Source organism: Amblyomma maculatum, chromosome 3 (assembly GCF_055883805.1).
Source record: "Amblyomma maculatum isolate TAMU_Amacu chromosome 3, ASM5588380v1, whole genome shotgun sequence".
NCBI lineage: Eukaryota > Metazoa > Arthropoda > Arachnida > Ixodida > Ixodidae > Amblyomma > Amblyomma maculatum.
The window spans coordinates 216919294-217154293 of NC_139346.1; the positions used below are offsets into that span (position 1 = coordinate 216919294).

Below are 235000 nucleotides of genomic sequence, written 5' to 3' on the forward strand. Positions count from 1 at the left end.
TAATGATGACGTCGAGTGGCACATTGGCTGCGCTGAGGTGTAGGTACGGGGTAGAATATAGGATGCGGCTGGTAACGTGGGCCGGCGCGAGACGGAGCGCGCCACGTCCCCGAAACACGGCCGCGTCGGCTTGATACCCGCCGCAGCATGTGGCCCACTATGTCCCCAGTGCGTCTAAGTTTAGCGATTATAGTGTCTGCTGTGAGCCAACGGTGAATATTGTCACGTAGTGGTGGCAAGGCCCAAAAGAGGACACAGGCACCAAAAGAGGATACAGGCGGGATAGTGCTGACATTAACTCTTTATTGGGTTGACTTGAGCCCGCAAAGAAACTAAGCAACTCAGCGGAGGCGATATCAACAAACGTGCTCGTCGATCGTCGACTAAAAATGGTCGACGCACCCGTCAACGCTCAATTTAAAGGCTGCAAAGAAACATCGAGATAAATCCGCTAACGGTGACTATCACAACCTGGAACATTGCAGAAATACACGCGAGTGGTCGGAATCTTCGAGAAACATCTCGGCGCATCTTAAGGCGCCGAGATGGTAACCCGAGGAGGTAAGCACAAGCTGCTTCACGACGCGGCGAGCGGCTCGGAGCCGAGGTTCAGGGACCACCACGCGTGCACGTCTACTGGCCGTGAAGGCTGAGGAGTGACTGATGCGAGGGGAGAGATTCCGAAGTTGAGGCCGCGCGAGCGGCACACGACTGCTCAGTCCGGAATAACACGCTTGTAGAACATTGCCCGGTGAAGGCCGCGACGTCCGCAACTGTGACACTCCCCACTCTATCACTGGTTAGATCTGTGCGGCCGCTCCGCACCGGCACTGTTAGGTCACGTATTGAAGTTCCATTGAAGTTCACGGCGAGACGGGCAGAGAGAAAGAGAGAGAGCGGCTTCTGCTGCAGCTGCGCGGCCGCTCTGCCTCCTCAATGCCCAGCCGCGCGACGTGCGCGTCACCAATTTCTCCACTTCAAGTTCACAAAGAGAGAGATTGAGCGGTTTCGGACAGACATCGGCGAAATCCGTGATTGCTACGCACTAAAAATCGACGCGACCGCCTGAGTTCGCGCCGTACGAACAACTATGTACGCAGTGTCGCAATTCGATGGTGTCAACAGAAAAAATTCTCAGTTGTTCTCGGGAAAAGGCTTTGGCCAGATTGACTGAAGACTTCGACCACCTATGAGTTTGCGCTGCATGAACCACCCAACTCGGCGGCATGGTGCCGCGTGTCGATGAGCATCAGTAAGAGTGTCCCCATTTTCGTTTTCTCGGAATCGGCTTCGATGCTGCAGTCCGGCTACTGTGCCAGAGCACCCGGGTTCGATCCCGACCGCCAGCGGCTGGGCTTCGATGGAGGCGAAACGAAGATCATATCCGTGTACTGTGCGATGTCATCGTTGTTGTTGTTGTGGCGGCTGTAGGAAGAAGGAAAAGAAAATGCACGGGCCTGCTACCGGCTCTGTAGCTGAGCCACCTCCGCTACCTCGTGCGGACAGAAAATAGAGAGGAGAAAAAGAAGAAGGGGAGAGACGCGCGCCGGCAACAGCCGTCGTGCACCACCTAAGCGGTGACGGGTGCAATGACGGCCTACAACAGATAAAAATTCGGTGGCTGGCTAGCCCCAGCCGCAAGCGGCGTTGACCTACCGTCCCAGCCCCGTAGGGCCAAGAACAGCCACCCTTCACCACCTCATTCCGCTCGTCAGCGGACGTTAGCGGTTGCTGTGGCTGTAGGAAAAAGAAAATGAAAATGCACGGGCCTGCTACTGGCTCTGTAGCCGAGCCACCTCCGCTGCCTCGTGCGAAGAGAAAAAAGACAAGAAAGAAAAGAAGAGGGAGAGAAAGACGCTCGCCGCAACAACAGCCGTCGTCCACCGAAGCGGTGGCGGGTGCAATGACGGCCTACAACAGATAAAAATCAGTGGCTGGCTAGGCCCGGCCGGAAGCGGAGTTGACCTACCGTCGCAGCCCCGTAGGGCCAGGAACTGCCACCCTTCCCACCTCCTTCCTCGCCGACGCTAGCGGACGTTAAAGATCCCCAGGTGGTCAAATTACTCCGTAGCCCTCCACTGCAGGTTCTCTCCTTTCCACTTTCAATCCCACCTTCCTCCCTTTGCTGATGGCGCGGGTCAGGTGTCCACAGAATTAAACGTGGCAGATACAGCGCCTTTCCATTCTTGTGAATCAATTATTACATTTATATTATTATCGGCTACGCTAGCTGATTGACCGACAACTGGGCACAGCTGTGTCTCTCAAACTACACAAAACGGCGCCATCGTGTTCGCGCCTAGCTTTAAAAGGGAACCTTGTCTCCACTGCATTCCTGCGCAACGATTAAGTTGCGTGGGTGACGCGTTGTGAACTTGTGACCGACCTGAAAAAATAATTATATTTATTTACGAGCCCGTCACCACTATTCCCGGGCCGCGGTATTACAGAACTGCATTAAGTTGGCGTTCAGTTTCGGAACGCTCTGTGATTGGTTGGAAGCACTTCCGCTGAACTGAACGCTTTTACGTCACGTAGGTTCTGAGAGGCTTTGAGCGGAAGTGCTTCTAACCAATCACAGAGCGTTCCCAACTGAACGCGAACTGAACGCAGTTCTGTAATACCGCCCCCGGGCCGACATATTGCCGGAAGAGGGGAGAATGCGCCGAGGACGTCTGTGTTAATTAGTCGGAAAAGATGGCGCGTCTTTTGTTCTACGCTAAGTGTGCGCCAACCAGTAGCCAAAATTTGCCATATCGTTTGCGGTATGTGCACTCCCCTCCAACAGCACTACTTCTGCATGAACGGAAATCCATTAAAGAAGTCTCAGAAAAATTCTGCAGACTTCTGTCAGCGGGGTCAGGGCCTTCCGCTCACTCCACAGATGGTCTGTCAGGCATCCCCCAGGCGGCAGTGCCAGCGATGGACCTACCTTTCACTATTGAAGAGCTATCCACAGCTATCGCGGAATTAAACAGACGGATGTCTCCGGGTCATGATGAAGTTACCTATGACGCCATCGCAAAGGCTACCTCGCAATTCCCGTCTTCGACTCCTGGAATATAACAATTCTTCTTGGATGTCTGGTGAGGTCCCCAGGAAACGAAGTTCGAGAAAATTGTGAAACCCTCTAAACAGCCAACAAGTTACACATCCTTCCGACCAATCGCCTTGCGTAGGTAAGCTTATGTAACAAATGATCTGCAAACGCGTCACCTAGTTCCTCGAGAGACGAAATGAGTGTCCTCAAGAAATGAACGGGTTTCCTCGAGAGCCTGAAATGAACGGGTTTCCTCAAGTTCCTCGAGAGCCGAAATGAATGGGCCAAAATAGGCCTGCGACTGAAATGTCATCGCCCTTGTCTCATCACTTGAAGATTGCCTTCACGCTGGGTACATCCCGACAGCTGTTTTCCTTGGCATCAAGGCCGCTTTTGACTGTGTTTCATCATGCAATTCTCGCAGCCTTGGCCAACCTTGATCTTGGAGGAAAGCTTTACAACTGAATTGGACACTATCTACAAGAGCGGCAAAATTTTATGAGCACTCCAAATGGCCCAACACTTTTTCACGCAATATACCTCAGGGAGCTGTGCTCAGCCCTATCCTTTTCAATATTGCCTTTATACATATAACGAGAAACCTTTCGCGAGGAGTACGCATAACAATTTTTGCAGATATCTGCATCTAGAGTGCATCAAGTTCGTGTTATGTTACGCAGCAACGTATTCAGAGAAGGTTACTGCACATCTCAATGTACCTGGCTCATCAGAAAAAAGTGTCTCTATGACTTTCACAAGAAAAAGAATGAATCGATACCCGCTCCTTCTGGGTGGACGGCCACAGTAATCTATCTTGGGCACCTCAGATTAAAAAACTCCAGGATCACTGCAGCATCGCAGATTTTCAGATTCATGGCGGGACCACGATGGGACAGCAATTGCCGGTCGATGGTTCTGCTTGAAAACGTCTACGTTGAAGGAGCCTTACGCTACTATATATCTACCGGTGCTTCAAAGATTATCTCCAACAAGCAAGATTCTTGAAGCCACGCCGAACAACTGCTTGCGGATAAGCATTGGACTCCCAAAGCGATCCTCTGCATCAGAAACACTACAGAAGTAGGATGTCTTCCGCTAGATGTGATTGCCGCCCAAGAAACTATGCGTACCCATCTCCGACATGTCCTCCAAGGGAAGAAGCACTTTTTACACCGTGCCCACCTAACTCACTACAACTCTGGCTTTGATTAAGCTGTACAATTTCTTCCCCTCCCTACTATTACTCAGCCACGAAATCTACTACCTCTTAGCTTTCCTCCATGGACACTAACATATCTAAAGGTGAATACGTCTGTTCCTGGCGTGGATGCGAAGATCCGCATGCCAGAGGCAGCACTTCTGCAAGCCGCTCTCGCCTACTTAGCCAAGGAATATACGCAGTACACCCACATATTCACCGATGGTTCAACTAATCAAGATACGTCTTCTTGCGGCCATTATGTGCCCTCCACAAACCATCTCCTGTCTTACCGGCTGCAACGGAAGACATAATATACGACAGCTGAGCTCCATGGCATAAAAGAAGCTGTTTTTATATCTTGCGCCGAACCCAAGGACGATGCATTATCTTCACTGATTCCAGAGTATCTCTACAAATCTTGTATAACCTGCTGAATAAAACTAATCATCAGCCTGTTTCCCTTGACACCGGGTATCTACATCATTTGGCTATTGCCGCCGGCCACTTCATAACATTTCAATGAATACCAGCCCACTGTGGCATTAAAGCCAATGAAAAAGCAGATGAAGCGGCTTGTAAAACCCATCAAAATCAAAGATACATTCATACATTCTTCACAATATCTGATGCATCCCAACTGGCCAAAACATTTGCTTCCGAAACAAAGTATCGACTTTGGAGCTTGCCGACACTCACTACCAATTTCGTTACTCAGCTGACCCACATCTAAGATTAATACTCCCCCATACATTTCCTCGCCAACTAGAAACTCTTTACGACCGACACGCCTGAACTGTGCATATATAAAATGGCTTGCGATACCGTTTCGGTCAAATGAACAGTCCGCATCGTGACAACTGCAGCTCAATTGAAACTGTGGAACATATCCTGCTTGAGTGCCCTGCGTATGCTGACGAGCGTGTGTACTATGAACATAGCATGGAGAATCTCTCCCCCGTGCTTTTAACAATGGACATTGTTTTATGTCCCTTAGTCTACCCTATGCAACATATATTGGCAATGAACTTTTTATTTATGTATTTGAAAGAGATTGGACTTCTTGACAAACTCTAAATTGACCTTGAATGTTACCCTCGGGCATTTTTCACGCTGTGAACTATATAAGCACATTTGTCGGATTATGCATTTCATCGTTTCATTTTATACAATGACTCTACGATGCACCTTACAACACATTTAATGGCCGCATTTTATCTCACCTTTCATTTCTTTTATTTTCCTCGCCATTCTTTTTAAATCTTTTCAATAAGACCGCAGCGGTAACCGGTAATCGATGATAGAAGAAGCGGCGCTTCAAAGACACTGACAGACACAGAGTGGGCAGCACGTGTCTGTCCTTGCCTTTGGAGCACTGCATTTTTCGTTATGATCAACCAAGTCGCCCAAATGTCTAACCTGATCCTGAAAGTAACATGCTGGAAGGGACCCTGAACTGGCGTTGTGCGGCGGAACTGTTTTCTTTGTCTCTGAGGTTTTCCTTTCGTTTTCGGCATAATGAATTACTAAGATACCGCAACAACGAATGACTGACTGAGTGAGAGAGCGAGCGAGTGAGTGAGTGAGTGAGTGAGTGAGTGAGTGAGTGAGTGAGTGAGTGAGTGAGTGAGTGAGTGAGTGAGTGAGTGAGTGAGTGAGTGAGTGAGTGAGTGAGTGAGTGAGTGAGTGAGTGAGTGAGTGAGTGAGTGAGTGAGTGAGTGAGTGACCATGGGTAGCAAGGAATGAATTAATCAGTCGCCCATAGTGTACGCGTACTAAAAAGGTACGCGTACTAAAAAGAAAGAACACAGCAAAGAGAGCGGCACCACTGAAAGGAAAATGTCGCGACTTTAATGCGACATGGTGTCAAGAGGAGTCTGTGCTTTTTTTGCAGCTTGGCGAAAAGCTACAAAGAATTCCAGCCAGTAAAACGCACACACTCACTGGATCCTCAAATGGCTTCGAAAGAGCACCTTGTTTGTGCAATCTGCGTGTCCGACCATCTTAGCCTTGATCATCAACACGCCACTCCCATCGTTGCCATTCTGTATACACACTCGGAGAGATTCCGTTCGCCAACGCGGTCCGGGCACGCACCCGTTCCGTGGGAAGCGGCGGCCTCGAAACGTCGCCCACAGAAATGGTCGGGCGGCTTTCACGACTTCGCCACTCGGATGGTCCTGAACAGGGCGGACCTTATACAGGCTAATCAATGCATGCTGCGCCCAGGCTACACAACTGGATTAAATGCGGTGCCATGCTGTGGTGGCATGCATATACAGACCGCGATCATTGTCGGCAGCTATCACAATACGCATATGCGCCAGATCGAAGCACAGTTGTAGTATTATTAATTGAATGATATTTCGGTGTTAATCGGGCGGTGTTCCCATGCCCAGGATCCCGATGGTGAAGGCCGCTTGTCAGGCTTGGTGAATCAGCTGGCGCTGTATGTAGCTCCGAGTGAGCCAACTTTATATTCCACTGCTCGTAGCTAATTTCTGTGTTGCCATAGAACTCGAGTGCGCTGGACAGTTCCAGACCATGCGGAGAAGGGTGAACGTTTCTCCATAAGCTGGAAAGGAGGCGGCCCACCAGACATGTCGAGGTTACACTTTCCAAGCCTCGGCGCCGCACAACCCCGAACGCTGTACCATAAAAATTTATCGAGCTGGGAGAAAATTATAGGCTTGGAAGTTTCCAAATCTCGCGTGAGGCTGTTATTAGCTTCTGTCGGGAACCGAAGCTTGCTGTCCATCTTACTTAGACGGAAGCCTCTCGTGAATGGTGTGGAGAAGAAGGGGCAGAACACATAGCGGGGTTTCCCATCCAAATTGCGACGCAAACTTTCTTTGTGTATATAGCGTTCAAGGTGGTGTCAAACCATTTTTATTCCTATATAGCATCCATCTGATTGAAGGCTAGTTTCCGGTAGGGATTCGCGCCGACGACATATTGCAGAAAGGAGATAGCATATATATATATATATATATATATATATTATTTTTTTTTTTTTTTGCCGCGAACTGTTCAAATCTTTATTTGTTCTTGTTCGACAGCCGCTGGCATGCGGCCTTATCATTGTGATTCTGGCGCGCTTATCAATTCTTTATCCCGTGTTTCTTCATGCTCGTTGTCGCTATCATTTTCTTTGTCGCAAACGGTGCACCGAGATCTGTCTCGAAGATTCCGATCACTCGCGTATGTTTCTACAATGTTCCAGGTTGTGCTAGTAGCAGTTTGCGACGTTATCTGGATTGTTCTGAGCAGCCTTTAAATTGAGCATTGACGAGTGCGACGGGCATTCTTAGTTCGACGATCGACGAGCAGGTTTGTTACTATCGCCGCTGCCGAGTTGCTTAGTTCTTTTGCGGGTGCAAGTCAGCCCAATAAAGAGTTTCTTCCCTGCACTCCAAGACACTTCATTTGTGTCATCGACCTTGTCACCACCACGTTACTTTATATATATATATATATATATATATATATATATATATATATATATATAAACCAAACCAACTAGAGGTGTTTAACGATAGGCAAAACCGCGCCATGCCATGCCTATCAATGCTTTCGCACGTCTTAATCGGTTTCAGTGGGATTAAAGCCCGGCTAATTTATCACCTTTCTCTTCTTGCTTTTCTCCCAAGCTCTTACATAGATAAAATTGCTCTCCCGCCGAAACACTTTCATACTACCCTGTAAGCGTTTTTCATTTCAGCGAACTCATGCCGTAATTTTGTCTTTTGCCGCATCATTTCAAATTCACGTTACCTATTTACTTCTAAGGAAAAGTAACCTTTAATTTTCAAAAAAAGGTTTTGCAACGTTTGTTTATTATCTGACAAATAAAAGTTTAATTGATCTGCAGCGCCCCTGGATCTTAGTACAATAAGGAGATTACATCAACCACTAAAAAAATGGCGGGGTTTAACAAGCACTGTTTGGCATGGTTGGTCATTGTTTTGGTTTTGCAGTTTAGCTTTGAGAGGCAGGCACGGAGTTTGGCACCGTCCCTTTCCCAAGTGAAAACTGGTTGGTTTTAAGGAAAAAAAACTTATTTGTCTCACTTCTAGGTAGGCATCTCTTTTATAATTAACGGCATGCAATTGGAGGCACGAATGCCGTCGGTTGGAATCCTTAGCAGAAACTCGACTCCAACTTTACCACCACATAGATGCTAAATTGAAAGTGAAATTTATGACACCTCTCTGAACGCCGCGAAAAGAACGGTTACGTCACAGTTTGGTACGACATCACATTATAGTTTTGGTATCTGTTCGTTGCCACTTTCTGCGGACGCCACTCATGAGCCGAGTACAAGGATCTGACCTTAACAAACAGATGCGGAGCCTGCGCATGAATTATTCCTTCTGAAGTGTGTCTTCCTTCGAGGTCATATCAGACTTTTCGATTTAATCCTTAAAAAAAAAAAACTAAAAAAAAACGACACCCAGACGCCAAAGTTAGTTTTCAAAATTCGGTTTTAAACGAAAAAAAAAAAAAAAACTCAGCATTCTTGGTGTGCAAGGCATAGGTCGCAGGATGTTCAGCACAAGTTACATGCAGATGCCCCTGCTAAATGTAACCAAGGTGTTTCAAAAATCCCGACTGAACCGAGACTTTCTTAGAGTCGCGGGGCCTACCCTGCGGTATTTTTTCCCGTTCCCTGAACTAATTAACCAACTCAGGGTCAGGAACGAAAGGCCAATGCAGAAGTTGATCACCTTGAAAAGCAGCTGACTGAAATATATACTCCTACCAGTTATATACTCTAACCACAATAACCTATAATGTAACTTTTAGACGTCAGCAACCTATGTAGCAAATGTTACAAGTCGCTAGTTTTTATGTTTTGGTCACGTTTTATTTATTTTTGCACAGACTAAAGGTTACAACGGCCAATATTCAAGCTTTTCAAAGGTTACCGTCAAATTATGCCCAAGTAACCTTTGCACAGTAACCTACGAGGAGCATGGTAACTGATGTGCCGACAAGACGGAACATGTGCCCATAGAAACGCGCATGCGCACATGGCCGGCGCGTGACCTACGTTTTTGAAAAGCGGCGCATTTACCGAACGGTTGCCTCCCTTGCACGCGTTGGTCTGGACGGTGGGAAAGCCTGAACATTACAGTGCTGCGGCAGCTGCGCCGTTAGCTCAGTCTGAGGGATTCAAAGCTCTCATGAACCACGCCGTTTGCTGGTGGTGTTTCTTGTGTGCATTGTTTGGGGTGACATAGAAGTCTTTGGACCTGTGTACGTTATGGAAAATCACCAGTGCCGCTAAGCAGGAAGCGACTTGTAATGTGGTCATTGCGGCAGCTGCAACGAATCTTTGTGGCTGTCGGTGGAACGTCATTGCTCGTCGGACTGCTTCGCAGCTAGCACGATTAGTTTTTGAAAGCTGCAGCAATTGTTCAATCGTTCACGGCAGAATGATGGATTTGGGGGAATGGCTCGTTTTGCATCTAAAACAGTAACGACTGGTGTAGTCTTCGTTTATCCGTTACTTATCAAAACGTGTATTTTCTCTGCTCATTTGTAATGTCCGTTCTGTAACTATACCTCGAACCTAAACCAGGTTCAATAGCTTTCTACCAGTACATGACTGACTTATCACGTGAGAATCAGAGTTGGTGAGTCTAGTTATCTGTGATATTGGTTCGCGTCGGTGGCTCGGCTCGTTAGGTACAATCTATGAACAGTACAGATTGGAAATCCACCGCTAGTTTTGCCCGTTCGCATGCGTGTGGGCGCGTTAGTGACATGTGCGTTTTCGTGTACGTTGAGATGAGCACACTTGAAATTCGCGGCTGTACATGTGATCTCAATTAAAATTCAGCAACTTTGCACGTCTTTGCACTCCTTGTCGAATGTCGATTGACTTTTTCGCCGTAAGCGCACTCAGTTCTTGCCATGGGTCCACATTAGTGACATTGTCGGCATCCTCATCCACGCGATGGACAAGGAAGGCCTTACCGGTGTTCTCAATGGTGTCGCTCCCCACGTTGTGAACCTCAACCGCGCCGTAAGGGAAGGGAGGAAGGTGGGAGTGAAAGTGGAAAGAGAGAAAGAGCAGCCGTAGTGGAGGGCTTCGGAGTAATTTCGATATACTGCGCTACAGCCAGGCATGTGAAAAAAACAAATATTGAATGTGTGTCTGTACCGAACCATAGCCAGTGCATTATGCGACAGACAGCCTACGGATGCTTCAATGCAGTGCAGACGGCGTGAAAAAAAATTACCGCTTCTTGCGAATTGATTACTTCGTGCGTTTTACTTCGTGTTCTGCCCAGGGGGTTTACAGTGAATGAGCGGAATTTATAAAGTGCAACAGCATAGTTAAACAGCATGGTTGCTCGAATGGTTAAGTGGACTGAATACAAAAATGCCTAAAACAAAACGCAAAATAAGCCCTTGAAGACGCAGGGAATTGTTTCAGCGAGCACGATATTGTTTAAAGAAAACCATTAAAACTCTACTTGAGTGCTTAATACGAAATTTCATGTACAGTGTAACGCAACCAGGCGCGCGTATACCCAGTGGCAAGCATGGGCAGAGCCAAGTGGTATCAGTTATCACCGAGCGCACACGTACTGTTACTTGAGCCCAGATGGGATTTATTGATTTTTTTTTTCATGTCTACCCAAGTTAGTTTGCAGTTTAATTTCGCGTTATCGGCGGTTCCTGGGCATTTGAAGCCTCGTCGAGGCCCCTGGAGACGCACTTTTATTAATTTAACGCTGATTCGTTATATTTCTAAAGCAACCGTTCAGATACAGAAAAGCTAAAAGCAAAGCACAGAAACAATCATCACAGTACGTCGTCGTCTTTTCTGGCTGATGCACATGCGTATACGCGGTCGGAAGATTGGGCAGCATCATCAGCATAAAATATAATCGAGTACATTGTGCAGGTTCTCTATTGATTCGTGTAACCGGCCTCCACTGGAAATTTGAAGCCTCGTGAAAACCACAGAAGGTGTGGCTAGCATGTCATCGCTTCGGGACCGACCGTTTGTACATAATTTTTACCAGGTTCTCATTTTACATCGGAAGCTTCAGTTGCCCGAATTGCCTTATACACGAGCTCGGCGAGCTTCCTCAAGTTGTGCGACTATAGCTGCTGTCGGGCCTTTGCTTGCTGAACTGTTGCATTTTCGCTAGTTTTCAGGTTGGAATTAAACAAAAAAAAAAAAACGAAAGCTTAGGCCTCTGGAAATGCCCACCAGTCTGTAACAGAGTCGCGTCTACACTGTGGCAAGCTTGGGCCTAACCAAGTGGTATATCATTTATCAGCGAGCACACGCCGGCACTTACAGCGAAGCTGCTTCGCATCCTGGCTTTTCTGGTTGAAAAACTCATTTGAATATGATCAAACCCTCTCAAAAAATCTCGTGTTCTCTGTCTACCATGTTTCACTCTGATAAGATAATGAGCCATGCTTTAAGTATGATTGGTAGCCCGTTGGCTCTAATTTAACATTCCACAGATCCCACTGCCTGAAGAGTTGCAAGTAAGAGCCCCTCGTGTATATATCTGTGCTGAACACACGTTTATGCTGGAAGTAGCAAAGAAGTGATCTCGATCAGCAATGGCAACCTATAGATCGTGCCCTACTCTACTGTCTGGGGACATATTACCTAAAAAACCTCAACTATCCGCCGGAATTTTCCCCCGTAAGATTGCCTTGCCAGACACTGTAGTGCCACTTGGACTTCTGACGAACCGACTTGTCTGTTAATGCTCTTGAGAAAGAATTATTTGTTCTAATTTTCTGGAAAGAAATGTTTTCCATTGTTCACTTTCTAAATGCTGAAGTATATTTTCTACAGCTAAATTCAGCTAGATTTTTAACTACAGTACATAAGTTGATGTAGTACTTATGTGAGTGTTGTCAAGCTTATAGCAGTGTTAGTGTTACAAGTTATTATTCATGTCATTGAGTATCTTAGTTATTAAACAGAATGGCAAAGCGGGCGAGTTGGTGATACATGGTTTAAAAATAAAACAGCGCAAAACACACAGACGAATGAATAGAAACAGACACCACAAGCGCTTGTGATGTCTGTTTCTATTCTTTCGTCTGTGTGTTTTGCGCTGTTTTATTTTTAGTTATTAAAGTGACTGGATGAGTCATAATATTGCTGTACGTTATTTATAGTAAAGGGTTTTTGTTTACATAATTTATCAAGTTGTGCTGAATTTGCTGATGTTACGCATCTCTGAAAGCTCTTAGGTACATGTATGCCTATGTGCTGTTTAGCCAAGATGTTTAAATTGATTGATTGTTGTTTAGGTTTGTAAGTGGTCGCAAGTTTTAAAAGAACTCATGGGATCTGTACTGCTTGTACCCTGTTCCTGATCAGACTTAAGAGATTAAATTGACTAGAATGAGATTGTAGACATTTTAATCTCTCTTTATGAAGCATGATAATGTAGTACGTGATCCCAATATTGCCTTCTCTGATATTTTCACCACTTGTATTTTGTGTATGCTGTATCCCTCACACAATGTCAAGGTGACTTATCTATGGCTTGCATAATAAGGCTTTTATTTTCTTCATTTTGTACTACAATTACAATGCCTATTTTTTTATTTACATTGCAATAACAGTGATATGCTGTAGACAAGCTCTTTTCGAAGCGAGAACTCATCTGAGTTTCTTGCTTTATTGAGTTGCTTGGTGAACATAGTTCTGTTTGGCATGCCAACAGAAATACTGTTGTACTATTGTAATGTATGGATCCATATTTAAAAGTGTCTTGCATACCAATTTATTATGATATACATTTTTGCACAAAGTTTGCAAAAATGGTGACTTGAACGTATCTGCATCTGTTACATTCCTTAGCTTTTCTCTAATGTAGACAATACTTAAGACGTTTTGTTGTTTTGTGTTTCCTGTAGTCTTGAAGATGTTGGAGTCAATGAACAATTTGACCATCATACTGATGTTTGTCGCTTTTATCCTTTCTAAAACATTCTCTTGTATGGCTAATTTTCGTAACCATTCAAATCGAAATTCAGCAGAGAACTCTATTTCATCACCTTCAGCAAGTTGAAAGAATATTTTTGCCAGTTTTTAGGCCAGCCATTGTTACGTACGAAGGTTACACATATTTTGGACTATGTAGCCTATGCCTATCTCAAGTATGTATACCTTTGTAAAGGTTACATCGCCAAATAAGTTGTATCACATATGCAAAAAAGAAGTAACCGTTACTATTTGTAATTTTTACAAAGGTTAAAAGTGGAAAGGTTACATCGTGTAACCTTTAAATTGAAGGTGAACTTCAATCTGAAAATGTGCACCTTTGCAAAGGTTACCCAAAGGTTACCGTATTTAGAGTGTACAAGAGAGTTTTTAATGTGAAAGCATTTTTTTTCCTCATGCTAAATGTGACCAGAAAGCATGACCAGAGTGCGACCAAAAAACATCCGTCGTGTACCTGTCAATCACAAGATATCGATAATAATGAAATCAATCACCAATAAATAACCATAATAATTAATGTTAGATTAGTCATAGTTGTCCGTAGCCATGGTTAGAAATAGTAAGTCATGGTTGGTCATAATCATAATTAGTCTATGACTAGACTATGACGAACTATATTATAACTAACCGTGACTATGAGCATGGTTTGTCATACTATAGTTAGCCATGGTTAGTCATAGTTACACCGTCTGTCATCATAACAGCTTAATGTAGATGACACCACTGCATACCAAGAAATGTCTGAACACGCATGGCATTGCCATAGTAACAGCAGTGGTGCCACTGCATACACAGGAGAGAAATGCTTTCTCAATGCCGTGCGTGAGAAGGCTTAAGTTTTAAGTTTCTCTGGAATTTTTTACCGACCTTAGAAGACAACTCGCACAATAAGAAAAGCTCCTACACGACAACGATGCTGCTTCACTGTCCCGAGAAAAGCTATCCCCGGTTGGGCATTACGTGTATGCTAGGCAAGATGTTCCCAGGTAGCCGCGTGATAACTTTCTTTCAAGGCCTGTAAATAGGTTTGGTTTGTGGAGTTTAACGTCCTAAAGCGAGTCAGGCTATGAGAGACGCCGTAGTGGAGGACTGGAAATTTCGACCACCTGGGGTTCTTTAACGTGCACTGACATCGCACAGCACACGGGCGTCTTGTTTTTTGCCTCCATCGAAAAGCGGCCGCCGAGGCCGGGATTCGATCCCGCACCCTTGGGAACAGTAGTCGAGCGCCGTAACCACTGCGCCACCCGGGCGGGTGAAGGCCTGTAAATAGAAAGCTGCGTAATATTATACATTGATGCAAACACCACAGCTAGTTATTTTTTTAAACCGTCAATAACTTTTCAATCGGCACTTCGCTTGTTCAATAAACGAAAATGTTATTAATTAGTAAATGCTAATTAGTGAGCTAGGGAGCACGAAAAACCCTGCCCACTAGGTTATGCTGCTCTCAACAGCTCCCAGTAAGTTTGACTTGGCTATGACACGCCGCGCGTTTTAAATGTTTGAGAACATTTAGCTGGGCCCCTCTGATATAAGGAAGCCGTATGAAGGTGGTATTATAAGATAAACAGCGCAGTTATGCAACTTGGCGCTTGCTTACATACCTCTGCAAACCACGCGTTCTCGCCACCTAATAGCTAAGCACTGTTTCTTTACTCTATATTATCATCAGACTAGCGTATATAGTTAGTCGGTTAAGCACGCTTGATTAAAGCTTGCATGTCGGACTCTATACAAAACCGCGCATGCCAAAAAGCGTATACCATTCTGGCAGTGCGGCGATTTCACGGCAGTTCCATCACTGCCGTCCACACACAGATAACGTACAATAAGAACTGGTGGGCGAGTTGGTCTGACATATCTTGTGAAGCAGCGCAACGGCACAAGGCCAGAGGAAGAAAGGGACAAACACAGCGCATACCAGCGCTGTGTTTATCCCTTTCTTCCTCTGGCCTTGTGCCGTTGCGCTGCTTCACTAGATATGGCAGATAACGTGTACTAATTCGCCTTCTCGTTCTGTCCACTTTCACAAAACAACAATAACATGTCACTGCAGTTCTTATGGGTAATTATAAAATCCGCTTGCGGTTTCGTATGCCACCTACCTCATTTATTAGCGTTGATTTTGTAATGAAATTAACGATTCAATCCTTACACCAGCAGAGCTCCAGGTACTATCATTTGCACGGTGATTACTGGAAAATAAGTTACTCTTGCACAAAACACCAAGAAAAAACTATGAATGACTTTGGACCAGACAAGACTGTCGCAATAGATCACCTAAAGAAAAAAGTAATTCCTTCTTCGAAAATATTAGTCGCCGAAAAAAGACAACGAAACTTGTCTATGAAATAAACACAAAGGTGTACTCCAAGTGCTCAGAAATAAAAATCGTCAAGGCCTACAAGGCTGTAGCCGTCTCAAGCACAAATTTATCTGAAACACTTAGCCACATGCTACACTTGTTAATGAGGCGCGTCCTGCGAAGCTAGCTTTCCTGTCAGGCTCTTGCGCTTCTTGGAAGCATTGCCTCTGGTGTGAGTACGGAGCTCGACGGTGGTGGCTACCGAGAAAGTGAACAGCTACAGTTTTGCATTTTTTCAAACCCGAATGTGTCAGGAACGTGTGTATTAAAATTCTTTTAAAGGGCAGCTATACTTGGTTGCCTAGGAAGGGGGCGAAAAGGGACATTTTTGTAGTGCATTTCAGGGAATGCTTATCTGTATAAGAAAGAAAAGTTTTTTTTTATTTTATTTGTTCCCGAGGACTTAGTGAAGGGGGGGGGGGGGGGGGGAAGAGTGGCCGTTTACCTTCTTGAACATGTCCACCGCCGAATCAGCAGCAGGGCAACGAGTGCGTTTCGCTGGCCATCGGCGGGATGGGCATTGACTGTGGGTATATACCAGAAATCAACTGCCGGTTGGTGCTCGCAGTTTAAACGGATAAGGACGGGGCTGCAGCAATAGACTCCTCTCTCCTCTAGGACCGCGATGCAGATAACAAGTAAAAGCTGTATTGCGCTCCCTATCAGTCGGGAAAGGGTGGGAGTACGGCTGTCACGTTTTCCCAGACAACGCTTAGGCCTTTTTTATATGCGTCAGCTTTCAGGTGGTCAAAGCTCTCTCTGAAATGGCAACGCTACTAGTAGTCTAGCGCGACACTTTTGAGGTCCTGTGAAGAGCAGAAGGAGGCGTGAATTATAGAACCCGCGGAAAACGCTACATATACTCCCGGCAATTTGCTTGCCTCAGTGGGAACGCTAGCGTCGGCGGCAGGACACATTCATTTGCTCGTCCATAGCGCAGCTGCGAACGTCCAAGCGTCGCAGGCGAGCGGGACGCAGGCAGCAGCGGCGGTGGCGCCGTCTCTGTAGAGGGATAGCTGTGCTGGCTGAGCAGCCGCAAACCGGTTGCCCTCGCCGGCCGACCCACGCGCTCGCCACCTCCGCTGGCGTGCGTGTGCGCGACGCCTCCGCATGCAGTCGGCTGCGGAAGCCGAGCTGCTCGTGCAGTCCACAAGCGGCCCTCCGCGACGACGACGACGACCACGACGAAAGACTCCGGCGAAGGCAGCACCTGCCTCCGCCAACGAAGAGCGTTGGCTGCGGACTGTGGCCGAGAAGAGGAGGTAGAATCCGTTCGTAGCGCACCACAGCCGAGAGCGCCCAAGTTCCACACCTCTGCCCATCCTGGGAGCGCCTCCTTCAAAGCCAGGCCGTCGGATCAGCTGGCTTCGTTAACAGCTTCCGCTGATATACGCGGTCAGAATTGTGTGTGCGTGTGCTCTTGTTCGTTTTGTGAGTGAACCCCCCTCCGACAACGTCAGCTGTGGTGTAAAGTGACAGCGCATCGAGGCCTCGTTGGTTTTGGATTGACCACCTAAAGGGACCCGGAGAGCAGCAGGCGGACACCGCTGTAGACAGTCGAACGAAGGCGACGCGCATGAGGCCAGCTCCTCTCACGTAGACTGGTAGGTGAGAAGCCACGTCACTTTTAGCGCCGCAGTTGAGACTGGGGGGCACGCGCGGAGAAGCGAGATGTAACCATGATGAGCAAAAGCGGCGATAGCACTTATCTTCTGCTCAATATGCAAGATGGGAACGCAACTGTTTTTGCTGATGTATATCAGTATATATCTCGCCTACCAGGTCGGAGCCCCTCTGGTCACACTTGTCTTTTTTTTTTTTTTTTTTCGGGCACACGTGGGTTCTGTTTACGAATAATTTAGTCCATTTGACAGTCGAAAAAAAAAAAAGAGCGTAATCATGATTCTGCAAGATGCCCGACCCTTAAAAGAGCGTGTCTGTAGGCCAGTTTGGCGGGACATCGTAAAATTAAAAGCGCGGAAACGACAGGACGGAGGTCTGCTTGCCCCGTTTTTAATTTTACGATGCACGTTCTTGTTTAAATGTTCGTTCAAGTGGGCGCCGTGAGCCCAATTCAAACGCCTGTATCTTACAGTCGTATACCTCACTAATATGTACCAGTAGTTACTCTCCTAAAGACACAGGCCGCTGGTTCGATTATCATTAATAAGTAACTACGTTTAAGCAACGCAGCATGTTATACTATCCGAGTACGTGCTGGTTTAAAAGCTGCTGCAGCGACATCAACTATCCTCAAGCTTTGTTTTGCAAGTTGTACAGGTATTTTTCCGGTGTTATGATATAAGTGCTTTATTTCATCCAGATCCTATTTAACATAGATTATGTCAGCGTTTAGTAACCAGCGTTTTCATTCTATATTCGTGCCACAGCACGAATACTAAAGTTATATGCAAGGAATTTTTTTCGTGATGTTCCTTGAGTAGTGCAAGCGCCATATGTAAGCCGCTTGCATTCGTCATGAATCGATGACAGATGAACCAATTATGAAGAAAACAAGCAATCCGAGGCTGAGTGTAACGGAAGTGTACTTGGTCAGCTCAGTGCATACGCGGCGTGCCTCCACGATGTTTGCATCTCTTCTCTTTTACACCGATTTCCCATGAGACGTAAATGACACCTCTCGTAATTAGTTATCTAGCTACCGTGAATTAACATCCAGCATTCGTGTTGATTTACTGCATATTTCATAATTTGCTCCCAGCCTTAAACGGCGTTTTCATTTCTTCGCCACTGAGGCAGCGTTGATTGCGAGACGTTCCTCATTCGTTTTCGTGCTCTTTCTTTGCGAAACGTCCCTCTCCCTCGGCGTATTTACTGTTTAGGCGTAGCCGGTAGGTGTACTGTGGGCGTGAGCAGTTGTGTTGGCGTTGTTAAGATACAGTGTGCGTTTCTTTAAATGAGTCATCTCGCACCGCGTGCCCAAAGTAAGTCTTTCTTTATGAGCTTCCAATCACAAACGGCGCAGTGAAGTCGCAAAGAATAATGGCGCCACCGTGAATCACTCGTTCAATGCACCTTTCATATAGCAGTGTAACCTACAAGGGCCACTATCTCTGTGTTTCCTACGAAACCTTACTATATGTCCAGGATGATGTATGGAGGCACGAAGCGCTGTTTAATTCATGACGGCTCCGGCTGCCACACCGGCGCCATGGTTGTAGTTTAATTGATGTATCTAGAGAAATTAGAGTCAAAATGTATATATTTGCTAAAGCTCTCGCTTGCGTAATTTCATTTGGTGATCTGACCGGCACGTCTATCGCAGGCTCTGTTATAAGCCAGCGTTCATTCGTTAGCCGATTAGGCATAACCTATAGGCTAGTACCAGACAACGATTGCTTTCCTTCGATTATTTTTCTTTCGTAGCACCCTCGGCGACAGCCATGCATAGTCTCTTGAGTCATTCTCTAAGAGCAGAAATAATAAAAACTGATTCAAATGGCGTCGTGATGATGTTCACGACCTTGCCTCGAATAAACGAAAGGCGCCAAGGCCAGTGCGCGGTTATAAGGAGAGCGGTAGACTTATCAGGCGGGGATGAACTCAGCACGAATTTACAGTCCAGCTAGCATTCGGCATATGCGGTTGAACTTGTGAAATAGGGGTATAATTCGGTGGCCATGTCAGCCACCTGAACGTGCCGGCGAAAGGCGGAAATGCCCTTAGAAATCTTGACGTTCTGCGCGCAAACCTTTCATGATAGCCTCTAGACGCAGGTTTGACCCGTAACACTAGTTTAGTCTCTTTAGCACACTTTTTTGCCAGTCATAAACGCCCTACACGCTCTCAGGAACATATTTTGCGATGTGTTTTCAACCCATACTCATTACTTTCGGCTTTTCCTACACTTCAGCTCCGCCTTTCAGACCGGAGCTTGGGGATTGACATCGTTTTCTAGCTATAGCGACTCTGACGTTATAGTCTGTACCTACCAAAGATAGAGGGACGAATAAAAATAAATCTGGGCCTGAATTTTGGCAGAATGTGATTGCATATAAGAATTTCTGTGCAGCAGTTTCCATTTAGGCGTTCATGTCCGTCACAGAGCGTCAAGGTCGCGCGGCTATCAAGGTTGATCTCTCAGATGGCAATGTGCTTGTGCGCACAACCCCCGCCGCGAAGCCCGGACAAAGTGAAGGGGGAAATAACGGCGGAGATACGCGGATGGTCGTCCCACGCGCTCTCAAAAGCACCGCGTTGTCGCGTGGCGAGCTGCCTAGCCCGTTGCTGAACCAGCCGTTGAGTAAAGAAGGAAGGAAACGAAGACCGTATATCTCTACCAACCGGTTACTTTCTGAAGCCTGCCTAATACACGTGCGCAAGTGGTCAAGCCTCGCCGTCAGCTTCCGACAAGGACACGCTCTAGCGGAGTGCTTAACCAAACCAAGCGTTCTGCTGAAGGGTGAAACGTAGCTGCTTCGGTCCCAGACCGCCAAAATTGTTGACTAATTGATTTTTAGTTGTCACAGAAATAGCGCATGGGCTCTTCCTGGTGGACAATTTCGACCCCGTGGGATTCTTGAGAGCGTATCGAACTCTCGCTCTTCAATTTGTTCAATTTAGCTCTTTGGAGGGTGGCTTCTGAACCGAGATAGAACCCGCGACTTAAAGATTCTACCTACATGTCTCCCTATGAGGGCTAACGATACTGTGCACTACAGTCAATTATTAGTTTAAATGGCCGTATCCGTAATCAATATCATAGTGGTTGTGTTTTTCATTGATATTCCTAATTATGTCCAGATCATGGTGTTAGATGTTGAACATTAGAGGTTTTTAGTTTCAAGTCCTTGTCATTTTGAGGCTAAACGAACTAAAAACACGAAAACTTTTTTCCCCTCCGTTTCAAATATAAATTCAGTTAAAAACACGAGGAGTACACGTGTTCTGTGTCGTCGATCGACTGGGTATACCTACTGACCGGCTGAACCGGTAGCTGGTGGTTGTATGTGTTTTGAGGTGCGTCAGGACTTTGAAGGAATAGACACATCAACCGATTCGCTTTCGAACAGCAGCTCCAGCAAAGTCTCTGGAAGCTTACGTTGGGGAGGTTTGTATTGAAAAAAAAAACAGTAAAGTAAGATGGAGATATTAAATTATTTATATGCATAATTAATTACGTGAAAGGGAGTCAGTGACGAAACGAAGAGATGTCTAGCATACATACGTATGTATGTATGTATGTATGTATGTATGTATGTATGTATGTATGTATGTATGTATGTATGTATGTATGTATGTATGTATGTATGTATGTATGTATGTATGTATGTATGTATGTATGTATGTATGTATGTATGTATGTATGTATGTATGTATGTATGTATGTATGTATGTATGTATGTATGTATGTATGTATGTATGACTTTGTTAGGGAGCCGGCAAACGACGGGTTAAAGCGTCGTGACGCTGGCCAAGCGTCTACCCGGGGTTAAGCCCTACTCTGCACTACCTCATTTGCCCCGTTTGTGGTGGGTTGTGAGGCTAGTGCTTTTCGAGTGCACCCCGGGCCTGCTGGACGGCCCATAGTTGAATGTCCTTGTCTGTATTCTGCATAGCACTTTGAAGTTCCGGCGGCTATGTCCTGGATGCAGCATACAGATATACTCTTTAAAAGCCAAGCCAACATATGCATGTATAAGGATGGATACTTGCGCGAAAAAAACGCAGCTCGATCGAATATTATTCGTTTTATTTTCTTGTTTTCTTTCTTTTTTTTTTGTTTTTGAGTTCACTTATTCGCTCGGAGTGCTTAAATTGAGATGCTATGTCAAAACGAACGAATAATTTTCTCGAAAGGTAAGTGCGCAGATGCCTCGTTTCCCTCACAATGTCTTAACGGTGCAGCGCATCGGATATTTCAGTTACTCCGGAAATCACAATTCCGTGCTTGGTCTACCGTAAATTTACCCAAAGCATAATTCTTTACATATCCCTGATTGCAGAATTTTTGCGAGAAGAGAATATGGTCTATTTAGAAGTATTGCACATTATATAAATGGATGTTTCAGCAGAAATGTTGTACAGAAATCTGCCTGATGTCTAGTCAACGTGGCCAAGTCGAGGGACACTATTCAATGAACTGCACTTTCGTGGTTATATTAAAATCGAAAAAATATTTTTAAACCAGCTTAACATGTTTGTAACTTGTCATACATCGAGTGCCATGAGGAACAACGCGTAAAGCTTCGAATTGGCACAAAATTTAGTTCATGTAATGAAGATGACAATATTCACTTGATCGCTGAGAGAGAGAAAAAAAAAGAAAAAACCTGCATCATTGGAACAGTGTTTTTGTTGCGAAAGCAACACTACGCCAGCTGCTTCGCCTGTTCAGCGCGATCGCACCTCCATCGTGTCGCCGACTCCACCGATGACCTTGAGCCAGGAAGTAAAAGAAACCGCTGGTGATAATAACAACTCGGTAGTTGCCACCCCAGTGGAGACAAACGACAACAGCGAGTTGCCCGCACCGAAAGCTTTCGCTCCACATCCGGTTCAGCAGCGTTGAAACCCTCTAATTTTTTCTGTTGGTCATGATTAAGCCGAAAGCCTTTCTTGGTCCATGCGTGGCGCCCGCAGAAATTGCGACCAGGAAGCGTCTTTCGCACTGAAACTAAAAATCTGTCTTCTCCACCGGGAATTGAACCACTATCCCTTTGATCTTTAGCTGAGCGACTAGGCCACTCTAGGGCTTTTTTTTTTTTTCTTTATTGCATGAGAAAATTTTCGTAAAAAAAAATTAAAACTTGACTTACTCAAACTTGTTCAAACAATATCTCAAGTTACCGGGCTGCTTAATACGATCCCGCCATATCCCAACCCGACATTGCACCACCATCAAAACACCAAAATTCAGGGAGGCACACATGTGCGTATAGGTACGGCAGAGCACCAATTTGGAGGTTCTTCGCGTGCAGCATATGCACTTCTCACCAAAGTGCACTGCTCACGAAACACAGATTTTGGCGATCTTGGTGGCTCGGCATCCATCATACGGCTTTTGCAAAGACTGGATAGTCCCGTCAACACAAATAGATCATAAGGCACAACAGATTTTTCGTCAACAGGCAAAAATCTAGTAGCATATGGTGTAATTGCAATGTTTTTAAGAGTTCGTTGTAGTATCTCCCAATGGAACATAGCGTCCTGACAAAGAATAAAGCAATGATCAGTTTTCTCGGGCAGGCTACACAGACTGCAATTCACCGTCCAGGGCACAAACATCTTTCTATCATGAAGAAATGTATTGACAGGCAGTGTCGCAGCGTGTAGTTTGAAAACCCCAGATAAGGCTGACGATACAACGGTGTAGGGAACAAAGACTCAGTGAGAACATGGGTCATCTGCTTTCTCGAGAGGCTATACAGGTAATCTAAAGAGAAGCGCACAATGAGGAAATTGAAAGGTCAGCAACCTCCTTAAGGAATCCCCTAAAGGCCCCTCAGGAGCCTGCCGAGTCGATGCGAATAAGTGAGGTAAATGAGGACCGAGACATGAGCACAACTACAAGAAACGGGTGGTTTGCTATTTGAAAAATCGAAAAACGGGAAACAAGTTGACGCACGAACAGATGAACAAGGCCCATTCCGCCAGACTCTAAGGGAAGGAACAGAGAGAGAGAGAGCGACCGACCCTTTAATGAAAAACAGAGAATTTAGCCGACGTTTCGATTTCGCTGACATGCTGCTCTGTGTAGGAAGGGGAATTAGGGAGGGAAACATTAGCGGGAGAAATCCTGCTTCTGCAAGTGGTGTTTCTTATGCAGAGGATCTCTTTGGGAGTCCAAGGCTTATACGCAAGCAGTTGTTCCGCGTGGTTTCAGGAGTCTTCTTGCTGGTCGGAGAGAATCTTTGTAGCACCGGTAAATAGTAGCGTAACGCTCCTTCAACGTAGGCTTTTTCAAGCAGAACCATAGACCGGCAATTGCTGCCCCATCGTGTTCCCGCCATGAATCTGAAAACCTGCGATGCTGCAGTGATACTCTCTCGGCGTATTTTATACTGCCAATCATAACACCTAAGCATCGCTGTGATCGTACATACGATAGTGGCCGTCCACCCAGAAGGAGCGGGTATCGATTCATTCTTTTTCTTGTGAAGGTCATAGAGACACTTTTTTCTGATGAGCCAGGTACATTGAGATGTGCAGTAACCTTCTCTGAATACGTTGCTGCGTAACATAACACGAACTTGATGCACTCTAGATGCAGATATCATCTGCAAAAATTGTTATGCGTACTCCTCGCGGAAGGTTTCTTGTTATATGTAAAAGGCAAGATTGAACAGGAGAGGGCTGAGCACAGCTCACCAAGGTACGCCCCTCTTCACTGCATGAAAAAGTGTTGGACCATTTGGAGTGCTCATAAAAATTTGCCGCTCTTGTAAATAGTGTCCAATTCAGTTATAAAGCTTTCCTCCGAGGCCAAGGCTGGTCAAGGCTGCGAGAATTGCACGATAAAACGCAGAGTCAAGAGCGGACTTGATGTCAAGGAAAACGGCTGTCGGGATATACCCAGCGTGAAGCTGCTCTTCAAGTGATGAGACAAGGGCGATGACATTATCAGTCGCAGACCTATTTTGGCGAAACCCGTTCATTTCTTGAGGACACTCATTTCGGCTCTCGAGGAACTAGGTGACGCGTTTGCATATCATTCGCTCCATTAGTTTACATACGCAGCTCAATAGGGCGAAGGTCGGAAGGATGCGTAACTTGTTGTTTGTTTAGAAGTTTTGAAAACGGGCACAATTTTAGCCAGATTCCATTCCGTGGGGACCTCACCAGACATCCAGGAAGAATTGTAATATTCCAGTAGTCGAAGACGGGAATTGTCAGGTAGCTTTGCGATTGCGCCATAGGTCACTTCATGATGACCCGGAGACGTCCGTCTGTTTAATTCCGCGATAACTGTGGATAGCTCTTCAATTGTGAAAGGTAGGTCCATCGCTGCCACTGCCGCCTGGGGATTCCTGAAAGAACATCTGTGTAGTGTGCGGAAGGCCCTGACCCCGCTCACAGTAGTCTGCGGTATTATTTTGAAATTTCTTTAATGGATTTTCGTTCATGCAGACATAGTGCTGTGTAGGGGTGAAGATGTTTGAGGGCCGGACGCATACCGCGAACTAATCGCCATATTTTGGCTACTGGTTGGCGCACATTCAGCGCAGAACAAAAGTCACGCTATCTTTGCCGACTAAGCTTATTCAGGTAGCGTTGAATATTACGTTGTGCCCGTCGGCAAGCACGAAGGTCTTCAAGGTTTTTTGTGCGTAAAGCTTAAAGCTTTCCTTTAAGCGCTCCTGTGAATATAGTGCACATGCAGCCTTTGAAATGTCTCATCATTTGATGGTCAGTACTGTTCTGTCGTTCAGTCGTGTCCGACTCTTCGGGACCCTATGGACCATCTCACGCCACACTTTCCGGTCTCTCACTATCTTGCTAACATCACATAACTTCATCTGCAGCGCCTCGAGGATGCCATCTAACCATCGCGTTCGCTGCCTACCCTTTCTCCGGTAACCCTCAACCTTTCCCAACGTCAAATCTTTCTCCAGCGACTCCTCTCTTCTCATCAGATGACCAAAGTAGCTGAGCTTTAACTTTAGAATTTGACCCTCCAATGAGCAGTCAGGGTTTATGGTCGACAATATCGACTGATTTGATCTTCTGGCAGTCCAAGGAACTCTCAATAGTCTCCGCCAGCACCACAATTCAAACGCGTCAATTCTTCGGCGGTCAGCCTTCTTCACAGTCCAACTCTCGCATTCATACATCACAACTGGAAAGACCATAGCACGAGTTATACGGATCTTGGTTGGCAGACTAATGTGTCTGCTCTTTACTAGGTGGTCAAGGCTAGCCATGGCTCTCTTTCGCAGAAGCAAGCGTCTCCTAATTTCAAGGCTGCAGCCTCCTTTCGGGGTAATCTTGGAGCTCAAGAAGAGAAAATCTGTCACAGCTTCCACTTCTTGTCCCTTGGTGCTCCAGGACTTGATAGGGCAAGACGCCATGATCTTTGTCTTTTTAATGTTCAGTTTAAGCCCAAACTTCTCACTCTCTTCTTGTACGCGCATCAGAAGTCTCTTGAGTTCCACTTCACTTTCTGCCATTAAAGTGGTATCATCCGCATATCTAAGGTTGTTGATACGTTTTCCAGCAATCTTCACTCCAGCTGAAGACTCGTCCAGACCGGCCTTCCTCATGATGCACTCAGCATATTGGTTAAATGGGCAGGGCGACAGTATGCAGCTTTGTCTCACTCCTTTCTCAATCGGAAACCAATCAGTAAGACCATGCTCAGTTCTGACTGTGGCCTCTTGCCCTTCATACAGGTTCCTGAGGAGACAGATGAGGTGAATTGGAACTCCCGTCACTTGGAGAGCTTGCCACAATCTGCTGTCATATACGCATTCAAATGCTTTCACATAATCAATAAAGCAGAAGTAGATAAGTTTCTGGAACTCTCTCTCTCTTGCTTTTTTCATGATCCAGCAAAGGTTGACAATCTGGTCTCTAGTTCCTCTGCCCTTGCGAAACCCAGCTTGCTTGGGTAAGCTATCGGTTTTAGCTCTGATTCGTGTGCTTTCCCTCAGGCAATAAGCCATTGTCGATATTAGTTTCGCGTTGCGGCAGTAATTCCTCTGCTTGCAGCGTCTTTGCATGCATTCCAGTCTGTAGATTTTATAGGAAATTTATTTGCCGCCCTCTGCGGGTTGTCACGCCGCGTGTGCTCCCGTTGAGTGCGCCACACGGATGTTGCAAATATTCTGTGTGTTACTTGTGCCTTTGTCCTCGCACAATGCACGGCTTGAAGAACATACGCAAGCTTTGCAAACAAAAATATGTTACAGACCTGTGCCCGAGCAAACACTGAGAGTTCCCTACCAATCCAAGCCTGTGTTCGTAGGCGCATAGGTACAATTTGTGAATCCCAGTAGGCTGCACTGTTGCGAACTTGGTGCGGTGGAATCCCTAGGTACTGAAGAAAGCTACAGTCCCAGCATATGCCGCCAAACTGGCTTGGCCTAGTGCCCAAATGACCCAACCAAAAGTCCTTGGATTTATCTAATTGAAGAGCCGTGCCTGATACACCGCAGAACTGTCAAGTGTAAAGCCTCAAGTACACTCTTTTTCTCAGAACGAAAGAGGGCGACATCATCAGCGAAGGCTAAAATCTTAATTTCACATTTAGCCAGAGAGAAACCACGGATAGGTGCGCTGTTAATTATACTAAGACAGAGGGGTTTCAGATATAGGGCAAATAATGGAGTCAGCGGATATCCTTGACGAACAGATGATTCCACTGGTATCAGTTCTTTATGGCCTCTCTTTGACACAATGTTTCTCAAAAAGAAACCCCAAGTGTGTGTGTTTTTTTTTGTTATTACAGGGAGGTCTTCGCAGGTGTTAATTTCTTTCGGCACGTTTCTCTATAAATTATTTGTTTGATGTAAAGAGGATAAAGCTTTAGCGCAATCTGCGTGATGTTTTTTCAGAACCCTTGTAAAGGGCCTCATACAGTAGAGGCCCAGGCATCATCATCATCATCACCATCATCATCATCATCATCATCAGCCTGACTATACCGACTGCAGGGTGAAGGCCTCTCCCATATTTCTCCACTTAACCCGGTTCTGTGCTAGCTGCATCCACTTCACCCCTGCGAACTTCTTAATCTCATCCGCCCACCTAACTTTCTGCCGCCCCCTGCTACGCTTTCCTTCCCTTGGAATCAAGTTTGTTACCCTAAGCGACCATCGGTTATCCTCTCTTCGCACTACATGTCCTGCCCATGTCCATTTCTTCTTCTTAATTTCCACTAGAATGTCGGTAACTTCAGTTATTTCTCTGACCCACTCTGCACGCTTCCTATCTCTTAATGTTACCCCTACCATTTTTCGTTCCATAGCCCTCTGGGTTGTCCTCAAGTAGTAGGCGAATATATCTACTTAGGACAGATAGTAACCGCAGATCCGGACCATGAAAAGGAAATAACAAGAATAATAAGATTGGGATGGAGTGCATTTGACAAGCACTCGCAGATTATGACTAGCAGCTTACCGGTATCGCTCAAGAGGAAAGTATACAACAGTTGCATCTTACCTGTACTCACCTATGGGGCTGAAACGTGGAGGCTAACCAAGAGAGTTCTACTTAAGTTCAGGAGGCCCAGGCAGAGACGTCTTAAAGAGAGTTAAGAAAATGCAGGCGCCGCCACGAAGACCTCCTTTTTTTAAAGTTACATATCGGAACTTTATAAGTATAGAGAGGTTTATGGAGGGAAGAGATTCTTATTTACCTTGAGGACCGCATTGTCTAATCCGCGCATCATGAAGAGCACATAGTTATTTATGCACATGTATGGACATCATGATCAGCCAGGTTTAGCCCGGCTTCGTCAGATTAAAACTCCCGCAACGACAACAAAAGCTCTACTCTTGAAAGGCAGTCTGGAGTTTCTACAGCCGCTTTTTGCATGGCGATAAACCAAGGTATACTCTCTCGAAAATAAATCAGAGCAGGTCTTGCATCCCTGTCACAGCGGTAGCCTGCCATTCTGGAGCGCCATGTATATGTATAGTAAGTTTACATACTTGTTCGCCATCTGCCAAATTTTAGACCGCGACAACTGTCGGAGCTTTTTGTCTCCGCCGAATGAGTAGCGTGTGGGATTTTCGGTTATTACAGGGAGGTCGTCGCAGGTGTTAATTTATTTCGGCACGTTTCTCTATAAATTATTTGTTTGGTGTAAGAGGGATAAAGCTTTAGCGCAATCTGCTTGATGTTTTTTTTTTTTTTTTCAGAACCCTTGTAAAGGACCTCATAGGCCCAGGCAGAGACTTCTTAAAGAGAGTTAAAAAAATGCAGGTGCCGCCACGAAGACCTCTTTTTTTTTTAAGTTACATATCGGAACTTTCCTAGTGGAGAGGTTTATGGAGGGAAGAGATTCTTATTTACCTTGAGGACCGCATTGTCTAATCCGCACATCATGAAGAGCACATAGTTATGCACATGTATGGACATCATGATCAGCCAGGTTTAGCCCGGCTTCGTCAGATTAAAACTCCCGCAACGACAACAAAAGCTCTACTCTTGAAAGGCAGTCTGGAGTTTCTACAGCCGCTTTTTGCATGGCGATAAACCAAGGCATACTCTCTCGAAAATAAATCAGAGCAGGTCTTGCATCCCTGTCACAGTGGTAGCCTGCCATTCTGGAACGCCATGTATATGTATAGTAAGTTTACATACTTGTTCGCCATCTGCCAAATTTTAGACCGCGACAACTGTCGGAGCTTTTTGTCTCCGCCGAATGAGTAGCGTGTGGGATTTTCGGTTATTACAGGGAGGTCGTCGCAGGTGTTAATTTATTTCGGCACGTTTCTCTATAAATTATTTGTTTGGTGTAAGAGGGATAAAGCTTTAGCGCAATCTGCGTGATGTTTTTTTTTTTTTTTTTTTTTTTTTCAGAACCCTTGTAAAGGACCTCATAGGCCCAGGCAGAGACTTCTTAGAGAGAGTTAAGAAAATGCAGGTGCCGCCACGAAGACCTCTTTTTTTTAAGTTACATATCGGAACTTTCCTAGTGGAGAGGTTTATGGAGGGAAGAGATTCTTATTTACCTTGAGGACCGCATTGTCTAATCTGCAAGAAACGAGGGACAATAGACCATTTTTTTTACATTGTTGGAAGGGATTTATTTTTGAGATGTATTGCAACGGACCATAGAGAACGATTTTTCACTAGACTCACGAGGCATTCAATATTTATAATAATAGGTAATAAAAATGGGTTTCTATTTTATGTAATTATGCTTATAGGCCTCCATTCCGCGTCGGGTTTGTGAGAAACATCGTAATTCTCCTTGTCTAGCGTAAGGATTAAATTACTTTGAATTGGTTGTGAGGCTAGATGGCTTGTTTGTAATGGGTTGACAATAAAAGTCCTATTCAAGTCCTGACTCCGGCGGAGACTGTCCCGCCAGGGCATCGGTGCCACCAAAACCATCTATCTTGTTAGCCCTATCCGGTTCTCTAGGCGGCGGATGACAGTAACGATAATAATGATGGTAGCAGCGATGACAATGCAATGTAGCTCGTGACAATGATTATAATAGGGATGATAATGACGGGGCATTTAGTTTATGATCGTAGAGATGATGATAATTGTAGCGATGACAGTGACGATGCAGTTAATGATAATGATGATCGTAGTGATGACAATGACAATGCATTTATTTGATAATGATGATAGTGATGGTAGCGATAGTGATGATAATAGCAATGACAATGACAATAATGAAAACTGTCCTGTGAAGTGGATTTCGCAATTTCCGCTCTTAAGCAGACTTGGCAATCCTGTAATTTTTGATGGAAATCCAGGAGGGTCTCTCTCCCCCATGAATTACTAAGGCCCCTCCCCACACACACACACACACACACACACACACACACACACACACACACACACACACACACACACACACACACACACACACACACACACACACACACACACACACACACACACACACACACACACACACACACACACACACACACACACACACACACACACACACACACACACACACACACACACACACACACACACACACACACACACACACACACACACACACACACACACACACACACACACACACACACACGCACGCACGCACACGCGCACACGCGCACACACACGCACACTCACACGCACACTCACACGCGCACACACACGCGCGCGCACACACACACACACACACACACACACACACACACACACACACACACACACACACACACACACACACACACACACACGCACGCACGCACGCACATAAAATAGATGTGGAAGAACCGCGTTGTGCTCACGTACTAAACGTTCAGATTAATGGAAATAATGACGTGAACCACAACTTTATTGTGGAAATTAAAGGCAGTGGTAGGGAAGGTGGGCAGCACGTACCCCCGAGACCATGAAGATCCCGCGCGAGACAGGCCCATACCACGGCTCGGGATTGGATGTCCGTGTGGAGGGATCAGACATGAGTTCTCCGGTAGGTAGATGGGCCGAAGATCCCAAATGAACTGATTTAATGATTCTATTCCTCCGCAGAAGTGACAGGTTGAGCTAATCCCTGAATTAAGGAATTTTGAAACATTTTAGGAGAAAGGAAATGTTGAACAATTGTCTCGCTTTGCGTGTACACCTGAATCGCATGAAGACAGGGGTAGAAGCGAAGTAAAGCAGATAAAGAAGTGGAGGGGCAGACCACACAGCATAACATTTCTTTCTACTAATGGAAATAAAAATAAATGTTATGCTGTATGGTCTGCTCCTCCACTTCTTTATCTCTTTTACTTTGCTTGGATGGATGGATGGAATATAGGAGCGTCCCCTTTGAAATGGGGTGGTAGCAGTAGCTATCATGCTCATTTTTCTTCATATATCTTAATTATTGATTTAGAATGGTTAACTAAACCATCATTCTATTTATTAAATTGCTTCTCCCTGCCTTCATGCGATTCAGGTGTCCGCGCAAAGTGACAGTTACGCAAGATTTTCTTTCTTCGCAGCCTTATTTTCCTATAGGATAATTAAAGTTGAAATACGGTATTCTAATTTTTGTGCCGCAAGCACGGGTTTGCATACCGACAGACAGAGAGAGAAGAAAAAAAAAAGATAACCTATCCTGTTACATGCTTTCTATTCAATGGGCGCAGGACATGCATTGCCCATCAGTGCATGTATTACTGGGTATGCAAACTAACTTTTTATTGCGCGGAGAAAAAATGCTAACTTCTTTCATTTGTGAATGTCGCTACACCCGGCATACACCTATATTGATGCGCAAAGAAGAAAAATAAAGCTACCGAGAACCCATGTGACCGTTGCTAGATTTTTATTCAATGAGTGTCATGTACACGACGAGATGGAAGACTGAAATGTATTTACTGCGTCTCGTCTCGTTTAAATATTGGGGCGCGATTCTCCCTCTGGCGCTAACGCGCGTTGACAGATAGTCAGCGAGGCTGTCTATTGTCCGCCTCGCTCATCGGGATCGCGGGTCGAATTATGGATGTCGTGATCGCGTCGAAGGCGTCCATGATGCTCCCGTGATGACGTCCTCTTTGCGTCGGTCCGAGCAACCGGGCGCTAATGGAGACTCTCTTGGCTACCGCTCAAGTACGGGAGAGGGGTGAGCCGCCCTTGCGCAACTAAGTCGCTCCGTGGGCGTGTATGCCGCTCGTGTCCAGGAAGACGGGCTTGCTGGCCACCTGATGGAGGCTTTCGGAAGCCACAGAGCATTATTGCGTGCTGTAAATCACCCTCATAAATTTCATCGCGCAGAAAGCTAGACCTACACTTCCGGTGATGAGTATTTGCGTAGGAACAAGAATAACAAATAAGGGCAAAGAAACAACGATCATGCTATTTACGCAGTGCAGGCGGGCGCAGTTACACGGTGACAGTTGCGAAGTTTTCTTGCGTTCCCTTGTAACTTCTCCATTGTGCTGCAAATTGACCCGAAGCACAGGGAAAATATATCGTGCCCACTTCCGACTATTTCCTATAACCTCGCTTTGTTATTTTCCTTTCCTCAGCTTATTTACAGAAAAGCGCTCGTAATATCTGCAACCTGACAGTTCATGACGACGCACATGTAAGCTTACAACAAACCCCGTTGTGGGCACAGGGAGAAGAAAGGCAACGGGCAGAGTCCATTGCCAGCCAGGCCAACAGCAACTGACATGGCTGGCGTGAGCAACGTGCGTGTGCCTTCCATTCGTGGCCTGTTCGAAAGCCTTTCTCTCCATCCTCGCGAATAAGAAATCAAAATAGAGGTATAAAAATAGGCAGGCACATCGCCGAAAGGAAACGAGAAGCAATGAAAACCAAAAGCGGACCGAGCGACCTCACACCCGCCGTCCCCGCCCCCTCACCATCCGTCATATTATTTTTGTTCGCCGAGCGCTTTCCCCGGACAGTGTGTCTATCTGCTTTGAAAACGCAAGGACAGGTGTAAAAAGAGCGCGGCATATGCGCTCTTCGTGTTGCTGCTTTCACCGCTGAAGATGGCGGCCACCAAAGCACCGTTATATACGTCATGCGCCGTTTGACGCCGGAGTTTTGGCCCCGCGCTGTAGCTTTTGTCGTCTCACTGAGGGATCCCAACGGGACCGTAGTATGTGCCGCTCAGGGCGGAGATTTGTGCTTTTGTGGGCATGGCTTTTACGAAAGCGGATGTGCAGCGCAAATCATAACTGGACAGGCTATCTGCCATGGCGTTCTCTTCGACGAACATATATTTTATTTATGGCGCGCTCGGTTAAACACGGCCATTCCCTTTTCATAATAACTACGTGAACTTCCTTGCAGCAATTCCGGTTCTTGGAGTTAATTTGTAATTTTTTTTTTCTTTTGAACTTGAACATTATTTGTGAACATGTACTTTAGGTGTGTCATTAGGGTGCTATATATATATATATATATATATATATATATATATATATATATATATATATATATATATATATATATATATATATGGCGGTACCTCTTACTGTATTCTTTAATGTGCTGTTTAAATATTCTACACTCATTGCGTTCGTTCAAAGTGCACCTAAGTATAGGTAAAACGCATGTGGTTTCTGCAGAACGACCCCGTCAATACGCGGCTACTGTGGCAAGACGTCGAGCTCAGGCTTGGGTAAGGGTGGAGCAGAACGTGTCTCACCCACTCATGCACGGAAACGCGCAGGGGGAATGAAAGCAGGAAGGACGTCCATTTTATCAGTTATTTGTTTTCCTTCGTACAAGCATTGATTCGCACTCTGAGCCTTTGTTGTTGGGAAGCGTGCTTTTAATTCGGTTTTCCCGCAAAGCAGCCATGTTACGGAAGGCATGCATGCGTACAAGGACGGAGAAAATAGTTAAGGAAGGGTTAATGGCGCGCATAGGAGAATAAAATACACGCGATCATTAAAAGCCATCATGTCATGTTCGTTGCTAATAGCATCGGAATTCACGGTTATTGTCCGTCATGTCGAGTAGGCTGTACTCGCTTAAAGAAATGAGTGACCTGGGAAAAATTGGGAATGTGCTTTCCTGCCACAGCACTTGCAATCAGGATCAACATCATGTTTTATTGTGTGCAAATTGAACGGAGAAGGGACAGGGGGAAGCGGGGGGGGGGGGGGGGGGGCGGTAGCGGTTTATGTGGCCGTGATTGTAAAAGGTAGCGAAATGCGTGTACTTCTGACGAGAACAGAAAATATTTTGCCAATGGCGATGAGGGTACTGTGCAGGCGCAGTGACAGTGGGGCAATGTTTTGGCTATACTTTTCCCGCAAGTCTTCTGTGGTGCGCGCTTGTTAAATGTGCAGTCGTGACCTACATAAACGCGCGGCACTCACGCTCCATGCTCCGGAAACACAACACCTGACCCTACCACCAAAGCAGTTCATATCGCTCGAGGCCGCAATACTGCGCCAGCGTGGGCCGCCGTATCAATAAGCGTCGAGCAACCTCGCCGTGCGCGTTCGACATCACCACTCGTGCGCGATTAACATCACGCGACTGCGTCGTCGTCTTGAACAGTTCGCGGTCGAGAAGAGGTGGGCCTCGTGCGTCACGCGGCCCCTGCGCGTGGGAGTCCCAACAGCAGCCACCGTCGGCGACGATCACCTAAAAAGGAAGCGCGCCGCCTCGCTCCAGGAGACGAGAAACACCGCTGCCGATGCCAAATCACGGCTCTTTTACGGCGTCGACCGAGCAACGCGCGCGCAACCACGCATAGCTGAAGGGCCGTGTATGCGTGAGGTCAATGACGAGCTTTCTTTAATTATATCTCCTCTTAGCCCGTACGCTGCACAGCTAAGTATACGGCTCAAAGCAGACGTTCTGCAAGCTCCCAAGAAAATTAACTTTGTTCGCTGGAGCGCGCATCCTGGAACAGCGAGCATAATTATATGCGAGGTCCTATAAGGTTAGCTGGATGCGTGTTCATTACCTTCGTGCTGACGCTTACTTTAGTGTAGATAAGAGACGAGGTCATTGATATTGTGCGTTATGTGTATTTGTTTAATTGCATGCGTATGTACCACAGAGAACGAGGGTGAGACATGATGATGACGATGATGAAGGCGGTGGCATCACTGCTCAACGGCATGTGATCACAGTGGATTCTGGATGAGGCCTACAATCAAGAAAAAATCACTGTCGCGAATTTCAATGGCAGCTTAAAAGCGACAGTACACGGGGATTTCAGTCGCAATACAGGTTCCACATCTGAAATGAGGAAAGAAAAAACAGTGCGAAAAACCTCGCAGTGTGACGAAGAGAAACGTGGAACACTGCGAATGCCTGGCGACACTTGCGCATTAATATGGAAGCATTGCTTTAAGGCAGGATACATCCAAGGCAACGGTGCAGTACAATGGTACATCTTCTTCAACAGTTCATGTCACGTGGAAGAGGTGCTCTGAAATGCTACCTCGCCGGCGTCGTCGCATTATGTGCTCGTCCGAATACATCTCTAGGTGATTACTTGAGCGACGTGACCTTGACACGAGCTTTGAATCAGCCTTGTTTCTGCTTCACCGCTGAATGTATTAGCGCAAGCCGCGGTCACGCATACCTGTCGTGCACTGAGCGGAACCGCGCCTTCTTGAATGTGCGCGGTCTGGTATGGCTGTCTAATCCCAAAACCTGCAGGAGCAACGCGTCGTGATTATATATTCGTGCGCGTTTCCATACTTGTTGAACTGGTTTCAAAATAAGTTACCGTTTCACGGTTCGGCAACTGTCGACAGGTTTCAAGAGCGAAGAACAAAGCTTCGCTCACGGGGTGTACGGTGCACGCTCACGCACACACGCGCGAGTACTCTGTAAGGCCGTCTTGGCCTGGTGGGTTTTGGAACACCAGTGAAGCCGCATTCTGTCCTGGCGATAATTTCTGTCTCCGAGACCCAGGATGGCCAGCGGTGGGAACATGCTCATCTGTCGATTCTCACGCTTAGTCTCAGGTACTGACAGTTTTACGATGGTATATATCTTCTTTATATTGGCTCCTTGTGCGAACGACAGGAAGTGCAGGCCGGCAGAGTGCGTCTGCCTGATCTCTTCAAGGCAGAAGGCCCGCTGGATACAGGCGGAAAGATGAGGTCAGGAACTGCGCGCAGCGGTTACAGAACGTTGCGACTTGCCTGCATGCTTTCTTGCCTATTCTGATCAGTGCAATTCTCGAATTGCACTTCATACTAAATAAAGATATTCCAGTGCGGAGTGCATATAGTCGTCACGAATAATGAAAAGACGATAAAGTTTTGTTCGTATCCCTAAAGTGCACTGTGGTCTGTGAAAGAAACCGTACAATGCGCGACTATAAATCGACTGCACTGTTACATGAATTTTAAATGATCACCGCCAGGTAAAGTAAAATAAAATAAAAATAAAATAATTTATTGCCTATGTAGAAACAGGCGCCGAAACAAAGTATCGAAAGCAACATTTCGGGGCGTTCTTGTTGTTCTTGTTAAGAACTTTATTTTTCCACCGATGGATGTAGGAGGCCTCCTACTCTCCGCCTCCAGCACGCAGGCCTATATGGGACAGAGGTCGGGGCCTCCGCTACTAAAGACAGGCGAAGCGTTGTTTCTACAAGCAGATGGGTACAACGATACAACGGTAAAGAAGCTGAACGCGTACGCCACGCAAGTCACGGGTCTGTTCTGGAGAATCGCACTCAAGTGTAGGGGCCTTAAAGGGCCCCTGAAACGCCATTTAAGGCCGTATTTTGATGCTACATGTGTTTAGAGGTGGTCTTAGTGAGCATCGAGATCACATTCAAAAAGCTCTGCGTGTTAGCTGTAATTTACAAATAATTTTGGAAAATTGCCGCTCGCAGCCGATTTGGGCGACACACCACCGTGCGTTTTCAGCCGCCCAGCCCATGCGACGTCATTGGGGTTAGCGTTATCATTGGCCATGGCCATATGACGTCACGTGTAATTTTTGCAATTATAGATTTTAAAATTAGCACTATTCTTCCTGAAAGAAGTATTTTATTCGTTAGTTATTATTGTACATTAAAGAAAGGTAAGAATTCTGCGCGCATCTTGATAGAAGCGGAACACTTCCGGCCGAGAGAGATCCGTCTGCTCGCAAAAGCACGTGTTGCCCGGTTGTCAGTCTTGAAATCTCGCGATCTCAACTGCTGCTGCTTTTTTTCTGATCTGCAATGGACCACCATTGCTGTGTAGTTGGCTGTAAAGCCGAGGACAGGAAAGATGTTATAATGCGACATCGTGTCCCTACAAAGCAAGGTGTCACGCGGGAAAGCTGGCTCCAACGCGTCGGGCTGTCATCGTCGGACAAGCGCCAGGAGCTCAGAGTTTGTGGCCGCCACTTTTCCCGTGACGCATACCAGTATAATCCCAGTTTGGCGCAGCAAACTGGCCTCAACATGAGACGTCAACGCCTCAAGTCCGACGCTTTGCCGACGCAGTTTCTCCCTGGAATGGTAAGTTTTCTGGGTTGCGAGTTATTGTGGAAACACGCGTAGCATGGCTCGGAGTCTCGCGAAGTGCATGAAGCCTAGCGCAAGTTTTGCAGGCGCAGATTCCTTGCGCGCAAATCGCTCTTGCGAGAGGACCACTACAAGTTAAGGCGCTGAAAATGTATGAAAGGGAGCTCTCGCCCTGCGGCGCGCGGATAAGGGGAAAAAAAAGAAGATAAGGCGACCTGCGCACATGAATTAACATACACTAACGTGTACGCGATCACAACAATCGCAGTATAATTTGCCTGGGTGGTGCAGTGGGTTAGGGTGGTCGACTGCTGTGCCCAAGGCACAGCGGCCGCTTTTCGACGGAAGCGCAAGCAAGGTGCCCGCGTACCGGTGCGGACAAAAGTAAACGGAGCACGCTTTTTCTTCATTTTTCACTCGGTGCATATTTGAAACTGGTAGTCGTGGGATGCGTGGACCGGTAGTAGACGCAAGTGTCCTTTCACGGACAAATATTTCCTGATCTCCAGTGAGGAAGGCAATTTGACTGAAAAAGCCTAGCTGCTCGGTTTACTTACGTCCGCACCTGTACATGTGCTGTGCGATGTCACTCAGTGCTGTGCGGCGCCTCGTCTGAGTCGAATTTGGGGCGTTGAACCCCATAAACCAAGCCTGACTTGTAATAAAAAAATACCAGCACACTAATAATACAGATCAACTGCATCCCCCCCTCCCCCACCCCCCATCCACCTAAAGATATGCTTATTTTACAGTGCGTTTAGTCTGCTCTTGATCTTTGCCTTTTAACACCTGTATATGCATGTCTTTCTCATTCATGAAGCGGAAAATTGAAGGGGAAATTGGCTCGTTATGATACAATTAATGAAAGGAGCCAACAGTCGAGTCCAAGGTAAGTGTAGGTTTTTTTTAAATACTTTTGTGGTGATATTGATCAGAATTAGTCCTGTAACGATTTTAGGCAGAAAGATGATTAAATACCAAGTGGAAAGAAAAATAACATGTGGTATATAGATAAAAAAAAAAGAAGGTATCCCCTATGACCTTGCACTTGCAGACTTTTGTCTCCTTTCATTCTCATTCATGTGCAGAATAATAAAACTGCCATTAACACAATGTTGATTATGCACAAATTTCCTTTCTTTTCCTAGCATGGCAAACCATCATCGCCAGGAAGCCCGAAAGACCTCAGCACTACACAGGTTTCCTTTGGACAGGTTAGTACTGTTATCATGGTATTAATAACAATGTATATATGCTTTTATATTTATATTTATGAATATTTAGGCCACATATATAACTTTGGAATATGTTGCATGCATATATGATGGCTCTATTGCTAGAAGCTATATAAACTAGCACAACTGTTGCTATGTCATTATGCTTTCATGCAGTTACGTGTTCAACCATTGCTTCAGGCACCTACCGGAGGTGATCCAAATACCACAGCTCTTCCTGTAGAGGTGAGAATATTTTGGATAGTTCATTTTGTCCAGTGGATGACGCAAGTGTTTTGACATATGTACACACTTAATTTTCAACTGTACTGAACAGCTTTGTATTATATTGCATATGATGGCTCTATTGCCCGAGTAAGTAAGCTATGCAAATTAGTGCAAATGTTATGTCTGCTTCCATGCACAAGCTCGATCATCGCTTGAGGCACCTTCTGGAAGCAATTAAAATGTAGCTCTTCCTGTATAGATGAGATTATTTTGGAGTTCAAATAGTTAATTTTGTTTAGTGGATGATGCAAGGCTTTGGTGTGCACTGGCACACCATAAAAAGAAACTCGGAGCACATATATTAACTGGATTAACATGGGAGACCCGACGTTCAAAAATAATGAGCTGCTGGATTGGTTCATGGAACAGTGTATTAGTCGACTGTCCTGCACTGTGTCTTTTGTTTGTGCTGCTAACATGCCTCCAAATTTTTCAGGGCTCTTGAAACTCCACAAACTACAGCTTGTCTGTGCAAATTTTTTAGTCATATCAGTTCTCCACTTTCAGAATATTTGTGTATGTGTAGCAAGTTGACAATGTTTGCATTTTGTTACGGGCAGTTCTCTATACAGCACCTGAAAATGAAAGCATGAAAAATTTCAAATCTGCAACCATCATTATAATTATGAATATCTGTCTGCAGGAAGAATCACCAGCGGGGCCTTCAACTACTCGCACGCATACTGTGGCAACACAATGTGGGAGTGCCATCCTGTTGGTAAGTCATTATTGATAAAGATGTTGTAGTGTTGTGAAAATGTATTAAAGAGCTATATGATTGATTACATTAAACGTAGATGGGGTGCTTGCGAATAATTTTAAATATATGAAATTTTTCCAGGCACACAGGTGTCTATTGGATTTAAATCTCTAGTCAGCACCAAGGTTTAAACAGAGAAGCCTGCCACCAGAGAAGTCGGTGGCAGGCTGCTATCACTGGCCAGTTACTGCTATCACTGGCCGCTCGTTAGAACTTCTTTCATCCACTTTTGTGCATTTGCTGGCTATAGCAGGCAAGAAAATTTGTCATTTAAGCACTGTTCATTAGGCAAAAAAAAAAAAGAAAACTTGACGAAATATGTCACCTATGTGTCACATATTCACTCATTCAAACCTGCAAATATACCCTCCCTGTGACACAGTCCATTCGAATGACAGCGTTCATAACTCTCATGCATGGCTTGACATGATTAAGGATGTGGTAATACTCACAATGGGTCAACAAATATTGCCTTGATGAGTCTATAGAGACCATGCCTCATACATACCTTGCACACCACTAATCTCGGACGTGGTGTTAGGTTATTCACAGTTGCGTCAGGTAGCAAAAGGGCAATTTTTCCTTACATAATATGGTCATGCTGTGTCTGCCTAGTGTACATTAGTGCTGTCTTTAGAGCTACTACGGAGCCATCACATGCACTTTGAAGTTTAATTTTGCACAAATATTTGAACAAGTCACTAAGATGCACAAGGATATTTGATTCTGTTGTGAAAAAAATATAAGTTGCGTAGCCCTAAAGTGTACCTAATTTGCCATGGCATTTTTCTGTTCCCTGTTGATAGAATGAAAAAAAAAAAAATGCATACCGACAATAAACTTTGACAGCAGCTTTATTTAGCACATTTTACAGCCAAGACATTCCGAGATGAACATCCACGGCTGCTACGTATTAGTTCATAATATTAACAATCACACGGCACCAATCGCTGACATCACTGCACTTCTTTTTCAGCGACCATCAGGATGAAACGGCCCAGTCAGCGATTGAGGAACCCCTCTACAAAGAGCGAAAATTCCTTGTGTTCGAGGGTTGCCTGCGGCAGCTTCTTGAGACCTGAACAATGTGCGGGCAAACAAGAACCCTTTACTTTAGCATAGCGGGAAGCCTTGTGACTGTGAAGGGGACATGCTCACTGCAGCATTCTTTCCTCTGAAAAAGCCAACCACTGGTTGAAGGAAAAGCAGCAAGAAATGTCCTCCTGGCTGCAGGCATCTTGTTCTCTGGCTGCGGTATAGCTTCAGTTCTTCGGTTCCTGCAATCCATTGGGGTGCAAGGCATCACAGAGAGGACCTACTACAACTACCAACGGGCATACTTGCTACCTGCCAGAAATGAGGTTTGACAATAAGGATATCTCTCATACAACATTCAAGTCAAAGTATATGTCATTAACTCGATAACTAGATGTCGCATCCTTTCATGACAACAACTTGAAGCTACAATGCAACATATAAAACATATAAAATGCAGCATATATGCAACAGCGGAGGCATTGCAGTGCAATGCACCTGCTACTGCACATCTCTGTTGCCTTTGGCTACATGTTTAATAGACCAGCTGCATGCTCTAGCACTGAAGGCATAATTTTTGCAACATTTTTTTTTTAGTAAATGTGCTGTGAGAAAAGTGAAAAGCAATGCAGCATTTGAAACCTGCCCCCCTCATCCTAATATGCATGAAGGCAATCACATGACTGCAAGTTTGTAGACTCTAAATTGAACATCTCCTTCTTTGCAGCTTTTTCAGCAAAGGCAAGCAGAACTTGCTAGTGAGCTTGTAGGGACAACAACAGACCTGGCAGGGGATGGTCGCTGTGACTCGCCAGGCTACAGCGCAAAGTACATGACTTGCAGTGTACTAGCTGTGCAGAATGGAGCCTGTGCAAATGCGACTCATCCTTTCCGACAACTGAGGTTCCTCCTAACATCACATCCTATCTTACGGCATTTCAACCCTTCTGCTCCAACTTCAGTGCACACGGACGCAAGTGGCATAGGCCTCAGTGCTGTCCTCGTTTAGCGCTATGACGACTGTGAACATGTGATTGCTTACGCCAGTCGGACTCTAAGCAAGACTGAGCACAACTACACCATCACCGAGCAGAAATGTCTCGCGGTTGTTTTCACCGTGCAGCGGTTTTGCTGCTACCTGTACGGAGAGCCTTTCGTAGTAGTAACTGATCACCATTCCCTATGCTGGCTACTCAATCTCTGTGATCCGTCTAGTCGCCTAGCCCGCTGGGCACTTCGCTTGCAAGAATACGACTACAGCATTTCATACAAAAGTGGCCGACGGCACGCAGATGGAGACTGCCTCTCCTGGTTGCCACCTGCCACGACGGAATGCGACGCGGACAACTTTGATCCTTACGTCACTGCTTTATCTCAGAGATTTCCAAATACTTATACCTTTTGAACCGAGGAACACACCGATCAGCATCTGGAGTCGTTCTTAGCTGCTGCTCAAGACCCAACCTCGAACAGCCAGTTTTGCCTATGCCTATGTGATGGCCTGCTATACAAAAACGTTTACTCTCGTGGCTGCTTGCTCCAGGAAAGTGTCTTGTTTTTTTCACTCAGCCCACGACCAACTTGTCGTCCCCACTCCCCGTACGGCCGCCGCTACCGGCCAACTCTGCGATTACGATACTTCATTAGATAAGAAGGCTGTGAGAATCCGTTTTGCTACAGACTGTCGGTTAATTGAATATTCTTTTTGGCTTTGTTTAAACCTTGACCTGGCTTAGTATTTTACGCTGTGTTTTTGTGTAACTCTCGCCCTTACTTACTATCTCTGGAATACTTGCTTTGTTATTTTATAGTCTTCTTTATCGCAGCGTTTGTTCATTGTCGGTTTTTTTCTCTTGTCATTTATTGAGTCGTTTTTTATTACTATCATGTCCTGGTGTTTTATTAATTTTTTTATGCAGTGTAATTTGGACTACTACCTATATATGTTCCCACTGTGTGTTAAAAAGTGACGCATAAACTTATTCCTTGATCACACACCAACACACGCACTTCACTGGTTGACCGGCCTAACTTTTAACTGTGTTCTCAAACCTCATAGAGGGACGACGGGTAACCGTAAAGTGGACCCCGCACCTCTGTTAATCGTTAAGGCGGGGTCTGTGACAATATAAAACAGACCAAAACTGCAGGAAAGGTATTACATATGCTAAAAAATTACAAAAATTACAAATAGGTCAATGAGCTGCAATGATTCATGGGATTTGCCAACTTTGAGAAAAATTTGTGGCACAACCTGCATACTCTAGTGCAGTGAAAAGAACTGCTCCCCCCCCCCCACCCCTCCAAAAGAAATTGCACGAGTGCACTCAATTCTGCTTAGGTGCAGTAATGTGAAACCACTGCAAATTATGTCACACTGCTTAAATTGGTCCGACACTACGCTAGCAAACCTCGGCCGCACTCGTCCAGATGGCGTACGTGTATGCCATATTTACCCAGGTTAAATGAAGGAGTGGTGCAGATGGTACTTCATGAAGATCACAATGTTTGCCGCACAGCTGAACAGTATGTTGTAGTTTGAACTTGATGAAGAGAAGGATGCTTACTGCACAGCATGAGAATGTGTTGCAAAGTGCATTGCTCATACCGTAGACTGGGAAGCCTCAGCCCACATAACCAAAGTAGAAGCCAGTGGAGGCCGCTTGGAACCGTCAAAGCCGACAGCCCACCATCACACACCCACGTAACTGGTCGGAATGCTCTGCCCCAAGGCAGATGACCTCTTCCCCTTGGATAAGTGCTCCCTTCTTCTCTCCTTGCAAATTTCATTGTGGTCTTTTTCTGCAAAGCTGTAAATTCTTCAGTTCTGCTCCTTCTATCTGGTGCTCTGTTCTATACTGCCTTTCGTTTTCCTTTGACTATCCTGCACAGATGAATAAAATGTAAACACCAACACTGGAAAAAGCGACCATGAAAAGAAGCCACAGAAGAGGAGATATGCAGATAGAAAAGCGACAGTAAAAACTAGAAACATATTCACAGATCTCAAGGAAGCAAGATAACAAGCCAAGCTGTCAACAAAGTTCAGGCCCCAGAAATTGCAAGAGAACAAGTTAAAAACATCCTTATCAACAGTGCCAAATGAATGAATTATGAAAGAAGCTCCTCGCTCTATAAAATGCCAGAGGGATAAATATTAGAACAGGCAATGACAAGGTCTCCCAGCCCAACTAAGTGATTCCTGCGGTACAGGCTACAAAATGAGAAGCAGTGGCTACCTTAGCTGGCAGAATTTGTGTACATATATTCACTGTGAAAGGAGAGCGATGTAATGCACAGTTAGATACAGCTGATAATCAAGAAATAGGGAATTATGTCCAGGCATGACAGCTGGTGATAGCCGAGACAGCTAAAATAAGGCTTTTAGACCATTCGCTCTACTTCTCCTGTGCACAAACCTCAAAGTGAATGCAATGTTGACTTTGAACTCTCACGCTGTGCAGCAAACAATTTCATCTTTATAGCTTAGACATGAGAGCACTATGCTATTGCCACAACCTATCACATCTCGTAGTAAAACTACAACACACTCTCCTCTGTACAGTAAACATCGCCTCCATCAATTTCTAATTGCAAGACATTTTCGTGCGCTACAATGATCATCGTCTTAACGTTTCATCTACTCCTTCTCCTTCATGAAACTTACGGAAATACACCATGCACATACGCCACCTCACTATAGACGGAGGTTGCAACCGTGCCAGACAGCCTGCCGAGACCATTGAACAAAGAGAAGCCAGACTAGCCCATTGCCAAAAAGCTGAGCAAGAGTGCAAGCGAGCCAAGATCGAAGTGGCAGCAGCAGCTGTGACTGCGGCCAATGGCTAACGCTCATGAAATTTGGTTCAAGGACGGTTGAACCTGCACAACGTTTTGAAAATATGCAGTGCTGCCCCTACACTTTGGCAAACACACCTGAAAGGGACCAGCTATTACTGCAGCTTGGAGATAAGAAATGTAACACTCTGCAAGCGTATTAGACTGTAAATAAATTCAAATTAATAATTCAGATCAGCAAATGCAGGAACAAGAGTTGTGGTTTGATCTGTGCTTCACCTGTATTACTCCACTGCTGGAATGGATGTATTCTGCGATCTGTTGTCATGTATTCACGGCTAGGAGTATCAATAAACAAACCTTCAAGCACTCATTTCATTGTGTCAGTATTGAGCACTCACACACTCGGTATCATTCAAAACACAGAATGCTTGTGCTGCCTCAGCATAAGCATTCTGTGTTTCGATTTTAATTTCTTTTTTTCTATAAAATTCCATTCCAAATAAATGAATGTTTACGGTAGATGCTTAGAAGCATGTGCTCAAGCAGACTTGGCGATGCTCGGCATTGTCCTCCATTCTGGATTGTTTTTGGATGTGTATTTTTTTTTTACTAGGATTTGAATTTTCTTCCCAGGCTTTATTTTTCACTAACTAACAGTTCTACACCTTTCTTGCTTAGATATCTACAAGTTCTGGCACTTTAGAGGAACGAGATGTCTGTTCTTAAACAGTGCCACAAAACAGACACTTGACGCAGTGCATAACTTGGCGTTCATAAAATAGCATTCTCTATTTTTCCACCTTAAAAATAAACGCACTTCCATGCACCACTCGAAGCAGTGCGCCTGCACACGTGATAAAGTTTAGAATACAGCATGCAGTGAAGCGACAATCACCTGAGATTAAAGGGGAGGGTGCCTGAATCCCATGTAGCTCGCCGACGGAAATTCACGCCGAACCCGGCAAACGACGCAGGCTGGCAGGACCACCCTGTTGCCTTCGCCCAGCCTGCCCCAAATCCACTTGGTAAACAAGCGGTAGGCTATGAAGCGGTGCTGCCTGAAAATACCACGCTTTACAGTAAACGGATCATACACACACACAAAAAAAAAAAATAATGCGAATCTGTCACCTGACGCTTCCGCACTACCTACTTGTTTACATCTCCGTCTCCATCGATGTTCGCTCCCTCCTCCTCTCGTGCAATGTGCACAGCCCGAAGGACTTCGGGCGTTAGGCACACGCTTTGGAACGCTGGGTGGATCGTAATGCAGCCGCCGTCCTGCTGGCACACCACCAGCACCTCCGGCATGCTGCGGCAGCACACATCTTCTTCAGGTGTGGGCATGCTTTCGCAGCGGCCGCAGCGGCACCTGCGCATAAGTAAAATGTGAAAAGGCCGCGAAGCAAACACGAAATGGCATTTCGTGAAATAAGAAAGTTGTAATAACTTATGTGCAGTGGCGCGTGCGCCACGGAACGCACCATAGTAGGCCGTCGTCTCCGTTGCCAGCGGGTGGTTCAGAAGGGCCAGTCGATGGCGTGCTGCTGTCGTCGCTGTCTAGCGGATCACGAAACGGAGTATAATCATATGGATCAAAGTCCAGCTCGGCAGCGGCTTCACGCAGCCTCGCTTCGAGCTCGGGATCCATGCGATCCATGGCGACCGACACGCGAACCGCCGCTCCGCAAACACGAAGGGGAAAAAATCGGAGCACTACCGGAAGTAAACAAACCGAGAGTCGGTGGCGTCACTTCGTGACGCATTATGGGCGGGGCGTCGGCCCGGACATTTTCTTTTTTTTTTGGCCGGCGCATCGGCGTGTATGAGTTGAGGGCTACAGTGACGGGAGAGGAGGAGCGTCATTTTTAATATGGAATATCTGCGCTATTAAAGATGTTAGCCTAAAATTTTTTTGCGCTTTGCTGACTAGCGAAGGCACGCCGACCGCTCGTGCGCCTTTCTTAAGCACGGCTTCAAGCTTTTCATGGGCCCTTTAAGGAACGAAGCCTCCTGAACTTAATGCAGGCTTACATCGGGAGTTCAGCAGTTTGACGTCATAGCTGCCACGAGACACCGCATTAGGCTTCTCGAGGAATAAGTATAGGCTTTGCACGAGAGTAAATGATTATTCTTTACAGAAAGGCTATGCCCCGCTGCGGTGGTGCAGTGGTAAGACTCCCGACCACTATGCCGGAGTTTCGATCCCGACCGCCGGCGGCTGCGTTTCGATGGAGGCGAAATGAAGTGGCATCCGTATGTTGTGCAATGTCAGTGCACATTAAAGATCCCCAGGTGGTCGATATTACTCCACAGCCCCTCCTAGGGTACCCCTTTCTCTCTCTACGCTTCCACTCCTACCTTCCTACTTTCTCTTCCGGCGCGGTGGTAGTGGTGGTGGTGGTGGTGGTAAAACTTTAATCTCCGAAAGATACAGGATAGGCGTCAACCTATCCGCCTACACGACGGCCTAGAGCCCTTGGAGCCAGGCGGCGTGTTCGGCCAGTCGGGTTACACCTAAGCTGAGTCTCAGGGTGTGAGCTCAATAGTAGAGTCTCGCGAAATTCTTCCGTTTTTGTCTGTTCATTTATATATTTTTTTTATTTCTGGGCACGTCCATATCATATGTACCAGTTCCGCCTTATCCTGACATAGTTTGCATCTATCTGAGAATTGCTCCGTGTACCACTCACTTAGGGTAGCTGGGTTCGAAAAAATCCTGGTTTGTAAACGCCTCCAAATGCTTTTTTGGATCTTAGTTAGTGTCTTATCTGCCGGTGGGTATACTAACCTGTTTAGCCGATAGTGCTCTCTAATCTTTTTGTAGCTGACAAGCCAGTCCCTGCTAAGAGTGTGCTAAGGATCAGAGCCTACCCGGAAGGTGAGACAGCGGGCAAGCTTATGAGCTCCCTCATTTTCCTGAAGCTGGGAGTGGGCTGGTGCCCATATTAGCCGGATTATTCTGACATCCTGACAAGTTTTCAGTATCTTTTTTTCCTGTGGAGAGACCTTTCCCTTGAGAAAATTGCATATTGCTCTTTTCAAATCACTTATAATTGTTGTAGCCATTGTCCCCGCTATTGCAAGGGCAATCGCCACCTCCTCAGCCGCGTGAGCTCAACTCGTCCTAACCGAGCCGCTTATTCTTAGATTTTGTTCATCTGACACTACCGCAACCATAACATGCTTGTCCTCATCCTCGACAGCGTCGACATAGATTACGTCCTGTCTTCCTTGATATATCTTCTGCAGCGTTTTCACCCTTTTCTTCCTCATTTCCTGGGGATGCTCTGGATGCATATTTCGTGGCAGCGGGGGGATTTTTAGTCGCTTCCTGACTTCCATCGGGACATCCGTCTTCTGGTCCACTTGGCTTTCGTATCGAATGCCTAGTTTCAGCAATATACGCTTCTTCCCGTCCTGGTCTTTGACAGTCTTTCGTACTGGGAGATTTGGTTGGCCTCTATCACTTCGAGCGTATTGTGCACCCCCAGCTTCATTAGCCGCTTCGTAGACGTACTGATGGGGAGACCAAGGGCTGCTTTTATTCTCTTCCTGATGGTGGCTTCAAGGTGATGGTGGCTTCAATTACACCCCACAGGGGCAAAAGTATGCAACCTTGAAAATACCCCCCTTTCTCCTCCCCTCTCAAGAAAAAAAAAAAAAAACTAAGGCGAACTACCAATATTGTTTCAAAATTCTGCGTGACCGCAGAATCCTCACTGAACATTTGCTGCGATATCCAAATCTATATGCATGCGCTTTAAAGACACGCAGTCTCATGCTTTTAGGGGTGGACCTAAGATGAAAGCGGACAAGCACTTTATGCGTGTTGTTGGCATTAAAGGACGCGTAATACGGCAGCATGCCTAGTGACATATTTCTCGTCTAGCTTTACCGGACGAACTTCCGGTCACCGCGCGCACGATGCAAGATGCTCGAACGTGGAACGTTCTGAGCGTTGCGGAATGATTGCATTTGCGTGCGTTCCACTTGTCGCAGATTATACATGGACACTGGTATGTGCTCATGCAGGGCGAACTCATTACAGGGACCTCCTCCTCTTGCATAAGGGTGGCGCCGCACCTCCGTCAGAAAACAAACGAGGAAATCGCCCACCCCACTAAAGAATGAGCCACTACTTCTCCTGGCGCCGGCGGCCACAGCGGGTGTACACAGTGGCTCTCTCGCTCGCATCATCCCTTTAATGGGCGATGTTATCGGCGCAAAGGGTCCCTTTCTGCCGCCTGTCTGGGGCGCCTGCCAAGCGGAAGCGGAGTGTCTGCGCAGAAGCGCATGCCTTGATGCTGGCCCTGCATGTGCTGGCCCTTCAGACAAGACCGTGATTGCGTGCAAGGACCGAACACGCCGCGCGGGTCTATGCGTTTGTTAGCCCAACAGCAGTGACCGACAGTCCCAGCAGGCAGCGCGTCTGTTGGCCCGTTGATCTGTTTCAACTATATTGAGCCACCAGCCTGAGCAGGCAGTGCGCATTGCAGTAGGGATTAGAGAAGAGTCCGAAGTGATATGGGAAAAGTGCGCATCAAATGAAAAGCACTAATTTTGAAAGTCAGAATAAATAAATTACATCACTCAGCGATTCATTGAGACAAAAATAATAGATACATTGCTTATACTGTCCGGAGATATTACTTGACTAGGACATTTCTGGATGCAAGACAAGATGTAGGCCATCTATTATCCCTGACAGGGGAGGGGGATCAACAAATTTTGATCGATATAAGCCCTTATGAGTGCAGCAGAGTTGCATGCATTCTCTTTTGAGTTTTAAAATATCAATTTTTCCCCCCGACATGCTTGCCATTAGGCATAGTGAGAAAGGAAGGGGGATGTGAGAGAAAGAAGGAGCGTAGACTGGTCTCGGTTAAGAATTTGCTTTATCGGAAACTTTTAATTCGATATTGTCAGAAAGCGCAGCTTGTTTCGACTGATCCCGGGGCTTTTGTTGTTTTCGTCCAGCTGTGGGAGGGCGCAGCGTAAACAAAGCTGGTGAATTCGACGCAGAGGTGCGCTAATCCTCAAGCGCGTTAACACATGGCGAGTGCCGCTTCGTTTTCCTTCCTCCTCGTCTTGTGCGTGAGCTCTTGATCGCCGCCGAAGGACGCACGGCCGAAAGATGGCTCCATTTATTTACCGGGAAAAACAGCGTGCAAACAAGAAGAATTAAAAATCTTTGTGGTTCAGTTCAGTTCTGTTCAGTCGTTAAGTCGTGTCCGACTCTTCGTGACCCTATGGACCATATCACGCCACGCTTTCCGGTCTCTCACTATATTCCTAACATCACATAACTTCATCTGCAGTGCCTTGAGGATGCCATCTAACCATCGCGTTCGCTGCCTATCCTTTCTCCGGTGACCCTCAACCTTTCCCAACATCAAATCTTTCTCCAGCGACTCCTCTCTTCTCATCAGATGAGCAAAGTAGCTGATCTTTAACTTTAGAATTTGACCCTCCAATGAGCAGTCAGGGTTTATGGTCGACAATATCGACTCCGTATTATTTCGTCATTTTTCTGCGCCGCACCTCCTGTCCGATTGCCTTGTCTGAAGCGCGCGGCAGCTTCTCGCGCTTCGTCACAGAGTTGTTCGGACACTTATAGGCCCTAAAAAGAATAAGGCTTCATGCTGTATTTTCGTCTGAACAACACTGATCGGGATTTCTCGGGAGCCACAAAAATGATAGCAACAACGGCGGAAACTTTGAATTCAACTCGCTCGCTCGCCGTCACGAGTAAGTTCTTGTTGCGTTCTTTCCGCACGATTTTCACCACAGATGTACTCTTCGGTGTCTTAAAACAAGCGCAAAATTCTGTCTTAGTGTTGCATATGCTATTTGGAGCCAAAAAATAAATGCAGTATATTGTCCTGTTTGTCTCCTTTGCTGCCTGTCGTTTATCACCGCGACCGGAGGCAGGCAACGCTGCCACTTCACTCTCATCTTAATCACACGTTCTCTATTGTCGTGGCTGTATTCAGAAAGCTTAACGCACCTTTAGTCGAGTTATCGCCTCGAAAGACAAGCCGTAGACCGGCCGCGGTATTGTCGGCGCCGTCGTCTGCAGGTTCGTTTGTTATGCCATTTGAGAACTGTTTTTCATGCAGAGTGTTCTAAAACTGTCTAGTTTGAGCGACGAGCCATGTGTAGCACACGTCACCGTGTACGTTGGGCTTCGGGAAGAAACGCCAGCTGACAGAGCGCCTAATGGTAAAAAATGATACTCTCTAAACACGAATTACCCTATAAGGGAGTAAAAATGGATCGACATGCCTTCTAGCCCACTCCCTACGACAGCAGGGTATTCTTTTCAAGGCCTGGTGCAGATTTTCACCGCTGACCGTACAAAATGCCATACATGTACTTCATTTTCGTTTTCTTCTGTCCCTTATTATGAAAGCTAGGTATATGATCTCGGTGAAGGTGGTCTCTTTGTGACTAAATCGCGGCACGCTATCGATACAGGCCAACTTTGACTTGTCCTCTGCGTCCCTTTTGATAGTATAAACGGTAACCAAATTGAAGTAGCAGCTACTGAGACAAACGTTTTATTGCGAAAGCAATACTACTTTCACTTTCAAGCCTTCGCGGTGCGACGGCGGTGCACATGAAATGACCTTTCGCATTACCTCTGTGTGACGTCACGCCTCAAAGCTGGGCGACCAACTCGCGCCGTCCGTGAGAGACGGCGGTGCGCATGAACGGTGGCTTAACTCCCGCTCTCTCCGCCAGGAGCGCCACAGGTGTTGTGATGTTATACAGCTGTATGACAGTAGCATTGATAATGGCGGTGAATTTAGTTGATAATAATGATGAGAGCAAACGTAATGCACCGTATGCAGCACTAAAACTCCAGCTTTCGCATTTCTGCAGTGTAGATTCCACAGTGCTGTCAATTTTTTTCCATTTCATACAGGATGTGTCGATGGACCCACAGCTAGAACTTTATCGTCTATTCTACTCTACCAGAAAGTTGCTCTGCTTTGCCTAATTCTAGTTAGAGCAGAGAACGATATTAGGCTGCCCTTGCGGCCGATACCTTCAGTCATGTGAACTATTAAGCGTAAGGGGTGGCACATCCCGCCTTGCGACTCTTGCACAAACGACGCGTTAGCAGCGCTTCAACGGTAATGTGACGTCACAGCAGTGTCTAATATATGCAAGCGAAGCTCATGCCGTGGAGAGAAATGAAGGGGAGAGAGTGACCGATGGGGTTTCTTGTTTCCTCTAACGAAGGAAATGTTTTCTTCATCCACGCATGCAGCGTGACAGAGTCCTCCGTTCGTCCATGATCTCCCGTTTGCGCACTACGGCGCGCTTTGTATAACACGAATCAATTCGCTCTCCGCTGTTTGACGAAAGCTGCCGAACCATCGAACCTGCGCAGTTCAGGTATGAAGTTCGCCGCAGCTCCGCCGGGGACGCAGGTGGCTACGCAGAACGCCAACGAAGTCGGGCTCCTCGTACAACGCTTATGCACGAGGCATCATAGCGAAAGACCTTCACAGAAGGGGCTGTGCGCGGCCTCTGCGCTGCGACGGCCTTTCGTGTGTAAGCGCGCCAATATATTGGCAGCTGGAATAACGGAACGACTTTCGCTTGATCGCTCGACCTTTCGGCTCAAAGGGGGGGATTTTCTTCTTGCCACTCGGTGTTCGGTAGCTTACACGCTCCCATTTAACGTATACTTATATAAGCGCAACAAAGACGACACAACAGACAAGAAGAGCAAGACCGCAAGCGCCCCGTCCTGTCCTGTTGTGTGTGTGGGCGTGAGAAGTTGAACGAAAAGAAAGAGGAAAGAAAATCAGCCTGTGACTGTTTTGGCGCCTTTGTTGCGGTTATATAAGTACATGAACCAACTAGCCCCGCAACGCATATTACTGACTCCCCTTGAAATAGCTGTTGACGAGCATGCGAAAACCATGCAGAAAGCACGACGTCAGTTTAATAGACAAACTTCTGAACGTTCCTCTCTCTTTTAACCTTCTCCCCTTCAAAGAGGTGTTTGGTACCTGCTTCCTCTCCCCATGACCGAAGGCATATCGAACTCTAATCAGCAACAATAAGTGAACCTGCCAGCGAACCTTTCTGGATTGGTTTAGCCAGCGAGACTCCTATTATTCTATACATACTTTACTATATACTGTAACGTACGGTACGGTACGATCCTGTATGGTTCGGAACTCTACTGTACTGCGTCGTATACTGTGCTGTCCTGTATTACTGCAGTAGCCTTAGTCCGTAAAACCTCCTCTCTGCAGTACAGGTGCCACTCGATACAGTACAGAACAAAGCGCTGTACGTGTGACCAGCACCAGGTACAAATCCCCAGCGTTTTTCTGCTTATGTCCCGATTGATGCCGCTCGGATAACCAAAATTTCCGCTTTGAACTGAAGCATGGCGGATGTCGAAATCAAAGAACTGCAGACGATAAGTTTTTGTTCGGCCGTTTTCCTTTTCCAAACTATACGTCACACGTTAGAATGCAAGGATTACCTCATCATATGTGCCCACGACCGCTTCAAAATTCATGATCTACTTCCTTGATGCTGTTCCGGTTTAGTCAACCCAATTCAGTGGAGTGCGTAGACCACGCGAGGTATGAAAAAAAAAAAAAAAAGCTGCAGTATAATTTCTTAATCGCTTAAAGCTAGCCTGCTTCAACATTGGAATGCCTCGAATGACCAAAGCGTATCTTACATGTCACAGCCATTGTTTTTGATGGAACTGAAGCAGTAAGGGAACTTCAGTCGCAGGCGTGTGCCACCTATTTGTCCGTGCGATTGGAGATAATAAAACATGCAGTTAAAATCACGTGCCTGTAATCTTTAAATATTCAGCCTAGCGTGCGTATGATAGAGAACGTTAATTTCACGGCCCCTATAGGAGAGTTCACTGAGTCAGTTAACTCATTGTGAGAGCAATAGTTCTTTAGTGGCTCCAGCAGGAACAACGCGATCACGTTACACAGTTCAGAGAAATGTTCACTCCTTCCTCCCGTTTCATTGCAGGGAAAAGAAAAAGCAAACAAATAGGGAAACATAAGTTATCCATAAAATTTTTCTTTTTTCCGTTCACCTTCGTGTCATAAGGTGAAGTGTATTGTAATCCATTTTGGAAGCAGTAAGTTAACAAGATGCGCACTTAAACTGAAAAGATGGAAATAGACAGAAAGACGTTATTGCGAATTTGATAGGCGCAGAGTGATTCATATTGCCAGTGGAAAAGCACAAGCGAAATGAGAGAACAAATTTCGCCAAGCAAATTCTTGCAGCGGAACGTGACTGCAGCCGTTCTGAAGAGAAGCGTTGTGGCCAGGCTGCAGAACGAGACGTGCACTTCGTACGAGTAACTCTTGCGTGATGAATAACAGCTGCGCAAACATCGAGTGACCATTACGATCGCCATTTGCGCATTGACCGTGTAAACGTTTTCGCTTCGCTGAACGCAGTCGAAACGTACGTCTTCGGGTAACTGAGCCATCTCATGGGACCCGGACCAATCTTCGCACCTTTTTTTCATTAAGTTCGTGCGTACAGCACGACAAATCGCCACATGGCTGTAGTGAAGGGGGGAAGGGGGGGGAGGGGTCAAGCTCTTTACAAGCAATAGCGGCAGCTACAGCCAAATAAAGGTACTTTAAGTAGTGTATACGTTATATTACGAATTACCAGTAAAAGTAATTAAATTACAGTTATTTCATTTTTGTAATTCAATTATAGCCATTCCTGCTATTTAGTACGTTCGCCGTCTATGTTCCTATGTACTTGCCAGTGCCTATTCCCGCCGTATACACCAGTGCTGTCCCAGACCGTAATTACGCCGCGTATTCAATAACACAATGAGCAAAGCAGCGTACTAGTTAGCTTCCAAGTATGGCGGCCAACGTGTCATTCGCTATCATGCAGTTTGAAGGAGCCGGCCAGTACAGGAGCGCTCGCAGAGGGCTTCTTAGAGTGCATGTCCCATATTAAACGTCGCATGCTCAGTGGAGGTAAGCAAAATTGTGCATTTCCCACCAGGCGTTGGAACATGGCGGCATCCAGAGAGATCGGTTTTACCCTTTCGTACTGAGAAATTGCATAGTCCCCCTCCAGCAGAGGTGTTCGCTGCACGAGCAATATTGTTTCTTCTAGCGCTGCCCACCAGAAATGCAAATGTTCGCCCAGACTCGTCCGGTGGGAAAAGAACGCGCCGGCCTGCAAGTAATGAACACTGGAAGGAAAATCGAACAATAAGCAGCGCGGTAAGAATAAAGAAGGAGAGAGAGAGAGAGAGGCGTAGGGAGCCAGAACATGCAGAGAGCTCTCGCGCGCCCGATCGCATACGTGATATGCCTCGGACAGAATAGGCAGGGAGGTTCGCCGAAGGAAGTCGGGTATGTAGAAAAACTTACTTCACCCTCTCTCTCTCTCTCTCTCTCTCTCTCTCTCTCTCTCTCTCTCTCTCTCTCTCTCTCTCTCTCTCTCTCTCTCTCTCTCTCTCTCTCTCTCTCTCTCTCTCTATCTCTCTCTCTCTCTCTCTCTCTCTCTCTCTCCTGAAAGCCGTGGCGTTTGTGCGTTCGTGTACACGTCGAAAGGAATTATGATTAAAGCCCCTATGCCGTGGTGCCCCTTAAGAAAGCGGTGCGGAAAGAGGGGACTAGCAGCTGCCGTTTATCAGCTCGCCCAGCGTGGTGCGAGGACAAAGACAAATTGCGACGCTGCCTCTTCGCTTGCCTCGTTCCTTTATCGTCAAACGAAAAAGAAAGACTAAAACGGGGGGCCGTGACGTTGTTTCGGAGCTTAGAGGCGAGGTGCAGGCACGGTGCTGCACCCGCGCTTCGAGTGTGGCGGCGATGGATAAGCCGTTCGATGTGTTACAGGTTGTGCGGAAGATGGTACTATGTGGCTGGATGGGAGGGGACAGATTACCTGGTATAATCACGAGCACCAGCGCTTTCATTTTTTATCTCTCTCTGACAGCTCACTGATTAAGCAGTTAATAAGCAGTGATTAAGCAGTGATTAAGCAGAGGAGTCGCTGGAGAAAGATTTGATGTTGGGAAAGGTTGAGGGTCGCCGGAGAAGGGGTAGGCAGCGAACGCGATGGTTAGACGGCATCCTCGAGGCACTGCAGATGAAGTTATGTGATGTTAGGAAGATAGTGAGAGACCGGAAAGCGTGGCGTGACATGGTCCATAGGATCACGAAGAGTCGGACACGACTGAACGACTGAACTGAACTGAAAGTTGTAGCAAAGCGGACAGAACTGAGGTGGCATTCTGGTTTTTTGGAATATACAAGGAGAATCACGAAGCGCTAGTGGATGAAACGAAAAATAATTAAAGTCGAGCTTGCAAGTCTCGTGATTCTGTAATCCATGGCAGAAAGTGGACAAATAGATGGGATGTAGAACCCAAAGCAAAACGATCAATGGCACAAATGATACCTCAGTGTGCTATACCCAACGTGTCGACAGCGACCCTCTTGCCTAAACATTGCCTAGTGCACTGCGGCTTCCTCTCAACCCTTGTTCATTTTTTCTTATTTTGATCTTGTTGCCCTACAGTTTAGAATACTCTGTATTTTAGAATAAATTAATTCTCTACCCACTGAATATCTGTGAAAATTTCAAATTTCTGGCTCGAAAAGAAATTTCCGATGATACAACTGTAGTAATTGTAGTTGGATTGTGACAGTTCTTCAGTTACGAGCTGCGCTTATATTTTTCTTATATTCCCGGACAAATTGCCGCCTCGTCATCCTACCCAGCACTGCCATGAGCTGTCAGCAGGAATGCGAAGTGGGCTGTACGTCGAGGTCGGAGCAGTGCATTGCGATTCACTGACCGAGAATGACTCCTGTACGCAGATATAACAAAAAGCAACGAATGCGGTCGCGCCAATTCGGAAAGGTTAGGTGGCATTAAGCGCGCGACCTTCGTTCTGCATTCCGCTACCGTGGTCTGTCACGTGTTTGTTCCTCTATCTGACGTCGAACCATTAAAAAAAAAAGTTAGTGGTGGTTTAGCTCTGGTTAACCCTAGTTGAATTGCGAAAGCAATCTTTCCTTATAAGAGTAATGCATCAACTAACCCAGATAGTTTTACTTAACCAGCGTTTCGCTGAACGCATCAAAGTTCATCGCCGTTTTAGGTGGTGGTGGTAAAGGCGTTTATTGCGTCTAAATATGGGGGACACTTAGGCTCCGCCTTTAAGGGTATGACGCGATAGCGTAGGCTACCAGCCCACATATAAGGCCCCGCTTTAACCAAGCCGTGTGAACGTGACTTAGTGGCCTTTCACCCTACACAGATCGAGGAAGTTTTCAGCGTGCCCAAGAGCTAAGGAAACTGCTCTCCCATTATCTCGTTCCTTGTTCATGCATGTTTCATCACCGGCAAACGGCATTAAAATCATCCGCTGGAATATATCTATGCACCATGTATGGAATAAAAACAAAAAGACAAGTTGGTAACAGCGGGCTACGCCTGTATTTCACGCTAACTAATCACTACCGCAGATGAAAACCACTCTTTAATATATATATATATATATATATATATATATATATATATATATATATATATATATATATATATAAAGGAGCGAACAGTCTAGGAGTGCAAGGCAAACGTTGGGTTTTTTTCTTATGCTTATACTGTCGACGTTTACAGGAATTTGTGTTATGGTGATTACTGTAAATAACGTTCTTTATTCCAATAATGACCATAAGACAAATTCCTGTTAATGTCAACAGTATAAGCGTAAAAAAAAAAAAAAACAACGTTTGCCTTGCACTCCTAGACTGTTCGCTCCTTTAAATTCTTTAGTAACGAGCCCCTTATTTTCCTTATATATATATATATATATATATATATATATATATATATATATATATATATATATATATATATATATATATATATATATATATTGTGAGCCTTCCGTGGATGTTCTTTAATTTGTTCATTCCATGATCTTCCTCTTTCATTTGTGCATACCATCATCATCGTCCCGTGGCGCCGTCTCCGGCACACGCCTGGGTTTTTGTATATATATATATATATATATATATATATATATATATATATATATATATATATATATATATATATATATATTGTGAGCCTTCCGTGGATGTTCTTTAATTTGTTCATTCCATGATCTTCCTCTTTCATTTGTGCATACCATCATCATCGTCCCGTGGCGCCGTCTCCGGCACACGCCTGGGTTTTTGTCATCGGACTAAAACGCTAGACAAGGCATCTCTGGCCTTGCCGTCACGACCTTGCCGTCTCAACCTAGCCTTCTTTCACAATATATATATATATATATATATATATATATATATATATATATATATATATATATATATATATATATATATATATATATATATATATATATATATATGAAAAAAAAAAGAAAAAGGAAGAATATATCACTGATTACCAATGAAATTCATGCACCATGTAAGAGTGCTACTTTTCTGCAGCATATCACATGATTGATATCGCCTGTCAAGACCGAGACATTAAGGCCTGTTTCTGAATCATATATTGTACTGTGAAAAAATGCGTCTCCGACGTAACGGCTTCCGGCCTTGTCATTTGTCAGTTACTAGCCGCCAGAATAACGCTTCTTATTTTTCCAGGCTTGAAACGGTCGACGCTGATGCCGCCGGTCATTTTCTTTTTTTCGGCATTGGGGTACTAACCTCTCGTGTTAAAAACGTTTTGCCGGGCTTGTTGCTTGAGCATTCTGTATCGAACAGCAACAATGACACGTGGTAGCCTAACTAAAATACAGACGAGATAACGCTGTGTTTGTTAGTCTTTTCATATATATTGTGCGTGTCTGTGTGCGGGTCACTGCATTGTATCCAGTGGGCTTTATTTTTATAATTTCATTTGGTCCCCATCTATCGTCACTTATCGAACCAATGTGGCAGTGACGATTGTAGTCATACGACAAAATTCATTCATTCATTCATTCATTCATTCATTCATTCATTCATTCATTCATTCATTCATTCATTCATTCATTCATTCATTCATTAAATAGAAGGCCTTACTGTGACCCCATTAAAATGTAGGGACTTCATGAGGTGAAGTGATTCTTGTGGCCGCATAACGCATCTCCGAATCACTGTTCCTTTTGAACCTGGATGACTCATAGCCTCTAATATCGATTGAGAGGAGGATGGCGAGGGGAGAGTCATGAACTTCATTCCTTATCAGGCCGGAAATTCTTTGGATGGCCATGCGCGAATACCAACAAATAGAAGTCGCTGCTGGTTGCCGGATCGAAAACTGCACTGATGAGAGGATCTCTCGTCTGTCTCTTCTCCGCTGTGTTTGCGTTCCTCTCTCCCCAGCGCCTCTCCTTGTTACGCGTGTTTCTATTGTTAAGGGAACGCTGCGCTGCCATCCTTTTGTCTGTGGCCGGCAACCGGATACTCCGCGCGATCTTTCTTGTTGCGACTGCTTATTTCTCTTCTCTGAATTGGACTCAGGCCACGCGACTCGGGCCAAGGTGACCGCCTGCCACGGAAGAGCGCGCCACGCCGCTCGCTGATCTGTCTTTCCACCAACTCATCTGCGTCCGGGGAAGGAGGGGAGAGAGAACAGCGTACGCGATCTGTGCCCCTAGAACTAGTGCGGTTTTGCTATTTTCTTTTCTATCTGAAAGTTACGTGTGAGCGAAATCAATCAGTGGCTCGAAATCAGTGGCTTGAAACAAAATCCTACGCAGCGAGCAAAAACATTTTAGAAAGCTTCTAGACCGCAACTCTCAATTATGTGTAGCAAAACTGCCGATTGATGTATTTGTATCAGCGCTTTGTCGATGCCGGAGCATGGCAACCGCAACATGTTTTTCTTTTTGAGATCAAACTTCATCAATTCATATTGTAACACAGTGACAACGCCGGTATACAACAGAGAGTGGAAGTGAAATGAGCTTTCTTATTGACCTGATTAGCGCCAAGAAAGAAAAAAGAAAACTCAGCAGTAGCACCAACAAGCACGCTCGGCGATCGTCGTAGAAGAGAATCCTCGCATAATTTAATTAAAGCTGACAAAGAAAATTTAAGATGAAGCTCGAGAAACAACAACTGCCTCCAAGAACGTAGAAACAGACGTATGTGCCTGCGACTATTCCGAGATAAATCTGGTTGCATTTCGCTTTACAGAGTTATAAAGACGCGTCAATTAACGCATGCTCCCGGAAACAAATACTGAAAGTTTTGCGGCAACATTGTGGCTCAAGAAAAGAGGGAGATCATGCAGATTTTGATAACTACAGTCAAAATTCGATTTAACGAAATCCGATGCTACGGAAGTCCCGATTTAACGAAGATATCGTAATTGCCCCTCAGATACCCATAGGAGCCAATGCTTTGACTAACTCGAAATAACGGAATCAATTCCGTGATTTGTCCCGATTTAACGAACCTTTTTTCGAAAAATGAAGGTGGAAATGGGCTATTTTTGGTCTAGAAAGCACCCCCAAAATTTACTGATTGCGAGCCCGCGGTAACAGCGCGGGGCACCTTCGTACCGCATTTTTTTTTTTTTTTAACTACGCGGCGCAAAACAAGAGATGTAGTGTTCAGTTCAATTCACCAGGGGGTGACTGCGGTAAAAAAAAAAAAAAAAAAAAAAAAAAAAAGTCTCGTGTCGCATTCCAAGGGGCGCTGTTGCTGTTCGGTGCTTTTTTGTGGCGTGCTTCGTGTGGTTCCTTCGCCACTGTGCAACTGCGGATAATTCCCCGTGCCTTTGAGTGCATGCTTCTCTCAAGCTCAGCTTGTTAGGCCTACAGTGCCATTTCAGACCGACGAGAAATCGGTACGGTCATTGCTCACAAAGCGCACGCAGGCAAAGATCACCGACTTGTTTGCTGGAAAATAAATTTGTAGTCCTCTCGGCCTCTTCTTGATGAGTAACAATTTTTGTTTCTTGTGCGCTAGCGGCGCCGGTCATTTTTGGTGGCCGCATTTCATTCTGAGAGCATTGAGGCTTCGCAAGTATGATGCCGCGGTAGCTTTTTAGGTGCCGCCGCACCTTATAATCGAATGTACCAAATTATAGGACCGAGAAATGCCTCACTCGATTTAACGAAATTCCTGATTTAACGAAATAATTCACGGCTCTCCTCAACTTCAATTAATCGAGTTTCAACTGTAGTACTTTTTCGCCTGAGGTTTAAGCACAGCCCAATGGAAAATTACTAATAAAAATGTCGTGCAGCTGTCGGTACGAGGCTTGCGACGAAGTGTGCATCCATAATATATACTATTATAAGTGATCTCACAGATATTAGGACTTTTTTTTTTTACACATAAGTGACGCTACGGTGGAGCGATTGCCGGCAGTATAAGCAAGCTATGCTAATCCCACCTGAAACATACAACAACTCAATTCACCTCAACTCACCCAGAAAAGGCAAACAGCCGTTTGATATTTCCTTATTGCCTTCCTTGAGTATAACCGTCAGTGTATTGTTGCTGAAGTTGCAGCTAGCGAAAAAAAAAAAAAATCACGGCAAAACCTTCAAAATTAGGAATAGTTTGGACCTTAGCACAAGCGATGCAGCCCTGCGTAAAATGTAGCGAAGATGCCGGCTACGTTGGCACATTCCAGTTAGATGTAACACAAATAATTTGTAGAAAGTAACGAACGCAAAAGGTTCTCTTTTAATTAAGGGCATTACAGCCTTAACTTTCTTAGGTTTGACGACCTCACAGCATGCTCACAGCGTGACCCGGCCGCAAGTCCCATGGCCTCAGTCTTTTTATAAAAAGATTGCATTTTCGTCACAAGTGACGAAGTAAGTGGTCTAGCATGGAGTCATTGACGCGTACTCACGATATCAAAGAGAGGAAATACATCGATGTTATCGTTCTCGTAGTGTTAACGAAATCTGGGCGAGAACCGGCGGACTTGCTGGCAGGCTGTCCGGAGCCCCGTAGACACAAGCACGCCTTTAGCGGCGCATTTGTTTCTTACCGTGCACCTTCTTTGCATGTCAGACAAGCGGCTGACGAAGCGGCACGCTCAGGAATGAATCCCAACCTTCGCTTGGCGAATGCGCAGATCAGGCGCCCGAAACCGAAGCCTCAGGAAACAAGAAGTCAATGACGTTCCACGAACTTTCAGCAGAGACAAGGAGAAAGAAAAAAAGGCAGAGAGAAAGAAGAATAACAAAGAGGAGTACAAGGCCCCACGACGACGGTGGCGCTTGAGGCTCCGGCGGATGCAGCGGAGCGGCAAGGACCCGCAAACAGCCGCCGAACGCGCCGTCGCCCGTTGGTCGCCGTGACTCGTGAGCGACGGCTCGGAAAAAGAGGCTGTGCAGCATTTTCGTCCCGTGAGTGTGTGGTGAGAACAAACGGCATACCTTCTGTTTCTGGGTCGTCTCGATCAGCGTTAATGTATGGCGTGGTTTCACTTAACCACGCAGCTTTGTGGCCGGTGTAGTCGAATAGTGTTAAATCAAGCCATAGCGGTTTCTTGTTAATTCACGCGATGATGGTCTTACTGCGATGCGTCGGTTCCAGTGCACTGGTTGGATTTCTCATACCAGACTTCGTTGTTAGGCATCTGGAGACGACGAATTCGTCGTCCTTTCGCAAATGCTAGTGAGGCTTCATGATAACGGCCGTAACACGGGGGACGTGGATAGATCCGCAATTAACAACGCCCGAGTCACGTCCTCTTTTCGCGTTAAGAACTGTCTCCCTTCTATAGAGGACAGCATGACAACTCTCACTTGAAACTGCATCCTTTCAAAGTGACACGAGTACTTCAAATCACGGCAGAAGCACTTTTCTTTTTTTCTTTCTTTCTTTCTTTCTTTCTTTCTTTCTTTCTTTCTTTCTTTCTTTCTTTCTTTCTTTCTTTCTTTCTTTCTTTCTTTCTTTCTTTCTTTCTTTCTTTCTTTCTTTCTTTCTTTCTTTCTTTCTTTCTTTCTTTTCTATTCTTTTCGAGCTTGAGCGAGTGCTCCGCCATTTCTCAAAGTGGATTGCGGCAAACACAGTTCACGGTGTTTGGAAATCATAATGACAAAAGAAGAGAGGCAAAGCAGAACCGAGTGAAGGGAAGAAATGTTACCACCCCGGGAGTCCCCGGTGGCGACTTAGAGCACGCCGTTTCCACCGGAGAAAGAAAATGACGCAAGTACTTGGAAAAACGATATGCATTCCGTCTCCTTCCTTCATTGCCACCCGAGTAGGTCCGGGCAGCGGTGGCGCCTAGGCATGGAAAACAAAGGACTTCGGTTGCGGATATTGCGGAGAGGCAATTTTGAAAGAAAGAAGGCCTTGAAGGTCATCTATGTCTTCACTGATGGATTCGCATGGTATCGGGTTCGGTTGGACGCGGTGCAGGCGAAAGTGGGGAGGTGACAGGCTCTGTGTATAATCTACCGAGTTGGGTTCTACATGCGTCGAGGAACGCGTGGGCTGAATACGATGCCTTGTGTGTCGCCCAGGGGTTCTTGGCGCTGCGCCGCCGCTGTATACTGAACAGCGTATGCGCACCAAATCGTCCATTCTTGCACACCTTCAGCCTTTGTTTATTTTCTTCTCTCTGCAGTCTTGGCAGAGCTGACCAACAGCGACGGCAGGGACAAAAACGACAATTGAAAAAGGAAACGCGCCAGGTTCAGCTTCGAAATGGACCGAAGTCGACAAGACTGTGTTTATGCATACGCTTCGGTGCTCTCTCATGAACGGCGTGTCGGTTTTGCGGCTGGACTTCTCGGCGACCTCCCGATGTTTCGAGTTGGGTGCTGAAAATGGGTTAAGTACGCGAACACTACCGTGTAAAGAGCGCAATGAAGCGTTCGTTAATCCGCGTGCGGCGATCCCGTTCACCCATGCCGGCACTTGGAGCTTGTCAGTTGCTCACTCGAAACAGCGCGCGGGTTTAGTCACTCAGCCTGCGCCTTGCGGCACCTTCGCAAGCCGCCTCGGCCGTGAGATGCGACCTCGCCGCCTGGAGCCGGGCCGTGTTCTCTAAAGGTAGCTCCCAAGTTGAACAGGCTTCAAGGGAATACAAATGACCCTCGCAGGAGCTTGTAGAGTGGCGTTGTGCAGACTGTCCATCGTCTATAGAGCGCACTGATTGACAGCGCAAATGCAGGCACAGTGGGGCAGTTTTCAGATGTCGGCACGTAAGCTGCATATATCCGCGTCGCTAAATATCTCAGATGGGTTTAAAGATAAACAGTAGGGATGTGCGGGTGCTTGTGATTTTGGGCAAGAATATAACATTTCTCGCTATTTCGATCCTATCCGATTCGTTAATTTTATAATGGTCACCTTGAAATATTCGGCGCTAAATTGTGTACATCACAATATACTGTTTCGCCTTCTCTTGACCGAGCTCCCAATTTCATTGCAAGCCTATGGGACGCTGAGTAATAGGCTCATCTTAGGCCAGCATGGTTATCACATGGTATTCCGCTCATGCCCGTCTTAACGCCAGCCTGTGTCGTGGACGCAGCACACTTCGCTGTCCGTTTCACCGGATTAGGTGACGAGCAGCTTCCTTGGGCGTCGCCGCCGTACGCATTTCGGCCTCGTCCGATGGGGCACGAAGCGCCGACCTCCTAACGCAGGGGTCCCTCTCTGGTCGAAGGAGCATCCGCCAAACAGGATAACGAACTACCGCGCTCGGTTAAGGAGAACGCAGCTCTCGCCGCTGTGGCCTTGCCCATTGTTTTGGCTGCGCCGTACTCGTGACGAAGTTTTTCTCTTTGACTGCTGCGAACGGGTTTAGACGGCTTTCACGAAGGAGTCATCTCGAACAATGCACACTGCATGGAATGTGGGATGTATATCAAACGCCGGCGGTCACTTGCACCTGGCAAAACCGGTAACAACTCATTAAAGTTGCTTTATTGCTTAAAATTACTTTGATGCTTCCGTTTCCCCACAGCGACAGGGAGGACACTGTCTTACTGGAATACACACACGTAGAGTGCGGAAAAAAAAAAAAAAAGGTGCCTTTGCAATTTTACGAAACTAGCAGTCAAGGAAAAAGACACTTGTCGACACAGAAGGGTTTAAGGGCAGGTATAGAAGCGTGAGTTGGTTGAGGACATATCCAAATTTATTTATTTATTTATTTACTTATTGAAAATACGGTACAACGCTTGTGCTGCGGAGTACCGGATACAAATGTAAACTTCACGCAAACACCGTTATTCCCTTGGCTAGAGACGACATCAACATGAGCTGAATTCCACAAACGAGAGAAAAACGGGTTATTGGGGGAATTTAATTTGCGCATAATATAGAACGTCGTTATGTCCTACAATTTAGAAGCCTGACCCACGTTTTGGGTTCAAACCGCTAGCCAAGCGAAATACGGAGTTTGCACCTATCGCCGGATGACCCGATCTATATGCTCTTATTCAGAAACTCAGTGGCACCGCTTTTTCCTCTCGGTAATATTGAGAATTCCAGCTCTTCGGGAATTGGTACAAAGCGGAGATGCTCGCTTTTTTGCACTTTATGGGCACGTCACATCGAGAAGCACTGCAACTTTGCAACATCTAGGTGATGTTGCTAAGAGCCAGATATTTTCAAATAAACTTTGTCCTTTAAGTTTTTTCATGCCATATAATATCTCGCGTATTGCAAAAAAAAAAAATGCAGAAGAGAGAGCATTGGGCGCGAGCTCCACCACTGGAGCGGGCGGCACTGGTGCCGGAGAAAAGCGGATCACGTGACTCTGCGCTTATTGCTGCTGAAGCAGGCGCTGGATTGAATTTGTGTGTTTAGCGTCGCTGTTGCTTTAGTTTATTCAAGCTGTTGACGTGGTCCGTTACTGGTCTACTTGTCTGTATACGCGACGGAACCCGGCGCACGCTCCCAATTCTACCCGAAAAATTAGCTGAAGGAAGCTTGGTTAAACAAGTTGCCATTGTGTGTAGAAGTTAGTGGCCATTCTTGTGCTTGCAACATGCGTTTCATCGAGCAAGATTTCATCTATGTGGAGTTAGAGAGTTCCGTGAGGTGCAGCCGAAGGACTGACATTAATCATAGTTTATGCTTTTGCGCATCACTTGTGAAGCCAAAGAAGTTTGATTGCTGGCGGGATAGAAAATATGCTGGCTGCTTCGCCGAGGAGTACCTACAAAGAGCAAAGAATGTTCGTCTGAAAGTGGGGAGGCGTCAAATTTCATCTCAATAAAGGCATTGATGCACGAAACTAAACGTTTCTGCTGCCACGCGCAGCGGTAAGCGTTGTAACTCGCCTTAGACAACTTCAGTAGTAATTTCAAATGGTTCAGAAAAAAAAAAAAAAAAAAACATGCATACCATGATATAATCACGTAAGGGTAAAAAAAAAAATACACGGAATAACACCCTCCCACTCGAAGCTCGGAGTGGCAATGATCGCGGTCAGGGTGTATAGAAGGAACACACCTCTGCACTGCACAGTTGATTTAAAAGACTTCTTCGCGTCATTCTCACTGTAAAATTGAATATTCAAAGATCAGCCGAATAGCACCGCTTCCGCCGGTATCTGTCACCGCATGAGAGCTCCGTTCCTCTAACAAAGAAATTTGATTACCGAGGAAAGCAGCGATGTTGCGGCTCAGCGCGTAATTTTCTCAACTTATGATTATCATGATTTATCACCGCTTGTGTCTTACTGGATGTATCGCATGTTCACTTCATTTAATAACAGCGACAACGCTGCAGGTGTGCGGCGTCATAGTAGTATTTGAACTTGAAACTCGCCGAACTCGACAGCTTCGACAGCTCACGGACTCTGTGCAATGCCTTCTTGCCGTGTATTGTTGGCCTGATACGTCAGTCTTGAACTGGCCTAGACCGAAGTGTCTAGGCCAGTAAAGAAAAAAATACATTCAGCATTAACGTGCAACTAAACAGCCTAGGAAAGCATCACACAACAGCAGTCCAACGCGCGTTATCCCACTTTCTGCGTGATGCAGCGCTGTCAAGAGATGGCGCCACGGTATGTCCTCTCGCGCCCAATACACGATTGGGGGCAGCAAAGCTTGCGCTCTTGTCTTGAATGGCTGTTCGATGCTGAGACAATTGTTCTGATGATCAATTTGAAATAGCTTCTAAGGGAGCAACGGTAGTCTTTTAGAGGGCTAACTGTTTGGCAACGCAGTTACTCTTTAAGACCATTGTGCCGCTTTCCCTTCTTCGTGGCTTAAAGACTTGGCAGAGTTGTAGACAAACTATTTTCGCCAGGGGTAATGACAGGTGGCGGGACCTCGCCTGGCGAACTTGAAATGACGAGCATCGGCTGAATGAGCGTCACGCAAGAGCCCCCGTTCTTGAAAGAAAAGCTGCTCCTCAATGAGCGGCCTTGAACGTTTAAGCGCTGAGCAACGGTGGACGAAGCCGCTGGCGTTTTTCCTCGTCCGTGTTTAGGTTAACGCAATCCGACCAGACCGAGCTGTCCTGCCAGACAAAAACAACTAGGTGGTCGGTGACAAAAAAAAAAAAAAAAAATCTCTTGTTCTACGCAGAATTACGGCCTTTGTGCACGGTCGACCATTCCGCCAGCCGCAATATGCTGATTGCATTGATAACTATATATAGCGCTACGCGGTACCGTTGGCTTCGAGTGCGTGTCCGCCGTCAACGCCGGTGACTTGTGCAGAATCATTTATGTTTCTTTTTTTAAAAGAGGGGGGGGGGGGGGAGGGGTCTGGATGGAGATGGCACACACCCTTCGTGAATGCGTCCTGTCATTAGGGTGGCGTGTTAGATGCTCAAGCACCGGCCCAAGACAAAAGAGGTGTAGTACGGAACTAAAATTGAGCACTGAAAAGCTGTGAACTTATTGCGTGAGTGAATAAATATGGCAGTATAGATAAAAAGTGCATTTGAGAACGAGAAGAGTCGAAGAGGGTCTTCATGAAAAAGCTGTGTCATATAACTTCTCATTCGACTCCCAGTTGGTCGCATACTGTCAGTCCGCACGTCTATCCGTCCGCAAGCCGGAGATTTTCTTGAAAGATAACACTAATTATTATTATTAGTTTACAAATAAAAATCATATAAAAAGACGAACATGTTTCTAATTGCCACTAGCAGTGGTCATCCTTCCGAAACCAAAGAGAGCAGGAGGGTGGAGATGCTACGCAGAAAGACATTTCAGAATGAACTTCTACGTGACGGCGTCCGCAGTTCATAGGAATTCGAAGGTTCCTTTGAGATTTTTTTACGCAGCCACATTTGTTATACACGCTCGCATTTTTTGTGTATTTAGTTACGTTTTTACTATGCTCCCTTGGTTGATTGCCTCCAATGCGCGGCTCGGGTATCATTTGTTTGATGACAGTTATAAGTAAAGCGGACAGTTTTCTGTGCAACCAATTATTTTCTTAGTTTCTTTCAAGGCATTCCTGATGTTTGTTGTGAGCCATACACGACACCGCGTCCATGTTTTACGAGTCTCTTCCACGTTTACTTTCTGTTTTCAAGACATTATCGCTTTCTGTTGGTCCGGCGAATCGAATTATCATTCGTGTGTTACTCGGACCATGCTGGGTTGCTCGCGAAGAGCCGTTCTGCACACACCGTCACCAGCAGTCGTGTGGAAGCTCCAACCAAGTGCGATGCGGATGTTATGAAGGAAGTAAATGTGCATAAAATGTCTCTGATAGATCCTAAACTGTGCGAGACGGCTTGTGACAGATATAATTAAGTGCATTATTTGGATAGTTCTGAGACATATTTTAATAGAATGCGCCTCAAAGGCATGATCATCCTGATTCCAATGACTGCGCTGAACAGTGAGCTTGTTGCCACCACTGTGTTCAGTTATGAGGGAGTTAGCTCGTCCATTTAAGAACTGGACCTGGCTGTCTGCCTACCTTCTTGCCACCTTCATCACGTGGCAGCAAGTTCTACTGTGAAAGTCTCAGAACAAAGTATTAGCGCATTAGCCAACGGCTGCACAGAAAACTTTCCGAGTGTTCGTTGTTGAAGAAAAAAAAATTCTAGAGGGCACTTTGGACTACTTAGGTGCGATGAGGCGAAAGCCATTATAGCGCAGTGGATCGTAGTCCTCCCCTCCAGCACCTCTATCTTCTTCTCTTCTTTCACTCCCACCTTCCTCCCTTCTCTTACGGCGTGGTACGTGTGTCCGCGAAGAATTGTTACAGATACTGCGCCTTTTTTATCCTGTAAATCATTTTCAAACGCCGCTGATGCCTGCTGTACTAACGCCTCCTAGACATCTGGGTCTGCTTCCGTTTGCTGTGTGGTGCGGCGTTCAAGAAAGCGACAAATGAAAGGCGCCGCACGGACGCCTGAATCGGACGCCCGGCGGGGTCAGCTTCGTATATGCATAAAGCGTCTGGTGACGTTATGACCTGTCGTGATGGTGCATTGTGCGCCTGTTCCTGACCCTACGGGGCTGGGACAGGTAGGTCAGCGCCGCTTGCGGTGGGGGCTAGCCTGCCACTGAATTTTTATCTGTTGTAGGGGACCACGTCTATACTTTGACAGGCCCATGTGATGTGATATAGTGTGGGTTTTTCATCGCACCACGGACATCTGTCCGCGTATATGGTAGGGTGCATTTTGTTAGTATGTGTAGGTTTGGGTATGAACTCGTCTGTAATTGTCTCCAAATGACAGCTTCCTCTCTGTTGAGAGAACTGTGCGGTGGGGAATATCGCACTTCTGCCTCTATAGTTTTCTAGTATGGCCGAGTATGCCTTTTGGTGCTGGGAAAAGTTCCGCGGACTCGCCGGATGCTCGGAAAGTAGTGTATGCTCGAGCTATCCTGTCGGCCTCTTCGTTCTCTTGCCACCCCTATGTGTCCCGGTATCCCACATAAATTTGTGTCTGGTTTTGTTTTCTTCGTCGTTTTTAATTCTGTATCTCGCTTCGAGGAGTTAAACGGAGCGCGTGACGACCTATCCTACCATTCATGTAATTTCGACAGGCTGTTTGAGAGTCCGTGAGTATCGTTAGCGACCACCTGGTTCTATATCCCTCTGCCATCGCTAGAGCAACGGCTACTTCCTCGGCCTCTTCTACTGTGCAGTGTCGCATAGAGGCGCTGGTCACTTCGCATAGAGATGAATCGACCACCGTGGCACACTGCAATTTTGTTGTGTCCTCCCCTCGTGGACGCGTCTGCATACATGATCGTGCCTTGAGGAGCGTATGTTTTTTGAATGAATTCGGCCCTTCCTTCTCTTCTATCTTGGTGGAGGTTAGGGTCCATGTTTCTCGGGATTGGAGCTACCTTGAGGGACTTGCGAAGTTCGTCGAAGATCGTTTCCGTCCGCGCTATTTCTCGCTTCTGCTCGCGGTATCCGAGTCTCTGTAAGAGCGCTCTTCCAGCCGTTGTTTGCAGCAGCCTGGGTTTTTGCGACTCAAGCTGCGCCTCGCGTAGCTCTTCGAAGGTGTTTTGCAATCCAAGCGCCATGAGTTTTTCTGTAGACGTGTTGCGCGGTAGTCGGAGCGCTTTCTTATACGCTTTACGTAGCAGGCCATCCGCTTGTTGTATTTCGCTCTTGTTGAGGCACTGGTAGGGTAGGCTGTACATAATTCGGCTCATACCAGGTTTCTAACTAGTTTTACTGTCGGTCATCTTCGCGCATGCCATGCCGCCTGTTAGTGATGCGGGTGATCATGCGTGTCACTTGTAGCGTTGTTGCTTTGAGCATGGTAAAAGTGTGACTACTGCGTTGGCTGGATTGAAGCCACATACCCAATATTCTTATTGTCTTTTCCGGGATGGGCATTCCTTCCAGGTAGATGTTGAGTTTCAGGTCCTCACTGGTTGGGACGGTTCTGTTTTGTTTGCCTTTCCACACTTGAAGCAGTTCCGATTTCTCGGTCGATCATGCGAGTCCTCTTTCTCCGAGATATTTCTGTACACAGGAGGCCGCTTTCTGTAGCTTTTCTTCATTCTCCCCGAGGGAACCGGTGTTCGTTCAGACTGTTATGTTGTCTGCATACATGGCGTGCTTGATGCCTTCGATCTTCTCTAGTTTTCGTGCTAGACCTATCATAGCTATGTAGAAGAGGACAGGTGAGATTACTGATCCTTGGGGTCTTCCTTTGTTTGGCGCGTGAATTTTGGTCGATTGAAGGTCTCCCATGCCGATGGTGGCAGTTCTATCTGAAAGGAAGGCTTTGACATATCCGTGGATTCTGCGTCCGCAGTCCAGGTCATCTAGGCCTGTAAGGATCGATTCGCGACTGACTTTATCAAATGCTCCTTTGATGTCGAGGGCCATTATGACATTTTCACCCGTTCGGGGTGCGTTGCGGAACACAGCTTCTTGTATTTAGAGGAGAACGTCCTGCGTCGAGAGTTTTTCTCTGAAGCCGAACATGGTATGGGGTACACGGTCATTATCTTCCATGTAATTTTGCAGTCTGTGAATCACCACCCGCTCGTAAAGCTTGCCAAGGCACGACATGAGCGAGATGGGCCTGAGATTTTCAATTTGCAGCTTTTTGCCAGGTTTCGGAATCATAATTACTTCGGCGTGTTTCCAGTTTTCGGGAACAGTATCCGCCCCCCAGTGTTTGTTTAGAAAGGCTACGAGCTCTTGTATGAGGTCGTTACTCAGGTTGCGGATCAGGGCGTTGTCGATTCTGTCCGCACCTGCTGCCGTGTTTCTGGTCGTGTTCATTATGGACGCGTAAACCTCTTCCGCAGTCATTGGGTGGTCGAGTCTCTCGTTTTCGGCTCTGCGATAAGTTTCTTGGTATTGTTAGGGGTTCACCGAAACATTTTCCTCAAAAATTCGAAACCCGAGTGCGGAGCAATGGGAGACCCTGCTGTCCAGCGACCGCTGCGAAGACCAGCAAGGTCTGGTACAGCGAGCTCAACGGACGGCAGTAGCCAGCGGAGCCCTGGACTGTGGGCAACCGATCATTGTGTAGAAGTGGACGAGGTCGACGGAGAAGACTATTGTGGATGCAACAAGCAGACATCTTTGAAGACGTCCCAAAAACCGCCAAAATAACATAGGGCTAAATAAAGTATTTCCTTGCTTCCTTCCTATCTGTTGTAGGCTGCCATTGCACCCGCGACCGCTTAGGTGGTGGACGACAGCTGTTGCGGCGCGCGTCTTTCTCTCCCTCTCCTTTTTCTTTCTTCTCTGCTTTATCTTTCCTATCCGCACGAGGCAGCGGAGGTGGCTCAGCTACAGAGCCAGTAGCAGGCTCATGCATTTTCTTTTCCTTCTTCCTACCACCACCACAACAACAACAACAACGAAAACGACGACGACGATGACGACGACGACGACGACAACAACGACGACAACAACGACGACAACAACGACGACAACAACGACGACAACAACGACGACAACGACGACGACAACGACGACAACAACGACGACAACAACAACGACGACAACAACGACGACAACAACAACAACAACGACAACGACGACGACAACAACGACGACAACGACGACAACAACAACAACGACGACAACAACGACGACAAAAACAACGACAAAAACAACGACGACAACAACGACGACAACAACGACGACAACGACGACAACAACGACGACAACAACGACGACAACAACGACGACAACAACGACGACAACAACAACAACGACGACAAAAACGACGACAAAAACAACGACAAAAACAACGACAAAACGACATCAACAACATCGTGAGCGCCTTGTCGAACACACCAGCATTTCATTGAACGCATCAAAGGTCACCGGTGTTCTATAATTCGTTTACAGGAAAGAAAAAGCACAGTATCTGTCGCTCGCAGAATCCCGCTATCATCCTCACGGCAGGCAATTAAGGGGAATTATGAACAGCGTTTCACGATCCGGGTCATAGCGCAGTTGGTAAAGCGCTAGTCTGCAGGGATTCAAGGGATGGAGGTTCGATTCCCGGTGGAGGCAAGGTTTATTAATTTATTTTTAACTCTCGCTCTCGAAAGCGTGACACCTCTGCTTACTACCTTCTGTCGACAACGATGAGGCCTTTCGGCTTATTACTTTCCCTTGTCAGGGGCTCGGAACCGGAAGCACAGCCTGCCCTGGAGAGTCGTTGTACTTGGTAGCATCACGCTCCAACTTGAAGAAACCTCCGTTCAGTAATTGGAGGACGGCGCCAGGTGCTGCGAACAAACCGCACCCGGCGTAACAGGGCGACGGCCCGGGCATGCCAACGTCCGGCACTGGCTGCACGGGGGGCCTGCAGAGACCGCACAATCGCGGGGCGGCGGCCGCTTCATTACCGTGTCCTCGATTGGGGCCTCGCGCGCGCCCGAGCCGCGGCCACGCGATTGCGCCGCTCGGCCGCCGAAGCATCAGCGCTGCGGCGCAAGCGCGCACTGCTTGCTACCACTTGCGGCCGCGTCGTCGCCGTAGATCCAACTAATTGCGTGCAGCGCTGCAGATGCCTCGGCAGCCGGTCAGGGGTCACATACCGTGGGCCACATCATGCCGAGAAGGCGGCAAGCGTTTCAATGACAGTGCGTTTTCATTTCAAGGGCTCGGTACTGCGGACTGAGCCCTATAGCAACCGCGAGAGAAGGAACATAGCGGCCCAAGTGCAACAACATTCTTGGTCGTTGCAGACAGCTCCTCAATGATTCCCGCGTGTTCCTCTGTTCCTGAGGTGATCAGGCACACCCGATAACGATATACCGGTTGAGCGATCTACTTTGCGCGCTGTGAGACTTTATCGTAATTTCTAACGGCGGTCATAACAACAACAAAAGTTAGAAAAATGAACATGAGTTCCTCACGCCGCGCTTACTTCTTTGTGTCCTGCTTGCAAAGTAGAGAATTGTTTATTGTGGCGCCTCACCGTTCCTTTTGTTCTTCAAATTTCAGCGCCGTCTATGAGCGTCGCCTTAATTTCATCACGGTATTAGATCGGCGCCGTAATACGTAGTAACGAGAATCTGCTCGCCTGTTGCTCATGCACACTGTTGCTGGTACACGTGAGCCTAGAGAGACAACTGGGTCAATGAGTGGAAACCATTGTGATTGTGTCAGTAAGGGCCACCCGGGATTCCGATCCAAGTAGGCGCGGGGTCAGGTACGCTGATCGGAGCAGACAAGGGCACACGCTGCATCTGTCACTGTGACATTTTCTCTCCACGAGAGGGCCAAAGTATTTTTTCTTCGTCGGTTCTGCACTCTCCACAATGTCGCTGTAATATCATGTTCATCTAACTTTCTGACTAATGTAGCCGGGCAAACATCTTGTATTAAGATTAAATTCTGCATACTGTTCGCCATAGCAGCTGTAGTCCACTCCATACGTGGCACACCACGTGATATCTAAAGGTCGATAAAGGAATGCGTCGCGATCGCACGCTTTGAGTGCAGTGCCGCCACGACGAAGCGTTGTTCTAAGGAGAGAAGAAGGAAGCGGGCCAGCGCCCTGGCGTGCTGCACCTCTGATGTGGTGCACGTAACTGAGAGAAGGGCGGCTCGTGGACTAGACGGGGCCTTTCCCAACGCACACACAGCCAGCGATGCACCGCACGCGACGGCGTGGTGTTACGCAACGCCCTGGCCTCCTTTGTTGTCGAGGCGTCCGGGAGATGAGCCGCTGCTGCTGGCTACTCGCAGAAAAAGGAAGAGCGCGCAGTTCATTATTTCCTTTTAAATGAAGCGCCAAAAAAAGAACAGGAGAAGAATGTCTACGGAAGAATGACAAAACAAAATATATATATTGTCGTGACGCTGGGGCTACGTCGACCCGGCCTTCACTTGGTAGCGTGCAGAGACTCGGGGTTGAAGTAGGATTGAATCTTCGAAGTTGGTGAAATATGTACAAGCAGGTTTAATGGCACTTTGAGAAACTTATTTACAAGATTATTTACACGAAAAAGAAGGGTACATCAGCAAAATGGCAAGCGTTAAGAGTTCATAGCGAGAAGCGACTGGATGAGCCGTTTACCCAGGGCCCAGAGCGACATTTCGTGCTCTGCAGCGTCCTTAAAACCCCCCCATGTCCAGCCCCTCTCTGAAGATGCTGACCAACCAAATCCAGGGCACGCCCCTCAGGTATTGGCATCCAATCGAACACATCACTGCACTGATGGTCTGAAGCACTGACTGGTCCGGCATTCATTCGTTGGGCGTGATCACTTGTTGGCGGGAAAAGCTTGGGAACGGCGAGGAGAGGAGGTACATTTCTATTCTTCAGCAAAGAAACCACAGGCTGGTTCTGACAAGTGGGTTTACTTCTCAGAAACCCAAGTACACGTGCGCGCCGCATAGGGCTCCCAACATTGTCCCTTTTCGACAATTGCAAATCTTTCCTGCATTCCCGGGAAATCACTTAATGGCCGTATGAGTCATGCTCCTTTCTTGTCCTGCACGTCAGCGGACATGTCACTCTGTCGTCTCCTTTGCATAGGAGGCATTCATCACTGGAGGATAGCACTTCTCGACTGGAAGGGTGAACAAAAGAAAGAAAGCACTTCCTGCATTTCCCGCAGGGGGACGTTTCTTTGTGTCTTTCCAGACGTTCTCTTGACAGGGTCAATTTGGCATTTGCAGGCCTCCACAAAGCAAAACAGGCTTACAAAACAGGATTCCTGGAAACAGGCTCACTTAGAGCCATTGGACCATCACCACATATTCACAATACTTTTCCATGCCCACAGGCGAACAATAGAGCGCGCAAATGCGGATGCACGGTCGTAACAGCCTCCTCCCCCGCCAGAAGAGTCACGGAGGGCAGCAGTCGCCGCTGCTGCATGAAGAGACGACTTAATGGCCTGCACGTGAACGCTTGAAGCTCGCTGTTGCTTGTCGCGTTGTCTTGATTGTTGTAGGCCAAATTGCTCGAGCTGTCTGAAACTCAACCACATGTCGAAGCAAGCACTCGGCTCCCGTCTGAAGAGACCAGGTTAAAAGAAAACTGCCATTGTTGTTCGAGAAAAGCCCACTCTCAAGACGTTCAGGACCCACGTATTCCTAGAAAACCAAACGTGCTGCTTTACATAGCCACACATATACAAGCGCACGAAAAAAAAAAAAAACCTGATTATCAATTTGGATACATGGTGAGGAACATCTCGGACCGCTTAGAAAGAGCGGCTAAGCGCGTCCGCATTCCCATTTAACTTCCCCTTTTTGTATCTTATTTCAAAATTGTACTGCTGTAAAATCAAGCTCCACCTAAGAAGGCGACTGTTCTTCGATGTCGCAGTTTGCAGCCAAGCCAGGGGACAATGGTCCGTCTCTACGGTGAATTTGGCCCCTCCAAGATAGCACTGCAATTTTTGAATGGCCCATACAATGCAAGCGCATTCTTTCTCTGACGCGCAATAAGCCCTCTCTCTAGTACTCAGTTTTCTGCTCAAGTAGAGCACGGGGTGCTCATTACCGTCGTCATCTCTCTGGCAGAGAACAGCACCTAACCCTCGATCACTGGCATCACACTGGACCGTGAATTCTCGGCCATAGTCTGGAGCTCGCAATACCGGACGGCTAATCAGCACAGCCTTCAGGTTTACGAAGGAGGCTTCCTTTTGTTCGTCCCAGACTACATTTGTCGGTTCTGTCTTGCGGAGAGCGTCGGTCAGAGGGCTAGCCAAAGCTGAATAGTTAGGGATGTAGTGATTGTAGTACCCAGTCAGACCCAGGAATGCTCGAATTTCCGTCTTCGTGCTCGGCCGCGGGTAGTCTGCTACCGCAGAAATCTTAATCTCGCTGGGTTTCCTGAAACCTTGACCTACATTGTGACCCAAGTAGTCCACGGTCGCCCTTGCCAGGCCACATTTCTCGGCCTTTACGGTTAGTCCAGCTTGACGCAAAAGGCTCAGTACAGCTCTTAGATGTACCATATGGTCCGCCCATGAGTCGGAAAAAACCGCAATGTCGTCTAAATAAGGCACCGCGAATGTTTCACACCCCTTTAAAACCCTATCCATGAGTCGGGAAAAACAAAATGGAGCATTTTTGAGCCCGAAACTCATCATTGTTGGCTGGTAGCTGCCCGTCGGAGTGACGAAAGCCGCGTATCTGCTGGCGCGTTCAGTGAGCGGTACTTGCCAGTATCCTCGAGTAAGGTCCAGCGTAGTCACATATGCCGCTCTACTGACCTGTTCTACTCTCTCCTCAATATTCGGAATAGGATACACTTGATCCCTGGTGAGAGAATTTAGCTTTCGGTAGTCTACCACAGGCCTAGGGTCTTTACCTGGAGCTTCTACTAAGATCATAGGCGAAGCATAATCGCTTTCCGAGGGTTTTATTACTCCCAATTCCAGCATGCGAGTTACTTCCCTATCCAGAATTTCTCTTTGCCTTGGAGAAAATCGGTAGCACCTTGATCGCACTGGCACGTCTGAAGTCAGCTCAATATCGTGCTCAGTCAAATCAGTTCTGCCTGGCCTGTCCACGAAGCAGGCCTCAAACTCTGTTATTATCTCGCCCAGATCGGACAGCTGAGATCTCTTTAGTTCTCCTATCTGCTCCGTCCCTTTGAGAAGCTCCTGTATCTTATGATCATTGGCTTGCTCCATAGCTAAGTCCTCTCGAGTTCCACTTAAAAGTCTCGTGAGATTACTAGACACTGGCGGCAAGAGGTTACTCTCAAGAACGTCCTCATTCCGCGTCTCATCAAGCTCACTTTCCAGTTGACTTATCTGAGATGCCTCTCTCTCAAAGTTTTCTGACCCGCTATCTTTCGCATCGACCACTGTTTTAACTGCCGTTTCCTCCGCTGTGGATTCTTCTGGAATGAGCAGTGTAGCTAGTTCTCGCGCCTTTGAACGTGTTAAGGCTTGCACAACTCTGTCTCCGAAAAGGATGCCCCTCTTTCGCAGTAGCATGTCCGATTTGTTGGAGAACAAATACGGATAGCACTTAGGAAGCTTTCCTGAAACGGCAGCCTCGGTTTTTAATTCGCCGAAAGGGCCCTCGATGACCACGTTCGCGATCGGCAAGCACACACTCTGTTCCTCAACTACCTGTCGGATCCATGCACACTGTCCTGTATAGTCGGAAGGCGATACATACGCCGGATGGACAACATCCATCGTTGCGGCCGAATCGCGCAGTACCTTGCAAGGCTTCCCGTTGACTACTAGGTCATGCAGGTAGGGTTCTAAAAGCTGCATATTTTCATCGCAGTCCCTGACATACGAGAAAGCAAACTTTTCTTTCCGGCAGTTGACGGCAATGTGACCCTGCTCATTACACCTAAAGCATGTGAGCGGCTTCCTAGCCTCAAACTTATTCTTTGTGTTCTGCGCGTTGGTCACTTCCTCACTTTTCTCACTGCCGTCCTTTCTAGGGCGTTTGCCCGAAAAAGCCTTCCTTTCTTCGTTTGCAAATCTAGCAAAGTGCCTTTTCTGACGGTTATTCACACTCAACTTGGGCTTGCGGAGCCTATCTACTGCTGGGTTGCTGAATTGTCGGCGCGAAGCGTACTCCTCAATGAGTTCGGCAGCTTCAGTTGCCGACTTAATTTCGCCTCGGTCCTGTAACCAATTTCTTTCTTTTTCTGGGAGGCAGCTATAAAACTGCTCCAAAAGAATTCGCTCGACTACAGCGTCCCTATCACTGTAGGAATCAGTGCTCTTTAGCCACTCGCCCAAATTGACTCTTAAATTGTACAGGAATTCAGGGTAACTCTCGTCCCTGGTCTTACTAGCTTTCCGAAAACGTTGTCTGAACGCCTCGGCGCTAAGCCTATACTTTTTCAGAAGGCAAGCTTTGACCTTCTCGTAGTTGTCCGCGTCCTCCTTGCTTAGCCGCGCGACAACCTCCGCTGCCTCGCAGGGCAGAACCGTCAATAATCTCTGAGACCAAGTGTCTCGCTGGAAGGACAGTTTTTCGCAAGTTCGCTCAAAGTTAGCCAGATACAGACCGATATCCCCTGATATCACATATGGCTGCATGTACTTTGACATCTTGAAATCTGCCTCCTTGTTGAGACGAGGTACCGCTAGCTGGGGACAATCGCCCGACCTCTTGCTCAACTCTAGTTCTAATTTCCGGAGCTCAATTTCTAGCTTCTTTTCCTCTCTTTCCCGCTCTTTCTGCTGTCTGAGCTGTTCCTTTTTTTGCCCGATGAGGTTCCATGCTTCACTGAGCTCCTCATCATCGGTTCCCAGATCAGTGATTGCCTTTATAATCAAGGGTTTTCGTGCCAAACCACTTGTATCAATTCCCAATTCCTCACACAATAGCAACAGGTCCGGTTTCTGCAGCTTTTGTAGGTCCATGATCGCTCCGAGTGTCGGCTACTTCCAAAACAACAGTGCAAACTACCAAACCTAAAGGCGTTTCAACACTTTTTACCAGTTCTAAATTCTAACCCTGTTCTAGAACCTGGTCCACATCAGAAGAAAGCCAAGCACTCACCCACACATGCGATCGATGTTCCGAGCTGCTCTCTTGTTGGCCGATTGTTGCGCCTGCTTGTTGCTTGAGATGCCACCTCTGATCACAAGCTGTGGCTTGTAGATTCTGATCCACCTCGAATAACCAGATGTTGTAGCTTGTAGATCCAGATCCCACCTCCAGTCATCAGATGTTGTGGCTTGTAGATTCAGATCCCACCGCTGCCACCAGTTGTCGTGACGCTGGGGCTACGTCGACCCGGCCTTCACTTGGTAGCGTGCAGAGACTCGGGGTTGAAGTAGGATTGAATCTTCGAAGTTGGTGAAATATGTACAAGCAGGTTTAATGGCACTTTGAGAAACTTATTTACAAGATTATTTACACGAAAAAGAAGGGTACATCAGCAAAATGGCAAGCGTTAAGAGTTCATAGCGAGAAGCGACTGGATGAGCCGTTTACCCAGGGCCCAGAGCGACATTTCGTGCTCTGCAGCGTCCTTAAAACCCCCCCATGTCCAGCCCCTCTCTGAAGATGCTGACCAACCAAATCCAGGGCACGCCCCTCAGGTATTGGCATCCAATCGAACACATCACTGCACTGATGGTCTGAAGCACTGACTGGTCCGGCATTCATTCGTTGGGCGTGATCACTTGTTGGCGGGAAAAGCTTGGGAACGGCGAGGAGAGGAGGTACATTTCTATTCTTCAGCAAAGAAACCACAGGCTGGTTCTGACAAGTGGGTTTACTTCTCAGAAACCCAAGTACACGTGCGCGCCGCATAGGGCTCCCAACATTGTCCCTTTTCGACAATTGCAAATCTTTCCTGCATTCCCGGGAAATCACTTAATGGCCGTATGAGTCATGCTCCTTTCTTGTCCTGCACGTCAGCGGACATGTCACTCTGTCGTCTCCTTTGCATAGGAGGCATTCATCACTGGAGGATAGCACTTCTCGACTGGAAGGGTGAACAAAAGAAAGAAAGCACTTCCTGCATTTCCCGCAGGGGGACGTTTCTTTGTGTCTTTCCAGACGTTCTCTTGACAGGGTCAATTTGGCATTTGCAGGCCTCCACAAAGCAAAACAGGCTTACAAAACAGGATTCCTGGAAACAGGCTCACTTAGAGCCATTGGACCATCACCACATATTCACAATACTTTTCCATGCCCACAGGCGAACAATAGAGCGCGCAAATGCGGATGCACGGTCGTAACAATATATATATATATATATATATATATATATATATATATATATATATATATATATATATATATATATATACATATATATATAAAAGACTACCAGACTTCGTGCTTTCCTCCGAGGGTGAAGAAGAGAGGGCGATAGTTCAGCGTGCTCAGGCAAGCCCGCAACCTTTCGCCAGGAGAGTGCTGCTCATTGCACGCGCAACGAGAAGTTTTTTCCCTCGGAGATACGCAGATACTGCTGCGAAGCACTGACGTGCCACGTGGCGAATACCTAAAAGTCACCGGAATCTGCTGTTTCCAATGGCTGTGGACGCCGGTATATAACAGTAACAATGGTAATAGTATTAGCAGCAGCAGCAGCAGTAGTAGTAGTAGTAGTAGTAGTAGTTGTAGTAGTAGTAGTAGTAGTAGTAGTAGTAGTAGTAGCAGCAGCATATAATAAATAAATAAATAATAACTTTATTTACCATCAACGTTTGCGTGATGTTTACACATGTACGTCTTATCATAACCTATATATAAACACAATGGCGTCACGTTTCACGTGATCACTTTCCAACCCAGGAAGAACCGAGCATTGATTTTATCACTTGGCCATGGATAAAGACCACCCCTGGTTACGTGATCCAAGACTGTGTCCTGTATATCAGATATCTTTAGCAGGGTTCTAGTATGGGCGAGGAGGGGATATGGGAGGTGAGGACAGAGCTAATGTCGTCACCTCTTTCTTGGGGTGAATCAAGGGTAACCGAGGTTGGTGTGGTTTGGGGGTGACTGGCGAATGGTGCTCTTGGTGGGTGGGACCACACGACGCCGACATTTCCCCAAAATGCCACTGTTACTGTTGCCGTAGTAAAAACAGGACTATTATCGCCGAGTAAAGCGATATTAAGCCATAGACAACTGTTTGGCGTTGGTGAACGTGATATTTTTCGCTCATTACTATATCTGTCTTCTCAGATAGAATACACCTGACTGCCTGCATTTTCAACAGTGACGTCATTAACCGGTCTACGTTGTAGTGCCATACGTGACGTCATTGCATGTTGGATAATCAGCGTGGCGCTGTGCACCTGCCTCGTTTTCCCCATAGTTCTTCTATTCCCTTCTCGCACTCTTTCCTGCTACGTTGGCAACGTTGGCGTATAAAAGGGTGGCGCTTCTCGTCGGCCGCGCGAAGCGCATGGGTCTACGCACACGGCGACGCGTGTCGCGCGCCTGCTTCTCACGCTGTCGCGCGACCGACGGCGCGCGCAGTGTGAGCGATGGCGCGCGCCCGCGTCTGCCGCCGCTCGCGACGACCCGACGCCGGCCGCGTGCACTGGCGCACGGGCGGCTCGCCGAAAATTGCGGTCAAGGCCGAGCTGCGCGGCGTCGGAAATTGCGAGACAGAACAAAAGCACCCAAGTTCCGGCGAGAGTTAATTTTCTCTTCATTGTTCTTTTCAAGCCAACTACTGGCGCGCACTGAGTGGGTGGAGGGAGGCAGGGAGCACTGAGGTAAACGAGCCTGGAGTAGGCTATACCGGAGGGAGGGGAGTGAACTTTGCATATGTCGAAGCACTATGCACTTAGGTTTCCGAAAGAGGGCAAAAGGAAAATTACTTTTGGGGGATCCAAAACACGGTCTTCGTGTTTCAAGTGGGGCGATCTGAAAGAAATAAAGAAGTTTGCATAGCTCTAGAATCAAAACCGGCAAATAAAACCGCCATGCATATTAGACTGTATCCTAAAGTATGCTATCTCTCTTTTTTTTTTCGTAAATTACGATAAATTGAGGGCAGTATAGTTGGAAAAGTGGGCAGTGGCGGCGTTACACAAGTTTGTCTACCAAGAAATGGCAGGCGAGCTTTCATACACTCGATGATCCGGCTTCCACAACTGGCCAAGCCGGTAGATTCAAAGTACGGCAGCGGGGTCGTAATTCGCAGCCAAACCTGAAGTTAGTTGCTGCGTAAATTTAGACGTATACAGCTCCCATTTCCTTTATTTGCAAAAAAGAAAAAAAAAAAAACTCCTTTAGCTATCTGAGGAGCCTTGGCTTATAATCATTGTCTTTATGACTTGATCAAACGCTTTCTGTGTAATTCTATGCTGCACTAAAGTGGATGTGAAACTATGACTTATTCCTGTTCTTGTCCCAAACATCCGGTCTCGCAGCGTTTTCTTTCTTTCTTTCTTTCTTTCTTTCTTTCTTTCTTTCTTTCTTTCTTTCTCTCTTTCTTTCTTTCTTTCTTTCTTTCTTTCTTTCTTTCTCTCTTTCTTCTTTCTTTCTTTCTTTCAATCGGAGTCAATCCTAACTACTCCCCCAAAAAAGCCGACCACTTTAAAGTACTTGCCGGGTTTCATAAACCACACACACGCAAATTGCGGTTTGAGAAGCAAGCTTTCTGTGCGTTATCATTATCGACATAGCATCGCGATGCCGACAGTGTTGATCCAGCAGCGATCGCTTGCAGAGCTCAGTGCACATACACACCGATCGGAACTTCGCCACCTCCGCACGACGGCTGGCGAAGGACAAGCGGACAGGATTGTCTCGGCGCGCTCGAGATACGAGCGCCGATATAACGCACATGAGCGCAGCGCAGCGCCTTCAGGAACCCTCTCGCATACAAATCGCGCGGGCGAAAGATTGCAGGCGCGTATGCACGGTACAACGAAGGTTTGATCGGTATGCACCGCACGGTACTCGTGAGGTCCGAGAGGCAGTTTGCGCCCAATGCGGCGGACAGTATGACGTAAAACAAAAAGGGGGAAATGTTACGGCAAGTCGAGACTCATTTGCATCTTCGTTGCTCCGTTCTCTTCCCTCAATTCTCTTCCGTTTCCCGCGGAGGAATCGTTGGCGCGAGGTAGGCCTGGTCGAGCAAGAAACACTGTGCGGGTGCAAAGACACAGGCGAAATACACGTGGTTCTCACTCTCCGCGAGTGAAGTCAGTTTCGCAGTGGCTGGCATTCGAACGATACTCTTCTTATGTAGGTGCGAACTAGGTGGAGGCATTCCCGGACTGACCTCCCCACTCAAATGTGTATAGGCCTTGTGTTGCTCCAGTGACTAAAGTGTTCGGTAATTTTTATTCGGTACTAGATGTAGGTCGTCACGGCTTCTAACATTCGCTCGGTGACATGCCGAAAGTGGGTAAAAAACCTACTGTGGTAGAAAAATTCGTTCTTTTTTGTTATTATATATATATATATATATATATATATATATATATATATATATATATATATATATATATATATATATATATATATATATATAATAACTTTGAAAAGGGGCACAATAGTGGCTAGTAATGCGCTAGGAAATCTAATCTTGGAATGGTTGTGTTAAGGTACTGACTTGTCAAGAGCCGTATTGAAAATGTGAAATGCAGCTCTATGTGCTGGCTCATTATATACTGCCAGCAGTGCACTGATGCTATACCTATGTTTAACGCATCACTTCCTTGCTATATCAGTATTCGTCTTTGCTGCGTGAAACAAGACATGGGTAATGTAGCGGAGTGGCATCAGCAGGCATAAAGAAAACTGTGAAACAAATAAAAATACAGTATTGTTGAGGAAACGGGGCTTGACATAGTAAGCTGTGCCGAAAGAACGCCGGTCAAGCGCCCACGTAGGAATTCATCGCTGTGTGTACCCGGTTGGCGCAGAAAGGCGACCATAATATATCCTACATGCAAGAAAGTGGCGCCGGGGGAGATACCAGCTGCTCGCATGCCTCCACTCTCGGCTGCGAAGGAAGGAGGGGGGAAAGAGCCACACGACTGTTGCCACTGACCTCAATGCGTGGGCGTCCACGCGATTTTTGAGAGCGCCGGAGCAGCTTTTCGAGACGCGGCGGTGTGCTTTGCGCTCCATTGAACGTCTCTTGACGCTGGGGCTGTTGGCTCCGAATACATTACACCGTCAATGGATCCGGCCCACAAAGGCGAGCACTGCGGCACGCGCAGAGACATATAACGCAGTCGGTCGTTGGACTTTTCTTTCCGACCAGCGTTTGCTTCTTGGGTGTGTACACTTCTGCTGTTTTTGGCTTTGCTGTGTATTTTGCTCTCAGAATAATGCCTTAAGCGAGGCCAGCAGATGACTACAATATGACCATCTAAAAACTAAGGCATTCATCGTGCCGGTATGTGCCTCTTCTTGCATGTTTGTTCTGACAGAAAAAAAAAATATGAAAAAGTCATATTGACCTTTTTTTTTTTGTTTTGTTTTTCAACTCTAAAGTTTTAAAAAGTACATTTTGGAAAAGAGATCGCCACCCCTGCCCTTCTCAGATGCACCCAGCAAGAGTAGCTCGTCAGTCCGCTCCTGATCCAGCACCTAAATGCTCCTGCACACCATTTTCCGTCTCAAATATCCACAGCACTTTGCAGCCAAAGGAGAAAGCAAACGTTGCGAGCTCACAGCACCGGGTACGCTTTGTGGCACGCTCAACGAAGAAAGGTGAACAGTGCTGCGAATCCAGCTGAGAAAGGTGCCTCTTCTCTCCGGGATGACCCGGTGCTGACCCCTCTTCGCTGCGTAAAATACACAAGCACACCCGACGAGTCGTGACCGATATGCCACGGAACCGCCGCAGCTAACAGCGGCAGGAAGAGTGGGGCTTTCTTCGCGCGCGCGCGCGCTTGAACTCCCATCGTTTCGGGTCAGGCGAGGAGTCACGAATTCCCACGGGTCGATGGGGGTTCGTTGTATCCGCGACGACCTCACCCCTCCCCCGTCATTCTGACGGACGATGGGTGCAGGCGCTAATTTCGTTCGTGCGTATTTGAGTGTGCCTGGCATTTGTTCGCATTCGCCAAACGTGGAAGGATAGTGCGCAGACCCTATGCGAATCGAGCAAAACAACTTGACTATGGAAGTTAGAAAAAAAATATATATATATATATATATATATATATATATATATATATATATATATATATATATATATATATATATATATATATATATATATATATATATATATATATATATATATATATATAAATAGCGAAGATTATTAACACTTCATTTATTATTCGTCGACGTTTCGACCGGAAGTGTTAATGATCTTCGCTATTTACTTCTTCTGCAGCCAAGAACGTCTTTTTCGCAAGCACATATACATATATATATATATATATATATCCACATACGCTGAGGGACACTTAAGCTACTCCTTTAAGATATATCACGCAAAAAATATCATTGAATCTTGTTCGCGAATCTCCGCTCGCGTATATGATCATCGCCACTGTGGAATGAAGGGCACACACGCCCTATTATGACAGTCCCTCCTCTGTACCCCTGCCTAATCACGCTGATACCGCAATGGAGTTCTGTCCCCGTCTCAAATACATCTCCCGCACGGCGTGTGTTCAACCTTCGGGACATCTCGTAGTCGTGTCAGTCGGGCTCTTTCGGAGTCACATATTTCCATCTTCACCCATCATCTCCTGTCGAAGTACTACATCCACTGCCGTACAAAGTCTTCTCCCATATACCTCCAATTACCGTGTGCAACACTCATAGCACGGTCATTCTCACCATAAGTCAATTCCTCTATGCACATGCAGAACAGATCATAAGGTGATTCACATGTTTCCTGTACTTTTACAAAGAGCATGTCTTCACAACCAACGGGCATACAGAGTAGTCAGTCTGCGGAAAAAGAAATTTTCTTTCTTGCTTTTTCTTTTATATGTATTTATTTGGGTGCATGTGGATTGTGCAGAGACTGATGTCAGGAACGCGTTTTAAACTTTACAGCTTACTTTTTTAATAATGAGTGTTGCGTCGGTCTGTCGCTGTGAGCACTTTCATTCAGAGTACGTTTTTCTGAAATGCTTCATGGAGCGCTTGATTGGCAACCGAAGAACTTAGCTCTTGAGCTGAGAAATATGACCGAGCAATGGAAGAAAACTGCAGCATTGTGGTGCTGGGGAACGTTGTCATATGCAACAAAGCAAGGCTTGCGGAAAATTTTGGTAGAGAGGTGCTGCAAATGCCATTTATAAATACGCTAGAGCCTGCGGTATTAAATTTCAGCGACGCGAGGGGCAATACAGTTACGAAAGCAACCGGCTTCCCAGCGGGTGAATACCTTTCTTTGCAATGACGGTGCCACACAGAGGCAGTGCAATTACTGATCGTAAGGTCTTTGCTCTGACGCTTAGGCAACAAAAGGCAGTGCAAAGAACTGATCGCTCAGAGTATTTTACTGTTGCAGTTAGTAAACTTCATCGGGGGAAAAATAAAGGGAGCGATGACTGCTGTATCCCAGAACACTTCTCCCCTTGCCTCCACACGTCTATATTCGGATGCAACTCAAGCCTACATTGATCGCCACATATTATTCCTCCTTGACAGAAAGTAGTCCGTCGTTAACACTTTTCTGGTTATGCACTTAAAAGGCTAAAGGTCAGACCATATTATAAACTCAATAATTTCGATGCCTCTGGTTCGTTTTCCACAGTACAAAAAAAAAATGTTTCTGTTTATCGTTCAGCGCAGTAATACACATTTTGCGAAACGCAGCCAATCGCTAGCAACTGCTACACTCCAAGAATTAAGTTTATAAAGGAGCAAAACGGGAGTAGCTTGCCCTCCAGCCTACTCCCTATTAAAGTCAGGGCATGCTACCTAAACCCTGGGGCAGATTTCGATGTGCGAAGTTCTAGCAATTACTAATATTTTAAATGAACTTTTTTTGTCCTCTAATAATTAACATCAAGACTTTCGGTGCAGTGGTTAAAAGTCTCCTTTCATAGCTAATTACATCAACTAAATATTATCTAAGAAGAAATTATCCTCTGATCAGCAAAGTATAACATTCCACTATAATTACAGTTAGCGGTGAAAATCTACCCCAGGGCTTGGGGAAAATATCATATGCACTTACGTTACGAGGGAGTGCGCTAGAGGACCTGCCACCCTCTTTTTATTCCCTTACAGGCTGATTCATGTATCTTTAATGGTGCACCATAATATAATCGAAGGTATGCTACACCTGGCCTGCATGCAGTTCCACGGAACGGTATTCCGTGCGCTCAAGTGGCACATTATGACATACATTAATGGTAAAGAGATGAAATGTGGAGGTGGCGCCTTCGAGATGAGCCACTCCTATCGGTGTGAAAGTAAAAGCTAGGCGTCGTCGATCCAGAATGTGAGCAAGATGTCGGTGTGAATCTGGGAACTGCGTCGCGTGGCCCGCACAAGTGCAGGACCACAAGCCTTGGCGCTACGCCCCCGTTTCTCGCCCGCTGGCCGTTTTTGGGCCTCCGTAATGGGCGGCGCCGTGCGGCGTAGGCAGAGTCGCCTTCGTCGCAAGAATGTCGCAGCTTTCGCCACCGCAGAGGCAACGCATATGAAAGAGGGGGGTTCCTTCATATTCCTGCCCACATAGATGGGCGTGCCTCGCGAAGAGAGCGCGGGTCGCACAAGACCCCCTCCCTGCGTGAGCTGTTGCACACAACTCTGATTATTCCGGGCAATATAATATATGTATGAGAGAAGAGGGCGCACAAACGCGCTCAACCCTTTCTGTGCTTGCAAAAAAATATGATATTCTTTAATATATTCTGTGCGCACTTTAACGTTTTCTCAGCAGTGGCAAAGTTTCTTGTGAACGAAGGGCTGCTAATGTGAAGATATGGTCATTGTGGCACCCTGATGTGTTGTCTTGCCGGATTTGTTGAATTTTTCAAACACATAGCGACTGTGTCCAATCGTGCAAACCAAAAGTATGAGTACAGCTATCGCACGCAAATCCCTTTATTATGCATCGCATCTGTGCATTGTATTTCTGGACCGATTAGTTTTTACGACGCTTCGCTCACCCTCCAAAACATGTGCGGAACATTAGCAATATGTAGTCAAGGTATAAAAGCATCGCTCACCGAGTAATAACGGTTGGTTTGTTTGCGGGGTCCCAAAGCGACTCTGGCTATGAGAGACGCTGTAGTGGAGGACTGCGGAAATTTCAACCACCTGGAGTTCTTTGTTTGCCGTCTCTCCGCCTTGTTTGGAATGTCCGGGTGGGGCGCGCCTTTAGTTTCCGAGCAGTGCACGCATAAGTTGCCTGACAGCCGGAATTAAGTGCAGGCTGCCAGGGCTCGCCGCTGACATATCGCCACAGCTGTCACACTTGTGCCTATTATTTGTGGAGGGGGTAGCATGCGCTGCGAAAACGCCGTCCCCCTGCAACGGCCTGTATGGAATCCGCTCGGGTTGGTATATTCCGCAAACGGGGCAACCTTACCAAGCCAACCCGACATTCTTGCGTTGTTCTTCCCCCTTTTTTTTTTGTTTATTAGTTCAGGAGTTTGGTGTCCGATTTGGGCTCTTTCCGTCGACTGGACGCCTGCAGCTTTTGCTCATGAGTGACGAGCACGTACTGGTAAATATATCTGCCACGGCTTATATAGCCTAAAATGGACGCACTCCACCCCGAATACACCATAAGGTCTGAGAAAATCACTGAGCCGGTTTTTGTAAGAGGCCCATGCAGACAAGGTTGTCCGAGCCGACAATAACGGCATTTCAAAGGTCTAGACACAGGCGAGTCAAATGTCCCATGCAAATCCCCCACGTGCTCGCGTTGAACCCAATAATACTCTCCGGCACTCAGAAAACTATATTCGACTCAGGGCGAAGCATGGCGCGCTTTCATTATAAGTAAACAAACCAACAAACTACATGCCCTGCACCATTGCGATTCGCGCACAAAGCGCGCGAATTCATAGTGAATATGGCGCTTGCCAAATACTATATTCCACAGGCCGCCACCGTGCAATCGTGCCGGCTATCTGACGATAGTATACGTTCGTGCGGATAACGAAAAGAAAAACCGACAAAGAGAAGGTCGCTAAATATTCATCAGAGCTGCTTCTCACTTGCACACTGTGCTTGCGCTCGCCGAAGTATTACAACAGGGGACGGCGGCGGGACCCCCAAGGGTGCCAGGAAGGTACGTGGCGCCGAAGGGAAAGCGGCATAACGTACGGACGTGCCGGCGCGTGACGTGTGACAAGTAGACCGTGCAGAGACTCCCACCCGCTCCTTCTCGCACTCTCCCTCGTTCCCCAGCACCACACTCGGCATAACGCACCTGTGGTCGCCAGTGCCGCGATTTCGAGCACGAAGGCTCCTCTTTCCCCTCCTCACCCCTCCTCGATGCGCGCTCATCCGTCGATTTCCGGCGGATGCACTTCCGACACGAGCCCTCCTTTTTCACTCTTACGAAATTATCCGCATCGCAGAGCCGCGTGTACGATTCGATGCCAAATCGGTGTTCGCAGGACGGACTTTACTGTCTTAGAGAAGGGGCTCTTCCTCCGCCGCACGCTGTCGTTCACAACTACGAACTGTAGAGAATGCTATCCAGATGGGCCTGATCCATTTAGGAGTTTGGGTGGACGCTATCGTGTGTCTGTGCGCCGTGCTATCGAATAGCTTAAAGCAGTATGTAGACAGCATGCTTCTGCTTTTAAAAAAATGATGCGTTAGGCTTAGAGATCAGTGTAAACAGATCACCAAGTGGTGATCTGCTATGAACGCCTAGTAATTTATAACTGAATTTGTACAGTTTTGGCTCCTGTTTGAAGAAATGGACGATGTCTGTGATGTGAAAGGTGGATTTGGGTCTTTATGTCTCCGGAGGTTCGACAAAACTGCCACACAGTCGCTATGACCATCATCACCGCCTAAATATATAGCGTAACCTACGCCCACTGCAAGCCAAGGACCTCTATTACATAACTCATTAATTAACCCGATCCTTTGCTGGCTCCGATCATCTCATCCCTGCAAACGTCTTTATCTCATTCGCCTATCTGTCTTTATGCCACCCCCTAATTTACGCTTTGCCTCCTTTAGAATATACTAATACCGGTTTCCATTGGGCTAACAGGAGCACTTTTAGCTGCACTAAAAGTGCTCTCGTGAGTTTCGGCGCCTACCAGTGGTCGAACAGGAGCAGTAGCGTTGTGTTCTATTGGCAGAGGAGGCGTGCATTTGGGGTCCCGAGAGCAGCCGAGAGCAGTCCATCGCCAGCGGCGGAGTACAGGGAGAACGAAGGAAGTCACGTGACCTTTTTGACGTCGGGACGGGATACGGACATACGGGCAACGCGAGCGCGGAAAAAGTTTGACCACATGATGCCTGACGTCACGCGCTCTCCCTCGCTAGGTTGCTCTCCGAGCAGCGTGAATGTTCCGTTGGGGAGACGAGAACGCGCGTCCCCAGTGCTCTCGTGCGCTGCTCTGGCTGCTCGTTCCTCTTGCTCCTGTTCGCCCAATGGAAACCGGTATAAGTTACCTTTAAAGAGCGCCGGGTATCTTGTTTCGTGTTACATGCCCTGCCCATACCCATTCCCCTTGAGCCTCGCCGTGGTGGTGCAATGGTTAAGGCGCTTGACTGCTTTGCCCAAGGAAGTGGGATCGAATCCCGGCCGCAGCGACCGCTTTTCGATGGAGGCGAAAAACAAAGCGCCGTGTTCTATGCGATGTCAGCGCGCGTTAAAAAAAAAAAAAAGAAAAAAAAAACCTGCAGGTCAAAATTTTCGGAGCCCTCCACTACTGCGTCTCTCAGCCCGAGTAGCTTTGGGACGTTAAACCACATAAACCAAACCAAGCCATTTCTCTTTGATTTCGACCAGATTGCCATCAACACGAGTTTGTTCCCTGATCCAATCTGCATGCTTCTATACTTAACGTTACATCTGTCGTTTTCTTTTCTACAGCTCGCTGCGCTTTCTTCAATTTAAGTTCAAGTGTTTTTGTCCGCCCACACATTCCTGCGCCACTGATGGGAACCGATAGGATACAGCGTTCATATACTTCTATCTTGAGGGACATTGCAAAACAGTTGTTCACTTCGGAGTACCTGTCAAATACATTCCATCATTTTTTTATTCTCCTAAGTTATTTAACTCTCATAGTCTGGATCGATGGTAACTAAACATGTACACCTGCCCTAAGTAGATCTGTATTCCCTAAGAACTTTCAGTTATTCGCTGCCTAACCATGCCCAATGCTTTGTGTAAACGGCCGTTCGTTTCCGCCGCTGTTGAACATTATTTTGGATTTGTTGATAATATATTTTTAGATATACCGTTGGCCTCTCTACGTCGTCGAACGTACTCAGTTTTAACATTTTACATAAATTGATTGATTGATTGAATGTCCTTTATTGAATTGGAAGGCTCATGGCCATGGATGGGGATAAAGGGGAGTAGACAGAATCTTCATTGTTTAGGCCGTCACTCGAATCACATTGCTCTAACCAGGCCACTAAGCGAGCCATACTTGGCAAATATCATCTGTGTGTTTGCATCAGTTTCTAGAAGGGAACGGTAGTTCAGGCGGTAGGGTTCGATCTCGGGGCGTCCAGTAGAAAAAGCAGGGCATTCCCAAAGTAAATGAGATATGCCGCCGCAGGTTAGAGTCGTACAGTGGGGGCCCGTAATCATTTTCTCCTTATACTGACGCCAGCGGGCCATAATACGTGGCGTGTAAGCCGCATGGGCGATGAGCTTATTCAAAAAGACTTCTTGACTTCGGGTGAGGTGGGTTCTTCTCGTAAAAGGTGGGTCTGGTGTGGCCACCTGCATGCGATGCTGACTGAGGCTACGAAGACTGGTCCGAGTATAGTGCATAAGGGCAAGAGAAGGGGTGAGTTGCCCGCCCAAGGTCGAATAAGGATGAAGCAAGGGGGGTGGGGAAGTAAATGTGGACATCCCACCTGCCAAGGCAGCCGCGGCGTGTGCCGCCGCATTGCCCCCTGATTCGTCCGAGTGACCTGGGGTCCAGTGAATAGCGACAGTTCTGGTCGCGAGTTGGTGGCGTTTAAGGAGGCGCTGTATAGCCGTAGCTGTTGCATCTTGTGAACCCGGAGTAGCGATTTCCTTGTAAGCTTCAAAGGAATCAGTAAGAATACGTAGTGACCCAGTTCCGGTGCAAGGCACTCCTGACAAGGCTCCCCAAATCGCGAGGAGTTCAGCGTGAAGAGGGGTACCCTGAGGTAGATGGCAGGCATAAGCGCCTGAAAGGGAAGGGTTGTCATCGCATACCCAGGCCATAGATGCGAATTCGCTTGTAATGGATGCGTCGGTGTATATGTCAGTCGTATCGGGGATTCGCTCTTGTCGGTGATGGGCAGCTAGGAGCTCCCGGGGAATGACAAAATCGCGGTTTATAGGTCGGCGATGGACGCGTGTGACTACTGGCATCTCCCAAGGGGGAAGTGATGCATATAGGGCTGGTGTTTTGTCGTTACGCTGTTCATCCCAGGCCAGCAGGCGACGCCCCTGGACAGTGTTCTCTAGACGTATTCGATGACGCGTCTGTGACTCGGTAACGATGGTAGTGAGAGGTGGAAGAGCAGCCAAACGCTCAAGTTCGGCTATAGGAGTGTGCTTAGGTAGACCAGTAATAGTGCGTAGTGTTGCGCGATGAAGGCGTTCGACCTTAGCGAAGTCAGTCTTCGACAGTTGGATGACCGGTGTGCCATAGAGGATTTTTCCGACCGCCGCTGCTCTGGCCATCAAGCCAGCCTGCTTCAAAAGCCAGAATAATACCAACGAATTTGGGGTCACTTCAACTCCAGCTTTAAGGGTATGACTTGATAGTGTTAATGGCTCCCGTGTGCGGATCTTACAAGGGATCGTGCACACTGACAATTGTTTTCTCACCACTTTCCTAATTGGTGCCTTTGTTATCTCACACATATCGATTAACGTGCAGTCGTTGCCACGTTATGTGAGAGACCACCAGAGATAGATACAAAACCCGGCTTGAACAAAGCTGTACGCCTTGAGCGGTCTAGGGGTAGCGTGTCCGACGCGATATCCGAGGATACCGGAGGGCTCGCCTCTACTCGCCTCCAATTTCACCCTCTCATCTCAAGGAAGCCGTCGGAGTCGGGGGATCCTGACAACTCGGTCATGTTATGTGATATCGTGACGTCACACAACCCGCCCACCTATCAGTAGCCGGCTATGTCACCATGGCATGCTCGTGATTTTTAACGCGATAGCATTAAATGCCCCGTCCGCCGGCGTTGGCGTTGTGAGCGAAAAATCACGAGCACGACGCTGGCAGCTGGTATGGCCGAGCACTAACTGACATGACGTTTGTCAGGAACTCCTAATCACAAGGGATGGTGGTACCAAAATCAGCCTCCCAGGACTCTTGCATTAACGTTACGTAGACTAATAGCCTACTCTATCGTGTCGCACCCTTAAGGGCGGAGCTTAAATGTCCCCCCTAACTTTTTTCTTTTTTTTTTTTTTTATGGCAGGAATGCTGGACGGCTACAATTTCGCCTCGCGTCATTCGCAGATGTTTCAGCGTCCCTTTGTTCACACTTTGAGAAAATGACGTTTTCAGCTTATCAGCGCCCCTTGTCTGCGTTCCTTTACCTTCGAGCACGAGTTCATTGCATCCTTCGCTCTTGTCCGCGCTCGCATATGTGCTAACAGCGTTTCTCACTTCGAGTGCCTAATCGGTTGGTGCATAAAATGTGCCAGCGCTAACGTCCCCGGTTATTGCCATGCCGAGCTCACGTTTAGCACGATTCGTAAACAAGCGAAACTGGAAGCAATGTGTCGAGACGTCAATATAGGGCGGTAATTCTACAATATTACGTCACAGCTGAGGGCTTACAAATGACGTCCATTCTTGTTCTACCACTTGCGCACGCATGCTATTAAGTTATTGAACAGCACGCGTGCATTTCGGCAGTCGAGCAATAATAGGTCAGACCGCTAACTTTTTTCATGCCTCGTGTGACCTAAACCAGTTCGTTCTTTGAAATCGAAACGGCGTCAGAGACGGAAATAAAATCCTAAATTATTCGACGATCGTATATGTACACCGCGTGATGATTGATGTGTTCTAGTCTTATGTATGATAACAGAAAACAAAATATGCAACTAAATTAGGTGTCTATACACACACTTAATGCATCCTAGCGTTTATTACAGATCCTCTGACACGTACTGAGCGTAGTAATAGTACCCCACGGTGGGGGCGCGCCCTTGTTCTCTTTGGTAGCTGCACGTACTGAAAGGACGCAGACTGCAAGGTACAACTTGAGCTCGAGCCTTCAAGCACGGAAGACAGATATGGCGCGCACGACTCGGTGTTTTCCGTCCGAAACTAGAACGCAGGAAGTGAGTGTGACACTCGCCCCTCCGAAGCGCTCTGCGAGCGAGTACATCCGCTTGCACGGAAACGCGGTTGCATTGCTCAGCTTTTCTATCTGTCTCAAGGGTGCAAACTACCATGTAAGAAAAAAAAAGGAAGATAAATAACTGTTTATGGCTTCATGCTTGCTGAACCACATTAGGAAAAATCAGTTTGTTTTGGTTATGGGGTCGTCGTCCAAAAGCTACAAAGGCTGATGACAAGAAGTAGTGGGATCAATCAATCTGGCTTCAGGCAATTCATCGAGACTGGCAGAGCTATCGAAGATAGTCGTTAAGTGCAAAATGTCCCGACATAAGGAAGGATAATGTGGAGAAAATTGAGCATGCTCTAAAGAACGGCGGTAACCTAAAAATGGTCAAGAGGAAACTAGGCATAGGCACAAGTCAGAAGTATGCGCTAAGGTCTCGAAATAATTGAGACCCGAACATGGAAAAGAACAAACTAGTAAGAAATAAAGCCCATCAACGAATCAGCGGTAAGAGAGGAAGTGGAGAAATTCAGGATTTCGCTACGGAACAAATATTAAGTTTTATCTGATGAGGACTTAACTTAGTGCAGAAGCAATGAGTGATATTTTCTGAGTCATCATTACTCATCATTACTGAGTGCACAGTAGAAGTATGATAGTTAAGCGGTATATCGGTCAACTACCTAAGGAGACAAAGCATGACAACCTCCAACTCAGAATACTGGTTAAAGCTATCAAAGCTGATCAATAAGCGTAAAGTATCTGACATAAGGAAGTATAATATTGCACCCAGAAATTTTACATGTTGTACGCCTTGAGCCACATTACGCGCGCTAAAAGCTATTCATGTTTGCTTCGCAATGTTTATGTTAATTCATGTCTGTTTATTTTGAAACATCGAGGCGATGTTTTTTTTAAGGGGGGGGGGGGGGGGGGAGCTAGTAATGCCGCGAACTATTTAATTATTTATTTATTCTTATTCGACAGCCGCTCGCATGCGGCTTTATCATTGGGATTCTAGCGCGCTCATCGATTCTGTATTCCGTGTTTGTTCATGCTCGTTGTCGCGCGACGACGCTTTATCATTTCCTTGGTCGCGAAAAATGCTTCTGGACGTATCTCGAAGATTCCAGCTGCTCGCGCGTGTTTCTAAAATGTTCCAGGTCATGCTAGCACCGTTTGCGGCTTTATCTGGACCTTTCCTCGCCGCCTTTGAATTCAGTGCTGACAAGTGAAAGAATGTTGCCCCTTTCGCCCCCTTCGCCGATCGTCAGAGCCGATCAAAAATCTTGCTGGTGTCTCGCTGGTTGCCATAGCAATTTTGGGACCAGCCGTTCCACCGAAGCGGCGAGTGGGACGATGGGGCGCACAACAGATTTCAAAGAAGTTCACTGATACACGCCAAAACCATAATACAATGTTCAAAGGGAACTATACTCTTGTGGCAGCACTTTCGTGGTACAGAAATTCGGCGTTAACAAGGGCGCACAATTTTCCAAGCTTTTAGGGATCCGAAAAAATATTTCTGATGTTAGCTCGATTGCCTACCTTCTTTAATCTGTGGGAAAATTGTGGATCTGGGAAGCAATTGTTGTCTTTTCTTTTACCTTGGCGGATTCCTTCTTTTTGTTTTTGCGAGCATCGATTTTGATACGGACATGCCCCCGGATATTTTTTCTTCCTTGCTCCCCACTCAAATCTTCACCGGGATATTGGCTATGGTACAAAGCCGCATTTCTCTCCTGCTTAAATCACGTGTTTGGTTTTCGGGCTGACTATAATTAAATCCTGAATTGACTTCCGAAGACTAACGAAGACAAGGTAACCGTGAGACAGCCGTGGAGAGAGAGATTACTGCCTGGCTAAGGTCTTTAGCGGGCGAGTTGAGCCAGCAGCTCGTCTTATTGTATCATCCAACATGTGAATGACGTTGGCCAACCGTACATGTTGCGGGTTCTGAATAGGCACGTGGAGGGGGAGCCTAGAAGAGAAACCTAAAATAAAATGGTAAAAGAAAGCAAAGCACCGACCACCGGATTACCAGGAGACGAGAACAGAAAATGCGCAAGTGCGAATTCAAATTTGTGGAGTGATGCTCTAACTAACCGTTTTTTTTTTTCATTCCGTTTAATAATAATAATAATAATACTTTATTGCACTCTTCTTTTTGTCTTTTACAAGCACAGCCCGTCTAAGCAAGCAGTGCTTGTGGGCGGGCGGGCATATCAGTGAAGCAACAACAGATACATAAGAGCGATAAAAATGAGTGAGCATTATAGACATGCAAAAGAAAAGAAACATATAAATATTGAGTTAAACAAGTACAGTATAGGCTGGAAACGTAGTAGGATAATAATAATAATAACCGATTTGCGGGAAACTAAAGGCAGAAAACATTTTTATACAATATACATATTAAGCCTACGCACGTTTGCATCAGCAGCCAAAAACCAACAGAAATGTAACAGATGCACAGAAACCAGCACAGAAGTACAGCGCAATATGGGGGGAAGTCATATACAGGTATCTGCACGCAACACGAATGTAGCGGTGGGGAAGTGTCACTGGGAACATGCAAATGAAAGGGACCATCTTTTTAATTTTTTCCTGGCTTCCTTCAGGTTGGTCATATTGTTTAGTTCGGGAAATATATAGTTAAACATAAAAGGCACATAGTAGTGACGCATTCTTTTACCATAGTTTGTGTAAATTCACGGTATGCGGTATTTTCCTGTTCGTCTTAGTGTTTTTGGTTTGGTAAGGGGTGTTTTATACTCTGCTTGCCCAGAACACTATGCAAACTTGGAGCATTGCATCTTTTCATGCCCTGTCGCCCTCCAATCTCCTCACTTTCCACACCCTCCTCCCCCAACGTGGCGGGCTTGGTTAGCCTCTGACCAGCTACAAGATCAGTTGGCCTTGGCGACCCTGGCCCAGGGCATTCTTAACGCTTAATGTAATGCGTTATAAATAAAGTTGTTTCCTCCTCCTCCTTATACTCTGCTTTATGATATCTTGAAGTAAGAACGGCGTAAATGTGCAGCTGCTGTATGTTTAACATTTCAATTTCATTCATTACGCTACTTATTTTCAAGTTATGCAGTCTATACTGCCGTAGACTATATTTCTAGCAATTCTGTGTAGGAGCCTGATTATTTTTTTCCTTTCTGTTAGCTGAACAAAAGCCATACACACTAATGCCGTATCGAAGCACGCTTTCTCCAAGAACATCACACATTTTATACCTAGTTTGAGCGCCACCACCCTCACGCAGGCTACTAATGAATGATGCTACGTACTGTTCGAAGTTTTTTACAAATATGTGTAATATACTCGTTCCAGTTTAGAAACGCGTCTAGGCATAAACCAAGGTATTTTACATGTGTACTATAGTCTAGAGGAGGATAGTGGCACCGTTCACACTTGTTAGGATACAGATACATCATTGCATAGCTGTATTTGCTTATGAGGGCTCCTTAACACATAAGTTTTGTTTTATTTTAATTAACAAGTATGTAATTCGAGTTCAACCAACCAAGAACACTACTTATGTCTGTTGGTAAAAGTTTAGTAGCCTGTTCATATGACTAGTGCGTGAGAACAAGGGCAGTGTCATCAGCATATTGATACGCGCGGGAGGATAAAATTAAAGTTTGAAGGTCGTTGACATATATATTAAACAGCAGGTGTGCGACTGTCGAGCCCCGTGGAACAGCATATTTAATAGACATATTTGTCCCTAACACATTTTCTAATTTTGCGCTCTGATATCGCTCTGAAAAATAGTTCGCGGAAAGATTATTAAACTTACCCCTAAAACACTTTGAATTTATATTTTGGATCAACGGATTATGGTCAACCGTATCGAAGGCTTTTGTCATGCCTAAAAGCAAAATTAGTGAAATCTGGCTGTTCTCAAGTGCGCCATTGATCACATCGTTCAGGTTTTCTTATAAAGTCGTCGTGCTCTTGTTTTTTCTTAAACCAACCTGTGTTTCCGAAATTAAGAAATACTTGTCACAGAATTTAACCATAACATTTGCAAGATATTTTTCTATCAAGTGAGATAACACTCATATGATGGCTATAGGTCTCCAGTTATTGCAGTCGTTTTTCGTACCCTGCTTATATATAGGGCGGACAACCGAATCTTTCGTATTCTCTGGGAACTGTCCTGTATATAAGATACCGTTTAGTAATAATAAAATAATACAACTGAGCTTGTTGATATTTGCTTTAATGTCTCTCGGCCTTATGCTATCAAATCCCGCAGGTTTATTTTGTGGAATGGATGCTACAAGATTCTCTAGATCATCTGGTGCTATGTCTGGAAGGAAAGCTGAGTTATACATTACTTGGCAGAAGTGGTGCTTGGAATTCTGTTGCTGCTATTTGTTATCGAAGTTGACCAGGGGCAGCAAGAAAGGCAGCATTAAATGTGTCTTAAAGATAAGGAATCTTGTAGATTTCCGAATTCCTTCATAATAGTAATATCTGCATTGTGTTGCGTACCTCTACCCATCATTTCATTCAAAGTTAACCATATTTTATCTTTTTTTTTTTTGCTTTCTCTTTGATCTCTCCAGTTTTCGAAGTTTTTTTTTTCTTTTTTCTTTTTTTTTTTTTTTTTTCTAGCCTACGGCTAGCTGTGTCTTGATTGCGCAGTGAACGGAATTCCTGTATCAGTGCAATGTCGTCAGGTTTCTGTCTCGCCCCTTTTCCAAGCTTGTTCTTTTAAGTGACATAAGGCTAGAATTTCCTTATTTATCCACTTTTTTTCTGTCTGCCGCTGTTTAATTCGGACCCTTTTTCTAGACGTTTCATATATGCTTTTGAATTGTCTGACCATCTGTTCATACAATTCCAAATGATCAGATGCTTTCATGGTGTCCCATTAAATTCCTGTATACAAGCTGGTCAACTTTTTATTATCAAATACTTCAACAAATTGTGTATTTCCTTTAACATTATCACAGGGACCAAATAACGTTAAATATATGTAACAATGATCGGCTAGCTTCTTTGTTATTATTCCAGATAATGGAGTGAGGTTAGAGGATTGGCATAGAACGTGAGCAATACACGATTTGCTTAATTTGTCTTTCAGGTACTCCTCTCATGTCACTCCAGTAATGGCATTCTCAACAGAGAATGGGGATAATATATCTAGGTATTCTCCCACTTCTTTCGTCGATTGGTTTAATGAGCCGATGTTAATATCACCTGCAAGGATGAAATTCTCGACGGAATCAAACTGTTTTAAAAGCGTTTCCATTGCAGTAAGAAAGTAATGGATGTCAATAGAAGAAGGACGATAGATTGCGGAAGAAAGAAATGTAGACCGTTTATTCGATATTCTAATGGCTACTGACTCGGCAGCTTTAAGGGACAGCTCGACTTGCTCCATTCCTTTTTAACGAATACAAAAACGCCACCACCTCTCCTGTTCTCTCGACAATAGAAGTGCGAATCAAAGCCATGCAATCTATACGTGCTAATGTTACGCTGACATTTATTTCTGTTAAAATGAGTATATTCGGGAGTTTCTGCTTTCCGCTTAAGTGAGTAATTAATTCGTTCCAGTGTTTTCTGATACTACGAATATTTCACATGGACAACTTCTATACATCTAACGCACCTTTCTTCCGTGAGGACCATCTCAGCGTAAGAGTGCTATTCCTTGAAATCTTGAAAGAGTGCCAAATCGTCTACTGATTTGATTCTTATTTCTGATGTTCCTCCCATTTTCCTTACAAACACTGCACCATTGCGTGCCCATACGAATTGTTATGCCTTCTCAGTTGCTTTCAGTTTGGTGGCCCACATAAGCTTTCGAACATATTGAGTCACGTTCTCATTGATAAAAATTCCCTCGTCTCAAAGTGCCGTCTTTTTTGCTATTAATGTGTCGCGAGTTGTCCGATCTCGAAATCTCACCAATATAGGTGGGATTCCTTCCTTAGTTTTTAGCCTGTGCTTTGCCTCAATGCTGTCAGTAGCCGGTGTGGGCAATCCAAGCTTGTCTGCAATGTCATATAACACGCTCACCAGATTTTCATTCTCCTTCTGCTCAACACCGTGTATTTCAACGTTATTTCGCCGTGAGTACAGTTCCGCGTTGTTCATGGTTACCTTGATCTGTTTGATTTCGTCATCTTTTTCTTTCATTTGTGTCTGCAAGCCACCAACGTCTTTCTCGAGTTCGTCAACTGACTTCTATACGAGTCAGTACGAGGAAGTATCAAACAAGCTATCGGGATGACAGCTTGTTTGTTGCTTCCTTGTACTGATTTGCCAAAAACTTGGAACTTTCTTCTATAGCAATAATCGTTTTTATTTATTTTTCTAGGGTCTTTAATATGTACTTCTGCTTAACATTTTGGACATTACTACCTCAATTCTCGTCAACATTTGTTGGAGGTTTTGTAGTGTTTCAGTTCCCTGTCGGAGAGCAGGAGAATTTAACGCAGGAGAGCGTTAGCCACGGAGGGGGGAAAACCCCGCGAAAGGTTCGCCGACTCGGATCCAACGCACGTGCATGGTCGAACGGAAGCCTTCCCACGTTCGCCTTCGAGCGTCGCGGACTCACGCCACAGGACGCGGGCGGTGCGGGGGCACAGATCGCTATCGAGGCGGTCAGCGAAGCTGCAGTTTTATGGACTCGTAAAACGTCCCAGACCGGTTCAAAAAGCTCGCGCTTTTGGCGCGGCTCTCCTGCTGTGACCGGGATCAGCAAGGAAAATCGCGTATCTTCAAACAAAACACTTCGCTCCATATCCCCGCCAAAGAGCGCCGCTACAGCTGATTCTAGAGTGGCTCGTGAAAAGCTGGGAAAAAGGCCTACGACAGGTCATAAGTTTGCTAGTGAAAGGCATTCCTTGGCGCTATACGACGTGAAATATCCATCACTGAGGCAGGTATACATGGCTGTATCTTTGGCACGAAGTGCGCAATTTTTCTGGGGGTAAGGAACTGGTGGTGCGGAGACACTACCCACGCTCTGATTCATTTGCGAGGCGTGCAACGGAAGGCCACACAGGTGTGGCTTGTTTGCATAAAATTTACGGCTGCTACTGTCAAGTCGCCTCGAATGGCATTAATTCAAGCGGTGGAAAAGAAAGCAAATACAGGAGACAGTACTTTCTTATGCCGTCATGATCATAGTTTCAGTTAACTTGTGTGGTGATCGGTAATCGCACTAATGCCGGATTCAAATATTGTATAACGCTCCTCAAGATGGATTCAGACGATGGACGCCTGCGGATAACGTGGTATCGCACTTCGGCTCTGCGAGGTTTGGTCACCATGTTGGAGATGCGGGCTTATTCTCTTATCGCTACGTATGAAGGGCGGAACAAGTGTCAGTATACGCAGATTAAGCACGCACTAGACTGCTTTCACTAACGTGGCGATTGAAATTCCGGCGTCTGCCATTAGAAACGGAACCTTTGGCATTTCTCACCCCCTTTTTGTGGTCCGTAGGCACCTCACGGGGGGGGGGGGGGGGGGGGGGGGGATAGTGCTCACTACATGGCTCCTAATATGCGTGCCAAAACCGGTCCATGGTTTGAACCGACCTTCAAAGAAGGAAAGGAACCATTGCCCTCAATGTGCTGAGCAATCGGAGATGTAGGCAAATCCATAGGCGCCCAGGCTCAAGATGTGGCGGAAAGCTCCCGTCGCTGAGCGTGATAGTCTATTATGTCTCGCGCTGCGGTGTCTCAGAAACGCAGTTGCGCGTGAGAGGTTACAAAACACGCACATCGCACATGCTGACTTTCTCGACACGTTTGTCTACACACCTAGCTTCCTCTGCGAACTGCTCAGGGCGAATTCATCTGCCGCGCCCACGAAAGCGGTGCAGCGCGAGGCCCACACATTATGGGCGAGACGTCAGCTTCGGGGACGACGCACGCCTTGCAAGCTTTCGCCTGTATGCAAGTATTCGCAAGACTCGCCAGCAACCTGTGTTCCTTCCTTCTCACTTTCATTCCGGTGTCTGTCTTATTTCTTATCGTGAAGTAAGAGGGTGTGTTTGCTTGAGGAAAGGCGTTTGAAAGAACTTAGGGGTAGGCATTAGAGGTGTCGTATAGGAAAAAGGTTCTCTTTCTAGTATTTTAAGGGGGAAAGGCTAGTAGGAGTGTCTGGTGATGCGCCTCTTGCATGATGTCGCGTACGAACGTAGTCTACAAGCTGTTATTCATATTGTTATAAATATTTGATCATGCGTCCTTGATCTTCTGTAGTCAGCTGTCGAGCATTATCTAAATATAGAATCCGAATTCGTAATAAGCGCAATAATTTTCGAGTCTCGTTAATCGCCCAGTGCACAACACAAGGACGGGAGACACCAAAGAAAAGCTATGTAGACATTGCAAGCAGTCTTACCCGGCTGTCCCAGTCCTGCACATTTGCTGATCATTTTGCGTATATATAGTGCAGCCTAGTTCTACAAACCTACCTACAGTTCTACCACATAAGTCAAAGACCGCAACTAACATCTTGGCGAGCCGGAACGCTTAGCCAAAGTATCACGTAGGCAGTACGAAATTCCAGAACAAAGAATAGAAAAAACTAAACTGTACAATTTATACGGTGGTCGCTCTCCCAGCAGCTCATAAGCACTCACTGCCAATCAGACGCCAAGGGCGTTTGCGAGAGCCAAGGCTGTTCGCTTGGTGTCCACTTATTGATCCGGCGAGTGCTCCAGTATTGGCGGACTTTAAATAGCCGCCGCTGACTAAAAGTGGCTGCTGCAGTTTCGTGCTTTCTGAACAGGGGTTTTTGTTATAGGAGTAGCAAGCGCTTTGCACCTCATTACGCATTGCTGGCAGCAAGGGACGAGTAAGACCTGGAAAGCTTAGAACTACCATTCTTAACGCAGCTCATGAGGCGCGCTTTTCATTTATTGATTTTTCTAATGGATGATATGCTTTTAGCGCCCGTTGTCGGTGCACACCCAGGGAAAATCGGCGCCGAGTCGAAGGAGAAGATGGAGGCAAACTGCAGACGAACCTAACGCTATACGAGGAGGAGGAAACAACTTTATTTAACGCATTACTACGCGTCAAGAATGGGCCAGGGTCACCAAGGCCAACTGATCTAGCTGATCAGATGCTAACCAAGCCCGCCACGTTGGGGGAGGAGCATGTGGAAAGTGGGGTGATTGAAATGCGATATGGCATGAAAACATGCATTGTTCGAACTTTCGTGAGTTGCCCCCTGGTTCCTATGCATGCTGCGCTGCACATGCGTGGACAGGTATCTTCCTTCGCTCAGCGCTTTTTTATTGATGCGAAACTATATCACTTCTGGATGGACACATCAAATTCACCGCCAATACGAAGGCGATCCTAGGCCAACTCACAAAGCTGCAAAGGAACAAAACTATCTCACTTTTCGGTGGACACTTCGAACGCGCTGCCAGACTGTGTCTGTGTATGCGAACGGAAGGGGGGGGGGGGGGGCGGTAGGTGGACGTTTCGCAGAAATAAGACGCCCTTGAGCGCTGTAAGCCTCGTCGCTTGTATCTTGGCCGCACACAGAGGATCAGCACAGCGCGTCCGCCATCGTTCATAATGCCGTCCGTACCAAAGCACAGCCAAGCCGATCAACTTCTGTGCATGAAACTCCAACGATTCGTCGCGGCACGCGGAAGCGTTCATGACCTCCGTCATGCTCCCCGTTAGCACGTGCAGCGGTGTCACCCTTCATCATAGTGGGCTGGTTTGAGGAAGCGGCTAAGCGTAACAAATGACCAGAAATGACCATGGCCGAGCATGGAGCCAGACGACAGGACAGTAATAAATGCATGTTTACAGCTACTCTCGACTATAACAAAGGCAGTGATTCTTTTTTGCCGTTTTTCAGCTGGGGCCATTGCGCCTTCATGATGTAATAACTTCAAGCAAGGTTGCTGCAAATCAAGCTTTAGTCTGTTGCTAGTAATACAAGCACGCACCGGCTAAGTATCATAATTTCTTGCAAATTATGATACTGAATGATTATGAAATTTGCCCAATTGCAAATTTCTTGCAATTGGGCACAGTAGTCGAGCGCGGTAACCGCTGCGCCACCCGGACGGGGCAGGTATATGACGAAGGACTGCACGAGTCGTATCAAGCTTTCCTTCCTCATGTCACTTCTATTGGTGACTCTGTTTAGAAATCTCATTGCATTGGCCGTCTCATGTGAGCTTATAGACATGCATCTCATCATTTAGCCCCGCCGGGGTGGTGCAGTGGTAAGACGCCCGACTACTGTGCCGGAGTACCCGGGTTCGAACCCGACCTCGGCAGCTGCGTTTCGATGGAGGCGAAACGAAGAGGCATCCGTGTGCTGTGCGATGTCAGCGCACGTTAAAGATCCCCAGGTGGTCGAAATTACTCCGCAGCCCTCCACTACGGCTCCTCTTTCTCTCTTTCCACATTCACTCCCACCTTCCTCCTTTTCCTTGCGGCGCGGTTGAGGTGTCCACAGCAAACAAGTGAGACAGTTACCGCGCCTTTCCCTTCCTATAAATCAATCAATCAATTAATTGGATTCGATGATCATGCCTGAGACTGATTTCTTTTTTTCAAGATAGAGATGGTTCCGCCGTCACCCGTGTTTAACCTGATTTTTTTTTTTTTTCATATTCTGTCTTCTGCTTGGGTCCATCGGGTGACCGTCCCTTCTGCGCAGGGCGGTACAGCAGGAGCTCCGACTTCCTGGGCGAGCAGCAAAGCCCGGTATTTCTCAGGTATTCGTCCACGACATCTATTGGTTCCTGAAGTGACGATTCCAGCTGGCTGTCGCTGCCATGGATGACCCAGATCGTGATGTCGTCATCCTAGATTGTGTCATTGACGTTTTCGACTTTTTAGAGCTTGCGTGCAAAACCGATCACTATCGGGTTGAAGAGCACTGGCGAAAGGACCGATCTCTATGGAATGCCGGGGCTTCCCAGCGTTTGCTCCTCGAACCTGCTGTCTCCGGCTGCGAGGAGCTCCCTTCTGTCGGACAGAAAGACTTTTACGTAATTGTAGGCTCTTTCGCCGAGGTCCTTGCGCGAGATTAGGGCTAGGATATCCGAATGGGCGGCCTTGTCGAATGTGGTTATTGGCTTTGGTGGAACAAGTGTTGTCGTCCAGGATATGATGTTTCAGCTGGAGCATAGCGTCCTGCGTCAAGAGGTGAGGCCGGAATGCATGTTCCATTACTTTCCACACGTACGAGGTAAGCGAGATTGGTATAGTCTTCGTACTTGGGTTGGCCCTTCAGCTTAGGCAGCACGATTATAGTTCAGCATGCGGACGATAACGGTTTTGAGATGAGAACAGGGGGTATTTTATACCAGGCTGATACCTTATCGTCTACCTCGCCTCGTCTTCACACTCCGAAAGACCGCAATTTACTCCCCAACGATGTCATAGGGATCCGCAGAGTCCCTGATCAGTCGCCCCTCGGCGTGTCGCGTAGATTCGCGTGTCCGCACACGGCAGCATTCAACGAGGAACACCCTGTTGAGCAACCGGACGGCGTGGTTGTGTCGAAAACTCGGAGCAACGATCGAGCTCGGCGATGGGGGAGAGTGGGACACCCATCCTCGGCCGAGCGTGCGGTCAGCCGCGCGCTCGTCCAAACACTTCACGTGGAGCTCGCGCAGGGAGAGTCCACGAATCGCAGCCTGTTCCGTTACGCAAGAGGATGCGCGCCGCTGCAGCAAGGTCTCCGAGCAGCAGACGTGCGAAAAGCAAACAAGGAAATAACTCGGAGCACATAGCCTAGGTGCGTGTCGACATCCTTGCTGCGAGGAGTATCCTATGTGCATTTCCTGCTCGTGTGTGTTGGGCACGGAGAGGGGCTGAAAATGATAAAATAAAAGGAAATTTTGATTGAAAAGGCACCACAGTGCGTAGCGTGTGTTCTCAGCATTCCCCGCCAGTACTTTACTTTCACGATCCTTAGAGCGCACTCCAAAGCGACGACACGGCATGCCGGCAGCTGGGAGGGACCAAGTCGATAATTCGGAAGGATTGACAATCGAACACACTGGGCTCGAATGTTATTACCTGCGCGCGCGCGCGCGCGCGCGTGTGTGTGTGTGTGTGTGTGTGTGTGTGTGTGTGTGTGTGTGTGTGTGTGTGTGTGTGTGTGTGTGTGTGTGTGTGTGTGTGTGTGTGTGTGTGTGTGTGTGTGTGTGTGTGTGTGTGTGTGTGTGTGTGTGTGTGTGTGTGTGTGTGTGTGTGTGTGTGTGTGTGTGTGTGTGTGTGTGTGTGTGTGTGTGTGTGTGTGTGTGTGTGTGTGTGTGTGTGTGTGTGTGTGTGTGTGTGTGTGTGTGTGTGTGTGTGTGTGTGTGTGTGTGTGTGTGTGTGTGTGTGTGTGTGTGTGTGTGTGTGTGTGTGTGTGTGTGTGTGTGTGTGTGTGTGTGTGTGTGTGTGTGTGTGTGTGTGTGTGTGTGTGTGTGTGTGTGTGTGTGTGTGTGTGTGTGTGTGTGTGTGTGTGTGTGTGTGTGTGTGTGTGTGTGTGTGTGTGTGTGTGTGTGTGTGTGTGTGTGTGTGTGTGTGTGTGTGTGTGTGTGTGTGTGTGTGTGTGTGTGTGTGTGTGTGTGTGTGTGTGTGTGTGTGTGTGTGTGTGTGTGTGTGTGTGTGTGTGTGTGTGTGTGTGTGTGTGTGTGTGTGTGTGTGTGTGTGTGTGTGTGTGTGTGTGTGTGTGTGTGTGTGTGTGTGTGTGTGTGTGTGTGTGTGTGTGTGTGTGTGTGTGTGTGTGTGTGTGTGTGTGTGTGTGTGTGTGTGTGTGTGCGTGCGTGCATGCGCGCTTTTAAATGTGAGCCGTTATACGAAGCACACTCTGAGCTTTTATACGGGGCACACCCCGATCCGTTACGAGGTTGAAACCCGTCCAAAGCCACTGACTGAAGCGTTCCAGATATATAGTAAGAAAACGGAGAGGCTGCAGTACGGCTCGGCGCTACGCATCAAAGCAGCCCGGGGAGAAAGGTACGAGAATGATTGTGAGCTTAAATTAACGCTTGGACACCTCACGTCGAAACGGCCGGCAGGGAAGAACAAGGTATGAACAAGAAAGCAGCGAGGCACAGCGACTTCTTCACTCATTTCGTGTGAAAACGACCTTTTTACACTAATTCCATGTGAACTCGGCATGAAAAATTACGATTATTTGCTTAACTCAACTACGACTTTTAATCAGTGCATTCAATGAGAGAGGCTGCTTTGGATGCTTGGTCGTCGCATGATCAAGACCATGCACGCTTTGTTACATGAAGCTGAAACCATTAAACATTCTCCAATAAAGGGTCATTTAGCTATACCATTGCGTATTTAAGCTGATTATTATTATTTTTTTTTTTACGCGAACAGAGCATTATCAGAATAACAGCTTGAGGGGCGAGCTGAAGAGTTTTGAAGAGGAAGTGCGTGTTCAGCTTCATATTACAGTTGGTAGTGAGCGCCTGTGTTGTGTTTCTATCCACGTGTTTGTGTACGTTGCGCCGCAGTTCTGGGTACTAGACAACATTATGTTGCGCTGTTGCCTTCCGAGTGCAAGGCAGTACCTGTGATGGGATATATACCCAATGGAACTCTACTCCACTTTATTTCCTGCCCAGCGCTCTCCAGAGCCAGCCGAAACAGCAGCAGTAGGAGTAACCAGCAGCCCTGTACTTGGCGGCGGCGGCCGCGATGCCTTCGGACGGGAGCAGCGTCGGCAGCGGCGTCCGCCGCGTCCGGTCGCCCGAGGCCAGTTCTGGAAACCGCGTCGTCACCCGCCGGTTCGTCTCCAGCCCCGCACCGCTGGTGAGTGCAAAAACACTTCTCGTGAGCTGAGCGATCCCAAGGGCCCTCCTATTTCGCCTAGTTTATTGAACGTCAGAAATAAATGACATATAAATCAGTCAGTTAGCCAGTGGTGACCCAACAATAAATACATAAATGAATGAATGAATCAGACAGTCAGTGGGTAGGCCGGTTATCACTGTTCGAAGTATCAACGCTGATAACAACAAGTGGTGCTTCCGTCCAGTCGAAGAGTCTCAGTGCAGGATTTCATGCACGGTGTTGGATGCTCATATGAAGTGGTATCTCATTGCGATATCGGGCACTCGTGGCGCCATAAGATGCATGACATATAGACTAACACCGTGTTTACAAACAAAGGGGCGCTCGCGGCGTCGCAGCCGACATGCATGACGGTTTTGCATGATCAATCACATAAGGCCAAAGGGGGAAGGAATGCCGGTATAATGAAGCATAGGGCATTGTGGGGATACAACAGGTATGAGGTTTTGAGGGTACATGGAAAGGAATTATGGTGCCCGGACTTACTTTCGGAAATGCAGCTTTGTGCCTAAAATCAGAGGTACAGTCGACATTAGAAATAAATCAGAGATCCGTTGGAAGATTAGCACTAGGTGCCCACGGCAAAACCACAAATGAGGCGGTACTGGGAGATATGGGCTGGGCATCTTTCGAAGTACGGGAAGCTCAGAGTAAAATATTATATGAGGAACGCCTGAGGAAATTGGACAGTAACAGATGGGCAGCTAAAGTATTTAAATACCTGTACTTAAAAAGCGTTGACTCACAATGGAGGAAAAGAACTAGGAAACTAACTAGTAAGTATTCTAGTCACAAAGACGGTGAAATAAAGAGCATTAAGCAACAGGTGAAAAACACAGAAGGTGAAAATTGGATAAATTCGATAGAAAAGAAACAGAGTGTGGAATTATACCGAAAGTAGAAAATGCAGATCAGGAAGGAAGATTTCTTTGACAACTCAAGAGGCAGTGCCCTACTTTTTGAAGCTAGATCAGGGTGCCTTAGAACACGCAACTACAAAAAGAAATTTAACAATGGACATGACGCATGTGCTGTATGTGGTGACTCTAGTGAAACAATTGACCATATTATGCTCGAATGTAATGGTATCCATCCGGAAGTCGATGCAGGCGCAATCACTGTTCCTGAAGCTCTGGGGTTTAGAGATACCAGTGGCCGGATGAATAAACCGGCGGTGGAAAAAATTTACTAGCAAAAAACGGCTGGAAGATTGGTGGCTTAAAAGCAGAGAAGTGACATAATGTTCGTAATGTAGAAACAAAAATTTAATAAATAAGATAATGGTTTAGTTAACCAATCTAAATCAATAATTAAGATATACGTAGAAAAATGAGCATGATAGCTACTGCTACCACCCCGTTTCAAAGGGGACGCTCCTATATTCCATCCATCTATCCATCCGATTGAGGATGAAAAATGGGGTTAGCGCCCACAGGAATACACGGAACCGAAATATTTCTAAGCAGTTTTCTCATTTCACAGGGCACATATGATGTCGTTATTTAGCACAGAGCAACCATGAACATCCTAGAACAGATTGTGAAAGTATGAAATCTCATTACCGAAGCGAAGTATTTCTAAAACGTCGCGAAACGTACGAATGTGTGAGTTGGGAGGGCGACCCACAAAAACACAAGTTAACACAACTTACCGCATGATTTTTCTCGTTTCGCAGAGCACCAGAAGAGGTGGCCGCTCGTTAAATATTGGCAAGCGCTTTGAAGAAGTATGCTGCGTCATTGCAGAGGCGGTCTATATTTAAAACTCTCCGAATAACCTATGTTGTGAATCCAGACACCCCCAAAATGCTCATACAGTGAATCACGTAGTTCTGTTTACAGTCTGATATACTGCCGCATGGATAATACTGTCCCTCAAGCGATACATCCTAGACAGAATTACATTTAAAAGGCAGTTGTCAAACGCCGTACGACAATACGGACCGAACGAGAGTCGCGCATTGCAGCAGACGACAGCGCAGCTAGCGATACCCACCGCGGCCGCCTCCAGCTCCGGAGCGTCTGCTAGCGACTGGGCCGGTGGGGCATTGCCGTCTGCAACTGTGCGCGGTCAGTTTATCGTGCTGTGAACGGTCCCGCACGTCGTCAGACTTGCAGGTATAGCAAGGGAATGTAGTATGCCATGCAACATGATGTCGGGGCGTGATACAAGACGTTCACCAAAAAATGAGAAGGGTTCAACGCTGCTGAACCGAGTAAAATGTTGCAGTAAGTTGTGTTTACATGTGTTTCTATGGGTCGCCCTCCCAACTCGCGCCCGCATATGTTTCGCGGTATTTTAAAAATACTTCGCCTCGTTAATGAGACTTCATACTTTCGTGATCTGTTCTAGGATGTTCATAGTTGCTTTGTACCGAATAACGAGATCATAGGTGCGCCGTGAAATTAGAAAATTGCTGTGAAACTTTTCTGGTCCATGTATTCCTATGGGCTCTAAGCCTAGTTTTCAACCCCAACCGGCCCAGCCTGGCGACAGAAGCGCCACCGCATCGCGCTTGTCACAGATCGGTGCTGGTCTATTTTCTGCGGGTCTTTTACTTTCCGTGAGAGGAACGGTTTAGCAAATAACCCCCCCCCCCCCCTTTTTTTGTGTATTTTTTTTTTTTTTTGCGCGGCGCATTTTTTGTACGTCGAGTTTCCACGATAACTTCAGCTCTGTTTCAAGTCCCCTTTTGCACGATTACTTTTGCAGTTGGATCACTGCTTACTTGATTAAACACCTTTTGATTGTCTTGCATGTTATACACTCCTATCAAAATTAGAAGTTTCTTAGTGTCGCTTATGACCTGACATATATGACCCCTGGCCGTCTCTGTATGTGCGGAGAACACAGAAACAGGATAATAATTAAAAAAAAAAGTAGAGAGCTTTGCCTGTTATTAAACTCTATTTAATAAATCGGTCTTTTTTTTTTATTTCGCAAATCTGGCAGGCAGACGGTAATGGTAATGGAGTATTTCAGCAATGCGCGATAAGTCAAGTGTCTTGTAAAAGCTATATTTCCTGCATTTATTTTTTTTTCTTCAAACAGGACTCCGACGTTATCTCCAACACTAAACGAGGTAAGTGACATTTTGACATAAAATATTACGCCTGCAAACTCTGAGAGCAGTCTGAAAGCCACGCGCTGTACTGTGGTAATGCTAAAACGGCGTCGCTAAAAAGAAGAAAAAGACACAAATATTTCGGCGAGACTTAAACTCCGATTTCAAGGGAGCAGGAGGAATAAACAGTGGGTTGGATATATGTTTATTGTATTTATTTATCTATTTACGGTACCCCAAGGGCCCGTAAATGCATTGAAGAAGGGAGAGGGTTAACAACAAAAAATATGCATAACTGAAATGTTTACAGGGGTATGAATTTCAATGATAACTAAAATACAACAATAAATATAAAAAGTGTATACAAAAGAAGCAGCGCAAAAATCGTGTCAGTATACAATATTAGATAAAGGAGTACGAAAATGTGAATTATCTTTCATGGAAACAATATTTGCGGGAAGGTGGTTCCATTTAGTCGATGTTCGAGGTATGAATGACTGTAAGAAAGCGTGTGTATTGCATCTATAGAAGCCGATTTTATGATGATGGTCAATGCGATGTGATACGTAGTGCGGTTGAAGAAAACATTCGTTACTCAGGCTAGGATGATGACACAGCTTTTCAGCTTGTGGAATAGGACAAGCGATATATTTTGCGGCGTGATGTTAATGATGGAAGTTGAAGGTCGGACTTTATGGCTGTAATACTTTCCGTTCAGCTGTAATTCGAGTAAATGAAATGAACGGAGTTATTTTTAACAAGTTCTGTGGCGGTGATTAGCTTTTCATAACCTGGATCCCATACGGATGATGCATACTTCAATTTTGGGCGTATTAGTGTTTTATACAGCAATAATTTGAATGAGGCTGGAGCTCTGGAACAGTTACGGTGTAAGTAACCAATCATGCGGTTAGCGTTGCTAATTACATATTCGATATGGGTTGTCCACTTGAGGTTAGATGAAATAATTATGCCCAGGTACTTATATGAGTTTGCTGATTCCAAAGGAACGTTACTCAAATAGTAAGCATGCGGGGCATTATAAATCCTTGTTATACGCATGAATTTACATTTACTAATATTAAGTTGCGTTAACCATTCTTCACACCAGGTAGCAATCGCAGTGAGATCAATTTGAAGACAGTTAATATCATCTGAGTTTTTAATTTCGCGGAAAATGTCGCAATCATCGGCAAAGAGGTGCATGTTAAAAGTTATCTCAAAGGGCAGGTCGTTAACGTAAATTAAAAAGAGTAAAGGCCCTAGTACAGATCCTTGAGGTAGACCGGAGCTCACGTCAGAAAGCGAACAGTTGTGACCGTTAACTGATACGAATTGTGAACGGTTAGTAAGAAAGATTCAATCCATTCCAAAACGTTCGGCCCAATGTTAAGAGGACTAAGCTTGCGAAGCAGCAGTTTATGACAAATCTTGTCTAAAGCCTTAGAGAAATCTAAAAATATGCAACTAGCGAATGAAGATCGATCTAGAATGTGGTGTAGTTTATGGGTGAAGAGCTTAGTCTCACATGAGTACTACTTAAGGAAACCATGTTGTGTCATTGTAAAGAAGGAGCTTGATTCAAGAAATTCTGTCAGTGCTTTAAAGATTACGTGCTCTAATAACTTGCAGCTTGTACTTGTTAGAGAGATGGGGCGATAATTATTCGCAATGTTTTTGCTTCTTAAGAAGAGGAACCACATTCCTAATTTTCCATTGCGTAGGTAATGTACCGTCTTTGCCAAAAGTAACCAGGCTGCATGTTCCGCTTCTCGCTTGTATTCTAAAGCAGGCATGACACTCCAGAGGATCACAACTGTGCTCACATTTTGTGCTCACAATGCCGACTACTCCGCACTTAATATTACCGTCGTGTTTCTAATTTCCTCTGATATGCGGCCGTGCAAGGAAAAGGAACGAAACGCACTTTTACAAAGGTTAGGAGAGCAACTTTAATTCACGCTTTCATTTACAAGACTTGTTTGCTCACATTGTGCACTTATGTTACCGGATGTTTAGAAAGAACTTGCACCGTCTTATAGCATAACGTCCAATTGTAGCTGTGGTGAGAGAAGTGTGTGCGAAAAATAACAATGCTTGCGGCATGATAAAATTGCTTGGAGTTCAGTGCTTTACTAATTCACTGAAGTCATCGCAATAAAAGCCACAAGTTCCTCGTGGTTCACAATAGTTGTTGGCCAATAGCAGCTGATGCAACTGCGAATCTACTCCAACGTCGATACCTCTCTATCAACGTACTTTCATTCTAAAGCACTGCTTATTGCTAAAATAAGCTGATTCTGATCATGCCAAAAAAAAAAAAAGAACTGCAGGGATTTGAAGACATGCCATCCAGCAAACTATTTGGGTACTGAAGTTTATGAAACCGACTTAATGAAATGTTGCTTGGCTGTAGATCCCCTCCAGACACTCATTATGAGAAAAGTTCGAAAATATTTGTAGTAGTGATCCAGGTTGCGTGTTCTAGGCCCGGTTAGTTGTCGGAGCAGGAACAAGGACTAGGCGCTGGAAACCGGACTTTGAAGTCAGATGGAAAAACTTTTATGTACAAAATTTATTTGGGAGCGTTTTAGTAGGAGACTGACTGGAGCAACAGTCTCCGTTTTACCGATCCACGACGTACATTTGTCGTCCGTTTTATAGACCGTTTTATCATGGACGCTGCCATTTTGTGTATGTGGCACCATCTAGCGGCCGAGTTGTGAACAACCGCCATGCTGGTATGTGGGGTCCCATCCGCGGAACAGGCGACAAGTAGCGGAAATCGGCATTTTGGAGCTTTCGCGTGCAAATTTTTGCATTCTGAAAGTACCTAGCTGAAAGAAAAAAATGTTTTCAGTAGCAGCGAAGCCATTCGGTCCGAAATGACAAAAAATTATGCTCCTGATCAGGTCGGCTGAAGACTACAAGCCTGATTACAATTAGTGTGTAACTTTTATGTGGCTCAGAGAGGCGGCGGCGCACCACTGGCAGTGATGGCAGCTTTCGATCTACTTTTTATTCTTAAATGATTTCTAGTGACGGCTTGCCGGAACAATTTGAGGAAAGAAAGAAAGCGAATGTAGCAGTTTCATGTCACGTTTAGGAGCAACGCTAATCGCGCTAGATTTGTTCGGTCAACTGATCATTCATATACTCTTTACTGCTTGAGCGGCTACTGCGGAAGTTCCCACACCTCCACTGGTGTTCTATTCTTAAGTATTCATTATCCATTTCGGATCCATTTACTCTACCCTGGCTACATTTTGTTGGGTGACAATCAGGCAGGGTGTTCAAGCGTCCACTACCAGGCAATCGCATTTCAGCATTGCCTACATGACTCAACCACCTGTTTGCCGGTATGTGAGGGGAGTGGCGATAACTTGTCAACAGCGGAAGCTACTATCCTGCAATTTCTGTGACTGGGCGTTAGTTGCGTTTGTCTGACGCTGCCGTCATACTGACATTAAAATACAAGATAAAATGGACAAATGATACCTATGGAATAGGGACCTTACATTATGTCCCATAATGACTTCATCGAAAGTTGCTTTTGTCAGCAATTATATAGTCCATTTTTCATCGCAAGGTTTGCTTACTGCAAGCAATCGCTGCTATTCCTATGATCATATTCCCATTTATTATCGGCAGCAAAATTTTACGAGATGCATGTTTTAAAAAAAATATTGTAGTGCTGTTTCACTAAATAAGTTGACAACTAATTTATTAATATATCGTTGTCTTCAAGTGGGACAGGTTCTTTCATACTTGCATTAACCTCAGGTGACTGAATCGAAATAGTTCTTTACCTGGCAGCATCTCGTAAATATTTGCCGCAAGGAATATCATCCGCTTGTTGCCCAAAGTCTGCCGTTGTTGCACGGGCATTCAGTTTTTCCGGTCCCTACTCGACAAACACAGTGTTCGGAACTCGCACGAAAGGCTGCCAAAGCGAAACATTTTCGGTTGGGGCTTGAAATTCAGAAGCTGCTCGTCTTCGCCCAATAGAGTGAGTTGCAAGTGTAACAGTGTGGAATAACCACGACCGGCTTTATGGGAGTAACACACGCCCATACCCCCGCTGTTAATCTTTTATCTTCTGTTAATCATCTCCTTTTGGTTGTTATTTTTTTTGTTAATGCAAACAACTGAGTAAAAAAAAAAAAAGATTGCGTTAACCGCGGCAGCTCTTAGCAGCTAAACTGCGGCCGGCGGAAATGAAACAATCAGGGAAATGAAGGAAAGAAAGGGGCGAAAGAAGAAAGAACAGGAAAAGAAAGCACGTCGCTCACATCAGCTAATCGGCTTAGATACTTTGCGGCTATTCAAGACATTCTGTGTGCAAAAGACTGCAACGTGTGCGCTTTCTCCGTAGAATGTCCTGCCGCCCCCGCTGCTATCCCCGCATCCCCACATACCAGACAGGAGGAGCCGCGCAGCGCGTTCCGGTTCGAGGCTATTTTCCTCCTCGCCGCGAAAACGGTCTATAGGGCTGATCCCCTATGTCCCCCAGATGGAAAGGTAGGGCAGTTTCTGAGGGAGTGTCTCTCTCACTTCACTCTCCCGCACTCTCACACGCACGCACCAACACTGTTCGCACTCGTTGACACACCCTGCTGTCTGTTTCTGGTTGAGGGTGAGGAGGTGGCCATCTAGACAGCATAGATGGCGTCAGCCGCTTGTCTCCGTGCAGGATTGCACCTGGGCTGAGTCATATCGGTCCCGTCATCGCCGGGCTGCATTCAGCGAGACCACCTAGCCGAAAGCTGTTCCCGTGGATGACCACGGGAAGAAAGGAAAGAATGCACGCTTGCTCTCGGTAGCTAGGCTCGATACTTGAAAGGACCGGAATTTGGTCATTTCCCTTCCTTTGTTCCTATTGTCGACGTGTTGGCGGGGATCCCTGATAATTACCGCCGCGCGACGAACAAGCCTTCGGCCGGCCGGTGCCAGGTGCGATGGCGTCTCACCGGCGCCGAGGTTGCACGCTCATAGCCAGTCGATCCTCCCCCGCTCTGGCTTGGGAGGGGTAATGGCACCTGCTTCCCGTCTCGATCCTTGTCGCCGTTCTTAACATCCGACGCGGTGGTCTTCGCCCCTCGTCCGATCACAATAACACCCTCTCCCTCTGATATATATATTGTTACGTGGATGCAAACGATGAAAACAGAGGACAGAGAAGATGCTCGATGGTCGTGAAATGATGTTTAATGAAAAAAGAAGCGGGCAGTGGCGCGGACAGGAGCGCTCGCGCTAGGCCCGGCAACATTTCCTTAAACGTCATCTCACGGTCGTCCAACATCTCTCTGTCTTCTGTTCTCCTGTTTTGATCGGCTTGCCGCTTCGTAACATTTGGTTGGAGGTGCGGGGTATTTCATCATGACCCCCTCATCCTGGTCCGGAGCTTCGGCGCCCTGCGACTTCTTGGGCCGTCGGCTGAAGGTTAGGAGGCATCGCATGGCTCCCCACTGACCAACTGTACCGACTAAGGACCTCACTACCCAAGGCACCGCTACACTTCAAGACATCCTCCCCTGCCTATGCCATGCGGTGCGTGCCTTGGCATCCGCCATCGAGTCATGGGAACGTGTGGCTCGAGACTCGAGAGTGTCCTGGTCCAAGGTTCATGGCAATCATCGTGCCGGCAAGCCGTTCTATTCTTCCTTTTTCCTCGCCTTCTTCAAACATCCAGACACGCCCATCATCATGCCATGGAATCATCAACATCGGTAAACTTCCTCGTCTACGATCGGGACGATCGCTCGGTGGCCCCGGGTTACGTTACGGACGATCAGAAAAAAGAAGCGGGCAGTGGCGCGGACAGGAGCGCTCGCGCTAGGCCCGGTAACATTTCATTAAACGTCATCTCACGGTCGTCCAGCATCTTCTCTCTATCCTCTGTTCTCCTGTTTTCATTGGCTTGCCGCTTCGTAACATTATATATATTGTTTCGAAGAAGATTGGGAGTGGCGCGAGAGGATCGAGCCCTCGCGCTAGGCCAGACATTAAATCATAGTTCGTCCTGTCGCCATGTTGTACCGCCTCTGTGCTTGTCACGACGTAACATTTTGGTTAGACGTGCGGCGTACGTCATCCCCATTCTCGCCTTGGAGTATCGACGCCATATGTAAGCCGGGACCATCGACCGAGAGCTCTGGGACATCGCCGAGCAGCTTCGCCCATGCCCTTCCTGCCCAGACCCGACCAATTACCACCGCTCAGCCCCCAGCCCGGATCTGAAGACAAGGAGAACAGACCAACCAGACCCGAGACGAAGGACCCGAAAGACTCCAAAGGAACCGGACATGTACACGCAAACCCCGTCCAGCCTCTCGTCGCGACCTCGAGCCATCGGTCCCATGTACTCTGGTGACGGATGATTGAACAGCTCCAGGGCAGGCGGATCACCTAAGCATTATCGTGTTCATCATCATTGTGGTGGCATACGCATCATGCTCTTCTCTCTCTTCTTGAGCATCTACACCATCACACTCCAAATAAATTGCAGGTGTTAGTATCCGCTGCATGCAGCAGGGGGCGGCTCATGGCTCAGGTGGTGGATATCTTGTAAGAGATAAAATAGTGCTATAGTTAAGTATGCATGTATTTGGGACGAGCAGGACAATAGGTCCGTCAAGAGCGGACTTTGCTAACAAATAAGCTCATTAGATGTAGTGCGACAGTGACCAGGGACCCAGTGAAAGCGAACTTCTGTAACATATGGTGGAATAAAAAAAAAAATGAAGGGAACGGCGAATTAGAGTATCCCTCTAATTTTCGAGCACTGTCGAGACGAAAAGATTGTCTGAAAGTATAATAACCTTATATGTATTTCAGGGAAATTTTCAAAAAATGTTTGAAATTTTTTGAAAATTAATAGCGGGAAACTCGGCGACAAAAATTGGGGCATAATCAGGGACCCGAAATAAATAACTCCAATCAAGAGTGTAGGAGTATATGCCAATAGCTGCCTTTTCATGCAGTCAGTGATGATACGTTAGTGATGATACTAGCGATGACTATGACTGTGCATTTGATTATTGTTGATAATAGTGGTGATAGCGATGATGATAGTAGGGATAACAATGACGATGAAGTTAGCGAAAACTGTCCTGTAATGTCGTTTTTCTCAATTTCCGCTCTTAAGCAGACTTTAGCGCAGTCCTGTAATATTCTTTTTGCTTTTGCATAAAACGACTGCCCCTTTCTGTACCACATGTAGTTTACAACTTCAACTTGACGTTGAAAAAAAAGGGGTAAGGGGGGGGGGGGGGGGGGGGGAGGTCCGGTGCGCAGGGGCACGGGTGGAAAGGCGTCCACCTTGGACGCGGGGCCGCACCTGTCTCAGCGCTGTCGCCATTGAGGGCGGCCAAGCAGGGCACCCACTTGGGCCGCCGCCGAAGAACAATGGCACTCAAGGACGGCGCCGGCGGCGCAAGCTTCGAACTTCACACTCGCCTCACCTCCCCTTGGGCGCTTTCCGGATGCGCCGGTGCTTTCTTTATCCCGTTTATGTTTGTTATGTAGAGCAGAGAGAAAGAAAGCGTCATTAGTGCATTTGTCCCTGCCCAGCCAGCGCCTCCTCTATGGTCCAGCCTACCGTGAGAGCTATTTCGTGGTGAAAGCCTAAGGGGACCGTTTCCTCGCTGAACGCGTCCTCGATATCCTCTTTGATGAGCGGCTTCAGTATCAGTGTGGGCGGCACGCAGTGAGTAATGGGTATTATAATGCAGCCCGGTAGTGTCTGTCGAGGTAAGGTTGAGGTGAATCAGCGGACGAGATGAAAGAATAATTGTAGGAGGAACATATGGCGAACACTGTTCGATGCCATTCAGAGTATACCTCAATCCTTGCAGCTTCTTGGCCCTGTAAAAGGGCGATATGAATGTGTCTTTTTTGTGTGTGGTAGAATTATTTATTTTAAAATAATAAGGGCAACTCTATCTGATTTTTGCTATCGGTAACTAGAGATTCCGCAAGCTCTTTCTTCCTGTGTTTTACCGTTCGGTAGCAAAAGAAGAGATTTGTTCACAAATATTGATATTTATATTTTACTGGCAACAGGAGATGTCTTCCTGGTGGTGAGCCTAGCATGCTGCTCCTGATGACGGTTGAGGAATGAGGGTGATAAACTGTAGGAGGGGAGGGGGAAATGAATGAAAAAAAATCGATGTCGCACACTTGCACACGCACATAATCACAAACATCGAATAAAACAGTCTTCCACCACACCGTTGAAACTCGGAACTTACTTAGACATTAAGTGACTCAGCGCTTGAAAATTAATGGCGGCGTATCCTAGCCTTACGGATTTGAACCTGCAAAATAAAGGGAAGAGAGAAATAGGCTTATCGCAGTTTGGTGGCAAAAACTTCCTGTTGTGGCTGGTGAGCGTGTTTATTTTTTGGCCTGCCGAAAGTTTCGTTTTCAGCCAGAGTTACGCATTTGTTATTACAATGCAGTGCTATATTGGGGCAGATCAATTTTTCACCAGTGTTTTTTTTTTTTGTTGTGCCATTTATCCCAATTCGCGCCTTGCGTTGAGGCTGCTTAATGCGTTCGCGGCTCCCGAACTCTCGGTCACCAACTATCAAATTAAATCTTCCACTGACGATTGTACTGACATGCCGGTGTTTACTTATTTCTTTCAGTTTACATTGCCTATTTTTTCACTTTACATTTGTTCCTAAAGCCCGCTCTGTTTATCCTATTTTGCGCTTTTATTTAGTCAATTTGTCCAAGTTCCTAAGTTGGTGTATAGTTCACGAAACAAAGGGAGAGGCAGCGAGTAGCCACTCGAAACTTCCTAACAAGTATACCTATTCTTGCTCTTAAAATTACTATTGATTACTCTTTAAAGACGGTACCAAAACCTATAAGGGCGGATTTTAACGTGGCATTTTACTCTTAGTTGTACTTGGCGGTAAATAAACAGATTTGAATTTACCGTAATAACCCAATCAATGCCCAGCACTTACCCCAACTCCTTTGAGCATTTCATCTTCTCATTGCTCTTCTATTGCCTGCATGCAGAATGCTCTGCGCAACATTTCTGCATTGCTGCCAAGTTTGCTGCAGACAACAAGCGCGGCTAATGAATATTGAATACGGGGACCGTATTACAGCGACGTCTGTACGAGAACAGTCGTCATCGTATGTCGCTATTTCCTGCATTCTCCTTAGTCAGTTAAGAGGCTACTGTGAGCCGGGTGTTGCCAAGAAAGTGCTCTCCACAAGCGAGGTGTTCAAAGTGGGCGCGATGCGGCTCAGCTGCTTCTTGTTCACTGTTTTGGACAAAGTAAAGTCGGGGAAGCTATTCTCTATGTATATATATTTTACTATGTTTTTATACTTGTATTGTTTTAGCAATCGGTAGAAAACAGCTGCGATGCTGGCGCAGGTAACGAGCATTAGAAGCCGGTCGTCGCCAACGGTCCCAAAAGGCAAGGTCGGATTATCCAGGGTTCAAAGCGTTCACATGAACGCTTCCGTTCCCTCCGTTCTCAGAGGCCCTCCGAGAGCAGCAAAAGAAATGACAGATTGCGAAGTTTGGTCCAAAGAATAGTCAAATCATATTTTTCCTGATTGAATGGTTCAAGATACCCACCAGCTGGCAGTCAGCAGGTTGGAGGTGATGTCGTACCAGCTGACAAACCAACTGACCTTTATCATTACTGCTGTTGAGGTCAGTTGTGTTTTTATTACGCCAAGCGTAAGTTGTAAACGCTGTAACAAAGGCAATAAGTTATTAGTTAAATATTATAATGGCTCACAGCTGAAAACCAATTTAGATTTTACCTCTGCTGAGAGCGGAGATTCTCAGAAGTGTACGTTGAAGATCTCATCAAGAAACTCTTCCTGCAAAAGGCTCGAGCTTATGGAAATGTAACCTTCACTTTCCGAAAAGTGGCTCTAGAAAATCAGACACGTTGTAATAGTACACACACCATTTAAAAGTTGAATTTCTGTGAGATATTTAAACTTATTCTTCTAGAAATGTAATGTTTATGTAAAACAATAGGAGAATGCTTAAGCTTCGCCTGATTGCACGTCTGAAGGGTTCACCCTATATCAATGGAAAGTGCACGTATACGCGAACGATGATCTGCTTGGACAGCCGGCGAGTAGGAGCCATTAACGCTGTTATAATAAAGGCGGACCTTAGGTGTTCACCTTATTTTAAGTGCCCACCATACTTTTTACGTCCCCCGTCTACGGCGCCGGCGACTTCTCGATGGATTGAGCTGTATACGCTATGTCGTAAAATGCAAATTTATTTTGTAAATTCAGAAAAGGTGTTTGATACATAAAGAAGAGCTTCATTCTGTTTTAAAGGTGGAAATTATGAGCAAAATGTAATTATACTGGGTTTGCATATATGGACCATATGTATATATGTACATATATATTTCCGATTATTTTAGCATGTTAAAGTTTTAATTCTGTGCTATTTCAGTGACGGTGTCATTTTATACAGGCGCCATCATTTAGAAAAGATTTCGCGCCCCGTATCTGACAGCGTTTGGAGTAATAAGCATTATTTGCTGTATCTTAAGTCAGCATATAAAACATAATATCCCAGTTTCTGTAGAAACATTGCCTTTAACGAGCTCAGTTCGTCTTGATGGATGAATTCACAAAACATTTATGTGATTGTTGATTGGCTCACAGACAGCCAATAGTACTGTGCTATTGAATCAACCAAGAAAATACTCGAGAAATTTGTTTCACGAATCGGGGTGTCGTGACTTTTTAGAGAGGGGCCGGAGGATGTTGTATTCCCTGTCATTTTCTGGAATAGCTCAGTCTAGATGGCTCAGTCTCTCAGTGTGCTAATCAGCTAATTATGAGCGCGAATGCGCCATTACCCTGTCTGATTTTGCAAACGGCGGGCTGTCATACCGAATACGTGAAATAATCGAAACAAGCGCAAATAATCGATGGTCACTGGAAAGTAACTGTGTACAAATAACGCGTGCCCCACAACCAAGAACATCTGCACATCTCAACTGATCCACGAAAGATCCGCGCGGTTACCAGCGGAAAAGAAGAAAGCCAAGAAAGCAAAGCAATACAAAACCAGTCGGCTTCTCAGCTGATAGTGATCTCCAGACGGATTTTCAAGACTCACGGTGCTACTCTGCATGCATGCCCAGCTTACGTACAGCGCGGCGACTCCCACAGAGACGCAAGAAAGGCACAAATATTCCTCGACTACATTGGCTCTATTTTTTCCTTCAGTTTTTCCCTCGTCGCAGGCGGATGTTTGAACGTGACAGAAAGAAGCGGTCGCGCCAGAGCTTTGATTTTGTAACGAGCAATGTTGCATTTTTTTCGACCGCTCGTGAACAGAATTCCTAGCCGGACGTTGCACAAGGCGTGCTCAGATGCTAAATGGCACCACCATGATCCAAAAGATGAGCCACGAAGCTGACTTATCTTTTTTGTTATTATTATTTTGAATTTAGCTTTTCCGTCCGCTCCCCGCCACGCGTCGGCAACAGGGTCAACTGTGCCTGGCATAATAAATGGGACAAAGTGCGACTCCTGCATTCAAGGGGTACTCACAATCTCCCTTTTTTTTTTTTTTGTTACCTTTCCGGTTTGCGCGAACTTGACCTTCTCCGCGCAGAGACACATCACTTTGCCCTTTTATTTTTTTTTTTTTTCCTTCTCGCGCTTCATTTTTGCCTTTTTCACGCTCTGTCGGCCACGGTCTGCTGATCAGGGCTCTTTCTGCGTATACTGTGGTAGGCACGACCGCCCTTCGCTAGAAGTGGAACTATCTCGAAACGGCCAGACTGTTGTCCGATGAAACGTGTGCAGTGTAAGCGTAGCTCGCTGCACTTGTGGCGTAAAGCACGCGGGGGCCACATATAAAGTCGCCGGGAAATCCCGCTTGCTTGTCAGGACAGTCGGGGCGCTCTGCGCGTTACTGATAGCCATATACTATAGTGCACAAAATCTGCGAAACTAAACTTAGACAAAATGAATACAGAGTACGTATACGAGCGGCTTATAGTTATCACAGTGGTAACCTGGGCATAAATTCCAGCGTGTTCCGGATGGTTTATAGCTAACGCAAGAAACAAACAAACAAAAAAAACATATTGCAATGATGCAACAATTTCTGCGATCCTGCCATAATCTTGCGAAAGGGAGGAGCAGTTTACTGCTGTACTGGTTCTGTGCTTGCTTTTATTTGTGTTCGGCACAGCGATCCGTTATCTCGTTTTATCATTTCCAAACGTGCACGACTTACTCGACCCGCTGTTTTCCTTGCACTCACGCGCGCACTTGGGTAAGGGAAGCGCCATTCGTCAAGACGCCCGATCGTCGAAGCGAGCATTGGCCTTTCAGTCACGTCTCCTATTGCAATATTCCCCGGCTCCTTGTGTAAGCGTCGCTGACGTTGCCGCGGGCTAGTTAATTACTCTCCCGCTTTTGAGTGCGTTGGGAACTCATTACACAGAGCAAGCGCACGCATTTCATGGTAATCAAGGTTGAGCGACATCGATCTGAATGATGAGTATATGTGATTATGCTTAATAACACTTCGTTCCTAAAAAGAACGGATGCGATCGCAACTTTCGCCGACGAAATGCGGAAGGTCAGTCATTACTGCATGGGTGGTCTCACAGCCGCAGGCAGAGGCAATATTAAGGGAATGAGCAAGTGTTAGATATCTGTCTCTTCAGAATGGCACGAGCTTTGGTTGGGACATCATACTAAAAAGGAATGAAATCTGATCCAGCCGTCTTTTATCGCTCAAGCACTTCGGCAGCAATTCACGCAACGCACTGACGTTTTCTTTCTTCGTCCCCGTGATGGTAATTGGAGGGCACGTGTCCAATGTGTCAGGCATTGTCGAGAGTCACTGTTCACGACCTCACGGCGCTATCGGATCTGCGTGTCGAGGCATGTGACCGGTTGCTGGAATAAGGGCCCAATTTGGGTTAATTAAGCCTTTTTAGCGCTCAGGCCAACAAACCGCAGAGTATTGCTGCTTCGCAAGAAGAGGAGGAAAGAGGTAGAGCTGTGCCCGATGGGCGCCGTTTCATCGCCGCCATTAGCGGCCAATTATTATAGACCTTGGCGAAAGAAAACGAGCGCCGTAAACGACTGAGATAAGAGCTGTTGAAGCAGTTAGAGACTGTAAGTTAGCGCTGTTTAATAAATTAATTACTTTGGTGGGATAGAGATATCTCTCTCGTAACTCTCTCGTAATCTCCTAAGCAGAATAATGCCCCTGTCTCTAGAATAAGCGAGCACCCACTCCTTCCGTTAAAGGAAATTTAGCATGTATTCCACCAGGATGCCGGGAGCGGCTTCCTGGCGAGTGCGGCCGCATTGAATGTTTTCGGTAGAGAAGACGACGCGCGTTGCAATATCCTCCCAACGGCCCAATGGGAAGTGCATTGAAATAGCTTCTACGCTCGACAGCAGACGTATAAGTAGAGGCTTAGCGCCTCGTATTTGTGGTCCTAAGTCAAGTCACAGCCTATAAGAAAATAAGCTTTCTAATCAAATGACGTCACTCACCCACGCCGATAAGAACGACACCGCTTGCTTTGCAAGTGCCTGGTTTCGAGTGCTGTTCCACAGTTCTGGCCAGTGTCTCTGTTTATCGCAGTACTGTAGTCTTCTGGTACTTTACAGCGCACGTACTCGACTGTTTAACTGCCACAAGTCAGACTTCACTAAAAAGAAAAGACGAAGCTTGTTTCATGGATCCGTAACTTCAACAATCAACAAGTAGCAACATGTGCCAGAAGTGCAGTTTGCGCAATACTAGACTCATATGAAACGGATCTCTAGTTTAAACACAGGAGATGGCTTTCATAGTAAACACACGCGGAGGATTTTTACCTACTCTGAAGCGGTTACTTGGCAGAAGCACGAATAATACGTCGAAGTTTCCAAAAAAGGAAAGATACATCAGCCTGTGACGCCGACATGTAACAACCTGGTTGTATACATGGACAATTCGTACTTTGGTGAAAAGGTCTGAATATTGTCAATCCTGTGCTAGTGTAAGAAAGAGTAAGATGTTCGCGCACATTCAGCACTTTATTCCTCTAACATGCATGCTATGGGAAAAAGTGGACATAAAAATAATGCAATAGCAGTCAGAACCGCATTGTGCAAGACAGGCAAGGGCCAAAATGCCTTAGCAGGTCGGCGGCTGTGCTTGTTTTGAACTCCTTGTAAGCAAAGCGAGGCATGCTCGTCGTCAGTGTAGAGGCAGCAAGGTCATCCTCGTTGCGAGAGCAACACAATGGCGGTGTGATTCGTCCAAGCGTGGCTTTCAGAGCGCGTTATGACGGAGCGCAGCCGCGGCTTTTTATGCCTTCGCCGTGCTTGCACGCAGCTTTTATTTCCGAGCCGGCGTCTGCGCGGCTCTGCTCTCTAAGAACACGAGACCCCCATGTCGTACTTTTCAGAGGAATGGACCACGTCCAAGAAAGTCGTCAACCACAAGACCCGCCAGGTAAGACGCCATTTATTACTACTGTGAAACATCCGTCGCTGTCAAGCCGTTATTGCACACAGCTCTGCAGTGCGAAAGAGTCAAGGATGAGGACACGCAAAAAAATGGCACTAGGCAAATTCTCTCTTGGCCCTTCTACCTTTTGCAGTATGTCACGTGCAAGAATGAACTGTAACTGTCAACTATCCTGCTAAACTTCCTTGCTTGCTGTAGTGCTGAAATAATAGGGCAAAAGAAAAAAGAAACACGACAAATTTGCGAGCGCGATTTTTGTTTAATTACATCAGTCCTTGTAAACAGGGAATAACCGTCGCGGTGTCACTTGTTAGGGCGCTAAACTGCTGACATTTCACTCACAGAGAATCAAGACAGGACGAAAGACGAACACAAACAAGCGCTGACTGAGGTTTATTGAAGAACGAAACCTCAGTTGATAGTCAGCGCTTGTTTGTGTTCGTCTTTCGCCCTGTCTTGGTGCGCTGTGAATGAAATGAATACGTACTAACTCGGCCAAATTTCCGCTTTACTCAACGCTAAACTGCTCAGTACGGGATCGATCCCGGCCGCGACGGCCACTTTTCGATGAACTTTGAACAGCAATGCGCCCGGGTATATACACAGTTGGTCGAATATTTAGGGGAAACCCCCAAGGTGGAGTAATTACTCATTGGCATCCACCCAAGCGCAGCCATACTTCTACAAAAGCTGTACAGCTTTCCTTTGCAGCCGTATGGCTACGATTGGGTGAATGCCAATGAGGCCCTTATTGTATATACACAGTGTGACTCCAGTGCACTTTAAAAATATCAGGTGGTCGAAATTATACGGAGCCCTCCAGTTGCTTCGGTATGTTAAATCCTGTAAACCTAACGCATGAACAGCATATATTCGAGTTTTGATTGAAAGTTCTGGCGAGGTTGTAGCATATGTTAAATCATTATGATTGAGTCTATTGAAGCAAGAGAAAGAAAAGCATTGAAAGTTTATGCACATTTCCCTGCAGGAATTCCAAGTCGCGGGGCACAGTGCAAAGCACTACATGTACCACAGAGTAACACGGAATAATCGAATGCCCGCTCGTTGCAATGTGCAAGCTACAGATGAAAAACGAGTCATTGCAGGTAGACGCCATTAAATAGAGGAAAAACAACGCCTGTGCTTAGACAGTGTGGACGTGTTTTACTATTTCCTGAGGATACCATTCTAAAGAGCAAGACATCTTATCTCCCATTTAGTGCTATTCGTTATCAAACCAAACAAGACAGGCTATTCTGCTAAAGGTTTTGTTTTCAGGCGAAAAAATCCGGTGAAGGGAGGAGACAGAAGACAGGACGATCACGCATACATCCTGTCTATGTGGCTCTTGTGTTCCACGCGTCGGCGCTGCATTTTATGGCGCATACGTATATGTTATTCAAAGCTGCCATGCGCCCTTCTTTAGCCAAGCATTTTCTTTTGTTAGCTGCCTAAAACACTGGCACCAGCACAATCAAGTAAAGGGCACCAGTAATATGAGAGGGAAGTATTTGGTCTAATGAAAGTCTACTGATAGGCGATCTAGGCTTCATTGTCACAGCTCTCAATTCATAATGCCGTAGAACAAGACTAAATATATTTACGCGGTGACGCTGGCGTATTGATCCTCTTCTTCTGGACCGTGCAGACCGAGACCAGGGTGCAGCGTCAGCTCGTTCTGGAAGACGGGAAGGTGATAGCCGATACGGGCCCCCAGATCACGACGAGGACAACTGAGGACAACAAAGTGGAGGAATCGGAGGACACACAGGTAACGGGCTCTGTTTGTTTTCCCGTCATTTCTCACTGCCGATTTCTTGACGTTTCCGTCGCGACCAGCTTAAGTTATGTCTGTCTCCGGTATTCTCTCTGCGGTCGTAGCCCAAATAAATCGGTCTGCGATTCGCTGCAGTAGAGCACTTTGGATTCAATGAATACGGCTTAATGATTTTCTATGTGTGGAATGTCAGAGGAACAGATGTAAAGTGGGCGCAAGAGGGGAGAAAATTTGCTTCAAGATATAGATGGATGACTGCGTCCGCCGAGAGATGGTACATGGGAGGCTTTTTATGCAGTAATGAACATATAATACACAGAATAGGCAATCAATGATCTCTTCGAGCAAATGAGTGATACAGCAGAGTAGAAAGACAGTTCGGATTGGCACAAGAGTCAGGTGTAGCAGACGAGATCAATAACTTCTGTCTGGGGTCAGGGTAGCCGCGGAGGGCCCAATGCAGCGCTAAGTTGTATATCGATATCAGAGGGCTTTGTTCTACTGTAAACTTTATCTTGCTGATGATGATTATGGTGACGATGATGATGATAAGATACCTTGCCGAAAGCCTTACTGTTTCACTGTGTCGTCGTTTTCGGCGTGCAGCACAAAAAGACCGGTGACGAGGACGCGCCGGACGGCTACGTGCCGGTTCCGGGCTCCGAGCGCGTGGTGTGTGAGAAGACCGAGTCGCACCAGGTCACAAAGGAGACCAAGGAGGAGAACATGAAGATGCACGACGAGAACTTCAAGGAGCTACGTGGACCGGTAAGTATATCTGCTTCTTTCTACGCGTTTCTTATGTTATTTTGATTTTGCTAGCGAGTGCAGCGTAGGCTCATGCCATTTGGTAGCGGCACCAAAGACGGGCGCGTCTACGTGTCTTCTTTTAGCGCGCAATATGATTTCGTTTAATCAATATGAAACTGTGGAAAATAGCTGGCTCATATCGACGATAGTTGCAGATAATCGTGGTCCTCTATGGGCTCCTTCTTCACACATGATACCTATCTTCTTACAGTATAAACAAAGATAGCCCGGCCCCTTCGCACTTCCGGTGTTCTGCTATTCGAATAAGTATCTTCAGAAAGTGACAGCGGATGCGCTTCTGAAGCAAGGATTGCTGTAAAATGAGCATAAAATAAGCTACGGAGTAAGCTGGCTTCGCCACATTATTCGTTGCAGGCAGGCGTACAAAAGAAGCTGTCCTAATGAAATGTCCTTCGCAGGAGGAGATCCATCGGCTGGCCGTGATGGTGCCGGACGAGTCGCCGCTGGTGGGCATTCGACCGGACCGCTTCCCGGGCAAGCTGACCCACTACAGCAGCCGCTCAAAGAAAGTCACCGACAAGGACGAAGTGAAGGAGATCTCAGAGGAGCGTAACGGCGAGGTCACCAAGCAGACCACCAGGACGCACCACCACGAGGAGAAGGACGATGACGAGGTACGTCCACGGCCACACCTCGCTGAGAACCACAGTCAGCAACAACGCAAGTCGCAAATGACACCATGAGTGCTATCTATGTTAGCGGGAAGGAAATGTTGCCGTTGTGACTGTTAGGAGAACCGTGGCGACTTAACAGCGCCTCAGGTAAGCCCAGTGTCCGCAGTTGAGAGTCCACTTGCGCGCGTGAGGTTCTCGCTTCTTTCACACGTCCGGTCGTTTATTCAATGCAGCGTTATCTGTGTAGGGGCTTTCTGGGAAATAAATGGCTGAGCAAAGCAGGTCGTGTCAGAAAACTTATCCGTTTGCCTGCTGGTCAACATCATTCAAGGCAGCCTGTGTCGTAAACTCATTTGGGTGGGTCACCACTTGGGGTCACGAGATCCCCACTTCGTCAGAGAGTGCATGTTGTGTAAGAAAATTCTGGCACTTCGTTTAATTTCCGAATCGGAGTCCTTATAGAAAGGACTGAAGCCAGAATGAGAAAAAAATGCCGAATGTGTAGAAGTATCAATCGATCGACAGTCAATCGTTACTTAATTTTATGGGGCGTAGATGAAAAGACTAGGTGAGGCGTAGTGAGGCTTGACGTGATGGTCCTCGCCCTTTATAGTAGCGTCATTGCGTACAGTACCTAAAACCTAAAATGATGCAATGCTAGAGTTAATGGTATGTCTATTGACATATCTAAAACAAGGAACGCGCTGTTTTGAAACATATTTTCATGGAAATAATATGAATATAACCAAGTATTCAAATCGAGAGGAAGGGTACCATAGAGAAGTTCCTTATGCCAAAGCATGCAAGTTGAATTTCGGTAGTATATAATGCATATACAATAGATTCTGTGGAAAATGGGGGAAAAACTTCAAGGTATACACGAATTGAATTCTTCGCTGATGTTGCGAATTAATGAGAGTAATTGAATTATGGGACGGCACATCTCTCTGCCGTAGTTAGTTCGGGTCCGAGGTAAAAACAAGGTGTCTCTAATACCCGTATTGCAGGAGGGTTATATTGCAGACAAATTATCGAGAAGCGCAGTGCCTTGATAAATGGTTGACGTACATTTTTTATGCGCGCAATGGGTACCATGTGTAGTGTGTGCATCATGTGCAATGTTAGTAGAGTGGAGCATGAAAAACACATTGATGAAGGAATTCCTAGTTCACTGCCAAGAAAGTGAAGGAAGAAGTTAGCAGAAGAAATGAAGAAAGGAGAAGGTAAGCGGGTGTGAATAATTAGTTGTCAGTGCAGCATCGTCTTTGTCTTATGTGTGCGTCTTTCTTCTGTGCATCGTTTCTCTGAAGCTGCGTTTTTCCTCGTGGATGTCGGGTTGTTAATTACACTAACTGCTTTTTAGTAGCATAAAAAGTTTCGCTATATTGGAGACAGTGGTTGTATTCTCCATTAAGGAACTATAATTATTAACACTGGAGAAGAGAGAATGAAGCAATAAATGTGTATTGTGGCGATTGCGACCATAAGAGTGCTCCAGCCACTGCTCATTCGTCGAATAAGACACAACAGAAGTCAATTCCGCAAGACGACACGCCTATACAGAGCAAAATGATTGGAGAGAGAAGAAGCGTAAATTCCAGTGACGAGCTGTTCTGCTCAAATGGCATTGCAAAAAAAAAAAAGAAAAGAAAAGAAAAGAAAGGTTTGGTTTGGTTTGGTTTGAGGGGCTTAACGTCCCAAAGCTGAGAGACACCGCAGTGAAGGACTCCGGAAATTTCGACCACCTGGGGTTCTTTAACGTGCTCTGACATCGCACAGCACACGGGCGCCTTGCTTTTCGCCTCCACCGAAAAGCGAAGAGAATCATAAACTAATTAATCTTAGCTTCGACGTTAGGGCTATTATGCTTTCATGCATTCGCAGACCGTCTTCGATTCCTTCATCGCGAGCTGTAGAAAAATACGTTGTAATGTAGATCGAGTCAGACTCGTTAAAGTATACAGCTATACCCGCTAGTAATTTCCCTCCTTTCGGTACTGTCGCATTTCGTATACATCGCGAGATCCATGGTACTGCTAAGAGTACTAATCCTTCTTCCTTCGGTGATTAAGAAGAAATCCTTACATGCCTCATGAGTTAGTGAGCAGGAAGTGTGTACAGTGAGTGGCACAAAATATATAAGCTGCTTTCATATCAGGGCTGTGACGCAACCGTCATCTGTGCAGCATTCAGGGCATGCGCCATATCCTTTCGCTTCCCATTTAACATTCGTCCATTAGCCAAGTGGAGACTATAGTTTGCGATACGGATTCGAACCGACGACATATGTAGCTCCAATTGTATGCGTTAATTGCAAGTGTATGGGGTCCGCCGAGAAGTGGGGCAGGTACTGCACTTTTTCTTTTCCAAACCAAGATAACTAAAGATGTTTAGCACTTTGCCAAACTCAGCGCTAAACCGCCAATAAAAAAAACATGCCAGACAGTGATTACGCACTTTTTAATCGTTTTAAGCGGAGTTGAACACCGGCTAATTTTTAAGGCGATCTCTATGTTTCAAGGTCGCGTTGAGAGGTATACATAAAAATTGACCGTGGCTTAGCTCAGCTATGCCAGGATATACGTAGCGACGGCATGTGTGCCTGGCGCTGGGCTGCCTACTGCTCTCCAATCCAATCCACTCTAATTCCATTAAATCCATTGTAATGCAATCCAACTCAGTCTAATCTAATCTAATCTAATCTAATCCAATCCAAACCAATCCAGTCTAATCAAATCCATTCCTACCAAGTACAGTTTTCATTCCAGTCAAATACAATCCAACCAATCCTGTCCAATTCAGTCTGTCCAATCCAAACCAGTCCAGCTGAGTCCAATCCAATCCAGTCCAATCTAATCTAGTCCAATCCGACCCTGTTCAATGCTGAGCACACGCTCCTCCGAAATGCGTTGCTGACTAGCCTATCATCATCACCACTATCATCCTCATGCTAGAGAAGGAGAATTAAGATACGCTACTTAGGATCCCGGGCGTGGCTGATAAGCACTTAGGCATGTTCTTTTGGGTACAAAACTTCTTGAAAACGCGCATGATGGACAGCAATTGTGAATCTGTTGTTTCTACAAAAAACTTCTGTGGGATGATTTTCCATTTAAAAGAATTGTATGCATAGGCTGACTTTGAACCGGAGTAACATTCTCTCTTAGTGATGTGCTCTACATTGCCTCTTGTTTAGAATTTTGTTCACTTGGCGTATCGCATTGCGCATCGTGCTGATTTGGTGCTCTTTTCTAAATCACTTGTACTTAGTCCATGTACAAGGACGTATAGTTTAAGTGTAATGAATACCATGTTTAAAAAATATTCCGGGTGTTGCGTAATTGGTTAAAGTGCTTGGCTGGGGACCCGAGGTATAGAGGTTCGATTCCCAGTGGATACGATTTTTTATTATTATTATTTTTTTTATTATTTTTTTTTTTTTTTTTTTTTACGAGGAGACCGGCACAGCATAAAATTAGCAGTGGCTTAGCTCGGCTATGCCATCTAAACCTTGATTGCAAGTTCAATTTTTAGTCTGGTTGTCTAGCTATGTTGTTGCAATAAAGACGAGACATCATCTTGTTGCTTCTTGATTGCCAGATGACGCGGTGAGCGCGCGGCGTCCGCCAGCTGCGGCGGTTGCTAGGTAACGGCTCTGTGCCTACCGCTGCGCAAAACTCCCCGTTCGTGGCCAATGTAGCTCTCGCTACAAAAACGGAATGTGCCGGAAAATGAAACGGCAGCTCCGGAGGAGGGTGCTATGAAAGGGCGACGGAGCGCAGCCCCAGGGTTCCGGTAAATGTCAGCGGTAGCGCCATAGGGTGTTGCGGTATTGAGGGAAGACCAACAGCGGCCCTCGGGCAGAGGTAGGAACGTCCGCTGTGGCGCGGGAAAGTACAACCGTTGCTGGAGGGAAATGTCAGTGGCGGCCCCTGTCAAAAGTTTTGAAAACGGTGGCAGCTCGCCGCGTGGGCTTAGAGCGCCATTTCACATCGCTATGAGTGACGATGCACCGGGTCCTATAGTCGCAGACAGGGAAAACCGAGAAAGTATGCCACGGTGGAGGGGGATAGAACAGATAGAAATGTCGCTCGTAATAACTGCCGTCGGGAGGAAGAGGGTGTGGATGAAGCTGCGGCAGTGGTCGAGAGCAACATGCGGCCTTAATATGACGCAGGCGTTCTTGGAATGCAGAACAGACAAGAACAATTTCAACAAGTTCAACAGCAAATCAGCAGAAAGTGCAACACAAAGTTGGGCAGCAGTTTAGCAGAACGTCCAACTCAGCTTTCTCCTTCATATTATCGGAAAAACGCTCTAAGCATTCCCCGTAATTTTATTCTTGTATATATAGTGTGGTCACGTTACGGGCGAATAGGCAATGAGTACGCTGTTTCGCGCTCAAAGATGTTAAATGGCAGCAAAATCTTCGCGATTTTTCTGCCTCTTCTTACTCGTCTTCAGAAGCATCACAAGACTTTCTGCGAATAGACAAGAAAAAAAGGCACAGTGGAGGACGTTCGAAGGGTTTGATGGATGTATGGATTCTGGTGAATGTATGATGATGAAAGGGGTGGTTGGTGGGTATAGGTGGTGAATCGGACAATATCCCGCCATGACATTTCAGTGGTTAGGGTGATTGACTGCAGTTCCAGAGTAGGCGGGTTCAATCCCGGGTGTGGCGGCCGCGTTTGGATGGAGGAGAACACAAAGGTGTCCGTGTGCTCATCCTTGAAGCACTCTAAGCGGCACACGTAATGTGTCATGAGATTCAGAGGTGTTTTTTTGTGGAGTGAGTTTCAATATACTTTCTGCGGCAGATGTTATATACGAAAATGCCATGTGTCCCAAATTTGCGACAAACCAGAAATCAACAAAAAATCAGCGTTTTAAGTATTTGGGTTCGACGAATGAAGTCCTTGGAGTGTAAGCAATTTTGTAATCAACAAATTTCTTCCTATTCTTTCCGCAACAGTTCTCAAGAAGCGAGTGACGAGCAGCCACAGAACGGTAATTGGAGTCGCAGATTCGCCCCTCCTACTTCTTCACACAGCTTCCTTACACTGGCGACAAATGCTTTGGTCAGAAAGCGCTATAGATACAGAGAACATATTAACAATTTATATACAAATTCTACATTGAAACGAGCAGACGTGCAATCGATGTGTCGCAAGTTCGGGACACTGGGGAATAAATAGCTAAATAAACAATTCCAAACAAAATAGAAGTTAATGTATATATACAATTTCTGTCTTAACAGGTCCCTGAAGACGAGGCTGAAGGAAAAGACCTGCCAGCCGTCGAGAGAGAGACAAAGCGAAACTTTGAATACCTACACGACGGAGCCGACATCAAAGTTCCTGAGCGAATGCGGAAGCAAAAGGAACTTCTCTACCTCCAGGCAACGTCTCCAGAGCGGCACGACCCGGTCACACGCAGAGCGCTGAGCCTCGAAGAGGAGGAGGAGATAAGAAACAGCGAGACGAACCGATGGCTGGACAGCCACTTTGGATCGGAGGCTTCTGACGACGACGTCGTGAAGAGTAAACACGGTGGTAACGTCATCAACGTAAAGATGACGGATACCAAAAGGACTGGAACGCCGCCTGCCAAGCCGCCTAGGGAATCGCCCAACCTGATATACACCACACCGTACTTTAAGTCTCCGACGCCGTCACCGACGCCCCTGGATTCTACCCTCAGGAGCAGCAGATCACAGCAAAAAGCGGCTTATATTAGGTCTCCGACCCCATCACCAACGCCCCTGGACTCGACTCTCAGGAGCAGCAAGTCGCAGCAAAAAACGACCTATCGTCGTGAAGAGCGCGAAGAAAAGATCGATGGCTCGAGACAGGGTCGCGCCAGCCCTCGATCCTACTGGAAGTCCAGCCCGTCCATATACCACGACGTCACGCGAGACCTGGATCAGTCACCGACGCGATACACAAAGGTGGACCGCTCGTACCGAGATCTCGAGAGCAGCTACAGGCCTGTGGAGAAGTCAGATATCGTGGGGAGCAGCGTGTTCACCAAAGAAGACCGAAGGCTCAACGAAACCCGCAGGGTAACCAGTGACAGGGAAGTTAAGAAGCAGCTCGAAAGAACAAGGTCACCCGACTCGCGACCGGTACAGCGGTCGCAGTCCACGAGGACACCTGAAAAGCCCGTTGCTCAAACGCCCACCTACACCTACAGCTTGCCGCGGGGTCCCATTAGCCGCCGGACCACACGTGTGGACCCATCATTGAAGACCAGCCGTGGTGTGCAGGCCGACCTCGACGACGAACCATACACACCCCCCAGCTCACGCTACATCGTGCATACCGTGCGGGAGACTCAGAGCCTGCCCAGACACCACCATCATCACCACCGGCACCATCACCACCACACCTCCTCTCACCATCGTCATCGCAGCGAGGAGCCCGATGAGCATCGCCGCAGTGACAGGAACCGTAGCCCCGAGTCTAACATCTCCACGGCATCGCGGCCATCCAAGACATTCTATTTCGGCGACAAGACAGATACCAGCTATCACAGCACCCGCCACAAGGACGGGTACTTTACCATCGAGAAGGACCGCTACGTGCAACCTCCACGCCGCTTCAGGTCCGACCCACGGGAGCGCTACTACTCTGTTGAAGACCTGACGACCCGCTCATACGCGACTCCACCACCACCGCCGCAATCATCGGGGAAGAAGCCGAGCTTCATCGATAGGCAGCGCTACTTCCCCGCGACCCCTCCGGCCAGCCCGCCACCGAGGCTTATTAAAATTACCAACGGTCGCTCCACGTCACCGTCTCCGCCCGAGTCGCCGAGGCCCGCGAGCCATCTGTTGCCTCCGCCATCACCGTACGCGTCGCTCAACCGCCGCTACCGCAGTCCGTCGCCAGTTGTGAACCCGCCCTCGTTCACGCCCCTCCAGAGTCCCACCGAGCTCAAGCGGCAGCAGACATCCAGCTCTTACAGCCGGAAGTACCACCATAGGTCCACCACAGCGGACTCGACCAGCTCCAAGCCTGGACCCAGCGTGGTCAGGAAATGGGACAGCCGATGAGACTGACCTCAACGTCACTATCGGACGGACAGAGTCTCACCTCTGCAGCTCTTTGAGCTTGTTGCATGCTTGCATGTTGCTGAACCCTTAGCAAGTTCACCACACTCGTTGAGCTATAGTCCTCCCACAGGCAAGCTCACACGGGACGGCAGAATCGAGCCGCTGTTAACTTTGCTGGTGAAGATCAGCGCCATAGGAACTAGAAAAGTTCTGCTGTGGGCAGCGTTTTGTTACAAGTAGTAAATGATGGGTCTTGTTTATGCCTGTCCAAAATCCAGGACCTTGTTTGTTTTTAATACTTGTAGCGTAGATTATGAGACTTAAGTATAGAATAAAGCCTTATACGCCACCTCCAGCAAAATTCATGCAATAATGCGGCATTGGAAAGTTAATTTCTTTGGTTTGTTGTTTAACAATACATCTGAACTTTGGAATGCAAACAGGAGACAATTAGCTGAAGATAAGTTCCACTTAGTTTTCGGTCACGATCAAAACACAGTACTCACCAGCAGTGTAAGCTGCTAGTTGTTAGTGAAACGTTCCTCGGCAGTGCTGGGATCGTTCTTTTTCTCGTTGATGGTTAGGTATTTAACTATGTTTGTTTATTAAGGAGCAAATAGTTTTAGCAAATTATAAGGAGTAACTGGAAATGTCACAAAATGTGCTGTAACGCAATTTAATTAGTTACTACATTTTTTTAGAGAAGACCTCATAGCTAGAGAAAGCTATGCAACGCTGAAGATAGGTTTACAATATCTTTTTTTTTTCACCGTTTCATACACATATGCTCAAATACGAAAAAGAAGGTTGTGCCAAGAAACTTTTTTTACACGAAAAAAAAAAAAACAATCTGACACGGAATCATCTTTGCAGCCAATAATGAAAACCTGAAGTGCCATCGATAACATTCATCCGCTTTCCTAACTTCAGAATTCGTGAACTACCGCTGCCTTCACGCAATAAACTAATCGAGGAATTAACGAGGCGGTTTTTGTTGCTTTTTGCTTTGTTTATAAGACCTCATACTTATCTTGTTTTCTGTATACTGGGACAGCAGAGCTAAATTCCGCTTTGTTGCCTTGGCAGCAGCCTTGAGTTAATCTAGACTTAGTGTTTAGAACTGTGCCACTTGTTAGTGTACATAAATAAAAAAGGAAATAATTGTTTGTACTGTGTATGCTTCAGTCACAGCTCTACAGTGATCGAGATGGTTTTACAATAAAGACGCAGCTATAACTACGCAACCTTGTTTTTGTGTGTTTGTTTTCTCTTGCACAGACAAAAGTAGCGTTATCTACGGCGGTGGCTGAGTGGTTATAGCGCTCAACTAATTCCAAAAACGGGAATTCGATGCCTGCCACGTGGTCGCTTTTCGGCGAAGGCGAAAAGCAATGCACTCGTGTACTGTGAGATGTCCAGCGCGCGTTAAAAAAAAAAAAAAAAAAAAAAAAAACATGATGGTTCAAATTTCTGAACTCTTCCACTACGGCGTCCCTCATAGCTTGAGTCGCTTGGAGCCGGCGAAGTAGGGGGTAGGAAGGAGGGAAGTAAAGAGAAAGAATATAATTGGAATAAACTCGTAATGAGAAAGGCAATTCGTTTGAAGGAGAGTTTCACATTGGTTTGGTAAAATACGTGCCTTGTATTTGCAGGGAGTTTCACCAAAAAGTGTCAGCGAGAGTGAAATTACTCCAAATATATGCGATACTGACGAAAAGGACAATTCATGTCAAAGCACTCTGAAGCGCCGAAATCAAGAATGGCGCCGTTGCGCATGCTAGCGCAGCTGATCTCGTGTGTTTCAATATGACGGCGTCGGCGAGGTTGTCCCCATCCTGAATGGCAGCGCTGCATCGAGGCATTCTAACCTCGACGCATCATATTCATCATATCGCCGCTTAGTGACGCCAACGCTGTTTTAAACGGTGCTCCTACATCTCACAAAATTTTGTCCATGACGTACGTTTACGCCGACGATATTGGCTTCTTTTCTTCATCCACAGATATAAATACCTTATATAATACCTTACAGAATTACCTAAACGCTCTTGAATCCTAGCTAGAGTATATTTCCTTTACTCTAAATGTTAGTAAATGGTTCATTATAGTATTTACGGTCAATCAACCTGTTTCTATTTCTCTTTCATATCATCAAGAGCCTTTATTTCAGGTTTTGTACTTGGGCGTTTTCTATGATTCTTCAATGAGCTGGAGACCTCATATTAAACATATTAAGCGCGAATGGGAGCTTGCCTTGGGTCTACTGCGTCGCATCAGCCACAGGAGATATGGAATGAGATCTCCCCTTGTTATGATACACTTTATGTGCGCCCCATTCTGGAATTCGGCTGTGTCTTGTTTACAGGCTGCGCGGCTTACAAACTTCGACCACTTCTCTTGATTGAACGGCAAGCATAGTGGTTTTGCATGGGCCTTCCTAGTTTTGTGGCATTAAATGTATTGTACTCTGAGGCTCGGGTACTTCATTTGGATTCCCGTTTTCAGCAACGTAAGGATTCTAAAATTCTAAAATTCATTCTAAAATTATATAATTCTTACCTATCGTATTCACAAACAATTTTCATTACCTCATCTAATTTATTTTTTCGTACGCATTGGTCTCCCTACCAAAGACCGCAGGTTGTATATGTACAGTCACTATTAACTCCGTTGTCAGCAGATGTGTGCTCTCTTTCACAAGCCAGTCCTCGTCTACCTCAAGTTAATTTGGTCCATGATAATATTTATCCCAATCATGGCATTTCTTTGCCAGTGTCTACCCTGGTTTCCATTTTGAATGACCGCATTAGCAAAATTTTCATTCATATGTTATAATTGCCACTGATGCTGCACAGCGAGAGGAAAAAGCGGGTGTTGGGATTTTTTCTTCTCAGCCTCATTGGGCATATTCATTCCGCCTTCCCGATTATGCCCCCTATTTATTGCGTAATTTTTAGCTATTGTTTTAGCCATCCGGAGAGTTTGTTTAGCTCACTGCAACGTTATTGTAGTGACGGTCGCTCTTTCAGTTTGTGCTGTTTCTTCTTCGACTGCATCTGCTTTGCGTCGCCAGTTTTATGATCTCACGCTGTTTCTTATCAGCGAAATTAGACCTGTGTGGGTTCCTGGTCATTGTGAAATTTCAATGAACGAATCCGCGGACTTTATTGCGTCCGCTTCTTTGAAAGGCCCTATCCTGTTATTAATTCCACACTTCTCTTTATGGGTGGTGGCGCAATTCAAACAACTTCTTTGGATGAAATCCTCAAATTCGGCCTTTTTATCTTTGGTCGACTTCCGGCATTTGAAGTATAGATGGAATCCTGGACAGCGCCTTTCACGTCAGTGCGAGGTGTGTCTGACAAATTTCAGATGTAGGATTCCTTCCCTTAACTTTTATCTTCATAGATCGGGTTGTTCTCCTTCAACCATGTGTTCATACTTCAACGAACCTGAGACATTGGAGCATTTTTTCCTGACCTGTCGCCGTTTCGCCTCCCTTCGAAAACTCTTCCTTGAATTTCCTTGCAAACAAAAAATTATCTATATCCTTGACCGTTCCAAATTTACTTTCGTTTGGCGCTACTCAGCTGTGCTTCAGCAGCTGGACATTGCGCTCAGCGGTACACAAATTTGTCGACGCCTCTCGGATTCCCTACTAGGTGTGCCATTTGCGCTGCTTTTCCTCTGCAGGTTCTTATTGAGTTGAAATTATTCATTTTTTGCTTCTGGACGTTGCTGGACGTTGCCGCCACCAACTCTTCAGCTTCTCAAATAAATGTGACCGTTCAACAGATTGAACCAACGAATTCTAGCCGTCACCCCGGCGGCGTCCTAGGATAGCATATTGGCAGGATCCGGCTTTCGACCCGTTGGCCTACAGGCGTCGAAGGGTGGTTCGCTTAACTGGAGGTTGCGATGTACCAGAACTGCATCACCATCCAGCAGTTCAAGCACGCAGTCCTTTTCTAAATCTTACCACTCAACCTCCTGTGCCGACTCGCCTGCCCTGCCTCGAGTTGCCGTCCATACGATGAGCTGCGTGCTGCCGTCTTGGCGTACTTCGGCGAAAGCTACTGCCCGCTGCCGCCGCCAGCATCTGCGCCCGCACCAGCATCGCTCTCGTCTACGGCTGCATCCTCGGGGCACAGCACGCCGCAGCTGTCCCCGGCCAGCTCCCTGTCACTCCTCCCAGCACATCCGGCCCGGCTTTTCTTTCATGTATCTTCTACGACACAGGAAGCGCAGCCTCAGCTGTTCCGTCCTCCTGTGCCATCACAACTTTGCATTCCAGTCTCATAGGAGACTGGAATGCTAAGGTCGGGAGTGAAGAAATATCCGGAATTACTGCAAGTTCGGTCTTGGTGAGCCAAATGAAGCTGGGCAGAGGCTAGTAGAGTTCTGTCAAGAAAACAACCTGACCATAGCGAATACTCATTTTCAACAGCACAAGAGGCGCCTGTACACATGGATTTCACCGGACGGTCTGTACAGGAATCAGATCGATTATATTATTTGCCGGCAGAGATGGAGAAGCGCTATACAAGCAGTAAAAACAAGGCCTGGGGCCGATTGTGGCACCGATCATCAGCTTCTTGTTGCCAAAATTAAGCTTCGATTGAGGAAAACGCAGAAAACTAGAAGGCCTTTCAAGTATGATCTGGATCAGATTCCATTAGAATATGCTGTGGAAGTGAGGAATCGATTTCAAGAATTAGATCTAGAAGACAAAGAGCCCGAAGAGATGTGGACTGATGTTCGTGATATAATACAAGAAGTTGCTACTAAGGTGGTTCCAAAGCAAAAGAAATGCAAAAAAGCAAACTGGTTATCTGAAAAGGCTTTGCAAATAGCTGAGGAAAGGAGGATGGCAAAAGGTATGGGGGAAAGAGAAAGATACAAGGTTCTCAATGCGGATTTTCAGAAAATAGCAAGGAGAGATAAGAATGCCTTCCTGAACATACAGTGTCAAGCAGTTGAGGACAACAGCCAATTAAGGAACACAAGAGCTCTGTATAAGACAATCAAAGATATCAAAGGAAGCTCCTGTGCTAAGCTGGGCGTGATAAAGGACAAACAAGGCAAGGACCTCACTGAAGCCTCAGAGATAAAGAAGAGGTGGCAGGAATACACAGAAGAACTGTACAAGAAGGACCCGGATGTGCAAACCCAACATTTGACGGTTGTGATTACTGATCTCGAGCCGGGCATCCTGAAGAGTGAAGTTGAATGGGCCTTAGCCAGCCTTGTTAAGAACAAAGCTAGCGGAATTGATGGTATTCCAGCTGAGTTGCTTCAAAACCTCAACCACTACGCTGTTAACACACTGCATACATTATGTCAAAAGATTTGGACAACCCTGCAGTGGCCACAGGATTGGAGGAGGTCAGTTTACATCCCCATTCCAAAGAAAGGCAGTGCCAAAGATTGTTCCAACTACCGCACGATCGCGCTTATTTCGCATGCTAGCAAGGTAATGTTAAAAATCCTGCAAGGTAGGCTGCAGCAGTATGTGGATCGGGAGCTTCCGGACGTGCAAGCTGGGTTTCGCAAGGGCAGAGGAACTAGAGACCAAATTGCCAACCTTCGCTGGATCATTGAAAAAGCAAGAGAGTTCCAGAAACCCATTTACTTCTGCTTTATTGATTATGCGAAAGCGTTTGACTGCGTAGATCACAGCAGATTGTGGCAAGCTCTCCGAGAGATGGGAGTTCCAATTCACCTCATCTGTCTCCTCAGGAACATTTATGAAGGGCAAGAGGCCACAGCCAGAACTGGGCATGGTCTTACTGATTGGTTTCCGATTGAGAAAGGGGTGAGGCAAGGCTGCATACTGTCGCCCTGCCTATTTAACCCATATGCAGAGTGCATCATGAGGAAGGCCGGTCTGGACGAGTCTTCAGCTGGAGTGAAGATTGCTGGAAAACGTATCAACAACCTTAGATATGCGGATGATACCACTTTAATGGCAGAAAGTGAAGTGGAACTCAAGAGACTTCTGATGCGCGTACAAGAAGAGAGTGAGAAGTTTGGGCTTAAACTGAACATTAAAAAGACAAAGATCATGGCGTCTTGCCCTATCAAGTCCTGGAGCATCAATGGACAAGAAGTGGAAGCTGTGACAGATTTTCTGTTCTTGGGCGCCAAGATTACCTCGGAAGGAGACTGCAGCCATGAAATTAGGAGACGCCTGCTTCTGGGAAAGAGAGCAATGGTTAGCCTTGACCGCCTAGTAAAGAGCAGAGACATTAGTCTGCCAATCAAGATCCGTATAACCCGTGCTATGGTCTTTCCAGTTGTGATGTATGGATGCGAGAGTTGGACTGTGAAAAAGGCTGACCGCCGAAGAATTGACGCGTTTGAATTGTGGTGCTGGCGAAGACTCTTAAGAGTTCCTTGGACTGCCAGAAGATCAAATCAGTCGATATTGTCGACCATAAACCCTGACTGCTCATTGGAGGGTCAAATTCTAAAGTTAAAGCTCAGCTACTTTGGTCCTCTGATGAGAAGAGAGGAGTCGCTGGAGAAAGATTTGATGTTGGGAAAGGTTGAGGGTCGCCGGAGAAGGGGTAGGCAGCGAACGCGATGGTTAGATGGCATTCTCGAGGCATTGCAGATGAAGCTATGTGATGTTAAGAAGATAGTGAGAGACAGGAAAGCGTGGCGTGACATGGTCCATAGGGTCACGAAGAGTCGGACACGACTGAACGCCTGAACTGAAGTGCTGGCGTGCGAGTCGTGTGAGGCAGCAGCACCGGACTTCAGCACGTCGATTCCTCGCACCAAGCATCCTGCTCATCGTCTGCAATCTCCCTCCACCGCGGTTCGTGTGGCGACCCACACCAATGGAGTCCCAGAATAAGGGACTCCACCTAGTATTGTAAAGGGAAGCGGCCCACTAGGTGTGGCTCTCCAAGCAACCTCTCCTTTTGTAATAAATGCTTCCCACCACCACGTACCGCCTCGCTCGAACACCACACGCCATGCGACGCAGCGTCTCTGGTTCGTGTCACAAAGCCTATGGCTACTCATTTTTCCTTTGTTGTTCATCTCCCGCTTTTTCAAGCCCCAATCAGACGGCAACAACATGTTAGCTTGTGCCCACCGCAAGTGGCTCGTGCGTACGCACATCACAGCCGCTGTCTTCATTACGGCTAATTTCGCCCTCCCGTGCTGCAAGCTTAGACTGAACATAGCTCTTCGTCGCGTTCCCTACCCAAAACTGGCTCACCGCAGTGCTTTGCAGCCTCCATTCGGCCAGTTCATAGCTAGGCACAACGCCTTCCCTTCAGCGCCGGCCCATGAACCACCGACACTCTGGTGAACCTACCGCAACTAGCCCGCCCCGTTCAAATCAGTCTTTTTCAGTCGACCTCAGCAGCAGGCGGAAGCGATTCTGCATATGCTCCATGAGCGACACAGCCTGCTCAGATTTCAGATCTTGGATACGCGCGCAGCGTCCTAAGTTTCCAGTCACAACTTAAGTTCTGACAAGCAGAGTATTCAAGGTGCTTCCGCGCGCTCCTCAACAGCCTCCTCTACCGTTACGTTTTACTCAGCCGCGACATCCTGAACAGCCATTGATGAAACCTGCTTGCCCTTTGGACTACACCTTAGACAAGAACTTAGCATGTACAGTCGCGGACAGGATAAATTCAACCATGCTTCCGCATTCAAACGCTTCTGTTCCGTAGTGTAATAGAAATAAATGAGTTTGCTGCCTCCACCGGCAAATACAAAAGTAAATATTAGGAACGTATGCAACAAGCATACATTATTTTTTGCGAATTAACGCGCCAGAAGACTCTGACCGCCAAATCGTGGTCCATATTATTCTGTCCGCGACTGTACATATGCGTATAGCTTTCTTCCTTGCTTTTTTAGAACAGCGCCTTTTGCTTACTCTGCCAGTTTCTTTTACGTCTTTTTTTCTTTTTGTCGGCTAATCCTCTAGAGGGGGAGCGGGGAGGGGCTGTAGCGACTCGCGTGGCATGCGTCCGCCGCACGCCGAAAGACGGAGTGGATTCCACAGGCGCTGGAGCAATCACATGCGCAGCGCATGAGAAGAAGAGAGGAGTCAGCGCCGGCACAAGAGCATGGGAACGCTTGGGACCTTAGCCTCAACCGGACGCTGCCGCCGCCGACTCTCCAGCTTCTCCTCAAATAAATGTGGCTGCGGTTGCCCATGCCTGGTGACCTCCACACCTTCTTCCTAGAGTAGTCGCGACAACAGTCGGCTACAGAGAAAGGCTATGCAGTTTTCTCTGAAACTTCATAGTTATAGAAAAATTCGTTCTGGTCCGGGGATTGTGACACGTCGCGTTCAACAAAAACTGTAGTCACAGTTGTCATGCGATGGACTCCAGCCCACGATTTCGAAGCGAAAGCTTCACTACGCTATGTAAAACCGTGTTTCGCTCAATACATTCGGAAGAGCGCGTACATATCCCAGTAGTGTGGAGATGGATGGATGGATGGACGGAATATAGGAGCGTACCCTTTGAAACGGGGCGGTAGCAGTTGCTATCATGCTCGTTTTTTTCCCTTTATCTTAATTATTGATTTAGATTGGTTAACTAAACCATCATTCTATGTATTAAATTTTTGTTTGTACATTACTAACATTATGTTACTTCTCTGCTTTTAAGCCACCAATCTTCCAGCCGTTTTTTGCTAGTAAATTTTTTCCACCGCCGGTTTATTCATCCGGCCACTGGTATCTCTAAACCCCAGAGCTTCAGGAACAGTGATTGCGCCTGCATCGACTTTCGGATGGATACCATTACATTCTAGCATAATATGGTCAATTGTTTCACTGGAGTTACCACATACAGCACATGCGTCATCTCTATTGTTAAATTTCTTTTTGTAGCTGCGTGTTCTAGCTTCAAAAAGTAGGGCACTGCCTCTTGAGTTATCGAAGAAATCTTCCTTCCTGACCTGCATTTTCCATTTTCGGTATAATTCCACACTGTTTCTTTTCCATCGAATTTATCCAATTTTTACCTTCTGTGTTTTTCACCTGTTGCTTAATGCTCTTTATTCCTCCGCCCTTGTGACTAGCATACTTACTAGTTAGTTTCCTAGTTCTTTTCCTCCATTATGAGTCAACGCTTTTTAAGTAGAGGTATTTAAATACATTAGCTGCCCATCTGTTACTGTCCAATTTCCTCTGCGTTCCTCATATAATATTTTACTCTGAGCTTCCCGTACTTCGAAAGATGCCCAGCCCATATCTCCCAGTACCGCCTCATTTGTGGTTTTGCCGTGGGCACCTAGTGCTAATCGTCCGACTGATCTCTGATTTATTTCTAATGTCGACTGTATCTCTGCTTTTAGACAAAAAACCGCATTTCCGAAAGTAAGCCCGGGCACCATAATTCCTTTCCAAATACCCCTCAACACCTGATAGCTGTTGTATCTCCACAATGCCCAATGCTTCATTATCCTGGAATTTCTTCGCCATTTTGCCCTAAGTGATTGCTCATGCTTTTAAATGTATGCAATCCTTCGTTTACCCATGCCTCGCGATATTTAAATTCTGTCAGTCTGGGTATTTCATGGCCTTGTATTTTAAGACCCTGATCAGTTGAGCCGTTGAAAAACATCAGACCCGACTTAACTGCACTAGAACTGAAACCTTAGGTAGACGTAGCCGGTGTAACAAGCAAAACTTTATTTCTACATCATGTAATGGCGCCCGTTTCCGCTCTGCTTGGTGCGGTCGCCCATGCCGGGGTCTCCCGGCGGTCCGCCTGGTTAGCTTGCCGCTTGGGGCGCTGTTGTCAGTGGCGCCCACAACACCCCCCTTTCTTGAAAGGTTTGATCTCACAGGTCCAGGCGTTCTGGTCGCTTACAAACAAGTCCACTTCTTGTGGTGCTCGTGTCCTGCAACGGTTGCAGGTGTCTTGCTGTACGTCTTGCTTGTCCTCTGTCGGTTTGTACAACGTTGGACCTTGGTTCTGATGTTGGCTGTGTTACCACGCCGTGTGATGCAGCTCCAGCGAGGATGCGCACCGCTGTGCCTGGTAGTAAGCGCTCTCGGCTCCGTACCTTGTTCCGGGTGTCGTATGATCGTTTTGCACGAGCTCTGTAGGCTTCATTATTTTGTCTGAATTCGCTGTCGTCCCACTTCGGGGCTAGCAGCTTCGAAGTGCTTGGTACTGTGGTGTTCAGACGACGACCCATTAAGAGTTCTCCTGGTGAAAACCCTTCCACGCTGGATGTGGCCCTATAGGCGTAGGCAAGCAGCGCTTCGTGTATGTTGGAAGACTTCCTCAAAAGCTGCTTTGCTGTCTGCACAGCCCTCTCAGCCATACCGTTGCTCTGCGAGTAGTAAGGGCTTGAGGTGGTGTGTGAGGCTCCCCAGTGATACACTAGTTCTTTGAAGTCTGTGGAAGTGAAGTGCGGCCCGTTGTCTGTGCGTATTGTCCGCGTGGAACACCGTACCGTGCAAACATTGGCTCCAAGACTAGGGCTATGTTTTTTGTAGCTGTCCTCGGCAGCTGTTCTAGCTCGAAAAATCGGGAGTAATAGTCTACTACTACAACATACTCTTTCCCCTCCAGCGTGAAGATATCCATGCCGACTGTGTCCCAAGGGTGTGCTGGCAATGGGGTTAGAAGCAGGGGTTCTGTTTCAGGCTTTCTGTGCTCTCTGCAAGTTGGACACTTTCCCACGTAGTCTTCAATGTGCTTGCCTATGCCTGGCCACCATATGCATTCTCTTGCCTTCGCTCGGCACCTCGTTGTGTCCAAGTGTCCTGCATGGAGTTTTTCCAGAATCTCTACTCTGATTTCTGGCGGGATGATTATTCTGTCGCCTTTGAATAGCAGACCATCAACGAGCGAAATCTCACTAGCCACCTCGACATACCTTTTTTCAGGTCAGGTGACAGTCCATGCACAGTTGGCCATGATGTAGTGCAGAAGGTAGCCACCCTGGAAAGTGTTTCGTCTGACTGGATTCTTGCCCTGATTCTGTCCAGCGGTTTGAAGCAGGGAGCTGTTCAAGTGCTAATTCTTCAAACTCGCGCACTGCACTCTCGAGAGTTCTTTCTTTGTCTGCTGGTTTCCCAAATGGTTCCCGGGACAGAAGGTCAGCTGTGTACAGCTTTTTGCCGGGAGTGTGGGACATGGTGTAGTCGTACTCCAAAAGGCGCATCCTGAAACGTTGAAGGAGAAGACTCAGCTCGTCAAGTCGTTTAGTCGTCAGCAGCGATATTAACGGCTCGTGGTCCGTTTCCACGTGAAAGGTTGATCCCAGCAGATATTTGCGAAAATGTTCGCAAGCCCATGTGATTGCCAGTGCCTCCTTTTTGATTTGGGCATATCTTTGTTCTGTATCCGTAAGGAAGCGTGATGTATATGCCACAGGTAGGGGCTTTTCGTGCGACTGCTGTAGAAGTACAGCCCCAAGACCGTATGAGGAAGCATCCACAGACACTGTGTGAGGCGACTGAGCATCGTAGTGAATAAGAATCGGCGTCCTGCTTAAAGCTTGCTTGAGTTTGTCAAAACTCTGCTGCTGAGCTGGGCCCCAGTGAAAGTCGGCGTCTTGGTGGAGCAAGTCTCTGAGAGGCGTCGTAACGTCTGCTAGCTCTGGAAGAAATTTCGCTAGGTGGTTTGCAGAGCCCAACAAAGACCTGACTTCTGACACATCACATGGTGGGTCGAGCTGGACTACAGCCCTGACCTTTTCCGGGTCGGCGCTGACTCCTGTTGAGTTTACGTGTCCTAAGAATGTTACTTTGTCGAAAGGAGCACTTGTCGATGTTCAGGGTAACACCTGCATCTTCCAGCTTCCTCAGCACCAGCAGTAGGTTGGTGTAGTGTTCCTCAGTTGTCTTCCCTGAGATAATGATGTCATCTTGTAGACAACTCACACCATCTAGTTCTTCGAGCACAAGGAGCATTTTTCGTTGGTAGAACTCTGGCGCTGTGAAGATTCCGAAGGGAAGCCTCAGGAACTGGAACCTGCCAACTGGTGTGATGAAGGTTGTGTATTCGCGAGAGTCCTTGGACAGTGGCACCTGCCAATATCCTGCGCATGCATCTAGGCGGCTGAAAACTGTTGCACCTGCTAATTTTGCAAGACACTCGTCCACCGTAGGCATGAGCGCACGTTCGCGTATTATTTGTTGGTTCAGTTAACCATAGTCCACGCAGATTCGCAGCTCATTGTTCTTTTTTTGTGCGACAACCATTGGAAAGCACCACTTGGTTGCTCGCTCGATCTTCTGGATGACTCCCAAGTCTCCCATCCTTTCTAGTTCTTTCTTCACAAGTGGAAGCAGTGGAAGAGGCACGCGCCTAGGATAACTGACTGCGTATGTCTCAGCATCCGTTTTGACTTTGATGCGGCACTCAGTCTTCATGACTTCAAACCCAGACGTTAGCTTTGGGTATGATGCCAAGAAGTTGGGGACATCAGTTGATTGTGTGAGGGTTTCGTCTAACTCAAGAGGGTACTGTAGAATCCCAAGTGATTCTATAGCTGGTCGACTGAGCAGCGGTTCTTTTAATCCTTTGATGATGAAGACTGTTTCTTGGACTTGTGTTGCGCCAGGTGACTGTTGCATCGATGTAGCCAACAGTGGCTATCGCTGTCTGGCCTCGGCCTATTAACAGCTGTTGCGTTGACTTGATGGGTCCCATGACGGTTCTGTCGTACTGGTCGTGTGCGATTGCAGTCACATCCGCGCCGGTGTCGACCTTGAAGGTAAAAGGCAAGTTGTTCACGGTAGCAGTAATCATCCACGGCGTGTTCACTCTCACTTTGATTTCGCCTATATATAGCTCTCCGAGATCTTTTCGTCGTTGTCGGATACTCGAGGTCTCGTCCTTCGGCTTAGACATGCAGACGCGGGCGTAGTGGCCTTTATTCCCACACTGGTTGCACGTCTTGTCTATCGCGGGACACTGTGTCTTCGTGTGGTCACGCACACCACCACACCACTTGCAGCCTTCGTCTCCCGTCTTGTGCGTACGTTGAGGGCGCGACTTGAAAGGCACCTTGGCTTCGTTCAGGCGAGTTTTGACGTTTGTCTGGCCGCGAACTTCTCCCATGTCGAGAAGTGGCTGTTCGATGGAGCGAATTTCCTTGTGTTGAAGTTTCACGCTCTCTGAATTGCGGGCAGCTGTAATTGCTTTTTCGAGAGTGAGTTCTGCATCAAGCTGCAGGCTCTCGCTGAGTTTTACGTCTCGCAAGCCGACCACGAGCCTGTACCGAATCAGTTAGTCTTTGAGAGTTCCGTAATCACATCTTTCGGCCATCTTGAACCGTTCAGTCGCAAACGCGTGGACGTTTTCATGCTGCTCTTGTTTCCGAGAGTTAAATCGCGCTCTCTTATAGATGACATTCTTTCGAGGTAGGAAATGCTTTTCAAAAGCACTCACCACGGCGGAGTATGATGCCATCTGTTCGTCTGTCAGTTTCAAAGCAGCGAGCACGTCCTCCGCTTCTTCTCCCATGGCGTAGAGTAATGTGTTGATTTGCGCCGTCTCGTCCTGTCCTGTCAGACCGGAGATGAGTCGGTAGCGTTCCCACCTGCGGTGCCATCGTGTCCAATCTTCGGGCTTGCGAAAATCGAGCTTTGTCGGCAGTTCCACGGCGAGCGGGTTGAACTTCATTCTCGGAGTGCCGCTCGCACGCTCTTCGTTCGCGCCGCGAGTGTCTGGCATGACGCTTCGGCCGCTTACGTTGAGCTCGCTGTCCTTCTGGGTGTCACGCTGCGTTGGTTATCCCGCCGCTGCCCCTATGTGGTAGACGTAGCCGGTATAACAAGCAAAACTGTTTATTTATGTATCAGGTAATGGCGCCCGTTTTCGCCCCTGCTTGGCGCGGTCGCTATATGCACCGTGCAGAAACCCAGGGGGCAGCACTCGCGGCGAACAGGCAGCGCCACGAGTGAGCGCCGGAACAGTTTGATAGGGAGACGCGCGGCCGCCTAGGCAGGGCGCGCGCTTGAAAAGGCGGCCTGCGCAACGAAATGGTAGCAGTTTCAGCCAGCTCGAGCGACGTAGCGAAGCACAAACGATGCGAGAGCCACACGACACAAGACGCAGAGACAGAGACGAGCCCTGGCCGCCCGCTGGGCGTTTATTTCTAGGCTGGAAACACGCGAAACGGAAGACGACAGAAGAAGCGCGCGCAGATGGAAAAGGCCGGGCAAAAAAACGAAGGGGGTGGGAGGTGGGGGCGTAAAAAACACTGTAAAAATGTAGAAAAATACAAAAAACATTTGTGGCGAACGCCCCTCCTCCCAAGTGTGGTACAGCTTCACAAAGGCCAGCTCGAACACCTCAAGCTAGGGTGGGTGAGAGAAAAAAAAAAAGAAAGCTGCGGGGAATCGAGCGGCTGAGAAGGGTGGAACGAGTATGGCAGAAGAATAGGAATGAATGAAGCTGTAGTCGAAGAAGAAAAAAAAAAGCCTAAAAAAAAGGGACAAGCCTGAAAACTCGAGAACGCGATTACCGGGGCCTGAAGATGCCGCAGGCACCGATATTACGCAGACGGATTTTGAAGAGCTTAAGCTGTTTTCTGGTGAGGCGGTTGCCACTTTTCTCGACGATAAAGGAAAGGATGGCAGATGGCACGCGGTCGCTGATACAGCGACACAGCTATGAGAATGGAAACTGCCTTACAGCACCGCACAAACGATCTACAGTTTCTAATACACATTCATGTCTTCCTCTCTGTCACATGTCAGAATTGTGCCATCCTTAATTTTCTTTTTCGTTAAAAGAACGTCCTGCCTCATCCCAACTTGAATGCTAGTTTTCTTTCGTTTTTTTTTTCTTTTAACGATCCTTAATGCCTCTTTAACGGTACTTTCAAGTCCTCTGCCACAAAATTAAGTTTTGACAGGGGAAGGTAACAGGTTGCAGCCAGTCGCTCGACAACTTGTTTGGAGCAGGATGGCATGTAATGAATGCAAGATCTGTTCAGAGTGTCCACGAATAAGTAAAAAAATTTTTTTTACTTATTTTTTATTATAGTCTCGATTGAGCAGTATCGCATGAGAAACAGCTTATCATTCGAGGTTCAACAACTCAGGAGACATCGAAATGTCATTAGCACAACTAAATGAATAAAGCGTATGGAATGGCACCTCATGAATCACATCTACAGAGGAGGGCGAAGTGGACAGCGAAGGATGGCGAGGAAAAAAAAATATCAGGCTTGGGGACGGACAAAGGGAGCCGCCCAAGAGGAGAAGGAAAGTAGCGGCATAAGCGTGGAAGGAAAGGGTGTGGAAATAAGAAAAGGAACGAGCTGAGAGGAGGAAAAAAACAATGAAAGCAAGCAAGCAAAAAAAAAAGTTGCCAAGGCGAATTCGCGAAACTAATGCACAAGACATAGTAAATGCGCCATTTAAACACTCCATTCCTGTTGATTACTCTCTGCATTGTACTGGTGCTTATGCAAGCTATCTTAGACAGGGAAATATAGACCACAGGAGAGCATAAATAAAAATTATGCAATGATTCCAATGAACAACTGCATCCACGAGCGCCGCCCACAGGCGCGCACGGCGGTCCCAGTAGCGCTGATGCCTATGAGCTGCCCAATTTCTTTAAATATTATTTTTTTTTTGCGGGTTGAGAAAGGATGCTAATGCAGGTGAAGGTATAGTCTGTCCTCTTTCGGGAAAAATGCTTCGCGGTAAATCTGGACGCGGCAATACCCGGGCATGATTGCCAGCTCACTGCTCGTTGGAAGGCAGCGATTCGCCTTAGCGTCGCTTCGCTTCGTAAAGCTTATTCGGTGACGCGAAAAATATTTTATCAGGCCAGTGAAAATGTGTGCAAAAGCAGCAACCCAAGGTCTGCAACCTAGCAATTCATTTGTGACCATAGAATGCCGCGAATCGAAAGAACGTACGGCCAATGCGCCCCGTGCGCACAGCAAATCCGCCGCGTCTCCGCTGCGCGGCCGGGCGCAAGTCTCCCTACCAAACTGTTCTTCCCGCCGCGAGGGGCGCGCGCGTCGCACCGCGAGTTACTCCTGCACGGTCACTATAGCGGTCGCCCATGCCGGGGACTCCCGGCGGTCCGCCTTGTTAGCTTGCCGCTTAGGGCGCTGTCGTCAGTGGCGCCCACAACACCAACGTTGGAAAAATAATCGTCATATGTTGAGAAATAGAATGTGAGGTCCGATTTTGTTTTTCACCGCCTTTGGTGGCACTTGTATATTGCACAGTGCCTGAATATAGTACTACAAGATATAACTCAGTCTGTGCAGTAACCGCCACATAGTTATTCATCCTCGAAAGAAAGTAGCTCGCTGTATAGTGTTTCTAGCTATCTAAATAAATAGCTAAGCTTCAAACCAGGTTACCAACTCAAGAATTTCGATGCCTGTGGCTTTGTTTGGTATATAGCGAAACTTCAAAAACAGATCTTTTACTGTTTGGCAGAGTAATATAGACATTATAGTGAACTATAATAGACATGCAGTATACCGTGGAGCATAGTTGGCAACTGCATTTTTTTTTTCAAGGTTTATCTTACTATAGTATTGACCGCGAAATATTTTGAGGGTGAACATCTTAAAACAACAGTTGCTAACTATGGGCCGTGGTATACTACTATGCTGAACCGTAAATGAAATCGGCTTTTCATATTCTACAACATCAAAGCCTAGACATAGAAACTCTTGAGCTTGCAATCTGATCTGCTCCCAAGATTTTTATTTATTTATTTATTTATTTTAAATGTACTACAGTCATTCCCCTTCATGGATCACTGCCTTGTCGTGGCGGAGGGGCTTGCGAAACTCGATGAAGTCGTGAGCTCTGCTGTGTAGGGCCACCCAAGATAGACAGGTCACGACAGAGAGTTCTGACAAAATGTGATTCACTGGAGAAGGTAATTGCAACCCACTCCAGTATTTGCTGCCAAGAAAACCCTATGGCCAGTCAAAATACCATTAATGATATGGCGCCGGAAGATGAGCCCCCCAGGTTGGAAGGCGTCCCACATGTTACTGGGGATGAACAAAGGGCGATTCCTAGTAGCTCCAGGACGAATGAAGCGGCTGGGCTAAAGCCAAAAGGACGCTCAGTTGTGGATGTGTCGGGAAGCGAGCGGAAAGTCCGATGTTGCAAGGAGATATATCACATAGCAACATGGAATGTAAGATCTATGACGCAAGGTAAACTGGATGTCGTCAAGCGAGAAATGGACAGATTGGACATTGATATCTTGGGTATCAGCGAGCTCAAGTAGACCGGAATGGGAGAATTTAACTCCGGCGACCATTATGTCTTTTATTGTGGGCACGAATCCAAGAGAAGGAATGGGGTCGCTATCATAGTAAACAGAAGAATGGGCAAAGCAGTGCTAGGGTGCAACCCCAAAAACGACCGAATGATTTCACTTCGGATCCAAGGTCACCCTTTCAACATAACAGTTATCCAAGTCTATGCACCGACCACTACTGCTGAAGAAGCTGACGTTGAGAGATTTTATGCGGACCTACAATGCCTTTTAGACCGCACCCCATCATCAGACGTCGTGTTTCTCATAGGAGACTGGAATGCTAAGGTCGGGAGTGAAGAAATATCCGGAATTATAGGCAAGTTCGGTCTTGGCGAGCCAAATGAAGCTGGGCAGAGGCTAGTAGAGTTTTGTCAAGAAAACAACCTGACCATAGCGAATACTCATTTTCAACAGCACAAGAGGCGCCTGTACACATGGACTTCACCGGACGGTCTGTACAGGAATCAGATCGATTATATTCTTTGGCGGCAGAGATGGAGAAGCGCTATACAAGCAGTAAAAACAAGGCCTGGGGCCGATTGTGGCACCGATCATCAGCTTCTTGATGCCAAAATTAAGCTTCGATTGAGGAAAACGCAGAAAACTAGAAGGCCTTTCAAATTCCATTAGAATATGCTGTGGAAGTGAGGAATCGATTTCAAGAATTAGATCTGGAAGACAGAGAGCCCGAAGAGATGTGGACTGATGCTCGTGATATAATACAAGAAGTTGCTACTAAGGTAGTTCCAAAGCAAATGAAATGCAAGAAAGCAAACTGGGTATCTGAAGAGGCTTTGCAAATAGCTGAGGAAAGGAGGATGGCAAAAGTTATGGGGGAAAAGGAAAGATACAAGGTTCTCAATGCGGATTTTCAGAAAATAGCAAGGAGAGATAAGAATGCCTTCCTGAACATACAGTGCCAAGCAGTTGAGGACAACAACCAATTAAGGAACACAAGAGCTCTGTATAAGACAATCAAAGATATCAAAGGAAGCTTCTGTGCTAAGCTGGGCGTGATAAAGGACAAACGAGGCAAGGAGCTCACTGAAGCCTCAGAGATAAAGAAGAGGTGGCAGGAATACACAAAACTGTACAAGAAGGACCCGAATGTGCAAACCCAACATAAGACGGTTGTGATTACTGATCTTGAGCCGGGCATCCTGAAGAGTGAAGTTGAATGGGCCTTAGTCAGCCTTGCTAAGAACAAAGCTAGCGGAATTGATGGCATTCCAGCTGAGTTGCTTCAAAACCTCAACCATGACGCTGTTAACATTCTGCATACATTATGTCAGAAGATTTGGACAACCCTGCAGTGGCCACAGGATTGGAGCAGGTCAGTTTACATCCCCATTCCAAAGAAAGGCAGTGCCAAAGATTGTTCCAACTACCGCACGATCGCGCTTATTTCGCATGCTAGCAAGGTGATGTTGAAAATCCTCCAAGGTAGGCTGCAGCAGTATGTGGATCGGGAGCTTCCGGACGTGCAAGCTGGGTTTCGCAAGGGTAGAGGAACTAGAGACCAAATTGCCAACTTTCGCTGGATCATGGAAAAAGCAAGAGAGTTCCAAAAACCCATCTACTTCTGCTTTATTGATTATGCGAAAGCGTTTGACTGCGTAGATCACAGCAGATTGTGGCAAGCTCTCCAAGAGATGGGAGTTCCATTTCACCTCATCTGTCTCCTCAGGAACCTGTATGAAGGGCAAGAGGCCACAGTCAGAACTGGGCATGGTCTTACTGATTGGTTTCCGATCGAGAAAGGAGTGAGGCAAGGCTGCATACTGTCGCCCTGCCTATTTAACCTATATGCAGAGTGCATCATTAGGAAGGCCGGTCTAGACGAGTCTTCAGCTGGAGTGAAGATTGCTGGAAAACGTATCAACAACCTTAGATATGCGGATGATACCACTTTAATGGCAGAAAGTGAAGTGGAACTCAAGATACTTTTGATGCGCGTACAAGAAGAGAGTGAGAAGTTTGGGCTTAAACGGAACATTAAAAAGACAAAGATCATGGCGTCTTGCCCTATCAAGTCTTGGAGCATCAATGGACAAGAAGTGGAAGCTGTGACAGATTTTCTGTTCTTGGGCTCCAAGATTACCTCGGAAGGAGACTGCAGCCATGAAATTAGGAGACGCCTGCTTCTGGGAAAGAGAGCAATGGTTAGCCTTGACCGCCTAGTAAAGAGCAGACATTAGTCTGCCAACCAAGATCCGTATAACTCGTGCTATGGTCTTTCCAGTTGTGATGTATGGATGCGAGAGTTGGACTGTGAAAAAGGCTGACCGCCGAAGAATTGACGCGTTTGAATTGTGGTGCTGGCGAAGACTCTTGAGAGTTCCTTTGACTGCCAGAAGATCAAATCAGTCGATATTATCGACCATAAACCCTGACTGCTCATTGGAGGGTCAAATGCTAAAGTTAAAGCTCAGCTACTTTGGTCATCTGATGAGAAGAGAGGAGTCGCTGGAGAAAGATTTGATGTTGGGAAAAGTTGAGGGTCGCCGGAGAAGGGGTAGGCAGCGAACGCGATGGTTAGATGGCATCCTCGAGGCACTGCAGATGAAGTTATGTGATGTTAGGAAGATAGTGAGAGACCGGAAAGCGTGGCGTGACATGGTCCATAGGGTCACGAAGAGTCGGACACGACTGAACTGAACTCAACTACAGTCATTAAAGAGCAAGGAGGGCAATACAAAAGAAATGCAACTCAGCACCACCATTAGAGAACAGTAAAATGGAGAAAGCAAGCAGCAACGCATTGAAAAAAAAAAAACAAAAAAAAAACATGATACAATCAACTGTCACTAAACAGCAAAGCAGAATATTAAAACTGAGCTTTTCACACACGTTGGTCAAAAATAGTTGCATATTATTGGCGAAAATAACAACTTTTGGGATGAAAGCTTTACGGCTGAATCGCATGCACGCGAAAACTCACGCGACGGCGGCACGCGTCGCGCGATAGCCTTCACGCGAAGAAATGGTCGCTTGGCTCGTCGCTCGGATCTGCCGAAATAGAAAATTTCGCTCGTTCGCCCGGAAGTAACCGTACGCCACTGCCGCTCATTTCGCATGCTTTCTTTATTTTGCTGTATTGCATTGTGATTGTGCAGTATACCGCGTAAATATTTCGCTTTGTACGAACAATGGGGGATAGCCAAGGATTCAAAGAACGTCTAATCGCAACCGAACCAACAATAAAAACAATGGGTCACGTGACTATTCGTGCTGACTACAGTGCAAGTTCACACACATTCGATACGGTATGCTTTAAATACATTTTACTTTACCATGCTGTCGCAAAATAACTTTAATTCTTGCAATCGTTATGACTGCTGTTGGATTTGGCAATAGTTTTGCGGTGTACTACGCCACTATGCCAGTCAAATGCCAGCCACACAATCTACACAGAGCGTCGTCGCTGTTTCGCGCTGTCACATGCATGCGTCTTCCCCAGTAGGCGACGGAGCGAACCATAATCGCTTTCGCCGCGCCGCCTTGTCGCGTCGCTCACTTTTTCGCGCACATGTGATTCTTAGCGGCGAAACGCATGTGAGCGAAAAAGTGTGCGACGCGACAAGACGGCGCGGCGAAAGCGATCATGGTTCGCTCCGTCGCCTACTGGGGAGACGCATGCACGCGACAGCGCGAACCGAGCGAAACGGCGACGACGCTCTGTGTAGGTTGTGTGACTGACATAGTATAGTGGCTTAGTACACAGCAAAACTACTGCCAAATGCAACAACAGTCATAACGATTGCAAGTTATTTTGCGACAACATGCCAAAGGAAAATTTATTTACAACAAACTGTATCAAATGTGTGTTGTTACATTTGGCAGTAGTTTTGCGTAAGCCACTATGCCAGCCACACAACCTACACAGAGCGTCGTCGCCGTTTCGCTCGGTTCGCGCTGTCGCGTGCATGCGTCTTCCACAGTAGGCGACGGAGCTAACGGAGCGAACCATGGTCGCTTTCGCCGCGCCGCCTTGTCGCGTCGCTCACTTTTTCGCTCACAGTCACATGTAATTCCCGGCAGACTGCTCTGTTCCGGTGTAATTGCAGATGAGTTGTATCTGACTATACAGTACAGTATATGATACATACAGTGATGCTGGCCCGATTTGTTGAAAAGAGATAACTGTTGTCTGCCTTACGCTACCTGGAACTATTTTTTTAGGTGGCAGGGGCGTAACCAAGGGGTGCATTTCGGTATCGGAACGCTCCCGAAATTTTCTGAGCGCTGCGTCCCCCCACCTTTTGGTCTTTTTCATGTCAAGTTTCTTTTTCTACTGCTGCAGTATTATACCCCCCCCCCCCCCCCCCCTTTTAAGAAAGAAGTACGCCACCGTGAGGTAGTGTAAGACTTGAAGCAACATCAGTGTTTGTAGTGAAGTTTTCACCTTTTCCATCTTCCTCTCACATTACAGAAAGAGAGAAAAGGAGGAAAAAATTGATGATCTTATTACCGTCGTCACATGAATAAAAGATATACTAGGCATAATAGTTTGCTGTAGATACTACTGCTACAGTGATATGCACCATGAAAGACAGTGACAACCAAAACTAGAGCCAATTCCTCACGCTTACCAGTACAAGAAATAGCTCAAATGAATCACCTGTAGTTTTGGATTTGATATTCAATTCCCTTACCGGTATGGCTATACAACGGCCCTTTCATGTGTAACAAAACCATAGTGTGCATTCTATCTGCAAGACCATTGAAACTTCCACATAGCAGCGGAAGATCGGAAGATATCGTCAGCAATAAAGGCCTTCCAGGCTTCCAAGGGCATGGGGTCTACGATTTTTCTGCATGCTAATTCTGCACTAACATCATTTTAGGTTGCTTCTTTTAGAATCTATGCCTTCTCATCCTTTAACCCAGTGCTGGGTAGGAAACAGATTTCTTCCGTCTGTTAAAAGCACCTTTCCTTTTCTCTTTCTTCCTTTTCGTCAGATGGGATGGTGTATAATGCTAAGGGGCAGCTAATGAGATCCTGGTCATCATCACCTTGTAAATGTAAACTCTTTAAAGCCTCATGTAGCAAGATACAACCGTCAAGGAGAGCATGCTTCCAGACTATAGTTATATGATGCAAACAATTCAGTGCAAAATTTGAACAACCGACTGAAGAGAGAACACGACACAGCGCTAGTGAACGTCTTATGAGTCTTCTATACCATCTGCTATCCAAATTTTGCGCCAATTCACATCATAATCACCACATAACCCAACTGCTCCTCGACATGGCAGCATCACTGCAGGGCACAGATGTAGTTAGAATGGGTATGCCAGATTCACAACTACCAACTACTTTTAGGACAGAATTCAATTGTCCATTAAAATTTGTGTTACGAGAAGTTCGTTCTAACAGAAGTGCCACATTTATTCTTGGTCTCTCCACAGCTTCCATTGAGAGACCTCCTGCTGAATAACATCTGTAAGAATGTCTGTACACTGCTATTCACTTATAAAGATTGATTGACGTGAAAAAGGATATGCAAATAGTACGCCAACTTTGTCCAAATAAATGCTACACGAAAACAATGACTAAAATGGCTTCACAGTGAGATGACTGCAAATATAACATTTATTGCATGCAGGAAGTGCTAGCTAGAGGGTAGGAAACAAATTCAGATTATTCGACCTGAAAATGGCATTGGTCTACGCAGTTTTATTTTTTCATACCACCTCTTTATTCTATTTTTGGTGCTTTTTGTCACGAGTTTCGCTTTTCCTCCAGCTCCAAGCACTTCGAAAGTTCCCAGCGGGGCAGCTGTATATCTCTTATTTCACTCCTTTTGCAGCATGGCTGTTGTGAACTCTATGAACAGGTGCAAATCATGTCCTCCTGTTAGCCGCTGGCAGTGCATACAGGGCACCAATATCATGTCATCTCTGTGGCACGTATTGACCCACCAACTCAGCAAACAAGCAGGCACACAGTGCCTACACTCCATTTAGATCCACCGAGGGGAATGTGAAGCACACAAACCTGCAAGTCCACATCAAGCTGCTGCTTCTTCGAAAGCTTTAATGATGCAAAAGCAGAATGATCCGGCATATGCAGCTCATAGACATTACAGAAGAAAGATGGAACATACCACAAGGTTCTTTTTAATAACATAATAGCAAAGTGAACAACCACAACAGTAATATAAGCAAAGAATAAGAGTAACACAAAGTTTCCATTCTTAATGCCAGTGTTACATGAGGAAAAAAAAAATATGAGCTATTTACTACTGTAAATTTTACATGACTACATACACCAGCAGATTCACATAGCATGCTAAACCACTTTCAATGGTACACAGCCACTACACACAATTCTCACTTTTAAACATGAAAATCAAGCAGATGTTAGCTGCAACAGATAGCCATCAAAATTGATCACTTCTGCCAAAAAAAAAAAAGGGGGGGGGTTTGCTTTCAGTTATACATTAACAACCCGAAGGCAATATTTTTCAATGAAGTACTTTTCGCATTATCCTGAATGTTCATCTCAATTTCCTCTGAAGTCAAAACTTAAAACAAACTTCCATAATGACTAACCTAATTAACCTCACTTAACCTCACAGCTATTTGGCTGTAAAAAAATTTCTGATTACAAGCAAGAATGGCAATGATTGAACAGTTCCAATTTGTTGTTACAGACTGTACAAGAGCCAGAAAGCTAAAGGATGATTTGTCATGCTTGAGCACATTTATCACCCGAGAAAGCTTGCTGTGTGCTTCTCTAAAAACGAAACCAAAATGCCGAACATGTAAAGGTTTTAATTTACTTGGCAGAGCTACATGCTTGGCTGCCCACGAATGAAGGATGCTCACTGACGAGCATTGATGATTTGAACAAACTCTGGCTTCAGGGAGGCACCACCCACTAGGAAGCCATCAATGTCGGGTTTCCTGGCAAGTTCCTTGCAGTTGGCAGCTGTGACCGAACCTGATCAAGAAAAGGAAAAGTACCAACACTATTACAATTCTCCAGTAATACAATGTAGTAAAAAGCCTAGTTTATGAAAATGTTGATTCCAGACAAGAACACAAATGTCATCCTAGATTCACACAGTAAGTGATGCCTGTTGAAAAGTCTTGACGCTCCTCACAAATCAAACTGCTTCGGCAGGCTGCATACGATGTGCTCACTGAGGTTACTGAATTAAGCTACCTAAGATGCCTCTCAGGAAAGCTTAGTACCTGAAGCTGTAGCTTCCACTTGCCACAGTGAGTCATAGTATGTAGAGCTGTGGTGCTGAACACAAGTCTGCAGGCTAAACCTCCAACATGTCAGCTGCATTTTGATGGGGGTGGAACCTGTTATTATGCCCGGTGCGCTCCCTCTCCTTTACCCTTGCACATTTACTCTGATTGCCTTTCTGTCCCTCAGGCTACCCAATCTTTCTCAAACAAAAACTTTGCATCCAAGCCATCAAACGCACCCTTGCCACTATTTCACTTCACCATCCTGTCTTCCTAAACCAAGTCTCTGTCCATTGTGGTGTCTGGGGTAACGAGCTAGCAGACACTGCCACCTCTCTGACATCAGTAAGTGGCCCCCCGCAGTCATTGTGGTTGCTGCCCTTGTCTGTGCGCACCAGCATGTGCACTACTGTCCTGAAGCTCTGGACATCCACCTGGACTGCGGATCACTCTGACACTCTCTTGACCGTTTTTGTCCCTCCTGTCCCGTTCTCTAGTTCCTCTCCTCACAAGGCATGGCCGCTTTGCCTCATACTTCCATTATTTTGCACTTCTATTTTCGTCTTCCTGTCCATGTGGTGAAGCCCTGAGTGGCGTTCTCCATCACTTCAGTGCCTGCTGCTCATAGCGGACAAAGCAGAGCAGTTGTCCAGCTATCAAACATTGCTTCTCCTCAAGACTGCTTTCTTTATCATCTTTTCCTCGGTCTCGTGCGCTGCTTATTCACACTGTCGTTCGTGTTAATTCTTTACCTGTCCATCATACCTAATCCTGCTACAATGGTTCATAGGCCTACCTGCATTACTAAGTCTCCCACAAGTCTTACATGGTTGGCGGACCATATGGCAAATTTTGGTGGACCACTGCCCTGCCCCTGCCATGTGGGCATGGGCATGCTTGCTCACCTTGTCTGTACCTGCAGTTTATTTTTATTGCGTTAGCAATACTGCGCCAGGTTTCAGGTCGTCGCGTAGCCCCGGGAAGGGCCACGTTTGACCTTGAGCCGCAGCCGAGCCGAATACGGCTTCAACCAAGCCGTATGAATGTGCCTTAGTGGCCTATAGGGGAAACGTGAATGCCAGGGTCCTGGCAGGCTGATCCTGACATAACCGTCTCATGTGAAACGAGAGACCCAAGTTGGCAGCTCCTGCCATGACCAACCTTACAGCTTTTAACCATTCTTCTTTCTTTTTCGTTTGTTTTATTGGTTATGCATCATTTCCTCTGTCCCTACCTGTTTGTTTTCTTCTTGTTTATTTTTCTCTAGAGCACCTCTTTTTCCCCAGTAACCTTCCATTTTATTTAACCTATTTACCCCTTCCCCTTTTTATTCCCCTCATCTCCTTTGTTTTGACTCTTCTTCCTTCCTGCAGTTTCCTGCACCGCTGCACCATCCCTCCTCCTGGTCATCTAAGAGCACATCTGAAGGTTCTGGGTATAATGGATACATGCATTTTTTTTTCCTTCGTAATGGACCTATCTTTTTGGGGCCTCTCTGCCTTAAAAACGACTTTTGCCGGCTTGTCATGTGCCATATTTTTTTCCCTTTTTCTTTTAACTTGTTTTTCTTTGGAAATTTGCCCCTTTTCTTTTCAATCAGTTTTTGCCTGCAATAACTTCCGGTTCAGTGTGGCCATTCTCTCACATTTATATGTTTTATATGTTTGCCCCCTTTTCTTTTCAATCGGTTTTGCCTGCAATAACCTATGGTTCGGTGTGGCCATTCTCTCACATTTATATTAGTCTTAATGTTTTCATGAGTTTCAGAATAAAGGGAATGAAAATAACTCTCACATATCATCGTTTCTTTACACGTGAGGCCCAGCTGCTCAAAAAATTAACACAGGGACTTACTTCCTCCACAGCGTATGCCTCCTGTTAGGCTGTGCACAAACAAGAAACCTCAAAGATGATTCATCCACAAGCGATCATATAAAATGCGTTGTTAGCGTGATATTTGCTTAATGCTTAGTCTCAAATTATTTCAATCAAATAATACAGCACTTCGTAATATGGCTGGCGATATTGTCGCCACGGTGAAGAGGATAATGAAGAGAAGCAGAAAACTATGAAGTGCCCGACTCGCGCTTGTACTGGACATCCCTGGAAAACACTGACACCGGCTCTGTGTTATCAGCTCTGTGCCCTTCACACGTCTTTTCACTAATGAGACATCTGGTGGAGGTGCTGGGTGGATCTTTCATGTAGCGGACGCCCCCTTCAAGCCATGACTCCAGCCAAGGACAAACTCAGAGCAGCCGACGACTACGTAGCCTGTCTCCCGATCAGCCCGCTTTCTGACCTACGGTCGTCAAGCACACGCATTGCCAAATATGAACCCACAAGCAGTACTGCAAATGTCCTGCTTCACCAGCGAGACCCGCCTCATTTTCATGTTCTTCCCCGTGAAGACGCCGAGGACTGGCTAGACCAGTTCGACCGTGTGGCCACATTCAATGCCTGGAACGCTAACGCGAAGATGCGCCATGTTTACTTTGCCCTGGAGGACTCAGTCAGTGCCTGGTATGTCAACTATGAATCTTGCCTGCAAACGCGAGACACATTCAAATCAGAATTTTTGGAGGCATTCATTAGTGCCTTTAGGAAAGAAAAGGCCGATCTTCATCTACAGACTCGCATCCAACACCCAAACGAAAGTGTAATGGTGTATGCGGAGGAGATGAAGCTCCTGTTCTGCCACGCAGACCCAAACATGTCGGAAGAGCGGAAAGTGCAGCATTTGATAATGGGTGTAAAGGAACAGCTCTTCGCCGGCCTGGTTTGCAGTCCACCAGCGACTGTGGATGTTTTTGTCAAGGAAGCTTCTTCCACCGAGAGAGCACTTAACATGTGGGCCCAGCAACATGAGTGCACGACTGTGTCGATGCTGTCCATAGGTACTGAGGGAACTCCCATGTCATCAGGAGATTCACTGCGTGAAATTATTCGAGCCATTTTGCGTGAAGAGCTGGCAAAACTTTTGCCTACGCCGGTTCAGCCGCATCGGTGACCAATGCTTTTAGCGAAGAAGTGCATTGGGTGCTTCACCGCTTCTTGCAACCCTTCCACAGCCACAGACAAGCTGTTTTCTGCTGCCTTCAATACCACGTTATGAAGCAGCTGTGCCAGCGGCACTTGTCGTCCTTGTCTAGAAGATGGAACATTACGGTTTTGTACTGGCTACCGACGACTGAACAGTGTAACTAAAAAAGATGTTTGCCCCCTGCCTATATCGATGACGCTTTAGATCGCCTATGCAACACCAAGTATTTCTCTTCCATGAACCTCAAATCTGGGTACTGGCACATCGAGGTAGACGAAAGGGACCGCGAGAAGACTGCATTTATCAATCCAGACAGGTTGTGCAAGTTTCAGGTTACGCCGTTTGGTCTTCGCTCCGCGCCAGCAACGCTTCAAGCATATCGTCACAATACAGTTGAGGCTGACAGTGATGAAACTGGGAACCCGAATGAAAACAAGTGTGAACTGAAAGCGAAGAGAACTTCGAAATTCTGGGCACAGTGAAATTTCATCTCGTCTGCCAGTCCAGTCAATTTAAGCAATTAAAATCTGGTGTTAACACTTTTTCCACAGAGTCATACAGACACAACTCAATATGCTAAATTCCAACTAGGGCTTTCACTCGAGACACATTGCCATGTACTAACTGTTCTTACATTTCTCCACAATAAGTATGAAGAGTTTGTGTCCTTATACATTCATTTTTATCAGAAATAAACCATGGAGTAAGCCTGAATCACAGAAGACCAGTTATTTCAACCAAGCAGAGTAAAAAATTACAGGACTGCGCTTAAGTCTGCTTCAGGGTGCAAATGGCAGAAGCCACTTTACAGGACTGTCTTAACTAAATGCACCATCATTATCATTGCTACTATTATCATTATTATTGTCACTGACTGCATCTACATTGCCATCGCTACTATTATCCTCACACTAGATGAGCCGGCGTGGCCGAGTGGTTAGCCCACTTGGTTGGGAATCAGAGGAATAAGTAGTGGTTCAATTCCTTGTGGAGAAATATTTTTTTTATTTTCAAATGCAAGTTCATGCGAACATTTCCTATTGGCATTTCCACAGCCCACGAGCATTTCCATTATGTACAGCGCAAAAAACGAAGACAGGGGAAGAAACACGCAAACAAACAAGTTTGTTTGCGTGTTTCCTCCTCTGTCTTCGTTTTTCGGGCTGTCCCAACTTGCCCAGTTTTCGATTCTGCCTACAAAGGCTTCCGCCTTAAAAATTCTAAGTATCCATCTTGCAACTCAACACATATCATAACATGTGCATGGTGAGTTATAGCATCTTCTTGTAATATCCTGAACTTGCTCAAACTAAAAGCAGACAGGTGAATGTATCAACAGGTTTAGGAGGTCTAAACTGACTATTCAGACAAAAAGAATGCATTACAGAGCAAGCATCAATTTTGAGAGTGCAACAGATGAATGGCTCTTAACGGGCACCTGAATACTGATCTAATACTTTCTTTACTGTATTATGCTAGAGGAGCAAGGTGTACTGTATACCTGCAGTATACAATATTAGATGAAAGGATGAATAGATACAAGATACCATGCAAGCTTTCAACTGCAATAGCAAGTTCCTGATTACCTCTCACCCTCAAAAACCATTGGATTATGCCAAGTATCTTTTTGCCTGCTATACTAATTTCCTATTTGTTTTTGTGATAATGCAGTTTGTCCTCAGCTGAGTAAGGTGCCTGATGGAGAGTTTGGAGACTATAAATGATAGCTGAACTGTCAAGAGATTTATGACACTGAACACTTCTCCTAAAAGACAGCCTTCACTGAAACTGTCATCAGTCTATAGGTCTATTCAACTTGCGAGTCGCAAAGGGCATGCTACTGGCTGTCGCATGCAACCAAGGAGCCACTCAGCTCGACCAATGTTCACATTTACAAATGCGACCTGCTGGCCGCTTTTACAAACTGGTCTATCTTGACTGTTCACCACACAGAATAAAGCTAACTTCCGTTCACTTCAGCTGAGTCGATGATTGGTTACTGATTTGCGACCAGCAGTCGCAAAGGTAGAAAATCGAGCATTGCTCGAACGGCCTGCAACTGCCACTTTTCGACCAATGAGACCGTTTGCAACAGTCACTTTCTGACCAAAACGGTCGCACGGCCTGTGCGAGTCGCAAGTGTGACCGGGCCTTAAGTCTGAGGCTTCTGTTCCGTACTTGACACATGCAGCACAGTGGAAGGCATAGAGGCATTCTCATTCCACATCCCAATGCCTGCTCACTCACTCCTAGATCTTTTTCTTGAACATTTTGCATTTATTCATTGCTTGCTGATGAAAAACGCTCTCCATACATGCAATAAACAGAAAGATGTTTGTTTTACCTCCATACTGGATTCTAACCTTGGCCGCCACATCTGGGGAAACATTGGTCGAAAGCCAGCTGCGCACTTTGGCGTGAATTTCCTGTGCCTGAGGATGAAAAAAAAAAGCCATGAATGCTACACCTTCACAGCATGCACTTTGTAGGCACTTTTCAAGAAGCCAGGAAAATTAAGGAACTTGCATAGAAAAGTAAATAAATAAGGGCCTTAACATGGCTAAGGCAAGCATTTTCCTCGGCCTTATGAAAACACACTGCCCGAAGTGAATGGGTTTGCACAGATTGTACTGTGATAACACTTTTTGTAGCGAAAGCTACACTATGCTACCCTTCAGCATTTCACTGGTGCCTGAAAGAGGCCAACTCGGGCCTCTCTCTTTTCATATGGGAAGGTGAAATTAGAATCAGCCCGCCACGACATCCGAATTTGCGTTACCCCTATGTCATGCAGACACATTCACACAGCTTAGTTAAAGCGGGGCGGCTTTATACGTGTCTGGTGTGCCGCCGACACTGCGAGGAGGAGGAGGGGGGTGGCGCCATCCTAGCAGATGTGTGCGCCAGCACGCAGAGAAGGGCCTCCGCACTGCGGATGCGGGCACCGCCGCGAACTGACTGAGTGGAGCAAGAAAGTGTCTGCCGGCATCGCATGTGCAGGGCATGGAAGTGGATTCTGCCTAGAATGCCGATAAACTTTGCTACATACGAAGGAACGGGGTTGTGTTTGATGCAACACTCGGTCGCCCACAGCCTAAACTTTCGCATTGAGTTCAGCAGCATTGAACCTAATTTTTTATTTCTAATGTGTTCGATGGCCACACCCTTCAGATCCTCACTCTTGTAAAGGCCCCATAAGACTTGGGGGGGGGGGGGGGGGGTTCTCTAAACTTCGAACTAAGACTGCAGCTTGTACAAAAAACAAAAAAATAGGTGGACAAACAAACATCCCGGCCATATCGTTATGTGGAGGAGCTGACTCCTAATCAAAGGAGGCAGGGCACTCAAGGCAGACCGCATGTTTTCAAAGCAAACATGACTTGTGGCACTGCAAACATGAACATTTGATGACTGCTGATTCAGACCGCACGCACCTTGCAACCAGCCTCTAGTCACACTTGTGCCCTCACACATTCTGAATTGGTAGCTACTGTGATGCTGTTATCACAAGCATATCTTCCGCTGAAACACTAGGACATGTCTGCCTTTGACGGCAGTACATCCTGTCTTGCTTTTCAGCTGAAAATTAAATGCAGTCTGTGCGATGGCACTTATAAAAGTAAAATGTTCTGCAGGGCGAGTTGTTTCATAGTGGAAAGGGAATATTTTTAGAGCGAAACAGCTAGAAAAGGACGAGGACAAAACACGGACACGAAAGAGCACTTTTTCGTGTCACATATGGCCAAAAATAAAATGGGGAGGAACACTTAAGTTCTGCCATAAAGATTATCATGTGAAAGTGTTAATAGCTTACATCAGTGGTTCCTCTTGTGAATCTTCGTCCAGATGTACGCCCCTTTGCTACTCGCTTGATCACGAATCACTTAAGCAGTATCCCTATTATCTCGCCCATACTCACTACCATACAGTCGTATGCTAAGACCCCCACGAGGTAGATATAAAGCCTTCCTTTAACCAAGCCACACGGATGTGCCTTCTTTGGCCTAGTAGTAGCGTGTCTTACAAGGGTCCTAAAGGGTTTGATTCTTATCCCACCTTCCAACCTCAAAAAAGCCACGAGACCTGGCAGCTCTTACCAAATCAGCCACGTCATGTGGTCTCAAACAATCTGCTGATTAATCAGTGCCAGGCCATGCCACCTACCAACTACCACCTGCCAGAGCCTTGCTCATGATGTTTTGCTCATAATGTTTTGCTCATAATGTTAATGCTGACAACACTGTATTTTCTGGAGAATTGGATGTTTAACACTAGCGCATTAAAATAACCTAGCCATTCAGCTGTGATTGTGTCGATTCAGTGCACACAGAAAAGATAGCTCACCTGGTCTGGAGTAGCAGTTTTACCAGTGCCGATAGCCCAGACAGGTTCGTAGGCTATGACGACCTTAGACCAGTCCTTGACATTTGCTACAAAAAAATAAAAAAACATATTAAGCAAATCTTGACAACCTTTCAAAATTGTATGATTTGACTTGTGCCAAGCTTGGGCACAAGTCAGAAAGCCTATAGATGCTATTTTTGGCCCTTAAAAGTACTGGTGCACACACCTTCATGACAGCTACAGCAGTCAAGATAAGGTGGAAAATGTGTCACTGCTCTCTCAGAACACAACGCTGATTTTCTTTTTTGGCAGGCGGCAGCATGAAAGAAATGACTATTCAAAGAAGGGTGGTTTCCAATGTAAGTCAAAATGGCATCAGGCTCGTGAGGATGCGCGACGAATTCAGCATCACTAGCGCTATTCTTGCTACTTCTATTGCCGATTTTATTTTTATGACAGTAGTAGCCAAGGGACTGAAGACAACTTCTGGAGATCTGACTTCAGATCGGATGCTCAATCAGTCCAATGCCAGCCTGTAACTTCAACTAGCGGCCAAAGGAAAAGTATGCTATCGATTCAGCTCACTCTTGAGCAGTTAAATGTGCTCACTCTGTGTTCCTGCCATGTTATTTCCGTTTGCTAGGACTTCAGCAACCTATGCAAAGCTATTTCATCAACAAAGAAATCTCAGAGATGTGAGGTGGCTCCTCCAGAACTTAAAGAAAGTGCAAAATTCTTTTCAAGTGGAGTTTGAGCACTGAAATTTCAAAGAACAGCTTCTAGAGCAGATTTTCACTATTGAGCTCTAGATCACACTCTGCCATTCTATACAAAAATGCTGTAAAACTTGCTAGCCATAAACTGCAAAATATTTGAAAACACATAAACTGCAAACTCTGCTATGAGCTGAGGAAGACCAAACAGAAAATGAGCATTTTTAGCAATTCAGCAAAGTTATGATAATGGCCTACCTTCAAATTTATTCTCCTTAAATTTTATTAGTGTAGTTGAGAAAATGAGTGCACCAGACTCACGACAACTGCCGCATTGACAGTGATAACTGCTTCTGAACGGCACTAAAAGAAATGTGCAGATAGGTGATGACTTTTTAAGATACTGATGAAATTCTTTTTAGAAGTTTGAACTAAAAGCTTTCTTTTTTCCACATTACGCACAGTGCTTAAGTAAATATCACTTATGTGTATTAAAGAGCATTTAAATAACTACAATTTGGTACGTGTACACTAGGCCTTTTAAACACTGAATTTATAAAAAAGTTTTCTCAAAACAATTTACAACCGCTTGTTTTTTCCCGATCCCAAAAGAGTTAAATAGCTGCAGTGGTATCATGCAAATACTTGCAATATCAAAAAGCAGATGCCTGTGCAGTACAACCACAAGCATCTCCATAGCCTACCTGCGATTGCCTTCATCTGGCAGTAGCAAACTTCTTCGGTTTTGTTGGCCTCTCTTTCTTCCAGCAGCTCACCAATGCAGGCTATGACGCCGAGACCAGATTCCAAGGCATGCTTCACTTTTTCTCCAATGAGCTAAGAAAAAATAAAATATGGAGAGAGGCACAAACAGCAATGCTGGTACCACAGAAACACACAAACTGTGAGCTTAAGAAAAAAAAAAAATGCATTGCTGGTATTGTTGCCCTGTTAACTCCACATATCTCTCATACACTCTCATATAGCACTCGTGACTTTTTTTATAAATGTTGATAGATTAATTACTTTACAAAGTAACATACTTGAGCATAATGCACTTTGTGGTTAAGGTGCACAGCTGCTGAACCCGAGGACACAGGAGTAAATCCTGGCTGTGGCGGCCGCTTTTCAATGGAAGCGAAAAGCAAGGAGCCCACATACTGTGCAATGTCAGTGCATGATAAAGTACCCCAAGTGGGCGAAGTGTCCGGAGCCCTCCACTATGACGTCTCTCATAGCTTGAGTCGCTTTGGGACAAAGCCTCGAAACAAAGCCAAGCCCTAATGCATATAATGTCATGTTCAGTAGAGACATGCAATGCACAGCCATTTTGACAATCTTGTGAAAGTTTTATGAATTAATGAAACCATAAAATTGATTTTTTGCAGGAGTGCGGATGATGGTGTACACAACAGCAGCTTGGGCTTTGGCTATTATTCTAACCTTATGGTCCCATTTTCACTTTATTTTTTCTTAAACAGTATTTATTTATTTTATTTACCCTCAGGGCCCGGGGGCATTACAAAGGGGAGTGGGATACATAAAAGTATATGAAAGTACAGCAAAGTTACAAAAAAAATGCAGTACAAGTACACAAAAACATGCGCAAGAAGAAAAAGGAAAACAAAACTTCAGAATGCAGTGGGGATAAGTAAACACTATGTTCAGGAAGTAAAGGGCAAATAACATAGTAACAAGCATAGATATATTCAAAGAAAAACAATGGCTTTGTGAAATGCGTCGTTATCTGGTATACATGCGATATTATGGGGAAGGTGATTCCAACTGACACAAGTTCTAGGTATGAATGAGTCATGGAAACATTTTGTGTGACTAGATGGAACCCCAACTTTATGGCGGTGATCAATGCGCACTGATATGTAAGATGGTCTTGTTAGTAATCTTTCTCCCAGGTAGCTGTTGTGGTAAACTTTATGAAAAAAGGATAATGATGCTACTGATTGCGGTGAGATAGAAGTGGAAGGGACAAACTTGCATGTATGCATGTTGCATAAGCCAAACAGCCTGAGAGACTGTTTTTCCCAACCTCTAAAGCAGCTGGTGAAACCAAAAATGCTAAACCATCATATTCTAATTCAGCAATTATTTTCTATTATTAAGTGCCAGCTGCCTTCCTGAAGAAGATTGCTTGGTAGATTTAAAGAAACTAGGACAGATAGTTTGGATGAATCCTGATGAAGAAAACTATTATCGAGACAAATTCTTTTATTGCAACATGTTGTACATGGTAAAATTTGGCCCAAAGAATTAGACCTGAACATTATAGTTAGTTAATACCTCTCTCACGTGAACACTTTCGATCCCCACTGAACTCTCTCTGCATTCAACTCAATGCAGATCAAGGTTGTTTGGTTTGTGGGGTTTAATGTCTCAGCGACTCAGGCTATGAGAGCCGCCATAATGGAGGCCTCCGAAAATTTTGACCACCTGGGGTTCTTCAACGTGCACTGACATCGCACAGCACACGAGCACCTTGCTTTTCGCCTCTATCGAGAAGCGTCCGATCCTGCATCCTTGCAGATCGAGGCTGTCATACAACACCTATCAAGTGCAATCGAGCCCTCAATCGCTCTACAGTTTTCAAGCACGTTCCAGAGTGGGCGTCGCACCTGAGCACACGAAGGAAACTTCTCAATGGCCATTCAAAATGGCTGTGTAGCCCCAAATGCTTCAATCCTTCTTGCAAACCTCAATGCCGATCGAGTTCAATGAGGATAGGATAGGAAGTGTTTGTGTGACAGAGGTATAAAATGCAGGTTTAGCAGCAACATTAAAAATGGTTTGTGGGGTTTAACATCCCAAAGCAACTCAGGCTATGAGAGACGCCGTAGTGGAGGACTCCAAAAATTTCGTCCACCCAAGGTTCTTTAACATGCGCTGACATTGCACAGCACACGGACGATTTGTTTCTCGCCTCCATCGAAAAGCGGCCGCCGAGGCCGGGATTCGATCCCATGTCTTTGGGAACAGCAGTCGAGCGCCGTAACCACTGCGCCACCCCGGTGGGGTACATTAAAAATGAATTCAGAATTTTACAGCCTGACAGCCCAATAAAACTTTCCAGTTTTTCACAAATAAGGGACTGAAGCTATACCACCTGGCCTGATAGACTAACCCCCAAACCCAAAATCTACACAGTACTATGAAGTTTCCATTACGGCAATCATTGCACTAGGCGAATTCATTTGATTTCTAGAATAACACAGAATCTGCGGCAGCATTTTGCGGGCATAAATCAAAACATTTAGGCTGAAGCCAGTCACCTAACACAGAAGCTCATACAAGGAAAACCAACTTCATTCGTGAACACGAAACAGAGAATCATGATGCATCATTGCAACATTTTAATTTTTTCACACAATTCTGCGAGTATGATCTTTAGAAAATTTTACGGCAATAACCGGATAAAATTAAGTGTATCACACCCCCGTAACAGTTTAAACAAAAATGGCTTCTGATCAGACAGGATAAACGAAACTAATTAAAACAACCCGGAACATTGAGAAATGTCTGTCGAGATAATCACCGATAAATAAAAGACCAAAACGCGACAAATTACTGAACAAGGCCTATGTGAACGAAAATTTCTCCTGTTTCTATATTTAGAGCCGGGCAAAAAAGACCGCTCGTGCGGTCTTCAAGTTGTCAAAGCGCGCCTCCGAAGGTCATGCGGAAGGTCAAAACGGCGAACTCCTGTCAGACTATGAATCCGCGCCCGGGTTCAGCAGGTTAGCACAAAAAAAGCACTAACCTCGTCAGTCTCCTTGAAGACGTGCCTGCGTTCCGAGTGGCCCAGAATGACCCACTGGCCTCCGCAGTCTTTTATCATTGCAGGGCTGGAGATCGAAATACAACAGCTGTATAAAACGTTACCGAAAAATGTCAAACTTGAAACGTCAACAAGATCGTAGCTTCGGGATCTCGGAATCAGATACACACTTTGAAATATGCGCACTCTTTCATATATGCGAACAGTAAAATAGTATAGCTTGCAGCAGGCATTCAAAAATACATATGGTCGGCGTGTCGTACCTAATTTCTCCGGTAAAAGCGCCCTTTTCAACCTTGTAGCAATTTTGGGCTGCGAGGGCAACTGAAGGCGGAAGCAAGCTCCGGCAGTAGTCGAGGTACGGCGCTGGGCACCCAATAACCACCTCTGAAATCAGAAATCAGCTGTCCAAGTGTGCGCCACAACGCGGACAATAAACGGTTTTCCCCTTGCAAGCGTTTCCACAAGTTTAAATCAGACAGAGATGTTGAAAGGGAAACTCAGCACAAAAAATCTGAATACAACATTGTCTCCTTTCCATGCTTAACTATTAATCAACTACATTTGTAACGTCACGCCGCTGCTCATCCTTCTCACCGGTATTGGGATCGAGGCTGGCTCCTTTGAGTGTGTTGCAAATGTCTCGAATGGAGTTCTTGTTGCCATTCATCTTCCAATTTCCTCCGACGACAAATCTGCGGGCCATTTTCGTGACGAACACACCGTGTGTTTAGGCAAGAAATAACCCGATCACCGTGCAGCAGCTATTTCATCTGATGTCGACGAAACCCCCAGAGCCTGTACCCAATGTCTAAAGAGGCCCTCCGCGTTTCGGCTATCGGTTGCGCGAAGCTTGCGCGCGCTCTGTTTGCTCGAGGCCTGACCTTTACATTCATTTCTTACTTCTTTAGACACAGTGGCGCTGCTGATGCGCTAGTTTCGCATTTTTGCCTGCTCCCAACCCAGAACTCTTCAATACTACTAGAATACTTTATACTACCCAAAAGCTCTGCTCCCAACCAACGTCCCGATGGTCCCAACAACGTTCTTAGAGAACGCTGCCTAATAAAAAAATAAAGTAACTGATAAAAAATTAAAAATGGGAAAAGGGGATTCAAAGGTGTCATAATGCTCAGAATGTAAAGCCAAAGCTTGGTGATGCTAATTTATCAAATTTAGAGCATATTGCGGTTAATTGATCTATCAATTAACTGAAAAATCAAAAATGAGAAAACCGGGATTCAAAGGTGTCAAAATGCTGAAATGAAAAACAATGCTTGATGAGGATTATTAAGAAAATTTTCAGAGCGTATTTGATCAATTAAGTAATTGAAACAATTGAAAAAATGAAAATGCATAAATGGGGTTTGAAATAGTTGATTTTACTACACATTGGTATTTTGTTATGCTTTTCTACATGATTATTCGTATTTTGTGTGCACTGTATCGATTGCCTGACGTTTCTTCTTTCCTTAACGTTTTATTTTTTGTTTGTTTTTTAGCCAATTTGTTAATGTTATGCATTTCTGTATTCTTTTCCTTTGTTTTTATGCTAATGTAAGGCCCTTTCTCACCGTTGTTTCCCCGCTTTGTGTAATGTCCGTAATAGAAATCTTTAAGGGAATAATAAATGATGATGATGAAAACACTCAGAACGAAAAGTGAATGGATGATGTTGCTCATTATTAAACGTAGTGTGTGTAATTGATCCATTAATTGAACTAATTTGAAATATGAAAACTTGGAAAAAAGGGAATTCAGTTATCGCTCGTGACTAACAATCATAATGCGAGGTAGCGTGACTAAGCTTTTTGCAAAGTAGCATATACTGCAGGTGTGGAGTCTGCAAAACCATTACCTGTTCTCATCTTATAAAATAAAGAAGCACCAACAATAACAGAACACAGGGAAGTGACACGGACAAGCGCTTGTCCGTGTCACTTCCTTGTGAATTCTGTTATTGTTGATGCTTCTATATTTTATAACAGGTACCAACTAGCCCAACAAAAAGTTATACCTGTAATCACGACTTGTAGTCATGTCACATGCAACATAGCATATGACACAGCACTTAAAAAGTAGCATACTCTAACCAGGAGAGTCTAAAAACTGTGCAGTCACAACTCAATAATAAGCATGACTTATGACTCGTATTTTTGCTAACGATAATTAGTTGACTGACGGTTAAACAACGGCTGACAACGAGTGTGCTGCTGCCGCACTCGATAATAGCTTTCTCATGATATGACTTGACATTAAAGTCTGAAGTTCAATTGTTGCTCACAATTTACTAATTAACGGCTATTAATTAGCACTGGTAAATGGGGTATTGCAATCATACTCTATATAAGCTATCCCGTGATATACGAATTCACATTGTAGCCTAAAGTTAAAATGTTAATCAGACATAAATAACCGATAGACCGGTATTGTGATCGGACAAAGGAGAGAAAATAACCAATTTCCGGTCCCTTCAAGTGTTGAGCATACTAGGGGTTTCGCCAACAAGTCGACAACCAAACAAAGGAGAGGAAACAACCAATTTCCGGTCCCTTCAAGTGTCGAGTACTGCTACTGAGAGCGGGGGTGCGTTCTTTCCGTGGTGAGCCACGGGGACAGCTTTCGGCTAAGTTGCCTTGTTGAATGCCGCCTGGCGACGTCGGGACCGATGAGCCAGCCCAGGTGCAAATCTATCTATCTAGGTTTTGTGGGACATTCTTGGGGGGGATACCGGACACGGGTTATGCCGGCCTAATATCGCGGCGGTACTCTTGGTGTCCGGGGGATGGGGCGTGGGGAGGGGTGGAGGGAGTTCGTTATATGGCCCGCACCAAGCAAAACAGCCCGGTGAACATCGGCAGGTCGGCAGTCCGGTGTGGAGGCTCCGGTGCAGCAGCACTCCTGGGTATGTGCAGGCGAAGCCTGGTACTGCGCCTCTGCGAGGCACAGCTAGGACTGCTGGTGACAGTGGGACGCCACGGCGATTGAGACAGCTTCAGCAGTGCGGCGGGTGGCGCTGAGGAGACCGTCCGTAGAAAGCGCGCCGAGGCCCGCGAGCAGGGAGCCCACGGGAAGCTGTGTCGCTGGAGAATCCGGGCGACAGCAGGGAGGACGGGCGACAGCAGGGAGGACCACTGATATACGTGCGGCGGGTGACCGCTGGAGAAGCCGCTGGCAAAGCGGCGCGTCGAGGGCCGTGAGCACAAGGCCCCCGGGAGGCGTATATCCGATCCCAACAAACGGATGCGGCGCGAGGGGGAAAACGAAGATGGAGAGGGAGAAGAGGCCGTCGGCTGGCTGTTACGAGCTGCGGCCGGCACCCCCATTCCAGCGACGCAAGGCATGGGCCTCGGCCTCGGCGACCGTGTTGTGGCAGCGTGCAATGTGCGTTGTTGCGTGGATGTGTGCGCGCGCTCTTGTGCTATACTTGTGCCGCGAGTCTTCTCCAAAGACCGCATGAGGCTAGTCATCTTGTCTTGCCCCGGATGAAGTAAATGTGATTTGTGCATTGATTCAATCGCTGGCGCACGGCCGTTTCACGAAGCCCTTCGTGGCTCAGACGCAGGTTTGTTACATACCGCTTACATGCAAATCGGCCCCGAAATGCGGTCTATTTCATGAGGGAACGCAAGACTTGTATTTCGGCAAGATCCTTTGTGCTGACTGGTAGAGTTTGTTCTAGTAACGTTGCTGCTAGCCGTTGGATGTGTGTGCGTGATGTGCCGCGAGACTACCCCAGAGACTGCATGAGGCTAGTGCTCTAGTGGCTAGTCTTGCCACGAATCAATTAAATGCAGTTTATTTGTGCATGTATTCAATCGCTGGCGCACGGCCGCGTCATGAAACCCGTCGTGGCTCTCAGACGCAGGTTTGTGTTACATATCGCTAACATGCAAATCGGCTCCGAAATGCTATCGCACGCCTTGTATTTCGGTGAGAACCCCACCTAAACCGTCCGGTGAAGCAAAGGCCTGCATGAAAAAAAAAAAAAAAAAGTGACCGTCCGCCGTGCATGTAGTGAAAATGGTTTGTGTATTTTGCAAGTGGCTTTAAACAGCTCTTGCAGCTGTTGTTTAGGTATTGCAGCAATGTGGCACTTTTCAAAGCTATCTTGTTTGCTTCTTAGTTTTGCAGAGTAGTAGATAAGATTGAAAGGGTGCTCACAATGTCATAAATGGCAATATAGCATCAACAAAACCTGCAGATGTCGCCCTTCATCAACAATTTTCCTTCTAGAGATTTACTTTCAGATTAAAACAAGTATTCATTGAATATCCATGCCCAGGTGGAAATTGCCATCACCAGCTGCTGCTTCTGAATACACTTTCTTTCTTTCAACATCAGGGTTAAAGGCCAGGGCAATCGCGAGTTTCGTTTCTTTTTCGTTTATTTTGTCAGTAAAGAAAGTTTTGTTCCTCCTTCGGTGTGGTATGTGGTGTTTAACTGCCATAAGTGATATAGAAAAACTGCCTGTAAGAGATGTCATAGCAGACAGCTCTGCATTAATGCCATTGATTTGATGTTCTTCGTGTGCACTGGCATTGCAAGTGTCTTGCATTTCACCTTCATTGATATGCAACGACCACTATGGCTGGAACTGAACCCAGGTCCTCGGCCTAGCATGTCTTAATATGAGTGCCGTTTTCTTTTGCAAATGCAATCCTTAGAAATGTAGTATGTTGACTGCAGACAGCAGCAGAAACAAAGCCTAGCACAAACACAGACTAGAAATCACTTTTTTCACTGATACACACTATGTTACTTTATCTGTGTCAATGTGATGTGGGCATCAACAAAATCGGCCTTGCATGTTACACACATTTGCAAAAATGTTTTTTTTTTCTTGCAAACAAAGTAATAAAAGTTTAATAATAATTTATTGGTACAATATATTATTCCATTTATTTCTGCCACCAGCCTGAAGTGCAATGTCTGGTGAAGGTATGTGTCTAATACTGCTCAGTTAAGTGAGGCAAAATGCATGAAACAAAGTCTATTACTGTTTTCACATAGAGGAGAAGTAATTCATTTGTAGCCAGTGTGCACGAAGCAAGAAAAGTATTAACTTTGGCATGTTTTAACCTTCATAGTGTATTCCCTTGCAGCATACTTGCGCTCTTGCTGCCCATGCAGCCATGAGGGAGCTGCACTAGTTGCTACTGTTATCATATGGGCAAACTGTCCCGATGAACTAGAATGCTGGCAGGGGTATGTCGCTGTATGTGAGCAATCCTTCCATTTCAAGTTCCTCGGCATTAGGTCTCACCGCTCGGCCGACAAAACCTCGAGCGTGTTGATGAGCAGCCTCATTGCCTCGTTTCCCTGAGTGGGCAGGTGTCCATATGAGCTCTATCTCTCTGTCGAGTCTGATATCCGCGTGGTTGTTTCTGGCAGTATGTGATATTCTGCTACGCGAGAAGTTACGTATGACAGTTTTTGAATCAGTGACAATTATGTCCGCATCTGTTGTAGTGATGGCTAAAGCAATTGCGGCTTCTTCCTCCTGGTCCGAGTAGCAGACTTTGACCGAAGCGGCTGATATGCATTTACTTACTGTACTGCTTAATTACAAAGATAGCAACGGCACCTTCAGCCATATAGTAGTCTAAGGCGTCGGTATACACCACCCCATCATGATTTTGGTATTTTCTGTTTAGGGCCCTAGCTCTAGCTTTCCTCCGGCCTTGATGGAAGGAGGGATGCATGTTTTTGGGCAAAGGTTTGGAGATAATTTTGTCGCCAGCTCCTCTTGGTAGTGGTCCTAGTGGTTGGCTAGTGGTTCGGCATTAATTCCCATGCGGTTGAGAATTTGTCTGCCTGCTTTAGAGTCTGTTAGCCTTTGTAGCTGCAATCAGCTCCTCTACATTGTTGTGTATCCCAAGTGAGAGAAGTTTTTTGGTTGAAATGTTTCTGGGTAGACCTAGCCCAGCCTTGTAGGTGCTTCTAATGAGTGTCTAATTTCTCCTTGTCAGATTGAATGAGGCGGAGATAAGGGACAGAGTATGTGAATCGACTTAGTACAAAGGCATGGATAAGACGACAAATGTCAGCCTCTTTCTTGCCGTTACTCTGTGTATCAGTCTAGTGATTTATCGCACAGTCATTTCCAGCCTGTTGATAGTAACATTGCTCTCCCTATTGCTCTGGATGTAGAGCCCAAGTACCCGAGTACTCTAATAGTATCGACTGTGGGTATGGGTAGTCCGTACAGGCAGACTTTTATCTCTACTTTGTCTTGTGTTTTCCTTCTGACTGCTAGTAGTTCAGACTTATGTTGTGAGCATTTCAGCCCAATCTGGTTAGCGTATGACTGGACTACATTCACTGCTTCTTGAAGCATTTCCTCTATGTGAGCGTCCGAACCTTTTGCTACCCACAAGGTGACATCGTCAGCATATAGGGAGTGTTGAAGATCTTGGATTTCTTCCAGTTTTGGGTGGCAGACCTATCATTGCTAGGTTGAACAAGAAGGGAGAGAGGACTGATCCTTGCGGGGTTCCTCTGTCTCCTATAGCTATTTTGTCCGATCCAAGTCCTGCGATACTTAGCTCCGCAGTCCTTCCCGAGAGAAAGGAACGAATGTAATTAAAGGTTTTGTTCCCTGCGTTTATGTTGGCGAGGGTTTGGAGAATGGCTTCATGAGAGACATTGTCGAAGGCTTTTTCCAGATCCAAGGCAAAAATCGCTTTGGTTCCGGTTTTGTTAGGGGGATCTATCACTTCTGCATGCAACTGAAGCATTACGTCCTGAGTAGAGAGTTGAGTTTTGAAGCCTATTGCCGCTTTGGTTGGGGGTGACCCTTGTGAGCAATCTCAATATTCGGCTATGCACAACCGAATTAGTATACTCGGAAGAACAAGATTTAACAGCCACTGCTGTAGCTTTAGATCTCTCTATTAACATATAGTTGCCGTCTCTCCTACTTCCACCGTAATCTTTCAGGTAAAAAACGATTAAAGTAATAATTTTCCATTAAATATCCTGTGAAACAACAATAATAAAAATTTCCATATGCTTTACTTGATTTCAATCACTTTTGGCTTTTTTCATATGCATGTCATCACGAGCCATTCATTTTCCTACCCTTGTCTGTGCACGAAAGGAATGAAGTTTTTATAAAACTGCTGCATGGAAACCACAACAAAGAAGGAACAAATAGATGAGGACAAAGCTGCATACATTTTTGTGATAATGAACGAACTAGTTCAGCTCGATTAAAGGAACAATGAAAAGGTGTTTGCTGTGGCTAGAAAAAGTGCACTAACGATTAGTATTTCATCACTCATTTCCACGACAAAAATTTTTAAGCTGGTTTTACTAACACAGATGGAGGCAAAAAATAATGCCCCTCCTTTCCCTTCAACTCGACACACGCTGATGAGAAAAGTAAAGAAAATGTCACAACCATTCCCCACTGCGGCCCATTTCGCCTGCATCATTTGGCCCCAGATGGCCAAGTTTATGTCAATGGGGGCAGCTAAGAGTAGGCCATGAGATGTCCAAATAAACTGCGAAAAGCAATTTTGAGAAATTTGTAAATTAAAGGGGGTATGCAGAGACATTTAAAATTTGACTTGAATACCAACAAAGAAAATCCTACAAATGTACTGCATTACAATTAGACAATAATTACCTTTATAGGTTCCTTTTAGCATATTTCCTCAAAAATAAAAAAAATCAAACCTTAAAAAAACCGCAAGAAATGAGAAAAAACCTGGAAGACATCAGCGCTTCCCCTGCAGATCCTCATTACTTTATAACTCGCTGAATCACCAATTCCTGAATTTGTGACACTATCATCCCACACCTACTCATTAGCTTATACTTGTGAGCTACCACATTACGTGAAACACCAACAGCCATAGCTAAAAAGACCTGCTTCAACCAGGAATGTGCCTGCATGGCATAGCAGTAATGTGCTTGACTCGTTATCTGTTTCATGCCTGTCTAGTACGGATGAATTACTCGAGCAGTTTTTAAATGGGCATAACAGGTTCAATTAGTCTAGGCTACACAGGTGTGGGCCTGCTGTGTTGCAGCTAGAGAAGAGATGCCATGTGACGTCAGTTGTCTGCTCTATGTGAGGAGGGAGACAATGACTGCCAACCACTCCACTCGGCGCACGGCACTCTGTTGGGGCTTCCAGCTGGCTGCTCCGATCGATGAAGATACGATGCATCACTGTTGTAGCTTGCGCCATCAATGGGAGCTTCTTGTTACAGTATAGAAGGCTTCCGGTGGGTCCGATTCTCATTTCCCCCCTCCATCTCAAAGGAGCTGCTGGAGTCAGGAGTTCCTACCAAGTTGGCCATGTCTTGTGGCTTCGTGGCGACAGACACCCTGCTGACCAGTCAGTGCACGGCCTTCTCACCTGCCAACTGCTGCCTGCCGGAGGCATGCCCATGATTTTTCGCTCACATCAATACTGCCGCTGTTGCTGCATTTTCTGGAAAATGAAGTCTTTAAGCTATCATATCAAAACAATGCCGCAGAAGCTAAATGCTACTTGGGCTCGAGGCAGGGCTGGCATTATGCAAAAAGGAACAGGGGCCGAATACATTGTAGGCTGAAGGCCTTAGGAGTGAAGGACGAGACAGCTGATAAGGATCTAGACTAGAACAGACCAGCTAACTGTGGTTTCACGTGCCACTGCCAGCCGGCGTCCTTTTTCATTTTTCCAGTGGCCATGCTTTGGCTGCAGTCTTTGCGCAGCCAGAGGAAGGCGCTACACCATGAAACTGTTTGATTTGGAACTGGCTCGCTTTGCTGCAATGTCATTTTGACACTGGCATAGGTGAGCAAGCATTTTGGTAGGACGAAAAGGCAACAGCAGCCAATCGGCCATCGAGCGAGCTTTATTCTGCACTCACGAGAAGGTACCACTCAACTGAATTTGTGCGGGAAGCCTCTATAACTTTTAACACAACAAAATTTTGCAGTGTTTTGCAGAAAATCTTCTGTCAGCGTTATGGAATGTGTGAGCATTGTGAGCGAAAAATCACAGGCATACCATTGCCAGAAAAAAATATGCATCTCAGTGCAAAAAACACAAAGCGAAGAAAGGAGACAGACGCAGGGCAAATGCTTCAAAGGATGCAGGACGAAGCGTTCATCCTGTGTCTGTCTCCTTCCTTCATCCTGTGTTTTTTGTACTCATAGTCGTCATACCAATACCAACTAGCTCGTCTTTCCACTTTAACTTTGTCAGAAAGTAGTTGGCAGCTGACATGGCCGGGCGCTTACTCGGTATCAGGTTGTCTGATGGCAGAAGACTATATAGCATGGCCACTTTGGCAAGTGCTGCAAACTCAGACTTTGCCTTTGAGATAAGAGGGTGAGATCGGAATCCAGCCCTCCAAGACCCTTAGATCTTGAGTAGGACACACTGCTTCTAGGCCCAGGTAGGACAAAGGTCTCTCCCATATTGCTCGAATTAACCAGGTCCTGCACTAGTTGAATCCACTTGACCCCTGCAAATGTCTTAGCTTCATCAGTCCACTTAAGGGCAACGCTTGGCATCCGTTGGAAAAAGAAATTGTTACCTTTGCAAGCGGAAAGGACTATTCCAGTTAATACAAGAAGGACATGACCCCGAACTAAACATTGTCTCCGTTATGTCAGGCCCGCTGTAATGTTAATACTGTGTGGAAGTGGTGCTGTTGAACACATAAACAAGTGTGATGTGAATGGTGCCCTAGGAGACCTAGCATATCATTGAAAAATGGGGGTGAATGTGCATCAGTGCTTGAGAAAGTAGGTTTTGACGTGGCAAATGCAACGACGATCAGGAAAATTTGTGAAGCATTTAACACAGCCCAGAAAGGCATTTTCATAGGTCCTTTATGACTATCATTCAGCAGGAAAGAATTCATGTTCATTGCGGGCACAGGCAAGCAAAAGAATGAAGCAAATGGACATGCTCAGAGGTATCGTCGCACCCCTCACAAAGCTTCAAAAATTGCTTGATTAAGCTAGTACAGTCACAATCTATAAAGTTGTCCTACCTGCTTGAATCTGATAAACATGCTGAGCTGATGAGTGCTTCAATGGTCTCTGAAATGGTACTTATGGTAATATTCTAATGCAAGAAGTCCACGGAGGTGGTCTTTGTGAGCATTCAAGTCAAATTTCAAAGCTTTGCAGATAATGTTTAAAAAGTGCTCCTGGCAACTGCTCACAATCAATTAAGGTGACGCCTCTCGTGCACTTTCTCTTCAATGATGTTATTTGGGTCTGCTGGGTGCACACAATAACTGGACACTCCCAGGTGATGCAGGCAGGCAGGCGGGACAGGGCAAGGTGGTATGCACCGAGTTGATGGGGACAAGAGTTCATTTTTTGCACCGATACGATTGGTGCTAATGCAGGTAGCTTGAAAATGTTTGCATTGCAGAGGTACTGATTGCTTGCACGCGTTTTCTAGTTTTAATAAATGGCTTTTCGTGGGACCTTTCAGTAACAATTCCACAGCAATTATGTGTGAGACGAGACACTTATTTAACAAACACAGTTCCACTGTAAAGATATAAGAATGTAGCCTATACCATGTTCTGTCATAACTCACTGCATGCATGAAGTGTCAACCACGATATTGCACATGAAAGAACTGAACTATTGACTGCTACAAACTTGGCTTGACACTGCATTTAATCTTTGTTTCATCAAGATTTGTTATAACAGGAAACTTTTTATGAGGCAGTTTGAGTCTAGAATCAATGTGTACCTGTTAGCAAGGTATGACTAATTGTACTGGTGTTATAAAATGATTTGGAAGCAATAACGGGCACACAATGCATGCTCATAACTGGGAGGTAAAAGAAGCTTGATTGTGAGAACTTTATGCAAAACTGCAAAATATGAGCGCTAGTTGCATTTGTGCAGTTGTGGAAGATGGTGGCTTAATTATGTCTTGTCCCTACATTTCACGCAATTACCTTTGAATTAAGATTGCTGAATAATTGAGCTATAATTCAGTTTGCAGCATGGAGTTCATACTTACCTAGAGAGCATGTACTATGGTTGCATTATCTAGCTCTCTTATTTTGCGCATTTTGAAATGCAGCTTTTGAAAGTTTGCACAATGCTATGGCAGCACTCGCGCATCGTCAGGGTATCACCAACGAAACAGCCGCAGGCATCTGAAAAAAGCTGCAGTACCCTAGTCGTTTTAGGACAGCAGGCCCCGTCTCAAATATTAGGTTGTTTACAGCCTTGCCAGAGACGTGTGCTTCGGAATAAGCCCTGAGCTGCGTTCTAGCTACAACACCCGTATGGAGTCCTAAACGAAGGGTCATCTTTTAGTTCTCACTGCATGGAACACATCACGCCTACGCTGCTCGTCGTCCTCGGGTCTCCGTCCGCTGGTCCGAACCATGATTCACTGCCGAAGTTTACAACGTTCCTGATGATAGAAGCTCCACGGCTCCACTTTGATGATGTCCGAATTCAAAACCACCGTGTACAAGTTTTTTTTTTCCGTGCTGCGCATGGTGCTGCGCCACAATGCGCCATGCTGCTAATGTCGCTGTGGCTGCGTTGTGTTGCTACGCTGCTACCCTGTTCACATACAATCATGTGCCTTTAGATACATTACAAATTATTTTGTTTACTCGTCATAACACAAAATACAATATAATTCACTACTTTGCGTGCATGTTTCGGAACAGTTAAATGTGGCTATATTTGACAGATTTTTTCTCCTAGTGTCATTGGTACTATTTTGCAAGATGGCTGCGCCCAGTATAGCATAGCGAGCTCGCTATCTGCTCAGAATATCTCAGAGGTTTGTTTTGCTCCTCCCGGTTTGCAAAGCATTTCTTTTGAGATTAACCTTAAACGAGTGTGGAAACAGTTGCGCTGCAAGTTCACATTTTTTTCCCAGCAATAGTGCTGAAGCGATGTTGGTTTTCTGGTGACCACTTCAGGCACCGTCTGCTTCCACATTAAGCCGGATTTTAAACTATTGGCTTTCGCGAATTGTCTTGTGCTTACGGAAATGCGCTACAGATATTTATGTTCTGAATGTATGCGGTTTTCACGGACGCGGTCCGCTGTTATTATAGGGTGTCTACGGCTGTTGCCGCATGTGTTGCCCGCAAGTACTTGGCTCTGGCTAGTAGCGTAATGTTGACCCGAGTTTTAAAGCGTCTGCCTGTCTGGTTTGACTGCACTAGCGCTAGATCCATATAGTTCTTTGTTGGTGCCACGAAATGTGCGTCATTAATTGAAGTTTCTACTGTTATACTTGTACTACTGCTTCGAGATTTGAGCGCTCATGCTTCAAACTGTTCAATTGAGGCTTGTGCTGTTGGGCAAGTTTGTTCGACTTCGGCATGGAAGTACAGCAACCGAGTCAAGGCCAAAATGGACAACACATGCGACTCAATTTCGTCGTTGCCTTGGCGCTGGTTGCCTAAATCATTATTTTTTATCCTTTACTCTGTAAGCGGTCACACATCAATGATAAGTATTTTTGTGGAAGTTTGGTATGTCGTTGCTATTTTTATTTGTAGCTGTGGGGCCGACCAGTTGTGGATTCCATCAGTGTAACTTGCTGCCTCCCCCATTAGATATCCACTGCAAGGCAGTACAAACTACAATCGAAACATGCAAATTCTAGCTTTGTAAAACATATGTACACTTGGTTAGCAAGCCTGGCTTTTTGCTTGATGGTAATAGAGTGTTTGTTTGTAAATAAATGAAGAGCTGCAAAGTGGTTCGCTGGCCCTAGGCCACGGAAGCCACATTTTGGTCGAAGTGTCTTTTTTCTTTAGAAATAGCTATACAGCGTACCCTACATACATACACCTGAGCAGATGCATGCAATCTTTTTTTAACCAGATTATAACAGCTCGTGCGTGTTCTTCTGATATCATTGCCGTGCAGTGAACAAATTGAAGGAAATTGCCTGTCTTTGTTGAAATTGTGTGTTCTTGTGTTTTTCACCGGTACATTAGAAAATCAATAGTGCTTCAATCAGTTTGACTTCTGCTGTGTAATTTAAGACGTCATAAAGTCCTTGTTAAATTTAATACTGGAGTGCTCTGCCAGTAGTCATCTTAAATATTGTGGTTATCCAATCCTTTCATGCCACAACAAAAAGGAAACATACTAAATGTATATGCAGCATGAATGAAGACGAGAGTTCGGTTGCTAAGAAAGGGGACAGCTGGACAACTGCCATAATGTGGGTACAGACCTCTTCAGACTTGAGTTGCAGGTAGGATATGGCCTACAAAGCACAGTTCAACGAAGAATGCCACCAATTTTTGTTCATTGCTGCTAGGTTAAATGTACCTTTTTGGCCCAGAAACCATAGTCCCCAGAGTTCATAACATTTTCACAACCAATTCAAGCTTATTGGTTCCATCAAAACCTATGGTATCTACCAGGCTGTTTGAAAGCACACATCCACAAGCTTTTGTCTGTAGAGGGTGCTAGGAAGCTGCTAACAGATATGGACTAAAAAACACATTTAAAGGAAGGATACTGACAATTGTTCATTGCTGCTAGGTTAAACGTACCTATTTGGTCCAGAAACTGTAGTCACCCGAGTTCAAAGTGCATGAATGCATATTCATGTGACAGCCTTAGAGGCCCTCTTCTCTAGAAAATCCTTCCAACTGTGTTGTGAACAAAAAATTATAACCTGATGGTAGTTCGCAGGTGACATGGCTAGGCACTGATTGGGTAGCTCCTTTAAAGATGAGGGCAGTTAATTAAACCCACTGGGATCCTTGAATAACAAATCACACATGTGAGAAAAAGTAGGGAGACACTCAAACTTCACCTTGAGAGTAAATGTGATAGTGCCTTTAGTACTGCCTTTCCATTCCGTGAAATTTTTTATGTGTGAGCGATGTCGTAGTAGAGGGCCCCAATTAATTTTGAGAACATGGGACTCTAACCTGCACTGATATCTGAAATTGCATGGGCACCTTGCTTCTCGCTCCGTTGAAATGCAGCCACTGCGACCAGGATCAAACCTATGCCCCCCCGACTCGGCACTTGAATGCCTAACCACCGAGCCACTGCTGCAGTGTTGTCATCGCATGTTGAAGACAGCATTTCTCAGACTTTAGTGCTGCAAGGACGTGGGCTGAAGGCAGGTCACATGGATGTGCCAGGCTGAGCACAAGTAAAATTTAATGCTTTTATTCACGGTGCAAGTCAAACAGAATTGCTGGACATGTTGCTGTACAATGCACACGACACGACAAAAAATACAAGTCTTCTTGGTGGGCGAGATTGGTTCTTTCTGGGAAAGATCTCTTCGGCAGGCTATGCAGTAATGCTGTGCAAGATAGTTTCGCACTGCCGTCTAATGAACTACAGTAGTAAACTCTGCTGTAGTAAAAACTCAATATAGTGAAGTGAAATATCTCAGCTTGTCTTCCGTGCACCACTGTAAAGAAGGGGACAGAACAACTGAAAGCTCGCAGCACGAGGGTAGCAAGTGGAGACGTGACATGTACAGTTTTGCCACACTTGACTATGTCACGCGCATTTCTCAGCTAATGCCTCTTGAATGAGAGAAAAAGCAGAAGACAACATTTTGTTCATGCTAAGCTTTTTTTTTATAAACCGACAAGACATGTTAATAAGCAGCCATTTAATTACCAGATAGCATCTTCAGGCCCATGTCATCATCAAAAACTAATATTGTAAGGACCCAAATATAGTGGATTTTTGCCAGTTCGAGTGACTTTACTAGGGAGGGGTTCTACTGTATCAGCAGAACTAGGCAAAAGTTTCATCTTATTTACTTTTACAAAGCATACACAAGAAAGTTAGTGCTGACAGGGCATGAGAGTTGGTTAGCGTGGTATATTCTTGTCAATGCTGGGAAAGGTTTGCCCCTTTTAACATCAAGAAGTACTTTCTGTGAGTGACACAGCCGATGTTGGAAGGAAGAGGACAGTATCCAAGTACAGTAATGCTGAGCATGAATTTCCTGATGCGACGAGTTTCACAAGGCACCTGTTGTGTAAGAGATTTCGGCTGGACATGAAGGACATTCACTTCAGTTTAACAAATTACAAGGGTGAACAATATTATTTATCAGCGCAGCTGCCAAGAAGTGATTTGTTACATTGTAGAGTCAAAGAACAGCACCCATTGCCCCCCAAATATCAAGGTGGCTGCATTTTTTCTAGGCCTTATCACTCCAGTGCCGCAAAGCCAGATGGATGCTTCCTTAGCTCAAGCTTCTCGATACTTTGAGAGTGCAATTTTGTGGGAGTCCTGTACCAGCAGCAATGGTCTCTTGCAGCACAAGCGGCACCAGCTGCCAATAGCACCGAAGTGCAGTCGAACTGAGCTCCTGCCTTTCAGTTCTGACTGGCTGAAAGGTTTGCCTTCATTGCGCCAGCCTCATTCTGGTTGGTGCCACAGATTGACGCCACGTTAGCTCAAGCTTCTGAGTACCTACTAAGTGGAACTTTGCTTGACCTGAAGTACACGCGAGTGAGGAATCATATAGAGACCTTGAAAAATGCTTCATTTCAAATGGTTTTGAAAGCCAGATTGACTAACATTCATGGTGAGGCACTCATAAATTTGGTTGTGAATGCATAAACCAAACAATCAACTGATAGTCAAAACAGGCAACAATCATCACATTGAAATGTAGTAGTTTATGTAGCTGGGGGGATGCTTTAAGTTACTGAAAAGCTCAGAATATAGTAGTGGCATTAATCGCAGCAATGCCAGCAGCATAAAAGCAGCCTGTGGTATTGTTGCAAGCGCATATCACATGTTTTGAATATGTGGCTCGTGGCCTAAACTTGCTTATGAATGATCTGATAAAGCTTGTCATTATTAAGTCATGCTTTTTAGCAAATAATTCCATGCTGTTCTTGTCATGTTTTTTCCAAAATGTTTAATTTGTTAGAAGAACTTGGGGAAAAAAATTTTAAGCCATACAAAATTTCTGGATATTTAGCATTCCTAGTTCAGATCCCTTCAAAGGCATGTGATTGTCTTTTGTTCTAATTTTAATCTTTCATTTCTCAGATTAATAATAATTGCATTGCGAAATTTTTAGTGAGCAACACAATAAAATCTATAAGAGCGAATTGGCGGGCTAGTTGGTTTTGCATGATGAAAGAACAGCGCAAGGCACGGGACACAGTGACACGAGGTGTGTGAGTGTTTGCGCTTCCTCGTGTCACTGTGTCCCGTCCCTTGCACTGTTTCTTCACCATACAATAAAATTATGACAAAATTTTTCTTGTGTTTATAATAAAACTATAGTGGAACTGAATAACTTACACCTATGTTTTCCATTGTGTTCGAGAAAAATCTAACCTTTTTAAGCTGCAAGAAATGTGCACATTCTGCAAAGGTATTGCTTTCACATTGGCTTTGTATGTGCATTGCAGACAAAAAATTTCCCCTTTCTGCAGGTCTCATAGGACATAAATTGATTGGATAACGCATCATATTAAAAAGTTCAGGTGGTTAGCACAATGTGGAAGAGGGTATGTTCTATGATATGACCGAGTACTGCTTTTATAAAGTACAAAATTTCTATCACCCTACTAGGTTCTTAGTTTATGAGAACCGAATTTGCATTGTCAACAAAAAGAAACAGCAGTCATGATCTTCTGTTTTTGCCATGTTGATAATTTGGTTTGTGTACTACTTTGGAGCCGAAGACTTTCCTTACCTTCACCATCGCTCTTAAATTCTGCAAGACGGGAGTACAAGTCCAGATAAGTAAAGGTTAAAACTCTGTTGTCGGCACCCTGGCTGATTGAAATAAAAGGTGATGCTGTGAAGACTCGTACAGTTTGGATCTTTGAGAATATCATATATACTCAGGGTAACTTTGCAGTGCATGATGAATCCTGCATTAAACGTCAAGTGTGCATTTGTCAAGACCTAACTCACATGAGCTGTTATAGCCTTCTTAATGGAACCGTGAATAGAAGCAACTGCGCTGATACTTGCATGCCACAGATTATAAGGCACCTGTCTATCAGCCAACAGGGCAGGTGTTCTGTTCATGAAAGGATGATTGCAGCCATGACTAAACCCATCAAAAACATGCCAAAAAGCCCCAGACTCTCCAGCAACATGCAAAGTACCATTCTCACCTTCGGTTCTCTTTAGAACAGTAGTCGGTGAGAATGGTACTTGGCAACATGTTCTTAGCAAATACTGCAGAAGCAGCTCACTTTTCTTAATGTTCATTATCCATTTGATACCAAAAGTTCAAAAGATGTTATATTTCTCGAGAGAAATGCATCCATTGGATATGTGTTTTCAGTCGATGTCGAGAACTTGTTTTATTCTGTGTTCCATGATGCCTTTGTTCACTTCTGTAAGGGATGCCATAGAGAGTAGCGGCACAGTTGATTTCAGAACTCCTCAGGTGTGTCAATTAGTAATTTTATGAAGCTGCTATAATTTCATCTGAGTGTGACATATCTTTTGATAACAGCTTTTACCGACAAAGACAAAGGACTTGCATCAGATCCTGCGTAGCCTCTGTGCTAACATTTTTTTAGCCTTTAATGACCGCGCCCTAAAACTCAGTTTGACAGAGGGATTGTGTTTTACCCATGAACTCCCTTTGCGGGGATGTTTTCAGTTTTTGAATTTAAGTATTACCTTGGGCGAGCATCATGTGTGTTGGCAATACTCGCCTCGAGCACGGAAGGAGCTGCTGCCTTATTCCTCGGCTCATTAAAAGACTGTGAAACGCGCTATTGCTAACCTCTGCCTTGGGTCTGCTCTTGTGAAGTTGTGTGAACATACTATGCAGTTGAGCTTTGAAAAGCAAGTGGATTGATTTGCTATGGCGGGGTTCCCAAGCTCGGTAATCACTGGTGATGCTGAAGCCTTCCTAAGGAAAACCAAATGTGTAATGTTCAAAAAGTTGTGCGAGACAAGAAAGCCAAGCGTAAAACCAGAAGTGGTACCCTATGTTCACAGGGTTCTGCACAATGTGAAAAAGGCTGCAAATCGACATGGCATGCCTGTCGTAATTTCCGCTCCACGAAAGCTTGCACAATTATGCTCGCGCATTGCGAGCAATGAAAAGGAGGGCGCCTGCAGCAAAAAACAAGGTAAGCAGTACGTGAAGTGCTGCATAGGAGTAGTATATGAAATACCACTGGCCTACGGAAAACCCTATGTGGGCCAATCGAGGCGCTGCGTGAATGACAGTGCAGCTGAACATGCACTATCACAAAAAGAACCAGGTGGTGCACATCTTTCACAGCATTGCGCAAATTGCTTCGTGTGCAACCGAGCGGCAAAACATGCGCTGGGGGAAAAAAATATGCCTGCACTGAAAGATATGTGAACCACGGCTTCATGAGATAAAGATTCTGGGCAGAAGTAGAGATTTGAAGGCACGCGAGGTCTTAAGAGGCGTTTTACATAAGAAAGAGAGGGAAAGCGTGTGAGTGGTACATCGGTTCACCTTTTCAAGACCGAGATGACATATCTTGAACGGTTTGTTTGATGCGTCGTGTTGTTGTTCATGCGCATGCCTTAAAATTTCTATATATTTGCTGCCTTGGCAGTGAATAAAGGTCAGATGAATTTAGCGCTCGTCCTGCGTCATTCTCTCTTGTGTCACTTCTTAGCACTATTATTTTCAGTCTCGAACAGTATGCACTATTTAGCCCAAATTGTCATTCTTCTAAACCATTTAATCATGTTGGCTATAGGAGCCATATGTGACAGAAAATATATTTAGAAAGCTGTGTATTCATAAGTCACTGAGAACAAAATATATCAAAAAGGCTGCGTTAATCATATCTGGTTCACTTTTCATACCCTTCTACTTTAAGATGACAGACATGGAGTATGATTGAAATCGACAATATGCAGAGATTGTCTGCCAACTTGAGCTTCACAAGAATTTTGTACCTTTTTTCCAGCTTTACAGGACACAATAACAGATTTTTTTGCAGATAGTGACAGTGTAGGGCAGTATTGTTTATGCATCCAGAAATTACGACACCAGAGCTTAATGGTTTTTGCTTGGTGCACGCGAAAAAATGAAGCAGGAATAAGTTCTTAACAGAGGTCCATATTTTAAAGCAATGAAATTGCTCATGGATCTTTTTCTCAATGTGAAAAATACAGGTGTATGTTAATGAAGCAATGAAACTGATTTGAAAATGAAAATTAAGTTATGTATAAACAAAGAAGGGTAAAAAAAGTAGGAAAGGAAAAGCTCGGAAGCACATCACATTTTCCACTATGGCCATGGAAAAAGTCTGGCTCTTCTGGATGATGACACCGGCTAGGCAGTTTCCATCAACCTTAGCCTCAGACCATTTGTGCCAAGTGAACACTTTACTGCAACATTCTAACTAAAGACCGCTATTGATAATACGTCTATGGAAAAGTTTCGCTTCTCGTCTTGCAACTCATTACATGATGGAGCTGAAATAAGTTCCGCTTGTAATAAAGTTGGCTATGAGCTTCTCACACTTTTTGACAGTTTTCACTGGTGCAGTATGCTATTGTGAATGGTACATCTGGGCACTCTATTGATGTGCACTCCACTGGTGTCTTATTCATCACATGCAGTGTTTATTCCCTTCAAATTTAATTTATCCTAAGAGTGGCACAAGGTTGCTGCTGCAAGGTGCATGATGCAAACCAGCAACTTTCACTTGATGTACTAGTGGTGAAAGTGTGTTGCTATTGCTAGGGGGAAGGACTATACAACCAAGGCACAGCAAAGCCAAATATTATAGTGATTGTGGATAATCCCTGCCAGAATTCTAGTTCATCGGGACAGTTTGTCCATATCGTAACAGTAGCAACTAGTGGCTGCATGGGCAGCAAGAGCGCAAGTATGCTGCAAAGGTTAAAACATGCCAATGATAGTACCTTTTTTGCTTCATGCACATTGGCTACAAATGAATTACTTCTTCTCTATTCCTCTATGTGAAAACAGTCACTGACTTTGTTTCATGCATTCTGTCTTGCTTAACTGATCTGTATTAGACATATACCTTCACCAGACATGGCACTTTGGGCTGGTGGCGGAGAGAAATGGATTAATATATTGTAGCAACAAATTGTTATTAAACTTTTATCACTCACTTTGTTTGAAAAAAAAAAAAAAAAAAAAACTTGCTTTTAGAAGTTGAACCTTATACCACACCATAAGAGCAACAAATTTACGCTGTGTAGTGACCATATAAACGAAACAAAACTCGCGAGTGCAGTCAGAGGCAGCAGATGGCGACGGGGCATAACGCAAACAAGATTGTTCTGAAAAGTGCCACATGGCTGTCATTTATCGAAAAAGTAGCACACAAAAACAATGTTTCATACTGTAAAGGTCACTTCCTCTGATGGTAGTGCGGGCGATCTCCAAATTTTGAAATTGGTTTCAAAGATCAAATAAAAAAGGGCGTGCATGTCATTCATGAAAGCGGACGAGTAACGAACTTCATGCTTCACACATAATCAAACGTCAATCACAACTGTTTCATTTAGAGTTCCAACAACAGAACTTACAATTGAAAGCTTGCAGAAGCCGCACATTACTGTCAGTAGAACAAAACGCGTCATCCCGAAAGCAGTCAAGTGCTTTTAATCTCCGCACTTCCATTTCATTGTCGCCTTGCGAAATGCACAAATCATTCTCACTGCATGCACGGCGGAACGTGTCTGCACGCAGTAGAGGTGGTCAGAAAGCACAGCTGCGGACGGTTTGCTTTTTTTTTTTTAAATGCAGGTCTTTTCTTCACCGGACGGCGTCAGTAATACAGTCGTACCTTAGTGGGGATCTTGCCGAAATACAAGGCTTGGGTTACCTCATAAAATAGATCGCATTTCGGGGCCGATTTGCATGTAAGCGGTATGTAACAAACCTGTGTCTGAGCCACGAAGGGTTTCGTGGAGCGGCCGTGCGCCAGCGATTGAATCAATGCACAAATCGCATTTAGTTCATCCGGGGCAAGACAAGATGACTAGCCTCATGCGGTCTTTGGAGAAGACTCGCGGCACAAATATAGCACGCACACACATCCGCGCAACAACGCGCATCGCACGCTGCCACAACGACACGGGCGCCGAAGCCCACGGGTCGTGTCGCTAGCGTGGAATGGGGGTGCCGGCCGCAGCTCGTAACAGCCAGCCGACGGCCTCTTCTCCCTCTCCATCTTCTTTTCCCCCCTTGCGCCGCATCCATTTGTTGGGATCAGATATACGCCCCCGGGAGTGCTGGCGAAGCAGTGGGGGGACCGCAGGAGCGGCAGGGGACGCGGGTGCGTCAGGGCCCGCGGACCGTGAAGTCCGCGGAAGACTGGCAGTGGTCAGTAGGGCTGCGCCCATGGAGGAGCTGCAATGGGCCGCCGCAGTTATGAACCCGGTCCAACGCAGGGGCGCGCCGCAAACGTGAAGGCGACGAGGGGTGTGCCGAGGGGAAATCCAGGTCACCGGCACAGCACTGGGTCGACGCCTCGAGGGCGGAAGGGGCGTACTGTGAGGGTCCGGCGATCCTGGAATCAGTTGCAGCACTGGGTCGCGCCTCGCATGCTGCAGCTACGAGGTGCGCGAAGGAACGCACTTGTCCAGGGCACCACAGCGGCAGGAGTGCTGGCAGAAGCCAGCGAGATGGGTCCGATGGCCCAGGGAATAAGCACCAGGACACTGGAGCAGGGAGGACTGAACCCCCCAAGGGGGGCGAGCAGGACGCGCGAAGACGGGAGGGGCGAGAGCGGGAACGCACGAGCTCGCCGGAGAGAGCGCCGCGCACACCCCCTCCCGCCGAGCTCTGAGAGGTGACTGCGAGGTGCAAACACGCACGACAACCTGCTGACGCCGTCTACGCCGTCTAGACGACCACCTCCTCACCCTCAATCCAGGACCAGTCAGAGGGGCGTGTCAACGAATGCGAGCAGTGTTGGTGCGTGTGTGTGAGAGTGCGGGAGAGTGAGGTGACAAAGACACTCCCTCATAATCTGCCTGCTTCTCATCTGGGGAACCTAGAGAAACAGCCCTAAAAAACTGGCGACAAGTGTGTTTCATAAGTCGCAAAACAGATACTGTCCACTAACCAAATGCTACCATGTAAATACTGTATATAAAAGTTTCCCATCTCACTTCAAAATCCGTTTCCAGCCGCCGCGTCCTTGTTCCTGCTCCGACAACCTACCGGGCCTACAACACGCAGCCTGGGTCACGACACCGCTAATTAGTACACAGGAATTGTCTTCAACATAAGCTGTCTCGTGATATGACTAGATATTGTAGTTTAAAGTTCAAGGATTAATCACAATTAACTAATTAACAACTGTCAACAAAGTCTGGCAATTAGTGTATTGCAGTCGTACTCGATATAAGCTATCTTTTGATATTGACTTGACATTGTAGCTTAAAGTTCAATTCTTAATCACAATCAACTAAGTAATGGTTATTAACTAAAACCGGCAATTAGTGCAGTGCAAGCGTACTCGGTATAAGTTATCCGAAGGTATGTGACGATGCTATAGCCTGAAGTTCAACTTTTAATTACAGGTAATTAAATAATGCCAATTAGTTAAGACTTGAAAATAGTAAAGCGCAATTCCACTCAACGTAAGCTATCCAACAATATATGACTTGATGTAGCAGCATAAAATTCATTTTTGTTCGCATTTAACTAATTAATTATTGAAAGTCAGTACTCAAAATAACGTTAGTGCAATTATACTCGATGTTAGTTTTCCATTTGTGGTATTGTACCTAAAATAAAACACAGTTACTGCGTACGCTGTACACGTTCTTCACACGATACTTATCAGCCAAGTAACGCTAGATATTAAAGCAATGCGTCGGGTATTTCTGCTAAGAAACGTCTTTTTGGTTTAATTACAAAGCTGTGATCCTCCCCAAAAAAAGCACATAAGGTTCTTAATCAGCTAATACGGCCGAAATAGACCTTTTTAGTTTCGATGCCTGGGCGCAGCCATCTTAGTTTGATGGTGGCGCCCCGTATAAGCCAAACTGGGAAAGTCCGTTGCGGCTCCTCTTTGCGCCATCTTGGGCTGTGCTGTGCGTGTTGATCCTGCGGTGCGGTAGTGTAAAAGTGCTGTAAAAGAAAAGCATCCGGAAGGACCCTGTTGATATGGCACACGAGGGCCCTCCAACATGCCACCGCGTCCGCTCCTCCAGGTGGAGCGAGCCACTCCCAAAGTGAACTGGGTCGATAACTGGGTGGGAGAGAGTTTATGTACTGTTGGCGGGATTGGAGGCTGTGTGGGCAGTCCCACACCACGTGCATGGTATCAGGGTATCCCGAGCAGTAAGAGCATTTAGGGCGGGAGGGGCATCCGGCTATATAATGAAGGATGTGAGGGGTGGGAAGACTATGTGTCTGTGCTTGTCGGACAAGCACAGGAACTTGGAAGGGGATGGCAGAAGGCAGGAGCCTTCCAGGAGCTCCTGAAGGATCTTGCACGAAGCGCGCCTTGGAAAGGCACGAAGCGCGTCTTGGCTGTCAGTAAGTATGGTGTGTTGGCTAGGAGTGGTGTGGCAGAGTATGGCTGAACTTAAGGCCTGGATCTCAAGAGATAAGGAGGTGGGAACATGTGAAAAGTGGGTGACAATAGGCAATTGTCTTGGGGCTATAACAGTCACTGTGCCTTGCTGAGTCTCGGCATGGTATGAACTGTCTGTATAGGTAATATTTTTCGGGTCGGGGTAGCGGTAGCGTAGTGTGCAGATGCGAGCCTTCCTGCGGCCGGCATGGTTTACTGGGTGCATGTTGCGGGGTAAGGGTGGTGTATGTATACGAGGCAAAACTTTCCAAGGAGGTAGAGGTCAGAGTGCACTGGTATCTTCTCGCCCTCCCGTTCGTTATTCGTTCGAGCTCGAATGCGAGCTGCTCCAAGGACAATTTATGCTGGCGCAGCCACTGGACGCGCCGTCTAATCATCGACTTCGCCGCTCTGGGCCGGTTTTAACCGAGCGGGTGTAAAGGGTAGCGTATACGCAAATGGCAGTAGCTTGACGAGGGCCCCGCCGGGGTGGTGCAGTGGTAAGACGCCCGACTACTGTGCCGGAGTTCCCGGGTTCGAACCCGACCTCGGCGGCTGCGTTTCGATGGAGGCGAAACGAAGTGGCGTCCGTGTGCTGTGCGATGTCAGCGCACGTTAAAGATCCCCAGGTGGTCGAAATTACTCCGTAGCCCTCCACTACGGCTCCTCTTTCTCTCTTTCCACTTTCATTCCCACCTTCCTCCCTTCCCTTACGGCGCGGTTCGGGTGTCCACAGAGCAAGTGTGACAGTTACTGCGCCTTTCCCTTCCTGTGAACCAATTTAATTAATTAAGTAGCTCAAGATCTCCTTGAAAATGACTCGTTCGGCGGACCACATCTGCGATTTCACTCGAGGCGTATCGCAAAAGTGGTGGGAAGCCTCTGCCACCGGGCTAGGCTTCACACACAGGCCAGGATCTCCCAGCCGACTTCGGACGACTTACTGCGTGGAATTCCACCATTCTTCGTGAGCTAGCCTCCATAACTGGACTGCCAGTGGGGCCCCACGTTAGGCGCCATTTCGTGGGGGTTCTCACGGGACTCGGGCTCCGCTCTCAGAACCGGCCGCCCCGCCGCTAGCTCTGACCACAGCCGTGGCCGTGAAGAGCGACACACCGAAGCACCGAGAACTGGCGCGCTACGCCACGCCAGTTCCCTCATACCCCTCCGCCACAGCTCCGGGGGAAGGATTCCAGGAGGGGAAAGATGAGGGCTCCCAGGGAAAGAGGGAGAGAGGGCGTTTGCCGCGTCGTGCGAGCGAGGGAAATGTTGAATTCCTACATACTTTACTAAAATGCTAAATCCAGCCTGACTGAAAAGTCGACATTACAAAGAATAAAGAAGCAGTAATTATATCGCATGACCTTTTCATGCATTGCGTGACTTATACTGAACATCAACGTCAGCAAGGTTAAGCTACCGAAACTGACACAGCTTGAGAGAATAAATTATTAGACTAGCGTCTCGTATATGAACACCACCTGGTAATCAACGCATGTTATTGTCCCGCACACACTACAAATAAACGTGGAGAATGTTCCCGTCTACCAGCCCCGTAACTTGACGTCGACTCGTATATAAACAAAACAGGGAAAATATTCGCAAAGATAAGGGTAACATTTCAATATTTTGATCTAATTTCAATTCAAGGAATAAGAAAAAGCGTTTTCAGAAACACATAAGCTCTTTATTTAAAACACAGAACACCAACATGTAAAGGTTGACCTTTATCAAACAACCAGTCAACAACAAAAATACAAGAATCGCAGAAGGAAACACGAGTCCCAGAAATGAACTCTCCCAAGAAACGGCATTCACATTCTGCAAAGCGCACCATTTCTTCCTGCCTGCAATTATAGCATGGCCTGAGAGACACCGGTTTTTAAGAATCTGTCTGGAGAAGCCCGCCTGCCGCATTGATTAGTTTGTTCCGTATCGGTCGATGAAACCCCTCTTGTGAGCGATATGGGTCAGGCGCAGTGGTGTTTCCCTCTTCAAATGCCACGCTGGCGGTTCAGAAATAATGACCATAGTGGTCAGTTGTCGGGGCACATTGATTTTTTCGATTTTTCTCTGCCCAGCAAAGTTTTTCTCAGTAGTGGGCCGTCGCACTGCGATAAGCGTGTCAACGTTTTCTGCCTTTGTGGACCATGCAGTGACGTGTGCATGCACCGTTCGACGCTTGGTGTTTTCTAACCCCGCAGATTGGCTTCGAAGTACTTTCTAGCGGCACAAATGTCTCTGGAATTAATTACTACAGAAGTTGCCATATCTTATGCCGGAAGTTGTATTCGTTATGCGCAAGGGCATGTATATACAGAATGGCGTCTCCGATCGTGACCATGACCATACCAATTAAGGCGCGCAAAAATCATCGTTACTTACTGAACAACTTTGCTGATTTGTGATATCCCGTCTCGAATACGTGTTTCGAGCTAATCACCCCAAAATGCAAAATCAGAAGTTGAACTCAAATCTTGGGCCTATTCATAAAAATAGGTGCCACATTGGAACGACGCAATTATTTTCGACCGTTCAGGCATGCTTTTCATTACGGCTCTTTCGGCGAAGAGCCTGAAGCTGCCGTTGACGACGAACACATGTGAACCTCGGAAAGGTTGCGAAAACGCAGACAGCGACGCTGGCAAAAGCGAAGACAATAGTTCCTCCAAAGTTTTTCCAATTCGCACAATAAGCGTCAAATGCGTAGTGCGCCTGTTCGCATTAGATGAAAGCTGCGCTATCGTCACCATGAGAGAAACCGTGCATTGACGCATTTTGATGACGAGGCGGAAAAGAACGCTCAACGATAAAAACAGACATCGATATAATAAATACAGACGTCAGGAAGCAAGCGTGAAGATACAAGGATGCGGTAGAACTTGCCATATGTGATCACCACTCGTGCAGAACATGTTCAGGTTATTCACTTCTGAGTGCGCTACTTTTTGCCAGGGCTTGCCAACGCTTGCCAACGCCGCTGTCCGCATCTCCTTTCTAGCAACTTCTTCAGGTTGTGCTTAGTAGTCGCGGGCCTGCAGTCACATGACTCTGCACTTTTGAGGCAGAGTAGGCTGAGGCGCTTAACCAAGTATTTCCAGTTACCGACGAAATAGCCACACACCCTATTCGCTTCGAATGTCACAAAAACTTCACTCTCATTGTTACATTACGCGGATTTTAACGCCTGTTCCCAGGCACGAGAGAAGTGAGCGCTTCGAGGTATACAAGTTGGGAAACGGGAGATTACAGGCCGTATTAAGCAGCCAAACCTACAACATATATGGTGCGCGAGCAAAAAGGCTTATCTGTAAACCTGCTAGCTGAACACTTGTGACGAAATAGTTTCAAAACACTATTACACACTCCACGTATATCTTGTCGCGATGTAAATGGCTGATGTTCCCATATGGTAAGACGAGCGATACAGCGCAATTTTTAAATAAATAAGTAATGAAAGAAGTTTGAGAGGATTAAGAAAAAAATATGCGCCTTTAAGGGTATGATGCGATAGCGTAGGCCACCATTCAACATATAAAACCCCACTTTAACCAAGTCGTTGGAACTTGCCTGCGTTATCAATAGGTATACAGCATGCCTGACTCGACATCCGAGATCACTGTAAGGTTGATTCTTTTTCCGATGCTCCCACCTCAGATGAGCGACCTGCGGAGTTGGCAGCTCCTCTCAACTTTTTGATATCATGTGGTCTGTTATCATGTCACGTCCAAAACATCTAAGAATCAGTGCTCGGGGAATCAAGCTAGCTGCCAGCTACCACTTGCTAGCGCCATGCCCGCGATTTTTTTGCTCACAACGCCTGATTTTCGGTGTAACGCTTTCTTTATCATTTCTTGCGTTAAAATTTTGAGAGTAAGAATCATATAAATATAGTTCGAATAGAACAGCACAGCGCAGCTTCAAGAAGGGAATGGAAAGCGGAACTGTAATGTAGAGGTCGCAGGAAAGCTTTCAGCAGATCATGCTTCACGCATTTTACGTAGACGACAAGACAGTGAAACGGACGAATCGTTTTCGTAGCTATATTATATATGCACATAATACTGAAACAGTTGCGACTCTCAACAGCAACGCGACGTGCTTCGGTGAGTCAGAACTGGTTAAAACACGTGTCAGCCACAACAACAAACATCACGCACTTGTGGCGTTGGGCGATGGTCAATCAAAACATGCCCATAACTGTGGAACGCCCTCCGGCATGCGTACCTCGTGCGATCTTGATAAAATTGAAATAACTACGGGCTTCTGTAAACTGGAACGTTACGCCGTCCCCATAAGGCTCCGCAGTACTTCCAAAAATGAGTCACAGTTTTGCTGTCACCTTGAAATGTAGCTCAGCCAAGCACAGAGTTTAAGCTCGAGGGAAAGGTGTCGTATATACTGGTTCTTATTATGGCGTCAAAAGTGGCAGAACAAAACAAGTTATTCGGTTTCTAAAGGCATTTAAATAGTTGCCCAAATTCCTCATGAATATCTCAGTCAGATAAGTAGAATTCTTAATTTTCATCAAAATAAGCAGCGCAGCGACATTTGCGTTTGGTATACCAGTTAAAAATAACCCGCAGAAATGCCACTAGATTTATGCAGTATATAAGTGTATACGTTTTATCTAAGCGTCCACAAAGGCGATTGACAATGTTGTTAAATATTCAATTTTCTACGAATTCAGACTGCGTTTAAATATATTTTACCAAGCCATTTTTCTTTTTAGATTTCTGATGCCTCACAGGACGACGATACATTCAATTGAAAAAAAAAAAAAAAGGTGGGTGAAGAGGCGTAACACCGAAAGTGTCTTTCTTATAACCTTGTCAAATATTTCCTATTTCACGACATAAGTCTCTAATAATGAATCTACCCCGATATCTTCTCTGTTTATTTTTGTAGGGACGTTCCATACAGGAGATCAGACCTACATGAAAGACACCCGTTCAGAGCATGTTTTAAATGAATGAACAGCACTGATCAGTGGCTTTTGTATATATGACAGGCTGGCCATAGGTTTAAGAAATTTCATACGCAGATGAACCCGACCGATTGAAAATTTTTGTCGCGGGAAGAAATAAATAATTATCGACGACCCAGCCTGAAGCTTCTTGCAGGCTCTCTGTAGTCCTGGATCAAACATTCTGCCATCCAAATTCCTAAAAGGCACGTTCATCACCCGGTCCATCAAAGCAGCCTTGCAACGCCTAAGGGCAAGAACAGGCTTAGCTCTGCCTCTTCAGGAAGAATGCTTTTGACTGACAAAATCTGTCAGCAAGTTAAATAAACGGCATCAATACACAATTGAAACCAAAATCAGCCTTAAGGTTGATTCTGGCATGAAAAATAAATAAATAAAGAAAGCTGCACAGGTTATTGCACAAGTTTGGGAGCGGGCGTCAATGACGCGTTTTCCAGACGCGTCAGCGAAGGAATGCTGTGCGGGAGACAACACCTCCGCGACTCTCTCCCCGCAATGTCGCCGGCTCTCAAAGACTCCAAACGGGCAGCTGCCCGGACGTGTGCGTCATCGAGGTGGTGGTACAAATGACGAAGTCACGCCGACGTCGAAGAACATGAGCTGAGATGCATTCCTTCTCTCGATCACAGCCTCATGACCAGTTCCGAAAGCACCTGCAAGCAGCACGATGCGGATAAAGGCGATGTTTCAGGTGATCGCGTTTAAACACGTACGAAGAAATAACATGTACGCACTTTGAATTTGCACATGAAAGCGCAGAGTAATTGAAATTCGCGGCATTGCTTTGTAGCCGTAATCCTTGAATGTATATAATTTTTGAATTTATGAAAACGATGTGGATTAAGGTTGCATATTTTAAGAAATTTTCTATCGTAGGGCTGAGCAGGAGAAGGCGAGGTGTTCTAGGAAATAGAGCTATACCTTGCAAACGTGTATTGTATTTGTGCTGGTTTTGCAGTATGCCTTTGTGAACTACCCTCAAGTCGCTGCGTAAATCTACGATAAACGAACTTTCATGCTTAAACTTAATATTGATCTACCTTTTATCTATCCAAGAAGTCAACACAAAAAGCATGGTCATCATTATGATTATTTTTAATTGTAAGTTTTCCGTTGTAATGCGCTGTTGTCAGGTTTGCTTTTGGCCCAGGCCAAAACTGAACGCGCTCAACCTTACTGCTTAACGCCTCATAGCAACAGGCAATGAGAAACGCAGTAGAGTAGGGCTGCAGAAATTCTATTTCATCTCAGGTTAGAGAAAGGCTCACCGTTTTGGGATCCTGGAGATTGAAATCAATAAATGAAAGCCTCAACCTCAGCGCAATGAGCATTCGATATATCATATTGTTCACTAAGCAAACACTCTACCCACAGTCGAAGCATCGTGATATCTGCGCATTAGTAAACGCTGGCGATCAACCACACCATTAAATTATGGTTTATTGCTAATGACAGCTTTGCACCCGCCAAGATGCTTTTTTTTTTATTAATTTCCCTTTTGTTGTGGGTGCAACCGTTCGCTCGTTCTTAAGTTACTCGCGCTCATGTAGCACGTCTTTATTTATGCATAAGTTTAACCTGCAGCATGTTGGCGCGACATCTTGCACTGGAAATAACGTTTCTACAGACCTTTTGCGGTGTGACTAGGAATTTTGCAGTTACTTTTTCTTTATCTGCATATCTTCACATGCAAAAAAAAAGAAAAGAAAAAAAACGACGAAAGTTACCAGCGTACTGCCAAACCCTTGATTGTAAGTGAAATGGTGGGCGTATTGAAGATGTGTTTGCTATTTCGTCCTATATATAGTTTTAAGCTGTCATCAAGTAAAAATACATCTATGAATGATATAACTAAAATATATAAACCCATTTGGTAACAATGGGCCATTATTTATTTATTTATTTATTTATTTATTTATTTATTTATTTATTTATTTATTTATTTATTTATTTATTTATTTATTTATTTATTTATTTATTTATTTATTTATTCCACACTGCAGACCTTGGTCAGGTCCAAGCAGGGTGGTAAGATACAATATTACAAATAAACAAGGCATTAATAAATGGGAGCAGGCAACGGCGAGTCATTTCAATCTGCTATAGTTCGGGGGAAAAACGAAAACTTGAATAAATCTGTCTGTGCAAAAAAATGTGTTAGTGAATAAGGATGATGGTGTCGAGTAAGCCTAGATGTTGAAAGAGATGAGTAAGATGAAGAGTTAAATGCTAAATTTCCATTACAAAGCATGGATCCCGGGTTCGATTCCGATCGCCAGCGGCTGCGTTTAGATGGAGGCGAAGTGAAGAGGCGCCCGTGTGCTGTGTGATGTCAGTGCACGTTGTTGCAGTTTCGCATAGGAGTCTGCAATAAGGAGGACGAGGAGAAACAAGTGGTTTGAGGGGAGTGCGCGAGGTAGAGACTGAGCGCCATGTTTGGACATCGATAGCCAGAAAAGTCTGGTATTAAACGCAGTGTAGAGGTATCCTGGTGTCCGCCCTGTTGAAACCCGGGAGGCTAATGTAAGCTCCTCCATTGATCCTTCCTGGAGGTTGCAAGAGGAATGACAACGGCCCTCCAGGAAGATACCAGGAGCTCCGCCATCGAACCCTACCGGACAGAGAGAAGAGGGTGGCATCGAGACACCGTGGACCGCATCAAAAGGAAACGCTATTCCAACGAGCTTTTCTGACCCGACTGTTACATCAGGCAAGATAACTTTTGAATTAGAAAGCAGTAAATATTCTTGCGCTAAAGCTTATTCAAGTGAGACTAGAAGCATGCAACGATGACTTGCGCGTACTGAACGAGAAGCTGCAGGCTTTTAAAGGCGACGTTTGTACAGAAGACGCCGCAGCTGCACTAGAGTATATGAGAAAACTGCCGCACAGACAATGACGCTTCTCTGTCACCACATCGAGACCCTTCAGGTGCCTGCTCATGCTGCCAATAGCCATTGTTCTACGAAGACAGCAGTTTTGCCGGAGATTTTCGTCGAATCACCTTTCGATTTAACCATTGTTTCGGTAACTGAGCTTAAAGAAAAACAAGTCCAAAGTTCCACCGCGGCGCCATTATCGGAGGAATCTGATTACACCGAGACATCGCTCAGAATCATGGATAAAAGTAATAACTTTATGCGTGCCCAGGACGATTCCGTCAGTGACCGAGGAGCGGCTGCTGTACTGCGGAGCACACCTTTGGTAGAAGCGCATTGCAATAAAGGGCCGATCCAGGCAGAGTTATCCCGAAGTAATCAAAACATCGAGTCAATTACACGCATCCAAAGGCGGACAGATGGTTCTGGGCAGTTTACAAGCAATATTGTTTTCGGGCCGCCAACGAATGAAGACAGTGAACGAGCGCAATGTGTTGATCGTGCGCCTGACGACATACATACTGAGCGATCGCCCAAAGGAACCGGCTGCATCGGCCTGTTGAGGAACGAGACTGGCTAGGAGGAGCCTATGGGATATTGCGACCTCACTCAAGTCCCCCAGGTGTCATCAACAGCAAACAATGAAAGGGCATTCAGTGACCCTAAGCAAAACAAGAAAGACAGTGACCAGCATAGATATTCAGCCTCCCGCGAAGAGCTTCGTAGTGCAGCTTCTGGAATGTATACGCGAGAGGAAGAAGCCGCAACAGTGATTCCAGTTGACATGCCGACCCTTGTAGACACTAAGAAAGATGCGGAGGCGAGAACCGAACAGATCATCTACGATGCTATCACACAAACGCGAGACGTGTAATGCTGCAAGCGCTTGTCCAGTGCGAAAGGCTGGTGAGGAAAGAACAAATCATCGAACAGCCTGGAAACTTGTTTCACAAACACAGGAAGAAAGAAAGGCCAGTGCGTAGGAAAAGAACACGTTGAAAACCAAGAGTTGTGTTAGTGTTGTGCTGTGCTGTGCTAGAGTGTGTCTGTTTGTAAGTTGTGCCAGCGCTAATGTCAAGGATGTGTGTATGAAACTTCGCGCTGAGCTATGAACGTCCAGCACTTGAGGGTGGCATAGTACATATACTTGACTTCTACGAACCAAGGGATTGACGTTGTGTTGTGTACTGTGGTCAGTCAGCCGACGAATCATTGCAGTCTGTTGCAAATTGTATAGCAGAAGTATGCTCAAAAGAAAGTGTGTGGACCTGGTGTGTGATTCGAGTGTGTGCTGCCACGCCCTACTGGTCCATCTTGTTCTGCACTCATGGTGTCCTGTTGTGGATGTTAGAAGCGAGTCTTCGTGGAGTATCTCTACTGTCATCATTGAAGAGCTTCACGAGCGAGGTGTCAGCTCTCACTTCATAATGGTGGCCAACAAAGACCATTGATGTGCCACTATTCTAACTTCTAGCTATTGCATACCTCGGGGAGCGGAGCGTGTTGCAGATTCGCATAGGAATGTGCAATAAGAAGGACGAGGAGGAAGAAGTGGTTTGAGAGGAACGCGCGAGGTAGAGACTGCCATGTTGAGACATCGATAACCAGGAACAGTCGGGTATTAAACGCAGTGTAGAGGCGTCCTGGTGTCCGCCCTGCTTCTATACACGTTAAAGATCCCCAGGTGGTCGAAATTACTCCATATCCCTCCATTACGGCTCCTCTTTCTTTCCACGTTCACTCCCACCTTCCTTCCTCTACGGCGCGGGTTAGGTGTCCACAGAACGTGTGGGACAGACACTGCGCCCTTCCTTTCCTGTGAAGCAGCTTTATTATTATTATTATTATTATTATTATTATTATTATTATTATTATTATTATTATTATTATTATTATTATTATTATTATTATTATTATTATTATTATTATTATTATTATTATTATTATTATTATTATTATTTCACTTAATGGCTACCGTAAAATGCCGACTTCTGGGGGCAACCTTGCCCAATCATATTTACAAAATTGGTCTCTTCGTGCAACAATCTGGCTACCCCTACAGTTATGGCTAAACGGGGTTCTTTTGTTTTCTCTATACTTCTTCACCTCCCGATTGCACCGGACCACGTGTACAACAACTTGCTATGTACATACAACGTTTATTTGCATTATGTACAAGCTAAGTCAAAACTGGACGTCTTCAGGGTGCGGCCTCTCTACACGGCACCCGAGTCGCATCTCCTGGGTTGTTTCTTCCAAGTCGCGTGTCTTTTGTCCTTCCTCCTCTCTGGGTCCCCTCGCAGCTGCCCGCGACGACTGTGTTTGCATGCGCTCCAAGCCTCGCTCGCTTATCGGAAGACGCACGGCCGTCCCGAAGATCCTCCACCACTCCGAGGCGTGGACCGTGGAGTGGTGGAGGTCATCTCCATTTAACAATGGAGATGACGCATGTGCTGTATATGGAAACTCCAGTGAAACAATTGACCATATTATACTCGAATATAATGGTATCCATCCGGAAGTTGATGCGGGCGCAATCACTGTTCCTGAAGCTCTGGGGTTTAGAGATAACAGTGGCCGGGTGAATAAACCGGCGGTGGAAACTAGCAAAAAACGACTGGAAGATTGGTGGCTTAAAAGCAGAGAAGTGACATAATGTTAGTAATGTAGGAACAAAAATTTAATAAATGGAATGATGGTTTAATTAACCATTCTAAATCAATAATTAAGATATATGGAGAAAAATGAGCATGATAGCTACTGCTACCACCCCGTTTCAAAGGGGACGCTCCTATATTCCATCCCATCCATCCTTCGCCGCCCTCGAGGCGCCGGCCTGCAGCCGCCCTCTGCGCTGGGTTGGCGTTCGCCCGTGGCCATAAAACTGGGCGCACCACTCGCGCACGAAGCTCAAACACGAGTCGTCTCCGGCATTCGTTCACAAAGCCCGGTTCGAGGAATCCGTCCACGACACCTACTATAAATATCATCTTTCTTGGCAACCATTGTGTGATCTAGGAGTCTCCACTCTGCGCGTTACGTGAGCTACCCGATTTCATTCCCGCTCCTCTCCTCTTTTCTTGCTGCTGCCAAGCTTCGTTATTTTTCCTTTCCTCACTCTTCGCGCCCTACTCAGTCATCGGTCGAGATTTTTCGTTACCCTTCATGTTTAGGCTTTACTGGCAACCCCTGGCAGTATTTAACGGTCATATCGGTAGCTTTTGTTTAGAGGGACATCGCATATGGTCTCCTGCAAAATTCGCTTCCACGTTATTCCTACTTTCTCTTTCCAGGTGTTCCTAGAGCATATATCAAGTAATAATAATAAAAAAAAAAAACATATCAAAACTTTATTCACAGAGTATGGTAGCTGGCAAAAAGGAAGACATGCCTGACAAGTGTCAGCTCCCCCCCCCCCCCCCCCCCCTCTCTCTTCTTTCCATTTTGTTTGACACAGCACTCAATATGCCAGCGTACAGAAGAAAAGAAGTAGAGTACCTAAGTAGTACAGAAATAATACGCAAATTCAATAAAAAACCACATCACCACAAAGCGAAGAGTATACAGCCGCATTTAGAGAAACAACAAAAATCAACATAGAAAAAAGAATAGAAGCAGTAAAGGGTGCAGCAGAGCTCCAACTACGTTGCTTGGAGCGACAATAAATGCACAAAAATATTTTTCTAAACGTTTGCAGCGAAGAACTTTCCTTGAGCACGGTGAAAATACCAGGGTTATTGTTCAAGAAATCAGGAATCTGGTATATTAGTCTCTAGCTGTGTTATAGTTTGTACGTGTCTTTTCTTTTTTGCAGATTTCATGCCGTGTATTGTACTGATGTTCTTTGGGAATGTATTTCTGGGAAAAGGCAGCAGAATCAGACTGAATTCATTCAAAGATAAATAATACTAGTCTGTGTTTTATATTATTTATAACATTTGTGCTTATGAAAAAGTGTAGGGCATAGATAACGTGCGCTCTCAATGAGGCGGAAGGCTTTCTTTTGTAGGATATGTAAGATTGCTGTATTGATCTTTGTGGTTGTTACCCACACAAGCAGGCAGTAATGGATTCTTGAGTAATTTAGTACATGATACAGCTGCTTTTAACCAAGGAGGCAGAAGTTCCCGCAGTGTAGATATCACGCTCTCATCGGAGGCTGTCCACATGAACGGTCCAAGTTTGGTTCTCTTGGAACAAAACTCCAAGAACTTTCTCTCGCTCAAGTGTGTCCACTCTGGAATCGGATCACAGTTTCTCTTTCAATATGCTTGTTTTTGGGGCGAAGTATTATGTATGCTTAGTCTCTCTTGTATTCCATTGAAATTTAATCATCTGGAGCCATTGAGAGACTTCTGCGATATATTTGTTTTCATTTCTAACTTATCTAAGTCCTTTCCATGAAAAAAAAAATAGTTTAGTGCCATCTGCATATATTCATGTGAATTGTATAGGATACATGTCATTTATGTATAAAAGAAATGGCAACGTATGTACCTGCGGGTAGTTGTGGTCTACGGTGAGCGCCGGCAGGGACACGGTCTTGTCTCCGTCCTTGAGCGTCACCATAGTGAGGGTGGGTGGATGCTGCGCCGCTGCCAGTGCGGCCGCTGAAGAACCCGCAGCAGGGTGGACCCGCTGGCCGGTCGCCGGACAGCCACGGGATCCGAACGGCAGCAGCGGCAGCAGAGCCTCGGAGGCCGCGTTCACCATGCACGGATCTTCGCCCCTCAGCGAACGGCTCATGACCGCGGGTGGAGGCTTTTTGGGCCTGGGGAGGAGGGCAATTCTAATTTCAACCAACTATGTTTCCTTTTTTAGTCATTTTCGATCATTTTCGATCATTTTTTCAGTCACTGTCTGTACCGTGGCGACCTTCCATAGTGAGCCATTTCTATTGAAGGCAAGGCAACAAAGAGAAGAGCCAGCCGCAAGGAAGGCGTTTGGGGGAACGGAAAGAGAGACGCGTCAGTGAAGAGGAAAAATATTTCCGTGGCTCAGCTCGGCTGAGCCAGGTTATACGGAGCGAAAGATTGGTTAAACATCGTCTAGCAGCCAAAGCGGCAAGGGCGACCGGTTGGTGACCCCTCCAGCCCAATAGGGCCAGTAGCAGTCACTCTCCTCCGCTATCCGTCACGGGTTGTCTAGGCGGCGAGCGCTGTCCTTATAGGGCCAATTTGTTTTTACATACACCAGCTGCACCAATGTAGCAAAGCTCCTTCAATGACATTTTGCTACACTAGAGTAGCTGCGGTGTAGGTAATAAATATGGCCCTTATATCTAGCAAGAGTAAATAAATCACAAGGTGAACCACGCAGCACAACTTTCGAGAGCGAGCGGTCGGCGCAGCGGCTGACGTGATTGCGAAGCGCACAGCTGTGGCGGCGGCGCACCTCCGTTCGAGGCCATTTCCAAATCTGATTTCACCTTCAGCTCTGCAAGCGAGAAATAGAGCTTCGCTCCAAAAAGGAGATAACGACCCAGAAAGGGTCAGCTGAGGTACAGCATGATGCAAAGTCAGGACCTGTGGCGCAAGCACTGATCTTCCACGAACTGCAACATGTTGTACACGCCAGCCGTCAGGGCTGAATATTGGCGCGGCCACCATTCGGGCACTGAACAGTATAATCCAGGGTTGTATGACAACAACTTTATGACAACTTTTCACTGTAAAGCAGTTGCAGTTTAACCGCGCTTGACATGAACCCACTGAGATAAAAAAAAAATTGATTTCAGAATTTCGTGCACTAACACGGCTTGAAGAGGCTCGCGAAAAAAAAAAAAAATACATCAGCAGATTTTCACATTTCAAAATATGTCGCCATGTTAAAGGCAGGTGCATCAACATTTCCTCAGTCTACTTGCATTGTTCTGCCTCGTCCGATTAACGTATCGAGAAAGGGCTGCTCCTGGCCCTACGGTGTGGATGGATGGATGGATGGAGAGAATATAGGAGCGTCCCCTTTGAAACGGGGTGGTAGCAGTAGCTATCATGCTCATTTTTCTCCCTATATCTTAATTATTGATTTAGAATGGTTAACTAAACCATCATTCTATTTATTAAATTTTTGTTCCTACAATACTAACATTATGTCACTTCTCTGCTTTTAAGCCACCAATCTTCCAGTCGCTTTTTGCTAGTTTCCGCCGTCGGTTTATTCACCCGGCCACTGTTATCTCTAAACCCCAGAGCGGGTCTGGAACTAGGTCACTGCCGCTTGCGGTGGTGGCCACCATATTTTTATCCGTTGTAGGCCGTCATTGCACGCGCTACCGTTTCGGTGGTGGACGACGGCTGTTGCGACGCGCGTCTTTCTCTCCCTCTTCCCTTTCTTTCTTCTCTATTTTCTATTCTGTCCACACGAGACAGCGGTGGTGGCTCAGCTATTAACGTTTTGATGTTTTGCAGTCATTTCCACTGACATGGCGTCGCCTTCTCTTCCTGATTCTTTTGCAGTTAATTTTCCCAAATTTTTGTTGCTCTTGTTTTTCTTGCGTTTTTTTCCTTCGTTGTAAACTTGTGCTTTGACCCTAGGAAGGACTACAACATATGGAAGAAAAAAAAAAAAACTTCTTATTACTATTGACTTCATCTCAAAATTTTCTAGTAGTGAAGCTCACAAGCAAAGATTAATCGTGGCTACTTAACGCATAACTACACACTGCGCAGCAGCGTTGGACGAAATCATAAATTGCTGCGTTCTTGTGCTTTGCCTCAGGCAAGACCAGTTCACTTTTATGGAGCGGAGTATACATCCGTGCAACTTCGGTTAGGTATATTTACTGGGTGGTAAAAATGCCTAACCGGCAAACGCTCAAAATGCAAGCCTCGAAGAGAAAAATGGCGCTAGTGCTACGCAAAAAAGAAAAAAAAAAAAAACGATCTTACGCAATACGGCAATAAAGCAGGGTTTGCCTTCATTTGTCCATGCACTTCCTCCGCCGCATTGAAAAAGCTATGCAGCACTTTCCGTCAGACAACAGCGAGAAAGAATATAACGTCTTTCTAGTTGCAATCCAGATTACACGACACAATAGCTAATAACCACCAAGATGCCAAGAAAAGTGCTGCGTCAGCAGAGAAAGCAGTTAATTTTTCCTACACGCGTCAAGCTCTGTACATCTACATATTCACCGGCAGGCATTTGCGGAAATTTTGTTTTAATTTAGACTGTTGGTACTCGCGTGACAATTATTCAGCTGACAAGTCAGCTGGCCGTGCCTGCCACGGAGACGCTGTTATGCTTAGCTGAACACAAATGCTGCCTCACGTCCAGATAGCGAATTGGAATCATCGCCAGTTTGTCTCACGATGGCCTACAAAACCTCCGGTCGCATTACGGCGATGAGGAAGAAGGTAAATTATTTATGCCGCTTGAAGTAGCACTATCCCGAAATACAATGAAATAATTTCAAAACAAAAACTGGCCAAGTGGTATTGGGAATATCAGTCAGAGAAAACGGCAACCGGTGTGAAGTCTAAAAATGAAGACAGTGCGGTCATCATCATCAAGAAAGCAGGCATCAAAATGGCCGCCCGTTGAGCAAAATTGACATGCAGTGACCGACTTTAAATATAACATGTCTGGCAGTTCAGGTTCCTGTCTGTCGTCACACCACGGATTACCCGAACTCCTCTGGTCAGTATGCTTCCAGGCAACGTGAGTTCTGGTAAGGCTGACGGCCCCAAAATGACCACGCTGACAAAACCGCAGCAGCCACAAAACCCTACGAGCTCCAGTGGGCACAGATCGGATGGAGGGACAATCTCACCTTTGGCCCCGTCCTCGCTCCTGAAAGGTGCAGTTGCGAGACCCGTGAAATCGGCAAGTGACGGCGGCGACTCAACTACTAAGAACAACAGCGTAAAGCCGGAAGAGGTACCGAAATCAAATTCTGGCGACATCGTCGGCAAATACCGATCGCAGACGTCGCTCACGATGCCGCCGCTGGAAGATGACTCAGCAGGAGACAGTTCCTCTCGAGAAGAGCTCTTCAAAGACCTCAAAGGCCTGCTCGGGGAGGTATTAGCCGGCATCGACGTCGAGTGCGTGTCGAGGAAGGACAAGCAGCAAGGCCTGGTGGTGATGGATGACAGCGAACAGCACACCGTTCAGGCCTCAGAAGACAACATACCGACAGAGCTTCTGCCCATTGCTTCGGCTCCTCCTTCCGGGCGTTCCGGAAGTAGAAGGGGAAGCTGCGACCTAACGGTCCGCTTCGCCGACACCAATGGCCCACAGCCGCTAGTAGTGAGTCCGAAACCAGGCTCTAGACCGCGGAAGAAACCGACGGGCTCTGCATCGCAACCGGCTAGGAAAGGAAAGACTCAGCAACAGCAGCAACAACAGTCACAGCAGGGATCTTCGCTTTGGCCCTTCCGCCGAAGCAAGCCAAACAAGGAAGTGTCCAAGCTCAAGAACACCGAGGCTAAGCCGCAGCCAAAGTCGGAGCCAACCAGAAGAGACTCCACGGGGCTTCCGCTGACGAGCTTGGTGGATTCAGAGCTGGCAACAGCGATGGACCGTAAGATATCATGGGGCAAGGCCAAAGCGTACCCTGGCAGCGTGACCCTCTCGGAGCTCAACGATGACGGCACGGGCACGAGTAAGACGAGGTCGCTCAGGAGGATCAAGAAAAGGAAGCCGGAACCGCCACCCAAGCCCAAATCGGAAGGGGCCGCATCGCTGCTTCGGAGCATCTTGGGAATAGCGAGTTCATCGCAGAAGTCAACGCCTGTCTCGACACAGCCTCAGCCGCAACCCAAAGAAGGCGGTAGCAAGCGCACGAGACAGCACGCCGCCCCTCGTCAGCACAGTGACAAGGAGTCTGCTGGTTACTCGAAGGCGAGGAAGTCGCCGCAGCAGAAGGACCAGAAGACGGCTGGGACGCCCAAGAAGTCTCAGCCACCACTGCCCTCGCTGAAAGAAATCCCGGAGAGTCTGACTGCGGCGGAAGCATTGCGCACAGGGGAACCCGAATCTCACACCGCACACGTGCCTGATGCAAAGAGTCAACCGCATGTTTCCGCAGATACCAATGCAGTGGAAGGCGTTTTAGCTAGTACAGCTGCTAGTGATCGGTGTGCGGAGACTGCAGATGCCCTGATCCTACCAAAAAAATCTGAAGCAGAGGTTTTAGTCGCAGCTGTTAGAAGCGAGTAAAACATTGTCTTACTCCAGGGAAGTACAGTTGCTGCGTTTGTGGCTTTCATTGGTTTGTTGCGTTGTTTCGTCCACCCGGAGGGACCATAATAAATACTGTCAATTTCTTTAAATAAAAGTTGGTCACGCATGCTTGTCACAATGGTTGAAGCCGTTACAAACAACCCTAAGAGAAGCATATGAAATATGCCATACATTCTCTTCTACTTTCTTCGATGCTTTATAAAAAACACAAATAACGGTAACTAATTAGGCAGTGTAGACACTGTCTGCACAGCGCCTAACATTGAGAATCAACACTGACATCTTTGAACAGAAACCATTTCCGTGGTGTTGCGGAAGCCCTCAGCAGCCTGAGTAGTCATGCGGCCACCGTTGCGCCCTGCTTCTTGGCTATATAGCCCTCAACGACACCCCCTCGACAGATAAACTCTCTCTCTCTCTCTGCGCACGCACGCACACACACACACACACACACACACACACACACACACACACACACACACACACACACACACACACACACACACACACACACACACACACACACACACACACACACACACACACACACACACACACACACACACACACACACACACACACACACACACACACACACACACACACACACACACACACACACACACACACACACACACACACACACACACACACACACACACACACACACACACACACACACACACACACACACACACACACACACACACACACACACACACACACACACACACACACACACACACACACACACACACACACACACACACACACACACACACACACACACACACACACACACACACACACACACATATATATATATATATATATATATATATATATATATATATATATATATATATATATATACGAAGGAAAGAAGCCAACAGTCGGCGAGGCCAAGGACCTCGGCCTCGCCGACTGTTGGCTTCTTTCCTTCGTGTATTATAACGAGCACCCTCATTTCCCCTTCATTTATCTATATATATATATATATATATATATATATATATATATATATATATATATATATATATATATATATATATATATATATATATATATATATATATATATATATATCAGGTTACGGTGTGCCATCAATCCCTGTTTTCCTTTTGTTCTTTCCTCCCAATTCATGCGCACATTATCCAAACTTCCAACTGACACTCCCAGTGTATATATCCATATGGTATACAGTACCTCGTATGAGCCACAAAGCCATCGGTATAGAGGAAGCAAATGTTTCAACAAAGTGACGACGCCAGTGACAATTACGCCACATATATGCCGATTATGCCATACTTCGGCACAAGTGACTCGTTTACGGGTTGTGGTTTATACTAAAAGCGTACTGCTTGCCGGTTATTGGTATGTTGTGTGTGTATTAGAAATGGTGTCGCCACCTCCCAGAATGCAGAAAAATGCGTCGGATAAAACACGCGATTTCGCATGAATCTTATAACGCAACCCTTCTTTGTGTACCATTGAGTGGAGGGCGGAGGAGTCCTCATCATTTAATTTCCCATTAGGCATCTCAAGTATAAGGCTATAGTTTGCGATAGGGGCTGGAATCACCGACATACGTACCTCCAATTGTATGCCGTTCATCGTAAGTGCAGGTGTCCACTGATAAGTCTTCCAAAAGCCAAACCAACTGAAGAGACTTAACACTTTATCAAACCCTGCCAGTCTCCAAATGCCGAAAATTAGCGTAATGAAAAGGCAGTGTTAAAAGCTCCATTGCGCCTACTGTTAAGGCGAAGCTTAAATGCCCTAATTATTTTAGATGAAGCCATGCCAAGTACAGAATACAATACATTACAGTGTAATATAATACATTACAATAACACTTTATTTACATCATTTTACATGGTGCAGGGAGTCTGCAGATGCAGTACAGCTAGGCATTAAACAATTTATTTTTCTTTGCAGAGCCACCAGGGACATGACTAACTCAAATTATAGTCTCTTAATGTCTAAAACGCTTCGCACATTGTTCCTTGACGTATTATACGTATATGTGGACTTCAATAAAACGTCAGCCTTGCTGAACCTTGGCCAATATACTTCTTAATCGCAGGTTCGGCAGTAAGCAGATAAATGGGGGACCTTTTAATCAATTGATACGTTCTCTAAACTTGTATATTAAGTCAGTCATGTGCGAGATGAGACCCAAGTTCGTCTTTATCATGGTGTTCCTAGAATCGATATTAAGATGAACTTTTAAACTATTCTTGAAACTTGCGAGCAGTAGCGCAGCCTCATTGTGGCGATCATCATAAACAAGATGGAGCCGCCTTCCCTTTTCTTTTACGAAATGAACACTAGTATACGAAATTAACCGGTCATATAATTTCTTATTCCTAAACAACAGACGTTAGCTATTCTTTGTCCGGAAGCTCGTTAAAGTGTAACTATACGGCAATGATGGATGACGGAATGATATCCATATATAATGGGGCGATAACATTAAAATACAAATGAGTGAAAAACCCATGGTATAGAGAAATTCCCTAAATGGTTTAAAGTAGTTAATGACGTCAGCAGGCCACATATCATAGAAAAGCACTGACCGGTTGACAGAAACAATGACGTCACGCCACCACGTGACCTGGCTGAGTCGGCAGATGCACAGGTCACATGTCATGGTTGACAGTGGTGGCGCGCTCGGCTGTAGCTGGCAGCAGCGCTTGGCTGTGTGTAGGCGTGTCTTGACAACTGTTTTGCATCAAATCCCACACAGGCCTCAATGGCGACAAGACTGATGACTATATTTTTGTCGAACTTAATATTGGGGGATCGTCCGGAAGCATGACTGCCGGAGCCTGTCCCAAACCGGCACAGCGTAATACAGGAGCACATAAGGAGAAGTAGGAGACCCTCTGCTGCACCTTAAGCTTTGTAAAAAAGCGGGCGACACGTCGGTGGCCGTTTCCGATAGGCACCTTTTCCTGCCTATGCATACTTCACGAAATTTATCCCACTGTGTATGAGGATATATGTACACATTGCGGGACAAAGTACCGTCGTGTCGGTGACCCTCGGCTCAACCGGACCACGCCGGCGGTGACAGCAGATGACGTCATCGTGATAGCTTGCGCCTCCAAATCGGCAGCGACGGTAGCAGCGCAAGGGTACCCGGAGCTAATCGCGCCGCTGTAGAAAAGAGGCCTTGCCTCTATCCTGAACTGACTAACCATGGCTGCGACCACCGTTCTCGCGGAGGACTGAGAGGCAAAGACCTGCCTGGAAGTACAGTTGCCGACCTTGTCAGATGACCGGCTCGTCCTGGGATTGCCTTGCTTGTCACCAAATCTTAATAGCCAACGGGAAGCACGAAATCATCATCTATACCGGCAGAGCCGACCCATCGAAGCAGCTGCATCGAGGCTCCAGGAACACCTCTTAATGCCTGTATGTGGGGAGGTGGGGTTGTCAAGGCATGAAGCCCGTCTAGGGAACTTCGAATACAGTTAATGTTATATCGTGTGTTCTGTCGTATGTGTTTCAGTTTCGGTTTTGTCCTATTTCGATTTCTGTTCTTTGGATTTTATGTGTACTTGTGCCTTCGTCTCTGCTTGGACATTGGCTTGCTCGGTCACGCGAACCGAGCATATTTATAGACGGCGCTCACAGAATAAAAGGGCTCTTTCGACATGGACTCTTGAGCTGCTACTCATGACTCCACTTTCCACGGCCGTCTCAGCCGACACAACAGTTAAGTTGCCGCGTGGCATGAGTATAGCGTAAATGTAAATATGCAAAATTAAATGATAAGCTTATTTATCTATCCGAAGCACCCCTACGGAAAAGTGGAGTGACCTCGCGAACCATTGTAATTATTATTTTTCTGTATAAAAAGATGCACCTGAATAATTTGCCAGGGCAAGACGACAAGCACATTGGTGAAGCTACCCTATGCATAGCTTAGAAATAACCGCTTCACCGTCAGAAAAAACTGGCGTGCGGTTTTGTCAAAACACGTGATCTCTCCAATTTTGGGCAATGGTGCGCATCCTCGTCGCAGCATAGCAAGTCTTCACAGACGTGACCCGTGCAGCTCAGACTGGTTGCGATGGCCCTGGAGAACCAAGGCCCCACACTTAAACTATTACACGCCAGATGAGCCTGCCAATCTAACCTACACACGTAAGTCCCACAATGAGGCAGTTCGATCGCCGGAGCAGCGAGCCCGCCTTTTATAGACCGAATTTGAGCGGCTGCTGTCTCAGTGGGGACCTAGACTAGCATGGAAGAATAACATTTATTTTCAACAGAAAATGGCTGGTCCCCACTGACCCCTCGTGGCTCGCAGACCTACGTGCCGAGGGGCGTTATGGAGAATCACATGTTCCCCGAGGCCAGGAAAGATAACGGCAAACACTGTAATGAGAGAGGGACCCTCGATCACATAGTTTGGGAATGTCCGCGCCTAGTCTAGAGAAGGAAATCCGGAGCGACCGACACTGCCCCAATCAAGCAATATTGTTGTTGTTGGCGTTGGCCCCTGTAAACGTGGCACGATCGAAGTCAGATTTGACAAGTGTGCAATTTATTCATCTTCCTCCTCCTCGTACAAGGTTGTAATTAAGCCGGAATCAACGCCCCGTGTGTCTACAGAATCGGGAAAAAAACAATCATAAATCACTGGGTTAGAGTCGCAGCCTACTGTAAGTGCTGAATATAAATAAAAAGCTACAACGAGCACGTCGGGCTACAATTACAGAAATGTGTGGCAGCAACGTTGCTTTTTATGGCGCGTTCCATTCTTATCGTGACTTGACCATCCTCATATTGTTCCATTTCATCGGACGCAGAATGCAAAGTGTCATCCCTTTAAAATACAACAATAAACGAGGAAATGAATAACAACTTAGAACGAGGCACTTCAAATCTTTGCTTTTTGAACATATTTCCCATTAGCCGGAGCTCGCCCATAAAATGACATTCACCCATCGCAGTTGTCATCTGCAAATGGCGGTCGTACCGCACCAGTGGAACAAAATTGACACTCAGTGGAGCTTGTGCTGTCTCCTGCCAGCCGCAAAGTGTTGGCCACCTAAATTACGTCAATGCCGACTGGTCTCTTCTGACGCCTGCTAATGAATCGGTCGTCACGCTATTGACGTGCAAGAAATTCCGTGGTGAAGCCCGCGGTCCTCGTGGTATGCTCATCAAAAAAGACGCTCTTCACTGTCGAGCCTTATGACAGGTCAAATTGCTGTGGAGCCAGTGGTTGCGTGTAACTCGTCAGACTGCGCCCTCTTCCGCATCCCGCTCCGCAAAGGCGCCAAGGCGACGGCCGATCGGTCTCTACCGGACAAGCCTTCTCAGTCACTGAACACCGGGAAGGGCAATAAGGAAGACGTCATCGGCGGCGGTGGCAGTGACAGCAACAAGCCTAATGAGCCAGCCAATTTCTGTCCGGACAAACCCGGGCGTCAACACAGCGGCTCTCACAGGACGCTGTCAGAAGCTGAAACCTCCGTGAAATGCTTTGAGGGTGGAGGCACCGTCATTAAAGACGGCCTCTCGCTGGCGGCAGTGACGTCAAGCGACGTTTCTCAAGAAAGCAAGCCACAGCTCATGGTCGGCACGGAACCCAACCTTGGCGGCACGCGGAGCCATGGTAGCAATAAAGGGCCCCTGGCTAACGATCTTCCTGAACGACAGGTCTACTCCAATGCGTCGTCAGCGGCAAAGGAGATCACTTCTCCACAAGCCCCCGTTCCAATCCAAGGGCAGTTCGAAATGTTGCTGCGCAACTCGGACGCTGATGGTGACACCCGTTCTAGCGAAATGGAGAGGAGCAGCGACATTTCCCATTCCACTACGCAGATGGCGCACAACGATTCCAACAGCGTGGGCAACGTGTCGACGCTTTCCTCCCAGCTGGAGTCCTCCGTCGCGTCGACTTCCACTCCTGCGGATTCTACAGGCAAAAGGAGCGGTCACCAGACGGAGAACTCGGATGAAGAGCACACTGCATCCAGCTTTCACAGCAGCGAAGGGTCGCCAGCGCCGAGCGGCAACTCTTCGCCTATGGCGCTGTCGGCTTCTAGGAGGATCACGTGGGGAAAGGCCAAGAGCTATCCGGGCAGCGAGACTGTGTCTGAGCTCGAAGATGAACGTTCCCTCGATGTGACGTCAGAATTCAGGGCCATGCGGAAGAAGCAGGTCGCCATGGTGGCGCGCGCTCCCGGCAGACCTCGCAAGTCGGCACAGCCGCCTCCGCAGCCGCCGCCACAGGAACAGCGAAATCTCCGCGACGTGCGAGGCAGGGCAAAGGGCATGAGGCGGCTCAGCTCCAAGTCTCGCTTCGACAGGGATAAGGACAGGGACTAGAAGCTCACTCTTCGCGGAACGCGAAGGTGCGCGAGGTGTCAATTTCCCATGCACTATAGCTCAGCCTCCACGCATTTTGTTGCTGACCAAGCGAGTCACGCGTTTATAGTCCTACTGCTTCGATAAACAATGGTCCTAGTCGGATACAAAAAAAGAGAGATTTCCTAACGCTAAAATATGGCTTGAATCTGACGTGACAAGAAATATATATGTAAAAAAATTGTACGGCGAATTGTGAGCAGCAAGAGAGGAGCCGGCCAACAATATTTTGTGTCGCTCATGAGTTGCAGTAGTAAATACAACTTACTGTAGGCGCGTAACCAAAACTGGCTTTCCACCACTTAAATCCACGGCAAACTAACGTGCGATGTGTGCGATGTTAGCAGCACGATTGGGATGGTGCCTTCTCGTGAGCGGCGGCGGGGTTAGCACCCGGTGGGGTGGGTAGTAGAGGCTCTTCGCTTGGGCTGGAGGCCTCACTTCAAGTCACCAGATTTTCTTTAGGGGCAGGGGCCAGGTAATACCGCTTTCCCAGCAATTCACCGCGAGATCGACCTAGAGATGGCGCCACCATCGCTCCGACAGTGGGGATCGACAGCGGGCGGCGCTCTCAGAAACGCACGCGGCTTGTGTCTGCTTCCGAGTTTACGGCGGGTTCGTTGGCCAGAAAAACGTGCATTATGCAACGCATTAGCGATTTACTGTTTAGAGTGTTCCAATATTGCAGAAAAAAAATCTGTAGATCTCGTCAATGCAGCAGAAAAAAAAAAGTGAGGATTTTAGGAAACCAAGCCACGCAGCTATTCGTCTTTTAGGTTTACTGGCATCGCTTTGCACGCTTTTTTCGTTGTACGGCGCTCACAGGCCAGACACTTTAGAGTCACTGGAAAATTCTTCCAGTGACTCTAAGATACTTGGGTCTGAACATGACATATATTATCGCCTTTTCAACAGAGTGCGCGTGTCTTATACGAGTGAGACAGGCAAATTTAGTGTCAAGCCCACGGAGATACAAGGTTCGTGCTCTGACCTGCATTAGTTTAGAATAAATCGAGGCAGCCTGGTTCATTATATCGTACTTGACTCGACGATTAAGCAGGTTAAATGTAGCACTGACAGCGTACTGTCCGGCGGGTTGCCGTAGACTGAGTGGACATCAACTCTGGCTGGAGAACCAGGCATATCATCATCATCATCATCATCATCATCATCATCACCACCATCATCATCATCATCATCATCATCATCATCATCATCATCATCATCAGCCTGATTATACCCACTGCAGGGCGAAGGCCTCTCCCATATTTCTCCACTTAACCCGGTTCTGTGCTAGCTGCCCCCACTTGACCCCTGCGAACTTCTTAATCTCATCCGCCCACCTAACTTTCTGCCTCCCCCTGCTACGCTTTCCTTCCCTTGGAATCCAGTTTGTTACCCTAAGCGACCATCGGTTATCCTCTCTTCGCACTACATGTCCTGCCCATGTCCATTTCTTCTTCTTAATTTCCACTAGAATGTCGGTAACTTGAGTTATTTCTCTGACCCACTCTGCACGCTTTCTATCTCTTAATGTTACCCCTACCATTTTTCGTTCCATAGCCCTCTGGGTTGTCCTCAACTTAAGTAGAACTCTCTTGGTTAGCCTCCATGTTTCAGCCCCATAGGTGAGTACAGGCAAGATGCAACTGTTGTATACTTTCCTCTTGAGCGATACCGGTAAGCTGCTAGTCATAATCTGCGAGTGCTTGCCAGATGCGCTCCATCCCAATCTTATTCTTCTTGATATTTCCTTTTCATGGTCCGGATCTGCGGTTACTATCTGTCCTAAGTACACATATTCGCCTACTATTTCCAGTATTTCGCTACCTAATGTAAACTGCTGTTCCTTCCCTAGGCTGTTGAACATTACCTTAGTCTTCTGCATATTGATTTTCAAGCCTACCTTTCTACTTTTTCTGTCTAGGTCATCAATCATTATTTGCAGTTCATCCCCCGAGTTGCTTAGCAAGGCAATGTCATCAGCAAATCGCAGATTACTGAGGTATTCTCCATCTACCCTTATCCCTAACTGCTCCCATTGCAAGTCTGAATACTTCCTCTAAACAAGCTGTGAATAGTACTGGGGAGATTGTGTCTCCTTGCCTAACACCTTTCTTTATGGGAATTTTGTTGCTTTCTTTATGCAGAACTATGGTTGCTGTGCAGCCACTATATATATCTTCCAGCACTTTCACGTACGGCTCGTCTACCAGGCATAAGTGTCCCCCAAAAATGAGATTACGCCGGCACTGTACAGGAAATCTCGCCGCACAGGAAACCTGACTGCTCACGTGTAGAGCGGTGAGTTGATTGAGTTCGCCGAGCTGACAACAAGGCGGATGCTTCTTGCGGCAGATAATCTGGTGTTGCACTGTGAAATGACTAGATGATTTCATGAAATCGAGAGAACTATAAGGAATTTCTGATGTGTGTGATGTTCATAAATAGTAAATTATTATTGTGATCAATTTTTTTTCAATGACAATGAATTTCATCGTGCGAAAGAACTTTTACACACTTGACAAAATTTAGGACTATCAGTGATTAATTTTCAGTAACGTTAAAGTGCAAGCTACGATTCAGTAGTTGCGAAGACATCGTAAAAACTGCACTTGGTCACTGTACGTCATGTTCTGCAAGGAATTTTGAAGGCTGAAGATTTCTTTATCATTATAATTATTGTTGAGCCGTGATTTGGGGTGGTTCCGTCATTTAGTTCCAAAACAGGTGCTGGATATAAAACTATCCTGAAAGAAATGGAGTTCCTCTTATCATATATGATTATAAATATGAATTTATTCCCGAACTAAGCCCCGCTGATTAAGCCCGTGTGGATATGTCAGAAATGACCAGTTTGCTCGAAAGACAGCACAGACGAAAAGGGGCTCTAATGGTTGTAATGGGCTTCAAGTGTACATTGATCTATGTGTATTATGTAATATTTAATGTAACAGGTGCTGGGAAGATTTGTTTCTTAAACGTACGAGCATTTCTCTAAAACGAAATGTGCTCATTCCACTGTTACGGATGCGCAGAAGCCTTCACAAGAAGAAAAAAAAAGAAGAGAAGAAATTCATATATGGGTTTAACGCACCATGCGACATCGGCTATATGACGGATGATGTAGGGGCGGGCCTCAATGTCGTTGACCATGTGTGATTGTTTAACGTGCAGTCAAATGCCACAACCGATGAGAGCCTTTCGAAACGGCCGGGATCGAACCACCCGTTCTCGAAATCGGCAGTCGAGCGCCCTACCACTGAGACACCGCGACAGAGGTTTAACAGCCCCCCCCCCCCCCCCCCCCCTTCCCCCCAAAAAGGTACTCAGACAACTCTATCGTGGATACAGCAAGCACAGAGTGGCTTGTTAAAACTGTATTTTGCTATGCAGCAGTTTGCGGTCGCATGTTTCAGTTGTTGCGGTATTTCAAACAGAAACGGGAATATACGATTTTTGAGCGTTTCATTAAGTTGTATTGGCGGCAGCAACCCGTTTTGCTTTGACAAGGCGCCTAACGACAGCAGCGCTTCGTTTGAGGCACCGCTTGTCAGAGAATCTCAAGCGCCGAAGACTGCAACTGATGATGTCCATTCCAGCATGGCATATTCGATATGGACAAGTATTTTTTTTTTTTAATGCGTGGGGTAATAGCCTGTTTATATTTTTTTTCAAGAGGCAGATAGGTAAGCAAACGCGCTAAGGAACTGTGAAACAAAAAAAAATTTAGTTGTGGTTTAACTGTGGTTAACCTGTATAGTTGAATTAACAACGGCGGAATCTTCTTTTGCCTGCTACACTATTCCCCTATCATGCCTTATAATTGTAAGGTGCTACATTATTGGGGACACTTCAGCTCACCCTTTAAGAGTATGACGCGAGAGCGTAAGCTACCAGCCCACATATAGGTGAGAAGGGTTCAACGCTGCTGAACCGAATATGGAGCGAAATCATTAGCTGCCGGTGACCGAGCGTTCTCTTCTTCGTCGTCTTCTTCGCGGCTGTTCAAGGTCAAACGTGGCCTTTCCCGAGACGACGTGACGGGCCGAAACCTGGCGCAGTATATCTATCGCAATAAAAGCGCTCTTGTACACGCCGCAAATCACTGCGGGCTGGCACGCGACGCGAACACGCATCCACACTGGGTAGGGTTCGCCGCTATGCCGCTAGGTGGCGACTCTGCTCGATCTCGAGGCCAGGAATAGACGCCGACGAATTGGGCGACACGTTCTATCAGCGCGTTATCTAGGTCATCTCCAACAAGGAATTTGTTGTGCACGAGAGAGCGAAATAGATTTTAATTGCAACAGAGTCAGACGCCTCCAGCTCCTATTTACAGCTGGCTTAGTGATGTATTCTGTATCAGTGTTAGAGTTTTTGTTAGCGTTTAAAATCCACCATAAAATATGTACAATCGAAGCCCTGCATGCTGCTTCCGAATACAAAGGGCTACCAAATTTTAAAAGATAAGTGACTGGAATTGTAAAAGCCTTTATCTAATGAAACGACAAAAAAAGGCTATAATGCACATCGCCATCAAATGAAGAACTAATAATTCGTCATTCTGATCAGTGAGATGCCGTCGATACGATATGTTACTACTCCTTGTTATGCACGTCCAAGCTCTGAGCTATGACGCCGAAGTAGCTATACTTGTGAGGCTATCGTGGGACATCAAGAAGCGAGTGCTACGACGAAGCTAAAATTGTGCTTTACTTACGCTTCCGAAGCTGCCCTTCCAATATATTCATATTTTCCAGTAGATGGAAACCTGTGTTGAAGTCCTACGACACAGCAGCACTCATTTTTGATGTTAAAAATAAAGAAAGATACTGAAGAATTGTTGAAAGTGATTAGTGTGTCAATATGGCATCGCGCTATAATCGTGAAAAGACAACTTCATTGAAAACTTAGCTTTTTGATGCCAGAAAAGAGCAACGGCGGTCAAGTTCTCAACTGTGTGCTTCAACACAAATTACCAGGCGCAGACGTCTCGGAGACTGCATCATTCACTACATTGCCTTTCACTTAAAAGTTGATGTTAAGGGAGTTCCGGTATAGACGACGCGGTTTGAGCTGAGTAGCGGGAAAATTTTTAAATTCACTCTTGTATGCAATAAACGTGTTGCTGCCAGAAGAAGTTAGGTCGTTGTTGTTGCGAGTGTAGGGAGGACGAAAAGTCATCACCGATGCTTCGTGCGGACAGAGGAGAATTGAAATAAAAAAAAAAGAGCGAGAAGAAAGAAAGAAAGAAAGAAAGAAAGAAAGAAAGAAAGAAAGAAAGAAAGAAAGAAAGAAAGAAAGAAAAAAAGAAAGAAAGAAAGAAAGAAAGAAAGAAAGAAAGAAAGAAAGAAAGAAAGAAAGAAAGAGACGAGAGTCGCAACATCCGTCGTCCGCCACCGTAGCGACGGCGAGTGCAAAGATCCCCACAAAGGACGAGGGACCCTGGGTTGCCAGCCCTGGAGGAAGCCACGGCGCTCTCCGCGATAAAATTCCGCAGAATCAATATTTTGATTGAACAAAACTTGGATGGAATAGGATTCCGTATCCCTTTAGGCCTCGTGCAGGGCCACTTTTTAGTACTTCTTTTTGTGCGAAATCATTCATACGCTCACCACCACCATCGACAGAGAATCTTGACCGTTGTTGTTGTTGTTATGAACATTATTTTTCCACCGATGTATAGAGGCCCCCTACTTTCCGCCCCCGGCACGCAGGCCTATGGGACGGAGGCCGGGGCCTCCGCGACTAAAGACAGGCGAAGCGACAGTGTTTCTTCGCGGCTTCAGCCGCCAGGCGGACAGCTTGCTGCTGGTTGGCGGGGGACTCGCTCCGCAGTAGCCGTTCCCAGGCTTCTCTACTATTTATGTTTTCCTTGGCGCCAGGGGAATGGTGGCAGGGACCTTCTGTAAGTCTGTAGTGTTCTAAAATTCCCTTATAAGTTTGCAGCCTCTCGTCCATCCCATCACAATCAGGTCTGTTCAGGAGAATCGCACTCAAGGGTCGGGGCCTTAAAGAACGAAGCCTCCTGAAACTAATGCAGGCTTACATCACTTGCCGCATATGTTACGCCACACCATTCCTAAACATCAGATCAGACGAAAAGCAGAGAACAGACGCACTCATCAGACGATGCGCGAAGAGGGCTCTAGGACTACCCATCTCGACCTCGACTGAACGCCTCCTCGAAATGGGGGTGCACAACAATTGGACGGAACTAGCGAAGGCTGTGCGCATGGCACAACTAGAAAGATTGAGCAGTACCACCACGGGCAGAACCGTCCTCGGCTGGGTGGGACTGCAGTCAGGTAGAGGAACAAGCCACAAAGTGGACATTCCACTAAAGTGTCGCAAATATATAATAGTGCCCCTTAAAAACATGCACCCTACGTACAACAAGGAGAGGAGAGAAAAGAGGGCCGAGACGCTCGCAAAGAAAGCGGGGGAAATGAAGCCGGGGGAGGTCGCCTACGTGGACGCGGCTAGCGGGAAGTCGGGGGCGGCGGTGGCTGCGGTCGTCAACGGCCGCGGCGTACCCGCCGCCGCCGCGTCCGTTAGAAGCCGAAATGTAGACACGGCTGAAGAAGTTGCAATAGCGCTCGCTTGCGTTGGAACGGAAGCTGTTTCTACAAGCAGATGGGTACAACGATACAACGGTAAAAAATCTTGACCGATCTTGTTCGTGTCGTCACTCTGATTGGCTAAGCTGTGCCGTGAGGTCAGAATCACGTGGTCTCACGCTGGTAAGTCACACTCAGTCCTTTACCGGACTGAGTGTGACTTCAACGTGCGAGTCTCCCTGACGGGTCTTTCCAGTTCTTCAGCCGACAGAGAATGAGATGGAGCCTATGTCTGACCAATGACTGACCATGAATCCATGGTAGGTTTTCACACTAAAACGAAAAAAAAAATCATGCACTATAAGTAGCCGATTATCTTAACCACTCAGCCACAGCGGCGGTTGTAGCTCTTTACAATCAAGTTGAGGTAGGGTTAAAGCTCCGCCATTTCGTGCGGCGGCTCCCAGATGGCGCCACGTATGCAGTTGAAACTGCAGCGCACGTTTGGTAAAAACAATTGTAAGGTTACAGGAGGTTATCAGAGAGAAATGATGACAGGTTCACCGAGGGTCTTGTAAATGTTAAACAATCATTTAAAATTGTGCAAAAAAAAAAAAAGCCTCTATACATTAAGGAAAAAAGGCCACTTTTTTACAATAACAGGTGTAACTGAGATACGCCCTGCCAGTTTTGAAGCGAAAAGCTTCATTACGAGGGTCGGAGCCGAGCTTCGCGTATGCCGTATGCCGCGACCGAGTGACGTCACAGCCAACGCCAGCTGCGCAGCCCCCTCGCCAAGCTCTGCCGGCGTTGCCTAGCAACGCTTAATAGGTGTGCGACTCCTCCTCATTAAAAAAAATTACAAGGGTTCTACGCTGCTGAACCAAATATTGAGCGAAAGCATTAGCTGTGGGTGACCGAGCGTTTGCGGATGCGGGGAGCGCTAACAAGAGCTCTAGCTTTGGCAGTGTTGCACTTGATGTATGAAACGGAGTATAGCCGCGACTTCTTCACGTGCTCTGTGCCCACCACCATTCAAAGCCCGAGCATAACAAAGTGCAAAATATGCAGACGTTACGTTGATGAGCCGTTTCTGACGCAATAAGAACAGTAGGTGGGCGTTCAGCATTTCTTTAGAATTTGTGAGCTACGCGATATGTGTACGTAATTATAACCGCGCAGTGTGGTGAATCCGTTTCTGCACAATGTTTACACCTCTCAGAAGCCTTTTAATGGACGTCAAAACATACACATGACACGCGAAATGCAGACACGCATAGAAATAATGTTGAGACATATTTTGCAATACAACATAAAGTGTGTCAGTAAATGATATATACAGCGGCAAAAACTGTGTGCAGTTAAAGGGCCCATGAAAAGCTCCTCAACTCAACCCACACCGGCGCGCAAGAAAAAAAGAAGACGCGACTGCGCCTCACCACGCCTCGTTCCGCCCGCCTAACTAGGGAACGTCCAATGAGCGGCTTCAGTGCGGCGGATTGCGCGCGGCGGTGTGACGTCCAAATCGTTTTCTAGCGGTTGCCGGGAGCACTTTTGAAACATCATTCTCTATGGAGACAAGTATAGACGACATTATTGCTGCGTATATGCGCTGCACCTCTATGGATTTCTTACATTAGAATTTTACATTTCAGGGGCCCTTTAATGACAGAATTTTGTGCCTTATCTTGAAGGATATTGCGTCAACTGTTCGTATGTCACATGGCTGCAATGAGTAACGCCAAGGTGCCACAATACTGTGCTGGCTCTCGGTATATGCGCTATTGACGTTTGAGGAGACCAGGGCTAATCTCAAGTTTACTCAAAGGCTAATCTGAAGGTTACTCAAAGGCATATGAGGCAGCTATAAAAGAGCATTCTGGGGTTTGGAGAGTCTCTGACAAATTGATCTGCGCTGACACGAAAATCCGTTCAAAGACTCACCGGCCTCTCTTGACGACGGGCGCCATAGGCCTCCTCTCCGGATCGACCTCATCGAAGAGTCGCATGAGGAGTTCGGTGTTCTTGACTCGCACCACCCGTTCCGGAGACCTCCGCTCTCCGGAGGCGTCGGGGGGAGTCAGGGGGCGCACAGCTGGTAGCGTGGGAAAGTGATCATTATTAAGGTGTACATAAAAAAATAATTAGAGGGGTTCAACGCTGCTGAACCGAATTTGGAGCGAAAGCTTTAGCTGCGGGCGACCGAGCATGCATCGAGCATAACCAGCGTTCCGTTCAACGCGTCAAAGTTCGCCGGCGTACTATGTAGAACTCACTTACATGCCTGTTACGAGCGTGCCTGCGTGTGATAGGGGTAAGGTGAATTCAAATGTCATAGCAGGCTGATTCTAATGTCACCCTCCCACGTGAAAGAAGAGGCCCGAATTGGCGAAACCGGTTGCTAGGCAACGGTACACTCCTTCAGGCACCGGCGAAATGCTCAAGGGTAGCGTAGTGTAGCTTTCGCTACAGAAATGTTGTTGCGAACAAGCTGTTTTTTGTCAACACAATCAACGTCATGTCCCCTCAGACAACCAGATGTTTTAGTTTCCTTAGTTGAATAACTGATAATCACAGTGCGCGCACTATATAGGTGTGCAAAATGGTCTCAATGAAAGCAGTGGTGAGGCAACAGGGAACAATTCGGGATAAAAAGGGCTTGAGCTCTGCCTTAGGAATGGGACGCAATAGATCTAACGGACCTCGTCGTCCCCCTTCCGCAATTGTTTGCCACCGGCTTATCATGCGAAGGACTGGCGCCCACATAGCGGCCAACTATTCCAGCTCGCCATTTTCGCAGTGCAGACGAGTCCGAAAGTATGCTTTCGTCGTGCTGCAGCAAGGCTCGCGTGCCGCATTCATGTTGTCGGTTAGAATCCGCATGCATCGGAAATAGGGCCTGTAATTTTCGCACGCAATAGCTGCATGAAATCGCGCTGTAAACGTTATTTAAACCCCACTAAGGGTGGGTACATGGTTAGAACCGCTAGAGCCGAGGTAGTACATGAAAAGGGCGCAGCGACAAATGTTTTTCGCGGATTCGGTTTCTCTTTATTCCGGAGTTAGAGCTCGGTGGCAACAGCCCGTCCGTGAATCCGAAAATTCGTATGTGGTTCAAGCCCACAAAAGAAAAATTAAGAGAACCCGACCAGATGGCTGCGGCGGGTCTAAGTTGCTCTTGCGTTACTCTGGACGACGTATCTGCGCAGAACACTCCATTTCCATCTCTTTTGCATGTGTGACCTGGACATAACGCTTCAGAATTTGACCTCGGGGTCACATGCAAATGTTTTCGACGAGGTGCTCAGGAGGAGCACCAATTAAATGTTCACAAAAACTGTACATAAGAAATGATTTGTTATCTCGTCCTGTTTTCGACCTTGAAATGAGTCCTTGGGGCATGTGCTTTGTTTCGCGAGGGTGCCGTGAACACCTTGGCGATGACATTTTTTTCCTTACTTGTGGACTACTGGAAAACTATGCTTGCGTCAGGGCGATAATGTAAGCTCGCCGCCTAGCTCGGAAACTTGCCAGTTCAGCTCGGGCACTGCCCCATACGTGCACCGTGCACAGATACCAGCAGGAAAGACAGACAGGACAAAAATGAAGCGCGAACTAACGAGTATCGGCTTCCCGTTTCGACTTTAGTCAACATGCACGGCGCACAGTGAAAAAATGTACCGCCACTTAGTCCAGTGAGCGATCATTGCGACAACGCAAAGAGAAATGTATTTCTCTAGTGTGGTAACAATAAGGCTTCCAAATTCCGACTCTCCAATTTCACGGAAGCACTGCGGCCGCTGACCATTATCTGCGCTTTGAGACAGCCCAAAGCAAAGTTGGACTCATTCCCTCAGAAGTGGCAGCCCATCAGAAGTGGCGTTTATTTGCGACGTTTCTTGCTGCTGTCGCGTGCAGCGAATCTGTCGTACTCGCGAATTCAAATTTGAATGCGCCGCGCGAGGAAAGCACGCTAGCGGAATCTGCTACGTGCACCGCAAAAATGGCGGCCGGCTGCGTGGTTGGGCGGGCACTAGTGAATACTCATCATCATCATCAGCATCATCAGCCTGACAATACCCACTGCAGGGCGAAGGCCTCTCCCATATTTCTCCACTTAACCCGGTTCTGTGCTAGCTGCATCCACTTGACCCCTGCGAACTTCTTAATCTCATCCGCCCACCTAACTTTCTGTCGCCCCCTGCTACGCTTTCCTTCCCTTGGAATCCATTTTGTTACCCTAAGCGGCCATCGGTTATCCTTTCTTCGCGCTACATGTCCTGCCCATGCCCATTTCCTCTTCTTAATTTCCACTACAATGTCAGTAACTTGAGTTACTTCTCTGACCCACTCTGCACGCTTCCTATCTCTTAATCTTACCCCTACCATTTTTCATTCCATAGCACTCTGGGTTGTCCTCAACTTATATAGAACCCTCTTGGTTAGCCTCCACGTTTCAGCCCCATAGGTAAGTACAGGTAAGATGCAGTGAATACTACTTATACATTACTTTTTTTTTTTTTCCCGCTGCGAAGGTTGCAAACCGTGATTAATGACATAGTTGGGACTCATCAGACGATCAGACGTGTGGGATTAAAGGGCACTCCATTTTCACCAATATCCATAAAGCGCGCAGTGTACTAGAATACTGTGATGACAGTAATGGTAGGGTGGCCTTTCTCCAGATTGACTTAGCAAAGGCATTTGACTGTGTCGTTCACGAACTATTGTTTGCCATTTTAGACCATGTGAATATTGGTTCTGTTATCCGTGAGGGCGTGGCCTTAGCGTGCCAGAGCTGCACGACGAGATTGATCGTTAATAAATGTTTAGGGGCCCCATCAGCGTACAGCGTTCCTTACGCTAGGGCTGTCCCCTCAGCCCTCTTTTATTTTGTATCTATATAGAGACCCTCTGTTTGAACATATTAAAAATAATAGCATTCAGGGATTCAAGGAGCAGCCGAAGTAAAGCTGTTAGCGTATGCAGGCGGCATCGCTGTTTTTACTGAGGACGAGCTTGGCATATGCCAAGCTGTGAAGTATGTGTGCGAATTCAGTCACGTCACCGGTAGTGGAGTTAACTGGTCGAAATGCCTCGGACTTTGGCATGCAAGGTGGCCATTTACACCTGAAGGGTTTGCCAGTGTGCCTTGGACGACGAGACCATGCAGGGCCCGTATTCCGAGTTTGCGTCGTTATCGATGTGTCGCTATATCACGTGACCTCGAGTCATCTGATAGGTCGAAACGCCGGAACCGGGTGTTTCCGGAACCAGAAAAGGAGGCAACATCATGTTCCGGCGTTTCCACCAGTCAGATGACTCGAGGCCACGTGAGATAGCGACACTTCAATAACGACGCAAACTCGGAATACGGGCCCAAATAAGTACTTGGAAGTTTCGCTTATGGCTTACCATGACAGTGAACAGTATTTGAGAGGGCAGGCTAAAGAGATAAAGGAAAATGTTGAAAAGTGGAGAGAGACAAACCTATCTATTTTTGCCAGGGCCACAGTTTGCAACTTGTTCTTTATCAGCAAGCTCTGGTATGTTATGCAGGTGTTGCACTGTTCACGGTTAAATATTCAGAAGCTGCGCAGGACTTTCGCCGTATTTGTCTAGGCGTCTGGATGAGAGCGCTGCAGCCGGACCAACTTGTTCCGACGAGTAAAAGACGGTAGGCTAGGATTGGACCATCTGTTTTTGCAACAGCTGGTCAGTCGTTTTTTTTTTTTTTTTTTTTTTTTTTTGTCTTTTAGAGACACGACTGACCTATTCTTACGCACCGTATGTCAAGTCAGGCTGAGGCGGCTGCTGCCGGAGTACGTTTCAACTGAAGATTTTTCCGCAGGGAGTAAGGGCTTTTAAGAGAAGTCGTAGTAAGTGCGCGCTTTCTTTGAGTGTGGTTTTCAAGCGATTATTTGTTAACAGTAAAACGAAAGAAATTGTATCGTGCATTGTGCGACATTATGTTCTCTGTGCCTTTATACAGGGCTTTGTACGATGGAGGCCCAGGTGCAGATGTGTTAAAAAGGGCAAAAAGAATTCAGGTGATGCCAGCAGCAAAAACTTTTTTTTTTTTTTAATTGCATACCGGAACCTTGCCGGTAAAAGCATTTTTGGAGGAAAAGGGAATATTTACACCCTCGGGGTCACGCTGTTTAATATGCAGGAAGCCAGAAAAAATAGACCATCTTTTTTTAGACTGTTAAGAAGGGGTTTATTTTTGGGACGTATTGCAAAGAACGCTAATTAAAGATTTTCTGCTTTACCTGCATGGTATCCGGTACTTAGGCGTAAAAAGTGAGGATGGGGTACTATTTTATTTAATTATGCTCATAGGCCTCCAGTGTATATGGCGCTTAAGAATGACTGGTTACCATTGTGATAAAGACGCACGACCTGCGCGAATTGACTTTCGAGAAAGCATGAACAGGTTTTTGGCAATTCAGAAAGCTGCTGCAGAACCTCCCGAGTGGCTCTCAAGACTAGCTGTGTATGCGGGAATTTTAGTGTGTCATATGTAAATATCGTTTTGTGTTTTTGTTGATTTGTTTTTGTGAAATGCAATGCGTCAAGACCAGGCAATGAAGAAGAAAAAAATCTGCTGTGGATCAGTGGTTAGGGCGCTTGACTGCTGAACCTAAGGATGCGGGATCGAATACTGGCTGCGGCGGCCGCTTTTCGGTGGAGGGGAAAAGCAGTTCATCACAGGCCCACCACTCACCTGTTATGTCCTCTTGGGTGTCGTGCTTGAAGAGTGGTGGCAGGACCACGACGGCCGGAGACACGCCGCTCGTCTCGTTCGGCTGCTGCCAGAATGACTGCGGCAGCGCGCGCAGTTTCATCGGCAGCGGCTCTGCGAAACGCCAGTAATGCACACTTGTGCGCTTCTATTTCCCTTACTCTCTTTGGCTTAAATAGTTGTTGAGAATAATGCTCGCTTTTTCTCCTGAGCTTCGTGCTTGCATGGCATACGCGTGACGTCAAGGGGCCGTACTGCTCAATGTTCTAACAAACAAACAAGAAAGATTGCCTGCGCAACATTGCGCAGGTGGTTTTGTGCTGCATGACTTATGCACAGTGACTGTGTAGAAAACAAAAGTGCAAATTTTCACGTCGTTTAATTGATATAGCGCGGTTTGTTACAGATGTTTATCGCATTGAGTCATTTGTCATGCATTCAAATTCTGAAACTGTGTCGTGATGGTTAGCGCAGCGGAAGTTGTCAGTGCAGCATACTACTCTCAGCCTTCCCCGGTTCCTCACGGAAAATAATTTGCATTGGGTTTTATAATATGTCTTATGGCAAGCTTGCGTAAAAAAAAAAAAAATACAAAGCACCATGCAGTCACTTACAAAGGACGCGTGCGTCGTCTATAAGAGATATATCTTTGAAAACCCACTGAGTCCTGTTCTTCCCACAACAACTCCTGCCATCTTAACGTCTATGCAGAAAAGTAATCATATTTAGTTTAATAAACATTTCAGTGCTGAAATGAAAAACTATGCGCACTTAAAAAAAAAAATGCTACAGATGGAACGGGTTCTTGTCAGTACCGGTCCGTTTAGATGTCAGGGCCAACGAGAGAGAGGCAACCGAGACAAAAAAGATTTACTTACGCGCAAAAAAAAAAAAAAAAAGAGACAAGCGCGGCCTTTTGATGTAAGTGCCGAAGAGTAAGGAAGAGAGAACTTGCTGGTACGGGCGCATTACCTGCTGAGCACGTGCGCAGCTCAAATGAGCTGCCGCCATGCTGACTACAATACCTGCGTCGCTGCTAGCGCGCGTATTGATTTGCCGTGGCCCCCGCGGTGAAGGTCAGCCTGGGAGAGAGAGCGAAGCGAATTGCCGCGCTTCCAGGTACACCCTATGTTTTTCCCTAGGAGTGGCGGGAAATACCTCGATTGCGCTAATGGTTACACGAACACGGCGGCGGTCGCGGCCACTATCAGCGCGTCACGCGCCGGCGGACGATGTACGAGCGAAGTAAGCGGCAGAAGCCTGAGAACTACAGGTCTTGCGGGCAGCGATCAAGGTCACTAGCCGAATCCAATGTAACACAGAGCCTTCTCCCAACATTTTCTTTAATTACACTTCCCGAACCTATATTTGTGATTAAGAGCAAGTATTCTAACTATAATGGGCCACCTAGCCATCACAGGGAATCCAGAAAGCACAGTGTGCACTGAGTTTTACTGCGTTTGATTTCACATCATGCCGCAACACCGTGTAATTGATGGGAAGAACGAGTGGTACTGAACACAATACCAAATGTTTCAAATGCTCATTAGTTGACAGCATCACAGTGGCTAAATGGTTGCGAAGTTCCTGTTACGCAATGCTCGCAACGGTGTTTTGGCCCTTGTCGACAGCAATTCGCTTTCCTTTTTTTTTCTCTCTCTCGATGTACTAATGTCGCGTATCGGCGGCATTTTTTTTTTTTATTGTTTGCTCTCGAAAAATCGGCGCGTACAGTTTACGCTACTCAAGTGAAATAAAGTTGAGTCAATTGCTTATGCTGTTCAGAACTTTATTTTTAGCAAACATGGATAGCTTGAATGCCAACTATTTTCTTTAAAGGTCAACTTCAGCGCTGACACTTCTATTCTTCAACGAAGCCTGGAACACTATGCTTCCCTGCGTACGGAATAACGCAGTTTTATAAACAATGTCTAAGCTGGTAAACCGACTAGAGATTAAAACTTCAAAGTGATGGCGGCCTTTGGTCCTCTGAGGCGCTCACGAAATTGAAGACATTCATGGAATGCACAAAGTTGTGCAACGAGTTCCGCACTTGCACTCCATGTTTTGGAGCCTGCACAAAGCGGCTGTGGGGCCGCCGCATGCCATCGCCACTATGCAACGTTAACCAAAGACGGTATGGAACCACAGCATGCGTTTTACCATTCGCTTAATTACTACTTTAGTAATTTTTAACTATCTAATGACTGATATATTAATTAAAAAATAGTCATAAAGTACCACTTTACGAGAAAAAACGCATAACATGCATGCATATATGCTACAAACCTAATTTGCATTACATGTCATGTTTTAATAAAGTTATTTCATTCTACGCGTGCCGATGAGCGTTGAAGACTTCACCCCCCAACCTCCCCCCCCCCCCCCTCCTTCCCTCCTACCGAGGAAATTGCAGCTGTGACTTTATGACTATATCGGTCAATCAGGATGATGGCGTCACCGACGCCGGCTTTCTGCGTCTCAAGCTTCTTAACGAAATCGCGTATTTACGGCAGTCGATCACAGCAGCCTCGCTGCGCGCAGGTTGCGCCTGCCTGTAAAGGTTGCTTCTCTGTGCATATGATTATTGAGAGGGGAAGCAAACAGAACAGCTTGCAGGCGACGATACAGCTATCGTCATGTGAACTTTTTTCTTCTAACATGACTTTCAGAGAGCAAAAAAAGAAAAAAATGAAAGGAGATAAAATAACTTTCATTAGA

At 46.2% G+C, this 235000-nt stretch overlaps 4 protein-coding genes and 1 long non-coding RNA gene across 10 annotated transcripts in view; 1 reads left to right on the plus strand and 4 right to left on the minus strand.

Annotated features, from left to right (window-relative positions):
- Positions 1–16683: 16683 nt before the first annotated feature.
- LOC146197708 (uncharacterized) lies at positions 16684–136514 on the plus strand. 3 transcript variants are annotated; one of them, XM_084599620.1, is made up of 9 exons: positions 16684–17211; positions 104662–104719; positions 107588–107774; positions 110868–110898; positions 125325–125371; positions 127035–127157; positions 127770–127931; positions 128393–128608; positions 133869–136514. In XM_084599620.1, the coding sequence occupies exons 3-9, from the start codon at positions 107661–107663 to the stop codon at positions 135663–135665; spliced, it is 2490 nt and encodes an 829-aa protein (XP_084455746.1). In that variant the 5' UTR covers positions 16684–17211; positions 104662–104719; positions 107588–107660; the 3' UTR covers positions 135666–136514. The 3 variants fall into 3 exon arrangements, with proteins under 3 accessions (XP_084455746.1, XP_084455747.1, XP_084455745.1); XM_084599621.1 differs by lacking the exon at positions 104662–104719 and having other exon boundaries at positions 16684–17215; XM_084599619.1 differs by lacking the exon at positions 104662–104719.
- On the minus strand, positions 40259–46241 carry LOC146197709 (uncharacterized). 4 transcript variants are annotated; one of them, XR_014706215.1, is made up of 5 exons: positions 45743–46241; positions 45412–45630; positions 45154–45316; positions 43162–43341; positions 40563–40699 (listed from the first exon to the last, which is right to left on the minus strand). XR_014706215.1 is itself a non-coding variant. In XM_084599618.1 (4 exons), exons 1-3 carry the CDS (start codon positions 45916–45918, stop codon positions 45160–45162), a joined length of 552 nt encoding a protein of 183 aa, XP_084455744.1. In that variant the 5' UTR covers positions 45919–46241; the 3' UTR covers positions 40562–40699; positions 45154–45159. The 4 variants fall into 4 exon arrangements, 2 of the variants coding, with proteins under 2 accessions (XP_084455743.1, XP_084455744.1); XR_014706216.1 differs by having other exon boundaries at positions 40565–40699; positions 43158–43341; XM_084599618.1 differs by lacking the exon at positions 43162–43341 and having other exon boundaries at positions 40562–40699.
- On the minus strand, positions 119149–120812 carry LOC146197710 (uncharacterized). Its single transcript, XR_014705676.1, has 3 exons — positions 120679–120812; positions 120488–120606; positions 119149–119198 (listed from the first exon to the last, which is right to left on the minus strand). It is a non-coding gene; the product is annotated as an uncharacterized LOC146197710 (long non-coding RNA).
- A 22517-nt stretch (positions 136515–159031) lies between the features above and the next one.
- On the minus strand, positions 159032–172897 carry Tpi (triose phosphate isomerase). The gene is made up of 7 exons (XM_084599622.1): positions 172623–172897; positions 172289–172412; positions 172008–172092; positions 168940–169072; positions 167523–167608; positions 165523–165610; positions 159032–159878 (listed from the first exon to the last, which is right to left on the minus strand). The coding sequence occupies exons 1-7, from the start codon at positions 172729–172731 to the stop codon at positions 159760–159762; spliced, it is 744 nt and encodes a 247-aa protein (XP_084455748.1). The 5' UTR covers positions 172732–172897; the 3' UTR covers positions 159032–159759.
- Positions 172898–201136: 28239 nt separating this feature from the next.
- Positions 201137–235000, minus strand: part of LOC146197712 (uncharacterized) — a 36918-nt gene continuing 3054 nt past the window's right edge. The window contains exons 2-5 of the mRNA XM_084596509.1: positions 232262–232393; positions 227479–227629; positions 207890–208163; positions 201137–201166 (exon numbers count right to left, since the gene is read on the minus strand). Of these exons, the coding sequence (XP_084452635.1) occupies positions 201137–201166; positions 207890–208163; positions 227479–227629; positions 232262–232393 (587 nt within the window). The remainder of the gene's footprint in view (positions 201167–207889; positions 208164–227478; positions 227630–232261; positions 232394–235000) is intronic.

What these genes read in the sequence shown, in the direction of transcription:
- LOC146197709 (XM_084599617.1), bottom strand. Translation starts at nt 45,918, where the DNA reads ATGGATCGCATGGATCCCGAGCTCGAAGCGAGGCTGCGTGAAGCCGCT. An exon ending in GGAGACGACGGCCTACTATG is followed by an intron (nt 45,631 to 45,742) that starts GTGCGTTCCGTG and finishes ACTTATGCGCAG; the next exon opens with GTGCCGCTGCGGCCGCTGCG. An exon ending in GGAGACGGAGATGTAAACAA is followed by an intron (nt 40,700 to 45,411) that starts GTAGGTAGTGCG and finishes AATGGATTGCAG; the next exon opens with GAACCGAAGAACTGAAGCTA.
- Tpi (XM_084599622.1), bottom strand. Translation starts at nt 172,731, where the DNA reads ATGGCCCGCAGATTTGTCGTCGGAGGAAATTGGAAGATGAATGGCAAC. An exon ending in CCAGATGAAGGCAATCGCAG is followed by an intron (nt 167,609 to 168,939) that starts GTAGGCTATGGA and finishes ATTTTTTTGTAG; the next exon opens with CAAATGTCAAGGACTGGTCT. An exon ending in GGTTAGAATCCAGTATGGAG is followed by an intron (nt 159,879 to 165,522) that starts GTAAAACAAACA and finishes TTTCTTGATCAG; the next exon opens with GTTCGGTCACAGCTGCCAAC.
- LOC146197708 (XM_084599621.1), top strand. Translation starts at nt 107,661, where the DNA reads ATGCCTTCGGACGGGAGCAGCGTCGGCAGCGGCGTCCGCCGCGTCCGG. An exon ending in AGGAATCGGAGGACACACAG is followed by an intron (nt 127,158 to 127,769) that starts GTAACGGGCTCT and finishes TTCGGCGTGCAG; the next exon opens with CACAAAAAGACCGGTGACGA. An exon ending in TCAAGGAGCTACGTGGACCG is followed by an intron (nt 127,932 to 128,392) that starts GTAAGTATATCT and finishes TGTCCTTCGCAG; the next exon opens with GAGGAGATCCATCGGCTGGC.